The sequence below is a fragment of the Macaca mulatta genome, chromosome 3 (assembly GCF_049350105.2).
Source record: "Macaca mulatta isolate MMU2019108-1 chromosome 3, T2T-MMU8v2.0, whole genome shotgun sequence".
Taxonomy (NCBI): Eukaryota; Metazoa; Chordata; class Mammalia; order Primates; family Cercopithecidae; genus Macaca; species Macaca mulatta.
In genome coordinates this window covers 38570789-38784744 of record NC_133408.1, presented here as the reverse complement: position 1 = coordinate 38784744, position 213956 = coordinate 38570789, and the positions used below count along the sequence as shown (strand labels likewise).

Sequence of the window (213956 nt, the reverse complement as noted above, 5' to 3'; positions counted from 1 at the left end):
CCCAGGGTCATCTTTGATAGCAACAGAGAGACCCTGGGGAAGAGGGTCCCGGTCAGTCAGTTGCAGATGCTTCCCTCACGGGGACAGAGGTCCGCGCGGGGTCCCCAAATTGGTGTCCTGGGTCCGTCCCAGGCCCTGGGCCTCGTGCAGCCCCACGCTGCCCCCTGGTGTGCACTACTGCGAGGTGCAGCGCGTCCGGCCCAGTTCTGTGTGCGGCACCCCATTGCGCCTGGCTCCAAAAGGCGACCACTGCCAGGTTCCAAAAATACTGGATAAAATATATATATATATAATGTGTATGTATATATATTTAAGATGTTATATATAAAATAATTTATATAATAATTTGTATATTATATATTATATGTAATATATTCATGTCTTTTATAAATATATAAATATTTATTTAATTTTTTTATGAGACAGAGTCTCGCTCTGTCACCCAGGCTGGAGTGCAGTGGTGCGATCTCAGCTCACTGCAACCTCCGCTTCCCAGGTTCAAGCAATTCTCCTGCCTCAGTCTCCTGAGTAGCTGGGACTACAGGCACACGCCACCACGCCTGGCTAATTTTAATTTAGTATTTTTAGTAGAGACGGGGTTTCACCATGTTGGCCGGCCAGGCTGATTTCGAACTGACATCAAGTGATCTGCCCGCCTTGACCTCCCAAAGTGCTGGGATTACAGGCATGAGCCACCGTGCCTGGCCTTGTTCTCTTTCTTTTCCTAGAATTCCCACAGCGTGTGTGTTAGCACTGCTGAGAATGTCTCACAGCTCTGGACCATCTGCATTTCTGGACCTGGTGCAGATCCCAGGATGCTGGACTCGGATTTGATGCCTTACAGTGGAAGGGGGTTGAGTATATTTTTTATGTGGGAGGGGTGTGGACTGTAGTGGCCAGAGGAAAGACAGTGGCAAGGCATTTCCAAAAGTGGCCACCAACAGTTCCTCCCACAAAGAGAAGGGGCTTATCTCTTCTTCTCTGCAATATTCTCCGACCTTCTGACTTGCTCCGAACAATAGGATGCAGCGTAAGTGATATTCTGGGACTTCCAAGCCAGACTCAAGGGCCTTTGGCTTCTGTTTTCATGCTCCTGGAACTCAGCATCCATGGAAGGAAGTTCTTGGCTTCAACCCAAGGAAGGGAGGCCCCGTGAAGTCCGGGAGGCCCAGCCAGCCCCTGGCCACTGAAGCGCCCAGCTGAGGTGCAGGACTCTTGAGGGCTGCCACTGTATGCTGAGCATCCAGGCGAATGCAGTCCCACGAGTGATCCCACGTAGTGGGATCCTACGTAGAACATAACGACTTCTCAGCTGGGCCCCAGACAATCCACAACACTTTAAAAAGTAACACTTCTTATGGGTGTTTTGTTTTTTGGGTTGGTTTGTTTGTTTTAATGGAGTTTCACTCTTGTCACCCAGGCTGAAGTGCAATGGTGCAATACAGCTCACTGCAACCTCTGCCTCCCAGGTTCAAGTGATTCTCCTGCCTCAGCCTCCTGACTGGGATTACAGGCACCCGCCACCACGCCCAGCTAATTTTTGTATTTTTAGTAGAGACCAGGTTTCACCAGGTTGGCCAGGCTAGTCTCAAAACTCCTGACCTCAGGTGATCTGCCCGCCTTGGCCTCCCAAAGTGCTGGGATGACAGGCGTCAGCCACCGCGCCCGGCCTGTTTTTGTGTTTTAAAAGCATTTTATTTTGACATAATTATAGATCCAAAGGAAGCTGCAAAAATAGCAGAGTCCCGTGTACCTCCACCAACTTCTCCCCCTGCTGCACGGCAGCAAAACCTGAAAACTGACATTGACTTGTTACTATTAATATACCAGTTATGCTTGGTGCATATTCAGTTGTCACCACTTTTTAAATTAAAATGAAATTCACATACAGTTAACTATTTAAAGTTATAATTCAGTGGCAAGTAGCACGTTCACAGTGTTATGCAACCATCACCACTGTCTAGTTTTAAAACATTGTTGTCACTTCCCAAGGGGAAAACATGCCTCCCCATTCCCTTCTGCCCCTAGGCCCTGGCAACCGCGAACCCACTTTCTGCCTCTGTGGCTACACCTCTTGTGGATACTTCATGTGTTATCAGAAAAGGGTCCTGATCCAGACCCCAAGAGAAGGTTCTCGAACCTCGAGCAAGGAAAAATTCAGGGCAAGTCCATAAAGTGAAAGCAAGTTTATTAAGAAAGTAAAGAAACAAAACAACCGGGTGCAGTGGCTCATGCCTATAATCCCAGCACTTTGGGAGACCGAGGCGGGAGGTCAGGAATTTGAGACCAGCCTGGCCAACATGGTGAAATCCCGTCTCTACTAAAAATACAAAAATTAGCCGGGCATGGTGGCACGCGCCTGTAATCCCAACTACTTGGGAGGCTGAGGCAGGAGAATCACTTGAACCCGGGAGGCAGAGGGTGCAGTCCATAGGCAGAGCAGCAGCATGAGCTGCTAGACTGAGTATACTTATAGTTATTTCTTGATTATATGCTAAACAAGGGGTGGATTATTCATGAGTTTTCTAGGAAAGGGATGAAGATTTCCCAGAACTGAGGGTCCTTCACCTTTTTAGACTACATAGGATAACTTCCTGACGTTGCCATGGCATTTAGAAACTGTCAGTGCGCTGGTGGGAGTGTCTTTTAGCATGCTAATGCATGATAATTAGCGGCTAATGAGCAGCGAGGATGACTGGAGATCACCGTGGTTGCAGCTTCTCTATAGCATCCTGTTTTATCAGGAGCGTCTTCGGGACCTGTATCTTGAACCTGTACCTTGCGCTGACCTCCTGTCTCATCCCCTAAGAACGCCTATCCTCCTGGGAATGCAGCTCCGCAGGTCTCAGCCTGGTTTTACCCAACCCCTATTCAAGATGGAGTTGCTCTGGTTCCCACGCCTCTGACATGAGTCATGCAGTATGTGGCCTTGGGTCTGGATTCTTTCACTTAGCATATAATGTTTCTAAGCTTCATCATCTTTTCTGCAAATCTGAGACTATTCTAAAATTTCAAAGTTTATTTTTAAAAATTGAGAGCTGGTAAGCTTTGCCCCTTTCCCAGTTGCCTCCTGGAGGCCACCTGGAGGCCGCTCCTCCCTAGGCTGGGGTCGTGCCCTCGGAGTCCTGTGGCCATGAGCTCCTTCTTGTCACTCACATGAGTGGGACGGCCCCGCAAACCACACTCCCCGTCCTAAGCCCGGCGCAGTTGCATGGGCTGCGGACTCAGCACCAGCTGGCCTGGGCGGTGGCCCCATGAATGCCTGGCAGCTGGGAGCCAGGACAGCCCCGACGCCTTCCGGTCAGGGAAGCCCCGCCCCAGGGCAGGAGGGGAGCTGGGGACTCAGTGGGAGACTCATTCCGAGGCTAGGCTAGGGGCAGCCCCGCGCTCTCTGAGTTTCAGGATGGGCCCAGCAGCTCCCCCAGACACCCTGCTGCAGACTGGGTCGTGCACCGCGCGGGGAAGCGATCCTGAGACCCGCGCACGTGCATGCACGTGTGCACGCACGCCCTGGTGTGCACAATTCTACACGTGCACTGCTGTGTTTCCACGTGGAAACACAAACACAGCGCTGCTGAAGGAAGCGCCTGCCAGCGCCAGCCTTTCCTGCGACCCCAGCTCAGCGACCCTGGGCTGTCCTGGGGCCAGCCTGCTCCGCCGCGGGGGACACCACTCGCCCTGGAGCTCGGAACGCGACCCCAGGCCCAGGCTGCGGGGCGGGCGAGCGCCTCCTGGGCTGGAACCTGGCGGTGAGGACCCCGCGGGTTCGGCCCGGGCGTCTGGGGAGCTCCTGTGCCCGCACGGTGTCCCCTGCTCTGCCCCTTGCGCGTCACTCGCCCCCTCCCCCCGTAGTCCTGAGGCTAGGCGAGGGGCAGGACCCCGCAGCCGCCTTCAGTGCTTGGTTTCTTAGCCGCGGAGCGATGGGGGACCCGGGGCGGGGCCGAGGCTGGAGGGAGGCGGGCGGGGCCAGAGCAAAATTGGGGACCGAGGGCGGAGCCAGAACCGGGAGTGAGTCTGGGGGCGGGGCGCGAGGCTCGCGGGGCGGCGGCGCCCCCTGGCGGCTGAGCCCGTCCCAGGCACCCAGCGGAACGTGGGACGCAGCTGTGCCTCGATGGCCCGGCGGGTAGGAGCACAAGGCCCAGGAAGGTGGCGGGGCCGGGGCCGCACAACCAGGCACCTCCCCTTCGCGCGAATCCAGTGCTCTGAGCTCCACTCAGGTGGCTCCCTGGGACTTTCCCTCAGAATGGCCAGAGGCTGCAGCCTGCACAGGCGACAGCGCCTGCAGCCCTCCCCGGCCCCTCTCCTTCATCTTCAAGCTATTCAAGGGCATCAAAAAGGGCACTGACCAAGCGCACCATCCAGCGCAGTGACCACCCCTGGGAACTCCCGTCACTGCCTTCTGGGCTGTGCACAAATGACCTGGTTTCTGCAGCAGCAGCGGCGCACTCGGCTGAGCCCCCAGGACTGGCAGCAGCTGCAGGGCCTCCAATCCCTGGCCCTCTCCCCAGGGTGCAAGGCAGGTAAGGGAACTAACTGCGCACTCTTCACACAGACGCTTATTAAAGGAGATTTTTTTTACTGCAGCTCTTTCTGCCCCTAAACTGTCCAAAAACAAAGACTAGGGAACAGCCCGAGCAGCCTCCACCCAGCCCGGCCACAGGGCCTCAGCTGCCAATCAGAGCCTCAGCCGCCAATCAGAGCCTCAGCCGCCAATCAGAGCCTCAGCCGCCAATCAGAGCCGCTCCATGGCTCCAGTTCAGCTCAGCTCAGCGTTGCCCGGGAGAAAAAGGCTCGGAGACAAAGCCCAGAGGGTGAGCAGGGGCCAGCCCCACGGGTCTGAGGGTGCCAAGCGCACCCTGGGCCTTGCCTCCTCTCCCAGAACTCCCTCGCCCTCTTCATCTGCACCGGCGTCCCTGGCCGCTGTCCCTTCATCCCGGCAGGAGGCCGGCCTCCCTCTCCACCAGCCGGCTGACCGTGCGCAGGGCCAGGGGCAGCGCCGTGTTGACATCGCGGTGGTATCGGGGGCTGCACACCTCCGTGCTGGGTGTGAGCACAAACTGGGCCACACTGGGCATCTTCAGCAGGGTCAGCAGCTCCGTGGCCCGGGTGCAGATGGCTTCCGCACCCTCCTCGCCATGCTCGCCGTGCATGGAGCCGGTGGCTGGACTCTGAGTCAGGGTCCTCATCTTTGACAGCAACAGAGAGGCCCTGGGGAAGAGGGTCCCTACTGTCAGCTGCAGATGTTCCCCTCCCAGGGACAGGGGTCTGTGTGGAGGGACCAGGCCCTGAAGCGCCCAACAATGGCTTTAGCTCAGCAGGGCCCACTCAGGACCTGCGCTGCTGCCACCATTTCAAGACACCTGGACGGGAAGACCTCAGAAGCCACATCTCTTCCCCAGGAAAGCCCGAAGACTTCTCTCCCTCCCCGACCGGGCACCTGGGGATCAGGTCTTGGCTCCGGGAGGCCAGCTTCGTCAGGGTGGTCATCAGCGCGGTGACCACCTTGGGGGGACACCTGGGCAGGGCAGCAGAGGGGCGGCACTGGGTGACCTCGAACAGCAGGGCCTCCAGGGCTTCGAAGAACTTGTTGATCTGCTCCACAGTGCACCTCCGATCGTAGGCCACGGATAGGTACTCGCCGACGGCCCACACCTAGGCCCGGGGACAGAGGTCAGCCCCCACCCAGGCCTCCTGGGTCAGGAGCGGCCAGGGGAGGCCAGCGCCCGCCTTACCACACTGGTGACGAGGCTCGCCCTGCTGTGGAGGCCGTTCACGCTGCCCAGGAACTCCAGCAGGTCTCTTGCCAGCTCCACCACCAGGGAGGGCTTCAACGTACACAGGGCCAGGAACTGGGAGCTCAGCACACTGCAAAGAGAGCCGGGTCCATGCCTGCTCCATGCCTGCTCTGTGCAGACTCTGACCCCATCCCCACGCAGACTCCATGCAGCCCTCTCACCCGGTCCCCACGCCTGCTCCACACAGACCTCTGACCCCATCCCCACCCCAGCCACCCCTTTCAGGCCAAGGGCCTGGAGGGACCCGAGAAACGTGTGAGTGGCAGGTGCAGGCTGCACCCTCAGATAGGGGGACGCAGATGACTGCCAGCCCTAGAGGAACTGTTCTCCTCACTGGGGAGAAGGCTGGCACTGGCGCTGGCCTCAGGCCCAGGCTCAGAGTAGAACCAGGATGGGCCTGCGTGCATCAGGCCTTTGGACAGAAGGACCCCAGGGGACAGGGTGTGGAAGAGGGACTTGAGCCAACCCTGAAGATGACAGGCTCGGCAGAGGGAGGGAAAGGGGAATGTTCTTCAGAGGCAGAGAGGAAGCACCGGGGCTGGACATGGGGCTGTGGGTGGGGGTGGCAGGGTCTGAGGCTGCTGAGGGCCCACCTAGGAATGGAGCTGAAGCCAGTGAAGGGTAAGGGGAACGGGAAGGGAAAGGGGAAGGAAAGAGAAGGGGAAAGAGAAGGGGAAGGAGAGGGGAAGGGGAGGTGAAAGGGAAGGGGAAGGGGAGGGGAAAGGGGAAGGGGAGGGGAAGGGGAGGGGAAAGGGGAAGGGGAGGGGAAAGGGGAAGGGGAGGGGAAGGGGTCCAGGAGGCACCTGCCCAGGGATGGGGAGGTGGCGCGGGAGGGACCCACCTATGTACACGGGCCGCATACCCCGGGGCCGGATAGAGTGAGTCGCTCCTGCCCAGGAGCAGCAGCGCCAGCTGGTTGATCAGGGCCCCGTCAGCCACCTGGGGATAAGGAGTGGGAGATAGGCTCAGCCCCACCCCCACTGCAAGCCCTAGGGTGGGGGATGAAGCCATGGTGAGGGTTGGGGGGCAGCTGAGGGACTGGAGACTCCTCGTCCACTGCCTTCCCAAACACCCAGGGACACAGAGACTCAGCTGGCAGCATCCGGGCACAGGGAGGGAATCCCCGGGCAGATCTGCGTGCCCCCCGCAGAGGCGTTGCTTCTGTTCCGCGGCTCCTCTGCTCTGCAAGGCTGGGGACACGTCTTGCTCGGCCAAGGGTGCGCCCAGGCGACACCCAGCCCTGTGCCCAGCGCCCTGCCGGCCTGCCCACCTCCCAGGCTCTCCTGCACTGGCGTCCGGCTTGTAGAGCTCCCCGAGGTGGGAAGCAGCAACGGTTGGGGAGGGCGGGGTACCAGCCTGTGGGAGCCTTTATTTTGGACTCAGATGCAGATGTTGAATTATCAGGGGCAGCAGGGGGACAAACTGCTCTGGCCCCCGCTGTGCCACCAGCGCCCAGGCCACTCACTCGCCCTGTCCTGGGGATGGGAGACAGGGCCTGCTGGGACAGGGGACGGGGCCTTCCGGGATGAAGGGGATGGGACGGGGGCTGGGGCCTGCTGGGATGAAGGGGATGGATGGGGGCCGGGGCCTGCCGGGATGAAGGGGATGGGATGGGGGACGGGGGATGGGGCCTGTGGGGATAAAGAGGATGGGACGGGGGATGGGGCCTGTGGGGATGAAGGGGATGGGATGGGGGCCAGGGCCTGCCGGGATGAAGGGGATGGAACGGGGGACGGGGCCTGCCGGGATGAAGGGGATGCATGGGGGCCGGGGCCTGCCGGGATGAAGGGAATGGGACGGGGGACGGGGCCTGCCGGGATGAAGGGAATGGGACGGGGGACGGGGCCTGCCGGGATGAAGGGGATGGGACAGGGGACGGGGCCTCTGGGGATGAAAGGGATGGGACGGGGGATGGGGCCTCTGGGGATGAAGGGGATGGGACGGGGGACGGGGCCTGTGGGGATGAAGGGGATGGATGGGGGCCGGGGCCTGCCGGGATGAAGGGGATGGAACGGGGGCCGGGGCCTGCCGGGATGAAGGAGATGGGACGGCGGACGGGGCCTGCCGGGATGAAGGAGATGGGACGGCGGACGGGGCCTGCCGGGATGAAGGGGAGGGGACGGGGGACGGGGGACAGGGGACGGGGCCTGTGGGGATGAAGGGGATGGGACAGGGGACGGGGCCTGCCAGGATGAAGGGGATGGGACGGGGGACGGGGCCTGTGGGGATGAAGGGGATGGGACAGGGGACGGGGCCTGCCGGGATGAAGGGGATGGGACGGGGGACGGGGGACGGGGCCTGTGGGGATGAAGGGGATGGGACGGGGGCCGGGGCCTGCTGGGACTGTGGCCCGTGCAGCCATGTCCCTGTGCCTCCCTGACCCTCAGAGTGGCTGTGGATGGCAGGTGTGGTGGGATGAGCCTTCTGCAGAGCTCAGGAGGACCCCACGGTGCTGGCTCTGGCCTGCCCCTCGGTTGTGAGGCCCATGGGAATGGGGGGCCCCAGATGGCGAGCTCACCTGGGTCACCGCTGAGAAGAACGCCTGCAGCAGCGTGGGCACGGCCTCGGCACACTGGGCCACGCGGGCGCAGCCGGCCATGGGCTGCAGCAGCTGGTAGAGCGGCACCAACCTGAGAACACAGGCGTAGCCGTAAGAGCCGCCCGCTCCCCTACCTGGTGACCACAGGCAAGGGCCAGGCGCCAGGGCCACGTTGCCACTGCTCCCTCTTGCACAGCTGAGCCCACTCCCATCCTCGCTCGTCGCCTCTCAGGACCTCCTGCTCCCCTGGGTTTGGGGAGAACCCTGGTGTCAGCACACCCGGGACAGTAGAGCCATCGGGGCAAAGGATGATGTGCGCCGAGGGCAAGAGGCCTGTGGGCTGGTCCCAGGCCTCCTGCTTTCTGGGCTCAGGCTCAGTTTCTCCATCTGCAAAATGGAGCACCCACAGGGCCGACCCGCAGGCTTGTAAGGGTTGATGTGGGCAGCAGAGAGCTGAGAGCAGGCCCCGCACCCGGCAGACCTGTGTTGCACAAGCAAGGCCTCTGCAGTGGCGATGACAGTTGCTCCCCAGGTCAGGGACGCAGCCTTGTCTGGGCACAAAGCACCCTGGCCTCAGCCCAGGGCCCAGCAGCGAGCCCCACCCCAATGGCTGTAGCCTGGCTCTCTGAGCCCCTGGTGGTCCCCTGGCCCAAGGGCCCCCTACCTCTCGGTGGCGCCGCTGGCCTTGGGGCGCAGCAGGTATTGGAAAAGGCCCTGGAACTTCGGGTCCCGGAAGGCTTCCAGGCAGCTGGGGGCCCTGAGAGAGGTGTCCCAGAGTGGCCTCTCGGATGGAGCTGGCGATGACCTGCGTGGACAGATGCCCAAGGCCAGGCTAGAATGCGGCCCCTGCCCTCCAGGGCACCCCCATCAAGGAGACACATGGCAGGTGTCCCTAACATCAGAGCGCCTCGGGTGCTGGGAAGGGCTTGGGGACACGGGAGGCTTCAGGCCTGTGTGTGAAGACAGGTGAGGAACTCCGGGGCGCAGGGGCTGCCAAGGGTGACAGACACGCCCTGTCCTGGAGGTGGCTTTGCAGGGGAGGACTGGTCAGGTGTTGGTGAGGAGGGAGGAGGGTCCCCGGTGTAGGGTCAGGAGCAGTGAGGAGGGGGCCCCGTGTGTGGAACCAGCTGTCTGGAGAGGCAGCACTGGCGGAGGGTGAGGGGCCCACCTGAGCTGCAGGTCTAGCACCGCCGTCAAGCAGGGCAGGTCCAGCAGCGCGTGCAGCATCTCCAGGGCCGTGCCGGCGTCCACCAGGGCCGGGAGGAGCGCCACAAACTCGGAGGTGAGGGGTGGGCTGTTCCAGGCCAGGAACTGCGGGCACAGCGCAGGGGTTTGGACAGGGCTCGGAGCTGTGGAGCGGGCGGCAGAGGGAGCAGCTGGCCAGGGCCCCACTGCTGTCCCAGACCTGCAGTCCCCAGGAGGGCTTCTACATTTGCCTCCTCCTGCTTTTGATTTTTTTGAGACAGGGTCTTGCTCTGTCGCCCAGGCTGGAGTGCAGTGGTGCAATCATAGCTCACTGCAGCCTCAACCTCCAGGCTCAAGTGATCCTCCCACCTCAGCCTCCTGAGCAGCTGGGACTACAGGCACACACCACCATGTGTGGCTGTTTATTTTTTGTAGAGAAGAGGTCTCCCTGTGTTGCCCAGGCTGGTCTTGAACTCCTGGCCTCAAGATCCTCCTGCCTTGGCCTCCCAAGGTGCTGGGATCACAGGCGTGAGCCACCGCCCCCGGCCTGTATCTACTTTCGTACCAACAGGTCAATCATTTCCCACTGTCCTGGTTTTTCTCTAGAAAAAGGATTCCCCACCTGGGCTGAAAAGACCTTACAGCGAGGTGAGGCTGCAAAAGACATTTCAAAAGCAAATGGCACCAGGCTGGGTGTGGTGGCTCATGCCTGTAATCCTAGCACTTTGGGAGGCCAAGGCGGGAGGATCATCTGAGGTCAGGAGTTCGAGACCAGCCTGGCCAACATGGCAAAACCCCATCTCTACTAAAATACCAAAAATTAGCTGGACATGTTGGTGGATGCCTGTAATCTCAACTACTCGGGAGACTGAGGCAGGAGAATTGCTTGAACCCAGGAGGCTGGGGTTGCAGTGAGCTGAGATTGAGCCACTGCACTCCAGCCTAGGTGACAGGAGCAAGACCCCATCTCAAAAAAAAAAGAAAAAAAAAAAGGCAAATGGCACCCAAGGGCCCAAGGGCCCAAGGCACCAGGCAGGGCTCCTGGGGGAGGGATCCAACTAGCCAGCAGCCCTGCCCCAGTGCTGTGAGAACAAACTCACCATCTTGTGGCACTACCCCCCTCCCCAAAACAACCACAAGGGAGTTCTTGGACGGCACCATTGTTCACGTGATGCTGCACCCCGGACCCCCACCTCACCCTGCACCCTGCATTCCAGGCCCGGGACTCACAGGGCTCTATGCTCAGCCAGGACTCACCCTGAACCCCGCTGGAAAGAGGGGAGGAGTCCCAGGCACTTGCGCCCCTACCCTGGCACCCAGGGACGCCCAAATGTACCTTGAAGAGGTTGGGGAAGCTCAATCTGAGGGTGCCGAGGTGCCCGCCGAACAGGTGGAGGTTGTCCCTGCAGAACTGGACGAACTCAAAGGCCAGCATGGGGCTGTGGAACTGCTCCAACGGGATCCTGGTGAACAGGTGCTGGTAGACGGCTTCCGAGTCCACTGCAGCTGCCTCCCCTGCAAGACCAGGGCCCGTCAGGGTGCACATCTGCTGGACGCACGCTTGACCTCATTCTGGCCGTGCTTCTCTATGGCTGGTTAGGGCCCCTGAGTCTTGGGCCTGCTCTCCAGGACACCAAGGGCTCCGAGGCATCCTACACCGGGACGCTTGGGAAGCGGCACTCAGTCTCCCTCACCCAGGAACACGGTCAGCTCGTGAGTCACACAAACTATGGCACATTCTTTGGAAGGTGCTGGTTCCTAGACTTTCGGGTTTCCCAGGCTAGGGACTCAGCAAAGAGAGTTTCTGTTTATTTCCCTATTTTAAAAGTTTAAAAATTACCAACATCTAGCACAGTGATCCATAAAAAATAAATATGAGCTGGGCACGGTGGCTCATGCCCGTAATCCCAGCACTTTGGGAGGCCAAGGCAGGAGGATCGCTTGAGGCCAGGAGTTCCAGACCAGCCTGGGCAACATAGCAAGACCCCTGTCTCTATTCAATCACAATTAAAAAAAAAAAAAAAAAAAAGGGAAGAAGAAATTCCATCCTAAAACTAAAGGCAGGAGCAGAGCCCCGAGAGTCAGCGCCACCCCGCCCCGGGCTCACCGTGGCTCAGGAAGAAGCGGGCGAGGGGCAGCAGCACCCGCACAGAGGCCGGGTCCCCGCGCACCCGCCCGTGCAGGGCCTTCAGGCAGGAGAGGCTTCGGTACAGGAAGGACGGGTCCTGCCGGCACAGCACATCCAGCACCAGCACAGCCTCCACCAGGCACTGTGGGACACACGCCACATCAGAAGGGCCGAGTCACTGCCTCCCATCCCCCCATCCCCAGCCACTTACAGCTTTCTGCAGGTCGGAGTCCCCCTTCCTCAGGGCCCCTGGAAGGAGGGGAAGAAGTCAGCCGGCTCTGTCTCAGCCTGGGAGCAGCCCAGTGAGGGGCAGCTTGTGTCCTGGAAGCTCCAGGCAGGACCAGGAGCAGAGCAGTGGGACCCCAGGAGGACTTGAGTGGGACTGAGGCTGAGGGGCCCAGGCGGGACAGGGCCAGGCTGGGGGCTGGGGTGGAGCCCGAAGAACACTCAGGGCTGACCCCAGAAGTCAAAACAGGCCTGCTCCAAACCGGCCACCCAGGATCCCGCTCTGTGGAGCAGCAGCTCAGGGAAGATGTGCAGCCTCAGGTCGCCTTGCAGAGCAGGTGGAGGCCAGTGCCCTGGGCCGGGGACTCACGTCGGTTACTCTGCTCAATGAGGCGCTGGCAGTACTCGAAGGCCACCTCCCGAAGCCGCTCCCGGGGCGGCAGCAGGCGGCCGGCGGAGGAGGAGGTGGCGGAGATCACCGACAGCGTGGAGCCCTCTTGCTCTGACCTGTCATCTGCGGGAGGAGGGAACCTCAGCAGGCCGATGTGTGGCTCCCGGGCTGGGACATGCCCGCTGCCCTGCTTGGAAGAGCAGGAGGAGAGCACAGGCCACAGCCCCTCCCAGGGGACGTGAGGCGTCACTGTCTTGGGACGTCCACCCACCCAGCAGCTTCCCCATCACAGCCGCCCTTCAGGGTAGCTGAGGCTTCTTCCCCAACAAGTCCACAGAGCAGCTGGGAGGAGCTCACCGGCGTCACCCCAGCAACCTTAAGGGAGCCGGCCTTAAACGGCGGCTCTGACTTCTGCACATCGCGTGAGGGTCATGAGGTGTCCAGAGGATCCCCAGTGCTGACCCTGGGCCCCAACGATGCTGGCCTGGGAGTGTTCTCGGGTTAGCTCCAGGTCAGCAGGCTGCACTGCCCAGTCCTGACCTCTGCTGTGTCCTGGGCACACCTGTGTCCCTCCCACCTCCGCCTGTGTCCCCGTCGCGCCCAACCCACAGTGCGCCTGCCTCCCACCGCTGTCTGACGTCGGCCCACCCCCAGCACACCTGTGTCCAGGGTGCCCAGGCCCTCGGGGCCACTGTGCAACAGCCATGCCCGCAGCATGGAGAAGGCCTGCACGTTCAGCCACTGGTCCTCCGTGAAGCGGTGGCCGGTGGAGAGCACCGTGAAGAAGTCTGTGGCCACCGCCCCGTCCATCTCGGTGATGGGGCCCGGCTGCGGGAAGGACAGGTGGGAGTGGGTGGAGGGGCCGAGGCTGGGAAAAATGCCAGCCTTTAGTACGAGCTCCTCAGGATGTGGAGGGGAAGCTGCCTGCATGTGAGCCCAGGCAGCGGCCCGCCCTGTGTGATGTAAAAACACCGTCCCCACTTGACCCCAGGCAGACGCACATCGCACATCCTCTCCACCGGCCCGGGGAGTGAACCCACGCGCAGACTCCCGGAGCCATGCGGGTCAGTGGCTGCGGCCCCGCCTGACCCAAGCGCCTCCTGCAGCAGAGGCAGTCTTGTCCTGGACCCTATGGAATGACAGCAGGCGCCGACGGGGACCTGTTAGGCAGGGCTGGCCAGAGCGGGCACAGGCGCCGACGGGGACCTGTTAGGCAGGGCTGGCCACAGTGGGCACAGGAGCTCCCGGGAAGGGGTTGTCTGTGACTCTGTTCCCCACGGTTCCGGAACAGTCCCGGCCTCACGCGCTCACCTGCCGGGCCCTGGGTGTGGAGAAGAAGCTGCTGGAGTGCGGGAGCCCTTGCTGGAGGCTAGCGTAGCGCAGCCAGTCGACCAGCCGCTTGCTGAGCAGGGTGGCCTGGTCTGCAGTGGGTAGAGTGGCATGGGGAGGTGAGGTTAAATCCTATGGATGCCCAGGCCATTGGGATGCTGGCCGATTTTTCTCAGAAAACAGAATCCTACAATGTCCCAGGTCATTGGGCCTCCCCATGCCCCCAACTCGCTCCCCACTCCCAACCCACCACGGGCCCTCAAGGAAAGACCCGGGAAGGCAGACCCCGAAGAGCCTCTTGGGAGGGGCCCCACGTACCCTCCTGGAGGGTGCCCGGGCTGAGGACCACGACCTTGGCCATGATGGGGAGGAGGTATCTGAGGCTGGGCCCCTCAGGCTGCCGGCTCTCCAGTGCTCGCAGCACGCCCTGGCCCACAGCACTGACCTCCTCATTTCTATCACCCTTCAAATCAGACAGGGCAAGCGCTGGGGTACTGGCCTGTGCCGGAGACCAGCTCCCCCAATTTCGGAAGTCTGTGTGACACTCCTGAGAAGCATCGGTCCCCGATACCCCGGTCCAGCAGGTGGCAGGGAGGATGTCACGCCCAGGCCCACCCAGGGCCGCAAGGTGCCTGCTCCACCTCCAGCCTCTTTCTCTGGGAGCTGCATCGTTGAGGCTGGAGGGGGCCTGGGTAGGGGCATGGCTGATTCAATGCTAAAAACACAATGGTGGCCACCATGGGCCTGGTCACAGCCACAGGACACCCCGTCCTGCGGGGCCTCCAGTGTGGAGTCCCAGTCTTTAAACCGCCCGCCTCACTCTACACACCCAGATGCTGAAACATCTGAGCAGCACCAGAGACAGCCAGCACAGGGGCAGGGCCATCAGGGGAGGGAGGAGGGCGCCTGGTGGCTGGGAGGCCATGTGCCTGGCGGGGGGTGCACCGCTGGTGCCTGGCAGCAGTTTTGCAAGATCATCTTCCACTAAAAAAAAGTGAGAGTTGCATGAGGAAAAGGGCTGGTGAAATGAACAAGAGCCGGAGTCATCTTGTCCCAAAGGCGAAGAGCCACCACGGCATTACCGGGGTCATCTCGGAGGCCTGGAGGTGGCCTGCAGGGGCTCTGTGAGGTGAGGGGGCTGGGCACCAACCAGGACGCCCTGGGTACGCTGGGGCCCACAAGCTCTCGCCCACACAGAACTAAAGCAACTGCAGGCTGCACCCCAGCACGGGAGGCGGCTCATGACGCTGCAGGCTGGGAACGGAGGGAAAACCCCGGCTCCACCGCAACCTTCCAGCAGACTCTGCACCCCTGGCAACCCATGCCCACAGACAGCCTGTGAACCCCTGGATCCCCACGCCGAGCATCCAGGCCTGCTCACCACACAGAGGGAGGGAGGACATGGACTTGGCAAAAACTCCCGGCCGAGGAGGGAGGGCTGCTACCCAGAAGTTCGAGACCAGCCTGGGCAACACAGTGAGACCATGAGACCCTACAAAAAATACAAACATTAGTGGGTGTGGTGATGCATGCCTGTAATCCCAGCCACTCAGGAGGCTGAGGCGGGAGAATTGCTTGAGCCAGGGAGGTCGAGGCTGCAGTGAGCTTTGATCACGCCATGGCACTCTAGAATGGGCAGCAGAGGGAGACCCTGTTTCTAAAAAACAAAACAAAACTCCAAAAAGAAGGTCTGGAGGCCCAGCCTCCCCTGACTCACTCTCTCAAGGCTGTGTCTGAGAAACCGAACTCCACCACCTCTACTGAGCTCCGCTTACACCAACAAATCCTGTGGTCTGAAAACTCCTGGAATGGGGCCCGGGGAGCTGAAGCCTGCTGCTCTATCAGCATCACCAGTGCCACCCTTACACGTGTCTAGGAATGTCACCAGAGCAGCCCAGGCTCTGTACCCTCACGGAGTCTTCAAGAGAGCACCGGATGGCTGCTTCCCACGGAACAGGGGAGACAGGAAGCAGGGGCGCCGGAGCCGGCAGGTGTCTGCTTCTTCTAGACGCATGTCGGTGCTGAGTGCCTGGCACACTTGAGGCTGGAGCATGCCCTGTTGACTGGAATGGGTACGCAAGCCCAGCAGGCCCACGTAGCATGTTGGTGCCCGTGAGGGGACATAGGCCGGCCTGCTGGCTGCACCCGAGGCCCCGGGACCCCTGGGGCAGGACGGCCAACTGGGGTGGTGACTGCTGCACTACCTGGGCCAAGAGCACGGAGGCCACCAGGTTCAGCTGCCGGCTGTTCTGGGTGTGGTCCCAGACCAGGCTGAGGCTGTCAGAGGGGGACATCTCTCGCAGGATGGCGGCGCAAAGCACCTGGAGCTGCTCGGGACACGTGGCCAGGCCAAGAGTGGCCTGCAGCAGGTCTACACATGTCTTCTCCAGCCTGGAAGGTGAGATGCCCATGGGGGGCAGCGACATGTCACACCCGTGGCAGGAGCACCCCGCACCCCAGAGCACCTGGCCAGGCACCCCTGGGCCGGTGGACAGAGCGTTTTACGTGAGGACGGACCTTCAGCGCTGGTTTAAGTGGGCAAATGACTCAACCCCCCAAGGATCATCTGCAGCGACCTGCTGGGTGCGGGCCAGGTTCTCCTGGGGCCGCTGCGTGAGGAGCCGACCTGAGCCGTGGCCGCACTCACCTTCGGTTGTACTTCGTGGCTGAGATGATGAGGAAGAGCCTCTGCAGGGAGTCAAGGGTGTCCGGCCCCAAGTCCTCCGCCTGCAGCAGTTTACTGATCCGGGAACAGAACTTCTTCAGCTCCTCGTCCTGGATCTCCCTAAACAAAGAAGAGGACTTCAGGACCCAGAAGCACTCACTGCTCAGAACCAAAAAAAGGATAACTCCTGGAGCAGGGAAAATCCCTCTTCAGAAAAGAGAAGCCGAGTGTGTGGGAGGAACACGGCTGCACCGCTCACGGCTGTCCAGATAAATTCGCTGATTCCCCGAGCTGGTTCCTCTCACCCCGGGATTTCGCGAGCCCTCGCTGCAGCGCACTATGACGAATCTCACTCACGGAGGCCCACGCACTTAGATTTTCCTATTCCAGGGGCAGAAGGACTAAAACCGATTCTTTTTAGGGGCCTCATGCAAGAGTAGGAAATTTACTCCAGAATAAGGTGCTTTACAAAAGAAGTCTTCAATAAGCCTTCCGCTTATGGGAACAAGAATATATATATATTTTTTTCTTTCCCCGAGATGGAGTCTGGCTCTGTCACCCAGGCTGGAGTATAGTGCCACGATCTCGGCTCACTGCAACCTCTGCCTCTGGGGTTCAAGCGATTCTCCTGCCTCAGCCTCCCGAGTAGCTGGGATTACAGGTGCCCACCACCACGCCTGGCTAATTTTTTTTTTTTTTCAGATGGAGTCTCGCTCTGTTGCCCAGGCTGGAGTGCAGTGGCGCGATCTCGGCTCACTGCAAGCTCTGCCTCCTGGGTTCACGCCATTCTCCTGCCTCAGCCTCCAGAGTAGCTGGGACTACAAGTGCTGGCCACAACGCCCGGCTAATTTTTTGCATTTTTAGAAAAGACAGAGTTTCACCATGTTAGCCAGAATGGTCTGGATCTCGACCTCGTGATCCGCCCGCCTCGGCCTTCCAAAGTGATGGGATTACAGGCGTGAGCCACCACACCCGGCCTATGCCCAGCTAATTTTTGCATTTTTAGTAGAGACAGGGTTTCACCATGTTGGCCAGGCTGGTCGCAAACTCTTGACCTCATGATCTGCCCACCTCGGCCTCCCAAAGTGCTGGGATTACAGGCGTGAGCCACTGCACTTGGCCTGAGAATAAAATCTTATATATTAAAGAACAAATGTTATGATATATTGTAAGGTAAGCCCATTATAATTTTTTACTCGAATAACTAATTGGCTTAATTTAAAAATCTCTCTAGTAAGCCACAGGTAAGATACTGAATACAGTCCCAAATGAAAGCCTGTCTTTAGGTTTCTATCCCAGTCTAAAAGAAAGAACCGATAATGTGCAAAGGGGCTGCCGTGCCAGGGGACTCTGGGGACTCCCTGAGAAGGGCCCCCTACGTGGCTGTGCCCTCCCCAGGCCACCTATAATCCCAGCACTTTGGGATGCTGAGGTGGGAGGCTCACTTGGGCCCAGAAGTCTGAGACCATCCATGGCAAAACAGTGATACCCCATCTCTACAAAAGAATAAAAAAAATTCGGCCAGACACGGTGGCTCACACCTGTAACTCCAGCACTTTGGGAGGACGAGGCGGGCGGATCACCTGAGGTCAGGAGTTTGAGACCAGTCTGGGCAACATGGAGAAATCCTGTTTCTACTAAAAATACAAAAAAACAGCCAGGTGTGGTGGCGGGCACCTGTAATCCCAGCTACTCGGGAGGCGGAGGCAGAAGAATCGCTTGAACCCGGGAGGTTGTAGTGAGCTGAGATCACGCCATTGCACCCCAGCTTGGGCAACAAGAGCGAAACTCTGTCTCAAAAACAAACAAAAAAAGGAATAAAAAAAAATTCACTGGGCATGGTGTAGTCCCAGCTACTTGAAAGGCTGAGGTGGGAGAACTGCTTGAGCTAGAAGATTAGGCTGCAGTGAGCTGAGATTGCGCCACTGCACTCCAGCCTGGGTGGCAGAGTAAGACTCTATCTCTATAAATATATATGTATATATATGTACACATACATACGTATGCATACATATGTATGTATACATATGTACGTATACATATATATATGTATACACACACACACACAAAATGGAGAATCTTTCCCAGAAAGGTGGAACCCCTCACCCCGATTTAATTCCCCTCAGCATATTCTCCAAATCCCAAGCTTCTCTCTAAAAGCCAACCCACCCAAACCCTTCAATCACTCCCCACTGCTTTCAAATCCAAACTCCTACAGACCCTAAGGCTGCCTACAAGACCCCGGCCCCGCCTTCCTTCTCCAGCCTCCACGTCCTGTTTTTCTTGCTTCTCCCCCTTCACACGGACCCTCTGCCTGAAACACGCCCCACTAGCTCCTGAGCTTCCAGTCTGCAGCTCTTCCTCCTGGAAACCCCTGACCTGATGGGTACCCCTCCATGCCCCCATCCTTCACTCGCTTCCCGCTTTCTCCATTTATCCTTCACCTTACAGAGCCATCTTCAATCACTTTTTCTACGCTTGCTTTCCGTATCTCTGACACATTTACAGAGAAACTCAAGTTCACTCCAAATCTTTTTGGCTTTCCTTGGAGACAGGTTCTCCCTCTGTCACCCGAGCTGGAGTGCAGTGGCACGATCATAGCTCACTGCAGCCTCAACCTCCTTGGCTCAAGTGATTCTCCTGTCTCAGCCTCCTGAGTAGCTGTGACTACAGGTGCATGCCATCACACCTGGCTAAGTTTTTTAAAATTCTGTTTTGTAGAGACAGGTCTCACTATGTTGTCCAGGCTGGTCTCAAAGTCCTGGCCTCAAGCGATCCTCCTAACTCGGCCTCCCAAAGTGTTCGGATTACAGGTGTGGGCCAGTCACTATGCCTGGTCTGCTCCAAACCTTAACCCTCAAACTATAGTCATTTATTTTAAAATATCACCAGAAATCAAAGGCTTAAGTATATTGTGAAAACTGGTAAGCCCTGATAGATTACTAGCCTTCTTGAAACCCTAACAGAGGGCAACTGCAGAACTCATGTATGTTACGTAGGAAAATTCAACCACACTCTATCCTCAAAAACGCCTACCTACCGAGCCAGGGAGGCAGAGGAACAGGTATTTAAATAGTGGTGGCTCGACCGGGTGTGGTGGCTCATGCCTGTAATCCCAGCACTTTGAGAGGCCAAGTTCAGGAATTTGAGACCAGCCTGGACAACGTGGCAAAACCCCATCTCTAGTGAAGTTACAAAAAATCAGCCAGGAGTGGTGGCGGGTACCTGTAATCCCAGCTACTTGGGAGGCTGAGGCAGGAGAATTGCTTGAACCCGGGAGGCGGAGGTTGCAGTGAGCTGAGATTGCGCCACTGAACTCCAGCCTATGCCACAGAGGGAGACTGTCTCAAAATAAATAAATAAAAATAAATATCTAGTGAGGGAGTGAGGGCTATTCATTTTGTCTTTCATGTCACAAGTTTATGACCTGGAGCAGAATGTGACTGGGAATGAAGTTCTCAGTGAGTGTTTTTCCTTGTCTCTTGGCAAGGACCTTGGGATGAACATGTTGCATGCTGAGATGCGAGTATTTTTCATTTTCATACAGTCCCTACATTCACATGAATGGCATATCTGTCCAGGATTGAAGGGAAGGTTGCCTATGTTGAGCTGTTGGGAGATGGTGCTGCATATTCACCAGTCCCCTTCCTAATGAGTGGAATTTTAAGGGTTATTTGGATCAGAGATTTTTGTCCTGTCTTCAAGACCTCACTCACTCTCAACCACCCGAATCTTTCCCACCAATTGGTCTAGCTCTGAAGCCAGGTTTGCTTGTTTGTTTTAACATAGAGTCTTGCTCTATCACCCACGCTGGAGTGCAGTGGCACGATCTTGGCTCACTGCAGCCTCCGCCTCCTGGGTTCATGCAATTCTCCTGCCTCAGCCTCACCAAATTTATTTACGTTTACCAAGGGGCTGTAGTTCTGACTGTATTTTTTTTTTTTTTTTTTAATTGAGACGGAGTTTCCCTCTGTTCCCTAGGCTGGAGTGCAGTGGAAGGATCTCAGCTCACTGTAACCTCCGCCTCCCGGGTTCAAGCAATTCTCCTGCCTCAGCCTACCGAGTAGCTGGGATTACAGGCGCCCACCTCCACGCCCGGCTAATTTTGTATTTTTACTAGAGACGTGATTTCCTCATGCTAGGCAGGCTGGTCTCGAACTCCTCACCTCAGGTGATCCGCCCGCCTCGGCCTCCCAAAGCGCTGGGATTACATGCGTGAGCCACCGCGCCCGGTCAGCATTTTCTTCTTTTAAACATGCAGTATGAAGTCTTTGCCTGTTTGGTGGACCGTGAGTCTTTTCAGTCCTCGCCTACACTGTTTTCCCCCATGACTGGCTAGCTGGTGAGGAAGGGGCTACCCACTCGTTAGTGGGAGCCCAGAGACAGCCTGGAACCAGCCTGGAAGCAGCCTGGTGGGTGATTTCTCAGCCTAGCAAATACATCCGTGCCAAGAGCGATCTTTCTTTTTTTTTTTTTTTTTTTTTTTTTTTGAGACGAAGTCTTGCTCTGTCGCCCGGGCTGGAGTGCAGTGGCCGGATCTCAGCTCACTGCAAGCTCCGCCTCCCAGGTTTACGCCATTCTCCTGCCTCAGCCTCCCGAATAGCTGGGACTACAGGCGCCCACCACCTCGCCCAGCTAGCTTTTTGTATTTTTTAGTAGAGACGGGGTTTCACCGTGTTAGCCAGGATGGTCTCGATCTCCTGACCTCGTGATCCGCCCGTTTCGGCCTCCCAAAGTGCTGGGATTACAGGCTTGAGCCACCGCGCCCGGCCAAGAGCGATCTTTCTAAGTCACAAAACCCTCCCACGGTTCCCCCAAAGCCCTCAGATGGCCTCCAGCTGCCAACCTGGCACACAGCCTTACTCCTAAGCAGCCCTCCGGGCTGTCTGTGACTTTGTGTTCTTGACTGTGAGGCAACGAAAGCTCCTGGATGCTCGATTTCCTGCCAGACGCGGAGTTCTCACCGCCAAGCCTTTGACTAAACTGTCGACCGGGTTCCACCCTACTTGGTTTCGCTCACCAAGACTCTGCTCAGGTGTCACCTCCTCCGGAGACCCACCATGACCCTCCCCGACCTCCTCACCCCACGCCTGGCCGCCGTGTTGCCTCCGATCCCCAAGTCTCGAGGGCGGGTCCAGTCGGGTTCCTGCAAGGCGGGCGACCGGGCCCCCCTGCCCTGTGAGACCCGCCCCCCTGTGCCCCTAGGGAGAGGTGCGGGAAGGAGGACCGGGGCCGCAGCTGCCCCGCACCTGGCCTGGTGGAGCAAACTCTCCGCTCCTGCCGAGAACATCGCGCCGCTGCCGCCGCCGCCGCCACCGCCGTCACCGCCGCCACCGCCACCACCGTCACCAGGCGCGCACGAACCGCAGAAACTCCACGAGCTGCAGCGCAGCAGCACCGCAGGCCGCTCAACTTCCGGGACCGCATCACGTGAGCGCAGCGGCCTTACGTGATTGCGTCACGTGCCGCATCACATGGACAGGAGGGACAGGTTGCCGACCAATGGGCTTTGAAGTGGAGCCCCTGGGGCGGGGCGTAGGTGCCCTGGCTGGGGGTCCGGGTCGGCGCCTGGGAGCTGCGGAGTTCCGCGACCCTGGAACCTCGGTACTCTGCAGCGCCGGCGCCCTTCGACCCCGGAAACCATTCCGGCGGATATTGGGCGCCTGGGGCCTTGGGAGAGGGTATCGCTGGCCCTGAAGTGTCACTGCCCCAGTTCTGGTTTCTGTTTCGTAAACAGCTCTGTGGTGCGGGAGTCCCTATGCTAAGTACGACCTGAAAATCTGACACAAACTCCGCCACTTCTGGGCTGAGCCCAGCAGCGAACGGCAGTTTGCAAGGAATAGCCGCGGCTCTGGGCAGTTTTGGGGATTTTTTGAGCTATTTATTGAGCACCCATCCCGCCGCTCTTCCTGCTGCTTAAAACAAAACAAAACAAAAAATCCCTTATTCAGTCCCCACGATATTCATGGGATCTCGCGAACTTTATTTTACAGATGAGGCCACAGGCTCAGAGAGGGGAAGTTTCTGTTCATTCTAACAGACGTGTTGGATGCCCAGGATGTGCCGGGCCCTGGCGATGTTTGCCACCCTGCAGACGGCAGGGGGACACAGGGCAACACGCCAGCGTCATGATAAACGCTGTCACAGCCTGACCTGGGCGGGGGTCCAACCGGAGGAGGAAGGCTTCGGGGACTGTGGCCTAAGATGAACCCAGAGGGTGTCCAGACCAAGGGGTGGGGAGGGGCGGGCCTAGGACAGTGATCGGCTCCCTGTGGCTTAAATGCACCCCAGGGGGGAAGGGGGGAACTGACCTCTGGCCACAGGGGAGAGAATGGATTGGGAAGCTCCGGAGGGAGAAAGGAGGCTGGTGCAGTTGTGGTCCAGGGAAGGGAGGTTGCCCCGAAAGTAGGCAGATTCAGTAACCATTTAGAGGTAGGATTTGTAAGACCTGTGATTGAGGAATTTGCAGGAAGGAGGAAGAAAATGGAAAAAATCAAGGATAACTTCATGTTTGTGGGGTGTCTGTCTGGGGCAGAAAAGGACGAGGAAATTTGTGCCAAGTCAGTCATTCAGTGGACAAGCGATGATTGAGTCCTATCTGTGCTAGGTACTGCTGAAGGTTCTGGGGAATAGGGTAGGGGGTGGGAATCAGTGTTCCGTAGATAGGGTGCGTCAAGGTTAGACCTTGAAGGGATAAGCCCCGAGAAGACACCTGGATGGAAGGAAGGAGGAGGGAGGGAGGGCTTCCTGCAGGAGCTCCACCTATGACTTTGAGATGCCTTAGGGCGCCCAGTGATGTCTGAGAGCACCTGGTGCAGAGGATGAAGAGATGGGAGTTGGTGGATGGTGAGCAGTGAATGGGAGTCGGTGGAGTGCGGCGGGTGCCCCTGGAGCTGCAGGTTGAAGATTGGCAAAGGAAAACTGGTGGCAGGTAGTCTATGGAAAGCCTACTGCCAGTGTTTAACGTTTACTAGGGTAAAACGTCCACACCAAAGCGCACAAACCTTAAATGAACTCGATTTTTTACATTTCTAGAAACCAGTGGTAAATTGACAAATGTCTTAAGCCTCGGCTCCATGGGCGGTGGTGGGGAGTCGGGGGGTGATTTGTGTTTCATAATTTCTGTGGTGTAAATACTCTTGCCATGGCTTGAATTCAAGATCTAGACCATTTCCAGCTCCCCAGAGGTCCCCCTTTGGCCCCCTCCCAGTCAACGCACACTCCCCTCCCCCAGAAGTAACTGCTAGTCTCTTCTCACCAGAGATTAGTTTTGCCTCTTTTTATACTTCATGCAAATGGAATCATACCGTACTTAGCTTTTCTTGTTCATCCATGAATATTTGGTTGGTTTCCAGATTTTGACAATAATGAATAGAGCTGCAGTGCATAATTGTATGTCTTCTGGGGTTCTGAGAGATGCACCCCTCTTTGTTGTGTAGATACCCAGGTTCATAGGGCAGCTAAGTTTAACTGAGATTCTAACTATGTGCCGGGAATCTCAATCTCTGTCTCTCTCTCTCTCTCCACACAGACACAACCCAGGCAATTTTACCAGGGGTAATATTTGACTTGTTTCTTACAAAATATTTACATTAGTGTCCAATGTCATTTTAAGGTCTCACTAGTGAAAAATGGTTGTCCTAATCAAAAGCAAAAAAGGCCAGATATGGTGGCTCATGCCTGTAATCCAAACACTGGGAGGTCGAGGCAGGAGGATCGCTTGAGCCCAGTTCAAGACCAGCCTGGGCAACATAGCAAGACCCTGTCTCTAAACAAGCAAGCAAACAAACAAACACAACTACAACACCTTAAAAACGATGCAATTAATAATTAGCCAGCGCAGCTCCCTGGAGGAAGGTTACGCCTCTCACTCATGCCTGCTGTTGGGCTGATAGGTTTTTTTTTTTTTTTGAGACTGAGTCTAGCTCTGTCCCCCACGCTGGAGTGCAGTGGCGTGATCTCAGCTCACTGCAACCTCCACCTCCTGGGTTCAAGCGATTCTCCTGCCTCAGCCTCCCGGGTAACTGGGATTACAGGTGCACGCCACCATGCCTGGTTAATTTTTTGTATTTTTTTTTAGTAGAGACGGGGTTTTACCATGTTGTCCAGGCTGGTCTTGAACTGCTGACTTCAAATGATCCACCTGCCTTGGCCTCCCAAAGTGCTGGGATTACAGGTGTGAGCCAACGCGCCCAGCCTGGGCTGACATCCTAAACTAGAACTAATCTGTTAAAGTTGTATTAGATTCTTACAATGGAAATGGAGTAACTGGAAGGAAGACAGAGAAGCAGTCAAACTTTAGCTGCAACTGCGGGCAACTGTACAATCGCAAAAATGCAAGTTATTCAGCTGAGTGAGTCACACGCAAACACTACAGAACCTTGACAGAAGATAGACATGTGACAAGCACGCACCGCTGTTAAGTCTCCCGTCGGAGGTCGTCACACAGACACACCCAAGGGTCTCATAAGTCTGGGGGAACTCTCAGAAGAGACAGAGGCTGATTGTATCGCAGCTGAGCTTCAGGGCGCCAGGCCTGTGGGGTGGGGGTGCCTGTGCGGCACATGAAGACGTGCAGCGCATTGCAGGCTGAAGTCCCACAGCTGGTGAGGACACAGTAGGAACTTGAACCCAGGTCTGTGTAGTTCCAAAGTCAATGCCATCCCCACGCCCCGGGCCCCACACCTACAATAAGCAAGGCCTAGGATAACTTCTTCCCATATACATTTCTACCCATCTTGTACACGGGTAGAAATTCTCATCTAGCCAAGGGCCAGCAGGAGGGACCCACAGTTGTCCAGGAGCCACTGGGGCAGTGACAAGTACCTGCAAGTGCCCCCCAGCCAGGCTTTGGGCATGTGCCAGGAGCAGGGGGTTGGCTCAGCTGGTTTCTGCCTTTGCCATGTCTGAGGGGAGACACACGTTGTCTTCACATTCCTGGAACTGCAAACCTCCTCGCTGAGAACACTCTCGGTGGGTGGTCACCGAGTCCAGGAGCCACAGGCACCTGCAGAAGCATCTCCTGTGTGAGCCAGGAACAGGATACCAAGGACCTATGGGCAACTTCCCTTAGCAGCAGCTGCCCTTCAGCCTCCGGAGCAGGGAACCAGGTGCCCATGTGTCCAGGGCATCCGGAGCCCGTGTGTCCAAGGGGCCAGGAGCCTGTGTGTCCAGGCCGTCTGTCCGTCCACCGCCTTCAGCAGCCACCTGTGTACAAGGACCATGCCGGAGCCTCAGGATCATTTCTTTAATATAGAATTTTATTTCTGGTTATAGAAACAAATGCTAAGAGGAGAAACAAAACTTCCCCATCCACATACAACAATTTAATAGATAAAAGAACAGTTAAAATAAATGAAAAACAAAAAGTAGAAATTTTAAACTTTGTTATAGCTTTAAAACATTAACGTCTGATACAATTAGAAATCACATTCAGATCTCAAACTCTTAAAAAAAAGTATGGCTCCTTATTAAAAAAATACTGTATCCCATTTGAAATGAAAACACAGGCCGCCTGCTGTTGACATGGGTGGGGCTGTTCCTTCCTCTGGTGTCATGCGTGCCCCCTCCCGGTGCTGGGGTGCAGCCACACCCCCACCGGGGCGCCCACCTTCACTCCTCCAGGGCGGGACACGCAAGGTGACACGACCGGAACTTCACATCCAATGCTCTAGAACTGACATTTCCACTTTATAGGATACCACTGCTTTTTAAAGCACTGATTATCAAACATGTTGTGAAAAATACTTTAGACAGGCAGCCACTGTAAGAAAAAAAAAAAAAAGATAACACACTCACATACACACACACACACACACACCGAACAACACCCGCCCCTCCCAAATTATTTTTACAGGAGAATAATTGTTCAGATTAAAACAACAACAAAAACTCAGTATTGGCTTTAACCCCTCCCGCACGTGTGCTGAGCTGCCAGCCTTTGTCATCTGCAGGGCACGTGCAGCTCAAGTGTCTGGACTCAGTGACATCTCAGGACAGACTCTGGAAAACAGGTGTAGTCTCTCCTCCTGCCCCCACTTCTCCTGAAACCGAAATCAAGCCACATACATGAAGGTATTCTAGGTATCCAAAAAGCCTTTCTTGAAAGGAGAGAAGGACCAAACTTAAAATATTTGATTTGATTTTTATTTTTGAGACAGAGTCTCCCTCTGTTGCCCAGGCTGGAGTGCAGTGGCGTGATCTCCGCTCACTGCAACCTCCACCTCCCAGGTTCAAGCGATTCTCGTGCCTCAGCCTCCCTGGTAGCTGGGATTATAGGCACCCACCCCCACGTCTGGCTAATTTTTTTGTATTTTCAGTAGAGACAGGATTTCACCATGTTGGCCAGGCTGGTCTCAAACTCCTCAGGTGATCCGCCCGCCTCGGCCTCCCAAAGTGCTGGGATTACAGGCTTGAGCCACCGCACTTGGCCAAATATTTGATTTTAAATCCCCATTGTTATTGATTAAAAGAAAAAAAATCTGGACCAGTTAACCTGGAGATTTAGAGGCCACAGACACAATTTAACATCCAGGCCTATGAACTTCATGCAGAAAAAAAAAAAACAAAAACATCTAATTCAGAGTCACAGACCTCATTTCAGCTTGGCCAATACATCTGGAAACTTAGGGGTCGGTTCTAGAAGCTGCTTTTAACTGTAGACTCGGAGGGGCAGGTCCTGTCGCCGAAGGGAGAACGATTCTTGGCTGTCAGCCCGGATTGAAGCCGCTTCGCTTCCCCTGGCCCCAGCCTCCCTGCACTCTTTTCGCTGTGTCTGACACAGGGCAAATCACCAACGACTCAAATGAGCAAACGATTCCAGAAAAAAGAATCTGAGATAAAGAATAACCAACTAGGAGTCTTCCCATTGTAGTCTCACTCTCGGAAAAAAAAAAAAAAAAAAAAAAAACTGGGTAAGGAGCAAAAAAAGTGACAGAGGCCGGGCGCGGCGGCTGACGCCTGTAATCCCAGCACTTTGGGAGGTTGAGGTGGATCACCTGAGGTCAGGAGTTCAAGACCAGCCTGGCCAACATGGTGAAATTCCCACCTCTATTAGAAATACAAAAATTAGCCAGGCGTGGTGGCAGGTGCTTGTAATCCCAGCTACTTGGGAGGCTGAGGCAGGAGAATCGCTTGAACCTGGGAGGCGGAGGTTGCAGTGAGCCGAGATGAGGCCACTGCACTCTAGCCTGGGTGACAGAGCGAGACTCCATCTCAAAAAAAAAAAAAGGTGACAGAGTGACTTGGAGACCTCTTCAGTCACCTCTGGCAGCCTCTGGTTGACTGAAATCTGGAGGATGGAACCTAAGACGAAGCTGGGTCACTGGGGCCTGGAGCGGGGTGGGGGCTGGGGGTCCTCTGCAGCCAGTGTTCAGCTGCTTCACCAAAGCAAATAAATACGTTCACGGCTTCTCCCTGGTCCCCGTATTTCTCTTTTCAACGCATTTTCCCCATGGCGAGAATGACAGGGCAGGTGCAAAGAGTGACTAAGATTCTTCCGAGGGGTTTCTCCTTGGACAGAAAGAAAGATGCCTAAAAATAAACTGACTGCCCTCTTACTAATATTCTCTGATACTCTGAGCAGCCATAACCAGCCATTAGGATGAGTAAAAGAAACAAAAAAAAAACCCCAAAGGCTCACTTTCAAAGGAGGAATGCTCACTTCAGCCCTGCACAAAAATACAAGGAAAATGCCAGTCTTGGCGACCCGCAGAGCTTCTGGGTCACACTCAGGCCTCCCGGGAATGGCTGGCCCCGAGGGAAGGCCTCAGCGCACTGACCCTCAGGGTTTCATTCTCCAAGGACTGGGCTGTTTCTCAGGGCAGGAGTCTGACCTCCAGCTGCTGGCACAGACTTGGATGGGACAGACAAGCACGGCGAGGTTCATCAGTCACAGATGAATCTTCCTCACCACTCTCCCTACTCCCCTTTCTCTCATGGCCTTCTGATTGTTTTGCCCAGACAGACTTCTCACCCACCTCCAGGAAAAGCCAGCCCAGCTTCACACCCCCAGGTAGCACCACTGGTCATGACGCATAGCAGGGCTGGCTCTGGGCCCTCCACCCTGTCTGCCTTCCAGGAGGGGGTTCTCGAATGCTCCATCCAGCAGCAGAGCTGAGGGCTGCAGCCTCTGCCTGAGAAGGAGGAGCTGGGATGGGGCCGAAAAAGCCCAGCAGAGACAGGGACAAGGCAACCCAAGAGTGAAACTATTTTCCTTAAAGAAGTCAGTGAAATGGGTCTATTTTTAAAATTTCAGTTCAGAGGGAAATGTGTGTGGTTGGATCCCCAAAATCCCATTTTTGCAAGCAGCTGTGACTTCGGGGTTTGGGAGACAGGGAGGACAGAGGAAAGGATGCAGCAGCTCCAACGGGACGATCCTTTCCACAGATTCAACTCTGACAGAATTCAAGCCGCGTGGCGTGGGAAAGGGCCCCCCTCTCGAGGCACGGACCCAGCTCCCCACCCTGCAAGGGGCTGCGGTACCCACCGAGATCCCCTGCAAAGCACAGATTCCAAACCCTCCCTCTGGTCACCAAATGTAGCAGCTTTTCGTATTAAAAGACAATGTGAATTGCAAAGGGCTTGCATCAAACCCAGCAACAAAACAGTAAGTATGTGATGAAAACTGTGTCCTGAGCACTGAAAAACAGGCCTGGAGAAAGGAAAAGAAAATTGTAAGATGCAGGAAAACAATCTAAAAATAAGGGACAGAACCGGGCAAGAGACCATTTGTTATATTCTCAATTCTACCCTCACTTCCAAGAGCCAAAATACATTACCCGGGAACCTCCGGAGCTGAGTCCTGTCTAAAGATTAATCCTGTCTTCATAGCAGCACATGTGAGCAATGTAAAGTATCCTTATTAAGTAATATTGCTTCGAGGCAGCGGTAACGTCAAGGATGCTCGAGGCGAGGCTGTGGGTAAACACGTTTTCATCAGGAGTGTGACGCAGTCCCCGTGGTCGCCCCTTACAGCAGACCTACTGCAGTCAGGCCGCCCGCAGGGCCGAGGAGGTCTCCATCCAGCATTCTGGGGCTCTGCATTTGCAAACAGCCTTACAATCATGTTTTGTAACTTATTCCAGCGTGAGGAGCGTGCGATTCCGCCCTGAAACATGAGGCGGCACGCTGGTGATTCTAAAGCCTTTTTTAGGGGGCTTTCTCAGAGGGGTGAGGAGGAGCCCAGGATGGACTTGGGGCATCCGCTCTAGAGGGCTCTACAGTTCCTCATCCCGCATGAAGTCACTCAAAGGCAAAGCAGAATGTGAGGCTTCTGAAGCAAAACAGACCTGCACTCCCGCCGGCTCTGAAAGCGAAGGGGAAAATCCTTTCTTCTCCGACGCTTCCCCATGTTCAGTTATGTTTTCATTTTTCCACTGAGGTCTGTTCTTTGTCTCTAACACTGATTTCAAAGCCAAGGAAAAGCTGCCTCCTCCTCCTGAACTCGCTGATTCGCCCAAAGAAGGAATTTCTCTCGAGAGACAGAGGGAGCCCTTAGTGGGGGCTTTTTGGAGAGTCCCAGCTCCCTTGGAGTGTTCCAGGGAGGGCCCTCTTTATGTAGAGAACACAAGAGCATTCGCTGAATGATGCCTCTGATCTTAAACCAGTAAACGGACCCAGGAGCGGGTGGCGGGGCGGGTGGCGAGGCCCAGCTGGACTCAAAACTTCTTGGGGCTCCGGCAGTCTGGAGGGGGCAGGGTGAAGCCCCCGGCCTGGCCCAACTCCACCAAATCCATCCCCTCCCTGCTCGAGAAGCACAGAGCGCAGTACCTAGGATCAGGGAACCCTCAGCAACTCAGAAATTCATTCCCACCTTTTTCACTTGGCATGGTTCTTAAATCAAAGAAAAAGGAAATACAAATAAACAGCAAATCCCAAAGAGAACACACCAGACCTCGGGAAGGAAACTGAGGGGCGGCAGGTGTGAGACACACATGGCTCCACCTGCCTGGTCACGGTCCCCCCCGCCCCAGTGTCTTCCTAGGGCTGCCTTGAGGGTCTCTGCATGGGGACCTGACACCAGCGTCTCATTTCACCCAGAGCACGTGGCGCCCTCTAGCGTGAAGCCAGTGGGAGAAGGCTGGGGCGCTGCAGAGCTGTGAGGCCGTACTCGGCCCGATTGGTGAGGGATTAACGTTGAGGTTTTTAGGAATGTAAAGAAAGCAGAAGAGGGACAGTCTATCTGGGTCCCTCAAAGGCATGAGTGACAGATTCCACCCTCAACGGAGGGCAGGTGTCACCGGGAGAACTTCCACGTGGAAAGAAAGACACAAGTGGCTGAGGACGGGCACACACTGGGACACCGGGCACCATGCCCTTGACAGCCAGGTCTCCCTGACCTCCTCCAGCCCTGCAGCTCCGTGGACACTGGGCTGGTGGCAGAAGTTGGCACGGGAGAGGGTGCCCTGAGCCAGCTGCTGCTGTAGCAGCCGGGGGACGCTCAGGCCCTGCTTCCCCACTTCCCAAGGGCCACCAGATGGCCTCGGTGGATGCCTGTGCTCAACCACTTAAGATGTTGTTTTTGGGACTTACCTCCTAGCCAAAGTGGGTGTTTTCTTGTATTTGGTAAACCTGGCAATTATCCAGCAGGAAGCAGAAGACAGAAGCGGGTTACCGAGCCCAGGGGCTCTCAGGGAGCCCCTTTCCGAACAGGGCAAAGCAGGAGGGGCCCTTCCCAAAGCCACCACTGTGACCTGTTTTCACCCGCTGTGGACCGTGCCCCCAGCCCCTGGTGACCAGAGAGCAGGCCCTCAGCCTCTGCCTCTGCAGTGACCCCACAACGGGGCTGGAATCAAGCTACTTTTCTCCCCACATTTCTGCACGTTGCTAGGGTCAGCTCACCCTGAAGAACCCAGAGAAGGTTCTTGGGTCAACCAGACACGGCTCAGGGTCCCAGGCCGCCCAGGCTGGGGGCTGAGGCTCTCCGGGTCCTCCTGGCCTATGCTCTTGCTTCTGCAAAAGCGCCTGGCTGGGAGGCGCTCACTGGGCTGGCTCAGGGCACACCGGGAGGACTTTGTGGCCGGGATGTGCAGCCCTTTTGGGCCCTGTCCCTTCCTGGGCCTCTGGCTACTGGTTCCAAGACAAGCTCCAGCATGAGCCAGGCATGGTACCTGCTCAGATGAGCAAAAACTCTTTCAAAATCTCATGGTTATGAGCCCAGAGCAGTGGATCCAGGACCCAGGCCTCCTCTCCCTGCCCTGCTCTGAGTCTGAGCCGACCCCTAGGACCACGTCCCTTCATCCCTCTTTGCAGTCCCCGCAGAAGCCAGACAGTGAGGACTCCCAAGCGGCAGAACGCAGCCCAGGGATCCTGTGCTCGCCACCTTCCGGCTCCATCCACCACTCCCTTTCCACGCCCTTGGCATTGAAGCAGTAAAATCAGAGAACGCTACCGCTAACAGGAAGAATGTGCTCCATCTCAAAAACCAGGAAAGCAAGTGGGTCAGAGCCAGCCTGAGCGGACCAGGCCAAGAGGCAACCTCACTGTGTGACCAACACGTGGTGCAATCCCGGCACGCGGCGCTCCCTGCAGACATCAGCTTGCACGAGGAGGCCAACTGCAGTGGCCCAGAAGCAAACAGAGCTCCCCCATAAGGGTGGCCACGTGCAGCCCTGGGGGCACACAGTCACCATGGAGGAGAGAGTAGCAGCAGGTGGTCACAGAGGCCCTCTGTGACGGGCGCTCCCGGGAGGGTGCCAGCTCAGGCCACACAGGCACCGGTGTCAGGCAGCCATCTCCAACCACCACACCCCGTTCTCTCAGCCTTGCACGCACACACCAGGCACCACGGAAAGAAAAGGCCCACAGGCAACAGCAGGAGGCTTCAGTGTGGTACGGGGCGCAATCTCTCACCCTCCACGGATGGAATTGCACCCAGGATGGCCGGCTGTGTTCATCCCGCCCCCATTTCTCTGAAACCTCACCCAGGGCCACAGGTATGGACTTCCACAAAGAGCTTATTTCTCATGGAAAGGTTAGTGCCATAGAAACGACTCATTTTGGGGGGCTTAGAAAAACAACAGAATGGGAGAAGGAAACTGAACGGGGGTTTTCTCTATCTAGGTGGAAGGAGGGGGCCCACAAATGTCCTGCACTTGTCCTGGGGGACGGGGACTCTGATGGGGCCACGGGCGACCCCACTCCGCCGCACAGCACGCGTGTCCTCCCGCACTGCCTCGGAATCACTTTGAAAAGCATTCTCCCTTCTTCTCCAGGGAGACACCTGCCCAGCCACCTCCCTCAGACGCCTTCCAGGCGCCTGGGTCCCTCTGTGGCTCTCCCGCCAGGGCCCGGGCGGAGGCTGCTTTGCTGGTGAGACGCTGTGACACAGAGGATGGTCGAGTTCCAAGACCCACTACTCCTCAGGCTCTTCCGGAGCTCTGTGTCGAATCTGTTGCTGTTTCCCCAACAGGACAGCCAGCGCCGGAGCGGCCAGCAAAACTGACAGCTGACCTTTACAGGGATGTACTTCGCATCTCCAAGACACACGGAAGGAATCCTCTTTCCTCCTCGAGCTGGGCTCGGCATTACACAGCTCTGGCTCAATGCCGCTTGATGACAAAAGATCCAGGCGCCACTGGCCGTCTTAATAGAAGTGCAGGAGGGGCTTCCTCAGGGACCTCGGAGCCACCCAACTGCTGGAGCATCCCGTCCTCCGGTTCTCACCGTGTGGCAAACGAAAGCAGTCGCGCTGGCCGGGGCTGGGTGTGGAGGCACAGGCCTGCTCGCCGCTGCTGCTGGGGTGTGGTCTCCCTTCTGCTCACGGACGGACCTGAGCAGTGGCCCAGGAGCAAACAGAGCTCCCCCATGAGGGTGGCCACGTGCCACCTCCCTTCTGCTCATGGTGGGGTCTCCCTTCTGCTCACGGAGGGGCCCTGGAGTTTCAGGCAGGAGAAATGCTTCCAATTTAAAACAGCAGATCAATGTGGGAGTGGCACGGACGCTGTAACTGAGTGAAACAGCAGCTGGAGCAGATGGCATTTGGCACCGTTGGGTCCCGCTGTGGCCGTCAGCACTGGGACGTCGGAGCCACGGGAGAATCTGGGAAGGTCTGGCCTGCAGAGCAGTGGCCCCGACTGTCCCCGGCAGTGCGATGTCTGCGGCTGGCGGATCCAGGTCGATCTTGCATCCTAGGAAGCTTCCACCACGAACGCCAACCCAGGAAGCCGCTGCTCTTACTTGAAGTTATCAGAGCGGCAGGTTTACTCTTCCAGGGGACTAAACCCAGCGGGAACCCCAGACCTACAGCCAGTCATCAGACCGTCAACAGATGAAATCCTCAAAAATACATGATCCCTTTTGTGTTTGCCTCAGGTGTACAATGAAGTCTGAATTCCAAGTTTAAACAAAGAAAAACTTGGGGTCCGAAGTGAAACCGGACACCCCCCGAGTTAATGCCAACACTTTCTATGTCACGTTCCGGGCAGAGAGGCTGTTAGGCAGTCCATGGCTAGGCAGCTCCTGGCTTCCCCAACAGGCATCCGTCCGGTACCCAGGCCTCCCCGGCAGCCTCGGTGTGTGCCTTGCTGCGTTTCTGTCCCTCCTCCCGGGACAAAGGCAGTTGGCCGTGCAGCGTGGAGCAGAGGGGCTGTCTTGACACATTCCTCGAGATGCTGAGCTCCAACCTCCTCCCCACGCCCAACAGGGAGGCCTGGGGAGAGGAGGTGGTGCCAAGGGAGAAGGAAATGAAAGCAAAGAATTCCCAGAATCATACAATCAGTTGTCTGAACTTGTTTATGTGTTTTTGTTTTAAACCACGGGAGGGCAGGCGATAAAATGGAAAGGGCTGGGTGTGTCCAGGTGCTGCTGATGCCCGCGGGCCGCCATGGGCTGTTCTCCTCCGTCTGTGGGTGCGGCCGCCTGAGCTGCCGTGTCCAGCTTCGGGGTCGCCGCTGGGTGAGTCCCACTCCCCCACATTGCAGGGGACCTCACTCCCCGGTGCCTGGCCCCTGGGGGCCAGCGGCGGCGATCACTCCAGCCGGTGTGGTTGCAGCCCCACTGGGCTCCTCCACCCGGGACCTTTTGACCTCAGGCTCTCCAGTGGAAGAGGCAGAGGCAGAGGCGGTGGTGGCAGTGGCTGGGGTGGTGGTGGCCGTGGCCGCGACGGCTGCTGCTGGCTCCTTGGGCCCCACCTCGCACACCCGGGTGACCACCACTGGCGCGGACGAACTCGCTTGGGTCGCAAGGAGCTGCAGAGGGCTGGTGAGGGCTGGAGTGGAGGAAAAAGAGGGTTACTCTGGGATCTGGTTAGGACCCAGCTATTTTTTTCAAGTCACCTACACAGGGGCTAAGCCGCCGAGCAGGAACTGGAGCTCAGTGCACCCCTGCCAGGCAGGCCAGCTCCCCTTGCTCTGCTCCCTGCAGGCCCTGTGGGCCTTGCCATCCCCTCCCCACCTCATCTGCCCCATCTCTGCTGGCTCCAGCCTATCAGGTGGAGGCCCCTCTTGTTGCTGTCTGGATCCTGCTGGACATCGATGGCTCGCCCCACTCCTTTACACAGATGCACCGCCCTGAGCCACCCCACTGACACCCTGCCCGATGCCCTTGCACCCCAGCACCCCAACTCTCCTCCTTCCCTCGACCTCCTGCCTCACCCCATGGAGCGTGAGCTCCAGACACTGGGCAGGTCTGGGTTTTCCTTCCACCCTCTTTTGTTTCTCCCTTTTTTTTTAAGGGACAGGGTCTCGCTCAGTCACCCAGGCTGGCATGTAGCGGAGCAATCACAGCCGACTACAGCCTCACCCTCCCGAGCGGGGGCCACAAGTGCTCGACACCACACCTGGCTAAGTTTTTGAATCTTACGTAGAGATGGGGTCTTGCTATGTTGCCCGGGCTGGTCTCAAACTCCTGGGCTCAAGCGATCTGCCTGCCTTGGCCTCCCAAGGTGCTGGGATGATAGGTGTGAGCCACAGAGCCCAGTCCCTTCCACCCTCTTTTCTTAGCATTATCCCGGTGCCTGGAGTATAGCAGGTGTGCAATAAACTGAACTGAGTGGAGGATCGGGTGATACTGGGAGAACATTCTCGTGCTGCACTGACTACTGGGAGCCACAGACCTTCGGATGTGGCATGCAGAACAGGGCCAGGGCCTCACCGTAAGCGCTGCCAGCTAAACTGTTCGTGGGAACCGCATGCTTTCCATTCTGAGTGACGGCCCGGACTGGAAGGTGGTGCTGCCCGAGGGTCACAGGTGTGGCGGGCTGCAGGATAGTGACTGTGTGTCCAGGGACCCCGGGGGCCATCTGGCTGGCCACTGTCTGGATGACTCCACCGGCCGCGGGGATTGTGGCAAACGCAATGGTGGGTTTCTCCTCTAGGCCTGCGGGACAGGAACCAAGTCAGCACCACACTGGGCCAACGAGACAATCAATTTCCTCGACGCCTGGGCAACAGGTTGCCAAGTGGGGAAAGTGAGGTCGGCACTGGGAAAAACTTGGTTTGCTAGAGGAAAATCCCACGGGCGAAATAGGTTTGGGAAGAAAACAATTACTAAGGTTTTCGAACAATATTTTACTTAATTTTTGAGACGGGTTTTGTTGCTCTGTCACAGAGGCTGGAGTGCAGCAGAACGATCTCAGCTCACTGCAACCTCTGCCTCCCGGGTTCACGCCATTCTCCTGCCTCAGCCTCCCGAGTAGCTGGGATTACAGGTGCCCGCCACCACAACCGGCTAATTTTTGTATTTTCAGTAGAGATGGGATTTCACCATGTTGGCCAGGCTGGTCTCGATCTCCTGACCTCAAGTGATCCGCCCACCTCGGCCTCCCAAAGTGCTGGGATTACAGGCGTGAGCTACCGCGCCCGGCCTAGAACAGTATTTTAAATACCTTAGCTTTAACTAACCCAAATTTAGCCTGAGAAAGAAAATGTATTACTTGGAATGAAACGATCCTGATTAGAGCTATAACTTGGCCTTCCCTCACCAAACTGCAGTTTCATTACGGCAACATTGAAATAAACACCACCACGGAGATGAAGTCAAGGGTGGAGAGTGGCGTCAGGGGGTGCTGCCTAACTGAAGGTGTTCCAGAGAGGGGCTTCTGGGGTCAGCTGCGTGTTCAGTGTCTACCCCATCAAGCCCTGGGATTGGATTTCTTTTAGCAATTCAGAACTACTGTTTCCCTAAATGACTTCTAAAGTCTCCTTACGAGGGAGTCGAAAAGAACAGTCTTCCCAGGCTCATTCTTTCTCCTGCAGAAAATACTGAATTCCAAATGCACGCAAGGCCGCAGCACAACTGAATTTAAGGGCAAGGACACAGCTATGTGCAGCCGAGGGCCCTATTCAACAAGGAAGGATGCATCTGTAGAGAGTCATGGTTTTTTATTTTTTTTGAGACAGGGCGTTGCTCTGTCACCCAGGCTGGAGTGCACTGGCGCAATCTAACTCATTGCAACCTCCGTCTCCAGGGTTCAAGCGATTCTCCTCCCTCAGCCTCCCGAGTAGCTGGGACTACAGGAGCGCACCATCATGCTTGACTAATTTTTGTATTTTCAGTAGAGACAGGGTTTCAGTACATTGGCCAGGCTGACCTCGAACTCCGGACCTCACGTGATCCACCTGCTTTGGCCTCCCAAAGTGCCAGGATTATAAGCATGAGCCACCCACCCAGCTCATGCTGATTTAAAAGGACAAGGCAGCGGAGGCAGAAGCAGAGAATCATCCTCCTCAAGCCCCAGGCCTAGGCCGATGGCACTGCCTTGCGGATCTGCTGGCCCAGACCACCATGGAGGGTCCTGCGAAGGCTGCCAGCCGCAGCTGCATTACCTCTGGCCTCGCTGCCCAGGTCCAGCACGGCTGCGCCCGCCGCATCATGGGAGCCCCCCGCCGAGCCCTGGCTGGTGAGGATGTATCCGTTGGCCGAGTTGGCGGACGTGGTGACCACCCTGACCATGGTGACGGTGGGGGCCTGCTGCACAACGTGGATAGCGTGGCCCGCGGGCTGCTGTGAGGTTACGATGGAGGCGGGCATGTAGGCCACGGGCTTGGCCACGAGGCTGGACGGTCGGGGAGGCACGGCCATGATCACTGGCTGGGCACTGACGGGGGAGCCTGCATGGAGGGCGGAGAGCAGATGGTGACCCCTCCCGCGCCCCCACGAGCCCCACCCCACCCCGCAAGAGGGCTGCCCGCTCCTTACCGGGTGCGCTTTGGGAATACCGGTACTCTGGGACAGAAGCTAACTTGGACCCAAACTCAGGGTCGTGTGGAATGGGGGAGCCCTCCCGAGACAGGCACTCTGGGGTCTGCAGGCCGCTGGAGCGAGGGGACATCAGTCCGGGGTGTGTGGGCGAAGCTGGAGCGCTCCTGGAAGAGAGGGAAGGGTCGTGGCAGTCAGCGCCCACGCTGAGGGGCAGGAGGACGTTTCCGAGACACCAGGCATCTCAGTGTCGCCCCCATCACCCGCCCACGCTCCCTGGAGCTGTCTCTGTCCTCCCCATTCAGACAGTGAGAAATGCCCCCCTGAAACCTGAACCCAGTGTTTAAAACTCCATTTGAGTGGGGGCTGCATCGGGGGAGGCTCCGTTCCATGGGAGGGGACGGTATCATCTGAGGTGTTGCAGTAAACGCGACAACCTACAGAGTTCACTTGCACCGAGGTCCAGCCACGTGTCCATGAAAATGGCTCAGGCCTTCTGTGCCAAAAACATAAGCTTCTGTTTGATGGGCACAACCATTACACCATGAAAACTCTACCCCTGAGAGTAAAACGAGCTTTGGGAGCACAACCTTTTCCTGCACAACTAACAGTCCAAGCACGCCCACTCCCCGCCTGCTCCCCGCCCGCTCCCCGCCACCATCGACTCAGGCTCTACAATACAGCGTTCCTGCCAGGTGCCACCTGTGAGGGCCTGGCGTGGGCGACTGCAACACAGCCAAGACCCAGGCCTGGAAGCAGTCAGCTTTCTTCTCTGGGACCACCCAACACACACGTGAGGCAGGACATGCAGCCCAGCCACACCGCTGCACACGCAAAGCAGGAGGATTCAGCATAGACCAGAGAGGCAGGAAGCTGGGACTCACCGGGGCGGCTGGGGTAAGGAGCGAGTCTTTATTTAAATACACACACACACACACACACACACACACACACACACACACACATAGATACACAGACAAACACATACGTACATATATATATAATTTTTTTTTTTTTTTGGTAGAGACAGGGGTCTCGCTAGGTTGCCCAGGCTGGTCTTGAACTCCTGGCCTCAAGTGATCCTCCCGCCTCAGCCTCCCAGAGTGCTGGGATTACAGACATGAGCCACCGTGCCTGGCCAGAGTCTTCATCATGTTACAAACATCCTTGGTCACTTTGCATATGCTGTGTCTACCACGGGTGGCTGAGCTGGGCCCTTCCTGGGCTCCATGGGCAGAGGCCCGGGCGCTCCCTCTCCATCCCTCCCCTCCCTGCTGCCCTGTGTAGTTTCTTCCAGACCACTTAGCTCCCCGTCTCTTCCTCATCCAGGGGCCTGGAGGCCTTGACTGCGGATTCCAGCGCACACCGGACTCAATCCCAAACCCATGTGGCCAGGCCGCTCCCCAGTTCTGGAGTCTGCCACGGCTCTAATTCTTACCAAGAGTCCAAATGCCTGTCAGGGCCCTCTCTAATCTCCCCTTCCTCTACCCAGTCACCCCATTTCCTAGGACCTGCCTCCCTTTAAATCCATCCAGGCTCTGGAAGTCAAGCCAGCCTCCTCCCTCTTTGGAAGACACAGCTCTTGCCGTACAGTCCTCAGGGCCCAGAGGGTCTTCCCTCCTTCCACCACCCAAGCAGATTCTATCAGCACAACACCTGCTTCCACAGCTCCAAGGGCGACCTTGAAGATGGACATCTTCAGTGTCATTGAAAATGACATTGGTGGCTATCAGGGGTTCACCCGTGTCCCCCAAAGGAGAAACACTGGCACCCTAACCCCCAGTACTTCAGAACGTGAGCTTATGTGGAGACAGGGTCTAACAGAGGTGATCAAGTCAAAAGGTCATGGTCATTTGAGTGGACCCGAATCCAATGACTGGTGTCCTCATATAAAGGGGAAATGTACCCTGACACACACAGATGGTGCCACTTGAAGATGAAGGCAGAGGGTGGTGTGACACACCCACAGGCGGAGGAGTGCTGGAGACCGTCAGCAGCCAGGGCGGAGGCCTGGGGAGACTCCTCGCAGCCTCAGACGGACCCAGCCCTCCCGACACCTTGTCCCTGGACCTCCAGCCTCCCTGCAGAACTGTGGGACAATCATCACCTGTTCAAACTGCCCAGTATGTGGTACTTGTTTCAACAGCTCTAGCAACTTAATGGTTTAACAAAATTTCTCTTCACGTTCCATTTAAGTGATGTTGTGTTCAGATTGAAGTATCTGAAAATTCATTGCAGGCACAGGGTCTGGCACTGTGATTCTCAGGTGAATGGGGCGTATGGTTAAGGCAGGAATTCAAAAAAGTGTCTGAACATCACTTGGAGCTCAGTTGAAATGCTCAGTTGAAATGCTCCAAATGATGTTCTAACACTTTTTTGAAGTCCTACCTTAACCATACGCCCAGTTCACCTGAGAACCACAAGGCCAGACCCTTGCCTGGAATGAATTTTCAGATATTTCAATCTTTCATCGAATGGTGTTGGAAACAGAATTTTGAAATGGGAAGCACGAGATGCTAACGTGTCCTTCCACTGGGAAGGATTTCCGAGAGTGCCGCTCAGGAGATCTCCTCCCCCACACCTGGGATGGGCTCATCTGAAGCGCAACCTGGGAAGAGCTGCCCAGGCCACTCACAGGAGGTGCTGCTCCTCCAGACTGGGCTCGGCCAAGACCAAGCTGGGCAGGGGAGGCCCTGACCCACCAGGTGGGCAGTGGCGGCTGGGGGAGGGTCTGTCCACCCCGCCTGCAGCAGGGCTGCATTCCCAGCATCTGGGAAAAGCAAAGGCGGTTGTGGACTCCCCAAGTCATACCCCTCGCCTGTCCCTTCAAATATTCGGCTCTCCCTGGGTCCTCTCACACTGCAACGGAAAGCTCAGTGCCACCGAAAGCACCGAAAGCTGCAGTCCATTTATTCTCAGCCTTAGGAACTGTTCCCATTGCTACACACATTTCCACTTCTAAGAACTAAAATGTGATTTTTCATACAACAGTCAGTGGCTTACTTAGTAACCCTACTATTTTAGGAGTTCTTGGTCCTGAGGTATTCTTTCAAAACAAAAACACGAACAGAAAATGGTGGAGCCTTGAGTGCCAAAACCAGCAGTCACCCCTCGGTACTTGAGGGGAGGGGGTTGCAGGTACCAAATCTGCAGATGCTTATCCAAGTTCCTCGTAGAAATGGTGCCACCTTTGCATACAACCTGCGCACATCCTCCTGTAAGCTTTAAATCATCGCCAGGTTGCTTATAATCCCTAACACACTATGCATGCTATGTAAATAGCTGTTGTAGTGTGTATTGTTTCATTTGTATTACTTTTTTTTTTTTTGAGACGGAGTTTTGCTCTTGTCACCCAGGCTGGAGTGCAGTGGTATGTACAATCTCGGCTCACTGCAACTTCCGCCTCCCAGGTTCAAGTGATTCTCCTACCTCAGCCTCCCGAGTAGCTGGAATTACAGGCACCTGCCACCACAACCAGCTAATTTTGTATTTTTTTTAGTAGAGGCAGGGGTTTCACCATGTTGGCTAGGCTGCTCTCAAACTTCTGACCTCAGGTGATCCACCTGCCTTGGCCTCCCAGAGTGCTGGGATTACAGGCGTGAGCCACCGCACCAGCCCTTTTTTTTTTTTAATATTTTGGACCTGTGATCAGTTGCATGCCCGCACGCTGAGCCTGCAGCTATTGCGCCCACAGATCCAGAGGGCAGACTGCATCAGGCATCTCTAAGCTCCAGGGCAGCTCAGCTTTCCTAACAGCTCAAGGACGGCCGCGCAGAGAGCTTTACCTTGAGGACAGAGGCCCAAAGGGGGTGCGGAAGCAGGAGACGCCCCTCTGCCTCCGTTTCCGGAATGCCTGTTCCACGAGCTTGGCTTCAGAGGCGGGGTCTATTCGCCAAAAAGACCCCTTCCCAGGCTCCTCCTGGGAACGTGGGACTTTAATAAAGTAACGGTTCAAAGAGAGGTTGTGTCGGATAGAATTCTGCAGGGAAGCAGAGACATTCACCCGTCACCAGCAAATCAGAAAACGAGTCCCACCCGCCCCAAATCTGCAACAGACGCGGGACCAGGGTGAGGGGGGGGCCGTCCCGCTGTGCAGAGCCCTTGGTGCTGCGCTGACTGGGCCTCATGGGAGCAGCACTGAGGCACAGGGCAGGTCATTCCTATCAAAATTTGACACAGCATCATGACCATTTTACTTTTTTTTTTTTTTTTTTTAAGACAGAGTCTCGCTCTGTCGCCCAGGCTGGAGTGCAGTGGCGCAATCTCAGCTCACTGCAAGCTCCGCCTCCTGGGTTCAAGGGATTCTCCTGCCTCAGCCTCCTGAGTAGCTGGGACTATGGGCATGGGCCACCATGTCTGGTTGATTTTTTGTATTTTTAGTCCAGATGGGGTCTCACACTCTTGGGCTTAAGCAATCCTCCCACCTCGGCCTCCCAAAGTGCTGGGATTACAGGCATGAGCTACTGTGCCTGGCTGCCATTACCATTCTTTACAGAAAAAGTGAAACAGAATGACAGATCCTGGTCCAGGAGCATGTCTGGGACAAAGAAAATACTGGGTCTTGGCCAGGCGCAGTGGCTCACGCCTGTAATCCCAGCACTTTGGGAGGCCAAAGTGGGCAGGATTACCTAAGGTCAGGAGTTTGAGACAGCCTGGGCAATATGGCGAAACCCTGTCTCTACTAAAAATACAAAAAAAAAAAAGCCAGGCGTGGTAATGGGCGCCTGTAGTCCCAGCTACTTGGGAGGCTGAAGCAGAAGAATCGCTTGAACCCGGGAGGCAAAGGTTGCAGTGAGCTGAGATCGTGCCACTACACTCCAGCTGGAGCAGCAGAGTGAGATCCTGTCTCAAAAAACAAACAAAACAAAACAAAACTAGTGGATATGCTACACTGACTTTGGAGAAAATACAGGCAAATGCAACATGCATCAGTCATGGCTGGTGTGGACAAAGCTCTTACAATCCCATCCACAATTCAGACATGTAGACGGTTTTATTAACAGTATACGGTGCATTTTTCCAACTTAACATGGGATCGTAAGGCACAGCAAGCACAAAATCTAACAAGGTATAGACCCATCTTCTCAGTTCTGGGGCTCAGAAGAAGAAAACTAATAAAAAAGAGTATTTAGATACAATGGTATCACAGTGCCTTTCAGATGTATCATAGGCCATCTGTGAAAACATCCCTCTTTTATATCTATCTTCTTAGTTTAAAAAATATTTTTTTTTTCTTTTTAGACACAGGGTCTTTCTCTGTCTCCCAGGCTGGAGTGCAGTGGTGTGATCATAGCTCACTGCAGCCTCCACCTCCTGGGCTCAAGTGATCCTCCCACCTCAGCCTCCGAGTAGCTGGAACCACAGGTGTGCACCACCACACTCAGCTAATTTTTAGTAGAAAAGAGGTTCTATGCTGCCCAGGCTGGTCTTGATCCTCCTCCTGCCTCAGCCTCCCAAAGTGCTAGGGTTCCAGGGATGAGCTCCCTTACCGGCCCTCTTTTCTGTTTTAAGGGAAGCGATGCGCCTGTTAGTTTCACGTTCTAAGGGCCTTCAGAGGTGGTCCAGCCCCAGGGACTTGGCCTCACCTGCCAGCCTTTGTCGGCCGTCCGGTAGTAGGGGTAATGCTTGGTGATGTGGGCGTAGATCCCGCTCAGGGTCAGCTGCCGGTCCTGGGCGGAGGAGATGGCCTGCACGATCAGCTGCGCGTAGGAGAACGGCGGCTTTGACTCGTCCTGCGGAGAGACAGGGCTCACGGGATGAGCTCCAGCAAGGTCCCTGAGTCCACTCCACCCACCTGTCACAGGTGACAGGGAGGAACCTTCCCACAAGACCGTGCATGTCTCGACGGCACCCATCCCGGTGCCCTCCAACTATCCCATTGATGTGCTTGCATTCAACTAGGAACGGCCATTTTTGCCTCGTGGGAAGGAAAACTTTGTTTTTATTATAATTTAATTCTGGAATTTCTCACCTCTTCCACAAATCAATCTGAAAACAGCTGTTGGACAGAAACGAACTAAGACAAAGTTGTAAGGAGAGTGCCATCCTTCTCAAGGGCTGTATGAAGGCTCTGACGCCAGGATGCCAGCAGCAAATGAACAAGGAGCGTAGCGGGAGGGGCCCTTGGTGACGGTGCCACCCCTGTCACCAGCAAATGACCAACGGGGATGATTTGGGCACGAAAAGGAGAAAGCGCCGACAGCTCTACGGCCAGCTGTGGCTCCATTCCCTGTGGGCTGAGACCACCTCAAGCACACGCCCACGGGCCCTGGGCTGTCTGTGCCGCCCACACTGGGTCACCATGGCCCGATCCTGGTCACCACGTGCATCACGGCTCTGGGTGGGCTCAGACCTTGGGGCTGTCTCCTCCGGACGTGTCTGCCTGCTGCTCCGACGCGGCCTTTGCTGCAAACTCTGCTGCCAGCTGCAGGTCTGAGGTCACGTTCTGCACAAAGCGGTAACTGGAGGAGCCGGCACCACGTGGACTGGCTGGGCAGGAGTTGGGGACGCTGAGGAGAGAGAAGGACACTGTAAGCTCATGGCTCTGAAAAAGCCCTGTGGGGCACAGGGCTTCAGGACCTACCCAGAGGGTGGGGCTGTGGGGAAGAAGCTCAAACTTTCCAATCGTAAGTGCCATCACGCTGCCCGGCCAAGGCCACACAGCGTCAAGGACAAGATGCTGGAGACGGCAGCCAAGTTTCCTTCCAATGGTGACTCCTGCTCGGGGACTGAGAGTGCTGCAGGCCCTCCTCCTGCCATTGTGCAGGGCCCAGGGCAGCACCTGGTCAGGCAGCTCTGTGCGGGCCCCTCCTCAGCTCCCCCCACGCACACCCCTACAGGACGTGCACCCTACAGGACATGCACCCGGAGCAGGTAGCCTCTGCAGCCTGCTGGCTGCTGCACAGGTGTCCACAAGGTGGCGCTGTGGGAAAAGGCTCAGGCCCAGGACAACCCCGTGCAGTCAGAGGCAGATGCTAGAAAGGGGCTGTGGAGGTGCCATCGCCCCGCAGGATGAAGGCATGGCAGGTGGCTCTCCTGAAGACACCGCCCTCGGGAAGAGACGACCCCTGCGGTTTTGCCCTGAGCTGCTGAGATGCCCCTGCCCTCATCCCCTCTCCCTCCCAGGCTGGAGCAACCCAGGTGGCCGGGAGTGACCGACACCCCCGGCTGCAGGTGAGGCTCTGGGTTGAGGCCGGGACCGTGGGCAGGAGGCTGCGTCCGTCCGGCTGAGGGGTGCGCCCTGGCCTGCTCTCCTAACTCACTCAGGCAGGCTTCAGTTAGCAAACCACAGCGATGTTTTGCTTCTGAAAATGATTTCTATTACAGGTATTCAGAGAAAGCCAATGAGAACACGAAGAGCGGGTGCAAAACCTCCCAAGAGAAAGAGCTCCCACTGTCCTGAGCTCATGGGCACCCACCTGGCCCCGTCCTGGGATGGACCCTGCCCACCTGTGATGCTGACATCCCCCCTCAGCCGCCTTAGAGCCCCCGTGGCGGGCAGGACACTCCCTGGCTGCACTGCCCTGCAGGCCACCCAGAACCATCCAGAAGGTCCATTCTCCTCCTCCCGCCTTGCTGCCCCTTCCTCTGCCTGGAACATCCTTCCCCAACTGTCCAGGCACAAGACTCAGATCTCCAAACCTCAGGCTAAGCAGGAGCCCCCCTCGGCGCAGGTGGGGCTCAAGAAACATTTTTTGGATGGAGCAGGGGGATGAATGAAAAAAACTCCTGTGGCTGAGAAAAACCTGGCAGCTGACATTAATGAGCAGTTCAGGCCTGGGGCATTTTCAGGAATGACTCAGTGTCACCCACATGAAACGTTAAGGACTCTGATCTGGAATTCCTGTTCTCTCTTCCAACAGGCTCCCCAAATACGGCAGAGATAGGTAAGTTCCGCACACGTCGAAACTTAAATGAACACCCACAAATGGCTCGATAGAGGTAGCAACGGTCAAAAGGAAACTTTTTCTGAATTTAGTTCTGAACCCAAAATACAAAACCCAAGCTTACAAGAAGGTGAGAAGGGGAGAGAAAGGTTTTGACTGAGAACAGCACACAGCCCCCAAAATCAGCTTTGTCAAGGGCCTCTGGGAACCAAACGCCTCCCTGCTGAGGCAGGACGGCCTCATGGCTGGAGGGGCTGCAGACCGCGCCTGTGCACCTAGTCCCAGACCCAAAGCTACTGGATATCCCCCTGGGACTCAGCAGGAAGAATTGAAATGTCAGGCCTTGCTGGGTCCACTGAGCCGAGATGTCACTCAGATACACTCTGATCTCCAGCCACAGGCTGGGGAATGGCCAATCAGCTCGGAAAATCTTGTCCGAGGCCCATGAGGTGGCAGGCTTCTGGATCCTTCCTGAGGACCAATGAGGGGCACCCCCCCCGCCACTCCACAACAAACAGTGATGGCCCAGCACGGGTGGCAGGGACCCGTTCCTGTTCCCAGCAGTTATTTTGCAAACGATCCTAGAAAATTCATGTCTGCCAGGCGCGGTGGCTCATGCCTGAAAGCCCAGCAATTTGGGAGGCCGAGGCGGGAGGATCGCTTGAGCCCAGATGGTCGAAACTAGCCTGGGCAACATAGTGACACCCCCATCTCTACAAAAAATTTACAATCAGCCAGGTGTGGTGGTGTGCACCTGTAGTCTCAGCAACTCAGGAGGCTGAGGCAGGAGGACTGCTTGAGCCCATGAGCTTGAGGCGACAGTGAGCTATAATTGTGCCACTGCACTCCAGCAGAACAAGACCCTGTCTCTAAAAACAAATAAATAAATGAAGTTTTAAAATTTAAAAAATTAGCTGGGCATGGCAGTGCACACCTGCAGTTCCAGCTATTCAGGAGGCTGAGGCAGGAAGATGGCTTGAGCCTAGGAGGTCGAGGCTGCAGTGAGCTATGATCACACCACTGCACTCTAGCCTGGGCAACAGAGTAAGACCCTATCTCAAAAAACAAACAAAAAACCTCACGGAGTAAAACCCACAGGAAAGGCTGTCATTCCCCAGATAATAATTTCAAGTGGAAATAATACAGGTTGGCAAAACCTGGCTCAAACACAGGGAAGAGAGGAGGGGGGTCTCTCCACCACGTTCCCCAGCACCGGACCCGGCCTGGGCTGCCGGATCCTGGTGTCATTCCAGCTGGGAAAGGTACGTCGCCGCTAAGGGCTGGTAAAGTGCTCTGGGGGAAGACAGGTCCGAGGGTGCCCGGCCGAGGTGGGATGGGACACCCAGCTCCAAAGCCAGGGGCCTTGGAGCCGTCTGGGAAACTAATCAAGACATCTCGTGTCTGATGCCAAGAGTCCACGGAAACACTCCCTTAGCAATCTAAAGAAAATGCTGGGCCAGGTGTGGTGGCTCACGCCTGTAATCCCAGCACTTTGGAAGGCCGAGGAGGGTGGATCACGAGGTCAGGAGATGGAGATCATCCTGGCTAACATGGTGAAACCCTGTCTCTACTAAAAAATACAAAAAATTAGCCAGGTGTGGTGGCAGGCGCTTTCAGTCCCAGTTGCTCAGGAGGCTGAGGCAGGAGAATGGTGTGAATCTGGGAGTCGGAGTTTGCAGTGAGCTGAGATTGCGCCACTGCACTCCAGTCTGGGCAACAGAGTGAGTCTCCGTCTCCCCCCGCAAAAAAAAAAAAAAAAAAAAAAAAAAAAATGCTGAATGCCAGGCACAGTGGCTCACGCCTGTAATCCCAGCACTTTGGGGGGCTGAGCCAGGCAGATCACCTGAGGTGAGGAGTTCGAGACCAACCTGATCAACATGGAGAAATCCTGTCTCTACTAAAAATGCAAAATCAGCCGGACGTGGTGGCGCACACCTGTAATCCTAGCTACTTGGGAGGCTGAGGTAGGAGAATCACTTGAACCTGGGAGGCAGAGGTTGCGGTGGGCCAAGATTGCGCCATTGCACTCCAGCCTGGGCAACAAGAGCGAAACTCCGTCTCAAAAAAAAAAAAAAAAAAAAAGAATGCTGAAAATGACGGCATACACATGCACACGTTTCCTCCTGCGGGAATGAGAGAGAGCAGAAAGTTGAGGGGACCCCACTGCTCCCCGACAGGGACCCCCAGCTCAATTCTAGGAAACAGGGAATCACTCCTTCTGGGGTAAGTACCCCAGGCCTCAGTCAGGCACCCCCAGTCCCTAGCTGCCTGGGTGTGGGACGCAGAGGTTGGACAGCGACAGCCCACAGATGTCGCGGGAATCAAATGCCTGTGCCCCCGATTGGAGGCTGAGAGTGGGAAGAAGCACAGTAAGCAGCTCACCCCTAGGCCCCGATTTTGCTTCCTTTATAGGGAGGACAATTCCCAAGTCACATTTCTGCCTCAGATGAGAGAGCCGGAGGATCCTGCATGGGGGACTCCCGGAGCCGGGCTCGTGGGGACAGCCCTGTGTTGGCCCACCACGTGCAGCCTCCACCACGCCCAGGGACCGGGCCTAGAAGGCGCCTCTGGGACCACCCAGGACACGCCAGTGCAGGGAGACTGGAAAGGAATGGATGGGCTGTGGGACACACGGGTCGCTGGGTTGCGTTATCATGAGAAGTCACGCTGAGAAAGGCAAATCCAACGACAGACCTAAAGCCACCTCTGGAGCTGCCAGCTGGTGGGCTCTGTCCCCAGAGCCCAACACAAGCCTTCCCTGGGGCACAGGGCTGTGGTCCTTCCAGTCCACCCTCAATGCCCTTGGCTCTACGCTGAGGTGGAGGCCACTCTGAGAGGCCTGGGGTTGGGACCGTTATCGCTTCTGGCAGGCCCAGAGAGGGCAGTGCTCTGTCAGAAGGGACCTGATCCCTCCTGAAGCCCTAGAGACACAGATGGGACCCGTCTGGAGGGGCTGGAGGAAGGGGCTGGGACGGAGCCTTGTGGGCAGTGGAGGGGCAAGAAGGCCGCAGGGGTCTGCGATGTCCTTTATGTCCCAAGGCAGCACCTGAAGCCTCCTGGGGGAACCTCCCTGCAGAGGAGAATGCTCGGGGTCCCTGTCCCAGCCCCTGCTCCAACACTAGCCACTCTAAGAGGGTTTTTAGGACCTCGCTGTTAAACAGAACAGCCGGCCAAGGCACATCTGTGGATTGACGAAGCTTCTAACAGGTGGGACATGGTGCAAAAGAGAAGAGAAGAGGGACCCAGGGCAACCTATGGGAGCCCGGGAGGAGACGAGACGTGGTTCCCGTCCCTAGGGAGGTAACGACGCCATCTCTGTAAGACAGTGAGAGCAGCACGCAAAGCACACCTGCAGAGCAAGAACATACTCTCAAAAAATAAGAATTCAAAAGAGGAGAAATACAAATCCAAGAAAGGGTGGAAGGAGAGACTGGAGAAAATCTCCCGGAAAGTAGAGGCAGAAAGGAATGGAGAGGCATGAGAGACTCAGCTCAGAGGCCTGCAGGCACAGCCAGTCCCAAAAGTGTGGACAGGAACCAGGGGTCCAGGTGAGGTGGCTCACACCTGTAATCCCGGCACTTTGGGAGGCTGAGGTAGGCAGATCACTTGAGCACAGGAGTTCAAGACCAGGCTGGGCAACGCGGCAAAACCCCATCTCTACAAAAAATACAAAAATTAGCCGGGCGTGGTGGTGCACACCTGTAGTCCCTGCTACTCGGGATGCTGAGGCAGGAGGCTCGCTTGAGCCTAGAAGTACCAGCCTGGGCAACAAAGTGAGACCTTGTCTCTTAAATAAGTAAATAAATGCAAAGTCTCTCTCCTGTGCCCTTTCCCAGGAAGCGACTGGAGGATGTACTCTAGTAAAACAAAGGAACCAATCAGGAAAGAGGAAGACGTGGGAGTCAGGAAACAGCCCTCTCTCCACCACCACCTCCCGAGGGGATTCCCAGGATGATGGAGAAGATGATCCTGTGGTCAGAGGGGCCCCAGAGGAAGGCCTTCACAGTAAAGGGAGAAAGGGCCATTATTAACTCCAAGAGCGGGGGGAGTGTGACGGAAATAAGCCAAAAGTACAAGGAAGGAAATGGCTAAGTGTTACAATCACTACACAGTTCTAATACAGAAAATGCTAACACTAGGTAAACCAAACATGGTGATGTAACTTTACTGGGATGGGGAGGGAGGAAGCTAAATCCTTAATTTCCATATAGGAAGCTCATGTGTAATATCTACCATGGAAAAACCAAGAGACAGTCACGTACAAATACGACTCAGAGACAGAAGACAGAAGGGCTCAGCTCTGGAGAGTGTCTTGTGGGGGGATTCTCACTTTCTGAAGTGTTTGCATTTTGTAAGATGCAGATAGATAGTCAGATAGATAGATAGATAGTCTCTTCGTAATCTGAAAAAATAAATAAATAGGGAAAGAAAATTTTCAGAGGCGAATTCCTAGAACGATCTTAAAGAATGTGTTCCTTTAAGATAAATCTGACATTGTAAAATGCTGGGAAGCTATTTTTAAAAATTAACTAGTGGATCACTCCCGTAGTCACGGCTGAGGTGGGAGGATCACTTGAGTCCAGGAGGTCGAGGCTGCAGCGAGCCATGACCGCAGCACTGCACTCCAGCCTGGGTGGCAGAACAAGACTCTGCTTCAAAACAAAACAAAACAATAACAACAAAACAGGTCCATGCTCGTAATCTTGGCACTTTGGGAGGTCAAGGTGGGAAGACTGCTTGAGGCCAAGAGTTCAGGATCAGCCTGGGCAACAAAGCAAGACAGCATCTCAACAAAAATAAAAAATGAGCTGGGTTGTGTGTGGTGGTGGGTGCCCGTAGTCCCATCTACTCAGGAGGCTGAAGTGGGAGGATGGCTTGAGCCCGGGAGGTCGAGGTTGCAATGAGCTGTGACTGTGCCACTGCACTCCAGCCTGGGCAACTGAGTGAGAGACCCTGTCTCAAAAAACAAACAAAGAGAAACAAAATCAACCCCCCAAACCCAAATTGGAACCACCATTAAAAATAATAATTTTAAAAATAAAATTAACTTGTTTCTGAAGTGCATTTTGCCCCGGTGAGAACAGCCAGCATGGTGGCCTGAACAGGAGCTGCTCTCATGTGAGGCATAGACCTCACAGAGCTGTGTGGGTGCTTGAGAGGCGGCCCTGCAGCTAGGCAGGTTCTGGGGTCAGCTCCACGTCTGCAGGCGCCTCCTGCTTCCCCCGAGGCTCGTGGAACCCGGGAAGGGCTGTCCTCGTGCGTCACGTGCCTGCACAGAAGCTGTGCAACAGACCTACTCCACACAAGCCGCTAGGCGGGCGCTAGGGCCCTCCCTGAGATTGCAGGAAAGGCGGGGGTGGGGATGTCCTTTCAACAGATTGGGACAAACACAAGGACGTCCCCACCAAGCTTCATTCCGAACTCCCAACACTTTAGCACCAAAGTCACCCCTCGAAGGGATCTAGGCAGGAGGGAAAAATTAAAGGAAGACAGGAAGTCCCAACCTTCCCCTGTGGAGGAAGCAACAGTTACTTCCCCAGAGTTCTCAGCTGGGAAAAGACGTAAGAGGGTGGGGTGGGCTGGGGAGGGGCAGCAGAGCCTACGGGGACAGGGACAGGGAGACAAGGGAAGAGGGACCCTCGTTAGATTTGCAAATGCTGGCACAGCCAGCCCGGATCAGCCACGCAGGATTCCCGCTAGGGGTGACTCACACCTTCACACCACAATCCTCCTGCAGACCTGCTGAAAACACAGGGAAGGCTGCAGCCACAAACTGGTGTTTTTTAATTATTATTTTTTTGAGACAGGGTCTTGCTCTGTTGCCCAGGTTGGAGTGCAGCGGTGACATCATAGTTTGCTGCAGCCTCCAACTGCTGGGCTCAAGTGATCCTCCTGCCTCAGCCTCCCGAGTAGCTGGGTCTATAGGCGTGAGCCACTGCACCTGGCTAATTAAAAGAAATTTTTTTTTTTAGAGATAGGGTCTCACTATGTTGCCCAGACTTGTCTGGAACTCTTGGCCTCAAGCAATCCTCCTGCCTCAGCCTCCCAAAGTGCTGGGATTCCAGGCGTGAGCCACTACGCCCAGCCAACCAGAAACTTTGAAACAGATGAATCACCCTGCAGGAGGGAACCAAAGTTTGTCAGAAAAAGGAGAGTATTTCTAACGTAGATCCAATAACTCCAAACACAAAAGACCTCTAACTTTACAAAACAACATAAACCAAGTTAGGACTGAATGGTATCTAGTAGTAAGGCAGAACTGTGTAAAGATCATGATTAAAACGGAAAGATTTCTGAAGTCAGTTGCTGCATTTCTACTGTATATTTACATACTGCTGACCTTCGCCGAATTGTACAACTTACTTTCATTTTTGATCTCCACGTTGGAGACATCAGGAAAAGCCTTAAGAGAAACAGCTCCTGAAGTACTGCCCTCACGAGCAGAAACAGTCCCTCTCTGTGCAATGTCCTTTCACTGAATTTCAGCAGTTTTCTTCAAACTCTCCCTCTAAGGAACACTTTTTAGACTGGTGTCTGTTTGGTAGAACCTAGAAAATGATTAACTACTTTAATTCTTTCCTTAAATACTTCAATTCCTTCCTAAAAACACTTTTTTTTTTTTTTTTTTGAGATGCATGCTCGCTCTGCCACCCAGTCTGGAGCGCAGTGGTGCGACCTTGGTTCACTGCAACCTCTGCCTCCTAGGTGCAAGCAATTCTCCCGTCTCAGCCTCCCAGGTAGCTTGGATCACACACCTGGCTAATTTTTGTATTTTTAGTAGAGACAGGGTTTCACCATGTTGACCCCAGGCTGGTCTCGAACTCCTGACCTCAGGTGATCTGCCTGCCTCGGCCTCCCAAAGTGCTGGGATTACAGGCCTGAGCCACCCTGCCTGGCCTGTAAAAACTCTTCTTAGCAAAAAGGAAAGAAAGGTCAAACTTCTGCTAAAGATAGCAGAATTTATTTCAAAGAGAGTTCATTCATTTTCTGGGTGGAGTACTTCAGGGCAGAAAAAAATAAATCAGAAAAGAACACACACGTACACACAAAACCACACACCCACACCCACACACCCACCCATCCTGGGAAAAGGAGCAAGGGCCTTCGAGAGCAAAGCAGGAGGAACGGAAAGGAAGGAGGGAGGGTGGGGCGGGGGGCGGGGGCGGGGGCAGCTGATCAGGGAGGCCCCCCAGGAAAAAGCCGCTCCCAAGCCACTCCCGACTCCTGGGAATGAGGGGCTCTGGGCGAGCCCGGCCTACACCAAGGCAGCCACTCCACGGCCAATGAGGACTGGCGAGGCGAATGCACACCAAATTAGGAAGGCAGGCACCGCGGGGGCGGGGCGGCACCGGGAGGGGACAGCCTTGCAGGCAGCCAGCTCTCCAGGCCTGGCCCCGCTCCCACCCCCGGATCTGTTAGGGAGCCAGCCAGAGAGGAGAGTGGGGAGGGGGCAGGGAAGGGCAGGGAGTGTTTGTAAACACGCCGGCTCCACCCTACAGCAGAAACTCAAACTGAAAAGTATCTTGGCAGGCAAAACCTCAAGGGCCTCTGAGGTTTCTAAACACTCAATTGAATTCCACGGTGCTAAGATAAACGGATGTAAACAGAGAGGCTTTTATTGTAACAATGGAAGGCCAAAAAGCCAGACAGCCAGTCCCTAACTTACTACTTTCTCCGCACAGAATTCCCCCTAACGGGAATCCGGTCTTTGCACAGGGCGGTTTCAAAGAACAGGACTGGGCGGAAGGAGGGGAACGGGGTGGCCCCCCACCTTCCCGGCTCCCGCAGCAAGATCAGGGCGGGTGCAGGCCCAGGGAGCTGCTCGCATCGCCCATGGGGACTGGCGGTCACAGGAGGCCGCCACCCAGCTTCTCAGAACAGCTCCAGCCGCAAGAGCTTCAGGTGCTCAGTACGAAATTTCTTCACTCCCAGCTATAAAAAAGAACGAAATCTTGGCCTGGGCAGCAACGCGAGGGAGCTGGAGGCCCTTGTCCCAAGTGAACTCAATCAGAAACAATACCGCACAGCGCCTGTTCTTGCTTATAAGCAGGGGCTGAATGCTGGGTACCCAGGAAGAGGAAGATGGAAACAAGAAACTGGGACTCCAAAGCAGGGAGGCGGGAGAGGGCGAGGGGTGAAAGATGACCTAGGGGGTACGCATTCACCCTTTGGGTAATAGGCACCCTAGAAGCCCAATCCCCAACAGTATGTAATATACCCATGTCACAAACATGCATATGTACCCCCTGAAGCTAAGATAAAATAAACAGTATTTTCTCTGCCCTAGTTTAAAAAACAGGTATCGCTTATTAACTCCTTTGCAAACCACGACCTCTCTTGTCATACAAATGCGACTTTAATGTGCAAATTTGGATTAACACTGGGAAATAGTTTTATTTTTTTAAGCCCCCTCCCGGAGCAAACCAAAACATTTTTCTTTCTTTCAATATGGTGAAACTCCGTCTCCACTAAAAATACAAAAAAAAATTAGCTGGGCTTGGTGGCGTGTGCCTGTAATCCCACCTACTCTCGAGGCTGAGGCAGGGGAATTGCTTGAACCAGGGAGGTGGAGGTTGCAGTGAGCCGAGATCACACCACTGCACTCCAGCCTAGGTGACAGAGCCTAGGTGACAGAGCAAGACTCTGTCTCAAAAAATAAAATAAAAATAAAATAAAAATAAAATAAAATAAAGCTTCTCTTTAGCTGGATTACAACCTGCTGATTAATAACCCACTGCCAGGCTAAGGCAGGGGCGCTGGCCTAGCACTTCCCCAGGAGCCCCGGATCGCTGCCTGGCCTGCTTCTCTCTGGACCTGAGGCCTTTGCTGCCCACCCCAAAAGCAGCAGGAGCAGCCTCTTCTGGGGTGAGCTCCCAGCAGCACATGAGCTGGTCTTGGCCACCGTTTCTACAGTGCCTTTAAGGTGGTATTAGGTAAAGACTTAAGGATATATGCGGTGCTCAACTGCTTCCTTCAGATACAATTCCCGTAACATTCAATTCACCATTTATTCATTTACTTAGAGATGGAGTCTCGCTCTGTCGCCCAGGCTGGAGGGCAGTCGTGCAATCTCAGCTCACTGCAACCTCTGCCTCCTGGGTTCAAGCCATTCTCCTGCCTCTGCCTCCCAAGTAGCTGGGATTACAGGTGTGTGGCACCATGCCCAGCTGATTTTTGTATTTGTAGTAGAGACGGGGTTTCACCATGTTGCTCAGGCTGGTCTCGAACTCCTGGCCTCAAGTGATCTGCCCGCCTTGGCCTCCCACAGTGCTGGGATTACAGGTGTGAGCCACCGCGCCCAGTCAAGTCACCCTTTAAAGTGACTTTTAGGATATTCACAAAATTGAATAACTATCATCACTGTCTACTTCCAGAACATTCTCTCATAAAGCTGTATGAACTAAACAAAATACTGCATGTGCACTGCTCAGCACAGGGCCAGGCGGGCACATACCAGGCTTTCAGTCACTTAGGATTCACCATCATCATCATCCCAGAGGGTCATGACGTCACAGCACTGGCTCCGCAGGCGGGAACCAGGCCCAGGAAGGTGGGGGCTGAAGTGACCGCAAAGAGTCACACACGCGACCATGCCCGGCCTGAGCCCAGGGCCTCGCCTTTCCGCAGCAGCACTGTCCCTGAACTTCTCTCTCCATGAGAGACTCGCCCACCCACTGGCTCTGGAAAAAAGGAGGCCGACTCCAGGCAACTCAAATGGAGATGATTCCCACCTTGTAACTTGTAGGAGGCCACTGGTAACTTGTCAGCAAAGCAGGGTAGAGGAGCTGTGCCCCTGATGGCTCTGTTCCAAGAGAAGCCAGTGTGTAATTCTATCTGTGGACCCTGAAAAGGTGCAGGCCACGTATGGGCTGGTTGTGTTGACTCACACCTGTAACCCCAGCACTTTGGGAGGTGGAGGAGGGAGGATCTCTTGAGCCCAGGGGTTCCAGACAGCTTGGGCAACATAGCAAGACCCTGTCTGTACAAAAGATAAGAAAATTAGCTGGGTGTGGTAGTGCATGCCTGTGCTCCCAGCGACTTGGGAGGCCGAGGTGGGGGGATCGCTTGAGCTCAGGAGCTGGAGGCTGCAGCAAACTATGATTGCGCCACTGCACTCCAGCCTGGGAGACAGAGTGAGACGCTGTCTCTGAAAAACAAACAACAGCCCTCTCTTCTCCTACAGCTGCAAGGGGAAAAAAAGAAAAAAGAAAGCAAAGGTACAGCCGGGGCTCAGCAGAGTGCGCAGGTCAGCAGGGAGGGACTGACGTGGCTGGCCCAGGATTGCCACGGCACTCGCTCCAACAGACCAGCATGCCCAGAATGTGCCTCACAGATGTCCCCGAGGGCCCCTGAGCCCCTTTCAGGGTATAGGTAAGGTCAACACCATGTTCACAACAGTCCTAAGATTCGATCTGCTTTTTCCACTGGGCTGACCTTTGCTGGTGACGCACAAGCGACGCGGAAACTGCTGGTGCTGCGGAGGAGTCACAGCTCCGGCACCAAACTGTGCGCGGCCACACGTCTTCAGGGCCACAGAGGTACAGTTGGGAGAGAGAAAAGCCAGCCATGTTTAGGAAATGTCCGCGATGAAGAGGTAAATCATTAAAGAACGTATGAACCCTCCAGCCTCAAGCACACGTCTGTTTTTGCATCCTTGTATGACAGGACCAGGGCCAGGGCTGTGTGCCACGCATCCTGGCTGCCGCCTGAGGTTCGTGTGTAACTCAGTCCAGGGCTCACTGGCACTCCCTACACAGAGCTCTGTTTACACTTTTCACCCTGCAACCCCTACTCAGGAGTTTATCATTGTATAACACACCAGAGATGAGGAAGTTTGAAGAACTTCTTCAAAATCTAGATTAATTTCTAAAAGGTCATAGAGAATTTTCACAAATGAAGCTTCAAGAAACAAAGTTCACCAAATCCTGGTAGACAAATATTACTTTAAAACATTTTCAGCCAGGCGCGGTGGCTCACGCCTGTAATCCCAGCACTTTGGGAGGCCAAGGCAGGCAGATCATTTGAGGTCGGGAGTTCAAGACTAGCATGGCCAACATCGTGAAACCCTGTCTCTACTAAAAATACAAAAAAATTAGCCAGGCGTGGTAGCAGGCACCTGTCATCCCAGCTACTTGGGAGGCTGGGGCAGGAGAATGGCTTGAACCTGGGAGGTGGAGGTTGCAGTGAGCCGAGATCGCGCCACTGCACTCCAGCCTGGGTGACAGAGCGAAAACTGTCTCAAAACAAACAAACAAAAACACCATTTCTAATGTCCTTTAAAAAAAACAAAACAAACAAAAGACAACAAAAAAAACCTGTGCTTGCTTTAACAAGCCCTAATTTGTAAAACTTCCAGTGGGAAAAGTGATGACCAGGCAGTGATTCTTCCCTTTGTAAGAGAATTCACAGAGATTTCAGCCAGGTCCCAGATGCACATACACCACTTTCTGTGTTTCCATACACGTGCAATTTTCCAGAGAGATTTGGACCCCAGTGCTGCATGCGACAGGCATGCTCGCACCATCTCCCTCTCTCCTGGGGGCCCAAGGGCAGGCTGGGGGGCTGCTTACCTGATGGTGCCAGTCGGGGAGGGGACGGGGCTGACCATGCTCCGGAGGTCCGGCTCCGGGATGTGGATCTTCAGAGGGGAGATCTGTGGGTACAGCGGCCGGAGCGGGGAGGCCGGGGCCTCTTCTTTGTGGTAGAGCGACGTGAACTGGATCTTGATGGCTGTGCTGGGAAACCGGAAGGTACACCTGCAACGGGAGGAGGAGCAGGTGTGAGGTGCAGGAGGAGACTCCAGAAGACGCCAACATCCAGGGAAGGTGCATGTCCATGTGTCAACGTAACCAGACCCTAACTCTCAAACCTGGGCCCCAGAGAGCAGTTTCGATGCTTTTATGAAGACATTTAGGAACTGAGACTTAGGCTTATTTCGACGTCGGTTGTCTTTCTATTTTTTATTTTATTTTATTTTATTTTTTGAGAGGGAGTCTTGCTCTGTCACCCAGGCTGGAGTGCAGTGGCGTGATCTCAGCTCACTGCAACCTCGGTCTCCCAGGTTCAAGCAATTCTCCTGTCTCAGCCTCCTGAGTAGCTGGGATTATGAGCACCCGCCACCACGCCTGGCTAAGTTTTTGCATTTTTAGTAGAGACGGGGTTTCACCATGTTGGTCAGGCTGGTCTTGAACTCCTGACCTCAGGTGATCCGCCTGCCTCGGCCTCCCAAAGTGCTGGGATTACAGGCAAGAGCCACTGTGCCCGGCCGTCAGTTGTCTTTCACTGTGCGTGAGACAGAAGAGATATAAATATCCCCAGACAAGTGCCACTCATGCCATCTCCCACGCAGGCTCCAGACAGACACGGCTATTTCCTGTCTGCCAGGGCAACTGCCGTGGCACCCAGGTGGGATCTGCCACCTCTCAAAGGAGATAGTGGAAGACTGAAACAGCACGGCAGCCACCTATGCAGACATTTTCAAGATGATTCTCTGCCACTGCCTAGAAGATCTGACAGCAGGAGCAATTCCAACCCTGCTCGGGCAGGCGGGAGTCGCAGAGAGCGTGCATTATCCACCCAGAGCTTAACGGACCGGCTTCACCATCAGTTCCGGGCTTAAAACCATGAGCCTCGGTTTTTCTACTGGAGACAACCAAATGCAAACAAAGCCAGCCGCAAGCCTCAGAGTCAACACCGGGGTGCCGTGAACAGCATCCAAGGTTCACCTGGCTTGAAGAAACTGCCACCGTTTACAAAGCTGAGCATTACTGATCTGGCTGCCCTTTCAATTTCTAAACTGATGAGGCAGCAACTATCAACTTGCTAACTGCAGGACTCAGTTAAAAACAAAACAAAACAAAAACAAAAACAAAAGCAATGTAAAGCAGCAGCCTGCCCACACGGAGATAAGCTGGCCGCCTGCGCAGCTGTTTGGAAAAGGCTCTCCTTTAAAAATGTGGGAGGGGGGTTAGAAGAATGTAGAGAAGCCACTGGTGATAATGCACTTTTCAGAGTTCCAGAAGGCATTCAGAACAGGCGAAGTGACTCAACACTTGAGAGACGCTAAGGTCTCTTGTAGTGGAACCTGCATGAAGTCTCCAAGCACCAGACTGCTGGGTCTATGCCTGACTACATCTGCGGCAGTGTTTAAACAGTAAATCTACCTAAAACCTTGCCTGGACGTGCGCAAACACCCCTCTTTCATTTGAAAGCCCCTTTGCTCTTCGTCAAAGCGTTTTTGAAAGATAGGACTGAGGAGCGGGTCAGAGGGTGACGAAGGGTGCCTGGCTGTCGGCAGGGGGTCCTCTTGCGTCAGTCTTCTTCCCAGGGACCCGCTTCAAAGGAAGTGACTCAGCATTACAAATGTGCAGCTCCTCCCATAGCTCTGCTAGCCAGGCTGCCCACATCGAAGAGAGAAAATCAGGCACTTAAACTGGCTCAACTGGGCCAGTCCTGATTCTCCCCGAGATACTGGGCAGAGAAGGCTGGGCCTCCCCAAGGAGGCCGGACCGCATCGTTCAGCACCAGGCACCATCGGGCCTGTGGGCACCAGGTTTCTATTTCCAAACACAAAGGGGACTCTGAGACTGTTCCCAGGATGAGATGCTGTCTGGGAGGCATGGCCCAGCGAGTGAATCTTGGGGGATAAGGGTGGGTGGTCAGGCACCCCCAAGGTTCAGAAGGGCAGCCCGAGGCCATTTGAAAATACTCCACAATTTTGTCCTCTTAAGTCACATTGAGAGGAACGTCTGATGTCCTTTACACTTTCTTCAGTCCAGCCCAATGGAGATTTCCTGCATCAGTATTTTGACTAGAAAGGTCCATCACCCATTTTCTTTCTTTTTTCTCTCTTTTTTTTGAAGACAGAGTCTTGCTCTGTCATCTAGGCTGGAATACAATGGCGCAATCTCGGCTCACTGCAACCTCCACCTCCTGGGTTCAAGGAATTCTCCTGTCTCAGCCTCCCGAGTAGGATTATAGGCCCGTGCCACCACGCCCGGCTAATTTTGTATTTTTAGTAGAGACAGGGTTTCACCATGTTGGCCAGGCTGATCTCGAACTCCTGACCTCATATGACCCACCCACCTCGGCTTCCCAAAGTGCTGGGATTATAGGCATGAGCCACCGTGCCTGGCCGCATCACCCATTTTCTTTTTTTTGTTTTTCTTTTTGAGGCGGAGTTTGATTCTTGTTGCCCAGACTGCAGTGCAATGGCGCAATCTCAGCTCACCGCAACCTCCGCCTCCTGGATTCAATCGATTCTCCTGCCTCAGCCTCCCAAGTAGCTGGGACTACAGGTATGCGCCACCACGCCCGGCTAATTTTGTATTTTTAGTAGAGGCAGGGTTTCTCCATGTTGGTTAGGCTTGTCTGGAAGTCCCGACCTCAGGTGATCCTCCTACCCTGGCCTCCTAAAATGCTGGGATTACAGGCGTGAGCCACCCTGCCTGGCCTCGCATCACCCATTTTCTAAGATGCTCTATGAAGCCCAAGGGCTCTTCAGTTCTGGGGGCTGTTAGTTTTTGTGGGTCCCAGAGCCGCTGTCTACCCAAGCTGGTGTCTGAGGATGGGCCGGGTGTCCCTGACCCAGGGAAGCAAGGAAAGAGTTTTGAGGCCAGCATCTGGCTGAGGGTCCAGGCAGGGGAGCTAAGGTGAGCTCCACCTGTGAACGACAGTGCTGAATGAACAGTGTCTGTGTGTGTATCTACATGTGCACGCACACACACATGCATACACGCACACACGCATGCACGCACATACGGACGTCCACGCACACACGCATGCATGCACACAAGCATGCATGCACACACAGACGTGCACGCACACACACATGCACGCACATATGCACATGCACACACACACGCACATGCACGCACACGTGTACATGCACACACACACGCACACATGCAGATACACACACAGACGTACCCCTGTTCCACCAGCACTGGACACGATGGCAGTCATGATGCCAAATGTTTAAAGATAGTTTCTATGGCCCTTGCCATTTGTCTCTTTTTTCCAATTCCCTCAATTCCCTGGACCACTGCAAATCAATGAAACAAAGCATGTTCTCCGACTTGTCAGAAGGGCACAGTTGAGACCTCTGACTTTGTGTCATGAAAGTCCCTATGTTAATATGGGATCGGATCACGCTGGAGCTATCAAGGCCAAAGAGAAAGAAGATGTGGCTTCCGGCCCATGACTGAGGTCACAAGAAGAAGGGGATCCTGGAGATCGGGGTTTGGATACGAAGACATGAAGAGTGCTCGCTTCGGCAGCACATGTACTAAAAACTGGAAGACATGAAGAAGTGCTTTTTGGTAAGACATTTGCAAATGCACATGCGCAAACACACCACACATGCATGCACACACGCACAGAAGAGCTGGGTCCCCCTCTGGACTGGGACCTGAAAGCCAGTTACAAGCAGAGCCCATCTGACCTTGGGCTAAATCACTCCCCAACTCCGGGGGGTGGAAAGGCCTTTCCAGGCTTCACTTCTCCCCTTCAAAGAGCAAACTGTGGCAGGAATGAGAGTGTAAGGTGTGGGGATTTGTGACAACGGTGAACGCCACCAAAAGACAAAACTGGTTTAGAACCACTCGACCTAACCTCTCTGTGCTTCCGTGATCTTTGCTAATAAAACAGAATGGTTGGAATAGAAGACACCATCTCTGAGGTGCTTTCCAGTTCAAAAAACTGATTCTAGGCTGGGCGTGGTGGCTCATACCTGTAATCCCAGCACTTTTGAGTGGCCCACGTGGGCGGATCACCTGAGGTCAGGAGTTTGAGACCAGCCTGGCCAAAATGGCAAAACCCCCCCGCTACTAAAAATACAAAAAATTCACCAGGCACGGTGGCACACATATGTAATCCCAGCTACTCGGGAGGCTGAGGCAGGAGAAACGCTTGAACCCAGGAGACGGCCATGTCAGTGAGCCGAGAACGTGCCAGTGCACTCCAGCCTGGGAAACAGAGCAAGACTATCTTAAAAAAAAAAAAACTGATTCTAGATGATATGTATATATATTGAGTTTTCAGTAAAACAAAACGATGTCTTATAGGACAGGCAGGGATCTAATCCCATCTATAGATGACAGACAATTTCCTACTGTAATAGTAGTTTTCCAATTAAAGTTTAACAATAAATATTTTCATAGACTCTGCCGTAACAGTGATTGTACTGAGGCAGGCGGCCTCGTTACTAGGAGGTGGAGAAAATGCTATGAAGCATGCTACTTTATTTTAGTTTATTTATTTTTTGAAACGGAGTCTTGCTCTGTCGCTCAGGCTGGAGTGCAGTGGTGCGATCTCAGCTCACTGCAACCTCTACCTCCCGGGTTCAAGGGATTCTCCTGCCTCAGTCTCCTGGGTAGCTGGGATTACAGGCATGCGCCACCATATCCGGCTAATTTTTGTATTTTTGGTAGAGATGGGGTTTCACCATGTTGGCCGGGCTGGTCTTGAACTCCTGACCTTAAGAGATCCACCTGCTTCAGCCTCCCAAAGTGCTAGGACTACAGGTGTGAGCCACCGCACCCAGTTTGATTTTTAAATGGATGTTTCCCCAGCATGCTCACGGAGTTTGCCAGTTACATCTCTCCCTGTAATATCTTGATAGAGGTGCAGGGCTCTAGCTGGAGTTTCAAAGCACACATTTTGCATCATGACGGTGCTGCATGGTGCTTTAAACCCAGCCACACACACTGCCAGTCTTGACTGGTGGAGATTCTGCCAAGGTTAAGTGTGCCCACATGGTAGAAATCTCCATCCACCAGCCCGGCGGGGAGGTTCTTGTACTAGCAAGTACCCATCTTTGGAGGAAATCTCTCCAGAACGTTCTTGCCTGACTTAGAAAGGAGCTTCGTGGTTGCCTAGGGCTAGAGTGACGGGTGGGACAGGCAGGGGAGTAGAAAATGACTAAGGGCTGCAGGGCTTCCTTCTGGAGTCATGACCACGTTCCGAGGTTGACTTGGGGGCTGCGCAACTCTGTGAATGTGCTGAATATCACGGACTGGAACGATGGAAAGGGTTAGTTGTAGGGTGTGTGCAGTCTATCTCAGGCCAGCTGTTTGTGGGGAGAATTCTTGCCCGAAAGCCACCACACTGAGGGTCTAACTCCAGCCTTGGGTTTTTCCCAGGTCCACCTGGAAGCTGATGGCTCCTGGAAGTTGGGCCAAACTGGTGACTTGGTTGGAGATGACATTGCCTGGCTCAGCCTCAGACCACAGAGTCCCCTCTACACAGCGAGCTGGCACCGGCCACTGCTCCACCAGTGATAAGCCCGCGTGACTTGGGGCATGTCACGTGCCTTCATTCCCATCCCCTCCTTAGGCCACGAATCCCACCACCTGCCTGACCAACCAGAAAGCTGTCAGGAAAATAAAAATAGCTCACTTAATTCTCGTATTTATAAATACAATTGCCATCATTTCAGACACAGAGAAATAATCAGAGAGGGAAAGAAGAAGCCGTGAAAGCTTCCAGAGGCAATTTTTTAAATGAATGTGACAGATCGCTCCTGTCCACAGCTGTCCCCTCGCCCCGTGTCTCTCCCACTCTCCCAGCAGAAGGACGGGTTTACTTTCTGGAGGGGGCGAACGACGAGGCCTGGACGAGGGCACGTGACACAGAAGCAGCAGAGAGCAACACCCCATGCCGAAAATAGCCTTGCGACCTGAAATTCTGCAGGAGGACTGGAGGCTCTTGGCCCCCCAAGCTTCCAGAGCTGAGCCCAGCTGTCAGCAGACGATGGCCCAGGAGAAAAGCCGGAGACCTAGCCCTCCTGAGCCCCTCCATGAAGTCCCAGGGCGGGAACCCCATGCACTGATGCCCACGTACACTTGGGCAGCGGGGGGGGGGGGCGCCTCCCCTTCCACAGGAACAGATACTTGGGGAATGTCCCCAACAAGGAAGACAGGGACTGAGGCAAATGAGTTTGAGGGGCACGGAGGAAGCAGACAATCTGGGGGGTGATGGAAGCCACAGAGCATCTCATCCTCCGAAGGATGGATGCCCACCAAGGCCCTGCACCTGCCCACCAAGGCCAGGACCACAAGAGCCACGTCCAGGGGAAACGGGAAACCTTGCACAGTTTAAAGTGACTCAGAAAATGTCAAAAGGAAGAGGCTGGATGAGACCTGTCCCAGGAAGGACAAAGAAAACAGGAGTTTCAGAGGCTCTGTCTAGGAGGCCTATGGCTTGAGTTAGAGTCACCCTACACAGGCCACTCCTTCTCAGGAACTCCGGGAATGCACCTGCTATCTCCTAACTGCTGTGGAGTCGCATGTCTCCGAGGAGCCGGGTGGCGCGGTCACTAAGGTTAAAACACAGGCATCGCTTCAGTGGTTAGGGACCGAGGACACAGGTGACAAGCTGGAAGTCTGATGGCCTTCCCTGCGCCAGGTGAAGCTTCACCCGCGGCACCTGGAGGGCAGACCCCACATGGCCAGCACCTGCCACCCAGACGAGCTCCGGGGGAAGTCCAGGGTTGGCGCATGCCGGGAGGTTCCTGTGGCTTCCACAATCCCATGGGGCTGGCTATGACAGCCAGAGAGAGGACGCCAGCGGGAGTCAAGACCAGGAAAAGGCTCCCACTGTCCCGCCCAGCCTGCAGCTTCAGGTGCCTCAGAGCAGCCACCACTCCCGTGAGAGACACAGCAGACCCAAGCGAAGGGCCAGAAGACACCAGGCTGGTCTTCACGAGCGATACCTGCAGGATGCAGTTCCCACGTGGGCACTGGGCAGCTTCCTGGACTGTGGCTGAGACTGTGGTTCCCAGAGCCCCTTCTCTCCTGCTTCTATAGCAAACACGGCGACAGAGAAACGCCCACCCAACTGAAGACCATGTTTCTCTGCCCCTCTTGCAGCCATGAGACTATGAGCTAGTCAGTGGGATACAAATGGGTCATGTCTGTACGAGAAACCAAGGGCTTTCTTCACTCCTCCCCTTCTCAACAGCTGGATGTGGCTGTGATGGCAGGAGCTGAGCAGCCACAGTGGGCCATAAAGCCACACTGCATAACGGAGCAACATAATAGAAAAACCCTGGTGCCGTCAGGTCATAGCTGACATTAAGATGGTCACATGTGGCTGGGCATGGTGGCTCACGTCTATAATCCCAGCACTCAGGAAGGCTGAGGTGGGAGGACTGCTTGAGCTCAAGAGTTTGAAACCCGCCTGGGCAACATAGTAAGACCCCAGCTTGAAATAAAAAATGATAAAATTAAAAAAAGAAAAAAAAAAGACTGTCACGTATAAACGAAACAGACTTGGCCCTTGTTATTTTGACCTTTGCACAAAATCAAAACTACATTCTAACTGAAAGAATCCAGGAAGAGGGTGAAAAGTCCCAGAACAGAAGCTGTGCAGGAGCCCAGAGCTGTGCAGGAGAGAGCCAGGGCTCTCGGGAGAAGGTTTCCAGGAGAACCGAAGGACAGGAATGTCGTGTTACCCAACTGCTGAGCGGAGTTCTAGAGTGGCGTCAGCGTCCAGAGATCAATTCGCAATAGGTACAGAGAACGCTGGACGAGTAAGAGGATAAAGAAACTCTGCACTATGGGAAAGAGGCACACACGTAAGGGGCGTGCAGCGTGGACCCGCGGCTCCCGGATGAGGAGGGGCAGCAGGACAGTCAGACCCTATCTTCTCTAACAGAAAGCCACGCATGTCTACAACAGGGCGAAAACTCAGTGAATAGTAGCTCAGATTGTTAATTGGGAAGTTTTAAAAGCCACTGCCTCTGCAAAGTGATACCTGAGGACTTCTGTTTGAAGCCCTGTGTTGCTATGGCCATTTAAAACTATGCATATTGGCCGGCGCGGTGGCTCACGCCTATAATCCAGCGCTTTGGGAGACCAAGGCGGGAAGATCGCTTGAGCCCAGTAATTCCGAAATCAGCCTGGGTAACACAGCGAGACCCTGTCTCTAAATTTTTTTTTTTTTTTTTTGAGACGGAGTTTCGCTCTTGTTGCCCAGTCTAGAGTGCAATGGCGCGATCTCGGCTCACTGCAACCTCCGCCTCCCGGGTTCAAGCGATTCTCCTGCCTCAGTCTCCTGAGTAGCTGGGATTACAGGCATGTGCCACCACGCCCGGCTAATTTTGTATTTTTAGTAGAGACGGGGTTTCTCCATGTTGGTCAGGCTGGTCTTGAACTCCTGACCTCAGGTGATCCACCCGCCTCGGCCTCCCAAAGTGCTGGGATTATAGGTGTGGGCCCCTGTGCCCAGCCCTGTCTCTAAAAATTTTTAAAGAAATTAACCAGGTGTGGTGGCACACACCTAGAGTCCCAGCTACTTGGGAGGCTGAGGAGGGAAGATGGCTTGAGGTTGGGCAGCGAAGGCTGCAGTGGGCTATGACGGTGAATGAATGAATGAATGGAGAACTGTCGGCACCGGGATCTTTGGTCAGTCTCTTCATGCACTGGCCTTGTTTCCCTCATCAGCGAAACTGGGGTAATGACAGTGCATATTCAGAGTTCCTGTAAGTGCTGAACAAACGATTCCAAGCAACGTCATCAGAGGCACACAAGGCGTGTCACACATAAGGAGCCCTCGCTAAATACTGACGCGTGTAGGAATAGGGAAACATTTACGACAGCTTGATAAATTTAGCAGAAGATCAAGTGGAACAGTGCAGCGGCTAACGGCAAGGGAGGTGAAGTCAGACCTGCCTGGCTGGAGCCTTGGCTGCTCGGATGCCCTGGAGGCACCTGGGCAAGTCACTGGATCTGAGCCCCGCCCTGGCCAGCCCGGCCTCCCTGTGGCCTCAGGTCTCCATGCCGTGAACATCAGTCCTGAGTCCTGACTGGACGGCTGGCACGTGGCAAGCAGTTACTGAAAATTTGCTTCAGTTATTCTTGTTACTAAGACAAGGACTGGAAGGAGAAATGAAAACAGCCCTGGATAAGGATGGTGTTATAGCAGGCCTCTCTCTTTTCTTTCTTTTTTTTTTTTTGTTTTGTTTTGTTTTGTTTTGTTGTTTGGTTTTTTTTTTTTTTTTTTTTTTTTTTTTTTTTTTTTTTTTTTTTTTTTTGACACAGAGTCTTGCTCTGTTGCCTAGGCTGGAGGGCAGTGGTAAGATCTTAGCGCACTGCAACCTCTGCCTCTGGGTCCAAGCGATTCTCCTGCTTCAACCTCCCGAGTAGCTGAGATTACAGATGCCCGCCACCATGCCCAGCTAATTTTTGTATTTTTAGTAGAGACAGGGTTTCACCATGTTGGCCAGGCTGGTCTTGAACTCCTGACTCAGGTGATCCACCCGCTTTGGCCTCCCAAAGTGCTGGAATTACAGGCATGAGCCACTGTGCCCGGCCACCTCTCTCTTTTCAAAAGGTTCTTTAAATGTTGCTACCATGTTCTTGAAGAAATGAAAGACTTAAGAATGGGAGGCAAAAGCTGTTATATACTTCGTAACAGGAACTTTCGAATTTTGCAGGCTGCAACGTGTCTTTAGGAAACCCGATAAAGCTTTAAACCTGGCTTCTCTGGTTCTGTTAAGTGGTCCGGCTCCAAGGCAGGGGGAAAACGTCGCACAGGGCCCGGGCCCCCAAGAGTCTCAAGGGAAGGCTGGGGAACAGCAGAGCTTGACTTGCAGGGATGCCCACCCACCACCTCGGAGACCTCTCACTGCCTCCTACCAGTGAGTTCCCTGTGCGGGCACAGGAAGTCAGGTGACGGTCCCATGGTGGGCCACATCAGATAAGGCCTGAAACTGGAATGCCAGAGGCCCTGCAGTGTTTACTTAAACTCCTCGGAGAAATAAGGCTGTTCAGCAAATGGTTTTAATTTTTTGAAGAGACAAGGTCTTGTTATGTTGCCCAGGCTAGTCTCGAACCCCTGGCCTCAAGGGATCCTCCTGCCTTGGCCTCCCAAACTGCTGGGATTACAGGAGGGAGCCACCACGCCCATCCTCAGGAAATGGTTTTGAAAGAAACGTTAACATATAAAATCCCCAAATCAGAGAATTCTGACAATCTTAATTTTTTTTAACCTAAAATACTGTCTTTCTATTAAAAATGGAAGGCATTTATTTATGACACCCCCAAAACGAACACAGGCGGCTGCAGCCATAGGCGCCTCTCTATTGCAGAGACCCCGTCTTTGCCAGCGTGCTAAGAACAGTGCAAGGCAGTGATGGGACACAAGTTACAGATGACATCGCAGCAAGGACGTCTCGAGTGTGGCGGTTTTGGAAAATAAGGCATGAACTCGAAGGCGGGGCGGGGGCTGGGTCGCCAAGATCCCTGACATCAACAGAAACGTCATCCCCTCCCCTACACTGAACCAGCACTGGTGCCTGCAAATCATGCCCGCTCCGCTGTGCCTGCGTCCCTCCTCCAGGAACCAAAGCTGCAACCCTGACATCACTTTTGGGTCCGTGCCCCAACCTTATTCTCCTGAACCCCAGGACCCACGTAGCCCATGGCTGACCACGGTGGCAAGCTGGGTGGCAGTGTGGTCAGGGACACAGCTCTGAGCCTGCCCATCACTCACTCTGGCCGAGTGTACTTGGCTCTGGGCGCTGTGTTCTCGCAGTGAAAACAATATGGGGGTGTGCATGGGGTGTGCGAATTAAAACGCGGTAGCAGTTTTAGTGTTTATAAGTTCTTATGTGTTCACTGGGCCTAATTTTTTTAAATAGAGAGAATGCATTTATTTTTGTAATCAGGCAAATAAGCACGTTCTATTTGGAAAAAGAAAAAAGACAGTGAGATACTCAAGCCCATATGCTGAGTCGGTGACATGCAGTGAAAACTGCAGACAATGGTCTGACCAAGGCCAGGCTTTCGTTTTCCTTTTCTTTTCTTTCTTTAAATTTTTTAGACGGAGTCTTGCTCTGTTGCCCAGGCTGGAGTGCAGTGGCTACATCTCAGCTCACTGCAAACTCTGCCTTCCAGGTTGAAGGGATGCTCCTGCCACAACCTCCCGAGTAGCTGGGATTACAGGCGTGCACCACCACTCCTGGCTAGTTTTTGTATTTTTAATAGAGACAGCGTTTCACCATGTTGGCCAGGCTGGTCTCAAACTCCTGAGCTCAGGTGATCCACCTGCCTTGGCCTCCCAAAGTGCTGGGATGACAGGCGTGAGCCGCTGTGCCCAGTCAGGGTTTCTTTTTGAATCTGAAGTCTTAGCCTCCGTCTCAGGAAGACCCTGGAGGAAGGTGGCAAGAGACCTCACTGAATTAGGATGAAGTCCCACAGAGGCCCACAGAGGCAGCCAGGCACAGCCATGGCCACCCACCCTCCCTGGGGCTCAGGTGTGTGTGTCCTGCTAGGTGGGGCTCCTTGGGTCCAGCAGTCCTGAGCACCCCACGGCAGCACGGGCAAGGATGGCGCCGTTGGTGTTCACAGCTCCTTCAAAATCACCCCACCTTCCGTTCGTGGAAGGAACGCTCATCTGATAGGTGACTGCTTCCCAATCCCGCCATGGGGACCCACGGTGACTCCCACAGCTTTACCCTGCGGAGGCTAAGGGACCCTCAGATGACTGACTTGGCCAAATGGCGGTGACCCCAGCAATCTGCATTTCTAGCAGACATTCCACTCCCCAAGACAATCTTGCCTGGCCCTGGAGAAAGCCACTGCCTGCTGCTCCCAAAGAGGACCCTGAGGGTCAGAGAGTAGGCTGCGGAATGACCTCCGCCCCCCACCACGCTGCGTGGCTTACACGTCAACACAAAGATCACGTAAAGACGGACAGGACTCTTTAAGACAGCGGACATAGCCGGGCGCGGTGGCTCAAGCCTGTAATCCCAGCACTTTGGGAGGCCGAGACGGGCGGATCACGAGGTCAGGAGATCGAGACCATCCTGGCTAACACGGTGAAACCCCGTCTCTACTAAAAAATACAAAAAACTAGCCGGGCGAAGTGGCGGGCGCCTGTAGTCCCAGCTACTTGGGAGGCTGAGGCAGGAGAATGGCGTGAACCCGGGAGGCGGAGCTTGCAGTGAGCTGAGATCCGGCCACTGCACTCCAGCCTGGGCGACAGAGCATGACTCCGTCTCAAAAAAAAAAAAAAAAAAAAGACAGCGGACACAGACATGGCGTTCTGCAACCCTCTGGGGCAGACCCCGGCAGAACAGGCTGCACGCGGTGCCAGAGCTTGCTCGCGACGAGCAGTTCAAGTTACCGTCCATCTTCTGTCTCGATGCTGATTTAAGAAAATGTTTCTGGGAAGTTCAAATGGCTTAATCTGCAGATCTCAAAATGCTGTCCACAATAATTCCACTGAGTCATTATTCACTGTCCACCTGATTGACACTAAGTACAAGACACTGGTTTATCCACATAGACTTTTCATCCTCTAAGACTGTTCCCCAGGCAGCCTTCCTTGAACTCCCTGGCTCACTCTCATGCCCGACTTAGGAGGAATATGTTTTCTTTTCTTTCTTTTTTTTTTTTTTCAAAGAGACATGGTCTCACAATGTTGCCCAGCCTGGCCTCAAATTCCTGGTCTCAAGCGATCCTCCTGCCACAGCCTCCCAAAGTGCTAGGACTATAGGCTTGCACCACCATGCCTAGCAGGGAGCAGGTTCCTGGAGGAGGAGTCCCAGCTGCTGCTGGTCTGTTCTCCCGACAGCACGTGGCTCCCACAGGGCAGAGGGTCAATACACACACAGCACGTGCACTTCAGTGCACACGAGTAAGAGTTCATAACCATGCAGTTCTTTCAGGAATCTGGAGTCTCCCAGGAGGTAAATGCAAAGAAACAAGTTTATATGGGAGGTGGAATGAGCTTACTGCTCAACAGCAGCACGGCTGCAGCCGGACAACCCGGAGGACTGAGGGTTAAAATCTGGGTGCTCTTTGGAAATTCCAAAAACCACAGAGAAATGATTAGACTTTTCTGATCCTGGATTAACCTTGAAAGGACAGCAACAATACCGCCTTTGCTGTGGGAGGATCGATGATCCAAAGAATCAGAGAATGTTTGGCAGACGAGAAAGAGCCATGTCACATCTCCACTGGAGGTGGGGGGCTGCCAACAGAACTGCTCCAAACAGAAGCTTCTGACCGGTCCCGGCTGCCATCCAGGGCCAGCGCAGTCCCCTGGTTGCTGTCCCGGGGGCCCAGCTGCCCGAGGTCAGTGCCACTAAACATGGCTGGGGGAGGGCCCCTGGAACTGTCTGTGCAGTGATTGATAACTGTCTATACCAATGCCAATCCAATCAGCAAACACATGCCACCGACTATCTCCATTTTACAGGCCACTCTTCCTCCCCTCCCGAAGGACGGCTGTCCAAGCACCAATGTGAAGACCACGGACAGACCCAGGAGAGGCTCAGGTGTGGCCATAGGAGAGGTTCTCTGGCAAACAAGTTATAATCTCGTTTACTCTGGTAAAGTGTTTCCTCAGTGCACTGGTTCCCACCCAGGAGCAAGCACTCTCATGTGACCTTGAGGAGTGATGGGCTGGTGGGGCAGGGCCCAGTCTCTCGCAGGGACGGACAGCAGGCCGCCCTCAGCACTGAAGCCTGAAAGGAGAAAACACCACTCTTTAGCACAACCTGTAAAATTAGGCCGGGCGCCATGGCTCACGCCTATAATCCCAGCACTTTGGGAGGCCAAGGCAGGACGATCAACTGAGGTCAGGAGTTCGAGACCAGCCTGGCCAACATGGTGAAACCAGTCTCTACTAAAAATACAAAAATTAGCTGGGCGTGGTGCTGCACGTCTGTAATCCCAGCTACTCCGGAGGCTGAGGCACAAGAATCACTCGAACCCAGGAGGCGAAGGTTGCAGTGAGCTAAGATCGCACCACTGCACTCCAGCCTGGGTAACAGAGTAAGATGCCCTTGCCAAATAAATAAATTAATTAAGTTAAATAAAAAAACAAAGTAAAGAATAACCTGCAAACCTTAACATGAAATTCTATAATAATAATAGTTAGGCTCGGAGTGGTGGCTCACGCCTGTTAATCCCAACACTGGAAGGCCAAACTGGGAGGATCACTTGGGGCCAGGAGTGCAAAACCAGCCTGGGCAACAGAGCGAGACCCCGTCTCTACCAAAAAAAAATTAGCTTGGCATGGTGGTGCATGCCTGCAGTCCCAGCTACTGCAGGAGGCTGAGGCGGGAGGATCACCTGAGCCCAGAAATTCAAGGCTACAGTGAGTTATGATCGTGCCACTGCACTCCAGCCTGGGTGACAGAGCAAGACTCTGTTTAAAAAAAAAAAAAAAATTAAAATTAGTAGTTGACAACTAATATCTGCTATTATTATACATACCAGGTACCGTGTGCTAAGCACTTCAAGTAAATTAACTCACCAAAATATCCCACTTCTCTGAACGCTTTGGTGATGTGTGAAAACACGGAGTTTGAGGGAAAGCGCCTGTTATCATTTCCCCCTGTGAATAGGGTGGGCGAAAAGAGAGGGCTTGAGGGCAGAGCAGCTGCCGCCCTGGAGACGGGAGAAGAAACGAGAGCAAACGTGGCAGGCCTGAGCTCCCGCTGTCGATCTTCTGCACTCAGGCACCTCCAAGGCCCAGGCCCAGTTTTTGTTTGTGTTTTTGTTTTTGTTTTGAGACGGAGTCTCGCTCTGTCGTCCAGGCTGGAGTGCAATGGCACAATCTCGGCTCACTGCAATCTCCGCCTCTCGGGTTCAAGTGATTCTCCTGCCTCAGCCTCCTGCGGCACGTGCCACTGTGTCCTGCTAACTTTTTTGTATTTTTAGTAGAGACAGGGTTTCACCATGTTGGTCAGGCTGGTCTCGAACTCCTGACCTCAAATGATCTGCCAGCCCCAGTTTTGCTAAAGTTCGTGGAGGAAATGCTTTCAGAAGCAGAGGACAGAGCCCAGGAGGGGCCTGCCAGGAAGGTGATTGCCATCCCGCTGCGGCCAGCTCCCACAGACGGTCTGCAGCATGGGTCTTGTCCTTCCTAAGTAAAAGCATTCGTTGGCCAAGAATGAGAATGTTCTAGGGAAACACATGGAAGCCTCCTGCCCTCACTGCACAGACATTCCTATCCAAATTCAAAGTTATTTATTTTAAGACTTTCCCTTTAGATACCATCCTTGAAGACAACGGCAAAGCTCAAGAGAGCCCCCAAATGCAAACCTCAACCACACCCCAAGAGAGAGCAAAAGGTCTTTGCTGCTTAAAAAAAAAAAAAGGTCTGTATGTTGAAAATAGGGACAGTGCCTAAATGGCTTGACAAATCACTTCCTTGCTTCGGCCACCGCAGCTGAGCTCCACTCACTTTCCTAATATGGGGAATCCCACCAGGCCCAAACACACACACCCCCGGCCCCCCGCCAGCCAGAGGCCCCAGCCCATGCCCAGCACATGTGCCTCTGGCTCCCCACCCCTCCGAGTATGGGCACCTCGCCTGGCTCCCAGCCTGTTTCCCTGAAGAACCGAAACCTACAGGACAGCCCAGCCCGGGCAGCCACGGCAGTTGACAGAGATTGAGAAATCACATCTAAGTGGCACTGCCACCCACTGTGCCAGCCAGCAGCCTGGGTGTGTCCACTGCCAAGCAGTAGAGCTCCCGTCCTCCCAACACAGCCACACGCCCGGAGCACGGGCGAGGCCCAGCGAGTCCGTCCGCACAGACAGAATGGAGGGGCCCAGCCGCGCAAAGGCAGTGAGGTCCTTGCTCCTCACTCCTGCGAGCGAAAGAGAAAGCGAACATCTGGCCCCAGGCCTCTGCCTGCGGGCAGGAGGCCGTGTCCCCCTGGCTGGCTGGGCTCCCAAGACAACAACTAAGCCCAGTTTCACTTTGGGCAACAGCAGTGAAAAAGAATCCCATGACATCACCCCACTGCTTTCTGAACAAAAGCAGCGCCCCCGGTCACACCAAGGGACTGGGCTCTGTTCTCGCTGCATTTCCCGGAGCCGATGGGGTCGGTGCTCCAAGGGGTGTTCTGGCCGCTTGGGCCAAAGCCTGGGCACTGCTGTTCTCAAGAGGTAGCTCCGATCTACCCCTGCGGCCCCAACTTTCAGTGCAATGAAAACAATTCAGAGAGAGAATGTGCACCTGCAGGAACCGCGAGCGAGCACAGCACAGTGGGGTTTAGGGCAAGGTGGGCGCCAGGGCGCTGGGGGTGGTGGGTGCACAGTGCATGGATAGGCTCAGAGGAGCTCCTGCTGGGGACAGAGGGCAGCAGGCAGGGTTAGGAGGGCGGGGCGCCCCCCAAACCCACTTCTCCTCTCCCTGTCCCCACTATTTTTCTGTGTGGCCACGCACTCAGCTAAAAGATGACATTTCCTGCTCCCCTTGCAGCTGGGAGCCAGCAGTGCAAAGTGGGTGTGGCCTACGGCACAGCCCTCGTGGGAGTCTCTGAAGAGGTGGCAGAGAGCTATCCAGAAGATCACCACCCACCATCCCTCCCTCCTATCTCTCGCCTGGAATGGAAACATAATTACCGGGGCACCAGCAACGGTGCCGAACACTGAGGCCACCTTGAGACTTGAGACGGAAGCTTCACAGACCAGTGGAAGCAGCCTGGCTGTCTGCTGAGCCCAGAGCCCTGGCCTGGACCACGGTCTAGGATGGGAGCTGTGGAGCTATGCCACGCACACACACACACAACAAGGCACAGACCCCTGATTGGCACATTTGGACAAAATAGAAATGCTTGGCTTTAGAAAGTAAGTCAGAGTTCCCCAACTGAATAAAAAGCGAACTCTGGGCCAGGCATAGTGGCTCACGCCTGTAATCCCAGCACTTCGGGAGGCCCAGGCAGGCAGATCACTTGAGGACAGGAATTCGAGACCACCCTGGCCAACTTGGTGAAACTCGGCATAAATTAGCCGAGTGTGGTGGTGGGTGCCTGTAATCCCAGCTACTCAAGAAGTTGAGGCAGGAGAATCGCTGGAACCCAGGAGGCGGAGGTTGCAGTGAGCCAACACTGCACCACTGCACTCCAGCCTGGGCAACAAAGCGAGACTCCATCTCAAAAAAAAAAAAAAAGAAAAAAGAAACAACCCCGAAAACACAAACTCTGGATGTGCACAGAATCCCAGCTGGGAGCAGGGAGGTCTCGGGCACTGCCTGGTGCCCAGCTATTCAGGGCACCAAGAGCTGCTTTGGCAAGGTCATTCTCATGTTCATTCACACAACTTAACAATCCAAAGTACCAAAAGCCCTCGAAAAAGTGGGCAGCAGAAAACGCAGGATCATTTAAGTTTTTAAAAATCGAATGGGCTGAGCACAGAGGCTCACGCCTGTAATCCCAGCACTGTGGGAAGCTAAGGTAGGAGGATCGCTTGAACCTAGGAGCTCGAGACCGGCCTGGGCAACATAGTGAGAACCCATCTTTACCAAAAATACAAAGAAGTCAGCCAAGTGTGGTAGTGCACACTGGTAGTCTCAGCTATTTGGGAAGCTGAGGTGGGAGGATTATTTGAGCCCAGGAGGTTAAGGCTGCAGTGAGCTATGATTGCACCACTGCACTCCAGCCTGGGTGACAGAGCAAGACCCTGTCTCAAATACATAAACAAACAAACAAAAATTGGTAGTAACTGTTTTGAGCAACATCTGGAGAAAGGAAAAGCTCCCTGCACTGCTGCAAGTCTCCACGCTCGGTCCTGTGCCGTGGTGATTGCACCACGGCAAGGAGGGGCCTGTGTTTGCAGAGGCGCCCCAGGGCTGACGGCGTGGACGGACCCGAGAGGTGACAGGAAGGCAAGGGGCTGCGTTTGCTATTTTTAGTCTGCAACATTATTCAGCTGAGCAAGATTATTCCAAGATGGTCCTTGAGGGAAGAATGCAAATTTAGTCAGCTGGGAACATTAAAAAAAAAAAAACCCACAGAAAACAAAAACAGCTTTGAGAAGACAAATTAAGCCAATGTTTTCAGGCAGTATTTACCAACAAGCTCTTTTGCTATATTTGTCACTCTGGAGCCAGGCGGCAGCCACATCCTTCAGGGTCCAGGCCCACTTGCTCGGTGCTGAGCCGGGGGTGTGCACCGTGCAAGCCGCCCTGGGTGTCCACCCACCCCATGGGTGACCGTGAGCTGGCGGTGCTTTGACTGCACCCAGTGCTTTGACGCTTGCTCCGCTCACAGCCACGGTGTTGGAGGAAGCACAGTGCCGTTACCATCATCGTCACCAGGCTTGGAAAGACCGGTTTTTGTTCTGGATCACAAGCTGATACAGGTGGTGTGGGGACCTGAACCCAGCGCTGCCTCTTGTCTGGATCTCAGGTCTGAGGGTGCCTGCATCAGCCACCTGCTCCTGCGGGTTCTTCCTACAACGACTGCCCCGCCTGTGACCACACCATCTCCCATAGACAGCTCTGCCCACAGGCACCTCACCTGGATGCCAATTCTGCGGGAAGCAGAGCCCAAACAAGAGAGGGATGGAGAAGGAGCAGAGACGCAGCAGAGGGCTGTGGAGGCCTGAGGGCCTGAGGCCAAGGGGGCAGCAAAGGAATGGAATTCCCCAAAGCCAAAAGCCACGCTGGGCGGTTGACTCTCCCCAAACGGGCACCCGAGCATCTGAGATGGGTCTCCTACGACTTCCTCGTTTCGCCCAAGGAAAATCTCATTTCTCAGAAAACACCGGAGACAGCACGTGAATGTGCATGAGTATGCAACTGACGTGCTTGTGTGCCTGTTGTGTACGAGTGTGCACATGCTGCATGCAGGTGTGCAGTTAACAGGCACGAGTGTACCCGTCCCAGCACGCTGGCACCAGGCTGAGGCCACTGGTACTGAGCAGCGCACCGCCCTGCCATGTATGCCCGGCACTGCTGCCACTTGGCCACGGGACCTCCTCTGGCCAGGATCTCAGGGAAGGCCTCTTCACAGGAGAATGGTTTTTTAAGCCTAGGAAATACAGATGGCCAAAGTACATAAGAGGCAACAATGGGAATCTGGGAAAAACCTTAGAGAGTTTCTAGAACAACAGATTTTGGAATCTGAGGCAGGGGTACACAAGAAAGGCAGAGAATGCAAAGCCAGCTTGCACAGTGCTGGCATTTATCTCCAGGCAGCCATGGAAGTGAAATCCAGCATCTGCTGAGACAGACACCTCCTGCCCCGCCATCTACTGAATCAGGGCAGGATGTGACCAGGAGCCCACGGCCTCACCAAAGTCCCCTCTTCAAGCACGTCCCGCCCACAGGCAGGAGGCTGCTGGGATGGGTGGAGGGTATGGCATGCAGCGGGGTCACCAGTCTCACCCCAGCCACCTCCTCTGGGAGAAAGTAATGTGGCTGTGCGTGTCCCCGTTACTCCTGCAGGAGAAAGGGATGCATTTACATTTCAGAAATCTACTTTGGAAAAATAAAACTCAAATATTAAAATGAAAACGGGCCGGGCGTGGTGGCTCATGCCTGTCATCTCAGCACTTTGGGAAGATGAGGTGGGAGGATCACCTGAGGTTAGGAGTTCGAGACCAGCCTGGTCAATACAGTGAAACTCCGTCTGTACTAAAAATGCAAGAATTAGCTGGGTGTGGTGGCTCACGCCTGTAATCCTAGCTACTTGGGAGGCTGGGGCAGGAGAACTGCTTGAATCTAGGAGGCAGAGGTTGCAGTGAGCCGAGATCGTACCACTGCACTCCAGCCTAGGCAACAGAACAAGACCCTGACTCAAAAAAAAAAAAAAAAAAAGAAAGAAAAAGAAAAGAGAAAAATGCTTCTTAGGCTGCCGTATGTGAGTTCTTATCAATGGAGAGCTGGAATTATTCTTACTCTCAAAGCTTAAGAAAAAGTTCTTTCTGCAGTTTAGGTTAATTGACAGCCGACGGCTGGAGATTAGAATTCAAGGCATTTTACTGAGCCACTGTCGCCTGCAGGGAACAGGCTGGAGGTCGCAGTGAATGGTCGCTTCTCACCAAGGTCATCTGAAGGTTGCACCATTGTGGGCTGCAGCGACACAGGGCCAGGCCAGCAACTCAAGGCTGGGAGCTCTGGGGGTTTCCAAGGCCCCTGTGCACTGCCACACATAGGCAAAGTCTCCACGATGCCCAGGATCCAAGCTCCAGTCTGAGCTGCTGCATCGAGCCGAGTGCGCAGACTGAACGGAGAACCTCCTCCAGGGTCCTGACGCGCAAGGGGAGGCTGCTGACTCAGGGGAAAGCACTTACGGCAATGGTGACGGAGTAAAGCAAGAAAGGGACAGGGGCACGGAGGGCCTGTGCAGAGAAAACTACAAAACAACTGAAGGACAAAAAAGACCTAGATAAAAAGTTAACTTTGGGAGGCCGAGGCGGGCGGATCACATAAGGCCAGGAGTTCGAGACCAGCCTGACCAACACAGTGAAACCCCGTCTATACTAAAAACACAAAAATTAGCCGGGCATGGTGGCGCACATCTCTAATTCCAGCTACTCGGGAGGCTGAGGCAGGAGAATCACTTGAACCCGGGAGGCAGCAGCTGCAGTGAGCCGAGATCGCGCCACTGCACTCCACCCTGGGCAACAGAGTGAGATTCTGTCTCAAAAAAACAAAACAAAACAAAACAAAAAGTAAAAAGCTGAGGACGCAGCATACAAAGCCAGTTTCCAACAAGTCTGCCTAATTCTCAGGAAGCACCTGCCTGCTTGGGAGAGACGGGGCTGAGGCTGGAGCCTCCCCAGCCTGGCTCTGCCAGCGTGGAAGTTGGTCATGTCCCCTGTAACACGCGCTGCCCATCCCCGCCGAGGCATGGGGGAAATTTCAGATCTAAAAAGTACGGCAGCTGAAATGAAACCTCAATGAATGGGCTCACACAGAACGAAAAAGCCAGAGGAAAGAAATCAGCGAGCTTGAAGCTGAAACAGTAAAAATTACCCAACCTGAACAACAGAGAAAAAGAGGCTGAAAATCAAGTCTTAAGAGTCTCAGGGACACGCTAGACCATACATAATAAAAGCTCTCCCATGCATGTCACTGATTCCCAGAAGAAAAACAGAAAGCGGATGAGGCAAAAAACACTCAAAGAAATAATCGCTGAAAAATGTCCAGATTTGGCCAGAATGATAAACCTACAGACTGAAGATGAGTGAGCCCCATCCAGGATGAACCCGAAGAAACCCAACCAGGCTTCTGAAAACCAGCAACAAGGCAGCCAGGGAGAAACCAATGAGGGAAAAACTAGTCAAATTTCAAAAAATCCTTCAGGACCTGGGGCTTGGTGAAGAGTTCTTAGCCACGACACCAAAAACAGGATCCATAAAAAAACAAACAAACCAAAAAAAACAAAAACAAAAAACAAAAAAAAAAACCTCAGCACATCAGATGTCATCAAAATGTAAAGCTCTGAATGGGCGCAGGTGTCCAATGAGAGGATAAAGAGGTCACAAGCTGGGAGAAGAGACTCCTATCTAGAATACTGGAAAAACTCAAAATTCAGTATAAAAACTAAACAATTCAATTAGAACAAGGACAAAACACACCAGCAGGTATTTCACTGAAGAGGCTCTGCAGATGGTAAATAAGCACATGAAGAGATGTTCAGTGCAGGCTGGGCATGGTGGCTCAAGCCTGTAATCCCAGCACCTTGGGAGGCCAGGACAGGCGGATCACCTGAGGTCAGGAGTTCGAGACCAGCCTGGCCAACATGGTGAAACCCCATCTCTACTAAAAATACAAAAATTAGAAGGGCATGGTGGCGCGTGCCTGTAGTCCCAGCTACTCAGAAGCTGAGGCCGGAGAATGGCGTGAACCCAGGAGGCACAGGTTGCAGTGAGCCAAGATCTCGCCACTGCACTCCAGCCTGGGTGATAGAGTGAGATTCTGTCAAAAAAAAAAAAAAAAAACCGTGCAGTGTAGTTAGCTATTAGGGAAACACAAAGCTAAGACAGCTACATACTCCCCAGGCACAGTGGCTCACACCTGTAATCCCACATTGGGAGGCAGAGGCAGGAGGACCATTTGAGGCTGAGTTTGCAACCAGCCTGGACTACACAGCAAGACCTCATCTCTACTAAAAGAATCTTTTTTTAAAATTAGCCAGGCATGGTGGAGCATGCGTGTAGTCCCAGCTACTCGGGAGGCTGAGGCAGGAGGAACACTTTCGCAGTGAGCCATGATTGTGCCATCACACTCCAGCCTGGGCAACAGAGTGAGACCCTATCTCAAAAACAAACAAACAAAAAAACAAGGCCAGGTGCGGTGGCTCATGCCTGTAATCACAGCACTTTGGGAGGCCAAGGTGGGTGGATCACCTGAGGTTGGGAGTTTGAGATCAGCCTGACCAACATGGTGAAACCCCATCTCTACTAAAATTACAAAATTAGCCGGGAGTGGTGGTGGGCGCCTATAATCCTAACTACTCGGGAGGCTGAGGCAGGAGAATCACTTGAACCCCAAAGGCAAAGGCTGTGGGGAGCCAAGATTGCGCCATTGCACTCCAGCCTGGGCAACAAGAGCAAAACTCCATCTCAAACAAACAAACAAAAAACAAAAGCTGCATACCTATCAAAATGGCTAAAATTTTTTTTTAAATACAGCAAATGCTGGAGGCTGCAGAGACACTGGGCTTCTCATACGTAGGTGGAAGGAAGGTAAAATGTGGCAGCCACTCTGAAAGCGAGGTCAGCAGTTTCTTTAAAAACAAAACCTATGCCGAGGACAGGCCTTAGCCACTGCACTCCCGGGTACTTACCCCGACAAGCGAAACCTATGTCCGCTCCAAACCTAAACGTGGTTGCTCATAGCAACTATTATATTTTTAATACGCCAAAAAATGGAAAAACTAATGCCCTTCAGTAGACAAGGGGGTTAAACAAACAGGGGAACCTCCACCAACAGCATCTCAGCAATAAAAAGGAATCCACTTCTAAGGCCCACAACTCAGAAAGACGGCCCTGCGCTGCGGACGAGCCCGCTTCCGAAACCTTCTCAGAATGACAGGCCTGCAGCCATGGAGACGCATTTACTGACTGCCAGGATCACAATGGCTGCGTGACCGCTGCGGTGGGGATGGCTCTGCATGGTGACCGAGGTGGCGGTCACACAGAGACACGCAGGATGAGATGATGGAACCACACACATCGCACCGATGCCAACTTCCGGGAGGAGGCTGGTGGGCTGTGCAGGGACCTCTCTGCAACACACCTGCTGCTCCTTGTGAATCTGTAATTGTTTCCAAGTGGAAAGTGTGCCCGTGGAGCTGGCGGGAACACAGGCGATGGGGCCCCCAGGGGCAGCGACCCCCCACTCTCCTTTCCTTCAACACTGAAACAGCACACAGAAGGAGTGAAAAACATAAACCAGGGTCAGTGGACATTTATCAGGGAGAAAAGGTGACGAGGCAAAGATGCTTAATATTCTCCCACTTTTACAACAGAAAACCATCACCCAACCTGAGACCAGAGCCCAAAGATGCAGGCAACACACGGTGGTGGTCGGTCTTTAACTGGAGCACAGACTTGCGTGTTTGTAAATAAACATACACGGTGCAGCAAAGCTTCAGAATAAACAGCATTTAGAGGCAGGGTTCAAGCACCTCCTCGCGCAGATGAAGCTGCAATGCTCCGAGAGACAAGGAGGCCGGCAGGACCAGGAAGGCAGTGGGGTCAGGTGCAGGGAAGGGCCCTGCCTCTGGGGCTAGGGTGGAGTACCTCCTGTCATGCACTTCACAGACACTTGCCTTACAGCTGCGCACCCCACAGACACTTGCTTCCCAGCCATGCACCTCCCACCACTGCCTCCCAGCCACATGCCTCCCGCTACCACCTTCCAGCCACATGCCTCCCAGCCACACGCCTCCCAGCCACATGCCTCCCAGCTACATGCCTCCCAACCATGCACTTCCCACCACCACCTTCCAGCCACACACATCCCAGCCACACACCTCCCAGCCATGCACTTTCCAGCCACCGCCTCCCAGACACACATCTCCCAGCCACGCGCCTCCCGCCACCACCTTCCAGCCACATGCCTCCCAGCCACGCACCTCCCAGCCACCACCTCCCAGCCACGCACTTCCCACCACGTACAACCTGCCCTTCACCTGAGGATGTGCTGCACATATAAGCCAGACACAAACTGACCAATTTTAATCTCTACTGAGATAAAGAAAAAGCAAGCAATCAGCTTAAAATAGTTCATAAAATGAAAACTTGAAGACATCTGTTTTGCGACGCCTATGTAAGCCGCCTCCAAACCAGTAAAATGGAGACGCCCATAGCACCTCTCACACAGCTTCCAAGGAGCACATCCACCCCGCGCCTGCCGTGCCCTCATTGGCCTCTGTACTCACCCGCTTCCAAGACCAGCACTGGGTCTTGAGAAGGACCCAGCCTCAGGCTCTGGCCCTGCCTGTGGCCACGGTGGGCCACAGTGACACGTCTGGGGCCCTTCCCACTGTACCGGCTTTTTGGAGGTGGCCCATTCTGCTAGTCTATATTTCTTTTCTCTTTTCTTTTGGACACAGGGCCTTGCTCTGTCACCCAGGCTGGAGTGCAGTGGTGCCATCATAGCTTACTGCAGCCCTGAACTCCTAGGCTCAAGTGATCCTCCTGCCTTAGCCTCCCAAGTAGTTGGGGCTACAGGTGTGTGCCACTACATCTAGCTGACCAAAAATAATTTTTTTTGTAGAAACGGGGTCTTGCTATGTTACCCAGGCTGGTCTTGAACTCCTGACTTCAAGTGATCCTCCCACCTTGAAGTCTGTATTTCTTTCTTTCTTTTTTTTTTTTTTTTTTCTTTTTTTTGTAGATAGGTTCTTCTTCTGTTGCCCAGGATGGAGTGCAGTGGTGCAATCTCAGCTTACTGCAGCCTCTGCCTTCTGGGTTCAAGCAATTCTCCTGCCTCAACCTCCCAAGTAGCTGGAATTACAAGCACCCACTGCCATGCCTGGCTAATTTGTAGAGACAGGGTTTCATCATGTTGGTCAAGCTGGTCTTGAACTCCTGACCTCAGGTGATCCGCCCACCTCAGCCTCCCAAAGTGCTAGGATGTGAGCCACTGTGCCCGGCCGAGGTCTGCATTTTCGATCCTTTAAGCACAGACAGCAGATACTGGTGGCCAACGCTGAAGTTCAGCAACTCCCATCCTGTGACCAGTGGCTGGAAGGATTGTCTTGTGAGTTTTGCTTTTCCTACATTTCCTCAAATATTCAAAGAGCCGGCTGTGGACGGGAGCGCTCTTGGGTAGATTCACTGTGAGAGAGCGTCAGGGTACCTGGTGCTGGCTTGGCCAACGCCAAGCAATCTAACAGCGTGCACTACAGACTGACTTGGCAAGCCCCAGTTCCTGCCAGTCAGTCACAGCAGGGAACAAAGGGGACGGCCACAAGAACTCGCAAAGTTCCGTATTTCACAACACCAGAGCATTTCCAAATATCCTATTCATTCATTCTAAACTTGGCTCTGCTTAAGTTGAAAGCTGACTGCTGATAGATGAAGAGCTTCTCAGAGCTCCGGCATTCCAGCTCCTGCCGCCAGCCAGCGGGGCCCGAGTTCCAGCCAACCCCCCAGAAAGAAGGAGGCAGGGCAGGGATGGGTACACAGATGAGCTGGACCACCGTACAATCCCACTCCTGTACACAGGTTGCCCGCAGCTGAGCCCCCCGGAACACTTGGGCTTGATCCTATCAGCTTCACTCTGAGACACACTTTGCCAGCAGACGGAAGCCATGACTTACAATCTCTCCTTGAAACCAAACACCATGTACCGTATCACAATTCCACCGTGCCCCGGATCATCACCGTTCCACCATGCCCTGTATCATCACAATTCCACTGTGCATATATCACAATTCCAGCTGCACTTGCTTTGAATATTTTCTGTACTAAAGCTGTGAAACTCATCTGATCAGAAAAGCTATGCCCCAAGCCTATTAGCCTCTGATTGTTGCTGGTGTGGCTTCTGTTCTGTATCAAGGAAAAGATGCAGAACCACGTTACAACAAGTCGCTCCCTGAATACGCACAACTCCACGTGCACGCAGACTTCCCAAAAGCACATAAAAGCATGATGCTCATCGCGGCTCTCTGGAGAAATCGGACTCGGGTGGACAAACGTCTAGGTTTTATGCCCTTCCTGTACAAGACACTGGAAACTGATTCTCTAAGGTGGAAAACTGAAATGAGAGACACAGAGAAAAAAAAAAAAACCCACATTTTTTAACTGCATATCTTTTGAGTTTTGAACTGCGGGAATGTATCACCTACTTAGAAAATATGTAAGCCAAAATCCATAAGATATGCCTTGAAAAAACAAAGAAAGCAGGCACTCCTACTTTCACACATGAAAAGTAATGTCTTTAAACCTAAACTTTTCCTTTCAAAGTGAAAATAGGGGCCAGGCTGGTGGCTCATGCCCATAATACCAGCACCTTGGGAGGCAGAGGTGGGTGGATAGCTTGAGCTCAGGAGTTCGAGACCAGCTTGGGCAATGAGGCAAAACCCTGTCTCTAAGTCGGGCACAGTGGCACGCGCCTGTAATCCCAGCTACTCGGGAGGCCGAGGCAAGAGAACCCCTTGAACCCTGAAGTGGAGGCTGCAGTGAGCCGAGATCGCGCCATTGCACTCCAGCCTGGGCAACAGAGTGAGACTGTCTCAACAAACAGACACACACACACAGTGAAAATAGGGTCAACATGAAAAGATGATCTCCGTTCTCTCCTTGTTCTGTCTTGCAAAAGGTGACAAGATTTGGGAGTTACAGGCCAGTTTCCAGGGCTCAAGAACAGACGACTTAAAAAACCATCTTACAGATGGGTAAGAAATCAAGAGGCTGAGCACAGTGGCTCATGCGTGTAATCCCAGCACTTCGGGAAGCTGAGGCAGGTGGATCACCTGAGGTCAGGAGTTCAAGACCAGCCTGACCAACACAGTGAAACCTCGTCTCTACTAAATACAAAAAATTAGCCAAACAAGGTGGCACATGCTTGTAATCCCAGCTACTAGGGAGGCTGAGGCAGGAGAAATCGCTTGAACCCGGGAGGTGGAGGTTGCAGTGAGCCAAGATGGCGCCACTGCACTCCAGCCTGGGCAACAAGAGCGAAACTCTGTCTTCAAAAAAAGAAAAAAGAAATCAAAAGAAAACACGGGGCTGGGCGCGGTGGTTCACGCCCATAATCCCAGCACTTTGGGAGGCTAAGGCAGGTGGATCATGAGGTCAGGAGTCGGAGACCAGCCTGACCAACACAGTGAAACCCTGTCCCTACTAAAATTACAAAAATTAGCTGGGCGTGGTGGCATGTGCTTGTAATCCCAGCAACTCCGGAGGCTGACGCAGGAGAATCACTTGAACCCGGGAGGCGGAGGTTGCAGTGAGCCGAGATCACGCCACTGCACTCCAGCCTGGTGACAGAGTAAGATTCCGCTTCAAAAAAAAAAAAACACACACAAAACAAAAAAAAACACACACACAAAACAAAAAGAAAACACAGTGGTTATGCAAATTCTCTTATTTAGGTAGCTGACCTCGGCGGCTGCACCGTGGTCTAATTCTCTCTCTACCTTCGTTTTTTCCACGACACCAAGCCCAGTGCAGCGGGAATCCCAGCCTGCCCCAAGCCCAGAGCCTAGCTTGGGGCCTGGCACAGAGCACTGTTACGATCAGTATAGAAAAGAAATAATTTTTCGACTACTTTAAAATTACACAATGGGCTGTGACCAGAGCTATGAACTTTGTAGACTATTTCAAAATGTAAGTAACTGGCAAATTAATAGGGCAGGAAAAGAATTCATTTTTCAAGCCACAAATGTACTTGGATTAAATGACCTGAACCAAAGTTACGTGACTATGAGCTCCAGATGTGGAGTTACGGCCTAAGGGGGCCAGGAAGTAGGCATGCCCCCTTTGCTGGTATTGGTCATTATCCCCCCTCTTACTGTATTTTAAAAATGAAATCTCGTTTGGAGTTCTGCAGAAGTCACAGAGCTCTGAGCACAATTTAAAAATAAATGTCACCTCTTGTCAACTGGAAATAAACAGAAGAGAGAACAATGATTCATCCCCTACCACTCCGTCCCCGTCACACCGCTGTGTGTCAATAAACCCTGCCCCGGCTGTTTGAGCAGTGTTTAATCATAAACGGATTTGAACGCACTCTGCAGCATAAACAGAACCAAGTATCTCCTATCTGTAAGAGCAATAGATGAGCGAGGTAAGAGGATCGGAAACCCTTGAGGTGTAAAATGAGAAGCCTGATCGCTGGTACACTTAAACACAAACATGACCAGGCTTTTCGAGACTGCAATAATACACCCAGAATTGAGAGAGCGGCGGTTTGATTCTAACAACTCTCCATGTGCCTTCTCAAGTAAGTGCACGGGGCAGGACAAAATGGGTTCAGCTGCCTCTGTAAGTGTTTATGCCTTGATGGTAAATAATCAAACCGAAACTAACACGTCTCCTTTCCCTTCTCAATGATGATGATGTAAGTCGAAAGGCGTCTGAATGCGGAGCCTTCACTCCAAGGAACGGTCAATCTTCAGTTCGGATTCTTCAAGACCACCAGCAATCAATACCAATTTACAGCCCTTTTTACATTCCCTTTAAAGCAGCCGTATTTATGGAGACAGGAACCAAGTGCCGGAGTAAATCGTTTCCAAGTCCATTACTGCACCGAGGTGGGAGATGTTCTGGGTGAAGTCTGACACATCAAACGTCTCACCCCAGGGAGGCGACCATCGGGGAAGGGAAACGCTGCTTGGATTTCATCTTGATCCTCTTCCCAATCGCATGAAATAAAGGCAAATAAGCTGTCACAATTAGATGGTGGATAAAAAAACGACAGACTGATAAAAAAAAATAAGCACAGATGATCCACCTCTGAATATCAAAGAATCTGACCTTCCAGCTTTGGACTTGGTGGGCTCTACAACCTGCCGCGTCCTCCCTCCTGCTCGGCAGCACCTGCCCTCCGCCCCGCCCTCCGGAGTCCCCGCCCCATCCCAACCTTGAGTCATACATAGTCCACCAAGTTCAGCCTCAGCTCCAGGCCCAGCTAACGGGACTCCCCCGGCACCGGCCAGCTGTGATCTTTTCTCTCTGACCTTGCGTTGCTGCTCCATGGTCCGTGACGTCTGCCCTGGAGGCGCTACGTTGCCGACCTGTGGCTGAGCCCAGCCTGGTGGGTGACGCAGAGCTGGCCTCCTGACAAGACACGGCAGCATCACTGCCCACCCCTTATGGGTGATGCAGATACGAGAGGGTACGACGCCCATCCGCATGGTGCCAAGGACTTGCACTCCTGAGACCCGCTCTGATCTCCCCAAGCGACTGCTCTAGAAGCAGTTCTCCAGTGGCCATGGGATGGGGCACACCTCTTCACGCTCTTCACTTGCCAAGACGTCTGAGGGCCACTGAGAAGGTCACATCTTCCTTAACTCCGGATCTCTCCCTCCTCAACATCCAGGTATCACTCCAAGGAGAGTTGGCGGCTGGCTGGGACCCACCCCCGAACTGCCACACCCTCTTACAGGAAGCCCTTCCACGCTGGGCGTGTTTACTACTGCGCCCGGCCTCCCTGACTGATACATCCCACGGACGCTTCCCAGGACCCTCAGCCTTCCCGCCCTGTGCAAACACCCCCAGGTGTCGGGACCCAGGAGGGCACGCCAACACAACGCTTCCTGAACTGAGCTGAGCACACGCTGCCTGGGCAAGGCATCAGGAATGGACATCCTGCTTGAATAGAAGAAGTCGGGGAGACTAAGCAGGATCCAGGCCCAGCTTGGCCCTGCCCAGCTGATGGACAGCCATCTCCATCAATCTCCGTCTTCTCTAAGTGTTCTCTAAAGCCAGGCTGCTCTGCAACCCTGTGAAGCTCAGGCACCGTGACGGGGCTTCCCAGAACCCAGTGGCTAGGATGGTGTCGACAGGTAATGCTGACAAGACACATCTCTACCCAGAAGGAACTACACAGACGAGGAGAAGGGACAAGAGTCACAACAAGCTGAAAACAAACAAATGGGGAAAATCCACGACATGGAACGGCTGTAATTCCCAGTGGTGGGAGCCGGTGGCTCCAAAACTGAGCTCAGCTTCTATTAATAGCACTGTGGCCCGTGCCACACAGGCACCGCTGGGGCTGCAGAGAACATGCCAGAACAGGCACCGCTGGGGATGCAGAGCCACCACTGCACCTTTGCCCTGAATGTGACCCTCCCTTCCGAAGCAAGAACGTACCCTGGGGTCCCACAAGGGGCAGAAGGCTATACACCTGGCTGCACCCATTTCTCCAAAATATACAACTATTTTTATTATTTATTTATTTATTTATTTATTTTTGAGATGGAGTCTCACTCTGTCGCCCAGGCTGGAGTGCAGTGGCACGACTGTGGCTCACTGCAACCTCCACCTCTTGGGTTCAAGCGATTCTCCTGCCTTGGCCTCCCGAGTAGCTGGGATTACAGGCGCCTGTCACCGTGCCCGGCTAATTTTTGTATTTTTAGTAGAGACAAGGTTTCACCATGTTGGCCAGGATGGTCGCAGACTCCTGACCTCAGGTGATCTGCCTGCAAACTCCTGGGCTCAAGCAATCCTGCCTCAGCCTCCCAAGGTGCTGGGATTACAGGCATGAGCCAGGGCACTGGCCTATCCTGTACTTTCTGAGACCTCTGTTATCTTAGAAGGGAAGCAGGCAGGTATGTTGTTTATGACTGGGGAAACTGAGGCTTAGACAGATGAGCTACTCGTCCAAAGTTGAAAAAACACAGTAAGTCACAGATTCTATTTAAGTGCCAACCTTCTCATTCAGATGAGGAAACCAAGAAACTGAATACTGTGAAATTTTTGGACAATACGGTCAAAGCCGTAAGAAGAAGTGGCGCTGAACTAAGTAGCCACCACACAATTTAATGTTGAAAAATCATGGATTTTGCCTGGTTTTCTATCCCTTCACACATCAACACTGTTAATGCCTAACACACAGGCTTCCGTGTTCTTCCATGTTCAAATGTGTCATGTGTTGTTCTAAGTGAACTCATTCGATCCTCTCTCCCTCCTCGGAGGTGGGGACGGCTTTTGGACCTATTTTACAGACAGTGAATTGCTGGCTGAACAGCGAGAAGGTGCGCGGCACATCATGAGGTCACTCAACGCCAAGAACTATCATTACAACGGGGAACTTCACTGCCCCAATGTCCAAACCAGTGGCGTAAAACGCAATTTGACATTTTGCATCGTGGATTACACTTCATTGTGGCAAAATCGGTTCACGATTTTCCCGAAGTTAAAATCTTCTGCCACCTCCCCTTTTCTAGCAGACCACCACACGGGCCTGCTGCAAAACCAGCTGTGCACAGGGCTCCCAGATAAGGTCCACCTGCCCAGGTCATGGGCCAGCCTCGATCTGCCAGCAGTGGTCACGGGCCAGCAGCGGTGGGCCAGCCTCTATCTGCTCGGAGACATCGAGTCCAAATGAGCAGCCAACGTGGATTGTGTGCTTGGGAAGAGCCTGGCCCTGTCCAGACCCTGAGAATGGAAGCGGAAGCCAGGCTCACGGATGACAGGGGGTTAGGAGGCATGGTACGCAGCCTCACGCTGACCTGGCCAAACAAGGAGTGATCCTGGTCAGATCCAAAACGTGCAGCGGGGATTCTCGGGGTGACAGGATGGGGATGCCAGGCAACAAATAGCGTGAATAAGGCACGAGGGGATCCTGGGGCCTCAGGCCCCCAGTGTGCACAGCAGCAGCCACGCAAGGCTACATTTTCCCACCAGCCTCTTTTCTTTTTTTTTCTTTTTTTTTTTTTTTTTTTGGAGACAGAGTCTCACTTGTTGCCCAGGCTGGAGTACAGTGGGGTGATCTTGACTCACTGCAACATCTACCTCTCGGGTTCAGGCAATTCTCCTGCCTCAGCCTCCCGAGTAGCTGGGACTACAGGCACACGCCACCACGCCCAGCTAATTTCTGTATTTTTAGTAGAGAAGGGGTTTCGCTATGTTGGCCAAGATGGTCTTGAACTCCTGACCTCAGGTGATCCGCCCGCCTCGGCCTCCCAAAGTGCTGGGATTACAGGCGTGAGCCACCAAGCCTGGACTTACCAGCCTCTTTTCTGAAAGCAGCATTTGACAGCCACCGATATCCACCCAGACTCCGAGAAGCTGGCAGGAATGAAGGTCACCCCAGGCGGGGAGCCCCAGGAAGGGAACAGCCTCCCGACCGCTCCAGCCACAAAAACACCAGGGAGAACTCTGCTTACCAGGCCACACACAAGTTTATACCATTGGGGGCAAATTGCTATACTTTTATGACATCAATTTATTAAACTCGATCATCTTTAGTTCTTGTTCTGCCGTACATAAAATCGCATCCTAACCCTGGAGAGAGACGTTGGATAACTGAAGGTCAAGTTAGAGTTTAACCTAATCAGCCTTTCCCAAGGAAGCGGTCCTTTCCCAAGATCCACTCTGATTTACCTTTGGGTGAGCTTCCCCCAGACCAGCAGCCCTGGATGAAGGAGGCCGGATCCTGGATCCACAGGTGCTTCCAGTTTTCCGAAGGGCGGCTGGGGTCATTGTGGCAACCAGGTCATGTTTACAAAGCAATGCAGACTCATTTTTAGAGACCTCTCTGCCAGCCAGGATAAAAACTGAACCCAAACAAAGCCACACAGCATCAGCACCAATCAGCATCTGAAAAAGCCTTTATTCGATGGAAGACTTGGCCCTTCAAAGAGCACATTCCAAGCACTCCTGGAGGGCGGGGCAGGTTCCAGGCTGGGAAAAGGAACTGGCTGTCATCCTTCCAGTTCATTCCCCACCTCTCCCAGGGGGTACCCCAGTGCCAAGGCACTCTCTTCCTCCACATTTACTCAGATTTCAGAAAAGAGGTGAAAACAGGCTGAGCGCGGTGGCTCATGCCTGCAATCCCAGCACTTCGGGAGGCCGAGGAGGGTGGATCACTTGGGGTCAGGAGTTTGAGACCAGCCTGGCCAACACGGTGAAACCCCATCTCTACTAAAAATACAAAAAATGGCCGGACACGGTGGCGGGCCCCTGTCATCCCAGCTACTTGGGAGGCTGAGGCAGGAGAATCGCTTGAACTCAGGAGGCGGAGGTTGCAGAGAGCCACAATCGCACCACTGCACTCCAGCTTGGACCACAGGGCGAGTCTGTCTCAAAAAAAAAAAAAAAAGTGAAAATGGAGTACTGCTGGCATGCTATGGTCGCACACGCATCAATCAGATACGAATGGCACTGGGGAACACGCCAACTGCAAAGACCCAGTGAGGCAGCCTTCTCCATGCACACCCAGAGAAGGCAGCGGAAGAGACAATTCACCAACTCCCACACCCACCCTCTGGCTGCTGCAGATACCTGAGTCGCTAAATGTATCTTAACACTCGCAAGGCAAAATAATCCATTTGGGGAAACTGGGTCATAAAGTAGATTAATAACACGGAAAGCCCGCCCAGGGAGAGGCCTGGTTTCAGCAGCATTGCAGGATGTACTAAACTAGCTTAATTGTTATGTAAATTGCACTCTCAGCCCCATCTGTTTATCCCGGATGGCCCATTCATCAGAAGAGTTTTCCCTAAAATAAGCACTGAGCCAGACCTGCTCTTTCCCAGCGTTGCCCCGACCAGAACACCACCCCGAACGTCCTCAGCTCCCCGCACCTCTTCCCTCTCCATTAGCGTTTGGGCAATGTCTGTGTCCGCGGCACCAGGGGGTGGTAACAAAGTGGTCAACGTGACGTCATGGGAAACCTGGAGGGGAGACATTGTCGCTTCTCTAAGATTGGAAGGTGGCCGTTACGGACAAAGGCAGGAAGCAACCGTTAGTTTTTAGTCTTTTATTTTTAAGAAGAAAATGCAATGGAATTCAATTAGGGCATGAAGTAGCTAAGTTATTTCCTGGAGAAGGGTAGCGGGAAGTGGCCCGGAAGTCTAGGGCACAGCCCTCCTTGGAGAAGGAACTCAGAACTCCCGGCGGGTGAGGAGAAGGCGCAGGCTACAGGGGCATCGGGGACTGGCATCCGGGCGGCCAAGGAAGGTCAGCCCCAGCTCTTGGGTCAACGATGAGTTGGCTGATACTGACAAAGGAAATCATTCCTCATTCATGTAACTTTGGCAGGTTTCACCCTGTGATGTGTCTTTCATGAGGATGATGAAGACCTCCTTTACATTTCTGCACTCCGAAAACGATTCAGAAAGAACCATAAATCACATTTTGCTTTTTGGCGACTGTCGGCATTATCTCATCCAGCTGGTGGGGTGCGGGGCGGGGGGTGGGGGGTGGTGTCAGGATTCCATCCACGTTGAAGAAGGGTGGAGAGCTTCCTTCTCGATAGGAGGGAACCATAGACACCCAGCCATGCTGCTCGGGACTGTCCCGGCTGGACCCCCAACTGTCAGCGTCCACGGCCCCACCCCACTCTGGGGCCAGAGGCCTGCATTCCTGGAACTTCCCTGACCACCTCCCTTTGCTGTTTAGCTGGAGGGAGGGAGTGTCACAGATATAAACTCCTAACTTGGGGTGGCAGAGCACTTTACCCACTTAAACAGATCATTCACAGACAAAGGGCATTTTTTTTTTAAGTATTTAAGCCCCTAACCAGTTGTGATTCTGATCACCAACCGTTGTGAATATGCAAATATAAGGTTTCAGCCAAGTCCCTGCTATAGATTTTTTAAAAGGAAACAGGAGGAAAACCGCACTGAAATGGTGTTTGCTGTCATCTTTGTGGAGAGTTCTATGTGGCTTTTCTCCTTCTCACATTTCTGTATTTTTCAATTTTCTATAAGCATCAATTGTGCATATATATATCTATATATATTATTTTGAAACTCTGAAATGATATAGTTTATATGGATATATAACCTAAAAGCTGAGCTCTTAAAATTGGCTTTCTTTTAAAATTCGTTCCTACAAAAAGAAATGACATGTAAGGGCCGGTCATGGTGGCTCACACCTGTAATCCCAGCACTTTGAGAGGCCGAGGTAGGGGGGATCACAAGGTCAAGAGATCGAGACCAGCCTGGACAATGTGGTGAAACCCCGCCTCTACTAAAAATACAAAAATTAGCCGGGCATGGTGGCACAAGACTATAGTCCCAGCTACTTGGGAGGCTGAGGCAGGAGAATCGCTGGAACCCAGGAAGCAGAGGTTGCCATGAACCGAGATTGCGCCACTGCACTCCAGCCTGGTGACAGAGCAAAACATCTCAAAAAAGAAAGAAAGAAAGAAAGAAGGAAATGATCCATAAGAATTCTCACTTAAGGCCGGGCGCAATCGCTCATACCTGTAATCCCAGCACTGTGGGAGGCCAAGGTGGGAGGATCGCTTGAGCCCAGGAGTTCAAGACCAGCCTGAGCAACATGCCAAGACCCTGTCTTTAAAAAAAAAAAAAAAATTGGCCAGGGTGATGGCGTGCACCTGTAGTCCCAGCTACTGGGGAGACTGAGGTGGGAGGATGGCTTGAGCCCAGGAGTTTGAGGCTGCAGTGAGCTGTGATTGTGCCACTGTCCCCCAGCCTGGGTGACAGAGTGAGATCTTGTCTCTAAAAACAGCAACAAAAAAATAAAATTATCACTTTAAAAAGTTGGAGAATGTAGACTGATGGAAAATAAACTTTTAGGCCAGGTGCAGTGGCTCATGCCTGTATTCCCAGCACTTTGGGAGGCTGATGCGGGCAGATCACCTGAGGTGAGGAGTTCGAGATCAGCCTGGCCAACACGGTGAAACCCCGTCTCTACTAAAAATACAAAAATTAGCCAGGCGTGGTGGCATGCACCTGTAATCCCAGCTACTCAGGAGGCTGAGGCAGGAGAATCACTTGAACCAGAGAGGTGGAGGTTGCAGTGAGCTGAGTTCGTGCCACTGCACTCCAGCCTGGGGGTCAGAGCCAGACTTTGTCTCAAAAAATAAATAAATAAATAAATAAAACATAGATTGGTTTGGGAGGCCGACTCAAGGCCAGGAGTTCAAGACCTGCTTGGGCAACACAGTGAGATTCTATCTCTACAAAAACAAAAAAAGAAAAAAATTTTGAAAGTATGACTATAGATGGGCCCATGATCCGGGCACAGCCTGCCGCTGGTGTCACTGATGGCAGCCTTGCCTAGCACACAGGGCAATCCCTCCTGCTGTGTGGATCCCAGCTTAGCTTATCCAACTCCGACCTGGTAATCCTTTGAGCATTTTTTTTTTAATTTTTGAAAAATATTTATTTCTTGTTTGATGAAAGGAATGTTTCTTTTCTTTCTTCCCCTCTCTCTCTCTCTTTCTTTTTTTTTTTTGACAGAGTCTCACTCTGTCGCCCAGGCTGGAGTACAGTGGTGGGATCTCAACTCACTACAATCTCCACCTTCTGAGTTCAAGTGATTCTCCTGCCTCAGCCACCGAGTAGCTGGGATTACAGGCGTGCGACACTACGCCCAGCTAATTTTTGTGTTTTTAGTAGAAATGAGGTTTTACCACATTAGCCAGGCTGGTCTCAAACTCCTGACCTCAAGTGATCCGCCTGCCTCAGCCTCCCACAGTGCTGGAATTACAGGTGTGCACCACCACGCCTGGCCAGGGATGTTTCTTAGCAATGCATTTTAAAAAATCTTTCACCTTTAAATGAAAAATGCCCATAGTGTACCCTTGGCAGACCCTTTCAGCGCAGCTACTGGCAGACGCTACCAAGGTTAGACGCTGATCGGAAGCCTCACCATGAGCAATTCATTCCCAAGTTATTTTGTTAAGCATGCGGTAGCCAGTTTTCCACCCATAGGGCTACGTATACACACATTTTTTTTCCCGCCAGGTTTGGTTTTCTGTATTTATAGTGACTGGGAGTATTAGGCTTCATGGTCATGAAGTAATGTGACTGCCACGTGTTACTTTTCTCCCTTCCCCGGATTAAATCATGGTTAGGGGAGTCTCTCGAAAGCTCTCGGCAGGCTGCGATTCCATTTTCATCTACTTTTATCTAGTCATGATGCTCTGAAAGATGAGGCTGAAAGTGCCTCTTGAGCACTGAAGGGCCTCCCGGTCGCCCGAGCCTGGCTGTGTGAATTGCATGGCGCACCAGTCCCCTGCTGCGGCTTTCCCCGGGATCATCTGGTTTTAACATTCAAGCTTTTAGTTTTGTCAGATATAAAAACAATTTTTTTTTTTTTTTGAGACGGAGTCTCGCTCTGTCTCCCAGGCTGGAGTGCAGTGGCCGGATCTCAGCTCACTGCAAGCTCCGCCTCCCGGGTTCCCGCCATTCTCCTGCCTCAGCCTCCTGAGTAGCTGGGACTACAGGCGCCCGCCACCTCGCCCGGCTAGTTTTTTGTATTTTTTTTAGTAGAGACGGGGTTTCACCGTGTTCGCCAGGATGGTCTCGATCTCCCGACCTCGTGATCCGCCCGTCTCGGCCTCCCAAAGTGCTGGGATTACAGGCTTGAGCCACCGCGCCCGGCCAAAAACAATTCTTAATGATGTTCTGTCCTCAACCCTAAGATGAGCAAAACGTACCCAAGTCTCCTGGGCACCTTCAACCTTCTGTGGCTCTTTCCCTCCTGTGCAGCAGGGTCGGGCCACCCTGGAAGAGCCTTGTGGGGTGAGGACACCAGGACCCTGCCCTGTGCTGGACACCACCAGCCCTGCAGACGCAGGTTCTCCGCATGGCTTGGGGCCGCTAACTTCGGGCGAGCTGTCCTCCCGTGCCCTAAGAGCCAGGCTGTCACCACGCCCTACCCACTTGACATCCTAAATGCTCTGCTCCCTCGGGTCCTCCCCCTCCCTCCCCTCGCCCCAGAGCTGAGAGGCCTAGTGGCTGGAGGTCTGTCTCCCTGACTCCCCATCGCCAGCTCCTGCCTGTAACTTAGACCTCGGCTAAAACAGGGCTTCCTCAGAAACGCCCTCCCAGTCGCCTGCCCTGGAATCCCGCCTGCCCTGGAATACAGAGAGAGCCAGTCTTCCCAGCCCGGCCCAGCCCCCGACACAGAGGTGCTCTCACCCAGCACTGAAAGCAACCAGGGTCTTGGTCCCCAACCAGACCTGGCGGAGGGGAGCTAAGGACGGCCTTTCAGGTAGAGACGCAGGCCAGGAGCTCAGGAGGATGAGCGGGACACGCAGCCCTGGGGACAGGGACAAAGGAACCCAGAACCCAAGCTGGGTAGGGCGGGCAGGCTGGCTCTGTCACCCAGAGGGACACAAGCTTCCATTCCTTCTGGTCAGAGCTGAGAAGAGGAAGGCAAGGGAGGAGGCCACAGGTCCCATCAAGGCCCCATCCAAGATGGGGGGCTACACCCACTAGGGTTACGCATGTCTGAGGGCGCTAACTGATGAAGTGATCTTTCCAGAGAAGTGGAAAATACAAACAGCATCATGAAGAAGATGGCATGACACCACTTACGCAAACCTGAAAATTTGCATAAACTAAACAATAAATGCTGACCGGGGGTGGTGGCTCACGCCTGTAATCCCAGCACTTTGGGGGTCCAAGGCGGGTGGGATCACCTGAGGTCAGGAGTTTGAGACCAGCCTGGCCATCATGGTGAAACCCTGTCTCTACTAAAAATACAAAAAATTAGCCAGGCATGGTGGCACATGCCTGTAATCCCAGCTACTCGGGAGGCTGAGGCAGGAGAATCACTTGAACAAGGGAGGCAGAGGTTGCAGCGAGCCAAGATTGTGCCATTACACTACAGCTTGGGCGATAGAGTGAGACTATCTCAAAAAAAAAAAAAAGAAAAAGAAAAAGAAAAACCACAAACAACAAATGCCTCTTAGATATCTATGTGTATATGTGACGTATGCAGGACGACTAGGATTAAATTCCTCCAGGAGCTGCCTCTGGAGAAGGGACAGAAACGGGAGGGGAAGGCAGAGGACTGGGGACGTCAATTTCATCTGTCATGTGTCTCTTTAAAAAGGGCTTGAAAAAATATGACAAAACGTGAATAAGCACTGATTCTTAGTGGGTACAATACGACTTGGGTTTGTTGTTGTTGCTTTTTGGGTTTTTTTCCGAGACAGGGTCTCATTCTGTTGTCCAGGCTGGTGTGCAATGGTGCGATCACAGCTCACTGCAGCCTCAACCTCCCAGGCTCAGGCAGTCCTTCCATCTCGGCCTCCCGAGTAGCTGCGAATACAGGCAAGCACCACCATGCCCAGATCATTTTTTACTTTTTATGTTTTACAGGGACAGAATCTTGCTACGTTGCCCAGATTGGTCCCGAACACCTGAGCTCAAGGGATCCTCCCACCTCAGTATCCCAAAGTGTTGGGATTACCGGTGTGAGCCACCGTGCCCGGTCAATAGTAGTTGCTATTTTTCCACATTTAAAAGATACCTTAAAATAGATACGAATTGGCTGGGCATGGTGGCTCAAACTGGGGGCTGTCTTGAGATCAGACCTTCTTATCTCAGTGTCCTTCCAAAGTTTTGGCCAGTCTCTGTACCCGACAAACGTTATTCAAACTAATTCAAAGTAAAACCTGAGTTTGTCTATTCCAGTCCCTGGTCCTTTGAGCTCCCATTCTCTAGATAAGCAGCTCAGAAAAACACAAGAAAACAAACCCCTACTGTTTAGCTCTGATCGTGCAGCCTTCAGAGTCGCAGGGAGCTTGGAGATACCAAGCCCGTTCTCCAGCCAGCGCAAGATGCTACCTAGGAATGACAGCCTTGCTGGTCAGCGGCCGCCCTTGCTGGAACAGGCTGGGGCAGGGAGCTCAGCAGACCTGAGCTGCACTGGGAGCAGCTCAAAGCACTGCAGCCATTTCCCATTGCCCTGCAACAAACCCCGCTTCTGACATTGCAGAATGAATAATACATTCTTGCCAGTAACAGCAGCGATGATGACAGCACAGACGCATGTAAGTGGGATGTTTGTGTATCAGCACTGTCTCTGTGCCAGGCACTGAGGTAAGTACTTGTTTGTTTATTTGTTTTTTGAGACACGGTCTCGCTCTACCCAGGCTTCAGTGTAGTGGTGCAATTATAGCTCACGGCAGCCCTGACCTTCCGGGGCTCAAGCGATCCTTCCCCCTCAGCCTCCTGAGTAGCTCATACCACAGGTGCGTGATACCACACCTGGCTAATTTTTGTATTTTTTGTAGAGACGGGGTTTCACCATGTTGCCCAGGTGGGTCTTCAACGTCTGACTTAAAGCGATCCTCCCACCTCGGCCTCCCAAAGTGCTGGGAGGGGATTACAGGCATAATCCCACTGATCCACCACACCGGGCCCAGTAAATACTTCAATGTATCTCTAGTAATTCTCGCCATTACCTATGAAAAAGGAAGTGTGCCCGCTTTACAGATGGGAAAACAGGAGCTCGGGGTCAATCCACTTGCCCAAGGGCACTCAGCAAAAGCCAGATCTTTAGAAGCTAAGTCAACAGAACTTCTGATCACTTTCTTAGACCAGGTTATTTCTGCATTCAGATCTCTCCTATTTGTTTATTCATTTTGCCAACAATTATTTACGAAGTGCCAACAATGTGCCAAGCATATTGGTATGTACTGAGGTTATGCAATAAACAAGAAAAACGTGGTCCTGCCCCCACAAAACTCAGGGTGTCTCAGAGAAATACAACCACAAACAATGACAGGCCACATGGGGTGCCGTGGGGTGCTACAGTGCACGCCAGTAGGACCTAAGCTCAGCCGGGCACTGGGGAAGGCCTCCCAACGGAAATGGCTCTCAGGGAGGCAGAGAAACATTTACTCTGAAATGCTTCACAGGCGTTTCTTTCCCAGCTAGAAACAAGAAGGAGCCCATTATCATGGTACCCAGTCCATGATATTTGGAGGTCCTAGTTGATTCAACCAGACAACACGAACAAATGAGATCTAAGATACTGGAACAAAGAGAAGAATTATTATTTGCACATGAGGATTATGACCTAGGAAATGCAAGCACATGAATTAAAAAAAACTGTTACCAGAAATGTAATGTGACTAGATACAAAATTAATATTTTACACTTGTACTGAATCTCAAAAATTACTTACTTACAAAAGAAAAAAAACCAGTAACTCTTTGGTGGAAAAGCCAGCCAGACAACACCTAAACCAAGTGATCAAAAGTAACCCTGTGAGGCCAGGTGCTCACGCCTGGAATCCCAGCACTTGGGAGCCTGAGGCGGGTGGATCACCTGAGGTCAGGAGTTCAAGACCAGCCTGGCCAACGTGGTGAAACCCCGTCTCTACTAAAAATACAAAAATTAGCCTGGCATGGTGGTGGGTGCCTGTAATCCCAGCTACTTGGGAGGCTGAGATAGGACAATCACTTGAACCCAGGAAGCAGACACTGCAGTGAGCTGAAATCGTGTCACTGCACTCCAGCCTGGGTGACAGAGTAAGACTGTCTCAAAAAAAAAAGAAAAAAACTAACCCTGTGGATAAGGACCCCACGAGTCCCACGGCCAAAGATGCTCGACCTGATTGAAGTCGGGATTTTGTCAAATTGGACAAGTGTACATGGACAGCCAGCCCACAACATAATCGGTTTGTTTTTAAAAATGTCAAGGTCAATAATGACAAAGAAGGGCTGATGAATTGTCCCAGATTAAGATGACTAAAAACACAGGACAACAGCATGCCAAACTCCATCCTGGGCTGGAGCCCGAGCTGGGGACAAAGCACTGCACTGGGGGATGCTGGGACAAATGGCAAAAATGGTATGTGAGCCGGGCACAGTGGTGCACGCCTGTCACACCAGGACTTTGGGAGGCCGAGGTGGGTGGATCGCTTGAGCCTAGGAGTTTGAGGCCAGCCTGGGCAACACAGCAAGACCCCATCTCCATAAAAAATAAAAAGTAAGCTGGGCGTGGTAACGCGGGCCTATAGTTCCAGTTACTCGGGAGGCTAAGGCTGGAGGATCACTTGAGCTCAGGAGTTTGAGACCAGCCTGGGCAACATGGTAAAACCCAGCTTTTAGAAACAGAAAAAAATGAGCAGGGTGTGGTGGCATGTGGATGTAATCCCAGCCACTCAGGAGGCTGAGGTGGGAGGATCACTTGAGCCTGGGAAGTCAAGGCTGCAGTGAGCTATGATCGTGCCACTGCACTCCAGCCTGGGTGACACAGAGTCCCTATCTCAAACAACAACAACAACAACAAAGGGGTAGGTGGACTGCACATAAGCTAATCATATGGGATCATCATTAATGTTCCTAAATTTAATAACAGACTGTGATTATGTAAAATATCCTCCACCCCCTTTTTGGGTGTCCTGGGGTGGGCATGAATAAAATATCCTTATTCTTGCATATAATGAAGCGAAAAGAAAAAAAAAATCCTTATTCTTAGGAAATGCATCTTGTGGTATTAAGAAAAAGGGCACGATATATATATATATACACACATATACATATATAAAATCTCACTCTCAGATAACATACATATATAGAGAAAATGCTAAACATGGCAGAGCACTAAAAATGAACAAATCTGGGCAGAGGACATGCAGGAGTTATTTGGACACGTCTTGCAACATTTTTGGAGGCGTGCAACTTTTTCAAAATGTAAAATGTTAATAAATTAGGGCTGGGCGCAGTGGCTCTTGCGTGTAGTCCCAGCACGCTAGGAGGCCAAGGCAGGAGGTTCACTTGAGGTCAGGAGTTCAAGGCCAGCCTGGCCAACATGGTGAAACTCCATCTCTACTAAAAATACAAAAACTAGCTGGACGTGATAGCGCACCCTTGTAATCCCAGCTACTCGGGAGGCTGTGGCAGGGGAATCGCTTGAACCCAAGAAGTGGAGGTTGCAGTGAGTTGAGTTCGCGCCACTGCACTCCAGTTTGGATGACAGAGCGAGACTCCATCTCAAAACAAAAAAAGAAAAAAAAAATTAGTATTATAAAACTCATACCAAAGAAGCACACACACACACACACACACACACACAGCCTACCTTTCCTGTATGTAAACACTAACCTTTACAAAATAATAAGAAAAAAAGATCTTCATATTCCCAAAACCCAGGACTCAACATGACAAGAAACACAGACGGTTCGATGTGGAGAGAAACTGGTAATAAAAGGTGCTGATGAATCTGGGTGAAACGCACTGATGTGGAAGAGAAGAAGGCTGTAGCCTAGGGCAGCGGGGTGCAGACGGGCCACTGGGCATGGCCAGAAGCAAATAACGCAGGCTCTGGGGTCCACATGGTCTCTGGCTCAGCTCAGGAGCCACAGACAGCACTCACCAAATGTGTGTGGTGTGTTCCAATAAAACTTATTTACAAACACAGGTGGCTGGCAGAGTCTGGCCCACAGGCTGCAGCTGGCCACCTTGATCTGAAAAGTTGGCCACGACCACTGGCGAGCTGTTCAGCGAGCCACTGCCATCTTATTCCTGAGCATGCTGCCTTCCCTTGGGGTGGCCGGAGACTGAGCTCTGGTCACTGGCTTGAGTGGAAGTGAGATCTGCTGCTTCTGGGCCTGGCCTCCCCTGAGCCTTCCTCTCTTCCTCTAGATGCAGACAGTACTGCAGCAGGCACAGCCATGCCCAGGCCGCCGGTCTCCAGACAGTGCTGGCCTGGGTCCCTGAATCACACCCTGAGGGAGGCATTTTCTTTTTTTGTTTATTGAGACGGAGTCTCGCTCCGTCGCCCAGGCTGGAGTGCAGTGGCAGGATGATCTCGGCTCACTGCGACCTCCACCTCCCGGGTTCACGGGATTCTCCTGCCTCAGTCACCCGCTACCATGCCTGGCTGATTTTTGTATTTTTAGTAGAGATGGGGTTTCGGCCATATTGGCCAGGCTGGTCTCGAACTCCTGGCCTCAAGTGATCCACCCGCCTCAGCCTCCCAAAGTGCTGGGATTACAGGCATGAGCCACCCCGCCCGGCCCGAAGGAGGCATTTTCTGCCCACCATTCAGGAACATCCACTGTGGACTTTCCATGGGCAAGGTTTTGGGGTTTATCTATTAGAAGAGCTAGCAGGTTATAGCAGATGACACCTGTAAATGTGTCTTCACTGGCACTGGGCGAGGAACTGAGAACAAAATGCCTCCCGAAAGAACCAGCCCCTGCCCTCGAGGGACTCGCAGCTTCTGGGAGACGGAGATACCCGGTATTTACGCCAATGCTTAATCACCACTGCGCAAGTTCCATGAGCTCAAAGCACATACTCCGAGGGCTTATTAAGCAAAGGCTACCTGGTACAACCATGTGACAGGTAGACAACAGACACGTGCCTGCTTATCAAGGAATTTACAAATCTGCAAGGACATAAGCAAAATATTAGCATTTATGAGCTCACATGTAATCCACCCACAGCCAATATGCACAGGAAATCCAAGCTAGACAGGGCCTCCACGATTTTTTTCCCCCACATCAGCAAGCTTGTCCCTCTTCTTTATTAATCATCAGAATCTTCTCTCAGATGATTTGTTTCTTTCCTTTGGCTTCAAGAAGTAGGGTTAAAACAGGGACAAATGGAAGCCTCCCCTCCTAATGTATGTCAGGTGTCAGAGTCAGCACAAGACTCTTTTCTTTTTTTTTCTTTTTTTTTGAGACAGAGTCTTGCTCTGTTGCCCAGGCTGGAGTGCAGTGCTACAACCTTAGCTCACTGCAGCCTCTGCCTCCCGGGTTCAAGAGATTCTCCTGCCTCAGGCTCCTAATAAGCTGGGATTACAGGCACATGCCACCATACCCAGCTAATTATTATAGGGTTTTTTTGTTTTTTGTTTTTTGTTTTTGTTTTTGTTTTTTGAGATGGAGTTTCGCTCTTGTTGCCCAGGCTGGAGTGCAATGGTGCCATCTCAGCTCATCACAACCTCTGCCTCCCGGATTCAAGCAATTCTCCTGCCTCAGCCTCCCGAGTAGCTGGGACCACAGGCATGTGCCACCACACCCAGTTGATTTTGTATTTTTAGTAGAGATGGGGTTTCTCCATATTGGTCAGGCTGGTCTCGAACTCCAGACCTCAGGTGATCCTCCCACCTCGGCCTCCCAAAGTGCCGGGATTACAGGCATGAGCCACCACGCCTGGCTAATTTTTGTATTTTTAGTAGAGGCGGGGTTTCACCATGTTAGCCGATTGGTCTTGAACTCCTGACTCAGTTGATCCACCCACCTCAGCCTCCCAAAGTGCTGGGATTACAGGTGGGAGCCACCATGCCAGGCCACAAGACATTTCATAAAGAGCCTTTAACAGAGGTCTGGTGGGCAGGCTCCCTGCCTTAGGACGCCCTGTGACCACAGACAACTTTGGTGGGCGGGCTTCCTGCCTTAGGACACCTTGTGACCACAGACAACTTCGGTGGTCTGCAAAATCCCACAGCCTTGACCAGACCTTCCCGATCATTTCCACTTCAAAGCCAACTGCAGAAAATCATACTTGTGCCAGTGAGGTCAATGGGGTAAACTGAGGCAGTGGCCACGCCCAGTCACCAGGGAACTCGCAGACCTGCAACTCTTCAAGGGCACTGCTGACCAGCAGCGTGTATGGCCACTTCAATTTATCTTAAAAACTAACACTGGGGCCAGAGGCGGTGGCTCACGTGTATAATCTCAGCACTTTGGGAGGTTGAGGTGGGTGGATTGCTTGCACCCAGGAGTTCAAGACCAGCCTGAACAACATGGTAAAACCCTGTCTCTATAAAAAATACAAAAATGAGCAGGGTGTAGTGGCACACACCTGTAGTCCCAGCTGCCCAGGAGGCTGAGATGGGAGGATCATCTGAGCCCTGGGAGCTAGAGGCTGCAGTGAGCCACGATTGCACCACTGTACCCTAGCCTGGGCGACAGAGTGAGACCCTGTCTCCAAAAAAAAGAAAAAAAAGAAAAAAAAAAAGAAAAAAAAAATTACTAAAGCCAAATGAAAAATTCAGTTCTGTAGTGACATGAGCCACATTTCATTTTATTTTTATTATCATTATTATTTTTGAGACAGAGTTTTGCTCTGTTGCCCAGGCTGGAATGCAGTGGCACGATCTCAGCTCACTGCCACCTCCACCTCCCAAGTTCAAGTGATTCTCCTGCCTCAGCCTCCCGAGTAGCTGGGACTACAGGCGTGAGCCTCCATGCCCAGCTAATTTTTGTATTTTTAGTAGAGACGGGGTTTCACCATGTTGGCCAGGGTGGTCTCAAACTCCTGACCTCAGGTGATCCTCTCACCTTGGCCTCCCAAAGTGCTGGGATTACAGGCGCGAGCCACCACGCCCGGCCTTGAGCCACATTTCAAACACTCAACAGCCATACATGCCTAGTGGCAGCCATGTTGGACAGCACAGATATAAAACATTTCTACCACCACAGAAAGTTCTAGACTCGCCATGGCCAATCCCTGACTGGCCAATCCAAGGGTGGGCAGGCCTGTAAAATCTGTCCACACCACAACTTACGGAGAAAAAGAGAATTGCAAAGGAAGGTGGAGATTCTAGCAGAATCTTTCTGCAGGTTAGGAACCAAATTAGGGCTGCAAGTGTTCCCTGGTTAATATGGACTCCAACCCGAGGGAGGTGGATGTTCTTAAGGGAAAGATGTTTTCATCAAACGGCGATGAATCACTGTTCCCAATGCCAGGGCTGTAAGGCCAAGCAGACAGAATGGCTCCATCCCAAGGGCAGAGGTAGCGAACACAAACTCTGCAGTTTTCCTTCTTCTGGAACCTCATGGCTAAGGCCGGCCTGCTCTGTTGTCTGGCAGTATCAGCTATCATTTTAAACATTCTTTCGAAGTCAGCTCCAAAGAGTTACTAAGTTTACAAATCATTTTTCATTGACTAAGTTCCAGCCACAGCTTCTTGGTAAGGGGTAGGAGATTCCCTAATTTCATCAGTAAACTGTATCCAAGTCACAGGATGGGAGGGTGTATTTTGGGGAAGGTTTTCTATAGACGACTAACCCCACCCACGGCAGCTTATGCATTTATCCGGGCGTCAGTCCCTCTGGCTTCTAGGTTTGGGGAATGAGACGGTCTCCGCTGACAGGCGCCCTGCAGCTCCCTGCTGCTAATAGACCCCTGTGGACTCCCGGCCACCAGGTGAGACCCACACCGGTCATCCTACAGACAAAGCTGGCACAAAGCTCCAAATCTAGGCTGTGATATTATTTTTGGGTTCCATATGCTGCCCCCAACAAAAACAAAGACCAAGCCCCAGAATCCATTTGTAAGACCGGGCACTGTTGGGGTCCGTGGGTGGGGCTGGGAGGAGCCTCTGTCACAACTGTATGTTTGAAAAAACAGTAAGGACCCTTCACCCTCATGATACAAATCACAAAAAGCAAAGTTTTTTCAGAACAGGCAGAAGATTGCTTTTATTCTCGGTGTACTGCTGATTTACTGTGATTTCTAGTGAGAAGGAAAAGAGAGAGAGAGAGAAATTTCCCCAAGAGTTCCTATCAGACTGGGGAGGGAGAAAATGAATTTTTATGTTTATCCAAAGTGGCATAGTTTTTCAAAACGTCTGCTTATTTTGATGTAAATGTTTCGAAGTTAAAAAAAAAAAAAAAAAAACCAACAACAAAAACTTAGAAAAGTTTCATGAAAAATCCCACACAACACTGTCTCCATACAAACCCATTCTGGCTGGGTGCATGGCCCAGGCCTATAACCCCAACATTTTGGGAAGCCCAGGTGGGAGGATCATGGGAGCCCAGGAGTTCAAGACCAGTCTGGGCAACATAGTGAGACACTGGTCTCTATAAAAATAATTTTAAAAAATTAGCCAGGCATGGTGGTGGGCACCTGTAGTATCAGCTACTTAGAAGGCTGAGGCAGGAGGATCGCTTGAGCCCAGGAGTTAGAGGCTACGGTGAGCTGTGATCACGCCACTGTACTCCAGCCTGGACAACAATGCCCTGTCTCTACAAAAAAAAAAAAAAAGTTTTGTTATTTTTTTAAAGAGATTATTTGCAGTCAGGTGAGGTGGCTCACACCTGAGCACATTGGGAGGCAGAGGCTAGAGGATCACTTGAGCCTAGGAGTTGGAGACCAGCCTGGGCAACAGAACAAGATCGTCTCAAAATCAATCAAACAAACAAAAAACAAAACAAACAAACAAACAAAGACAAATTCTGTTACTGACTTTAGGACTCATCTGGGACATCCCAACCCTGTCCCACCTCCCCCATCGCTCTGCTGTTCTCAAGGGGAGGGGACACCCACATCAGTGGCTGAAAGGCTAGGGGCACCATCAGAGAGCAGCCTGGGGGACAGAGGCCCCCGCGGAAAATAACGGCAGTAACTAACAGGATGAATTGTGCCACCCTAAATCATCAAAAAATTACTGTGGGCCGGGCGCGGTGGCTCAAGCCTGTAATCCCAGCACTTTGGGAGGCCGAGACGGGCGGATCACGAGGTCAGGAGATTGAGACCATCCTGGCTAACACGGTGAAACCCCGTCTCTACTAAAAAATACAAAAAACTAGCCGGGCGAGGTGGCGGGCACCTGTAGTCCCAGCTACTCGGGAGGCTGAGGCAGGAGAATGGCGTGAACCTGGGAGGCGGAGCTTGCAGTGAGCTGAGATCCGGCCACTGCACTCCAGCCTGGGTGACAGAGCAAGACTCCGTCTCAAAAAAAAAAAAAAAAAAAAAAATTACTGTGCATTTAAAAAAATACACTAAATTTAGCCAAGTCATGTCATAAGATGCTAATAAGGCCAATGACTAAATTATATAACTTTATTTCTATAAAAATATGCTTTTGCTGTGAACCTAAAACTGCTCTATAAAAAGTCTATTAAAAAATATGCTGTGTCATTCAACTTTTAAAACAGATTTAAAAATTAACTGACTACAAAAAGCATTTTCCTATAAAAGATCTCTGTTTTTAAAAACACAGCTTACTAGGTTTGAAGAGACCAAGTTTAACTATGAGCTGAACCTCAGGATAAAACAGACTTTGTTTTGTATAATTATATTAACATTAGAAGATCTGCATAACTCAATCAATAATCTTCCCAATGGCCAAGTATGATGTTACAAAATCACACAGAGGTGCCAAAAGATTCATTCAAAATGAAAGATAGAGCAACGGGTTTTAACGTAACACAGTATAAAACATCCATGGATATTACAGCAGAGGATGACTTAAGGCCAGGAGTTTGAGACCAGCCAGGGAAACGCGGCAAGACCCCATCTCGACCAAAAGTAACTAACTAACTAATTAAATAAATAAATAAATAAAAGAAATTAACTGGTTTGGTGGTGCTCACTTGTAGTCCCAGCTACTTGGGAGGCTGAGGCAGGAGGACTGTTTGCGCCCAGGAGGGCGAGGCTACAGTGAGCTATGATTGCACCACTGCACTCTAGCCTGGGCGACAGAGCAAGACGCTGTTTCAAAAAAATAAATAAATAAATAAAAAGAAATTACCCAGCCAGGCGCAGTGGCTCACGCCTGTAATCCCAGCACTTTGGGAGGCCAAGGCAGGCAGATCACCTGAGGTCAGGAGTTCGAGATCAGCTGGCTTACATGATGAAACCCTGTCTCTACTAAAAATACAAAATTAGCCGGGCGTGGTGGCACATGCCTGTAATCCCAGCTACTCAGGAAGCTGAGGCAGAAGAATCGCTTGAACCTGGGAGGCAGAGGTTGCAGTGAGCTGAGATCGTGCCACTGCACTCCAGCCTGGGCAACAGAGCGAAACTCTGTCTCAAAACAAAAACAACAACAAAAGAAACTATCCCTTGTCAGGTTTTAGTGAGGTATCCAGGAACATCCGCAATATCTGAAAAGGCTACAAAAACACTCCCTTTTCCAACTACGTATCCTCAGGAGGCTGGCTTTTCTCCATGTACTTCAGCCTAAACATGCATCAACGCCGACTAAAAGCAGAAGCAGCCATGGATTCCAGCTGTCTTCTATTAAGCCAGACATTACAGAGTTCTACCAAAAAACCTCTTATTCTATTTTTTTGGGGGGGAGGGAATATATTTTTTTCATAAAAATATTTTTTGAAATAGAGTATTATTGCTATTTTTGAGTAGATGAATAAATATGTATATTTTAATTTCTAATACGGTCAGCGTCAACAGATAGAGCCTGTATAAACCGAAGCTCTTTGGGATCCCCAGTAATGTGTAGGAAAGAGTATAAAAATGTCCTGAGACTAAAACACATCTAGGAATTGCTCGTATGAGCACAGAATGTCCAGCAGTCATTCTGCCCAAAGAGAACAATGCCCTTTGACACTTAGGGGAACAGGTTAGGGGAGCAGCTTCAGAATACCAGGGTCTCTGCTGAGGGGCAGGGCCTCACCCCCTGGGAACACGGGAGCTACCGAGGTTTCTGAGCAGGGCGGCAACATGATCAGAGCTCAGCGTCCTCTGAGGAAACATACGGAAGACAGTTCACACCTTTCCCAGCAAGGTTCGATGCAAGACTGAGGACAGACGAGATTCTTCTTCATCAAATCATGTATATAATCCCCACCAGGGCCGGGCGTGGTGGCTCACGCCTGTAATCCTAGCACTTTGGGAGGCTGAGGTGGGTGGGTCATTTGAGGTCAAGAGTTCGAGACCAGCCTGGCCAACACAGTAAAACTCCGTCTCTACTAAAAATACAAAAATTAGCTGGGCGTGGTGGCGTGTGCCTGTTATGCCAGCTACTTGGGAGGCTGAGGCAGGAGAATTGCTTGAACCTGGGAGGCGGAGGTCGCAGTCAGCTGAGATCGCCCCACTACACTCCAGCCTGGGAGACAGATGGAGGCTCTGTCTCAAAAAAAAAAAAAAAAAAAAAAAAATTCCCCATCTGTATTCTGTATGCCTATTGATCAGTTTGTATACCTCTTGAAAAGTATTCTTAGGAGAGAAAAGCTATGCTTTGCAAGCAGTTCATGATTTAATGATGGAACTGTTATGTTCAAGTAAAGCAAAACACGCCCGAACTCATCTTCACAGCATCCAAGGAAAACATACATTGTCAACACTGTAGAAATGGGTCAGGTGAGGCGAGTTCTTGAACCCTGGTTCCTCCGACTCCTGGCAGCAAGCCGCACGCCTTCTTGGTTTTGCTTTGTAAACTCACCAGCTACACTCACACGCACATTCTGGTTTTTATACTTTTTAATTACCCGGCAACATTTTACCAGGAAACTAGAAACTCGTGAAAAGTAATAGTCGCAATGAAAATTAAGTGCAAGATCACCCAACGAGTCACGATGCAGGGGCCTATTTCCAGGAAATCAAACTAAAAACATTTTATACAATCCTCTCATTTTAATATGAAATGCTTTAAATGTAGGGTAATTATGGAAATGAGGCATTGCTGCAATTTGAGTTGTCATTAATTTAGCAAGTTTATCCTCTGACATTCACAAGATGCAAAAACAGCAAATCGTAAATTACTCTATCTCCAAATCAAATGCTTTAGTCTCATTTCAGCACACAATTTTAAACATAGCTGCGTCTTTTCAAAAATACTAAATAAGAACACCACTACATCCTACACTTTTAGCACCCACAAACCCTATTCCTCCATCAATATGACAAAGGCTTTCATGCGAATATTCTAAATTCAGTTCAATAATACTACATGACAGCACCCTCCTCAGAGACTGACTTTTAAAATCCTATGTAAGTTCTCTTAAGGCGGCAAGCCCAAAAAATTCAACGTGCACCAAATACTAGAAAGTGGCTCATATTTTTAACATCGACCCAATGTACTTGCTACATGCCCACAGAGCTTTTTAAAGTAACTTTTGACAAGTTGACAGTCTAACTTGGAACAAACACATGTGATACACAATAACTGCCAACTAGCAAAAAACCAGAATAAAGACTTTATTTGGAGATGCCGCATTTCATTTTTTGACTATCAAGATACCACCGGACTAAAACTAAAGCTTCACCCTGTTCCGCGAAGCAGCTCCCCACTAACCTCTACAGCAGTGATTGTTCTCCCCAGGTCTGGTTCAAAACCATCACCCAACAGGAACGTTCCTTCCTTCAGCAGATCCTGCACCTGGATCTGCTCCTCTCCGGTCCTGGGGCCACCAGGTCTCAGGAGTCAGGCCCGATGCCCCTCTTTGTCTCCTCCATGGCTTCCTTCACTAAGAGACCAACCCTCCCTAATCACAGCTCTTCCCGTCACCTTTGGCACTGCAGGCTGATCCTTCACATGGAGAAGCGAGACAGCACCATCTGAGTTTTCACGTCTACCCGCTGGAAAGAGACTGATCTGACACCCTCTCTTGTCCCAAGTGCAAAGCCCAGCTCAGCACATACGCCCACTCCTGCACCAGCCAAGCATGAGCCACCCAGGCGCTGGGTCACCTAAGGGGACTGGGTGAGGGCAGTGACAAGGGTGGGAAAACCCCAGGAGAAGAGGAATGCCGTGACCATCCTTGATGCCGCGTAGTGAGGCGTTCGACTTCCCCAGGTCTGGGGTACTTTTCCAATTAATTTCAAGATAATGTCATGTCAATCTGTGACTAATTTTATGATGGTTATACAATGTGTAAGTAATTGTATAATTCGATATTCTTCAAGTGACCAGTTGGAAATAGCCATGCAAAACTGGCTTCTGTATGTTTTATTTATTAATTGTTTTTCAGGTCAGACAGGTAATGTGCCCACGTCGTAACAAGGTTCCAGGGTGGCACATCTCAGATGCCGCCGCGTGAAAACACCCAATTGTCAGGCTCATGAACAACAAAAGGATCTCCGGATGTTTTTATAGGGGCTAAAACATTTATGTAGTAAAACGCTTTGGTGGTTACAATTACTTTTTCTCCTGGCACATGTGCAGAGGCTGTGATCCATAACACCTGCCATTCACAATGCACCTCTCAGCAGCTGGGGCATGGTAACCCAGGCACTATCCACGCTGGCAGCCAAAACGAACTACAAAAAAGTACAGGTGGCCGGCCGCGGTGGCTCACATCTGCAATCCCAGCACTCCGGGAGGCTGAGGTAGGCGGATCACCTGAGGTCAGGAGTTCAACACTGGCCTGGGTAACATGGCGAAACCCCCTCTCTACTAACAATACAAAAATTAGCCAGGCATGGTGGTCGACACCTGCAATCCCAGCTACTCAGGAGGCAGAGGCAGGAGAATTGCTTGAACCTGGGAGGCAGGGGTTGCAATGAACCAAGATGGTGCCACTGCACTCCATCCTGGGTGACAAGAGTGAAACTCCATCTCAAAAAAAAAAAAAAAAAGTACAGGTAAGAACAAATTAAGGGACCCAGGCAATGACCACCAAAAGCTGCTAATGTTACAAATTAGGGGGGACACCCAGACATTTTCACCTCTGCATGCACCACCACCTATAAGGCTGTTCTGGCAAAAAAAAAAAAAAAAAAAAAAAGCAAAACAAAGCAAAACAAAACACACTTGAGTCTGATGGAATCCCCGGGTCTAGTCACCAGTTTATAGAAATGACAAGGGGAAGGGACATAGTGAACAGATGCTGGCAGAATCCAATTGCAAAGGCAGGTATGAGGAACTACACAGGACAAAAGACCCCATGAGAAAAAAGCAGCGGGTGCCGGGCCTGGGGGCTCACGCCTGTAATCTCAACACTTTGAGAGGCTGAGGCGGGCGGATCACTGGAGACAGGAGTTCGAGACTAGACTGGCCAATATGCGAAACCCCGTCTCTACTAAAAACAAAAATGAGTCGGGTGTGGTGTTGCATGCCTGTAATCCCAGCTACTTAGGAGGCCAAGGCAGGAGAATCACTTGAACCTGGGAGGTGGAGGTTGCAGTGAGCCAAGATAGTGCCACTGCACGCTAGCCTGTGCGACAGAGCGAAGACTCTGTCTCAAAAAAAAAAAGAAAAGAAAATAACTATGCAGACGGTAAGAGAAACCTACGCACTGATTATTCGAGGACAGTAAGAAATTATTATTCATTTTTTAGGTGTGATAATGACACTGTGTTTTTTTTTTTTTAAGAATTCTTATCTTCTAGAAATTTTGGTTGAAATATTTATAGACAAAGTAAGATGACATCTGTGATTTGCTTCTAAATAACTGGGGCGAGGGGGAAAGGTGAATGGGGGCGAAGATAAAGAAGCCTGCCACACGATGATAGCTGCTGAAGCCGGCAACAGCCATGTGGAAGCTTGTTACTCTACGTCTATGTTTGAAATTGTCCATGATAAAAAGTGTGTTTTTAAAAAAGAAGCTGGGCATAGTGGCTCACGCCTGTAATCCCAACACTTTAGGAGGCCAAGGTGGGAGGATCGTTTGAGGCCAGGAGTTCCAGACTAACCTGGGCAACATGGTGAGACCCCGTCTCTACAGAATTAAAAAATAATTTTAAAAAGTAACCACGTTCACTTCAGAAAACATGGAAAACACAGAAAAGTATAAAGAAAAAAAGACACCCATATGAATCTTACCACTCAAAGTTACCCCAAACAGAAGTCTCATTCTCATTGTAATTATTCAAGCAATCCACATTTACTATAAAAATACTGGGGGAAAAGGTTGCAGAGAAAGAGAGAAAAGCAAGTATGGGATACACACAGGGTCTCAGGTTCATGAGAAAAACAAATTTTTTGAATTTTGAATTGGATAATTGAAATTCAAAATTAAGTGGCATCAAGAATTCAGTTGGGGCCGGGCGCAGCAGCTCACGCCTGACATCCGAGCACTTTTGAGAGGCTAAGGTGGGTGGATCACCTGAGGTCAGGAGTTCCAGACCAGCCTGGCCAACATGGTGAAACCCCGTCTCCACTAAAAATACAAAAATTAGCCAGGTGTGGTGATGTGCGCCTGTAATCCCAGCTACTCAGGAGGGTGAGGCAGGCGAGACTTGAACCTGGGAGGCGGAGGTTGCAGTGAGCTGAGATCACACCCCTGCACTCCAGCCTGGGCGACAGAGTGAAACTCTGTCGCAAAAAAACAAAAACAAACAAACCAAGAATTCAGTTGGACACATTAACTATGTAAAAAGGGGAAAAAAAGGTCGGGCGCGGTGGCTCATGTCAGTAATCCCAGTACTTTGGGAGGCTGAGGCGGATGGATCACAAGGTCAGGAGATCAAGACCATCCTGGCTAACATGGTGAAACCCCGTCTCTACTAAAAATACAAAAAATTAGCAGGGCGTGGTAGCAGGCGCCTGTAGTCCCAGCTACTCAGGAGGCTGAGGCAGGAGAATGGCGTGAACCGGGAGGCGGAGCTTGCAGTGAGCCGAGATGGCACCACTGCACTCCAGCCTGGGGAACAGAGAGACTCCATCTCAAAAAAAAAAAGAAAAAATTAAGTGGCATCAAGAATGACAGCACACACACACCTCACCCCCACTTCCCCATAACCGAAGAAGGCTGTCTGAATTCCCCCCATGACAGGCTCATGGTGCTTTTAGGACACCAGGCTAAATCGATGACACTGTTTTTCTCCTATGGAAGCTGCAAATTCATTTAGTCATTAATTTGTTCACTCAACAAACAGAACTCAGTTGCTGTGTACCTAATACCAGCCAGTGCCTGCGCTAGGTCTCTGGTGAAAGATCATAAATTCTCGGCCCCAGCTACAGGGAGCTTATGGTCTAGGAGAAACGCTATGACGGACACCCGGGCAGTTCCTCCAACTCAACACCAAGCAAACCTGAATCAGAATCCACGCACTCTCCCCTGTGCCTGGGGGCTCTGGCAAGATGCTTACCCACCACGCATACTGTCAGACACCCAGTGGAGCGAGATCAGCTCTAAGCTGGGTCACAAGTCATTTTTATTTCCCCCGCCAATAATTAAAAATATTGAAGATTTGGAATTATATACCTCCAGTAACAAATAGGGGTGAATTCTGGCATCCTTCCTGAGTGGGAGCCGTATAGGAAGTGTGTGTGGCATGCACCTGTCCCAAGGTGAAGAGGGCGGCCCCGGATCACACAGCTTTGGAAAATGGTGTGGGCACCAACCTCCCACCAAATCCAAGCACGTCCATAGACCTCCCATAGACCTCCCACCAAATCCAAGCACGTCCAAGGCAATCACATTCCAACGCGGCAAGAAAATTTGTAGTTTACAGTAAAGAAATTCACAATTTCCAGTAGCAATGGCAATAGCAGGTACCAAAGCCCAAGAGAAAACAGACACAGTAATTCCTGACATTCGGTGGTGAATTTCCCATTTAGGGTGACAAAAACTTAAGCATCTAACTTCCTTGCTCTGAAATCCTTAAAATTTCTTGATGACTTTCAACGTAACAGGCTTAAGAAGCATTTTTTGTTTTTTGTTTTGTTTTGTTTTTTATTGAGATGGAGTCTTGCTCTGTCGCCCAGGATAGAGTACAGTGGCGTGATGTCAGCTCACTGCAACCTCCGCCTCCCAGGTTCAGGCGATTCTTCTGCCTCAGCCTCCCAAGTAGCTGGGACTACAGGCACAAGCCACCACGCCCAGCTAATTTTTGTATTTTTAGTAGAGACAAGGTTTCACCATATTGACCAGGGTGGTCTTGAACTCCTGAACTCAAGTGATCCACCCACCTTGGCCTCCCAAAGTGCTGGGATTACAGGTATGAGCCACCACGCCCGGCCAGGCTTAAGAATCTTTACCTAACCAGGCAGGGTGCGGTGGCTCACGCCTGTAATCCCAGCACTTTGGGAGGCTGAGGCGGGCGGATCACAAGGTCAGGAGATCGAGAACATCCTGGCTAACACGGTGAAACTCCGTCTCTACTAAAAATACAAAAAATTAACCGAGCATGGTGGCGGGCGCCTGTAGTCCCAGCTCCCTGGGAGGCTGAGGCAGGAGAATGGCGTGAACCCGGGAGGTAGAGCTTGCAGTGAGCTGAGATCGCGCCACTGCACTCCAGCCTGGGCGACAGAGCAGACTCCATCTCGAAAAAAAAAAAAGAATCTACCTAACCAAAAAGAAGTTTGTAACAGCCTGTGCTACATATATGACTACTTAGGTATAAGTTTTCTAAAATTAAAAAAAAAAAGTGAGGCCAGGTACAGTGGCTCACGTCTGTAATCCCAGCACTTTGGGAGGCCGAGGGAGGCAGATCACAAAGTCAAGAGATCGAGACCATCCTGGCTAACACAGCGAAACCCCATCTCTACTAAAAATCCAAAAAATTAGACTGGCGTGGTGGTATGTGCCTGTAATCCCAGCTACTCAGGAGGCTGAGGCAGGAGAATCACTTGAACCCAGGAGGTGGAGTTTGCAGTGAGCCATTGCACACCACTCTGGGCAACAGAGCAAGACTCCGTGACAAAAAAAAAAAAAAAGAAAGACAAAAGAAGCAAACAGCTCTTTTCTAGGAGGGTGGACATAGACATCCACTTAATGTTTTTCCTTCTGCACATGTGCTTTGTTCTTGTAAATTTTACATGCTGCCTACATAGATATTGCTCACATGTGCAGGTGAAGTCAAATAAAAACAGACAGGCACAGTGCACCGAGCACTTCACACACATCTAATGCACCAAGTCAGCGGGTGGGCATCCGTGTAGCCTGACAGCTCCACCACGATGCCTGGTAATGCACCCACTGAGAACACGAGCTCCCTGGAGCATAAATGTGCAAGGACTGTATACACTGATAACATTTCATAAATAACAAACCCGCTACTGGCCTATTTGTAGACAATCTGAGGTCGAAATTTTTTCCCCTTGAGTTAGAAAAAAAAAATACCGTGAAAACCTCCTTCAAGATTCACTAAAGCTGGGTCTGACTGGGGAGTGTACCTGTTTCCATGGCTGGAGCAGGAAACCTGAAAACAAGACTGTTTAATGGAAGTACTTGGTGAACCTGAGTTACATAAAAGTGCATCTGTAAAGCAGGTCTCTAAGGGGGGCCTGGGGAGCCTACCTGTCATTTTCTTACTGGAAGGGAGAGTGGCCAGCAAATGCATTTAATGGCCCCAAACAGAAGAGAGTACATTGGTTATGGAAAAGAGAGAGCAGAGTAATAACTGAGGCAAAGAACAACTTTGTTATCTCCTGGGTTCTGATTTTACCAAAATGCACACCTTTCAGCATGGCTAGGAAAAGGTATACTTCCCCTCTCACGCCCCAAGAGGGAGTGAGTCATTGTTGATGTTGCATTGTAAATTATTCAATGCGATATTTGTAACCAAACATGCCAAGACTCTAAAAATGGGGAGAAGTTTACAGACACAAACTTTGGGCCCTGGGAATTACCCCAGCAAAAATTCCCCAGACGCAAGGCGTTTATAAAAGGGAGTAATTAGACAGACAACCCTGGAACAAGAACCACATTGAAGAAATATAAACACTGGTGATGAGTTAGAGGCAATCACTAAATAGAAAAAGAAAGTGGCTCCAGAGGAAATGAGTAATTAAACAGGCTTTCTCCTGATCAACAGACCTTGAGGTCCGGGGCTCAGCACAGGGTGCGGAGGGCGGGCGGTGGAGCTGGAAAGGAGGGAACCGGAATGGGCAGGAGGTGACCATGGGATGCTTTGAAAAGGCACCAACAGGCCTGGGCAGCCATCCAGGCCCAGCTGGGTCTCTCTGCCCCGGCGACCTCGGGCCCAGGGGAATCTAATTTGAGCTTGGGGTCCTGCTACTCCATCCCAGGAGCACTCACTGGCGAGGTAAACTGAGGCACAGGCTTCCTGTCCTCTCCTCTCCCTGCCAGGCCTCTGCTCCTTCAGCACAGTCCAAACTACTAGGGAGCTCGCACTTCCCGGAGCAACACCCTTCCCACTGTCCTGGGTGAGTGTGCTGGGGCCCCCCAGGACCCAGACTGGATGGGGTCGGGGTGATCCAAGGGTCCAGACCAGACAGGGTCAGAGGTGGCCACTGGGGTCCAGGACCGCAGGGATCAGGCACTGAGGTGACTTGAGGCCCTGGCTGGTGGGGGTCGGGGGTAGTCCTGAAAACCAGGCCAGGCTGGGGTGACCCTGGAGTTCAAGCTGGTGGGGGTCCGGGGTGACCTGGAAGGGTTGAGGGTGATCCCCAGGCCCAAGAAACAGGGACTGGGGTCAGGGTGACCTCAGTGTCCAGCTGGGCGGAGCTGGGGTGGGAGTGGCCCTGCGAGCCCAGGCTTGTGGGGTTAGTGGTCGGGGTGGCCCGGGGGGGGGGGCCTAGGAAGTGGGGGTCATGGTTGACCTTGCGTGTTTACGCGGGGTGGGGACGTAAACGACCGCAGGGATCTAGGCCAGTAGGAGTTAAGAATGACCACCGAGTCCAGGCCAGTGGGAGCTGGGGGACAGCAGGGATCTGGGTCAGGGGTGACCTAAGAAGCCCAGCCAGGTGGGCTTGGGGTAGGGGTGGCTCCAGGAGCCCAGGCCGGTGGGAGATGAGGTCAGGGGTGACCCCAGGAGCCGCGAAGTGTGGGTAGGGGTTGACCCGAGTACAGGCCGGTGGAGGTCGGGAGCGACGGGGTGTCCAGGCCGGCGAAAGTGGAGGAGAATCCTCAGGCCGGAGGGTCCAGAATTGGGGTCTAGGTGACCCCAGGGACCCAGGAGGCGGGGGTCGGGGTTGACCCCGGGGTCCAGGCCGGTCGGGGGTTAACGGGGGTGGCTGGGGGTGGTGGGGGCTCAGGCCAGGTAGGCTGTAGGGGGATCCCCAGGTCTGGGCCTCAGAGATCGAGGTCGGGGGTGAGCCCCGGGTGCGGGCGGCGGGGGTCGCGGGGGCACTCACTGCTTGGGCAGCTGCAAGGCGGGCGCGCCGCGCCGCTGGAAGGCCCCGTCCACGAAGACGCCGTTCTTGCCGAGGCAGCGCAGGTAGAAGTGCGGCTCCTGGAAGCTGAGCTGCAGGTGGCGCCGCGAGATGAAGCTGGACAGGCCCATGTTCAAGTCCACCGAGCCCTGCGACGAGTTGCGGCCGATGGTGACGCTGGGCTGGCGCATGAGGAACTCGAACTCGCGGCCCTCCAGCCGCGCCAGCGCCGGCCCCGGGCTCTGCCGCACCGAGGCGGCCGCCGCGGCCACCAGGGCCGGCGCCGCGCCCGCGCCCCCGGAGTCTCCGGATACCCCGGAGGAGCCCCCGGAGGAGCCCCCGGAGGAGCCCGCGCCCGCGATCGCGCCGGGAGGCAGCGGCGGCGGCGGCGGCAGCGGCGGCCCAGGCGGAGGCTGGGGCTGCGCTGGGGCCGGCGGGGGCGCGGCCGCGGGGAAGGCGGCGGCGGCGGCTGCGGCGCACAGCACGGGGCTGCAGGGCGCCGAGCGCAGCGCGAGCAGGGCGCGGGCGCCGCTGTCCTCGCCGACTTCGGCCATGTTCGCGCGGCTCCGAGCGGCCTCCGGCGGCGGCGGCTGCAGCGGCGGCGCGGGGGGCGGGGAGGCCGGGGCGCTGGGCGGGCGCGGAAACCCGGACCAGATCGCGCCGGCGCGGAGCGGAGCCTCCCAGCCCACCGTGCGCCTCGCCGGCCCGCCGGTCCCGCCCAGCGCAGCCCACGCGGCGCGCGCCAGCTGGGGGCCGGGGGCGAGGCCTGTGCTGGCAGGGCTGGGGGGGTCCCCCGGAGAGCTGGACCCGGCGCACCTAGCCCCCTGCCCGCGGGGCTGCAGCCGGTGGACGCCCTTTCCTCCATGGGGGGAACAGGGGACCCTTGAAATGCCCATCTGGAAAGTTTTGAGCCTGGGTCACTGGAGAAAGGAACAGATGACCTCAGCTGTGTCTCCGCCCCAGCCACTCCAGCCCCCCAACCCTAAAGTGTAAGATAGATAGAAGATAAAATATGTGTGTATTATATATAATACATATGTTTATATTTTAATCTCGCTCTGTCGCCCAGGCTGGAGTGTAGTGGCACAATCATAACTCACTGCAACTTCCACCTCCTGTGCTCAAGGGACCCTCCTGCCTCTGCCTGCCAAGTGCCACCATGCCCAGCTAATTTTTTTACTTTTTATAGAGACAGGGTCTTGCTATGTTGGCCAGGCTGGTCTCAAACTCCTGATCTCAAGAGATCTATCTATCTCGACCTCCCAAGGCGCTGGGATTACCCGTGTGAGCCACAGTGCCAGGCCTGATCATTCTTAAACCCTCAGATTAAAGGTCATCATACTTTACTGTAACTGAAGACCACTTGAGATGGATACCTGAATCCCTGATCCCTTCTTTCCTTCCTTCTTTCCTTCCTTCCCTCCCTCCTTCCTTCCCTCCTTCCTTCCTTCCCTCCCTCCCTCACTCTCTCCCTCCCTCTCTCCCTCCCTCGCTCTCTCCCTCCCTCCTTTCTTTTCTTTTTTTTTTTTTTTTTTTTTTTTTGAGATGGAGTCTGGCTCTGTCGCCCAGGCTGGAGTGCAGTGGCCGGATCTCAGCTCACTACAAGCTCCGCCTCCCGGGTTTACGCCATTCTCCTGCCTCAGCCTCCCGAGTAGCTGGGACTACAGGCGCCCGCCACCTCGCCCGGCTAGTTTTTTTTTTTTTGTATGTTTTAGTAGAGACGGGGTTTCACCGGGTTAGCCAGGATGGTCTCGATCTCCTGACCTCGTGATCCGCCCGTCTCGGCCTCCCAAAGTGCTGGGATTACAGGCTTGAGCCACCGTGCCTGGCCTCTTTTCTTTTTTTATTACTTTCCTTTCCTTTCCTTTTTTTCTCTCTCTTTCTTTCTTTCTTTCTTTCTTTCTTTCTCTCTTTCTCTCTTTCTCTCTTTCCCTCCCTCCCTCCCTTCCTTCTCTCTCTCTCTCTCTTTCTTGTCTTTTTCTTTTGAGACAGGGTCTCACTCTGTCACCCAGGCTGGAGTGCAGTGGCGCAGTCATAGCTCACTGCAGCTCGACCTCCCAGACTCAGGTGATTTTCCCACCTCACCCTCCCAAGTAGCTGGGACTATGAGCCACCATGCCCAACTAATTTTTAATTTTTAAGTTTTCTCTTTTTTTTTAATTTTGAGACAGAGTCTTACTCTGTCATTCAGGCTGGAGTGCAATGGTGCAGTCTTGGCTCACTGCAACCTCTGCCTCCCGGGTCCAAGCGATTTTCCTGCCTCAGCCTCCCAAGTGTCTGGGATTATAGGCATCTGCCACCACACCCAGCTAATTTTTGTATTTTTAGTAGAGATGGAGTTTCACCATGTTGGTGAGGCTGGTCTTGAACTCCTGACCTCAGGTGATCCACCCACCTCGACCTCCCAAAGTGCTGGGATTGCAGGCGTGAACCACCTCGCCCGGCCTTTTTAAATTTTGTATAGTGACAGGGTCTCGTTATATTGCCCAAGCTGGTCTCCAACTCCAGGGCTCAAGCAGTCTCCCACCTCAGCCTCCCAAAATGCTGGGTTACAGGCGTGAGCCACCGCGCCCAGCCTAGCTCTCTTTCTTTTTAGAGCCCTTCATTCACTCATTCGATATGCTAGATCCAGGCAAGACAGATCTGAGAGAATGCCCCAGAGAGAAATGTTAGCTGAAAACAGGGAGTGGCAAACGTGGGCATCACTGGGATCCCTTTGGGACTTCAGTAGCCTGGTCCTCCATTGCCAATTCAGATCCCCCTAAAAAGGCGGTGCAGTTTCCACATTTCCCTCATTTATGAATTATTAAGGGTGGGAAAGGAGACACAGTTCCCACCCTGATGGAGATTATAGTCGAGGGGGAGATGCAGATATTAAATCAAAGACACATCTAGTAAAAGTAAAATCAAGTCACAGCTATGATACATCCAGTGATGGACTAGTGCATGGTGATGTGCGAGTATAGACGAGAGACTGGGCCTAAGGCAGGAGCTTCCCTGCCCCGCACACACCGTGCTCCAATCTGGGGCTGAAATAGGTATTAATCTCATCTCTCAGTCTTGAATATGTGCATGCAAACAGAGGTAAGTGGGAGGCAAGGAAAGCATTTTTTTTTCTTTTTTTTTTTTTTTTTTGAGACAGAGTCCCCCTCAGTAGCCCAGGCTGGAGTGCAGTGGCGCGATCTCGGCTCACTGCAACCTCCGCCTCCCGGGTTCAAGCGAGTCTTCTGCCTCAGCCTCCTGAGTAGCTGGGACTACAGGTGTGCACCACCACACCCGGCTAATTTTTGTATGTTTAGTAGAGATAGGGTTTCACCATGTTTGCCAGGATAGTCTTGATCTCTTGACCTCATGATCCGCCTGCCTCGGACTCCCAAAGTGCTGGGATTACAGGCACTTTGGCGTGAGCCACGGTGGCCAGCCAAGGAACGCATTTTTAGCAGGAGCAGTAACTAGAGTACCTGCTTGATTGAGGTGGGGAGGATGGTAAACAGAGTCGGGGGCTCCTCCCTGAGGTCTAAGGGATGCCTGATTAGAGAAGTGGCAAGGGACTGTGAGGGCAGTGCCCCTGCCAGGAAACTGTGTGTGATAAAGAAGGAAGTATGGGACATGGAGGGGTAGGCAGGTGGCCACTGTGTGTGGAACCGAGTGGCCATGTTCAACTGAACCAGGTTAGGCTAAGGAGGGAAGAAGGGCCGAGATGGGTCCTATAGGATCTGGGGCTGATCCTAGAGTAGTGGGAAGCCACTGAGGGGCTTTAAGTGCAAGACGGCAGGCACACTGACGTGCAGTATCTGAAATGCAATCATACCCGCTGCCATGGGGATCCTGAACCTGAAATAGGCCAGAATGACGGCGGAGGTTCCTTAGGAAGCAGGAGACCAGCAAGAGAAGCGAAAGGAGAGAGGTGCAGAGAAGCAAAAGGATGCAGGAGATATTGATCTCCTGCAAAGGCATTTACACACACACTGTTGGTGGGAATGGAAGATGGGGTAGCCTCTGTGGGAAACATCATGGAGGGTCCTCAAAAAGTTAAAACTAGGCAGGGTGCAGTGGCTCACACCTGTAATCCCAGCATTTTGAGAGGCTGAGGTGGGTGATCACCTGAGGTCAGGAGTTTCAGACCAGCCTGGCCAACACGGTGAAACCCTGTCACTACCAAAATACAAAACAAAAAAAAATACCCGGGGTGTGGTGGTGTGCACCTGTCCCAGCTACTCAGGAGGCTGAGGCATGAGGATTGCTTGAACCTGGGAGGCAGAGGTTGCAGTGAACCGAGATCGCGCTACTGCGCTTCAGTCTGGGTGATAGAGCGAAGTTCTGTCTCAATAAATAAACAAATAAATAAATAAATAAACTAGAGTTCCCATAAGATGCAATGCAGACTTCCACTTCTGGGTTTATACCCCAAAGAACTGCAAGCAGGGTCTTGAAGAGACACTTGCGTGCTATGCTCACAGCAGCGTTATTTATTCACAAGAACCAGCAGATGGAAGCAATCCAAGCATGCATTTACCCCTGTGGTACCACATCCAGTGGGGTATGATTCAGCCTTGAAAAGGAAGGAAACTCTGACATACGTGACATGTGAAGGGATGGACTTTGAGGACATTATGCTCAGTGAAATAAGCTGGTCACAGAAAGACAAATGCAGTGTGATTCCATTTCTATGGGTTCCCTTGGGCAGTAAGAGTCATAGAGACAAGAGTAGAATGCTGGGTGCCAGAGACTGGGAGAGGGGAGACGGGGAGTTACTGTCGAATAGGGACAGAGTTTCTGTTTGGGAAGATGAGAACATTTTGGAGGTGGATGATGGTGTTGGTTGCATAACACTGTGAGCGTGCTTGATGCCACTGATCTGTGCACTTAAAAATGATTCAGATGGCCGGGCATGGTGGCTCTTGCCTATAATCCCAGCACTCTGAGAGGCTGAGGCAGGCAGATCACTTGAGCTCAAGAGTTCGAGACCAGCCTGACCAACATGGTGAAACCCCATCTCTACTAAAATAGAGATGGGCATGGTGGCAGGCGCCTGTAATCTCAGCTACTCAGGAGGCTGAGGTAGGAGAATCACTTGAACCCAGGAAGCGGAGGTTGTAGTGAGCCGAGATTGCGCCACTGCACTCCGGCCTTGGAGACAGAGTGAGACATGAGACTCTGTCTCAAAAAAAAAAAAAAAAATACGGTTAAGATGTTAAATTATATGTTATGTGTATTTTACCACAATGGTAAAGGGAGAGATTTACATACAATCTCCTCATACAGTCTCTTCCTTTGGACTCATTGAGATGACTTCTGACTTCTTAATGGCAGATTTATTTAATGACAAGAGGCATGTATGTACCTCCAGGCCCCACAGGCCTAACAATATTAAATGTAAAGAATTGTAGGCTGGGCGTGGTGGCTCATGCCTGTAATCCCAGCACTTTGAGAGGCTGAGGCGGGTAGATCACCTGAGGTCAGAAATTTGAGACCAGCCTGCCTAATATGGTGAAACCGAGTCTCTACTAAAATACAAAAATTAGCCAGGCATGGTGAAGGGCACCTGTAATCTCAGCTATTTGGGAAGCTGAGGCAGGAGAATCACTTGAACCCGGTGGGTGGAGGTTGCAGTGAGCCGAGATGGCGCCATTGCACTCCAGCCTGGGTGACAGAGCGAGACTCCATCTCAAAAAAAAAGACTTGTAGGCTAGGTGAGGTGGCCCATGCCTGTAATCCCAGCACTTTGGGAGGCCGAGGTGGATAGATCACTTGAAGTCAGGAGTTTGAGAAGAGCCTGAGCAACACCGTGAAATCCTATCTCCACAAAAAATACAAAAAATTAGCCAAGTGTGGTGGCGCATGGCTGTAATTCCAGCTACTTAGGGGACAGGGGCTGGAGGATCACTTGAGCTCAGGAGGTCAAAAAAAGAAAAAAGAAAAAAAAAAGAAAGAGGCTGGGCGCGGTGGCTCAGGCCTGTAATCCCAGCACTTTGGGAGGATGGGGGTGAGCAGATCACGAGGTCAGGAGATCGAGACCAGCCTGGCCAACACGGTAAAACCCTGTCTCTACTAAAACACAAAAAATTAGCCAGGCATGATGCCGTGCACCAGTAGTCCTAGCTACTCAGGAGGCTGAGGCAGGCGAATCGCTTGAACCTGGGAGAGAGAGGTTGCAGTGAGCCGAGATCGTGCCACTGTACTCCAGCCTGGTGACAGAGCAAGACTCCATCTCAAAAAATAAATAACTAAATAAGAAAGAAAGAAAGAATTGTGCACAAACTACAAACCTAGATGATGTTTTCTCCAAGGAGCAAAACACTGTACAGTAATACTGCAAGGAGTTCACAAGGCCAACTCCCTGTGACCTTGGCAAGTCCAGACATGGATTTAATCATTTGCCATTCCTTTTTCCTTACGCAGTCAGTCATTGGATATGTTGGTAGCTTCCACAGGGAAGGTTTAAAAAGGACCAGTAAAAAGGCATTGACCAACCAAAATGTTAGAAACGGAGTTCTTCTCTCACTCTCTCCCGGTCCAGAGGGCATGTGAAAGCTGTCTCACAAAGCACGTGCTCAAAAAAAGAAGCATAGCTGGCGCGGTGGCTCACACCAGCACTTTGGGAGGCTGAGGCAGGAGGACTGCTTGAGTCCATGAGTTGGAGACCAGCCTGGGCAACATAATGAGACCCCCTCCCCCATTTCTACAAAAAAATACAAAAATTGGGCAAGCATGGTGGAGCACACCGGTAGTCCTAGCTACTTGGGAGGCTGAGCCTGGGAGGTCAAGGCTGCAGTGAGCTATGATCACACCACTGCACTCCAGCCTGGGTGACAGAATGAGATTCTGTCTCAAAACAAAAACAAAACAAAAAAGAAAAATAAGAAGGTTCCAGCCTGGCGTGGTGGCTCATGCCTCTAATCCCAGCACTTTGGGAGGCTGAGGAGGGTGGATTACCTGAGGTCAGGAGTTTGAGACCAGCCTGGCCAACATGGTGAGACCTCATCTCTACTAAAATACAAAATTAGCCAGGTGTGGTGGCTTGCGCCTGTAATCCCAGCTACTCAGGAGGCAAGGCTGGAGAATCACTTGAACCCAGGAGGTGGAGGTTGTAGTGAGCTGAGATTGCGCCATTGCACTCCAGCCTGGGCAACAAAGTGAGACTCCATCTAAACAACAACAACAAAAAAAGGGTTTGCAAAGGAGGGGTGAGACAACCTTTTCAAGCTCCACCATAGCCAGGCTCTTACCTTAGCAGAAGCCTGTGAAGCTGGTAGCAGAAACGAGAAGTAACAAAACTAACTCCAGGCATTAAGCCATCCACAAGACCACTACACGAAGTTAAGGCTGTGTGAAAGAAGGAGTTTATTTAATTTTATTGTTAAAGAGGCAATAAAATATCTAGAGAAACAGTCCATTAAAAACTCGGCAAATCCAGCCTGGCCAACATAGTGAAACCCCATCTCTACAACAATACAAAAATTAGCTGGGTGTGGTGGCGCATGCCTGTAGTCCCAGCTCCTCAGGGGGCTGAAGCAGAAGGACTGCTTGAGCCAGGAGGTCGAGACTTCAGTGAGCCATGATTGTGCCACTGTACTCCAGTCTGAGCAACAAGAGTGAGACCCTGTCTCTAAAAACACGTTAATTAATTTAAAAATCAGGTGAAAGATATGAACAGATACTTCTCCAAAGAAGGTATATGGGGCCAGGCATGGTGGCTCATGCCTGCACTCTGGGAGGCTGAGATGGGCAGATCACCTGAGATCGGGAGTTTGAGACCAGCCTGGCCAACATGGTGAAACACCATCTCTACTAAAAATACACACACACAAATTAGCTGGGTATGGTGGCAGGCCCCCGTAGTCCCAGCTACTCAGGAGACTGAGGCAGGAGAATCGCTGGAACCCGGGAGGCAGAGGTTGCAGTGAGCTGAGATCGCGACACTGCACTCCAGCCTGGGCAACAGAGCAAGACTCTGTCTCAAAAAAAAAAAAAAAAAAGTATGGGTGACAAGCAAGCATATGAAAAGATGATCAATATTATTATTAGAGAGCAACTTAAAACCACAACAAGATATCACTACACGCCTATTAACATTCCTTAGAAAACAAAACTGACAATAACAACTGTTGGTGAGAATGTAGAGCAACTGGAACTCTCTTACCTTGCCAATGGCATGCAAAATGGCACAGCTGGAAGGGTGAGGGGGCTCACGCCTGTCATCTCAGCACTTTGGGAGGCTGAGGCAGGAGGATTGCTTGAGGCCAGGAGTTTCACACCAGCCTGGGCAACACAGTGAGAATCCCATCCCTACAAAAAAATGAAAAATTATCAGAATGTGGTGGAACATGCCTGTAGTCCCAGCAATGTGGGAGGTGGAGGCAGGAGGACCCCTTGAGCCCAGGAGGTAGAAGATGCAATGAGCTATATCTTGCCACTGTACTCCAGCCTTGGCAATAGAGCAAGACCCTGCCTGAAAATAAATAAATAAATAAATATTTTTAAAAGATTAAAACAAAACAAAATGGTACAGCAGCTTTGAAAAACAGTTTGGGGCCGGGTGCGGTGGCTGACGTCTGTAATCCCAGCACTTTGGGAGGCTGAGGTGGGTGGATCACAAGGTCAGGAGATCGAGACCATCCTGTCTAACACGGTGAAGCCCCATCTCTACTAAAAATACAAAAAAAAGAAAAGGAAAATTAGCCGGGCGTAGTGGTGGGCGCCTGTAGTCCCAGCTACTCGGGAGGCTGAGGCAGGAGAATGGCGGGAACCTGGGAGAGGTGGAGCTTGCAGTGAGCTGAGATTGTGCCACTGCACTCCAGCCTGGGCGACAGAGCAAGACTCCATCTCAAAAAAAAAAGAAAAACAGTTTGGCAGTTTCTTATAATGTTAAGCTACACTTACCACAGGATCCCACAATCTCATTCCTGGATGTTTACCCAAGTGAACTGAAAACTTTATGTTGACACAAAAACTTATGCAAAAATATTATAGTGGATTTATTCTTTTTCTTTTTTCTTTTCTTTTCTTTTCTTTTCTTTTCTTTTCTTTTCTTTTCTTTGAGACAGGGTCTCACTCTGTCACCCAGGCTGGAGTGCAGTAGTAGCGTGATCATATCTCACTGGAGCTTCGACCTCCCAGGCTCAAGCAATCCTCCCACCTCAGTCTCCTGAGTAGCTGGGACCACAGCCACCTGCCACCATGCCCGGCTAGTCTTTTTTTTTTTTTTTTCTGAGACAGAGTCTGAGCGATCTAATTTCACTGCAACCTCTGTCTCCCAGGTTCAAGTGATTCTTCTGCCTCAGCCTCCCACGTAGCTGGTATTACAGGCCCTAGCCATCATGCCAGTTAATTTTTGTATTTTTAGTAGAGACGGGGTTTCAACATGTTGGCCAGGCTGGTCTCAAACTCCTGGCCTCAAGTAATCTGCCCACCTTGGCATCCCAAAGTTCTGGGATTATAGGCTTGAGCCACTGCACCCAGCTGTGGCTAGTTTTAAAAAAATTTGGTTTTTGTAGAGACAGGGTCTCACTATATTGTCGAGGCTGGTCTTGAACTCCTGGGCTCAAGCAATCCTCTCACCTCAGCATTCCAAAGTACTAAGATTACACTCAGTGAGCCACTGTGCCTGGCCAATTTAAAAGCTTGTTGTTGTTGTTGTTGTTGTTGTTGTTGTTTGAGATGGAGTCTTGCTCTACAGGCCAGGCTAGAGTGCAGTGGTAGGATCTTGGCTTACTGCAACCTCCACCTCCTGGGTTCGAACGATTCTCCTGCCTCAGCTTCTCAAGTAGCTGGGATTACAGGTGCCCGCAACCATGCCTGGCTAATTTTTGTATTTTTAGTAGAGACGGGGTTTCACCATGTTAGCCAGGCCGGTCTCGAACTCCTGACCTCAGGTGATCCGCCTGCCTTGACCTCCCAAAGTGCTGGGATTACAGGCGTGAGCCACCATGCCCTGCCAAAAGTTTTTAATGAATCTTTAGAGAGACTGTTTTTATAAACCCAAAGCAAGGCCTAAGAGCTATGCCATGCAATTCAGAAGCTGCTAGCCATATATGACGACCTAAACTTATACTCTAATTAAAATTATATAAAATTAAACATTCCACTCCTCTATGGCAGGCACCACATTTCAAGTGCTTAGTAGACCCTTGGGGCTTCTCTTTGCTCTCTCATGGAGTCCTAGCTGCAAGGGAAGCTATGCTGTGAGGATGCTTAAGCAGCTCAGTAGAGAGGTCACATGACCTCCTGCCAATAACAGCACCAGGTATGTAAGGGACCACCTCGGAAGCAGAACCTCTAGGCTCAGGTGGCTAATGGCTCCCGTATTGATCAGTCCAGAGGAAGAACACTTCCGTCACTGCAGAAAGTTCTATTGGACAGTGCTGCTCTAGAAAATGAGGTGTAGCTGGGCTATTCTTCTACTTTCTCTTTCCTTTTTCTTCCAAAATCTAGGAATCACGCCATGCACCATGTGCTGGGCACACAGTAGCTGTAGAAGACCCATGAAGAAGCGATAATGGGGTTGTTCTTCTGCCTTAAGCCCAAGGGGTCCTTGCTTTGACCATTGTTACCAGGTGGACATGTGTAAGGCAGCAGAATAGAGCCCCATCACAAGAAAAGGGTCCTTATGGAATTCCCTGAACCCCAGCACTGCTGAGTCTGAAAGCAGGCTGACAAAGCAAAGCAGAAGTCTCAGAATCTGAAATCTTTGAAGCTCAGTAGCTATTTGGCGAATGATTGGGGAACTTGGACCATTCTTCTGTCTTCTCCTCCTCTTCCTTTTCCTGTCCGCTGAATGTCACCTCCTACGGCTTCTGTATCCTCCGAGGATCCTTCCTGTGTCTCCAGTCTTGCTTCCTGCCTGTTCACTGAATCTCTAGATTTTCTCATCACACAGTGATGAAAACTCTGACCATTCCTGAAAAGAACTGCACTTTGGTGTCACTGCAAAAGACAAGGAGACCAAAAGTGTGTGTGTTTGTGCATGTGTGCATGTGTATGTGTGCATATGTGAATGTGTGTCTGTGCATATTCATGTGTGTGTGCATGCACGAGTGTGCACGTGTGTGTGTGTGTGCACGCATGTGTGTGCCTGTGTGTAAGGCACAGAATTATCTTCTGTGGAAACACTTCCTTACCCATTCGAGACCATAGCCTAAAAATCTAAGAGCGATGAACCATGTTTCCTCAGCTTGCTTCCAACAGGTTAACTTGTTTTTCTTTTACAGCCACCCTGTCATTTAGAACTCATACATATTTCTTAAACACCAGCTCAGGAAAATATACATCTGACTCTGACTCCACAGGAAACATGTTCAAACCAAAGCATGGGGAAAAATATTCCTGATGAAATACACTGGCGTTAGGACTTGGAAAAAAGATAGAAGTGCTATATATAACTCGTTTACTGCTTCATGACAAATGACTCCTCACTCCTCACCTAGTGGCTTAAAATGGTGAACATTTACCATCTTACAGTTTCTGTGGCTCAGAAACTTGGGAATAACTCAGCTGGATGGGTCTGGCTCAGGGGTCTCTTGTAAGGTTGCATCAGGATGTTAGCTGGAGCTGAAATTTACCTGAGCCTGGAGGCTCCACTTCCGAGGTGGCCCCTTATACACCTGGGAAGTTGGTGCTATAATTGGCAGGAGGTCATGTGACCTCTCCACTGGGCTGCTTGAGCATCCTCACAACATGGCTTCCCTTGCAGCAAGGACTTCACAGAAGAGCAAAGAGAAGCCACAGAGTCTTTTGTGATCTGGCCCCAGAAGTCCAATTCTGCCTAGTGGTTACACAAGTCAGCCTAATTCAGTATGGGAGGGGACTACACAGGGGTGTGGATACCAGCAGGGGACTTAATGAGGGGATTTGATGTTCCATACCTGGATTCAACAGCCAGATAAAATACTAGTGATAACAATAGAAGCAATTTGAGTCAGTCCATCCCTGACCTGGATGGAGGGGTGAAGCAAAAAAAATTGAGATGCTTGCATCACTATGTCAAAACAAAGCAGCATGATGGTGCCGTGGGAGAGGTGTAAATTTTGGAGGCAGCTTCATGAATAACAAGCTGTGTGACTTCAGACAAGTTATTGGTCTCTCTGGGCTTCAGTTTCCCTTACTATAAAATGAGGGTTAAAATGGATGATGTTGGCTGGGTGCAGTGGTTCATGCCTGTAATCCCAGCACTTTGGGAGGCTGCAGCAGGGGGATTGTTTAAACCCAGGAGTTTGAGACCAGCCTGGGCAACATAGGGAGATCTCGTCTCTACTTATAATTTTTAAAATTGGCCGGGTGTGGTGGTGCGTGCCTGTGGGCCCAGGTACTCTGGAGGCTGAAGCAGGAGGATCAATTGAGCCCAGGCAGTCAAGATTGCCATGAGTTGTGACAGCACTCTACTGCACTCCAGCCTGGATGACACAGATAAAACCCTGTCTCAGAGAGAGAAAGAATATCAATGAGGGTGTGAGACATTCAGAAACTCACTCATGTTACCTTAAGACACGAAGCTTATTTGGCAAGAATAGATTTGGAAATGAGAAAAGCAAGAATCATCGTAGCCCAAACACCAGATTCACAGAAGCTCCCCAAAAGCTGCTCAACTGGGAACCCTAGGACTGGACCGAATTTGAGGACTGGATGTCCATCGGGATCCAGAGATGCTCCGGTGTCCACATCTCTGCCCTATCTGGGGGCCGGGGATGACGATAATAATGATGATAGCAGATAAACGTATATCAAGCAGGTGCTGTGTACCAAGGCACCTCTCAGAGCATTTTGCAAGCATTCATCATTTCATCTTCACAACACCATTATGAGGTTGTAGCTACTACCCTGGTTTTATAAATGAGGACAATAAGGCACATTCAAGATAAATAATTGGTTAGTCTCTGGTATGCCCCCCGTCCATCCATCTGGCTCTGGTAAAATAGTTTCCCTTGAGGGCAGCCCTTGCAAAGAATAGCAAAGAGCTCTGGTGTATTTCAAAACGTCTGTGTTCCGCTTCCCTCTGCTGAAGCATGAGGGTTTGGCTTTGTTTTTCTCTGATCTTCACTGTGAAAATCTGGTAGGGCTTCAAGAGCAAAATACAAAAGCATGAGAGCCCTCTAGGGCTGGGTCCCCCTGGAGATTTTAACACTCAGACTCGTCTGTCCGGAGCCTCCAGGATTTCATTGTTACTGCTTACGTTTTCCTACCCTGCTACTGGTTCCCATGGAATTTTTGTTGTTGTTGTTGTTTTCCAGACAGATTCTTGGTGTGTCGCACAAGCTGGAGTGCAGTGGCGAGATATCGGCTCACTGCAACCTCCCGCTCTTGGGTTCAAGCAATTCTCCTGCCTCAGCCTCCTGAGCAGCTGGGTTTATGGGCACCCGCCTCCACACTCGGCCAATTTTCTTTTTTTTTTTGAAATGGAGTCTCACCGTGTCGCCCAGGATGGAGTGCAGTGGCACGATCTCGGCTCACTGCAACCTCCGCCTTCTGCCTTCAAGCAATTCTCCTGCCTCAGCCTCCCAAGTAGCTGGGATTACAGGCCTGTGCCACCACGCCGGGCTAATTTTTGTATTTTTAGTAGAAACGGAGTTTCCCCACGTTAGCCAAGCTGGTCTTGAACTCCTGACCACAAATAATCCACCCATCCACCCACCTTGGCTTCCCAAAGTACTGGGATTACAGGCGTGAGCCACTGCGCCTGGCTGAATTTCTTTTTATTTTTTTGAGACAGGGTCTTGCTCTGTCGCCCAGGTTGTAGTGCAGTGGTGCAATGATAAGGCACTGCAGCCTCCACCTCCTGGGCCCAAATGATCCTCCCATGTCAGCCTCCTGAGTAGCTAGGACCACAGACTGACTCCACCATGCCCTGCTCATGGCTTGTGTAAGTCTTTTTTTTCTTTTTTTCTTTTGAGACAGAGTCTCGCTCTGTCGCCCAGGCTGGGGCGCAGTGGCCGGATCCCAGCTCACTGCAAGCTCCGCCCCCCGGGTTTACGCCATTCTCCTGCCTCAGCCTCCCGAGTAGCTGGGACTACAGGCGCCCGCCACCTCGCCCAGCTAGTTTTTTTGTATTTTTTAGTAGAGACGGGGTTTCACCGTGTTAGCCAGGATGGTCTCCATCTCCTGACCTCGTGATCCGCCCATCTCGGCCTCCCAAAGTGCTGGGATTACAGGCTTGAGCCACCGCGCCCGGCCGGCCTGTGTAAGCCTTAATGTCCAAGGGGTTCTGGGCGTGTAGCTGTACCAGCCGAAGACAGGCCAGGAAAAGAAGCACACAGAATAGCTGACGATCCGCAGAGGCTCTGCCATGGGGTGCTGTGGTTTTGAGCCACAGAAACCAACCCCAGCCAATTTAAACAAAAAGGGAATGTATTAGCCCGTAGTTCCCATGACAGAAGAACGCCAAGATTCAGGCTTCAGAAAAGACAAGAGTCAGGGCTGCTGTGGGATTCGGCAGCAAAAATACAAGGCTGGTGTCTCAGGATGCCCCACGGGGATCTATCTGCTCTGAGCTCTTCCCTTCTTGCATCATTGTATAGGAGACTAGGATCTGGAATCCCCGAGGGATCCCAAGCGGCGATCGGCTTAGCAGAGGTTCTGTGCCCAGGCCTGGGCTAAGGGTGGACCTGTGTATATTACCTTGAGGGGCAGACTCTGGAAGGCTGCATGCGAAGGGCTGGCCACTCCTTCAAGCAAAACCTGACGCCTGTTAGCAGAAGGGGAAATGAATGCTGAGCAGACGAAAACTAGATGTTCACAGCCTCATTCCAGCCAGATGTCATCAGTGACCTGTGCTCCAGGCTTCATTTTTGTGTTTTTAGATGACTCTTTAGTTTATTGGTTTATTTATTTTAGTGATAGGGTCCCGCTCTCTCACCCAGGCTGGAGCGCAGTGCAGCAATCATAGCTCACTGCAGCCTTGAACTCCTGGGTTCTAGTGGTCCGCCCGACTACAGGCACATGCCACCATGCCCGCTAATTTGTTTCGTTTTGTTTTCTGAGACAGAGTCTCGCTCTGTTGCCCAGGCTGGAGTGCAGTGGCTCAATCTCGGCTGCTGCAACCTCTGCCTGCTGAGTTCAAGTGATTCTCCTGCCTCAGCCTCCCAAGTAGCTGGAATTACAGGCATGCACCACCATGCCCGGCTAATTTTTTTGTATTTTTAGTAGAGACGAGGTTTTGCCATGTTGGCCAGGCTGGTCTCGAACTCCTGACCTCAGGTGACCTGCCCGCCTTGGCCTCCCAAAGTGCTGGGATTAACAGGCATGAGCCACTGTGCCTGGCCTAATTTTTGTAATTTTTTTGTAGAGATAGGGGGTCTGCCCTATGTTGCCCCAGTGGGTCTCGAACCCCTGACCTCAAGCAATCAATCCTTCCTTGGCCTCCCCAAATGGTGAGATTATAGGTGTGAGCCACCATGTCTGTCAGTTTGTCTTTTAAAACTTTTTTTTTTTTTTTTGAGACAGAGTCTTACTCTGTTGCCCAGGCTGGAGTGCAGTGGTGCAGTCTCTGCTCACTGCAACCTCTCCCTCTCTACAAAAAATTAAAAAATTAAGCTGGGTGTGGTGGCTCATGCCTATAACCCCAAAACTTTGAGAGGCTAAGGCGGGGACCGATCACCTAAAGTTGGGAGTTGGAGACCATCCTGGCCAACACAGTGAAACCCTGTCTCTACAAAAAATACAAAAATGAGCAGGGGGTGGTGTCAGGCACCTATAATCTCAGCTGCTGGGAGGCTGAGGCAGGAGAATGGCTTGAACCTGGGAGGCGGAGGCTGCAGTGAGCCAAGATTGCACCACTGCACTCCAGCCTGGGGAACACAGTGAGACTCCAGCTAAAAAAAAAAAAGAATAGAAAAAAAATTTTTTTTAAAGTTAGTTGGGTCTGGTGGTGTGTGCCTGTGGTCCCAGCTACTTGGGAGGCTGAGGTGGGAGGATCGGTGGAGCCCTGGAGTTCAAGGATGCAGTGAGTTATCATTGCGCCACTGCACTCCAGCCTGGGTGACACAGCAAGACTCTTGTCTCATCAAAAAAAAAAAAAGAAAGAAAAGAAAAGAAAACAAGAATACCTCCATCATCCTAAACATTTTCTCATGCCCATTTGCAGTCAGTCCTCACTCCAGCATCTGCTTTCTCTTTGACTATTTCTACTTTTTTCTTTTTTTTTTGAGATGGAATCTTACTCTGTCGCCCAGGCTAGAGTGCAATGGTTGGATTTCAGCTCATCGCAACCTCCACCTCCCAGGTTCAAGCCATTCTCCTGCCTCAGCCTTCCGAGTAGCTGGGACTACAGGCGCCCACCATCACGCCCGGCTAATTTTTGCATTTTTAGTAGGGGCAGGGTTTCACCATGTTGGTCAGGCTGGTCTTGAACTCCTGACCTCAAGCAATCCACCTGTCTTGGCCTCCCAAAGTGCTGGGATTACAGGCGTGAGCCACCACATCTGGCCCATTTCTACTTTTCTACTGATTTCACATACACAGGATCATGCAACACATGGTCTTTTGTGTCTGACTTCTTTCACTAAGCACAAGCTTTGGGGGTTCATCCGTGTTGTTGCATGTACCAGCACTTCATCCTTTTTATTGCTGAGAACGATGTATGGTATGAATATACCACACTTAAAAAAAAAGTCGACCAGGTGCAGTGGCTCACGCCTATAATCCCAGCACCTTGGGAGGTCAAGGTGGGCGGATCATCTGAGGTCAGGAGTTCAAGACCAGCTTGGCCAACAAGGTGAAACCCCATCTCTACTAAAACTACAAAAATTAGCCAGGTGTGGTAACACATGCCTGTAATCCCAGCTACTCGGGAGGCTGAGGCAGGAGAATCGCTTGAACCTGGGAGACGGAGGTTGCAGTGAGATCTGCAGATCACACCATTGCATTCCAGCCTGGGCAATAGAGATCACGCCATTGCACTCCAGCCTGGGCAACAGAATGAGAATCTGTCTCAAAGAAAAATTTTTTAAAACAGTAAAAAATAAAAAAAATGAATAAATCCACAACTCGATGGACACATGGATTGCTTCCAGCTTTTGGCCCTGTGAATAATGCAGTTGCTATGAACATTCACAGACTAGTCTTTGACGTGTGTTTTCATTTCTCTCCAGTTAGATTCCTAGGGATGGAATTGCTGGGTTACATACTAAGTATATGTTTACCTTTTGAAGAAATTACCAGACTGCTTTCCCAAGCGGCTGCGGAATTTGACATTCCCAAGAACGGCGTATGAGGGTTCTTGTAATTGCTTCTCGTCTAGGCTTTCCCACCCATTTCCTTCTCTTCCCCTTTCAAGAAACTGGGTCATTTGCTCATTAGAGTTTCCCACAGTCTGACTTTTGCTGATTGCATCATGGTGGTTAAGTTCTTCTGAAATCAAATTTTAAAAAATGCATCTGATAGCTTACTCAGATATGTACACACAACAGTGTAAAAGTAGATCAGTAAATAAGAAAACTGAAAAACAGAGAAATACTGACCAGAAGCATAAGATTAAGCCATGCATATAGTGAGTACACAAAATACAAACCGTAAAGTTTAGTGTAGTTGGGAGAGATGGATTCCAGTTTTGGTTCTGAGCTACCTAGCAGCCCAAACAAGGAAGGAAACACGTTCACTTCTAAGGTTAACTCTCCATAAAATAAAAACAAGCTGATTGCTAAGTGGAAGCTACTTTTTTTTCCTGGCAGAGACCAAATAAAAATTTCTTTTTTTTTTTCCCTTTTTTAATGTAATGTAATTTTATTTATTTATTTATTTATTTTTTTTTTGGAGGTGGAAGTCTCGCTTCGTTGCCTAGGCTAGAGTGCAGTGGTGCGATCTCAGGTCACCGAAACTTTCACCTCCCAGGTTCAAGCGATTCTCCTGCGTCAGCCTCTCAAGTAGCTGGGACTACAGACGCACACCACCACGCCCGGCTAATTTTTGTATTTTTAGTAGAGACGGGGTTTCACTATGTTGGCCAGGCTGGTCTCAAATTCCTGACCTTGTGATCCACCCGCCTTGGCCTCCCAAAGTGCTGGGATTACAGGAATGAGCCACCGTGCCCGGCCTGATTTAATTTTTAGTAATAGAGGCAGGGTCTTGTTATGTTGCCCGTGCTGGTCTTGAACTCCTGGGCTCAAGCAGTTTTCCCATCTCAACCTCCCAAAGTGCTGGGATTACAGGGATGAGTCACCGTGCCTGGCCAAAAGAACAATTTCAGTAATTATTCCTGCTTCTTTATTGAGGATGTGGGAGGAACTCGTGGGAAAGGCATCCCCATTGGCGACCAGACCAGTGCACAGTGATGTTTGTTGAGAGACTTCAGCCGTGGAAATGGCAGTTGGTTTCTTTGGGATCTGATGAAAGAAAATAAAAAGTCAGGCTTCCGATTCCAAGTCAAAAAGGCAATTTTATTTATTTTATTTTATTTATTTATTTTTTGAGATGGGGTCTTGCTCTGTCACCCAGGCTGGAGTCCAGTGGTATGATCTCGGTTCACTGCAAGCTCCGCCTCCCGGGTTCATGCCATTCTCCTGCCTCAGCCTCCTAAGTAGCTGGGACTACAGGCACCCGCCTCCCCACTTGGCCAATTTTTGTATTTTTAGTAGAGACGAAGTTTCACCATGGTGGCCAGGCTGGTCTCGAACTCCTGACCTTAAGAGATCCACCCGCCTTGGCCTCCCAAAGTGCTGGGATTACAGGCGTGAGCCACTGCACCCGGCTACAGTGGCATATTATTTGGCAATAAACAGGATTGTAGTTCTGATGCATGCTACAGTATGAATGAACCTTGAAAACATTATGCTAAGTGAAGTAAACCAATCACAAAGGACCACCTAGTGTGTGGTTCCATTTATGTGAAATGTCCAGAACAGGCACATCCATAGAGACAGCAGATTAGTGGTTTCTTAGGGCTGGCTGGGATGGGGATGTGGGAGAGGAAGCTGATAGCTATAGAGCGAGGAATTTCCTTTTGGTGTAATGAAAATGTGGTATAGGGCAGGCCGGGCGCGGTGGCTCAAGCCTGTAATCCCAGCACTTTGGGAGGCCGAGACGGGTGGATCATGAGGTCAGGAGATGGAGACCATCCTGGCTAACACGGTGAAATCCCGTCTCTACTAAAAAATACAAAAAACTAGCCGGGCAAGGTGGCGGGCACCTTTAGTCCCAGCTACTCGGGAGGCTGAGGCAGGAGAATGGTGTGAACGCGGGAGGTGGAGCTTGCAATGAGCTGAGATCCTGCCACTGGACTCCAGCCCGGGCGACAGAGCAAGACTCCGTCTCAGGAAAAAAAAAAAAAAAAAAAAAAAAGAAAATGTGGTATAGGGCTAGGCATGGTGGCTCACGCCTGTAATCCAGCACTTTACAGGGCTGAAGCCCACGGATTGCTTGAGTCCAGGAGTTCGAGACCAGCCTGGGTGACATGGCGAGACCCTCATCTCTAGAAAAATTAGCCGGGCGTGGTGGTACACACCTGTAGTCCTGGCTACTTGGGACTCTGAAGCGGGAGGATTGCTTCGGCCCAGGAGGCGGAGGTTGCAGTGAGCCATGATCATGCCTCTGCACTCCAGCTTGGGTGACAGAGTGAGACTCTGTCTCAACAATGACAAAAAAGAAAATGTCCTAAAATAAACTGTGTTGATGCATGCGCAGATCTGTGAATATACCAAAAGCCATTGCATTGTATATTTAAAATGGGTGCTATATATGCTATGCGCATTTTGTCTCAGCTGTTAAAAGTTAGCAAAAATTTTGTAGGAACTAAATTCAGTGAAGCATAAGTGAAACCAACATATTTGAATCATCTTTCTAGGTAAAGCCTGAATCATACCTTTTTCTTCCCCCCACAAATCTCACAAAATTTCACAGAATTAAAACGTGTTGGTTTCCATTTTAAGTGGATTCAGGGTAAGCAGTCTTTTAATGTAGATCCTAAGGTGCTGCTGTATGTCACGTCTTCTTACCCTGAAGTGACAAATAGCCACGTGTTTGAGAGGTGTGAGAACAGTGATAAGGAGCTCAGACCCGTCTCCAAAGAAACCAGTTTCCACGCACCGTGGCTCATGCCTGTAATTCCAGCAATTTGGGAGGCCGAAGCCATAGCATTGCTTGAGGCCAGGAGTTCAAGATCAACCTGGGCAACGTAGGGAGATCATCATCTCTTTTGTTTTGGTTTCTTTTTTGGAGACAGAGTCTCACTCTGTTGCCCAGGCTGAAGTGCAGTGGTACGATCTCGGTTCACTGCAACCTCCGTCTCCCGGGTTCAAATGATTCTTGTGCCTCAGCCTCCTGAGTAGCTGGGATTACAGGTGCATGCCACCCCTCCCAGCTAATTTTTGTATGTTTAGTAGAGATGGGGTTTTGCCATGTTGGCCAGGCTGGTCTCATACTCCTGACTTCAAGTGATTTGCCTGCCTTGGCCTCCCAAAGTGCTGGGATTACAGGTGTGAGCCACCGCGCCTGGCCAGACCCCTGAGTTTTAACTGAGGCTCCAACACTTACTAACTGCACAACCCTGATCGAATCACTTAATCTCCATGTGTGCCCCAGTTTCCCCACTTTATGTGAATCTGCAGTCTAACCGGGGGTTATATGTGTAAAAACTTGGTGCAGTGCTGTGAATATAAGCACGATCTCAATGTATGCAGCTTATGATTAGGTTGAATCAGATACAACTGCCATTCAAATATGGTCAAATGTGAGGGCCGGGCATGGTGGCTCACACCTGTAATCTCAGCACTTTGGGAGGTTGAGGTGGGTGGATCACCTGAGGTCAGAAGTCGGAGACCAGACTGGCCAACATGGTGAAACCTTGTCTCTACTAAAATTAAAAAGAAAATTAGCTGGGCATGGTGGCGGGCACCTGTAATCTCAGCTACTCGGTAGGCTGAGGCAGGAGAATCGCTTGAACTGGGAGGTGGAGGGTGCAGTGAGCCAAGATCGAGCCACTGCACTCCAGCCTGGGCAACAGAGCGAGACTCGATCTCAAAATTAAAAAAAAAAGTCACATGTGGTTAATTGTCATTACTTTCATATGGCTCAACCTAAAATTATAATCAAAGCTGAAGTTAAAAAAAAAAAAAACCCAAGTGTAGGAGTTTAATTACAAATCTTCAGAGCTCTGAACAGGAAAGAAGGAATTACATAGAGACAAGGAGAGAAAATGAAATTGGACGTTAGTGAATTACATGCAAGATGTAGGAACTGCTTGTTTCTCATGCTGCTCTAAATATATATTCACTGTTTTGAAGTGAGAGGAAAGGAAAGAGGAAACGTAGCTTTCCACATCTATGAGGAAATTCGTATCCTAGAGAAGGAAATGGAATTTGAGAAGCCCTGGCTTCCAGCCCGTTGCTCGGCCGTTTATAAGAAGTGTGGTTGTACTAAACATACACGGTGCTGTGGTGATTGAAAGCAGATGAGATGCAGCCTATTTTGTGTGTACCTTGCAGATATGCAGCCTCCAATGATGATGTGTAATGGGAAGGCCACAAAATATACATGAAATGTACAAGGCCCAGCATCCTTTGGCTAATACCTACTGATCATATTTTTCCCTCTGCCGGTTATCGTATTCATGATTCAAAGGAACAAACCAAGCTGGCCAAGAGAGTCTTCCAAAGTTTAAGTTAGTAAAAAAGATTCAATCTATGAGACATAAGTTTGCCTTCCTCTTTTTACGTATATTAATGCCATACAGCCAAAGCACCTGGCTGGTGAAATGAAAGTGAGCTGGCATATGGAGTTAATGGATTTGGAATCCTCCCAAACAAGCATTTTCTTACCAAGTCAATAAGAGTAAATGCAGGTACCAAAGGGTACTTAGAATAAAGACATCTCGGATAAAACAATACTTAATGTTTGAGAAAACAAACCGGATAAACACCAAATAAAAAGAGAATACAGGACACAGGATTCCTGAACCCATCATAAAACTAAAACAATTTTTAAAAATTGCAGTGGGGTCTTGCTGTGTGTCCCAGGCTGGTCTTGTTTTTGTTTCTGAAATTGAGATGGGGTCTTGCTATGTTGCCCAGGCTGGTCTCAAACTCCTGAGCTCAAGTGATCTGCCCACCTTGGCCTCTCAAAGTGATGGGATTACAGGTGTGAGCCACCATGCCCGGCCAAAACTAAAATCTGTGCTAAAATCTGTGTGTGTGTGTGTGTGTGTGTGTGTGTGTGTGTGTGTGTGTGTGTGTGTCTGTGAGACAGAGTCTCACTCTGTTACCCAGGATGGAGTTCAGTGACACAATCTTGGCTCACTGCAACCTCTGCCTCCTGCGATCAAGCAGGTGGGCCTACAGGCACATTCCACCATGCTCTGCCAATTTTTGTATTGGTTTTAGAGGCAGGGTTTGCCATGTTGCCAGGCTGGTCTCAAACTCCTGAGTTCAAGCAATCCACCCACCTGGCCTCCCCCAATGCTGGGATTACTGGCATGAGCCACCGCCCCCGGCCCAAAACTAAAATCTTTTTTTTTTTTTGTTTTTTGTTTTTGTTTGTTTGTTTTTTGAGACGGAGTCTCGGTCTGTCGCCCAGGCTGGAGTGCAGTGGCGCGATCTCGGCTCACTGCAAGCTCCGCCTCCTGGGTTTAAGCCATTCTCCTGCCTCAGCCTCCTGAGTAGCTGGGACTACAGGCGCCCGCCACCGCGCCCGGCTAATTTTTTGTATTTTTAGTAGAGACGGGGTTTCACCGTGGTCTCGATCTCCTGACCTTGTGATCCGCCCGCCTCGGCCTCCCAAAGTGCTGGGATTACAGGCGTGAGCCACCGCGCCCGGCCGTTTTTTTGTTTTTTTGAGATGGAGTCTCACTCTGTCGCCCAGGCTGGAGTGCAGTGGCACGATCTCGGCTGACTGCAAGCTCCGCCTCCTAGGTTCACGCCATTCTCCTGCCTCAGCCTCCCGAGTAGCTGGGACTACAGGCGCCCACCACCACACCCGGCTAATTTTTTTTTGTATTTTAGTAGAGACGGGGTTTCACCGTGTTAGCCAGGATGGTCTCGATCTCCTGACCTCGTGATCCGCCCGTCTCTGCCTCCCAAAGTGCTGGGATTACAGGTGTGAGCCTCCGCGCCCAGCCAACTAAAATCTTAAAACCAGAATTCCCATTGAGAAAGAGTCAAGCATGACTGCAAACACAGAAAGAAAAATGATGTGTATGTAAAATAGCCATGGTTCCATCTGGTGACCATTTTCACCCGGTAACTGGGCCAAGACATGGTGAGAAGGTTTCCTGACCAAAGGTAAACCTCTCACCTTTGGAATATACTTAGTCATTGAAGCTTGAAAATGCTAACATATGGAAATGGTTTTCTCTCTTGGCGGCCAGAAATGAATAATTGTTTGAAAGAGAGAAACAGGCAGTGTATCCTATGGGGGCCACCAGCAGAAGACCTGGCTTCTTGTCTCATCTCTAATGATAGCCATGTGATCTCAGGCAATGTTGCGAGGTGGTTAATGATTGCTGTCTGGAGTCAAAGGGCAGAACCACTAGCTGCCTTTCCAATATCCATTATGCCCTTCCTTCGAATTAACAGGACTCTGTTTTTGACTGGGGTGATAATGAGCCCTGCTAAAAACCTATATATCTCAGCCTTCCTTGAAGCCAGAGGTGAGCAAAGTGACCATAGAAATAGTCGCCAGGCGCGGTGGCTCATGCCTGTAATCCCAGCACTTTGGGAGACCGAGGCAGGCGGATCATGAGGTCAAGAGATCGAGACCATCCTGGCTAACACGGTGAAACCCCGTCTCTACTTAAAAAACACAAAAAATTAGCTGGATGAGGTGGCAGGCGCCTGTAGTCCCAGCTACTCGGGAGGCTGAGGAAGGAGAATGACGTGAACCCGGCGGCAGAGCCTGCAGTGAGCCGAGATCGCGCCACTGAACTCCAGCCTGGGCGACAGAGAGAGACTCCGTCTCAAAAAAAAAAAAAAAAAAAAAAAAGAAAACAAAGAAATAGCTACAGTCAATGTGTTTAAGCAGAAGTCACAGAGTTTAGGGTGACCAACTCATCCCTGTTTGCCCAGACTTTCTTGGTTTCAGCCACAAAAGTCCTGCATCCTGGGGAACTCTTCAATCCTGCACAATCAGGGACAACTGGTCATCCCAGCAAAAGCTTTTTGAAAGGGGCAAATGTGGCTGACAAACACCATTTCCCTCTCTCACTAGCTGGGATTACAGGCACGCACCACCATACCTGGCTAATGTTTGTATTTTTAGTAGAGACAGGGTTTCACCATGTTGGTCAGGGCTGGTCTCAAACTCTTGACCTCATGATCCACCCACCTCAGCCTCCCAAAGTGCTGGGATTACAGGCATGAGCTACCGCACCCAGCCAGCTCTTTTTATTTTTATGATTGTGTTTCTACGGTGTATGGTCTTTTATCTTTTGGGCTTTGGGAATTGTTTGGGATCTATATTTTGATCCTAGCTACAGTCCATTCATTTCCAATGCTTTGCAGTACTCCATTACAGAAATATCCCATGCTTCAAGGGTCCCCAGTCCCCAGGCCCCAGACTGGGAATCAGGCCACACGGCAGGAGGTGAGAGGCAGACTAGCGAGTGAAGATTCATCTGTATTTACAGCCGCTCCCCCTGGCTCACATTACTACCTGAACTCCGCCTCCTGTCAGATCAGCGGCAGTATCAGATTCTCATAGGAAGGTGAACCCTATTGCAAACTGCACATTTGAGGGATCTAGGTTGCACAGCTCCTCGTGAGAATCTAATACCTGATGATCTCCCATCACACCCAGATAGGACTGTCTCATTGCAGGAAAACAAGTGCCTACTGATTCTGCATTATGATGAATTGTATAATTATTTCATTCTATATTACAATGTAATAATAATAGAAGTAAGGTGCACAATAAATGGAATGTGCTCGAATCATCCCAAAACCATCCCCCCCACTCTGGTCTGTGGAAAAATTGTCTTCCGTGAAACTCATCCCTGGTACTGAAAAGGTTGGGGACCACTGCCATACTTTATTCATTCAACTGGTGTTTGACATTTTCAGTTATTACTCTATTAGCAGGTCTTGTGTGTATATCCGGGTGGTGTGCATGTTTCTCAAAATGTGATCCTCAGACCAGCAGCACTGGCATCACCTGGGAACTTGTTAGAAATACACATTCTCAGGCCCCAGCCCTGATCTACTGATTCAAACTCTGGGAGAGGAGCTCAAAAGCCTTCCATGGGATTCTAATGCAGGCTAAGGTTTGAGAACCGTTGTTCTAGGTTATGAGTCTAGAAGCAGATTTGCTGAGTCATAGGATATGCAAAGTTCAAATTTTTTAGGTAATGCCAAGCTATTTTCCAAAGCTATTGCAGTAATCTACACTCCCACTTGTAGTGTGTAAGAGTTCCCATTGCTTTACATCTTTGTTATCACTTGGCTTTAAAATTTCTGCCAGCCTAAAGAGTATAAATGTATCTCACTACTGTTTTAATAGGTACTTGAATGGTGTCTAATGAGATTGAATGCCTTTTAAATGTTTATTGGCCATTTGGATTGCCCCCCTTTGTGAATACAAGGAACTTAAATGAACCACAAAAGTCAAGAATCAAAAAGCATATGGGAGAAAAGGAGTATTAGAGCACTGTTCCCATTTCTGTTATATCTCATTTAATAAATGATATTTCTCTTTTGTGAACTGCCTATTCCAGTCTTTGCCTGTTTCTCTATAGGGTCATCCTTTTTTTCCTTATTGGTTTGAAATTCTTTGAATAGTAGGAAAACTACTAGTCCTGGTTGGCTATATGTATTGCAGGTATCTTCTGCTACTCTCTGTGACTGGTCTTTTGATTTTCATTTTATTTTTGTTGCTGTACATTGATGAACAACTTCTTAATTTTAATTCAGTCAAATATATCACTATTTTCCTTTGAAATTAATGTTTTAAATAACTTGTTTAATGGCTGGGCATGGTGGTTCATGCCTGTAGTCTCAAAACTTTGGGAGACAGAGGCAGGAGGATCACTTGAGCCCAGGAGTTTGAGACCAAACTGAGCAACAAAGTGGGACCCCATCTCTTAAAAAATGAAAAAAATTAGCCAGACTTGGTTGCACCCAACTGTAGTCCTAGCTACTCAGGGAGGCTGAGTTGGGAGGATTGCTTGAGCCTGAGAGATTGAGGCTCACTGCAACCTCCACCTCCCAGGCTCAAGCAATGCTCCCACCTCAGCCTCCCAGGTAGCTGGGGACTACAGGTGTGCACCACCACACCTAGCTAATTTTTTTTTTTTTTTTTGTAGAGATGGGGGTTTTGCTTTGTTGCCCAGGCTGGTCTTGAACTCCTGGGCTCAAGTGATCCACCCACCTCAGCCTCTCAAAGTGCTGGGATTGCAAGCATAAGCCCAAATTCTCTCTCTCTCTCTCTCTCTTTTTTTTTTTTTTTTGAGACAGAGTCTTGCTCTGTCGCCAGGCGGGAGGGCAATGGCGTGATCTCGGCTCACTGCAACTTCTGCCTCCCAGGTTCAAGCGATCCTCCTGCCTCAGCCTCCTGAGTAGCTGGGACTACAGGTGCATGCCACCACACCCAGCTAATTTTTTGTGTTTTTAGTAGAGACAGGTTTTCACCATATTGGCCAGGGTGGCGTCAATCTCTTGACCTCGTGATCTGCCTGCCTCAGCCTCCCAAAGTGCTGGGATTACAGGTGTGAGTCACTGCACCTGGCCCAAGCTCTCTCTTTTTATAAGGACACCAGTTATATTGGATTAGGGGCCTACCTGACTCCAGTATAACCTGATCTTTTTTTTATTTTTCTTCAGAGATGGGGTCTCTCTGTCACCCAGGCTGGAGTGCAGTGGTGCAATTATAGTTCATTGCAGCCTTGACCACTTGGACTCAAGCAATCCTCCCAATTCAGCCTCCTGGGTAGCCGAGACTACAGGCACATGCCAGGATCCCCAGCTAATTTTTAAAAAATTGTTTATGCCAGGTGCGATGGCTCACGCCTGTAATCCCAGCACTTTGGGAGGCCGAGGCGGGTGGATCACGAGGTCAGGAGATCAAGACCATTCTGGCTAACATGGCGAAATGCCATCTCTACTACAAATACAAAAAAATTAGCCAGGTGTGGTGGCGGGCACCTGTAGTCCCAGCTACTTGGGAGGCTGAGGCAGGAGAATGGCATGAACCTGGGAAGCAGAGCTTGCAGTGAGCCGAGATCAAGCCACTGCACTCCAGCCTGGGTGACAGAGTGAGACTCTGTCTCTAAATAAATAAATAAATAAATGTAGGTATGTTTGTAGAGACGGGGTCTCACTATCTTGCTCAGACAAACTCAAACTCAAAGCGATCCTCCCACCTCAGCCTCCCAAAGTGCTGGGATTACAGGCATGAGGCACTGTGCCCAGCCACATGACCTCATCTTGAGTATTGATATCTGAAAAGACTCTGTTTCCAAACAAGGTCACACTTTGAGATATTGAGAGTTAGGACTTAAACACAGAAATTTCAAGGGCACACAATTCAATTCGTAACAGGGACCATACAATCAATCACCTGAAACTGGGACACTTTTGGGAGTAGAGCGAGGCATTTTTATAATTACGCCAAGATCACAGGTGTAGTCTGAGTGCGGTGGATGGCCCCAGTGGGTGGGTCACCCTCTGCAGAGGGGAGATCAGGGTATCCACATCATGCAAGCCCTTAGCTTAAGCACTGGCTCAGTGAGATGGCTTCAGATGGCAAATAGCAGAAAGCTTAACAACACGGGCATTTATGATCTTGCATGATGACGACTCAGGCAGCCAAGCATGGTGGCTCACACCTATAATCCCACCATTTTGGGAAGCCGAGGTGGGTGGATCACGTGAGGTCAGGAGTTCAAGACCAGGCTGGCTAACATGGTGAAGCCCCATCTCTACTAAAAATACAAAAATTAGCCAGGCGTGGTGGCACATGCCTGTAGTTCTAGCTACTTGGGAGGCTGAGGCAGGAGAATCACTTGAACCTGGGAGGTGGAGGCTCAAAATCACGCCGAAATCATGCCACTGCACTCCAGCCTGGCCCGAAGCGAGACTCCGTCTAAAAAATAAAAAAGAACTTAGGAGGCGGGCAGACCTGGGGTGGACTGATTCAGTGACCTTGCGATGTCATTGAGGACTCCATTTCTTTCTGTCACTCATCCCCTCTGTCCTGGTATGTTGGCTCTGATGATTTCAAGACGGCTGCAGGGACCGTAGGCCTTCCATCCACAATACAGGATCCAGATACCATTTTTGCTTTATTCATCTCTTCTTAGGAACAAAGACCCTTTTTTTTTCCAGGTGCTCCCCTCCCCTAGCATGTTTCCCCTTCTGTTCACTCATCACAACGACATCATGTGGCCATGCTTGGACCCAATTCCTGGAGAGATATCTGGGGTCACCTCGCTTTTCTTGGCTCTGCCACGATTCTCTTAGGAACTGGGGTCCACCTTCCCTGAAGCTGATGGAAAATGAATATCTGGACGAAATCTGAGTTCTCTGGATAGGAAAAGGGGGAAGAGGTTGAAAGGTAAGCAACCAAAAGGTATGTGATGCAACAGGACAGAGACAGAACTCTGGGGACCAGCAGTGTGCAAGGGACAGATAGAAGGCGAGATCTGCACATCTGCAAGTTGAAGCAAAAACAGGGAAACCATGAATCTTGAAGGTGTTATTCTTTCCAGTACATTTGTTCAACGTAATGTTTTGGGAAATTGCCAATGGTACCAACGTCCACTTGGTAATTCAGAAGGCCAGGTAGTTTCACTGTGGCCCTGGCCTGAAATCATTTCACACCAGTTTGCTCTGCAGCTCAGCCCTGCTGAAGGGGACCAGTGAGAAAAAGGCCTTATTAAAAACGACTGTTACCAAGCAACAATCTGGCATCTCAAGAATTGCATACAAGGAACTTAAATGGACCACAAAAGTCAATCATCAAAAAAAGGTAGCATCTGGGAGAGAAGGAATATTAGAACATTGTGCCCGTTTCTGTTACATCTTGTTCAAAAAATGATATTCTTCTCAATTAGAAATGCAGCTTGCATTCATTGTAGGGAATTAGGAAATATATACATAAAAGAAACAAATCTTATGCCTAACCTTACAGCTGGCTATTTTCAGCTTCTTTTCTTCCTTTTTTTTTTTTTTCTTTCACTTTATGTGGTATTTCACCATGTTCTTAAAAATTCTTAGTTGACCTAATTAAAAAAAATTTTTTTTAACAGACAAGGGCTCCCTCTGTCACCTTGTCTGGCATGATCATGGCTCACTTGCAGCCTCCATTTTGTGGGCTCAAGTGATCCTCTGGCCTCAGCCTCCTAAGGAATTGGGATACAGGCATGCATCACCATGCCCGGTTAATTTTTTTATTATTTGTAGAGATGGAGCCTTGCTATCTTGCCCAGGCTTGTTTCAAACTCCTGGCCTCCAATGATCCTCCTGCCTTGGCCCACCCCCCCTCCCACCCAAAGTGTTGGGATTACAGGTGTGAGTCACTGCACCCGACCAACATCATTTTAAATAACTGTATAGTACATGTATTAATCAAGCACTCTTTGCAAAGCACTACAAATTTGTGCTTTGGGAGGAATACCGAAGGGGAAAAAGAGAACAAAGCCTCCCAAAGTGCTGGGATTGCAGGTGTGAGCCACTGTACCCAGCCCTCAGCTGATCTTTAAAAAATATGCCAGTAATGATTGGAAAGTTTCATATTTTGCTTTATGGTTTGCAGCACAAATCAATGAACAGGATCTTTAAAAAAAAAAAAATTCAGATAGGCCGGGTGCGATGACTCACGCCTGTAATCCCAGCACTTTGGGAGGCCGAGGCTGGTGGATCAACTGAGGTTGGGAGTTTGAGACCAGCCTGACCAACATGGAGAAACCCCTCTCTACTAAGAATACATAATTAGCTGGGTGTGGTGGTGCATGCCTGTAATCCCAGCTACTCGGGAGGCTGAGGCGGGAGAATCGCTTGAACCTGGGAGGCAGAGGTTGCGGTGAGCTGAGATCGCACCACTGCACTCCAGCCTAGGCGACAAGAACAAAACTCCGTCTCAAAAAGAAAAAAAAAACTAATTCAGAGACGTTTCTCTTGCTCCATCCTCAACACAGACTTTTATTTTCCCCAGAGTGAAGGAGACATTAGAAGAATGCTAAACCTTTGCCTCACTATTCTTATTTGTTGAACTTTGAAGTTAGGCAAAGGTTTAGCATTTTTCTTTTTTTTTTTTGAGACGGAGTCTCGCTCTGTTGCCTGGGCTGGAGCGCACTGGCCGGATCTCAGCTCACTGCAAGCTCCGCCTCCTGGGTTTACCCCATTCTCCTGCCTCAGCCTCCTGAGTAGCTGGGACTACAGGTGTCCGCCACCACGCCCGGCTAGTTTTTTGTATTTTTTTAGTAGAGACGGGGTTTCACCGTGTTAGCCAGGATGGTCTCGATCTCCTGACCTCGTGATCCACCCGTCTCGGCCTCCCAAAGTGCTGGGATTACAGGCTTGAGCCACCGCGCCCGGCCAGGTTTAGCATTTTTCTAACATCTCCTTCACTCTGGGGAAAATAAAAGCCTGTGTTGAGGATGGAGCAAGAGAAACATCTCTGAATTTTTTTTTTTTTTTTTTGAGACGGAGTTTTGCTCTTGCCGCCCAGGCTGTAGTGCAATGCCTGTGCAATGCGATCTCGGCTCACTGCAACCTCCGCCTCCTGCGTTCAAGCGATTCTCCAGTCTCAGCCTCCCAGGTAGCTGGGATTACAAGCATGTGCCACCATGCCCGGCTAATTTTGTATCTTTAGTTGAGATGGGGTTTCTCCATGTTGGTCAGGCTGGTCTCGAACTCCCGACCTCAGGTGATCCGCCTGCCTCCTTCTCCCAAAGTGCTGGGATTACAGGCGTGAGCCACCACACCTGACCTATCTGAATTTTTTTTTTTTTTTTTGGTAAAATCCTGTGCATTGATTTGTGCTGCAAACCATAAAGCAAAATATGAAACTTTCCAATCATTACTGGCATTTAAAAAAAAATCAGCTGAAGGCTGGGTACAGTGGCTCACACCTGCAATCCCAGCACTTTGGGAGGCCAAGGCTGGAGGACCGATTGAGACCAAGAGTTTGGGACCAGCCTGTGAAACACAGTGAGACCCCATCTCTACAAAAAAATAAAGAACTTAGCCAAGCATGGTGATATGCACCTGTGGTCCCAGCTACTTGGCAAGCTGAGGTGGCAGGATCACTTGAGCCCAGGAGTTCCAGGTTACAGTGAGCTATGATCGTGCCGCCACACTCCAGCCTGAGCAACAGAGCAAGACTCTGTCTAAAACAAACAAAAACAAACCAGAAAGATCAGCTGAGAGTTCTCTGAATTCTTCCCAGCAAATAACAATGAGTAGACCCTCAGCTGTACTGTAAATGTTTTACTTTTACAAGTCTGACTAATCCTTAGGCAGCACCGTAAAGGCATTATTATAATCATCTCTCTAATTAGAGTGTCTTTTTTTTTTTTTTTTTTTTTTTTTTTTTTTTTTTTAGTTGATAAGAAATCTCCCAATAGTAGAAGTGGTTTTGACGGCCGTGGTAAGATTTCCCTCTGTGATTTGATCACAGCACATGGCGGGCTAGACTATCCATGCACCTGCGATGGTTAATTTCATGTATTAACTTGTCTGGGCTAAGGGCTGGCTACTCAGGTAGCTAGTAAAACATTATTTCTGGGTGTGTCTTTGAGGGTGTTTTCAGGAGTGATTAGCATTTGAATCAGTAGGTCTGATTAAAGAAGACCCATCCTCGGCCAGGTGCGGTGGCTCACGTCTGTAATCCCAGCAACCTGGGAGGCCGAGGTGGGCGGATCATGAGGTCAAGAGATTGAGACCATCCTGGCCAACATGGTGAAACCTCGTCTCTACTAAAAATACAAAAATTAGCCAGGTGTGGTGGCGCACGTGCCTGTAGTTCCAGCTACTTGGGAGGCTGAGGCAGGAGAATCGCTTGATCCCGGGAGGTGGAGGTTGCAGTGAGCCGAGATGGCGCCACTGCACTCCAGCATGGTGATAGAGCGCGACTCCATCTCAAAAAAGTAAAAAAAATAAAATAAAGGAGAAGAAGACCTGTTCTCACCAGTGTGGATGGGCATCGTTCAATTCCTTGAGGGCCCAGATAGAGCAAACAGGTGGAGGAAGAGCAAACTTGGCACTTTCTGGGCAGAGGCATTCACCTTTGCTGGCCCTTGGACATTGGTGCTCTTTGGTTCTCAGGCCTTCTGACTCAGACTGGGATTTGCATCACTGCTTTCCTGGGCCTCCATCTTGCAGATGGCCGACTGCAGATCTTCAGAACCTCCATAATCATGGGAGCCAATCTCTCATGATAAATCCTTTTCCCGCTGGGCACGGCAGCTCATGCCTTGTAATTCCGGCACTTTTGGGAGGCTGAGGTGGGAGGATCTCTTGAGCCAGGGAGTTCGAGGCTAGCCTGGGCAACATAGCAAGACCACCATCTCTACAAAAAAAAATAATATTAAAAATTTAGCCAGGCGTGGTGGTGCACGCCTGTAGTCCCAGCTACTAAGGGGGCTGAGGTGGGAGGATTGCTTGAGCCCAGGAGTTCAAGGCTGCAGCTGCTTTGAGCTGTGACTGCACCACTGCCCTCCAGCCTGGGCAACACAGTGAGTCCCTGTCTCTAAAAATAAATAAATAAAAATACAAAGGAAATTTGGACACAGAAACAGATACACATAGAGGGAAGATGACACGAAAAGGCAGGGAGAAGATGGCCTTGTAAAGGTAGAGAATGGAAGAATCCAAGGATTGAAGAAATGATGCATCTATGGGCCAAGAAACACCCATGGCTGCCAGGAGCTGGGACAGAGGCCTGAAACAGATTCCTCCCAAGGGTCTTCAGGGGAATTGTGGCCCTGCTAACACCGTGATTTCAGAATTCAGGCCTGCAGAACCATGACAGAACAAACTTCTGTTGTCTTAAGCCAAAAATGAAACAAAAGCAGAAGAACACAGAATGAGAGTAAAGGAAGCAGGAAAGGAGTGGGCAGGAGGGAGGGAAGGAGACAGCAAAGTGTCATCAAGTAAGTTATGAAATAAAACTTGGTTGTAGCTGGGTGCAGTGGCTCACACCTGTAATCACAGTACTTTGGGAGGCTGAGGTGAGAGGATTACTTGAGGTCAAGAGTTTGAGACCAGCTTGGGCAACATAGCGAGACCCTGTCTCTATTAAAAACAGACAAACAAAAACACAAAAAACAAAACAAACAAACAAAACTTTAGGCTGGGTCCAGTGGCTCACGCCTATAATCCCAATACTTTGGGAGGCCAAGGTGGGGGAATCACTTGAGGTCAGGAGTTCAAGACCAGCCTGGCTAACATAGTGAAACCCCATCTCTACTAAAAATACAAAAAATTAGCTGGGTGTGGTGGTGCACATCTGTAATTCCAGCTACCCAGGAGGCTGAGGCAGGAGAATCACTTGAACCCAGGTGGCAGAGGTTGCAGTGAGCCGAGATTGCGCCATCGCACTCCAGCCTGGGCGACAGAGTGAGACTCCACCTCAAGAAAAAAAAAAAAAAGAGGAAAATTAGTTGAGCATCGTGGCACGCACCCGTAGTCCCAGTTACTTGGGAGACTGAGGCGGGAGAATTGCTTGAGCCTAGGAGTTTGAGCTGTGATCATGCCAGTGATCGTGCTCTCCAGCCTGGGCAACAGAGTGAGACTCTGTCTCAAAAAAAAAAAATAGGGAGCTGTTTCTCAGTAAAAGACAAACACACACCCAGGGGCAGCAGGCCTGGTCTCCGGGGGCTGTGAGGCCGTATCAGGGGAAAAGATTGCTTGGTGTTTTAGCTGGTTTAAAAATAGAGGCCAATAGAGGCCAAACTTCATATTTATAGGTTAATGAATAATGCAATATCAGTTATTGGTTAATGCAGAACAGCAACATCAGGTAAAAAAAAAAAAAGAGAGAGAAACAAAGAAATTGTGATTCAAGGTTATGTTTAAGGAGGAAAGAAAATGGGAGGTTTTTTTCTACCCTGCTCCTAGTAAATGTCTACTGAAAAAAAATCATTGGATCGGGTCTTTGCAGTTTCTAAAATAAAACAAGGGAGGGGCTGCAGGAAGGCGAGACCCCTTGCTCACCCACCCTGCTTCCTGCATGGAGCTCTCTGGGGTCCCCAGTGGAACTGGTCACGTTCCAACCTCCCCTCCTCAATGCACCCAGGCAGCCTTTTCTTGTGTGTTAAGTTGGTGAGAGGGGCCGGGGGAGTCTTTCTGCTCAGGCCTCTGCAAACCTCATCCTGCTTAGAAAAAGAGGTTTTGTTTGACTCCTTTTTGGGCCTCTGAGGCGCCAGGGGGAGTGATTAATAGAGAACCACCTCGAGATTTCAATAGAGCAGCAGCATCAGCTCCCACGGCCAGCCAGGCCTTTGTTCCGCAGAAAACGGCGATAAAGCCCCATGGACTGCCTGCTGCAATCCAGTCCTGTTCCGGCCCCGTTTCATCCCTGCCAGGCCAACCTCACGACCTAAGCCGGCCTGGGAAGCTCTGTCTGCCTGCACACGGGGCAGCACGAACAGCAGGGGCCTCCCTCCTTGGCAGAGTGCTTGGGGCTGGAGTGGGGGCCCAGAGGCCTTTGGTTTCTTTTGGGAAATTCTGCAGATGAGAGCAAGTGTGCAATGGCAGGGCCGTGATGCTTTGGCTTCCAGGAAAGGGGTCAGGAGACTCTGAGGCTGGGGTGGGAGAGAGAAGATATGGGTTTGTGAGTGGGAAGATGGTTTTTGGTTAGCCTTGGCTGAGCTTTGAGCAGGCTCTGTGGGCCTCTTACTATCACAGCAGAAGCGAGGGGGAGCTCTGGAAGCGAGAGGAGGGTGACAAGGTACAGCAGAGTTAAAGAGGGAGGAAGGCAGCAGTCAGCAGGCTCCGGCCTGGAAACCATTGCTAGTGTGGATCTCATGCTGGCTCAGCGCTTCCTTGGCTTGCGTTTGTCCCGGAGGTTGGATGGCAGGAATGATCACGTTGTTTTGGTCGCATTAGAGTGAGGATCAAATGAGGGTGCTTCTCTTTCTCAAAGCCCAGGTGCCTTTCCTTCATCCATTTAACAATTGCTAGAGGCCAGGCACAATGGCTCATGCCTGTAATCCCACTGCTTCAGGAGGTTGAGGCGGGAGGATCACTTGAGGCCAGGAGTTCAAGACCAGCCTGGGCAACACAGGGAGAACCCCTATCTCTACAAAAAAATTTTTTTAAATGGCCGGGTGTGGTGGCTCACACCTGTAATCCCAGCGCTTTGGGAGAGTGAGGTGGGTGGATCACGAGGTCAAGAGATTGAGACCATCCTGGCCAACATGGTGAAACCCTGTCTCTACTAAAAATACAAAAATTAGCTGGGCGTGATGATGCATGCCTGTAATCCCAGCTACTTGGGAGGCTGAGGCAGGAGAATTGCTTGAACCCAGGAGGCAGAGGTTGCAGTGAGCTGAGATCACACCACTGCACTCCAGCCTGGCGACAGAGTGAGACTCTGTCTCCCAAAATAAAATAAAATAACAAAATAAAATAAATACAATAAAATAAAATGAAATAAAAATCCCAGCTTCTCAGGAGGCTGAGGCAGGAGAATTGCTTGAAACCAGGAGGCGGAGGTAGAGGTTTCAGAGAGCCAAGATTGCGCCATTGCACTCCAGCCTGGGCAACAAGAGCGAAACGCCATCTCAAAAATAAAAAAAGAAAAGAAAAAAAATTTTTAAATATAGCTGGGTGTGGTGATGTGCACCTGTAGTCTCAGCTACTTGGGAGGCTGAGGTTCAAGGATTGCTTGAACCCAGGAGGTTGAGGCTGTGGTGAACCATGATCACACCACTGCACTCCGCCTGGGCAGCAAAGTAAGACCCTATCTCTAAAAAAATAAAGATAAAAAGAACAATTGCTGAGTGCCTGTCTATGACGGTAGCATCCAATGCAAATTCAAAAGTCAGATGCTCAGCAGTACTTATGGAGCCTTTGCTCAGCTCCAAATATATCATTAGTTACAATATGCAGAGCAAGTAACATGGCTAACAGCAATTTCACACCAGCACATAAGTGTTTCATGACAAGTTATCAGAGGCAGTAGCATATAGCAGCTGGTGTGGAGGACTGCCTCAGTCAGCTTGGGCTGCTATAACAAAAATACCGATAACAAAAATACCATAGACTGGACAGCTTAACCATTAAAAAATTTTTTTGAGACACAGTCTCACTCCATCACTCAGGCTGGAGTGCAATGGCATGATCATAGCTCACTGCAACCTCCACCTCCCAGGCTCAAGTGATCCTCCCACCTCAGCCTCCTGAGTAGCTGGGACTATAGGCACACGCCACCACACCCAGCTAATTTTTTCTATTTTTCTTTTTGTAGAGAAGGTGGTCTCACTTCTTGCTCAGGCTGGTCTAGAACTCCTGGGCTCAAGTGATCTTCCCACCTTGGTCTCCCAAAGTGCTAGGAATCCAGTCAGGAGCTCATTTATTTCTCACAGTTCTGGAGTCTGGACAAGATCTGATGTCCACTGGGGCCCACTTCCTGGTTTGCAGACAGCTACTTTCTTGCTAGGTCCTCACATGGCACAGAGGGGAAAGCAAGCTCTTTAGTGCTTTGTATTATCAGGGAACTAATACAATGACCTATTAGTGGGGGCACTAATGCCATCATGAGGGCCCCACTCTTGTGACCTATCTACCTCCCAAAGACTCCACCTCCTAACACCATGCCATTGGGGATTAGGGTTTCAATCTATTAATTTTGGGGGAACACAGCATTCAGTCTATGACTATTTTGGAGATAGTCTCTCTTTTTTCTTTTTTTGAGACAGAGTCTCTGTCGCCCAGGCTGGAATGCAGTGGTGCAATCTTGGCTCACTGCAACCTCTTCCTCCCTGGTTCAAGTCATCCTACCTCAGCCTCCCTAGTAGCTGGGACTGCTGGTATGCACTACCACACCTGGCTAATTTTCATATGTTTTGTAGAGACAGGGTCTTACTTTGTTGCCCAGGCTGGTCTTCAACTCCTGAGTTCAAGCAGTCTTCCTGCCTCAGCCTCCCAAAGTGCTGGGATTATAGGCATGAGCCACTGCGCCCAGCCTAGAGTCTTTACAGAGGCAATTTAGGTAAAATAAGATCACCAGGGTGGGTCCTAACCCTATGTGACTGGTGTCCTTATAAGAAGAGGAGATTAGGGGGCCGGGAGCGGTGGCTCACGCCTGTAATCCCAGCACTTTGGGAGGCAGAGGTGGGCAGATCACGAGGTCAGGAGATCGAGACCATCCTGGCTAACATGGTGAAACCCCATCTCTACTAAAAATACAAAACATTAGCCAGGTGTGGTGTCGGGTGCCTGTAGTCCCAGCTACTCGGGAGGCTGAGGCAGCAGAATGGCGTGAACCTGGGAGGTGGAGCTTGCAGTGAGCTGAGATGGCACCATTGCACTCCAGCCTGGGCGACAGAGCAAGACTCTATCTCAAATAAACCAAAAACCAAAAAACAAAAAGCACAACAACAAAACCCAAAGAACAGAAAACACAGGGAGAAGACACTGTCTATAAGCCAAGGAGAGAGGCCTCAGGAGGAACCAGCTCTGTTGACATCTCAAACTTGGACTCCAGCCTCCAGACTGTGAGTCAATACATTTCTGTTGTTGAAGCTGCCCAGTCTGTGGTGTGTTTATAGGAGTGTGAGCTAATATGAATGGGGTTCATGATGGTAAGAAAGCAACTGCAGGCCAGGAGCAGTGGCTCATGCCTGTAATCTCAGCACTTTAGGAGGCCGAGGCAGGCAGATCATCTGAGGTCAGGAGTTCAAGACCAGCCTGGCCAACATGGCGAAACTCTGTCTCTACCAAAAATACAAAAATTAGCCGGGCGTGGTGGGGCACACCTGTAATCCCAGCTACTCAGGAGGCTGAGGCAGAATTACTTGAACCCAGGAGGCTGAGGTTGCAGTAGGCCCAGATCACACCACTGCACTCTAGCCTGGGTGACAGACGGAGACTCTGTCTCAAAAAATGAATAAATAAATGTCAGGCGCAGTGGCTCACACCTGTAATCCCAGGACTTTGGGAGGCCAAGGGGGGTGGATCACGAGCTCAGGAGTTTGAGACCAGCCTGACCAACATGGTGAAACCCTGTCTCTACTAAAGATACAAAAAATTAGCCGGGCGTGGTGGCACGTGCCTGTAACTGTAATCCCAGCTACTTGGGAGGCTGACGCAGGAGAATCGCTTGGACTGGGAGGTGGAGGTTGCAGTGAGCCGAGCTCGCCCCATTGCACTGCAGCCCGTGCGACAGGGCAAGATTCCATCTCAAAAAAAAAAAAAAGGTAAAAAGAAAAAAGAAGCAACTGCAGCAGCCCACAAGGAGCCTCTATGGGGTTCTGCTGGGATCAAATGCCAGCTGCTGTGCCACTCTCACTCTCTCACTTTGCCCAACTCCAGGGGGACACCAAATCCAATGTCAATCATCCCTTATCCCGTTCCCACAGCGGAGAGCCCTGGTGGAAGGGATGCAAGTTTAGTTCATCAAGTACCAGAAAACCCAACTCAAAATGGTCCAAACAATGCTGAAATGTTTCTGTCCATATCACTGGGGTCTGGATGTCACTGGAGTTTTGAGGTAGGTCAACCTGGGGCTCCAGCTCCCTCCATGGATGGTGGGGTCTGCGCTGCTCTCCTGCAGAAGCAGGCTCCGCATTGCCCCAGGCTGTCCATAGCTCATCTTCTCCCATGGTGTTCAGACAGGGAAAGGCCATCTCTTCCCACACATGCCTGTTGGAAGATAGGAACCCTTTTCTGGAATCTCTGTCCATAGGCCTCTGCAAATTGGATGCCTGATCCTCCTCAAATGGCCCAGGGCATGGTGGATATTGACTGACTTTGGCTCTTTTTTTTTTTGAAGACAGTCTTGCTCTGTTGCACAGGCTGGAGTGCAGTGGCATGATCCAGGCTCACTGCAACCTCTGCCTCCTGGGTTCAGGCAAGTCTCGTGCCTCAGCCTCCCAAGTAGCTGGGATTACAGGTGCACGCCACCATGCCTGGCTAATTTTTGTATTATTAGTAGAGATGGGATTTCACCATGTTTGCCAGGCCGGTCTCAAACTCCTGTTCTCAAGCGATCTGCCCACCTTGGCCTCCCAAAATGCTGAGATTACAGGCATGAGCCACCACGCCAGGCCTGACTTTGATTCTTGAACCAAAGGGATGGGGACATCACATTTCTACAGGTGGACCTATAGAAATATCCAGGTCCACCAGGAGCTGGAGTCAGCCCCTGCCCCCAGTGGCCCCACAGTGGATGAAGGCTATAGTGAAAATGGTTGGCTCTCCAAAACGCGACAGCTATTCCATGAGTCAGGTCCTACCGTCACCTCATTTTAAAGATGAGTGGATAGAGGCTAGTGGAGACACAGAGGTAGTTAGAAAGTGCCAGAGGTGAGGTCAAAAGTCAGGCACGGGACTCCAGCTCCCAACTTCACAACCATTTCCGTCCCAAGGCCATGGAGAAGGAGTTGGAACAGTAAGCTCTTTAGGGGCAAACAAACCAACCAAAACCCACCACAGTTTTTTTTTTTTTTTTTTTTTTTTTACCATTGTTAAGACTGTCTGAGGGCATTCTTGCCAACATTCTGTATAGTTCTTCTCTACCCTTTTTAATGTTTTTGTCCCCTAATCTTTAAAAATTGGGAAATGGGCTGGGTGCCGTGGCTCACGCCTGTAATCCCAGTACTTTGGGAGGCTGAGGCAGGTGGACTGCTTGAGGTCAGGAGTTCAAGACCAGCCTGACCAACATAATGAAACCCTGTCTCCACTAAAAATACAAAAATTAGCCAGGTGTGGTGGCGGGTGCCTGTAATCCCAGCTACTCCGGAGGCTGAGGCAGGAGAATCACTTGAACCTGGGAGGCAGAGGTTGCAGTGAGCTGAGATCATGCCATTGCACTCCAGCCTGGGCGACAGAGCGAGACCCTGTCTCAAAAAAAAAAAAAAAAAAAAAAAAAAAAAAAAAAGGGAAATGTAACACGTAACACACATACAGAAAGGTGCATCCATATGTTGAATAATTATGTATTTGTTTGCTATTGCTGTGTAACAAATGACCACAAGTTTAGCAGCTTAAACCAACATCCATTTAGCACTACACGGTCTCCCTGGGGCAGGAGTCTGGGCACAGCTCAGCTGGGTCCTCTGCTCAGAGCCTCTCATGGCTGTAATCCAGGTTGAGTTGGGCTGCATTCTCATCTGGAGGCTCAACTGGGCAAGAATCCTCTCCCAAGGTCACTCAGCCTGTGGGCAGCATGCATTTCCTTGTGGCCGTATGACTGAGGGCCCCAGCTTCTTTCTGGCCATCTGCTGGAGGCCGCCCTCGGGTCCTGGAGGCAATTCAGAGTCCCCTACCATGAGGTCCTTTCCAGGGGCTGTTCACAATATGGTGTTTGCTTCTGCAAGACCAGCAGGAGTGTCTCTGCTTCCAGTGGACCAAGATGCGGTCTCCTATAATGTCATGTGATCATGGTAGTGATGGGAATAGGAGCCCCTTGCCCTTTCCATATAACGTAACCAGATCTGAGGAATGACACCTGCCGTCTCCACCATCTTCCACTGGTTAAAAGCCCATCACAGGCCCTGCACACACTCAAGGGAGGGGGTGACACAGGGGTGTGGCTCCTTGGGGCATCACTTTCAGGTGTGTCTAAGTGTAACCCATGCTAAGAAATGGAACTGTCTACCATCCCCAAAGCCCATCTCCACCTACAGGTAAGACTAATGCTGAGTTGGAGCTGTTCATGAGAGCCGATTGTTAAACTTTCAGGATTTTGGTGAATTGGCTGTTAAACACAGTCATTAGTAAAAATTAAATTATATTAGGCCAGGCACAGTGGCCCACACTTGTAATTCCAGCACTTTGGGAGGCTGAGGTGGGTGGGTCACTTGAACTCAGGAGTTTGGGAGCAGCCTGGGTGACATGGCAAAACCCCGTTTCTACAAAAATTAGCCAGGCATAGTAGTGCATGCCTGTACTGCCAGCTACTAGGGAGGCTGAAGCAGGAGAACTGCTTAAACCCAGGAGGTGGACGTTGCAAAGAGCCGAGATCATGCCACTGCACTCCAGCCTGGATGACAGAGAGAGATTCCATGTCCAAAAAAAAAAAAAATTACATTAAACTTGCAGTGAAAAAAATTCTATTGAAAGGGTCTCACCAGGCACGGTGGCTCACGCCTATAATCCCAGCACTTTGGGAGGCCGAGGCGGGTGGATCACTTGAGGTCAGGAGTTCCAGACAAGCCTGGCCAACACAGTGAAACCCCATCTCTACGAAAAACACAAAAAATTAGCTGGGCGTGGTGGCGGGCCCCTGTAGTCCCAGCTACTCGGGAGGCTGAGGCAGGAGAATGGTGTCAACCCGGGAGGCGGAGCTTGCAATGAGCTGAGATTGCACCACTGCACTCCAGCCTGGGCAACAGAGTGAGACTCTGTCTCAAAAAAAAAAAAAAAAAAAAAAAAGAAAAGGTCTCAACACTTATCATGTCCTAATTATTTTACTGTAATCTGTGCTTTTGAGGTTACTCTACTCCATCTGTATACTGGAAATTATCTTCCCAACTCAAGTTCAGATACTCCGCATTGGTTCAGATACTCCACTTGGCAGCTTAGACCAACTATTGTGGAGATATTTACACTGTGAAAATCTGAAAATGCTGCAACTCAGGGCTTGAAAGCAAAATCTGGCTCTTGCTTGAGCTAAATTTTTTTTTTTTACATTGTAAAAGGGTGGTTAAAACAAAACAAAACAAAACAAAAGAGACTGCGCCAAAGACTGTACGTGTCTGGAAAAGTGGAAAATATTTACCATCTGACTCTGCAGAATCCGTTTGCCAACCCCTAGACATAAGAAAGTAATAGAGAAAATTAACCATGTGGTTACATTTCAAATTCTGTGATGTCTGCAGCCATTATATTGTGAATAGCACAAAATGTTGAGAAACGATTCACTCAGTAACAGAAAATCATGCTCCAATACAGCAGAGAAGTTGCTGACATCATTGAGGAACAAATAAAGTTCAGATCTGTATGTGTTTTGCTTCATTTCTTACTTGTTAACGTTAAGTGAAAATATCAACACTCATGTCAAACATTACATTTATTTTACTTTCATTTTTTTGAGACAGGGTCTTACTGTTGCCTGGGATGGAGTGCAGTGGCATGATCATGACTCACTGCAGCCTCCAATTCCTGGGCTCAAGCAATCCTCCAGCCTCAGCCTCCCAAGTAGCTGAGACCACAGGTGCATGCTACCATGCCTTGCTAATGGTTTTATTTTTTGTAGAGACAGGATCTTGCTGTGTTGCCCAGGCTGGTCTCAAACTCCTGGACTTGGCCGGGTGTGGTGGCTCATGCTCGTAATCCCAGCACTTTGGGAGGCCGAGGCGGGAGGATCACCTGAGGTCAGGAGTTTGAGACCAGCCTGACCAACATGGAGAAACTCTATCTCTACTAAAAATACAAAATTAGTTGGGCGTGGTGGCACATGCCCATAATCCCAGCTACTCGGGAGGCTGAGGCAGGAGAATCGCTTGAATCCAGGAGGTGGAGGTTGCGGTGAGCCGAGATTGCATCTGCACTCCAGCCTGGGTAACAAGAGCGAAACTCCGTCTCCAAACAAACAAACAAAAAACAAAACAAAACAAAAAAACACGAACAACAACAACAAAAAAACTCCTGGGCTCAAGTGACCCTCCTGCCTTGGCTTCCCAAACAATCCCGCTGGGATTACAGGCGTGAGCCACCCCACCAGACCAAACATTACGTTTAAAAACAACAAATTCACAATCCCAGCACTTTGGGAGGCCGAGACGGGTGGATCACGAGGTCAGGAGATCGAGACCATCCTGGCTAACACGGTGAAACCCCGTCTCTACTAAAAAATACAAAAAAAAAAAAAAAAAAAACCAACAACAACAAATTCACTGGGAAAATGCTGGGTTGGGTAGCAACTCAACCTTGCAGATTACAATTCAGTTTCAAACACAGGTTGGCGCTGGATATGGGAGTTCAGCAATGCAGAGAAAGCATTCTCTGAGAATCACTGACTATGGAATTTACAAACAAAAAGAGTATTATGTGTTTTATCATTATTTGTAATTGATATGATACACACATTTCATACCAGTAACATTTATAATAAATGTGTGTGTATATATGCAGTCCTTCCCCAGTCAATTGTTAAACATGTACCATCAGCCTGACCATTACGATATGTATTTCCTGGCTTTCCTTTATTATGTAACCATGTGTAGAGTTTCCATTTATCTAAATAGAGATTACCCAGGCATCTCAGAGTCCGGAGCAGTATCCGGCACATAGTAAGTATTTACAATCATGCAGTAGGGCAACCATTCATGCCATATATGACAGTGGTCCTCTAAGATTATAATACCGTAAGACTATAATACTGTATCTTTACCTTACCTTTTTTACGTTTAGATACATACTTACCATTGTGTTACAATTGCTCATAGTATTCAGTACATTAACATGCTGTTAAAGGTTTGTAGCCTAGGACCAACAGGCTGTACCATACAGGTTTGTGTAATTACATGCTGTGATGTTCACACAAGGATGAAATTGCCTAACAATGCATTTCTCAGAAGGTATCCCCTTTCTCAAGCGATGCAAGACTGTATTTAAGATGGGCTGGAAGCGGTGGCTCAGACCTGTAATCCCAGCACTTTGGGAGGCTGAGGTGGGAGGACTGCTTGAGGCCAGGAGTTTGAGAACAGCCTGGGCAACACAGTGAGACTCCTGTTTCTACAAAAATAAAAAAATAAAATAATAGAGGATGTTGCTGAGCTAGGCATGGTGACTCATGCCTGTAATTCAGCACTTTGGGAGGCTAAGGTGGGAGGGTTACTTGAAGCCAGGGGTTCGAAACCAGCCTGGGCAACAAGGCAAAACCCTGTCTCTATAAAATATATTAATACAACAATTAGCTGGGAATGGAGGCTCGCGCCTGTAACCCTGGCTACTTGAGAGACTGAGGCAGGAGAATCGCTTGAGCCCGGGAGGCTGAGGCTGCAGTGAGCCATGATTGTGCCACTGCACTCGATCCTGGGCAACACAGTGAGACCCTGTCTCAAGAAAAAAAAAAGGTCTCTGGAGTAAATTGAGGAACACTAATTTTACAGAAACAACCGACAGTGGCAATGCAATTCTGAACCTTTGCTATAAAATGGCGGAAAAAGTCAGGAGGAAGTTTGCGTGTTTGTTATTTTCCCTGCCACTTGCTTTTTAATCTTCATACACCTTTCTCAAATCCTTTTAGAATAGGGTATGACACTTCTTTCTGTTTCTGTTTTTAAGCAACAACTGTAACAACTACCACTGACGGAGTGCTTAGGAAACGCCCAATAGATTTCATGTAGAATATCATCAACAGGCCGGGCACAATTACTCACTCCTGTAATCCCAGCACTTCAGGAGGCTGAGGCGGGAAGGATGGTTTGAGCCCAGGAGTTTGAGACCAGCCTGGGTAACATAGGGAGACCCCCTTTTCTCCAAAAAACAACAAAAAAATCTCATAAAATCTGTAAGAGTAGGTGACAGAGTAAAAAATCTGAAACAACACTCTTTTAACATTTTATAAATTTCCTCCCCATTCATTTATTTATTTATGCAGCCACTGACCCACGCACGGTCATCCCTGCTGGGGGCGGACACAACCCGCGCCCCCAGGTTCGAGGACACCCAATGTTTAGAAAACGGGCCCTGCGAATCCCACCGGCCCCACGTGGACTCTCGGAGGCTCCCCCCTCCCTTTGGAGCCTTGAAAAACCCGCACAAATCCGGCCTCCACCCGTCACTCGCGCACACGACACTGGGCAGGCGACCCCACCGCCCCGGAACATCCCTGCGCAGCCGTCGCGAACGGGCAACGGACCCCGCCGCGCCACCGGAAGGCGCCTCGCGACGAGTTGTGCGCACGCGCAATGTGCAACAAGGCGCCGCCAGTGGGCGCTGCGGCCCTGCTCGCGCTGTGGGGGAGGGGAGCCGCAGCGCCAGGGCTGGACCACGTGCGCACCACGTGGCGCCCCAGCAGCACCGGTCCGCGGTAGGGCGGTCCGGCCGGCCACGCCGCGCAGCCAGCAGTCCCTGAGGGTGGCGGGGCCGGTCTCCCGGCCGGCGACCCCGCGCCTGCTGACCTCTGACCTCCGACCCCACTCCCCTTAGGGTTACCCCTCGCCGGCAGCCGCGCGGTGTGTTTATAAACAGAGCTCCCGGCAGGCCCGAAAGCCCGGATCGGCGGATTCACGCCGCGGGAACGGCGCCTTCCGCGCGTGTGCGCCGCCCGCGCATGCGCCTTACGGTTGTGCCGCACTGCTCCTCCTGCGCTCGCGCAGTGGCGGCGCAGGGCGGGCTGCTAGCAGGGCCCGGGGCGGGGCCGGGCTCTGCGGCCGGGCAGGGAAGGGGCGCGGAGAGGCACACCCGGCCCGCCCCTGACCTGCTCCTCACCCTGCGGAGGGTTCACCTGCTGCGTGACCTCGCGCAGGCCGCCCACTGGCCTCTGAGCCAGTGGGGCCCCCGTGGGTGGTCGTGGAGGTACAGTGGTGACCTGGATGGAGGGCGGCACCGGGCCCCGCAGTGCCCCCTTGGGCAACTGCGCCCAGCAGCTAAGAGGCCCCCTGGAGACAAATCAGTTCCAGGGAGAGGAACACCTTGCAATATGATTTAGCCTTAAAAAGGAATGGAGTGCAGTTTATGTTTTGTATGTGTATATCTATATATCTATTTTTAAATTTTTACTTTTATTTTTCAAACAGGGTCTTGTTCTGTTGCCCAGGCTGGAGTACAATGGTGGCATTACAGCTCACTGCAGTTTCCACCTCCCGGACTCAGGCGATCCTCCCACCTCAGCCTCCCAAATAGCTGAAACCACCACCACACCCAGCTAATTTTTTTTTTTGAGATGGAGTCTCGCTCTGTTGCCCAGGCTGGAGTGCAGTGGTGCAATCTCGGCTCACTGCAACCTCTGCCTCATGGGTTCAAGCGATTCTCCTGCCTCAGCCTCCTGAGGAGCTAGGATTACAGGTGTGCACCACCACGCCCAGCTAATTTTTTTGTATTTTTAGTAGAGACGGGGTTTCACCATGTTGGCCGGGCTGAACTCGAACTCCTGACCTCAGGTGATCCACCCGCCTCGGCCTCCCAAAATGCTGGGATTACAGGCATAAGCCACCACCCCTGACCATTTTTTTTTTCCTTTCTGTTTTTGATAGAGATAGGGTCTTGTTATGTTGCCCAGGCTGGTCTTGAACACCTGGGCTTAGATCTTCTCACCTTAGCCTCCCGAAGTGTTGGGATTACAGATGTGAGCCACCTTGCCTGACCTATATTTTTAATTTAATTTTTTTAATTGTTAATTTTTATGGGTACATAGTAGGTGTATAGATTTATGGGACACATGAGATCTTTGTGTTATAGTCACACTAGGGTAAATAGGGTTTCCTTCACCCCTAGCATTCATCATTTCTGTGTGATAAACATTCCAATTGCACTCTCTTGGTTTTTCTAAAATGTGCAACAAATTAGTGCTGACTGTGGTCACCCTGCTGTGCTAGAAAATTCTAGATCTTATTTGTTGTATCTAACTATATTTTTGTACACAGTAATCATCCCCCTTTCCCAACTCCCCCCACTATCCTAATGTTTTGTATATTTTATCACAACTTTACTTTATTATTATTATTTTTTGAGACTCTGTTTCACTCTGCTGCCCAGGCTGAAGTGCAATGGCCCGATCTCAGCTCACTGCAATCTCTGCCCCCTGGGTTCAAGCGATTCTTATGTCTCACCGTCCTGAGGAGCTGGATTAGAGGCCACGCAAGGCTAATTTTTGTATTTTTAGTAGAGACGGGGTTTTGCCATGTTGGCCAGGCCGTTCTCAAACTCCTGACTTCAGGTGATCCACCTGCTTTGGCCTCCCAAAGTGCTGGGATTGCAGTCGTGATCACAGTTTTAAAAAGGAAGGAGACTCTGACACCTACTTCAACATGGACGAACCTTGAGGACATGGTGCTGAGTGAAATCAGCCAGACACAGAAGGACAGGCCATGCATGATTCTGCTTATATGGGGTTCCTAGAGCCATCAGATTCATAGGTGCAGAAAGTAGAATGGTGGTTCCCAGAGGCTGGGGGCCAAAGGAGGGTGTGTGAGTGTTTGATGGGGACAGAGTTTGAGTTTGGGAAGATGAAAGAATTCTGGAGATGGGTGGTGGTGATCACACGATAGTGTGGATGTGCCTAATGCCCCTGAACTGCACGCTTGAAAATGGTTAAGCTTGGCGGGGCGTGGTGGCTCACGTCTGTCATCCCAGCACTTTGGGAGGCCGAGGGGGGCAGATCACCTGAGGTCAGGAGTTGGAGACCAACCTGGGGAACATGATGAAACCTCGTCTCTACTAAAAATGCAAAAATTAGCTGGGCGTGGTGGCGGGCACCTGTAATCTCAGCTACTTGGGGGACTGAGGCAGGAGAATCACTTGAACCCTGGAGGCAAAGTTTGCAGTGAGCCGAGATTGCGCCACTGGACTCCAGCCTGTGCGACAAAGCGAGACTCCATTTCAAAAAAAAAAAAGGTTAAGCTTTTAAATTCTATGCTAAGCCTATTTTAACCACTTGCAGTGCAGATCAGATCACATTGTGTCTGTCCCGTGACCATGTCCTCTCTGTGATCCAAGAGGCTCAGCCCTGCTCCCTGATGGGTCTCGCCCCTGCCTGTGTCATCATCTTGAACCCCTCCGGCCCCACCTGGCTGCCTTTCTGACCTCAAACACCCAGCCTCAGGGCTGCTCTGATGATCTCTCTGGTGGAAATGCTTCTTCTTATCTTCTCATGAGCATGTCCCCCTGGTGTATTTGTTCATTTCATACAGATGCATCCCTTGAACTGGGGAATTAGCTCAAATGGTAGAGCCCTCGTTTAGCATAAACAGGCATCCTTGCTTTGTAGATGTCAAGCATTATAAAAGGAGCAGGGGAGACACAAGGGAGGAAAACAGGTAAGGACTTCCCTCTGGTGGACTTCACATTCCTACAGAGGATGTGGTCAGTAAACACAAACAAAACCATCAGGTGGTTGGCGGTGAGCGTTGGTGGTTAGGAAAATACAGTGATCTGGATCAGGTGATCCTGAAGAATTCTCTGGAGGTGGCCCTTTGACCCCGAGGCCTCTTTGACAAGGAGATAGCAATGGGAAGATTGGGAGGGAGCAAAAGGGACTTTCCAGCGACAGAGAAAAGCAAGTGCAAAAAGCCCTGAGGCCAGGACTATTTTGGTGGAACAGAAAGACCAGACCAGGTAGTGGGAGCATGTGAGTGAGGGGGAGTTTTCTGTTTTTCGTTTTTGAGACAGAGCCTCACTGTGTTGCCAGGCTGGAGTGCAGTGGCATGATCTCGGCTCACTGCAACCTCCGCCTCCCAGGTTCAAGCAATTCTCCTGACTCAGCCTCCCGAGTAGCTGGGACTATAGGCGCATGTCACCACGTCCCGCTAATTTTTTGTATTTTTAGTAGAGAGGGGGTTTCATCATGTTAGCCAGGCTGGTCTCCATCTCCTGACCTCGTGATCTGCCTGCCTTGGCCTCCCAAAGTGCTGGGATTATAGGCGTGAGCCACTGTGCCCAGCAAAGGGGGAGTTTTAAGGTAAAGAAGGAGGCAGAGGCCGGCACACTGGCTCATACCTGTAATCTCAGCATTTTGGGAGGCTGAGGTGGGAGGATCACTTGAGCCCAGGGGTTTGAGGCTGCAGTGAGCTAGGACCTCCAGCCTGAATGACTGTACTCCAGTGTGAGTGATAGAGCAAGACCTTGTCTCAAAAAAAAAAAAAAAAAAGTTTGTTTATATGTCGTTTCTTTTTTTCTTCTTTTTTTTTTTTGGAGCGGGCGACAGAGTCTCACTCTGTGGCCCAGGCTGGAGTGCAGTGGTGCGATCTCAGCTAACTGCAACCGCATCCTGGGTTCAAGCGATCCTCCCGCCTCAGCCTCCCTTGTAGCTGGGACTACAGGTGAACACCACCACGCCCAGCTAATTTTGTGTGTGTGTGTGTTTTTTTTTTTTTAAGTAGAGATAGGGTTTCACCATGTTGGCCAGGCTAGTCTCGAACTCCTGACCCAGGTGATCCACCCACCTTGGCCTCCTAAAGTGCTGGGATTACAGGCAATGAACCTCCCCTCCCGGCCTCACTTCTCATTTCTAAAAGTTGCTAAATAGGCCCATAGCAATGAATAGCAAAGAGTGTCAGAATGAAACACAATAATTGGGTGTGAGAATGGAGGTTGGAGACTAAAGGTAAATAAGAATGAAAATACAGAGGCAACTTTATGATGACTGTGGTCTGGGGGAAGCAGAGGAGCTGTTGCTTGGCAGTGAGGATATTGCCGATGGGGTACAGTCTGGGGACAGGGTAGCCACAACCTCTGGCGGCACCAATGGTTGATTTTAGAATGAAGACCCTTGGAAAATAGACCTGCACAGAGTTCATGGTGGTCTTCACCACTGGCCAACAGGGTTGGGAGGCCCGGCCGGGACTGTAGGTCCTGAAGATCCCCCAAGTAAAATTCCCTGACTCCTGAGCTGCACGTGTCGTGTTCCACTGCCAGCAGAACCCTGGAACTGGCGGAATCCCAGACATCGTTCCTCCACAGGGTACCACAAAGATCTTGTAAGACACGTGCAGTCCAACATATAATTACAGGATCTCAGACTTGGAGACAGTTCCGCTGCAGCGGGAACGATTAGGCCAATAATGTCACTTGTGACACTAGTTAATAAATAGTAAAAGAGACATATTAATTGAAGCATCTGTTTTTGAAGATGTAGTTTTTCCTCTCTGACAAATTGTAGCATGTTCAGAAGTTCTAAAACTTATTTTTGGCTCAAGTCCTCTTACTCCCCGTTCCGCTCCCCAGCTTAGAGAAAACCCGTGAACTTTTTCAATATCAATATAAACATCCCAGCCAGGCACAGTGGCTCACGCCTGTAATCCCAGCACTTTGGGAGGCTGAGGTGGGCGGATCACGAGGTCAGGAGATGGAGACTGTCCTGGCTAACACAGTGAAACCCTGTCTCTACTAAAAATGCACACACACACACAAAATTAGCCAGGCATGGTGGCGGGCGCCTGTAGTCCCAGCTACTTGGGAGGCTGAGGCAGGATAATGGTGTGAACCCGGGAGGCAGAGGTTGCAGTGAGCCAGGATGGTGCCACTGCACTCCAGCCTGGGCGACAGAGTGAGACTCCGTCTCAAAAATAAATAAATGAATAAAATATAAAATAAATATTAAAATAAGTATAAAATAAAAATATAAAAATAAAAAATAAATACTATATATTATATATTATTTTATATATACTATTATATATATCATAAATTATACATAATATATATCTCCCTGGAATATTATCTTTCCCTTTTCTCCTTTTATTCTGGCTTTAGCCATAAAAACTGTATTAAACACATACGTACAAACCAAGTGCTAGGAAACTCGTGGATCCACGTTTCTGTACTTTGCATAATCCTTATTAATGATATTGCAGTAGGAAACAGAGCTTGGTAACTCAACATTCGAGATCACGCCTGAAATCCCAGCATTTTGAAGGCTAAGGCAGGTGGATCACTTGAGGCCAGGAGTTCAAGACCAGCCTGGGCAACATGATGAAACCCTGTCTCTACTAAAACTCAAAAATTAGCCAGGTGTGGTGGTGGGCGCCTGTAATCCCAGCTACTCGGGAGGCTGAGGGAGGAGAATCACTTGAACCCGGAGGCAGAGGTTGCAGGTAAGCCGAGGTCGTGCCATTGCACCCCAGCCTGGGCGACAAGCAAAACTCCGTCTCAGAAAAGAAAAAAAAAAAAGAGAGAGAGAGAGAGAGAGAATAAAGAGAATGCCCTATTGGTTTGGAATTCTAACATCATCTAATAACGTTAGAGCGAGACAGGTCTGAAACAATAATACTGATAATGAGATCTGGACCACTCTCCTCTGCCATTTGTTTACTTGTCTATGACAAGTTAAGTACAGAAATAGAAGCTAAGCATTGAGAGTCTGGACTTGGTGGCTCATGCCTGTAATCCCAGCACTTTGGGAGGCCAAGAAGGGAGGATGACTTGAGCCTAGGAATTTGATACCAGCCTAGGCAACATGATGAAATCCTGTCTCTACAAAAAACACAACAATCAGCACTCCTGTAGTCCTAGCTCCTTGGAGGGCTGAGATGGGAGGATCCCCTGAGCCTGAGAGGTTGAGGATGCAATGAGCCGTGATTGTGCCACTGTACTCCAGCCTGGGTGACAGAGTGAGACCCTGTCTTAAAAAAAAAAAAGAAAAGAAAAGAAAAGAAATTAGCCAAAAGTGGGTTTCATGAACTTCTCACCTATTTTATTTTTGGGATAGAGTCTTGCTCTTTTGCCCAGGTTGGAGTGCAATGGCATGATCTTGGCTCACTGCAACCTCCACCTCTCGGGTTCAAGCGATTCTCCCACCTCAGCCTCCTGAGTAGCTGGGATTACAGGCATCCGCCATCATGCCCGGCTAATTTTTGTATTTTTGTAGAGATGGGGTTTCACTATGTTGGCCAGGTAGCCTTGAACCCCTTACCTCAGGTGATCCACCCATCTTGGCCTCCCAAAGTGCTGCGATTACAGGCATGACCCACCATGCCTGGTTGTTATGTATTTTAGAAAACCAAAACATGACCCTTCACCACAGATAGTTTCGGAAGAGCTGAAATAAAGAACTGATCAAAAACTTTTTGTGCATCACATGACCTAACGCCTAGAAACCCGGCAATCGACTGGAAGACTGCCACGAACAATAAGAAAATTCGGGCTGGGCGCAGTGGCTCACGCCTGTAATCTCAGCACTTTGGGAGACCAAGGTGGGCGGATCACCTGAGGTTGGGGGTTCGAGACCAGCCCGACCAATAGTGAGAAACCCTGTCTCTACTAAAAACACAACAGTAGCTGGGCTAGCGCATGCCTGTAATCCCAGCTCCTCGGGAGGCTGAGGCAGGAAAATCGCTTGAACCCGAGAGGCGGAGGTTGCGGTGAGCCGAGATCGCATCACTGCACTCCAGCCTGGGCAACAAGAGCAAAACTCCGTCTCAAAAAAAAAAAAAAAAAAAAAAAAAAAAAAAGAAAAGAAAATTGAATAAGGTGAGGGCGAGTGGGTACATGGTGAATATTTTTTTTAAAAGAACAATAGAATTCCAATATACAAATAACAGCTCTTTAGAAAAAGTCCCTCTTATGATAGATGCTAAGATGAAAATACCCAAGAATAAACTAAGAAATATGCAAAATCTTTTGGCATGATTTTCTCCCTTTAAGATCTGGAAGACGCAAGAAATCCTCTTGAGTAAACGGAGGTGCTTTAGCTTGTTAAGAAGGCTCCTGACTCACAGGCCGGGTGCGGTGGCTCACGCTTGTAATTCCAGCACTTTGGGAGGCCCAGGTGGGTGGATCACTTGAGGTCAGGAGTTCGAGACCAGCCTGCCCACTGTGGAGAAACCCCGTCTGTACTACAAATCCAAAAATTAGCCAGGCGTGGTGACACATGCCTGTAATTCCGGCTACTGGGAGACTGAGGCAGGAGAATCGCTTAAACCTGGGAGACGGAGGTTGCGGGTAAGCTGAGATGGCGCCATTGCACTCCAGCCTGGGTGACCGAGCGACACTGTCACCAAAAAAAAAAAAAAAAAAGGATCCTGACTCACTTTGAAATAGGACAGGAGAGTGTCCTGGAAAGCCAAGATGTGGTCCCTCCAACTCGTGGCTTCTTGGAGAGCCTCAGCAGCTGATTCTGGGTTCATAAAATGAAGGTGAAGTCCAGACCATCTGAGATTGGGCAGAAGCTCAGAAGCTAGCTGCGAAGTCCATGACTCAGGGGTCAGAATCTGCCTGGGGGCCGAGCACAGTGGCTCATGCCTGTAATCCCAGCACTTTGGGAAGCTGAGGCAGGCGGATCACGAGGTCAGGAGATCAAGACCATCCTGGCTAACGCGGTAAAACCCCGTCTCTACTAAAAATACAAAAAAAAAAAAAAAAAAATTAGCGGGGCATGATGGCAGGTGCCTGTAGTCCCAGCTACTCGGGAAGCTGAGGCAGAATGGCGTGAACCCGGGAGGCGGAGCTTGCAGTGACTCGAGATAGCGCCGCTGTACTCCAACCTGGGGGACAGAGCGAAACTCCGTCTCAGAAAAAAAAAAAAAAAAAAAAGGAATCTGCTTGGGAAGGAAACTAGGGGACAGGACTGTCCTGTCTTCCATGAGCATTTATGAGAACGATGGGACACACGTGTATCTGCATCAGCGTGGACATCCCTGTAGGATGCTGGGGAAACTGATAACAGTCGTTCCTGGGTAGGGGAGGTGGGTGGGGACAGAGGTGGGAGGGAGACTGAAATGTCACTGGTTGGTTTTGTTCCTTTTATTTTTTGAGACAGAGCCTTGCTCTGTAGCCCCGGCTGGAGTGCAGTGGTGCGATCATAGCTCACTGCAGCCTCCAACTCGTGGGTTCAGGCGGTCCTCCTGCCTCAGTCTTCTAGTAACTGGGACTACAGGTGTGTGCCACCATGCCCAGCTGATTTTTAAATTAAATTAAATTTATTTTTTAATTTTAATTTTTAAAAATTTTCTTTTTTCCAAAACCTTATTTACATGGAATAACTAGAATTTTAAGTGTTTTTTGTAGAGATGGGGTCTCACATCTCCAGGCTGGTCTCAAACTCCTGGCCTCAAGTGATCCTCCTGCCTTGGCCTCCCAAAGTGCTGAGATAAAGGCATGAGATTATCCCCATACCCCGCCACAAACTTTCATGTGTCTGTGAATCACCAGGGCTCTGACTCAGCAGGTCTGCATGGAGCCAAGACTGTGTATTTTTAACAAACCCCCAGCTGATAGTGATGCTGCCTGGATGAGGCATTTTACATTTTGGGGAACGAAAATCTTCCAGGTGCTGGCCAAGCGTGGTGGCTCACACTTGAAATCACAGCACTTTGGGAGGTTGAGGCGAGAGGATCTCTTGAGGTCCGGAGTTCAAGACCAGCCTGGCCAACATGGTGAAACCCCATCTCTATTAAAAATATAAAAATTAGCCAGGCGTGATGGTGGGCACCTGTAATCCCAGCTACTTAGGAGGCTGAGGCAGGAAAATTGTTTGAACCTGGGAGGCGGAGGTTGCAGTGAGCCAAGATGGTACCACTGCACTCCAGCCTGGGCGACAGAGTGAGACCCTGTCCCACCACCCCCTTCTAAAAAAATACACTTTTTTTTTCTTTTTTACACAGTCAGATAATGTATTTTATTTTTTATTAATACTTTTTAAAATGTCTATTTTAGGTTCAGGGATACATGTGCAGGTTTGTTATTGAGGTAAATTGCATGTCATGGGGGTCTGGTGTCCCTGACTCAAATAAAGAAATAAATAAATGTCTTCCTAATAGCACCAGGAACCTTGCACCTCGAATGTATCTTTAAAGTGGCCTCGTGGTGACAAAATAATCTACACACCAAAGGACACTTAGATACATTTGTTAAGGCAGACGGATCACCAGAGGTCAGGAATTGGGGACCAGCCTGACCAGCATGCTGAAACCCCGTCTCAACTAAAAGTACAAAATTAGCTGGGCGTAGTGGTGGGTGGGCACCTGTAATCCCAGCTACTTGGGAGGCCGAGGCAGGAGAATTGCTTGAATCCGGGAGGCAGAGGTTGCAGTGAGCTGAGATTGTGACACCACACTCTAGCCTGGGTGACAGAGTGAGTGAGACTCTGTCTCAGAAAAAAAAAAATCATCCAGGTGCTGCTACTGGCCCTCGCACCACACTTTGCCCCTCACGGATTGACCATGGCTCAGACCTGCACCTTCAGCTGCATCTGGGATTTGCTAGAAATGCCAGCTCTCAGGCCCCACCCCAGGCGAATGCCTTGGACTCTGTATTGTGCAAGATCCCTGGAGCTGGCTAGGGACATTGCCACTGGGTGTGAGCGCTGGGCCGGGGCAGTCCCCGTCTTGGTCCTGTGGTCTCATTAGCTAATAGCGTAGGAGATATACTTTTAACAACTGGCTTTCCCCGTTTTCTCACCGCTGCACAGCAAAGGGAGAGGAATGATGAGCAAATGTTCCCAATATGCTCCGACCTTCCCGGATCAAAAGCCCTGGTCACCAGGGTGATGTTGCATTTTTTTCCCCCCGCTGGGTTGGCTGCCTCTTTGATCATCCTGGCGAGGGCTCCTGTGCCCTGGAGATGGCAGTGCAGGACGGGAATTGAACAGAAAAGCCGCAGCGGCTTCTCCCGGACTTCACGCCATCAGTCCTGCTGTAATCATCTGAACTGGCCTGTTCTCCGGCGCTCCTGGTCTGAGCTGTAGCTCTTAGGATACACCCAAAGCACCAGTTAGAGCAGCGCCGCCCTGAGCAGCTCTCAACAGCACAACGTGGGACGTGGTTGGGAGGCTGGCATGTGTCAGCTGGAGCGGGAGAGCATTCCTTTAATTATCCTACCCATGTTGTTTATTGATCACCTACTGTGTGACAGGCAGCCTGCTGAGTGCTAGAGATGCAAATTCCACGCAAAGAAAACAAATGGTGATTAAGCATCACCGTAATGCAATGCACGCGAACTATGCAGAAGTGCTACCTGGGGGAGCTAAGAACAGATCTAAGAAGGGCTTTGACCTCAACTGGAGGCGAGATGCTAGGGGGTGGCAGCAGGGAGTGGGCAGGAAGCATGCTTAGTGGCCTTAAAGCGAAAACACAGCTATGCATGTTTGCACGAAACACAGAGTTCTTGAGCCGGGTGTGAGTGGCTCATGCCTGTCATCCCAACACTTTGGGAGGTTGAGGCGGGAGGATTGCTTGAGCCTGGGAGTTTGAGACCAGCCTGGGTAACATGGCGAGACCATGTCTTTACCAAAAATACAAAAAATTAGCTGGGTGTGGTGGTGTGCACCTGTAGTTCCAGCTACTCGGGAGGCTGAAGCAGGAGGATGGCTTGAGCCTAGGAGGTCAGGGCTGCAGTGAGCTATGACTGCACCACTGCACTGTAAGCCACTGCACCCAGCCTATTAGCCTATTTATTTTATTTTAGTTTTGAGACAGGGTCTTGCTCTGTCACCCAGGCTGGAGTGCAGTGGCATGATCTCGGCTCACTACAACCTCTGGTTCTCAGGTTTAAGTGATTCTCGTGCCTCAGCCTCCAAAGTAGCTGAGATTACAGGTGTGCACCACCACACCTGGCTAATTTTTCTATTTTTAGTAAAGACAGGGTTCATTATGTTGCTCAGGCTGGTCTTGAACTTGAGACCTCAAGTAATCCACCTGCCTTGGTCTCCCAAAGTGCTAGGATTACAGGTGTGAGCTACTGCGCCTGGCCCTATTTGCCCATTGTAAATGTCTATCTATTTACCATCCATCTCTGCCCTGGATAGTAAACGCTGCCTTGAAGGCAGAGGTTGTGTTTCTTGTACACCCACACCCAGTAGCGTACTTGGCACTTGAGAGATGCTTGGTAGTGATTTTTCTTTGTGGTGGTCAATCCAAACACTTGATGTATGCAGCATGTCCTTATTTAAGCCCTACAAACTCCAAGAGGTAGTTTATCTGCCCCTTTTACAGATAAAGAAACTGAGGCTGAAGGAGAGGTGGAGTCACTTGTCTTAATGCACATACCTGGACAGCATGGTTGGCGATGGGAACTCAGGTGTCACTGGCTGCACAGACCCTGTGCCTCCCATAAAACCAAACTGCCTTCAGCCTAAGAGGATGGGCTCTGGGGTAGACACACTGGCTTTGCAAAGATGGCGGACTCTGGGGTGACAGTGTCCAAAGGACGCTTGGTGGACTGGACGGATCTTGGATTTGGGAAGGACAGTGGAGGACACCACTAAGATCTTTCATCCAGGGCTGGACTCTTCTTCATCTACATGGGAGGCGGTTGGTCATCTGGGACCTGCAGAAACACACACGGTGGTGGCAATTTCTCATCACAAAAGACAAACCAGCTCTTTTTCCCAAGAGGTTTCATTAAGTTCTTCATTCTCAGCCAATATCTGTTTCCCTGGTCAAGAAAATGATAAACAGGACAGAGCCGAGAGGAGAACTGTGAGGTCTCAGGACCTTTCTCTGGATTGACATCAGCTCATTAATCAAAACTTTGCGTGTGGTGGGTCATTCTACTGCATCTGAACCCACACTCACTCCACTCCCCTCCAGCCCATATTCCTCTAACTCGCCTGTGGAATTGTCATGAGACCTTTGTCAAATACCTCGCTGAAATCCTGATATGCAATGTCTTTAGTCTTCCCTTCTCTCTCAGGAAAGTGAGCTTCCCTTGGTTCGAATATTCCTGGTGGGTCCTGGCCATCTCTTAAGGACCACCCATCTGTGCCTTGTTCCTATAGGATTTGCAAGATTTTAGAATTTTTTCCTAGCTGTAAGATGTAGAACTCTGCAGCTTCCAGAATCTGCCCTCCCTCGTTTTTTTTTTTTTCAAAATGGGACATTTGTTCATCTCTCCTCTCCTTGCACCTTCCTACTCCTTGGGGTTCTCTGAGGATGGAGATCGCATCTGTCACTCACTGTCCTGTTTATGGCAGTGACTCTGGAGCCTGACAAGGCAGAAATATACAGTAACTGTGGATATGAACTGAATGAACTCTAATTCTGCAGCCGCGTCCGCACATTCTGCCATGTCTGCGATCATCTTGATTTATCTTATCCTAACCTGTCTCCTCCTTTAGTTAGTCTTCTACAATATTCTTTTTGGTAACTATAAAAGTAACATGTGCCTATCAAGAACCCTAAAAATAGTCAAACAAAAATCATCTATAATTTCATTGTTCAACGGTAATGATGACCAGTGACCAGCCTTCCTGAATTTTAATTAATTAATTAATTTTTAAAGATGGTGTCTCCCTATGTTACACTGGCTGATTTCGGACTCCCAGGCTCAAGTGATCCTCCCACCTAAGCCTCCTGAGTAGCTGGGATTACAGGTGCATGCCACCACACCTGGCTTCTTCCTGAGTTTTGGACTCAAGATTTTCAACACCTTGGGCTGGGCCTGGTGGTTTCATGCCTGTAATCTCAGCCCTTTGGGAGGCTGAGGTGGGAGGATTGCTTGAGGCCAGTAGCTCGAACAGTCTGGACAATGTAGTGAGATCCCGTCTCTACAAAAAATAAACACAATTATCCAGGTGTGGTGGTGCATGCCAGTGGTCCCAGCTACTCGAGAGACTGAGGTGGGAGGATCTCTGGAGCCTGCCAGGTTGAGGTTGCAGTGAGCCAAGATGGTGCAACTGCACTCCAGCCTGGGCAACAGTGCAAGACCCTGTCTCAAAAAAAAGAAGAAAAATTCCAGCAGCCTGCAGAATATTTCCACCAGTGTATCTTTGAAATATCTCAAGCTCTATCTGACCTCAATCAACCTCACCCTCTTCCCCTGGCACACTGCTCCTGAGTTTCCCGGATTGAATAATAGCATCACCATTCACCAAATCACCCAAGACAGAAGTCTTGCATTATCTTCTATTTGACCCCCACCATCCAATTATTCATCGGACCTGCCCAGTCCAGCTCCCTGAAATGTGGTTTCCCATCATTACCCTCACTTCCCAGTCCTCTAATGCAGGCCCTTATCTCTCATCTGCCTTATTGCAACAACATTCTTACTGGTTTTCTAACCTTTAATCTCTCCCACTGGGGCAATCTCATCTCTACATTGTTGCTGAGATAAGATCATGTTTATTCCTCTGCTCAAAAACCTTCAACAATACTGTTACAGAAAAATTCAGCAGGACATTCAAAGCTCTACATCATTTGTTCCAAATTTCTGTTCTCTATTCTCATCTCCTACTCAAATGCCACCTCCACCAGGAAGCGTACTCTGATTTTGACGAATTAACTACCCCGGTCTCTGTTCTCCCATGGTGCTTGGGTAGGTTATCTTTAACAGTTCTTACCAATCATTTTTCGCTCTGTGGCATGTATATCTTGCTCTCTTTCTAGACTGGGAACTTGTTGATGTCAGGGACTGTTTCACTTCTCTTTGTGTGACTTCAGAGAACCACATAATTGTCCAGGTTGATTTTAGTATAGAATCCATTTGGACATGGAAACTCTCTCTCTCTCTCTTTTTTTTTTTTAAAAAGAGATGGGGGCTGGGCGTGGTGGCTTACGCCTGTAATCCCAGCACTTTGGGAGGCGAGGCAGGCGGATCACCTGAGGTCAGGAGTTTGAGACCAGCTTGGCCAACATGGAGAAATCCTGTCTCTACTAAAAATAGAAAAATTAGCTGGGTGTGGTGAGGCATGCCTGTGATCACAGCTACTTGTGAGGCTGAGGAAGGAGAATTGCTTGAACCTGGGAGATGGAGGTTGTGATGAGCCGAGATCACACCACTGCACTCCAGTCTGGGCAGCAGAGCAAGACCCTATTTCAAATAAATAAATAAAGAGATGGAGTGTTGATCTGTCACCCAGGCTGGAGTGCAGTGGTGCGATCATAGCTCACTGCAGCCTTGACCTCCTGGGCTCAAACGATTCTTGCGTCTCAGCCTCTGGGAATAGCTGCGTGTACAGGTGCACACCACCATGCCTGGCTAATTTAAAATTTTTGGTAGAGACACGGTCTAGATGTGTTGCCCAGGATGGTCTCAAACTCCTGTCCTCAATTGAGCCTCCCACTTCAGCCTCCCAAAGTGTTAAGGTTACAGGTATGAGCCACTCTGTCTGGCCTCAAACTCTTTTAAAGCACAAATATGCTATCTTAGTATCACCTTGCATATCTGGAGCTTTAGTTTTCTTTTTTAAAAAAGTTTAAATTAATTGGAATGGATATTATTTTTTCTTTGTTCCCCAGTTCTCCATTCTCCTTGGTTTCCTCTTGAGGAAGTGTCCATCCCTTTCCCACTGGATATCACCCAGTGGCGTTGGGTTGAGGTTTGTAAGCAGGGCTCCCCTCCAGAAGCCAAATGGTGTCACGTGAACCAAGGTAGACCCAACTGGTTGCTCTTCCTCTAGAAACTGAATCAGCGGCAAAAGAACAAAGATTCTAAAAGTCAGTGGGGTTTTTTTCCTGCCTTCCTTCCCCAGTCCCTGTTGTGGGGTCCTTTGTTTTAGAATGTGTCAAAATTAGGGCTTTCCTCCCTAGATTAGTCCATTCTCACACTATAAAGACATACCCAATACTGGGTAATTTGTTAGGTTGGTGCAGAAGTGTGGTTTTTGTCATTACTTACAATGGCGAAAACCACAATAACTTTTGCACCAACCTAATATAAAGGAAAGAGATTTAATTGAGTCACAGTTCTGCATGGCTGGGGAGGCCTCAGGAAACTTACAATCATGGAGGAAGGTGAAGAGGAAGCAAGGACCTTCTTCACATGCCGGCAGGAGGGAGAAGAGTGAAAACGCAGGGGAAACTGCCATTCATAAAACCATCAGATCTTGTGAGAACTCACTCACTACCACGAGAACAGCATGGGAGAAACCACCCCCATGATCCAGTCACGTCCCACCAGGTCCCTCCATCCCTCAACACCTGGGGATTACAATTCAAGATGAGATTTGGGTGGGGACACAGAGCCAAACCATATCACTCCTCTTGTGGGGTCAGAGCACCCTTACATTTTTGAAAATTACAACAAGAGGGAAATTCTAGGACTTCAAAGGGCTTTCCTATCCTTTTATTCCCTCACAAACACTGCAGGAGTCCCCCCTTATCTGTGGGGATTATGTTCCAAGAACCCCAGTGGATGCCTGAAACCTCAGATAGTACCAAACCCTAATATACTATGTTTTATCCTATGTGTACTTTCCAATAATAAAGTTTAATTTCTAAATTAGGCACGGTAAGAGATTAACAACAACTAATAATAAAATACAACAATTATAACAATGCACTGTAATGAAAGTTAAGTGAATGTGGTCTCTCTCTCTCTGTCTCTCTCCCTCTCTCTCTCACAATATCTTTGTTTGTTTGTTTGTTTGTTTGTTTTGAGATGGAGTCTCGCTCTGTCTCCCAGGATGGAGTCATTGGCATGATCTCAGGTCACTGCAACCTCTGCCTTCTGGGTTCAAGTGATTCTCTTGCCTCAGCCTCCCAAGTAGCTGGGATTACAGGCATGTTCCATCACGTCCAACTAATTTTAGTATTTTTAGTAGAGACGGGGTTTCTCCATGTTGACAAGGCTGATCTTGAACTCCTGGCCTCAAGCAATCCACCTGCCTTGGCCTCCGAAAGTGTTGGGATTACAGGCGTGAGCCACCGTGCGCAGCCTACTCAGTATCTTATACTATAGTAATCCTCTTCTTGTGATCTGTCGATCTGATAACCGAGATGGCTACTAAGTGACAACAGGTGGGTAGCATGTACAGTGTGGGTTCTCTAGACAAAGGTATCTATGTCCCAAGTGAGATGGAACTGGGTGTTGCAAGACTTAATCATGCTACTCAGAACAGCATGCAATTTAAAACTTATTACTGGTTATTTCTGGAATTTTCCGTGTCATATTTTTGGGTCATAGTTGACCATGGGTGGCTGAAACTGCAGAAAGCAAAACTGTGGACTAGGGGGAACAACAGTATATTAAGCCATATAGAGATTTTCCCTGTAGTGCTTCTAGTTCTCCGCTGAGACAGGCTCCGTTGCTTGTCTTAAACAACCGGGCTTCTGACCTGGCAAGGCTTATCTGATGTGGACACAAGAGATTGCCCACCGTCTCCAGGTCAGCATGGTGGAGCAAGCCTTCCTGACTGGAGAGATGGTGGAAACATCTATTCATAACTCTTATTTTATTTGCAACGCTGAGTGGGTATGTTTCTCTCTGGAAACATCATAACAATAAACAAGCAAAATCGGCCAGGCACCGTGGCTCACTCCTGTAATCCCAGCACTTTGGGAGGCCAAGGCAGGCAGATCACCTGAGGCTGGGATTTGGAGACTGACCTGGCTACATGGTGAAACCCTGTCTCTACTAAAAATACAAAAAAATTATCCAAGTGTGGTGGTGGTCACCTGTGATTCCAGCTACTTGGGAGGCTAAGGCATGAGAATGGCTTGAACCCGGGAGGCAGAGGTTACAGTGAGCTGAGATAGTGCCACTGCACTCCAGCCTGGGTGACAGTGAGATTCTGTCAGAAAATAAATAAAATAAAATAAAATAAAATAAAAAGCAAAATCTCCAAAGAGGGGCTTTTATTTATTTTTAGCTATTTCTAAAATTTAAAAATACAGAGACAAGGTCTTGCTATGTTGCCCAGGCTGGTCTCAATCTCCTGGGCTCAAGCCATCCTGAAGCCTTGGTCTCCCAAAGTGCTGGGATTAACAGGCATGAGTCACCATGTCCGGGCCAAAGAGGGAGTTTTAGAAGCAAAATGTACAGACTTATAGAGTCTCTTTTCTTGTCCCAACCCGTGACTTGGCTTCCAGGAAAGGGTGTGGCTTGCTTCTGCCTGCCGGTGACTGTTTATATTCCCAGCTGCTCCTGCAAGGAGAGGACTTGCCTTGTGACAATGACGGGGCCACCTGTACCTTCCTGGGTATGGTTCTTGCTTCTTAACTCTTGGGTTGCCTCTGCTCTTGTTCCTGTTCCAGCCCGGTTCTCCAGATTCTTACTGGTCTTTTGAGCCCTGGTTGGGGACTGAGGATGAGTTTGCAAGTAGTAGAAAAAGAGTGGCTTAAATATCAGAAGAGGGCAGCTCAGCCCAGGTGAGGTCTCCAACTCTGTGGAGTCCCCATGTCCCAGGCTCTCCTTGTCTCTCTGTCCTCGCCATCCTCTGCATTCTCCGGGCTTCCATTCTCAAGGTCACCTCATGGTCTCAACTGCGGCTGCAGCACCAACAATCATATCCATATTCCAGACAAGAGGAAGAAGAGTGGTTTAAAGGACGTTGTCTGTGGCACTGTGACTGAAGTCTGTAATCTCAGAGCTTTGAGGGCTGAGGTGGGAGGATCACTTGAGGCCGGGATTCGAGACCAGCCTGGGCAACATAGTGAGACCTCCTGTCTCTAGAAAAATTAAAAAATTAGCTGAGCATAATGGTAAGCACCTGTAGTCTCAGCCACTTGGGAGACTGAGGCAGGAGGATGGCTTGAGCCCAGGATTTTGAGGCTGCAGTGAGCTACGATCACACCACTACACTCCAGCCTGGGTGACAGAGCAAGACCCATCTCAAAAAAAAGAAAAAAAAAAAAAAGGCCTAGTCAGCCACTTAAAAAAAAAAAAATATTTCCCAGAGTTCCAACCCAGTGACTTCCACTTAGGTTTTATTTTTCATCACAACAATGCATTCCCCGCCCAGAGAGCCATGATCGTACCACTGCACTACAGCCTGGGCAACGGAGTGAGACCCTGTTTCTAAAAACAACGACAACACACTCTTTATTTTGAAATAATTCTGTTTATAGGAAATTGGAGATAAAAAAGTTCAGAGAAGTCCCCATCCGCTTGTCATTCTGTTTCCCCCAATGGTAACATTTTGCATATCTGTAGTACAATATCAAAACCAGGAAGTTGACATTGTTACAATCCACAGACCTAATTCTGATTTTAACAGCGATATACATACATTTGTGTCTCTGTGTGTGTGTGTGTACGCGCGCGTGTGTGTGTCGAGATAGGGTATCCCTCTGTTGCTCAGGCTGGAGTGCAGTAGCGAGATCATGGCTCACTGTAGCCTCGATCTCCTGGGCTTGAGTGATCCTCCTGCCTCATCCTCCTGAGGAGCTGGGGCTACAGGCATGCACCACCATGCCTGGCTATTTTTAAAATTTTTTGTACAGACAGAGTCTCACTATGTTGCCCAGGCTGGTGTTGAACTCCTGGCCTCCAGTGATCCTCCCACCTTAGCCTCCCAATGTGCTGGATTTTAGGCATGAACCACCATGCCTGGCTCTGTGTGTGTGTGTGTGTGTGTGTGTGTGTGTGTGTGTGTGTGAGATATAATTTTATCACCTGTGCAGATTTGTGTGACAGCCACCACAATCAAGGTACAGAACTACCCCTTACAGTCACACCCACCCACTCATCCCAGTTCCTAATTCCTGGCAACCACTAATCTGTTCTTCAGCTCTGTAACATTGTCATTTACATTTAAAGAACGTTTTATAAATGGATTCCTATAGTATGTAACCTTTTGAGATTGGCTTTTTTTCCTCACTCAGCATAACTCCCTTGAGAACCATAAACGTTATTATGTGTATCTATGGTTTGTTCCTTTTAATTAATTATAAATTAATAAAATTAGAAGTGTTCAGGGTGAGGACCTTACAGTTTCATTGAAGGGCAAGTGGTTTACGCTAGTCCATTGTCACATTGCTATGGAGAAATACCCTCTGAGACGGGGTAATTTATAAAGGAAACAGGTTTAATTGACTCACAGTTCTACATGGCTGGGGAGGCCTCAGGAAACTTACAATCGTGGCTGAAGGCAAAGGAGAAGCAGGCACCTTCTTCACAGGGCGGCAGGACAGAGTGAGTGCAAGCAGAGGAAATGCCAGATGCTTGTAAAACCATTAGATCTCGGCCGGGCACGGTGGCTCAGGCCTGTAATCCCAGCACTTTGGGAGGCTGAGGCGGGCAGATCACAAGGTCAGGAATTCGAGACCAGCCTGGCCAACATGGTGAAACCCCATCTCTACTAAAAATACAAAAAAATTAGCTGGGCATAGTGGCAGGCGCCTGTAATCCCAGCTACTTGGGAGGCTGAGGCAGGAGAATTGCTTGAACTCAGGAGGTGGAGCTTGCAGTGAGCCGAGATTGCGCCACTGCACTCCAGCCCAGGCGACAGAGTGAGACTCCATCTCAAAAACAAAAAACAAAGAACGAAAAAACCGTCAGATCTCGTGAGACTTACTCACTATCATGAGAACAGCCTGGGGGACATGGCCCAGTTATCCAATTACCTCCACTCAGTCCTGCCCTTGACTTACGGGGATTAATGGCATCATGGGGATTACAATTCAGGGTTGTTTCCAGTTTTTGGTTATTATGAATAAAGCAGATCTGAACAATCATGTATAGGTTTCTGTGTGATCATAACTTTCCATTTCTCTTGTTTAAATGCCCAAGAGTGCAATCGCTAGGCTGCATGATAGGTACATGTTTAGTTTTTGAAGAAACAGTCAAACTGTTTTCCAGAGTCTCTCTACCAGGTTACATTCTCACCAGCAACATACGACGGATCTAGTTTCCCTGCATCCTCACCAGCATTTTGTGTTGTTACTATTTTTGTTGTTGTTGTTGTTGTTGAGACAGAGTCTCACTCTATTGCCAGGCTGGAGTGCAGTGGCACAATCTCTGCTCACTGCAACCTCTGCCTCCCAGGTTCAAGCGATTCTCCTTCCTCAGCCTCCCGAGTAGCTGGGACTTCAGGTATATACCACCACGACAAGCTAATTTTTGTATTTTTTTTTTTTCAGTAGGGACAGGGTTTCACCATGTTGGCCAGGATGATCTTGATCTGTTGACCTTGTGATCCGCCTGCCTCAGCCTCCCAAAGCGATGGGATTACAAGCGTGAGCCACCACACCGGGCGTTACTATTTTTATTTTATTTTTTACTTTAGCTGTTCTGACAAGTGTCTCATGATATCTCACTGTGGTTTTAATGGGCACCTTCTCTCCAGTGGGTAATGATATTGAACATCTTTTCATGTGTTTATTTTCCATCTGTGTATCTTTTTCAGTGAAATATTTCTTTCTTTCTTTTTTTTTTTTTTTTTTTGAGATGAAGTCTCGCTCTGTAACCCAGGCTCGAGTGCAGTGGCACCATCTCAGCTTGCTGCAACCTCCGCCTTCTGGGTTCAAGTGATTCTCCTGCCTCAGCTTCCCAAGTAGCTGGGATTACAGGCACCTGCCATCATGCCTGGCAAATTTTTGCATTTTTGTAGAGATGGGGTTTTGCCATGTTGACCAGGCTGGTCTTGAAGTCCTGACTTCAGGTAATCCACCCGCCTCGGCCTGCCAAAGTGCTGGGATTACAGGCATGAGCTGCTGCACCCAGCCATGTCTCTTCATTTCTTTTGCTCGTTTTCTAATTAGATTGTTTCTTACTGTTGATTTTTGAAGAGTTCCTTTTCAAAAAATATACTCTAAATACCAGTCCTTTGGGGTGTACGTGGTTTGCAAACATTTTCTGCCAATGTGTAGCTTGTCTTTTCATCCTCTTAAACAGGGTCTTTTTTTTTTTTTTTTTTGAAAATCAAGATGCGATTTATATACCATAAATTCACCCTTTTAAAGTGTACAATTCAGTAGTTTTTAGTATATTTACAAAATTGTGCTGTCACTGCTGTTTAATTCCAGGACATTTTTTCTCATTCTAAAAATAATGCCACACCCATGAGCAATCACTCCCCATTCTTCCCTTCCCTCCAGCCCCTATAATCTACTTTTTGTCTCTGGATTTGCCTGTTCAGCCTATTTCCCATAAGTGGAATTGTACAATATGTGGCCTTTGGTGTCTGGCATCAGTCATTTAGCATAACGTTTTCAGGTTTGATCTGTGCTGTAGCATATCAGAATTTCATTCCCTTTTATGACTGAACAACCTTCCGTTGTATGGGATACCACCCTTATTTGTCTATCCATTGGTATCATTTAAACTGTATCTCCCACCAAAGCAAACTTTGCAGTCCTCGCCCCCAGAACCTCTGATTGGGACCTTATTTGCAAATGGAGTTGTTGCAGATGTAATTGGTTAAGATGAGGTTACCCTAGAGGGGGGTGAATTTTTTTTTTTTTTTTTGAGACAGAGTCTCGCTCTGTCGCCCGGGCTGGAGTGCAGTGGCCGGATCTCAGCTCACTGCAAGCTCCGCCTCCCGGGTTCACGCCATTCTCCTGCCTCAGCCTCCCGAGTAGCTGGGACTACAGGCGCCCACCACCGCGCCCGGCTAATTTTTTTTTGTATTTTTTAGTAGAGACGGGGTTTCACCGTGTTAACCAGGATGGTCTCAATCTCCTGACCTCGTGATCCGCCCGTCTCGGCCTCCCAAAGTGCTGGGATTACAGGCTTGAGCCACTGCGCCCGGCCGAGGGGGGTGAACTTTTAATCCATCATGACTGATGTCCATACAAGATGCACAGAGAAAAGAGACAAGAGGCCATGTGATAAGAGAGACAGAGGTTGGAGTCATGCAGCCACGTGCCAAGGCTAGGAAAGTCCTCTCCTACAGGGTCAGGGTGAGCAGAGCCCTGCCGACACCTTAGTTTCAGGTGTCTAGCTTCCGGAACTGTGAAGCAATGCATCTCTATTGTGTTTTTTTTTTTTTTTTTTTTGAGACAGAGTCTCATTCTGTTGTCCAGGCTGGAGTGCAGTGGTGTGATCATAGCTTACTGCAGCCTCCACCTCCTGGGCTCAAGCGATCCTCCATCTCAGCCACCTGAGTAGTTGCCACCACAGGCGTGTGCCACCATACCCAGCTAATTACAATTTTTTTTTTTTTTCCCTGTAGAGACAGTTCTTGTTATGCTGCCTAGGCTGCTCTCGAACTCCTGGCCTCAAGCGATCCTTCTGTGGGAGCCCTCAACCTGGGGTGCTGGGGTGACAGGTGTGAACCACCATGCCCAGCTCCATTTAGTAATAGTAATATTATTACTTTTATTATTTTTGAGACAGAGTCTTGCTCTGTCGCCCAGGCTGAAGTGCAGTGGCCCGATCTCGGCTCACTGCAACCCCCGCCTCCCAGGTTCAAGTGATTCTCCTGCCTCAGCCTCCCAAGTAGCTGGAACTACAAGTGAGTGCCACCACGCCTGGCTAATTTTTCTATTTTCAGTAGACATGGGTTCTCACCATACTGGCCAGGCTGGTCTTAAACTTCTGACCTCCAGTGATCCACCTGCCTAGGCCTCCCAAAGTGCTGGCAATACAGGTGTGAGCCACCACACCTGGTCTAATATTATTAGACAGTTCTCACTCTAGTCTTGAGAGGTTGGTGTTCTTGTGTCCATTGCACAGATAGGGACATTTGGAGGGCAGAGAGGGCCAGTGGCCTATCCCAGGGTGTGTAGTTAGTGAGTGGCAGAGCTCTCAGGTCTTTGAGCTCCCAGAGTTCTCACCTGCTGTACTGCATAGCAGACTTGATTCCAGAAGAAGAAAAGCTATCTTCCACTTCAGACTGGGGGAAGACTACCAGAACTCACATTAGTTTATATAAAATCAAGGTTCAGGTCGGGTGCAGTGGCTTACACCTGTAATTCCAGCACTTTGGGAGGCCAAGGCGAGTGGATCACCTGAGGTCAGGAGTTCGAGACCATCCTGGCCAATATAGTGAAAGCTCATCTCTACTGAAACGCAAAAATTAGCTGGGTATGGTGGCGGGCATCTGTAATTCCAGCCACTCGAGAGGCTGAGGGAGGAGACTCACTTGAACCTGGGAGGTGGAGGTTGTAGTGAGATAAGATCATGCCACTGCACTCCTTGGGTGACAGAGTGAGACTCTGTCTCAAAAATAAAAAATAAAATAAAATAAAATAAAAATAAAATAAAATAAAATAAAATAAAACAGACAAAATCAAGGTTCGGGAACACATGGGTTAAGAAGGTTTTTCTGGTTGGGTGTAGTGGCTCACGTCTCTAATGCCAGAACTCCAGGAAGCCGAGGTGGGTGAATAACGTGAGTCCAGGAGTTTGAGAACAGCCTGGGCAACATGGTGAAACCCGGTCTCTACAAAAAACAAAACAAAACAAAAAAATTAGCCTGGCGTGGTGGTGCATGCCTGTGGTCCCAGCTACTGGGGCTTGGGGGTTGAGGTGGTTAGGATCGCTTGAGCCCAGGAGGTCAAGACTGCAGTGAGCTATGATTGCACCACTTCACTCCAGCCTGGGCCACAAAGCAAGACCCTGTGTCAAAAAAATAAAAGAAGAAGGCTGTTCTGGGAACAGGCTCGTCTGCTGGTGGGTGCCTTCCTGATGTTGGCCATCCTGAACAGTGCATCTCGAGGTCCAAACCACAGATGTAGGCATGAGCCCTGGAGTGTGGCCCGTGTCTGTCTATGAACTGAAATAAAACATTGCAACCCGAGTCATAGCAAATCCTGGAAATGATGACGGCTGCTTGCAAACATGTTGCAAGCCTCTTGCTTGTGCTTGCAGAAACTTGATACACAGGCCTGTGTGCGGGAGGCGGGAGGCCTGGGCCATTTGGGTCTCCTGTTTCTGAATCTGAAAAATGCTAGAATCCATTTTCCTGTCGGTTTTAGGTCAGGTTCCCCAGAAACAAACTGTGGTAAGGAATTGTGTGCAAGTCACATAGGAATGCCGTGGTCCCGGGAGGTCTGGAAGGGAGTGGGAGGAGGTGACCCAGGAGCCAAGCCAGGGTATGGTCCTTTGGCAAAATCCCCCTGGGGTGGCTTTGATTCAATCCTGCAGGAAGGCTCTGCAGTGCAAGTTATGCCCCGGGGTCTGTCCAGACTCAAGCAAAGGGAGCAGGGCTTTCACATTCTGGAATCTGCTCGTCATTGGCTAGGAGCTCTCTGGGGGGTCAGGAACCCCAGGCACCTCTCAATTTCTGCATTCATAGGCAGAACAGCTCCACAGGCGCCGAGTGTGATAAACAAAGCACCCGGGAGCAAGGGGAGTCGTGAGATCTGCAGGGAGCTCAGACGGTCTCTGCACAGTCATTCTCACCAGCACTTGTGGACACTGACTCTATGATAACTTCATAGTCTCTTCTGCCTGTTGCTCAGGCAGGATGTCTCCATTTCTGAACTGTGGGGGTTGGGAGGCTGCTCTTCTTGCTGGAATCATAAATCAACATTGTCAGGTGCCAACGTGGTGATAAATTGTTGGATGATATGCGGATAACGCATAGCGTTTTCATTTCCTCAGAAAAACAAGGCCAAAGACACTTTCGAATTGCAAATGCCAGCCCCGTTACAGGGACGGCCACAAGGAAGGATTTCTGGTCAGCACATCCCGGAAGTCGGCCCAAGAACACAGGCAATCAAAGGAAGTGGGTTTCCTCTGCGGGAATGCAAAGTCGCCAACTCCAGGCAGTCCTGGAATGAACTTTACACCTAGAGGCAGCAGTGTTTGAATGTGGTGGCTTTCTCTCCCTCCCCTCTTCCTTCTTTCTATCTAACACACATATATATGATTGTCTTTTGAGATGTTTATTGGAGCATAGCACGTAGACAGAAAAACGTGCAAAGCAGGAATGTGAAAGGATGAAAGTGAACTCACCCACGTGCCCACCACTCAGGTCAAGAAACAGAAGAAACAGAACCTCCCCAGCCCATTAGAACAGTGGCCCGCTAAGCTTTTTGGAACCAGGGACCAGTTTTGTGGAGGACAATTTCTCCACAGGCCCGGGTCGGGGAGACGGTTTTGGGATGATTCAAGCACATTACATTTGTTATGCACTATATTTTTATTATGATTCCATTGTAATAGAGAATGAAATAATTCTACAACTTCCATAATGTAGAATCAGTGAGAACCCAGAACCTGTTTCCCTGCAACTAGACAGTCCCATCTGGGGGCGATGGGAGACAATGACAGATCATCAGGCATTAGCTTCTCATAAGGAGCACGCAACCTAGATCCCTCGCATGCGCAGTTCACAGTAGGGTTTGCACAGCTGATCTGACGGGAGACGGAGCTCAGGCGGTAGTGCCAGTGATGGGGAGCGGCTGTAAATACAGATGCAACTTCAGTCTCCTGCCCGCTGGTCACTTCCTGCTGAACCTCCGGGTTCCTAATAGGCCAAAAACTGGTACTGGTACCAGGAGTTCCCTTAGCAGATTCCCTTGTGTCTATTTTTTTTTTTTTGAGACGAAGTCTCGCTCTGTCACCCAGGTTGGAGTGCAGTGGTGCCATCTCGGCTCACTGCAAGCTCTGCCTGCTGGGTTCACGCCATTCTCCTGCCTTAGCCTCCCGAGTAGCTGGTACTGCAGGCGCCCACCACCACGCCTGGCTAATTTTTTGTATTTTTTAGTAGAGACGGGGTTTCACCTTGTTAGCCAGGATGTTTTCGATCTCCTGACCCCATGATCCACCCGTCTTGGCCTCCCAAAGTGCTGGGATTTCAGATGTGAGCCACTGCACCTGGCTTTTATTTTTTTGAGATGGAGTCTCACTCTATCACCCAGCCTGGAGTGCAGTGGTGCGATCTTGGCTCACTGCAACCTCCACTTTCTGGGTTCAAGTGATTCTCCTGCCTCAAGCTCCCGAGTAGCTGGGATTACAGGTGTGCGTTACGATGCCTGGCTAATTTTTTATTATTATTTTTTTATTTTTAGTAGAGACGGGGTTTTGCCACATTGGCCAGGCTGGTCTCAAACTCCTGATCTCAGGTGATCTGCCTGCCTTGACCTTTCAAAGTGCTAGGATTACAGGTGTGAATCATTGTGCCTGGCCCCTTGTGTCTCTTTTCAGCCACTACCCGTTTACCTCTAAGGGAAACCAGCATCGCAACATCAAACACCAGAGATTAGCTTTGCCTGCTGTTTACGCTTTATAGAAACAAAATCACATGGGATGTTCTGTTCATTGACTTCAGGTGACTTTTACGAGATTTGTCCTCATATATTACCACACGTAGTAGCAGTTAGCACATTTGCACAGCAGAATGTATTTCCCCTGTGAATATAGCACAAGTTACCCTTTCCGTTACTGATGGACAGTGGAGCTCACTGCAGTGTGGGCCATTGCAGACAGTGTGTCTATGAACGGTCTGGAGCATGTTTTGGGTGCACCCGGTATGGGCGCTGTAGGATATACACCGAGTGGAATTGCTGGGTCATGAGTGTTTGTATGTTCGACTTGATTAGGGGCTGCCAAAAACTTCCAAATGGAGCTGTACCTATTTAACTTCTCCCAGCAATGTAGGGACCTCAGTTCCTCTCTAACCTCACCAACACTTGGTATTTGGAACTTCCATTTTTACAACTCAATCGGAAAGAGTAGGATCATCAATTTCAATATTCTCCACCTTCAGGGCTGCTGCTAGGTTTAATTTATTTTTATTTTTTATTTTTTCGAGACAAGGTCTTGCTCTGTTGTCCAGGCTGGAGTGCAGTGGCGTGATCATAGCTCACCACAGCCTTCACCTCCTGGGCTCAAGTGATTCTCCTGCCTCAGCCTTTCAAGTAGTGGGGACCACAGGTACTCACTACCACACTTGGCTAATTTTAAATATTTTTTGTAGAGACAGGGTCTCACTATGTTGCCCAGGCTGGTCTTGAACTCTAAGCTGAAGTGATCTTCCTGCCTTGTACTCCCAAAGTGCTAGTGTTACAGGTGTGAGCCACCACACCTGGCCTGCTGCTAATGCTTGTAACACCTTTGTGTGGATTACAGAAGGACAGATTATTTCCAACCACTGAACATTTTTGTGTCGTGCCAATTTCCTTGGTGAATGACATGTGACTGCCCTCTGCTGGAAAACTGTAGAAATTCTTAGTACCAATCTTACATGCCTGTGATAGAAATGGCATCCTCTTAGGTGTGGTTCCCTTGGGCAGTGCACACCCTAGAAAACCATGCATGGTGACCCTGGCCATTCTCCATTCTTGTCAACACATACAGGAGGTAACAGTGAGGACTGCGGTGGAGGAAGCCCAGTGAAAATTCACCAAATGGTGGCCCAGGGTTGAATCTGGCCTGCAGTTATGTTTTATTGGACTCACAGTGTTAACAAAAAATATTGGGCCAACATTTTTAAACTGGAGGATGGTGGTTGCCTACAAATATAGAAAAATCAGAAAAACCAGAGGCAGAACTAAAGAAATCGGGCCGTCATCCCCAAATAAATAAATAAATAAATATATATATATATATATATATATATATATATATATATATAATGTATATTTTATATTTTTAATTTTTTTGAGACAGGGTCTTGCTCTGTCAGGCTGGAGTGCAGTGGCACGATCACAGCTCACTGCAGCCTCAACCTCCTGGGCTCAACTGATTCTCCCGCCTCACCCTCCCAAGTAGGTGGGACAACAGGTGCACACCACCACACCCAGCTGCTTCTCCTTCTCCTTCTCCTTCTTCTTCTTTTTCTTCTTGTTCCTCTTCACCTTCCCCTTCCCCTTCTCCTTCTCCTTCTCCTTCTCCTTTCTTCTCTTTTTGAGACAGAGTCTCACACTGTTACCAAGGCTGGAGTACAGTGGTGCAATCTGGGCTCACTGCAACCTCTACTCCCAGGTTCAAGTGATTCTCATGCCTCAGCCTCCCAAGTAGATGGGGCTACAGGAGTGTACCACCATACCCAGCTAATTTTTGTATTTTTTGTAGAGACGAGATTTTGGCATATTGCTCAGGCTGGTCTCAAACTCCTGGCCTCAAGTGATCTGCCCACCTCAGCCTCCCAAAGTGCTGCAATTACAGGTGCAATTAGCCTGGCCAACCAGTTAATTACAAAATTATTTTTGGTAGAGACAGGATCTCGTTATGTTAAGTGGTCATCCTGCCTTGGCCTCCCAAAGTACTGGGATTAGAGGCATGAACCACTGCGCCAAGTCCCTATATTAAAATACAGAGCCTGATCTGCATATGCGTCCTCAGTTAGCCTCAGTCTCCACCGCTCCCTATTGTCTCCCATCCCCAATGCCTCTGTCAAGAACAATAGCAAAAGTACAACATGAGGACAGTGCAGCACCAGCCCCCTTTCCTCCTTCCCGGCCCCACTGCCATTGTCTTAATCTGTTGGTGGTACTGGCATGAACGTTTGTGATGGTCTTGACATTGATCAGGGACAAAAACAAAAACAAAACAAAACAAAAAACTGCCCAAAAACAAAAAACCAAAAACAACTCAAAGCAATCATTCAATTGCAAAATAAAGTAACTCCTGGCTGTTTTGTACTGGAGTGAAACATTCAGCTGATGAGATTCTGAGGAAGTGCAGCAGTGAACCAGCATTGAAGAACGGATATAACACACTCCATTTTTATTTAAGGGACCTTTACTCATCCTTGCATGTAGGCTAGGATAATTTCATTTCTACATTTCATTTATTTATATTTATTATTATTAGTTTTTGAGACAGAGCCTTGCTTTGTAGCCCAGGCTGGAGTGCAGTGGTGCCACCATGGCTCACTGCGGCCTCCACCTCTCCGGCTCAAACCATCCTTCTGCCTTAGCCTCCTGAGTAGCTGGGACTACAAGTACGTGCCAGCATGTCTGGCTAATTTTTGTAATTTTTCTAGAGACGAGGTCTCATTATGTTGCCCAGGCTGGTCTCCAACTCCTGGCCTCAAGCAATCCTCCCTCCTCAGCCTCTCAAAGTGCTGGGATTACAGGTATGAGCCACCACGCTTGGCCATTTATCATTATTGTTAAATGAGACTGATCAGGTTGGGCACGCTGGCTCACGCTTGTAATCCCAGCACTTTGGGAGGCCGAGGTGGGTGGATCACCTGAGCTCAGGAGTTCCAGACCAGCCTGGCCAACATAGCAAAACCCTGTCTCTACTAAAAATACAAAAATTAGCTGGGTACGGAGGTGTGTGCTTGTAGTGCCAGCTACTCAGGAGGCTGACGTAGGAGAATCGCTTGAACCCAGGAGGCGGAGGTTGCAGTGAGCTGAGATTGAACCACTGAGTGACAGAGTGAGACTCCATCTCAACAAAGAAAAAAGAGAATGATCCTATTAATAATAATACCGACATATATTGGGCTCTTACTATATGTCTGGTGCTGTATCATCTAATTTAATCTTCATGATGACTATCTGCCCTAATGTAGATACTATGATTAGCTCTATTTATAGAAGTATTTTTACAGGGAAGCAAATGGAAGCCTGAAGCGGTTGCAGTGTGTCCAAGATCACACTAATTGCAGGGCTCTCTTGCATCTTTCTGCTACGCTGCCCAGATATCATCTAGTTTAGAATCAGAATCCCTTCACGGTAGCACCGGGTACAATCTAGACTGGACACCTGTGCTTTGTAATATCCCATGTGTCAGTGCAATACCACTAAACGCGTAACATCTTTCTTGAAAATGTGGGTCTTTTTCATCTTTGAGGTTACATGCTTTCAGACCTAAGGGTTGAAAACCACTCAAGTCCTACTCCATCATCTTCCAGGGGTCTCCGGAGTGACCTGATGTTTTCACAAGGTCATACGGTGGCCCATCTGCAGCAGGTTGGAAGTCTGTGTCGTGGATTTTCTCCACCCACTGTTGGGTCTTAGAGTTCCCAGGTCCGGGAGGTGTCAGATTTCATTGCTGTTGAGAAAGGCTGAGCTAGTTTACATGTCGACTAGCAGAATGCAGCTGCCCCCTCTCCTGGAGAGACCTGTCTCAGACTGGCAGGTGTCAGCAGCCTTGATTCATGCCTAGGGTTTCGAAGTCGTCCTCCTGCTTGCAGGGAGCTCGGCTCATCTTTGATTCCAGCCACGGCACAGAGGCCGTGGTTCCCGCACTCTTGCTGGAATGAGTTCAGTCTTGCCATCGCTGAGAGGGTTTAACCAGGCTATTGTGGGATAACCAGCCCTGCACGACGCCCGCACAGGGGCGTGGTGAGGATCCCATATGATGTGCATATGAAAGTATTTAGAGAAAGAGAAAATGCTGGGCACACACAGAACATGATGATGACAGTGGGGGAGAAGCAAGAGGAGGCGGCGGATGGGAGGACTTTTTATTTCTTCCTCTGGAGTTGGTCCCAGGCTGGAAGCCTCCCTGCTTCTCACGCGGCCGCGACCTTGCAGGGGCTCCGGGGTGACGTGCACACTGGATCAGGGATTGGCTCAGTTTCCTGACATTTCAGCTCCGCACTTTTATTTGCACTGGATCTGTCCATTGAAGACATCTGCCAGCGAGATTAAATAAAGCTTTTCTTAGGTCCCGGAAAGGTGATTATTTGCATTACGTAGGAGTAGTCATCCATGAGAATGAAAAATTTCCCTCTTCAGAAGAAAATAAAGACAGGCTGGCTGGATTCAGTCAACACCACGACTCAAGGGGAGGGTGACGCCCTTGGAAGGAAGGGGGTTTCGGATGGTGCAGGGGTGACTATGGGCGTGCAATCTTTCCAGAGGGTGGAAGTCGAAACAGGTTGGATGTATTCATTCATCTATTTCCTCATTAAACAATCATGTATGAAATACCCACCTTGGCCTGTGCATTGACCCAGGCCTCGAGGGTCCAACGTGTAGGCAGGAATGGATACCCACATGGCTGATGATGTCCTGTGTGGGCGCAGATATGGGAAAAGTCAATGCTGCAGTGGAGTTGGGTGGCAGGGAATGTCCTGGAGATGACGTATCATTTGCACTAGGTCTTAAAGGATGTGTACGAATTTTCCAGTTAGACAAGGAATGGATAGGCATTGATGGTGATAGAACGGTACATGCAAAGGCTCAGAGACTGGAAACCGTAGGGCGTTTGGGTGCATAAGGGATGGCCTGGAGTGGGTGGAGCACCAGGCACTTGGGGAACAGGAGCTGAAATCGGGCTGTGAGAGCCTCTGACACTGCAGGGGGACCTTATGGCTCCTTTCTTTATATTTTCTTTTTTCTTTCCTTCTTTTTTTTTTTTTTTTTTTTTTGAGACGGCGTTTCACTCTTGTTGCCCAGGCTGGAGTGCAATGGTGCTCTCTCAGCTCACCGAAACCTCTGCCTCCCGGATTCAAGCGATTCTCCTGCCTCAGCCTCCCGAGTAGCTGGGACCACAGGCATGCACTACCACACCAGGCTAATTTTTTGTATTTTTAGTAGAGATGGGGTTTCTCCATGTTGGTCAGGGTGGTCTCGAACTCGCGACCTCAGGTGATCTACCTGCCTCAGCCTCCCAAAGTGCTGGGATTACAGGTGTGAGCCACCCCCCGACCTCTTTATATTTTCATTAAAAAGGGGCTATCTATCTCCAGGAGGGGAAAAATACCATTAAAGGGGGACTGTGTTATCCTTTCAGAAGGAGGGTGGCTCTTCTGATTGACAGGCTGGGCTAAAATACACTGCTGACACAGGTGTCTTCCTCCATGGGACCCGTTTTCCTACTGCCAGAGGCGTCCCCACATGTTCAGAGTCACAGCACACATGCTTGCCCTGTGTCCTGCTGTCCCATGAGCCTCCCCATGGCCAGCTGGGAGGCATGGGACGCCCACACACATACACAGCAGACAAGCTCCTCAGATGTGGACTTGAAGGAGCCTGGATCCCTGCATGACCGAGTGGAGCAGAGCACCCCTACCTTGGCCTGTTCCGTGAGAAGTACATTTTTATTTTATTTAAAATTTTAGAGACAGGGTCCCACTGTTGTCAAGGCTAGAGTACAGTGGTGTGATCATGGCTCACTGTAGCCTTGACCTGGCTCAAGCAATCCTCCTGCCTGAGGCTCCTGGGTAGCTGGGGCTACAGACACATGCCACCATGCCTGGCTAAATTTTTATTATTTTTTTGTAGAGATGGGATCTTGCTATATTGCCCAGACTGGTCTTGAACTCCTGGCTTCAAGTGATCTTCCCACCTTGGCCTCCCAAAGTGCTGGGATGGCAGGCATGAACAACCATGCCTGGCATTTCAGCTGTTGAGTGTTTGAGGCTTGTTTGTTACAGTGGCTTGCTTTACTGATACACCAGGTAAGAAAGGGAAGGTAGGTGGAGAGGAGCAGGGCTGGCAAATGAAGACAGCCTCTCTCTGAGGCATATGCAGTGTAGCTGGGAATCCACAGACACAACCCTGATACAATGTATGGTGCACCAAAGCAGGACACAGTAGCAGGGGCACAAATTGGAACCCAGAGGGAGCAGGCATTTTGGACTGGATTCATAGCTGCAAACAACACAGGCCACTCTGGACAGAAAGGAATTTAGGTAGCTTAGAGGCGCACCAAAGCAGGACACTTGTGCAGAGGCACAAGTTGGAACCCAGAGGGAGCAGGTATTTTGGGCAGGATTCATAGTTGCAAACAACACAGGCCACTCTGGATAGAAAGGAATTTAGGTAGCTCAGAGACGTGTTGGGTGGGAAGGGGTTGGGACAGAGATCAGAGGTCAGAATTGGAGGCTATGGGCTGGGCACAATGGCTCAAGCCTGTAACCCCAGCACTTTGGGAAGCTGAAGTGGGAGAACTGATTGAACCTAGGTGTTCAAGACCAGCCTGGGCAACATAGTGATACCCCATTTCTACAAAAAATTTAAAGAAATTAGCTGGGCATGGTACTGTGTGCCTGTAGTCCCAGCTACTCGGGAGGTTGAAGCGGGAGGATCACTTGAGCCAGTGTAACAGCCACAGGACCCTACAGGCCACCCCATGGAGACGCTCCTCCCACCACTTTTTCCCCACCGCCCCCTACGTGGGGATGCCCCACCAGGGCTCTGTTATGGCTGCCTCACAATCCCTTATCGCTTTCCATAGGGTGGTGTCCTTCCTCAGGGTGCTCTCGTTTGGGTGGGGGCCTTGTGGAGATGCATCTGATGGGTGGCACCTGTGCGAGGTGCCGGCTCTCAAGGGTGTCTGGGAGGCTGCGTCCTGGCTTCCAAGGGGAGAATTCCTTGCAGTTGTGGGAAGGTCTTTTGAAGGCCCTGCAATGTCCAGGACAAATGATCCTTCTAGGGCACAGGGCAAGCTAGGGCGAGTGAGAAGCTTTTCAGGGAAGCTGTGGCATTTGACTTGGGGCTTGAGAAGTGAGTAGGGTTTTGAACAATGGAGAAGAGGAGCAAGGTGGGGGGTCTCAGGCTGGGGAGGTTGCAGGTAAAGGCACGGCAGGGGTTGGTTCAGAGGGTGGTGGGTGTGTGCGGGGGTGTGAGTGTGATGTGTGCTTGTGTGTGTGTGTCATTGTGTATGTGTATCTATTTGTGCATGCTTATGTGTGTGGTATGTGTGTACCTGTGTGTGCAGTGTGTGTATGTGTGTTATGTGTTGTATGTGTGTGCTATGTGTGCATGTATGCGCATGTAGGCATGTGATGTGTGTATGTGTATATATGTATGTGTGTGGTGTGTGCATATGTGCATGTGTGCATATGTATGTGCTTAGATGTCTGATATGTGCGTATGCGCACAAGCATGTGTGTTGTGTGTATATGCATATGTGTGTGTGATGTATGTGATATTGTGCACATGCATGCTAGTTTGTCATATGTATGTCACCACATGTGTGTGGTGTGTATATGTGTGTATGTGAGCGGTATGTATGTGTGCACATGCATGTGTTTGTGTGGTATGCATGCATGTGTGCATGTGTATGTGTGGTGTGTGCACATGCATATTGTGTGTGTGTGTGTGTTGTGCGGTGTGTGAAGGGAGACAAGGCTGGCTGGTGGTTGGGACCCGATCAAGGAGGACTTTGAATTTCGAACCATGGCATCCGATCTTTGCAGATGTGGGGAGCCCTGGAGTTTAAGGCAGGCGGTGGACACTGTGGCTGGGGCTGCTTGAAAGCGACTATGGTGTGGCAGAGGCAGGCCTTGGCATTCCAGGAAGTGGGCTAGGAGACTCATCAGGGAGGAGGTGCTGTGCTGACAGGGGGAGCCCCCAATGATGTGAGACTTGGGAGGCTGAGTGGGGGCCCAGGGCTTGCCTGCCTCATGGGGAAGGCTTTGCAGGGAATGTGGGGGCCACACAAGTGCAGGAAGCTGGGTCAGCAGGGGGCAGGGGAGTGCTCCGGCTCAGCTATGCCTCATATTGGGATCTTGTCTGGGGTATTCTGGGGAGAGCCTAGTGCCTGAGACACTTGCTTCCTGAGGCGAAATAAGGCAAGGTGTAGAAGCAAGGGTTGGATCAGGACCAGAATCTCAGGCCAGGTAACCAGTAGGAAATGAGGACAAGGGACCAGGGAGTGGATACAATGGTCCCTGTGTCTTTCCCAGGGAGTTTGAATGGTTCTGACCAGGAGGGAGAGCAGGTTGGCAGTGTGCATCAAAAACGTCTGCAACCCTAAGCTTTAGGAAAGAAAAATAAAAAAATTTAAAAGAAAGAAAGAAAGAAATGCCATGAAAAACAAATTCTGGCACTGCTTCTAATCCACAGGCTTGGTGTTTTTCAAAGAGGGTTACAGTCAGTGATTTACTGCCCTAAGACTTGAAGATAGATGATTTGGGTTTGCACATGCTGACACACACCATATTCTCACTCTCATTTGCAGAAAAGACATGATTTCTTTTTCTGGGATTGCCTTCCATCTCCAGATAAAATCCTGAATATGTCAAAGGGATCTTAGAAACTGCATAATTTTATCTGCATGCTGAATATTCTGGAAGCTGCAGGGCAGCAAGTCATGTTGCGGATTGCAGTGAAGAGGTACACATCCTCAGTGGTGACCCATGTTACTGGCTGAATTGTGTTTTTCTCCAATTTTTTTGACTTGTGAACTTCCGTACATTTAATTTTGCATATAAAGCATTTGCAAACAATATATCCACATTTATAAAAGTGAAACTGCTATAAACACATGAGCATGTACAACCCAATACATATACATTGTATCATATGCTTTTTTTTTTTTTTTTTTTTTTTTTTGAGATGGAGTCTTGCTCTGTCACCCAGGCTGGAGGGCAGTGGCACCATCTCGGCTCATGCAACCTCCACCTCCTGGGTTCAAGTGATTCTCCTGCCTTAGCCTCCTGAGTAGCTGGGATTACAGGCACCCACTACCACGCTTGGCTAATTTTTGTATATTTAGTATAGAAGGGGTTTTGCCATGTTGGCCAGGCTGGTCTCAAACTCCTGACCTCAAGCGATCCGCCCACCTCGGCCTCCCAAAGTGCCGAGACTACAAACATGCTCTACCACACCTGGCTAATTTTTGTATTTTTAGTAGAGATGGGGTTTCACTATGTTGGTCAGGCTGGTCTTGAACTCCTGACCTCAGGTGACCCACCCACCTCAGCCTCCCAAAGTGCTGGGATTACAGGCGTCAGCCACTGCACCCTCCCGGTGGTAGTTTTTATTCCTATCAATTTAAAGGATACACTGCAGTTTTGTTACATGGATATGTTTTCTTGTTACAAGGATATATTTCACAGTGGAGAAGTCAGCGTTTTAGCATAACCATCACTGGAAAAGTGTACATTGCACCCATTAAGTAATTTCTTATCTCTCTCTCCTCCTGCCCCCATCCTTCAGAGTCTCCAGTGTCTATTATTCCACATTCTATGTCCATATGTACACATGATTTAGCTCCCACTTAGAAATAAGAACATGCCATATTTGATTTTGTTTCTTTTTCTTTTTTTTTTTTTTGAGATGGCGTCTCCCTTTGTCACCCAGGCTGGAGTGTAGTGGGGAGATCTTGGCTCACTGCAAGCTCCGCCTCCTGGGTTCACGCCATTCTCCTGCCTCAGCCTCCTGAGTAGCTGGGACTACAGGCACCCACGACCACGCCTGGATAATTTTTTGTATTTTTTTTAGTAGAGATGGTGTTTCATCGTGTTAGTCTGATGGTCTCGATCTCCTGACCTCGTGATCCATCCGCCTTGGCCTCCCAAAGTGCTGGGATTACAGGCGTGAGCCACCGAGCCTGGTCTTGAGTTGTTTCTTTTAAAAAATTTTAGATTCAGGGCCAGGTGCAGTGGCTCACGCCTGTAATCCCAGCACTTTGGGAGGCCAAGGCAGGCGGATCACCTGAGGTTGGGAGTTCAAGACCAGCCTGACCAACATGGAGAAACACCATCTCTACTAAAAATACAAAAAAATTAGCTGGACATGGTGGCGTGCACCTGTAGTCCCAGCTACTCGGGAGGCTGAGGCAGAAGAATCCCTTGAACCCGGGAGGCAGAGGTTGTGGTGAGCCGAGTTTGCACCATTGCACTCCAGCCTGGGCAACAAGAGCGAAACTCCATCTCAAAAGAAAAAAAAATTTAGATTCAGGGGGTTCATGTGTGAGTGTACTGAACGATACTGACGTTTGGGCTTCTATTGATCTTGTCACCAAGTGAACACAGCACCCACAGTACCCAAGAGATAATTTTTCCTTTTTCTTTTTCATTTTTTTTTTTTTTTGAGACGGAGTTTGGCTCTTGTTGCCCAGGTTGGAGTGCAATGGCGCAATCTGGGCTCACTGCAACCTCTGCCTCCCAGGTTCAAGCGATTCTCCTGCCTCAGCCTCCCGAATAGCTGGGATTACAGGCATGCGCCACGATGCCCAGCTAAGTTTGTATTTTTGGTAGAGACAGGGTTTCTGCAATGGTTAACGAGCAGGTCACCGCTGTGGGCGCCAGGAACTTCTGGGTAACAAACCATGTCAAAACTGTAATGGCTTAAAATGACAGCACTTTCCTATTTCTCTTGATTCTACAGGTTGACTGGGTAGGTCTTCTGCTGGTCTTGCTCGGGGTCTCTTATGTGTGTGTGGTCAGTTTGGGACCAGAATGTGTAAGATGTCTGGTACTGAATAGTTAAAACATTGAACTCAGCTGTTTTTTTTTGTTTTGTTTTGTTTTGTTTTTTTGTTTTTTTTTTGGTGGTGATTGGGCGCCTGCAGGGACAGCTAAGCCTTTCTCTTTTTTCATTTGAGATGGAGTCTCACTGTGTCACCCAGGCTGGAGTGCAGTGGCATGATCTTGGCTCACTGCAACCTCCGCCTCCTGGGTTCAAACAATCCTCTGCCTCAGCCTACCGAGTAGGTGGGATTACAGGTGCCCACCACCATGTCTGGCTAATTTTTTTGTATTTTTAGTAGAGACGGGGTTTCACCATGTTGGCCAGGCTACACTCGAACTCCTGGCCTCATGATCTACTAACCTCAGCCTCCCAAAGTGCTGGGATTACAGACATGAGCCTTTGTGCCCAGCTGAGCCTTTCTCTTTAGCCTCAGGGATTTGTTCTCTGCATGTGAATTTTCTTTGAGGTCTCTCCTGGAAAAGTGGCTGGACTTCTTGTATGGCAGCTGCCTCCTCTGAGTGCAAGGGCAGAATCTTCTAGGTCTTCTTAATGCTGCAGCTTATGGCTGGCACAACATCACTTTGGCTGCATCCTACTGGTTAAAGTTAGTCACAGAGAAGCCGGGCACAGTGGCTCACGCTTGTAATCCCAGCACTTTGGGAGGCCGAGGTGGGCAGATCATCTGAGGTCAGGAGTTCGAGACCAGCCTGGCCAACATGGTGAAACCCCATCTCTACTAATAATACAAAAAAAATTAGCCAGGCGTGGTGGTGTATGCCTGTAGTCCCATCTACTCGGGAGGCTGAGGCACGAGAATCGCTTGAACCCGAGTGGTAGAGGTTGCAGTGAACCGACACCACGCCACTGCACTCCAGCCTGGGTGACAGATCGAGACGCCATCTCAATTAAAAAAAAAAAAAAAAAAAAAGGCTAGCCACAGAGCCATCCTAGATTAGTGTGGGAGAACAAAACACAGAGTGAATACCAGGACATGTGATTCTTCGGGTGCTATCTTTGCAGACGAGCTACCACATTAACAGTTTCTTTCCAAGATCGCGCCATTGCACTCCAGCCTGGACAACAAGAGCAAAACTCCGTCAAACAAACAAACAAACAAACAAACCAACAACAAAAAAAACCACCACTAACAACAAAAAACATGCTCTTTCTTGTCTTGCCCTTCTTGTCCCTGTCTCACCCCTCCTCTCTCCTACTCGTTTCTGGGATTACCTCCCAGATAAACTGCTTGCACACCAATCTGCCTCTCAGTGCTGCCACTGGGATAACTTAATAGACGGCCCGCTACAATTGCCAACTTAATAGACAGTGGTGATGACAAGAAAACATGCAACATCTGGGCTTCAGTTATAATCATGTTTCCAGGCTGCCTTCAGGTCTGGGGTTGTATGTCAAGCATAAGTTTTTAAAGTGCAGTGGATGCTGGCTGGGCACCATGGTTCACGCCTGTAATCCCAGCACTTTGAGAGCCTGAGGCGGGTAGATCACTTGAAGCCAGGAGTTCCAGACCAGCCTGGCCAACATGGTGAAACCCCATCTCTACTAAAAATACAAAAATTAGCTGGGCGTGGTGGTGCACGCCTGTAATCCCAGCTACTTGGGAGGTTGAGGCTGAGATGGGAGCTTGAACCTGGGAGGCGGAGGTTGCAGTGAGCTTGATAGCATCACTGCACTCCAACCTACGTGGCTGAGTGAGACTCCATCTCAAAAAATAAAATAAGATAAAATAAAATAAAATAAAATGCAGTGGATGTCTATAATTTTATCTATTCAGCCTTCCATTTTCAGAAATTTTCCCTTTTCTCGACACTGTACCCCAAATTCTTTTTTTTTTGGAGACAGGGTCTTGCTCCCTTTGCCCAGGCTGGAGTACAGTGGCATAATCACGGCTCATTGCAGCCTCGACCTCCTGGGCTCAGGTGATTCTCCCACCTCAGCCTCCCAAATAGCTGGGACTACAGGTACACACCAGCACGCCCAGCTAATGTTTTCATATTTTTAAAGTAGAGACAGAGTTTCGCCATGTTGCCCAGGCTGGTATTGAACTCCTGGATTCAAGTGATCCTCCCACCTTGGCTTCCCAAGGTGCTGGGATTACAGGTGTGAACCACCAGGCCTGGCCCTGTGCCCCAAATTTTATTTCTGGTCTCGTTGGGAGCTGCCGTTTGTTCAGCCCATACCACTGGTATGGCCCTTTGCTCTGGAGGTGGCTTCTGACCACAGCTGGTCCAACCAGAGACCTTTTCTGAAGGAATGTAATGTTGGCACTAAGAGACTCCAGGTTGGTAGCAGTTGAGGCCTTCCAGGCCTCAGTAAAGCGAAACCCTGTGTCCTGCTGGGAGAGGTCATCTTCTCTCACATGGCTGGGCAGCAGTGGTGGCAGAATGCCTGGATCCCCTGCTCTAGCTCCTGGTTTCAGTCCATTCTTGAACCTCCACTCATCACTCTTGTACTCATATTATAAAAATCCTCTCTCACCTGTAATCCCAGCACTTTGGGAGGCCGAGGAGGGCGGATCACGAGGTCAGGAGATCAAGGCCATCCTGGCTAACACAGTGAAACCCCGTCTCTACTTAAAAAGACAAAAAAATTAGCGGGGCGTGGTGGTGGGCACCTGTAGTCCCAGCTACTCGGGAGGCTGAGGCAGGAGAATGGCGTGAACCCAGGAGGTGGAGCTTGCAGTGAACCAAGATCGCACCACTACACTCCAGCCTGGGCAACAGAGCGAGATTCTGTCTTTAAAAAAAAAAAAAAAAATCCTCTCTGGTTTGGTTGTAACTTAAAACCAAAGAAGCCCTTTTTAATACAGAAACGGTGGCCTCCAGGTGCTCAAAGTGTCTTGTCATCAAAGTGGGATTCGGCTACGTTTATTAGCTGACACTCACTAACTCTGGCGAGTAGAAAGCTTTACAACACCAAGGGTCAGAACAGAATGGCTTCAGTTCAACTTCCTGTCAACTAGAAACACAATGAATCAAAATGGTCCATTTTCCAAGCTCCCTGTCAGCTTGAAGCTTTACTGTGTTGGGATGTGATTTAATAGATGATTTTTTTTTTTTTTGAAGGAAAGGGACTGGCATGCATCAAACAAACAAACAAACAAACAAATGAGGGAGTGGAAATGGCTTGGTCACTCTGACTGTCCCAGGCTCTGTGTAAGGCTTGGAGAGAAACACTGGATTTTTATTTTATTTTATTTCTTTTGAGATGGAGTCTCGCTCTGTTGCCCAGGCTGGAGTGCAGTGGCACAGTCTCGGCTCACTGCAACCTCTGCCTCCCCAGTTCAAGTGATTCTTCTGCCTCAGCCTCCCAAGTAACTGGGATTACAGGAGCGTGCTACCATGCCTGGCTAGTTTTTTATTTTTAGTAGAGACAGCGTTTTGCCATGTTGGTCAATCTTGTCTCGAACTCCTGACTTCAGATGATCCGCCTAATATCTAAAATCCCCAACTCACAATCCCAAAAGCTTAAAATTTCCAATGTTGAAGTCCCGAAAGCCTAATTCTGGGGAAGGACTTTGTGCATTTTTGATTGTAGCATGATAGTTGCATCACGTTAGATGGACCTATTATCCTGTTATTGTCTTTGTTCGAAAATTAAGTATGACGTAAGCAGATCCCCAGAGTGCCAAGTTGAACAGGAGTAGATTTATGGACTTAATTTTGCGGGCCAACTTGACTGGATTAAGGAATACCTAGAAATTTTACCAGGTTTATTTTTATTATTATTATTATAAAAAGCATTATTTTGTCTTTGAGGTGTGTCCGCAAAGGTGTTTCCAGAGGAGATCAGTGTGTGGGCCTGAGTGGACTGGGTGGGGAAGATGTGCCCTCAATGTTGGTGGGCACCATCCAATCAGCTGCGAGCCCAGAGAGAACAAATACAGAAGTCAAATTGGTCTCTCTCAGAGCTGGGACAGACTTTTCTGCTGCTGCCTTGGACATCAGATCTGCTCCAGCCTCACTGGTCTTTGGGCTCCAGGACTTACTGAGTGGCCCCCTGGGTCCTGAGGCTTTTAGCTTTGGACTGAGAGTTACACCATCAACTCCCCTGGTTCTGAGGCCTTCAGACTTGAACTGAACCACGAAGCTATCATCACCCCAGGGTCTCCAGCTTGCAGATGGTCTGTCATAAGACTGCTCAGCCCCTATAACCATGTAAGTCGACCCCTCTAATAAATTCCCTCTCATCTATCCATATCCATATTCTCTTGGTTCTGTCTTCCTGGAGAACCCTGATTAATACAGATTTGGTACTGGGAAAAGCCATGTATCATTCCTTCTTCCTGTATTCCTTATGACACAATGGAAGATACCTGTGAAATTGTCCCCTTGAAAAAAGGCCGTATTTTATGTATGAGGCTACTTAATGGTGAAAGATAAAAGTTTAAAGGCTGATTATTATTGGTGCTTCAAAAGCAGAAAACTGCTTAATTGCAATGGCCAGTCAATAACCAGACTTTCAAATGGCCAGCACACACTTACAAAATTAGTAGACCACAACCACTCTCCAAACACAAGCGTAACAAGTGTTTTGAAGATTACAGAAGAAACGAAAACGCAGGTGAAAAATGAAATACAAGAAATCTCCCCTGCCAAATTATTCAATCATGTACGACCTCTGCCCCTTCACACAGGGTCACCAATTCGCTATGCTATGTATTTAGCCTTTGCATCATTTCCAATACTGGAGGTATAAATCGTGTAAAGACTTTTAGAGAGCTCTAATTCATTTTATGCAGTTTCTGGGGGGGAGGGGAAATGTTAACTCCAGGAAAGTGCATGATCAGAGTGACTTCATGGGTAAGTGCGGTGTGTGCATGTAAAAATGTTGGACCTTCCTCAGTAAATGAAGAGATGTTCTTTTAGTACACCTGCATTTGTGAAAGAAATCTTGAGGTCGTGACTCTTTGGGTCACTGTATATGCAGTGCCGACCCATTGTGGTTTTGTTTGTTTGTTTTTGTTTTTGCTTTTTGAGATGAGGTCTTGCTCTGTCGCCCAGGTTGGAGTGTGGTGGCGCGATCTTGGCTCACTGCAACCACCGCCTCCTGGGTTCAAGCAATTCTCTGCCTCAGCCTCCCGAGTAGCTGGGATTACAGGCATGCACCACCATGCCTGGATAATTTTTTTGTATTTTCAGTAGAGACGAGGTTTCACCATGTTGGCCAGGCTGATCTTGAACTCCTGGCCTCATGATCTACTAGCCTTGGCCTCCCAAAGTGCTGGGATTACAGATGTGAGCCACTGCGCTCAGTCCGTTGTGGTTTTTAATGGATCTCATCAAAAGACTTAGGTTGTCTGTCGCAGTGTTTCAGATGACCATAGTTATCCAGCTGGGTGCACAAAATTACAAACCAGAGTGATATGCATTCATATATTTTGTTTTTTGACCTATTTCTTTACGAGTACAGTTCATCTGTTCATAACTGTTGACCTGTGTGACTGTCATTACTATACCTGAGTGTTTATGCTTGCAAAAATATGCATGTTATTATTGTCTTTTTTGTTGTGGAGAGTGGCTGATGAGTGTCTGTGGTGTTTTTATATGTTTCTCAGATCATCTTTAAAAATGTAAACAAGTTTCTTTTTTTCTTTTCAATACAGGGTCTTGTTTTGTCACCCAGGCTGGAGAGCAGTGGCGCACTTATAGCTCACTGCAGCCTTGACCTTCTGTCAGGGACTACAAGTGGGCACCACCATGCCTGGCTAATTTTTATATTTTTTATAGAGACAGGGTCTCACTACGTTGTCCAAGGTGGTCTCAAGCTTCTGGCCCCAACCAATGCTCCCACCTTGGCTTCCCAAAGAACTGGGCTTACAGGTGTGAACCTCTGCACTTGGCCAAACAAATGCCTTTTAAAGACTTCTTTTTTTTTTTTTTTTTTTTTGAGATGGAGTTTCGCTCTTTTTGCCCAGGCTGGAGTGCAATGGAGTGATCTCGGGTCACCGCAACCTCCGCCTCCCGGGTTCAAGCGATTTTCCCGCCTCAGTCTCCTGAGTAGCTGGGATTACAGGCATGCACCACCACGCCCGGCTAATTTTGTATTTTTAGTAGAGACAGGGTTTCTCCGTGTTGGTCAGGCTGGTCTCGAACTCCCGACCTCAGGTGATCTGCCTGCCTCGGCCTCCCAGAGTGCTGGGATTACAGGCGTGAGCCACCGTGCCTGACCAAGACTTTTTAAAGGATTGTCTTTTCCAGAATTATATTTTTGAGGTTTTGGTCTTTGGGTATTTTGATTTTTGGGATTTTAGACTGTAGGGATTTTGATCTTTTTTGATGTCAACATTGGGAATTACAGCATTTGGGATTGTGTCTTTTCGGGTTATGACCCAAACCCTCTCATCCTCCTGATTCTTTTACTCATTCATCATTGACTCATGACTCATTCATCTATTCACTGAACACATATTTTTTGAGCACCTGCCTTACGACAGGTATGGTGCTATTGTGGGCTGAGCAACCAAGGCGCTCCTGGCAAGAGGTGCTGTTGAAAATCAGGAAGGGCTTGGGTCAGGATCTGGAAGTACCTCAGAGCTGGACATCCTCCTAAAAGCAGGCAGATCCACCAAACAGCCACCCAAATTTCCCCCTAAAGTTTTTTGGGAACAATTGATTCTCTGCAGAAGAGTTATAAGAATAGCACAATGATCAACCATATTAACCCCTATATTTTTGACAGGGTCCTGCTCTGTTGCCCAGGCTGGAGTGTAGCGGCACTATCATGGCTCACTGCAATCTCTACCTCCCAGACTCAAGCAATCCTCCTACCTTAGTCTCCTGAGTAGTTGGGACTACAGGTGCACACCACAACACCTGGCTAATGTTTTTTTCTTTTTTCTTTTTTTTTTGTAGAGACAGGGTCTTGCTATGTTGCCCAGGCTGATCTTGAACTCCTGGATTCAAGTGATCCGCCCACCTCGGCCTCCCAAAGCACTGGGATTACAGGCGTGAACCACTGCATCTGGCCCATATTACCCTCTATCAGTGGTTTTTCTGTTGCAATGTGGCAGAGGGCTAAGCTATCAGCCCCTAGACACTGCCTTGACGTGCAGCTCAAGGATTTGACACACAAGAGCAAATGAATTTCAGCAGCTCAACCTGTACGTGTAACTCACACACAAGCCCCTGAAGCCGCCCACCATTCATTCCTTTCTCCCTCAATTAATTTATTCATTCAATAGACATTTAACTGCATGCCTACTCTGCAGCAGGCACTGTGCTGGGCATTGGATGTCACAGTGACAATAAGAGTATCATATGGGTGTTTACATTTTCCAAAACTCATTGAACTGTTCACTCACATTTATTTTATGGAATTACGCTTTGATGAAGTTGCTTGAAAAAGTTCTTAGGGATTCACATAAAGCCAAAGCTGGACCTTGGGAGAAAAAGTAAAAAACAAAAAAGTAAAAAGAAAGTGATTTGCATTCACGTAGTGGAGTATTATATCTCCATCAAAAAGAATCTGGTAGGATATATGTACTAATTTGGAAAAATCTTCAAGACGGAGCAAGTGGAAAATATAAAGAGCTCAGCAATGGGCACTATCCATCTGTTGAATGTCGACAGAATCTATTTCTGTCCATGAAATCGTGGCTGTCCTCACTGTGTGTTTAGTCCAGCCTCTGCCAAGCCACCACAACTCTGAAGGGAGTTTTCAGCAAAGGAGTGATGTGGTCAGACCATACTCTACTGCACTGGTTTTTTTTTTTTTTTTTTTTTTTTTTGAGATAGAGTCTTGCTCTGTCACCCAGGCTGGAGTGTAGTGGCGAAATCTCAGTTCACTGCAATCTCTGTATCCCAGGTTCAAGCGATTCTCATGCCTCAGCCTCCCGCATAGCTGCGATTACAGGCGCCTGCCACCAGGGCTGGCTAATTTTTTGTATTTTTAGTAGAGACGGGGTTTCACCATGTTAGTCAGGCTGGTCTCGAACTCCTGACCTCAAGTGATGCACCCACCTTGGCCTCCAAAGTGTTGGGATTACGGGCGTGAGCCATTGTGTCCGACCATGCCTTATTTTGAGGAGAGTTGTTCCGGTTGCTCTGGGGAGGTTGGACTGGAGGCAGGGAGACCAGGGAAGAGGCTGCTGTGAGCAACCAGGCAAGACACAGTGGACCACAGTGATGGTGATGGAGTGGACCAGTGTAGTCAGACCACAGAGCTAGTGTGAAAGTGATCTGGACATGTGTGCGTGTGCATGAGGGTGTGTGTATTAGCCCATTCTCACACTGCTGTAAATAAATACCCGAAACTGGGTAATTTATAAGAGGGTATTTATTTATTTATTTATTTTTGAGACAGAGTCTCACTGTCTCCCAGGCTCCCAGCGCGATCTCGGCTCACTGCAACCTCTGCCTCCCAGGTTCAAGCGATTATCCTGCCTCAGCCTCCCGTGTAGCTGGGATTACAGGCGCCTGCCAGGATGCCCAGCTAATTTTTTGTATTTTTAGTAGAGACGGAGTTTCACAATATGGGCCAGGCTCGTCTTGAACTCCTGACCTCAAGTGATTCGCCTGCCTTGGCCTCCCAAAGTTGTGGGATTACAGGTGTGAGCCACTGCAGCCGGTTAGAAAAGAGGTTTTAATTGGCTCACAGTTCTGTGGGGTGCACAGGCTTCTGCTTTTGGGGAGTCCTCAGAAAACTTACAATCATGGCGGAAGGGCGAAGGGGAAACAGGCACGTCTTGCGTGGGGGGAGCAAGTGGAAGAGAGAATGAAGGGGGACGCGCCACCCACTTTTAAACAACCAGATCTCGTGACAAGCCTATCACAGGACAGCCCTACGGGGATAGTGCTAAACCATTAGAAACTGCCCTTGTGATCCAGTCGCCTCCCACCAGGCTCCACCTCCAACATGGACGATTACAATTCGACATCAGATTTGGGTGGGGACACACAGCCCAGCCCTATCACACATAATGTCCATGGCATTTGTGGGTTTTGACCTAGCCTTGGAAGTCACACAATGTCACTTCTGCCTTGCTCTACTGGTTAAGGCGGTCCCAGAGGCCGGCCCAGGTTCAAGGGGAGAAGATGCAGCCCCCATTGCTTTACTTTAAGAAGAGCAGGTGGGATGGGAGATACTGCTGTGGCTGCTTTTGGGAAACATGATCTGCCATGAGACAGGAGAGGGGTAGGGCTAGTGAGACAAGGGATTTGGGAGAATCCTCTGCCAATTTCACCGAGGGCCCGTGTGATCGATTTATAGAAAGGAAAGCCCATAGAAGGGGCATGGCTCCTGGTTCAAATCCCAGCTTATTCAGGAACTCCCAAAGTGAGCTTTTCCCCTTCATAACAAGCTGGCAAGTGTGATGCATGCTCGTGGCGCGGTGGTCCGCATGCCAGTTACTCAACACTGCTAGTTGCATTTGGTCAGGTCTGCTGCAAACCCCTCTGCATATCTTAACAATTATGCCCAGGCTCCGTACCTGACGTGCCCATCTCGTTATAAGGATTGCCGCTGTCTGGAGCTGACTCGGTGCTGGGCCACAGTGGGAAGATTCTGCAGAAGGGTCTTGCCGTAAAGGAGATAAATCTGGGAAGGCCCAACAACCCAGAAACCCTATGTTTGTTGAGGGAAGATGCCCCATTTTCTGGCTTGGACTCAGCGAGCTATCTGGGGTGGTGGCTGGGGGAACGCCTGCTGCTGGAGGGTGACCCAGTGGGGTTGGTGTCAGCTTGGGACCTGCCCCCGGGCAGGGCGTGCTGCAGGTTTGCACATCGTTCTCAGGGGATGTAGCACAGTCAGCCTCTGAATGACAGAAATCTTGTCGTTCTGTCCAGGTAAACACTGCATGTTCATGACGCGTTCCTTTTTGGTCATTTTCTACCGAAACTGCCAATACATTATGTCTATATTTTTTTCCCATCTCTTCCTTTCCTAACTCTTTTCCTTTCCTAACTACCCGACAGTGATATAAAACGCCTGCAAAGTACTTTTTGTTCATCAGACAGAAAAAAAAAAAAAAAGGCATTACCAAAAGAGATGTTATTAATACTGTACAATTGTAAAAATGCTGATCAGGGAATTGAGAATAAAGACTTTATGGAACAGTCACGGTAGTGAATATTTTAGAAATAAAACATACACCATAAAATAATTATCGGAGTAATTATAGAACCAAGACTATTCAGGGATGAGAGGAAAAGCTATGTGGGGGAGGGGGGAAAGATGAGAAGAAAATTGGGCTGGATACAGTAGCTCACGCCTGCAATCCCAGCACTTTGGGAGGCTGAGGCAAATGGATCACCTGAGGTCAGGAGTTCAAGACCAGCTTGGCCAACAAGGCGAAACTCCGCCTCTACAAAAATACAAAAATTAGCCAGGTGTGGTGGCGTGCACCTGTAGTCCCAGCTATTTGGGAGGCTGAGGCAGGAGAATAGCTTGAACCCCGGAGGCGAAGGTTGCAGTGAGCTGAGATCATGCCACTGCACTCCAGCCTGGGTGACAGAGTGAGACTCTGTCTTAAAAAAAAAAAAAAAAAAAACTAGTGAACGGAGAAAGTGGAAAATACAGCAGGAGAGAAATATTTATATTTGTCATCTTTCATATTACTGGCATCTGAAATGTCATGTGTAGAATGAAAAAGAGTTGGTTGGAAAGGAAAGTGACCATAGTTGAATATGAATGATTTATTTTAAATTTTTATATTTTTATATATGTCAGTTTTGAGGTATAATTTATATCTAGTGAAATTCACTCCTTTCAGTGTGCAGTTTTATGAATTTTGTAAAAGTTGTATAGTCACAGAACCTCCCTATGAAGATCTAGAACATTCTGTCAGCCTGCCAAAACTCTCCATCTGTACTCCCTGATCCTGTACTCTCCTCAGTGGACCGTAATCCGTCTTCTTTCCCCATCACTCCACTGGAAATTCTCTGGTCAAGGGCAGAGATGACCGCTTGATGATCAAATCCACTGGGCATCTTTAAGATGTATTTTAGAGGCCGGGCGCGGTGGCTCAAGCCTGTAATCCCAGCACTTTGGGAGGCCGAGACGGGCGGATCACGAGGTCAGGAGATCGAGACCATCCTGGCTAACACGGTGAAACCCCGTCTCTACTAAAAAATACAAAAAACTAGCCAGGCGAGGTGGCGGGCGCCTGTAGTCCCAGCTACTCAGGAGGCTGAGGCAGGAGAATGGCGTAAACCCGGGAGGCGGAGCTTGCAGTGAGCCGAGATCGCGCCACTGCACTCCAGCCTGGGTGACAGAGCCAGACTCCGTCTCAAAAAAAAAAAAAAAAAAAAAAAAAAGATGTATTTTAGATGTTTACTCAGCCCAGTGGGGTTGGGAAGAAAGTGAGATGGAGGCAAAATCATGCCCCACAGAGTTAAAACAAAACAAAACAAAACAAAACAATGACTAACACATTCTTGAGTCTGCAGGATGGCAGGTGAGAAAAGAAACAACTTTCTGAAACGCTGAAGCTCCCTCTGCTTATGAGATTAAAGACCTGGCTGGCATTGGTTAGAACCAAGGTGGTGGGCCGGGAGCGGCGGCTCACGCCTGTAATCCCAGCACTTTAGCAGGTCCAGGCGGGTGGATCACGAGGTCAGGAGATCGAGATCAGCCTGGACACCATGGTGAAAACCTGTCTCTACCAAAAATCCACAAAAAAAAAAAAAAAAAAAAAAAAAAAAATTAGCTGGGTGTGGTGGCACACATCTGTAGTCCCAGCTACTCGGGAGGCTGAGGCAGGAGAATCGCTTGAACCCGGGAGGCAGAGGTTGCCTGAGCCGAGGTCGCGCCACTGCACTCCAGCCTGGGCAACAGAGCGAGGCTCCGTCTCAAACAAAACAAAACAAAACAAAACAAAACAAAACAAAACAAAAAAAACAACCAAAAAACCAAGATGGCTGACCGGAATTTGTGCGGAACAAGCTTGCTGCCATCATAGCCTGAATTTGCACTGCATGTTTTATTCTCACTCCCCTTGAATTTGCACATGTGACCGCTGAGGAAGCAGATAACTGCACACGTCCAAGGGTTTTCCAGGCTTCCCCTTTCCTTCCACCAAGCACCTGCTAATCTCAGAATCCATCCCCAGAACCTATTCTAGTAAAATGATTGGCTGAAGGCCAGCACAGGGAGACAGATTTGAGCTGGACTCCTGTCTCCTCCTGAGTTGAGTTTTAATTTACTTGTTTACTTGTTATATATATATATATATAATTTTTTTTTTTTTTTAGACAGAACGTTGCTCAGGCTGGAGTGCAGTGGCGAGATCTCAACTCACTGCACTCTCCACCTCCTGGGTTCAGGCGATTCTCCTGCCTCAGCCTCCCGAGTAGCTGGGATTACAGGAACCTGCCGTCATTCCTGGCTAATTTTTGTATTTTTAGTAGAGACAGGGTTTCACCATGTTGTTCAGGCTGGTCTGGAACTCCTGACCTCAGGTGAGCTGCCTGCCTCAGCTTCCCAAAGCGCTGGGATTACAGGCGTGAGCCACCATGCCTGGCCCATTTATATACATACGTGTGTGTGTGTATATATATATAATTTAGAGATGGGGGTCTCGCTCTGTTGTCCAGGCTGGAGTGCAGTGGTACCATTGTAGCTCACTGCAGCCTCAAATTCCTGAGTTCAAGCAATCCTTCTGCCTCAGCCTCCCAAGAAGCTGGGACTACAGGTGTGTGCCACCACTCTTGGCTAATTTTTGTATTTTTTAACAGAGATAGGGTCTCATTGTATTTCCCAGGCTGGTCCAAACTCCTGGGCTCAAGTGATCCTCCTGTCTCAGTCTCTCAGGATGCTGGGATTACAGGCAGGAGTCATTGTACCCAGCCTTATTATTATTTTTTGTGAAACTACACTTCCCTCATTTTCAGATAATGGGGTTGGTCGGTTTGGTTCTTCTCCTCATCTCCAGGGGTGGGAATTGGCCCCAGCTTGGCCAATCAGCTGATTCAATTTCCCTTGCCACAGTAATTGATTGGTTAAGCGATATGGAAGTAACCTGGGCTGATTTAATGAGTGTCAGCCTTGGGACTTTTGCTCACACTATTGGTAAAGCAATGTCCTTTACCTGCTGGGGCTGCTTAGTATGTGGGCTATAAGCCCAAGGCCACTAAGAGCCACCACATGAAGAAAGCCTGTGTGAGACTCGAGAGCATTATTCGGGAGCCTGGATCAAGCCATACCTGAAGCCATAGACGTTTTTCCCCCACTTTTGGGTCTTAGGTGCAGAAGATTCAGATAATCATGTCCTTCAGTTTGTGCCATGATTATCTTAATAATCTGGTCTGTACCAGGCCCCTCTCTTGTTTTATTTTAAAATGTATTCTCTTTTGTCCCTACACTTGGTTCACCCCACCAAAGGCAGTCATTGTAATATATTTAATTTGTAACTTTTGGTTTATATGTATTATTTTCCACACACATATTTTTATTTTATGTAACTATTATGCTATAGATCTTTTTCTGTTTCTTACTTTGGCTATGCCAAACTAAGAAATAAATAATAATAAATAATAAATAAAATAAAGAAATAAGAAATAATCATAAATATTATTTGTGATTATATTAATAATAAAATAAATGATAATATCAATCACACATAACTATTTATTATTGCTTATTTTGGCTATGCCAAAATAATGTATCCTAAATAATAAATAATAAATAAAATATATAACTTTGGCTATGCCAAAATAGCTTAGTCTTATAGACTATGCTTTCAAGCTCCATCTCTGCTGCTATGCGTACACAGCTTCAGTGGCTTCTAACTGCTGTGTGGTATTCCATGGTGGGCACCCTGGCATCTTACCTGTCCACCCCACAGGGATGGATTCACAGATTGTGCCCAACTCCCCACCACCAAAAAACACTGCCATGAAAGATCTTGAATGTGGGCCCTTCTGGATCTGTGTGTGAATTCCTTGGGAAACAGATCCAGGAGTGAAGTTGCAAGGCTGTAGGGTGCCTGTATTCGTGCACTCTCACATTGCCATAAAGAACTACCTGAGACTGGGTAATTTATACAGAAAAGAAGTTTAATTGGCTCATGGTTCCACAGGCTGTACAGGAAGCATGGCTGGGGAGGCCTCAGGAAACTCACAATCATGGTGGAAGGTGAAGGGGAGGCAAGCACGTCTCACATGCCTGGAGCAGGAGGAAGAGAGAGAAGGGGGAGGGGGCCACACACTTATAAACAACCAGGTCTCCTGAGAATTCACTCACTCTCACGAGAACAGCAAGGGGGAAATCTGCCTTCATGATCCAATCACCTCCCACCAGGCCCCTCCTCCATCATTATGGATTAGAATTTGGACTGAGAGCCTGGGCACGGTGGCTCACGTCTGCTGTAATCCCAGCAATTGGGAGGCTGAGGCAGGTGGATCACGAGGTCAGGAGTTCAAAACCAGCTTGGCCAAGACAGTGAAACCCTGTCTCTACTAAAAATACAAAAATCAGCTAGGCATGGTGGCACATGCCTGTAATCTCAGGTACTCAGGAGGCTGAGGCAGAGAACTGCTTAAACCCAGGAGGCAGAGGTTGCAGTGAGCTGAGATCACGCCACTGTAGTCCTGCCTGGGCAACAGAGCAAGACTGTCTCAAAAAAAAAAAAAAAAAAAAAAAAATTTGACCTGAGATTTGGGCTGGGACATAAATCCAAACCATATCAGCACCTTTCTTTAGTGTAGCTAAGCAGTGCTGTGTTATTCTTTAGAACAGCACAAGTTCGTACTCCCACCTGGGATGCCTGAGGACCCCCTTCTGCCCACCCGTGGCATCATTCAATGTGCCAATTTTTGCCAGCCTATTAGGTCCAGAGTAATAAAATTTTACAGATTAATGTTCATTTATCTGCTATGGATGAATTTGGGCCTCTCTATATGCTTGTTAACCTGTGGATTTCTTCTTCCATCTATCATCTGTTGATGTCTTCTGCTCATTTTCCTATTTGGGGTTCTTCTCTTTTACCTTTTTAAATTTATTTTTAATCTCTTTTTGCAGAGATGGAGTCTTGCGATGCTGTCCAGGCTGGTCTCGATATCCCGGCCTCAAGTGATCCTCTTGTCTTGGCCTCCCAAAGTGCTGGGATTACATGCCTGAGCCACCACACCCAGCTCAGGGTCAGT

General features: G+C 50.5%; 2 protein-coding genes and 1 non-coding gene across 5 annotated transcripts; all 3 read right to left on the bottom strand.

Annotated features, from left to right (window-relative positions):
- Positions 1–4559: 4559 nt before the first annotated feature.
- AP5Z1 (adaptor related protein complex 5 subunit zeta 1) lies at positions 4560–21695 on the bottom strand. Of its 3 annotated transcripts, none has more exons than XM_077996068.1 (17): positions 21507–21695; positions 16240–16377; positions 14974–15983; positions 13911–14055; positions 13575–13684; positions 12923–13091; positions 12243–12386; positions 11859–11896; positions 11627–11789; positions 10856–11034; positions 9503–9645; positions 8999–9139; positions 8314–8425; positions 6637–6734; positions 5733–5865; positions 5438–5652; positions 4560–5208 (listed from the first exon to the last, which is right to left on the bottom strand). In XM_077996068.1, the coding sequence occupies exons 4-17, from the start codon at positions 13951–13953 to the stop codon at positions 4929–4931; spliced, it is 1968 nt and encodes a 655-aa protein (XP_077852194.1). In that variant the 5' UTR covers positions 13954–14055; positions 14974–15983; positions 16240–16377; positions 21507–21695; the 3' UTR covers positions 4560–4928. The 3 variants fall into 3 exon arrangements, with proteins under 3 accessions (XP_077852194.1, XP_028701360.2, XP_028701361.2); XM_028845527.2 differs by having other exon boundaries at positions 15797–15983; XM_028845528.2 differs by having other exon boundaries at positions 15797–15983; positions 21622–21695.
- Positions 21696–28974: 7279 nt separating this feature from the next.
- FOXK1 (forkhead box K1) lies at positions 28975–117150 on the bottom strand. Its single transcript, XM_015133208.3, has 9 exons — positions 116565–117150; positions 56852–57037; positions 43748–43904; positions 42981–43127; positions 41181–41374; positions 37396–37562; positions 37023–37307; positions 35350–35574; positions 28975–34465 (listed from the first exon to the last, which is right to left on the bottom strand). The coding sequence occupies exons 1-9, from the start codon at positions 117134–117136 to the stop codon at positions 34185–34187; spliced, it is 2214 nt and encodes a 737-aa protein (XP_014988694.2). The 5' UTR covers positions 117137–117150; the 3' UTR covers positions 28975–34184.
- Positions 109551–109658, bottom strand: LOC114677269 (small nucleolar RNA U13). Its single transcript, XR_003728555.1, has one exon. It is a non-coding gene; the product is annotated as a small nucleolar RNA U13 (small nucleolar RNA).
- Positions 117151–213956: the final 96806 nt, after the last annotated feature.

Bases quoted from the DNA above. Each gene is read 5' to 3' on its own strand.
- AP5Z1 (XM_028845527.2), bottom strand. From the start codon at position 21,547: ATGTTCTCGGCAGGAGCGGAGAGTTTGCTCCACCAGGCCAG. The intron at 9,646-10,855 runs GTACATTTGGGC...CTGTGCCCGCAG, and splicing joins GCTTCCCCAACCTCTTCAAG to TTCCTGGCCTGGAACAGCCC. The intron at 8,426-8,998 runs GTAGGGGGCCCT...CTGTGTTCTCAG, and splicing joins GCCAGCGGCGCCACCGAGAG to GTTGGTGCCGCTCTACCAGC.
- FOXK1 (XM_015133208.3), bottom strand. From the start codon at position 117,136: ATGGCCGAAGTCGGCGAGGACAGCGGCGCCCGCGCCCTGCTCGCGCTG. The intron at 43,905-56,851 runs GTAAGCAGCCCC...CTCTCTCCTCAG, and splicing joins TCCCCGACTGGCACCATCAG to CGTCCCCAACTCCTGCCCAG. The intron at 41,375-42,980 runs GTGAGGCCAAGT...GCTTCCCTGCAG, and splicing joins CGGCCGACAAAGGCTGGCAG to AATTCTATCCGACACAACCT.